Below are 221,843 nucleotides of genomic sequence, written 5' to 3'. Positions count from 1 at the left end.
GTTAAATGTCTTTTGATGCTTTTGGTAAATTAAATTCATGTCAAAGTGTATTTGACTATGTGCAACTGGTCAAAGACAGACATTAAGAATTTGTGTCTAATGCCAGGCAGGGGGTCAAACCGGGGGTCTACAGAAGGTATAGTGTCCGTAATCCAAAATCAGTGATAAGAAGTTCTGAAAGTAGTGACTGCCAGACAGGAACAGGATCCTGACAGGACAGTGGAGGTGAGTGAATGAGCTACAGTATAGCATCAGCTCTCATAAAAGGATCAAAACTTGTTCATCAAAAACAGCCAAACAGAAGCATTGCTGCTGCAGGTTTTCTTAAAAAGAAAACTTAAAAGACTTTCTTTTTTTTTTGACAACCAATTTGTGAGACAACACTTTTTGGTATTTCTAAAATAAACTAAAACTTCTTGTTTAAGAAACTGAAAAAGTGTGATCTTTAAAGGATGCTTGCAGTGATTATTATTTGTAACTTTGGACAGAGACTGACTCTGAGATTATTGTATTACAGCTCTATCTTAAAAATGAATATATGAGATGAATACACTTAAAATCTAGAAATCACATTCTTAAAATGATGGTCCTATTTCTTGACCTTCACTCCATTGCTAATATGAACTAATTGTAAGAAGGCTTTTAATAGAATCTATAAAATACAAATTATTTTCCTAAAAATGATTAAAAATACAGTTAATCAAATCTTATCTGTCATCCAGCTGTAATCTAACCAGTTTCAATTTTACTGTAAATCCAATAACTATAAATAGCAGCAAAATAATGTTAGATATATGAACCAGTAATATGACCTTTGAAAGTAACCTCTGCCCAGGTTGTTAGGAAGGCTACCTGTCTTGGGTGCACATTTTATTGAATGGTGTTCATTTCTCCTAACACCAATGTGTTCAAACACATCATGAAGGAATTCACCCTCGTTTTTACAATACAAAGTACTAACAAACCAAACTAGCTTTTTGAACTAAACATTAATTATTGATGATCCTCATTAGCTATTGCAATAAGAAAAGAAAAAAAACTGGAAACAAAACCAGTTTAATGATGTTCAATGTTCTGCATTAGTGAAGACGGTGAGTTGTTCTGTTTTAGACAAACAGCAACACATCGCCTCTTCTTCAGCTTTAGAAATCGCTGTCTGGTTTTGATTTACATCACAAGCTAAATGCAATATTTTAAACATTCCACCACCACCCAAAGACCACCTCAGAGCACTCCGCCCAGTGTTAAATGTGTTTAAAATGTGTTGCACCAACTTCAGCATCTTTTTTTAATTATTATTAGTGCTTTAATTTGAGCTTTTATATGTTTTTTTTAAAAGGATGTTCTATGTGCTAGTTAGAAATTGTGATGCAGTTTTGTTGTTTTTAAATATGTAATGTTGGATTAAAATCCGTTAAAACAGTACTGTCTCGTGATCTTGTTTGCGTTAAAAGCTATTATAAAGAATTGTTGTGATTATTAGTCTGTCATATTTTTAAATTAGAGTACTTTTAAACATATATATATATATATATATATATATATATATATATATATATATATATATATATATATACACTGCTCAAAAAATAAAGGGAACACTAAAATAACGTCCTCGATCTGAACGATCTTTGTTCTTTACATGGTTGAATGTGATGACAACAAAATCAAACAAAAATTATCAATGGAAATCAAATTTAAAAAATTTAACCAATAAAGGTCTAGATTTGGAGTAACACTCAAATTAAAGTGGAAAAGATAGATAGATAGATAGATACTTTATTGATCCCGAGGGAAATTCAAGTGATCCCGAGGGAAATTCAAGGAAAAAGACTACAGGCAGATCCAACTTTGATGTAATGTCCTTAAAACAAGTCAAAATGAGGCTCAGTAGTGTGTGTGGCCTCCACGTGCCTGAATGACCTCCCTACAACGCCTGGGCATGCTCCTGATGAGGTGGCAGATGGTCTCCTGAGGGATCTCCTAGCAGACCTGAACTAAAGCATCCACCAACTCCTGGAAAGTGTGGCTGGATGTGTTGGTGGATGGTGGAGACATGATGTCCCAGATGTGCTCAATTGGATTCAGGTCTGGGGAACAGTCCATAGCATCAATGCCTTCATCTTTCACTCCAGCCACATGAGGTCCAGCATTGTATTGCATTAGGAGGAACCCAGGGCCAACCGCACCAGTATATGGTCTAACAAGGGGTCTAAGTGCCATCTTGGCAGTCAGGCTACCTCGAGCGAGCACATTGAGGGCTGTGCGACCCCCCCAAAGAAATGCCACCCCACATCATTACTGACCCACCGCCAAACCGGTCATTCTGGAGGATGTTACAGACAGCAGAACGTTCTCCACTGCGTCTCCAGACTCCGTCACTTCTGTCACGTGCTCAGTGTTAACCTGCTTTCATCTATGAAGAGCACAGGGCGCCAGTGGCAACACTGCCAATCTTGGTGTTCTCTGGCAAATGCCAAATGTCTTGCATGGTGTTGGGCATTTTGCAGGGTGGGTTGTAGACTCTGTCACATGCTACCACGAGAGTGAAAGACTGCTAGCATTCAAAAGTGACCAAAACATCAGCCAGAAAGCATCAGAACTGAGAAGTGGTCTGGGGTCACCAACTGCAGAACCACACCTTTATTTGGGGTGTCTTGCTAATTGCCTATAATTTCTACCTGTTGTCTATTCCATTTGCACAACAGCATGTGAAATTGATTGTCAATCAGTGTTGCTTCCTAAGTGGACAGTTTGATTTCACGGAAGTGTGATTGACTTGGAATTACGTTGTGTTGTTTAAGTGTTCTCTTTATTTTTTTGAAGCAGTATATATATATATATATATATATATATATATATATATATATATATACCCCTTAAGTAACGCTTTACACATACTTTAACAATCACACAACCGTTAAAAATGAGTGAAACTTTTCCTACTTTTTTCTTTGAAGTTTGCCACACGTCCACTGTGGAGGGAGTTGTTTGCCGTTTCTTGACTTTGAGTTCTGAAGGTTTTCCATCTTTGTGTTTTGGGGCTTTCCCACATTATTTAGGACAAACCATGTTTGATTTGGTCAGACAATCTTGAAGCCTATCAAAACAGCACATCATTAATGTGACTGCAGTTATCGGACATCCTGTATTGTGCCCTTGCACACTTTAACCCTAAAGTCCAGTTCTTCTGGCCAGTGTGATGATGCCCAGGTGTGGTAAATGGTGCCCTATGGAGATTTGGTAGAATAATTTGAAAGTTAGAGAATTGAAACAACTGTTTAAGTGTTTAAACAACAACTGTTTTTCTCTCCGCTTTAAAGAGCCAAAGCAACACATTCAGATCAGAGAAGAACCACGAGTTATTATAGTCAGTTCTAAGGTGAATTAACGATAAGAAAGCTGCAGCTTTTACTCACAGATTTTCCTTTTTTTTGTCCTTCCTGCATTTGTTACTGCAGCTGTGTCTATTGGGAGCCTGTTTGTCTTCACATATTTATATCGTTAATATAGTTTTAGTTTTTGTAAATTAATGTTTGTAGATATGAAGATTGTGATAGGTTAAATGACGCTAACTCCACCCCTTTTACGTGAACGCGCTCTTGGCAACCCTGGGTTGACGGATCAGGTTGATAACCGGCATCGTAGGACTGATAATCACGATCTCGTATGTCAGGGTTTGTCAAGCCAGAAAACCCAAAGAGACCCTGGATATGTTGAACTCGCTTCGTAGTATAGGCCTTTGGTCCCTTGTTAGAATACAGTGCCTTTACAGATGCATACAGTGTCTTTACAGATTCTCAAGTATGATTACTAATGTGTTGATGGATGTATCAAGTATGAGGGTATAAAGCTCCTGGGAGGCGCTAGATCACCCAGCACTAAGGAAATGTTCTGAACTCCACAGCATGAAGGATTCTGCTTATGCGAAGTATAATCTCTTGTTATTATTACGTTTATCACATTAGTCATGTGTATGATTTTCATTGATATTTCTGGCAGAAGAGTATGTGTGTTGAAATATATGACGAGACAGTTACAGGAGCATTATTGTACCCACATAGGTTTGCACTGTGGCCTGGACATGTAAATAAACTAATGTTTGTGTAGGAGAACATAAGTGAGGTAATGGGGCTGTCACTCACGACTGGGTGGTGACGTGCAGGGTTCGAGGTCACGTGTTCACGGGGGGAGTTTTTATAAGTCTATCACCTCCTTTTTTTGTGAATTGAAAACTTGTCGTAGAAAGACACGGCCAGGGGTTGCCGTAGTTTTTGTTGACCATTCATTTGATTCATTTAGCACCGGAATACAGGCATAAACGTATAAACTGCAATGTATGTGAACCAACTACACTTAATTAAATGCCACAAAACGCATTTGGTTGAAGTCTGTGCTTCTGTGATAGCCAAGCAGCGCGTCATACAAATAGACCAAACCCAGAGTTTTCCTCTCAAGCGACAATAGGGCTTGGAGTCGCTACAGTTTGCTACTTGGAGTCAGATAGTGTGACGATAGACAAAGCAGGCAGGGTGTTGGTTTTTCCACAGATGGTGAGTCATGTGAGCGCAGTGATTGTTCTACTCAGAGACAGATCGGTGATGTGGATGACAAACTAATGAGGAGACAACCCGGTTAGATAACGTCTACAAATACGTTCACAAAGTCTGAACCCCTCTAGAAAGAGGTTATCTAACCAAAATTAAAATAAGTGCTCAGGAAAAGCTAGACGGGGTTCAGACTTTGTGAACTGAACCAGCATCTGTATGCTTGTCAGGGAAACCTAAAACGAACCCGGAGACTTTGTATCTTGTATTCTTGATTCAACTTCTTAATAAACTTTTTTAACCTGACAAGCCTCCAGGTCATCCCTTCTTCCCATCAACGAACAATGTGGAGAAACTAGAGGTCATAAGAAACACTCCAACACCCTTCATACTGGAGCTCTTGTAAAAAGAGCTCAGCAGCTCATGCACTTTTTGAGTGGAATGAAAAGAGCACACCTCCCTCCGCCTATTCCCACCACCTTCTTCAGAGGCACTATAGACTGGAATAGTGATGACGCATTTTTGTAGGCCGACCCTACGAGAATTTGCCTATGGGATTTTTGCATAGGATTTTGGATCATTGCAGAAAATACGCTCTGCATCAAACACATTTGTGATGCGTAGCTGTTTTGTTCGGATAGATAATCTTTACAGATGAACACCATTTATGTGAAATTTGTGTACAACAACTATTGTGTACATGTTTTACAAAAATGATTAACTCTGTAGTTTTATAGGCACCCTCTGCATTTTAATTCACAATACATTTACAACAATATTTCTTCATACTTTCGATAAATTAAGACACTTACATTTTGGGGAAAGGTTTGACAAATGTCAAGTTATTTTAAATAACCCGAGTCATTTCTAGATATAAAATATTAAAACAATCATAAAATAGCTGAATTATTGGTTGCAGCATCAAAATAAGATCTGTATATCTACTACAATATTTTAATCCTTTAATGGTAAATCAGTGCCATTAATCTAACAAAGGAATATACAGAAGTATAGCAAGTTTTTAAAAAAAAATCTTAAATAATGAAAGAACATTTTTTTTAAAGTTTAGTTTAAGAAGGATACATTCAGAGTTTATTTCAATTACATTTATTTGTAGCGTGCATCTTCATTTCTTCTCACGGCAGAAATGAAGATGCATGCTTGAACGACCAGGTAAAGGAGCTTGAATAGTGATTTTCTAGTCCTCTGATTACTTTATTAACCTAAGAAGAACGTCTTTGTCCTGTGGGAGGAGAGAACCCACACATGCACAGGGAGAACATTCAAACTCCACACAGAGAGGCTCCAGTGTGACAGGGATTCAAACCAGGAACCTTCTTAATGTTAGGCAGCAGAATGGCCTGCACTTACAGTACATAACACTTTCAAGTTTGATAACTCGAGTCGATTTTACACTACGCCTCACTCACAGATAAGGTTTGTATAGAAATGCAATCATTACAGTCAATTTCATATCCAGTTAAAAATTCCCCAAAGTACATCAAAACAGCGAGTCGAATGACCCCCGATTCCAAATGAATGCTAATGCAGCTTTTCAGAAACAATTTCTCTGTGCTGGATTATTAAAAGGAACTTGGCGAGGTTTGCTATGTTGAAAAAAAATCACCATCAATTTAAGATGCCCTTTGAAATGTGTTCGAGAAAGGGAAGAAATGGCTTGTTTTTTTTTTGTTGTTTTTTTTTTTAATTTATCCAGGAAAAAAATCCCATTGAGATTAAAAACCTCTTTTTCAAGGGAGTCCTGGCCAAGAGGCAGCAAACATTACACAGTCAGACTCACAACATACAGACAATTAACAGAAATTAAAATTATAAAAGACAATTTTTAAAAACAGTTACAAGTAAAGGAGTGTGTCTCAAGTTCTCTCAGCTTGGATTTAAAAGCATTTAAAGAAATGAGTTAAAGGAGTTAAGGAGCGGAGTGGACGAAAGCCTTTTTTCCCAAGGCAAATGGAACAGACAGCAACAACTGATCATTGGAACGCAAACTGTAAGAATCAATACTTCTCCGTACAATAAGGTCACAGATGTATATAACCGCAATATGGAGCTTGAAGGAGAGGGTGTCATCAAGCAAGACACCAAGATATTTGTATTTATGAACCAACTCTATGACATTTCCCTCAAGAGTGGACACTGTGGGAACAGTTTGAGATGATTCCTTATTGTTTGAGAACAACATTAGTTTAGTCTTATCTGTGTTGAGGACTAGTTTAAGCTGCAGGAGTGTGTGCTGGACCACGTTGAAGGATTTTTGCAGAGATTTAACAGCTTTAGCAGGCATCCAAAACAGTAAATAATGGTGTCGTCAGCATAAAGATGCATATTAGCATCCAACATATTTTTTCCCAAATCATTAATGTACATAATGAACAGGAGGGGGCCTAATATTGAGCCCTGTGGCACCCCCTTTTGGACACTCACAAATTCAGAAAGCAGACCATCATATTTAATACACTGGGTCCTGTCACTCAAGTAATTTGTGAACCAAGAAACTACATGAAAATCCATTTAAATCCCCTACTAAATTCTATTATGTAACTTGACATGTAACGGGGCCGCTTTAAAAGTTTAAAAGATCACATGTAATAAACATAGACATTATGACACTGTAGAACTTTATATTTCATCATCCTTATTTCATGGGGGGGAAACGGGAAAGCGCTCATCAGAACAATTCTCTACTGGACTACTGGTGGTAAAAAGTAACACTGTTTTAATAAGAGGTAAAACCTCAAACTGTGACAACAATGTACAACAATAATGCTCAGCTCTGTGTACTGCGTGTGAGATATGTGGCTACAGAGAGTAAGACCTGCCTAAGAACAACCCAAGCAAGAATGTAGCGAGGAGGAATCAACGTCAGGAAGTACAGGACTGCAGATGGAGTTTGGTTGTTTGTTCCACCACCCGGGGGCGACAGAGGAGAAAAGTCGAGTTAGAGACTTGGGGCCCTGTTGTGAAGGTTGGATCAGACGCCTTTCATCATGAGAACGTAGAGACCTGGAATATAGGAATTAGGTATAAAGGAGCTCTTTTTAGTCACAGTTTATTAAGCGAGCAGCAGAGTTTTAAACTTGATGTGAGCGGTATCTGGGGGCTATTGTAAGAAGATAGACATTGGAGTGATGAGCTGTTTTCAGGGCGGTCGAAGACCGGTCATGCTGCTGCATTTTGGATCAATTTTGATAATATTCTTCAAAGGCGTACACTTCACTTACTCCCCTTATTTGCACCGAGTGTCCTCCGAGTTGTCTCCTCCACTTGCGTCTTAGTCCCGCCCACCAGAGATGCATGGAGGAAATGAAGCCGAGGAGAGAGGACCGAGGAAATCAGCTTTAAGACACATGAGACACATGAGACACACACACAGTGTGTAACATTAAAGATAAGGTGATTAGAGCACAGAGTCATGTCATGTGGCAGTGATGCTGTTAAACAGTCTGACTGCAGATGGGATGAATGACCTGCGGTAGCACTCAGTCTTGCAGGGTGGATGTCTCAGTCTGCTGCTGAAGGAGCTGCTCAGAGACCCCACAGTGTCGTGCAGGGGGTGAGAGGGATTGTCCATGATGGATGTCAGCTTCACTAACATCCTCCTCTCAGCCACCTCCTCTACAGAGTCCAGAGGACAGTCCAGGACCGAACCAGCCCTCCTGACCAGTCTCTTCCTGTCTCTCTCTGTGCTCCCACCTCCCCAGCAGACCACTGCATAGAAAAGTGCAGACGCCACCACAGAGTCATAAAACGTCCGTAACAGAGTCCTGCACACTCCAAAGGACCTCAGTCGTCTCAGCAGATGCGACTTTGGCCCCTCTTGTACAGGGCGTTGGTGTTGTGTGACCAGTCCAGTTTATTCTTGAGGTGAGCACCCAGGTACTTGTATGACTCCACAATCTCAATGTCCAGACCCTGGATGTTCACTGGTGCAGTCTGGCGTGACTTCCTGCTGAAGTCTATCACCATCTCCTTAGTCTTGCTGGCATTGAGCTGAAGGTGGTTGAGCTCACTCCAGTCGACAAAGTCCATAGTGACCTGCCTGTACTTCTGCTCGCTCCCCTTAGGCACGCACCCCACGATGGCGGTGTCATCAGAGAACTTCTGCAGGTGGCAGCTCCCAGAGTTGTAGCAGAAGTCCAAGGTGTACAGGGTGAAGAGAACGGGGGAGAGCACTGTCCCCTGTGGGGCCCCTGTGCTGCAGACCACCACGTCAGACTCACAGTCCTGGAGCCTCACATACTGTGTTCTGTTGGACAGGTAGTCAGTCGTCCATGCAGCCAGGTGACAGTCGACTCCATAGGTGACAGTCGACTCCAGTTCTTTCTAGCTTCTCCCTGAGCAGTGCGGGCTGGATGGTGTTGAAGGCACTGGAGAAGTCAAAGAACATGACCCTCACAGTGCTGCCGGAGTTCTCCAGGTGAGTCCAGGATCTGTGCAGCAGGTAGATGACAGCGTCATCCACCCCGATGTCTGGTTGGTAGGCGAACTGCAGGGGATCCAGGTTTGAAGTCACCAGGGGGCGGAGGTTGTTGAGGATGATCTTCTCCATGGTCTTCATCAGGTGAGAGGTGAGGACCACAGGTCTGAAGTGGTTAGGCTCCCTGGGGTGCAATGTCTTGGGGACTGGAACCACGCAGGATGTCTTCCACAGAGTAGGGACCCTCTCCAGACTCAGGCTCAGGTTGAAGATGTGCAGAAAGACCTCACAAAGCTGGTCTGCACAGTCCTTCAGAAGTCTGGAGCTGATGCCATCAGGCCTTCCTCGCCTAGATCTTTCTCAGCTGACTTCTCACCTGGTCAGCTGTAATGGAGAGGCCGTTGGTGGGGGGGGAGGTTGTTGATGGGGGTGACAGGGTGCTCAGGAAGAGTGATTGGGAAGCGGGCTGGTCGGAGCTCTGCTGGTTGTCCACACAAACACGCACTGTATTATTTCTCATCAAATACACACACTGTATTATTTCTCATCAAATACACACACTGTATTATTTCTCATCAAATACACACATTTACAGTGCTAAGTCTCTTTAACTGACAAACACCTGAAGAACAACCTGCAGTCTACTCATAACCAAAAGGACAGTTTCTACTGACTAAAAGATTTCGATTTTGAATTGTCTATAATTATTATTAAACAGTTTTGACTTAACCTAGCCTGTATTTCAACAACAAACTCTGTATTTTATAAACACATGTATTTATGTGTCAGGATACTGAAAATGATTGACTAGAATCTAAATGATGAACCTTTCAGAAGATAAATAAGTGAAGACAGACACACAGACAGACAGACAGACAGACACTTTATTGATCCCGAGGGAAATTCAGGGCATCCAGTAGCAGAATACAGACAGGCAGGACACAAGACATTAGTTACAATACACACCCGCTGTCCCCCCCTCCCCTCTGTATACAATAATCCCCAAACAAGATTTAGGAGCCCCTATGTGACTAAGAGTAAACATACTTACAAGTTAAACCTGTGCAGTTAGCATTAGCATTGGACTTAAACTTATATAGCATAAACCTACATAACCTGTGAAGGAGAGAAAAACATGTATGCTGGTTAAAAGAGACCTGTAAACAGTTAAAGAGCCTTAGAAACAAAGTGCTGACCTTCTAGAAACTAGTTACATGTGCATGTACAGAGGTGTTTGAGGTAGTGCCAGAGGTGTGAGTACAGCCATTAAACAGTCAATGCAGACCGTTAGGGGTGCAGACTGGGCCATTGGCATGCTCAGCAACATAAAGGAGCAGTGATTAGCATTAAGTGTCCAAAACAATAAGGTGAAACCAGGAGTGATTAGGGTGATTGTCATTGAAGTACCCAACTATTGAGGAGCAGAATAGCATTAAATGTTGAAGACAATAGAGTGAAACTTGACCTAGTTAGGGTGATCATGTCAACCATTACAGATGTAGCATAACACAACAGTAGGATGAAACCAGACATGATTAGGGTGATTATCATTAAAGTGACCAGTGCTCAGTAAGGTGACTATTAATATGCATTAAAGTGTCCAACTGGAGGCTGACTCTGAGGTCAGCAGTGCAGATGAGGAGTGAGAAAAAAGTGAAAAATGAGTCCAGGATTCCCTGTGTGCTTCTTCCCTGCCGTGACAGTGAAGTGTTGTACAGTCTGATGGCCAGGGGGACGAAAGAGTTCTTGAGTCTGTTCGTGGAGCACGACTGTGACAGCAGTCTGTCACTGAACATGCTCCTCTGCCCGGTGAAGGTGCTGTGCAGAAGGTGGTGTGTGTTGTCCATGATGGAGAGTATTTTGTCCAGAGACCTCCTCTCTACCACTGTCACCAGTGAGTCCAGCTCTGTAACCACCACAGAGCCGGCCCTCCTCACCAGTCTGTCCGGGCGTGCTGCGTCCCTCTTCTTGCAGCTTCCTCCCCAGCACACCACTGCGTAGAAGAGGACGCTGGACACCACAGACTGGTAGAACATCTGCAGCAGCTTTTTGCAGATGTTGAAGGACCCCAGCCTTCTCAGGAAGTACAGACAACTCTGTCCCTTCCTGCAGGTAGTGTCCATGGCTCAATCTCATGTCCCTTATTTGCACCGAGTGTCCTCTGAGTTGTCTCCTCCACTTGCGTCTTAGTCCCACCCACCAGAGATGCACGGAGGAAACGAAGTCGAGGAGAGAGGACAGAGGAAATCAGCTTTAAGACATATGAGACGTCGTTTCCTCGACAGCGTCACATGACGCGACATCAGCTGATCATGTTCAGCTGTCAATCAGCCGAACTTGGTTGTTAATCTTCACATCAGACTCTTTTTAATCCCAGCTCATCACAGACCGACTCTTTACAAACTCACTGATGTTCATCATCTGTTTAAATATCCGACGCTCTGTTTAGCGTCTTTTTAATGTCCGTCTTTTCTCCGGTATTAAACTCTGCTCATGTTGAGAAGTTTCACTGAAGTCTGATCCTGTGCAGCGTCCAATCAATGAGTGATATACGAGAAGGGGGCGTGTCTGTCAGTGAAAAGACTTCTGTGAAGTCAGCTCTCGTGTCTCCTCGGTCATCGCTCCTCGGATCAGCCTCCTCTCTCCTCGATCCTCTCTCCTCCGTCCGCTATAAGAGCTTTGGGACAATCCTCAACATGGCGGCTTTGGAACTACTTCCGGTTCGGCCGAGGACCGAGGAGACTGCAAATAAGGGAAGTAAGACGCAGCCTAACTCTCTGATGTACGTCGTTTTGGATAACAGCGTCTGATAAGTGAGTTGTAGTTATTACACATCAGAATACAGGCAAATATTTACTCAGGGAGCTGGTGATCATGTTGCGAGAAATCATAACGTTGCTTTGTGGCAAAAAATATTTTATTTCATCTTATTTTTACAGTCCATTCAAAGCAGACACAAATATATAGCCTAATAATGCTGTCCCTTTCATATTTCACAAAAAATAAAAAACAAACCAAATTCACTCAGACATGATGCGCAGGAGGGGGAAAGTGCTTTGAATTTAAGCTTTGCTTCTTTGGTTAAACCAGATCTGCCTGTCCCTGCAATGAGGTCAAAACAAGAGGCGAACCTGGAATAGCCAGTGATGCCACTTAACTGGATAAAAAGTGAAGTATAAGATCTCTCTTCATGGATGGGTCTCGGTCAATCCATCTTCCCTTTAACTGCTCTTTTCGTCCATCTGTTGCGTTTCATTACCATCATCATCACACCTTCTTCCTATTCGTCTTCATCCCTGCTGTGAGGTAGAGGAGCTGCAGCCTCATCTTCATCTGTAGACTCAAAGTCTGGACGACAAACAAGTCGGAAAAGAAGTGAACAAGGGAGTCAAGGTGTCCAAACAGTACGCTTTTATACTCAATGAGACATCACAAAATAAGAGCTCAATATAATCTGAAATAAAAAGGTACACGATTTAGTGCACATCAGAAATAACCCGCTCTTGCGTATACACCTGCTTCTTTATATAGAAGCAGGTGTATACTCATCTTATAACACCCCACAGTATGTAGTTTCACACTGCCAATGAATTAACAATGAATAGTAAAGGACAAATAATGTACTTGACAAAAATGAATTCAAACTTACATCAGGCAGACTGGCCATCTTTCTGTGAATAACACTGTGGACAGAGTCTCTGTATACATTTTCATCCTGACCAGGGTCATCTGCCATCATGTACAGCTCTCCAGCGTGGATGTCCGATACATTCACCTAGAGGTACGATGGACAAAAGTTCTCTGACTGTTATTAAACATACTCATGTCCAAGTCAAGGCAGATGTGTCACTGTGATACACTGCTCCCCTGCCTAAACCTCATGAGTTCAGTCTGCAGAATAATTATCAATGAAGATGTAAAATACAAGTTCATGTTGTGTAGTTTTCTTCTACACCAACCTGAAATGTTTGAGGGTTAAATCCCAACCACAGGGTGTATCTGTAGTCCCAAGAGCGTAGAGAGTACCCCATGACCTTTATGTCTTTGAGGTCAGGCAGGTCAGAGTTCACCTGGGAGAAGAAAATGTTTCCAAGAAAATGTTTCTAAAGCATGGACAAAACGTAAACTGCAAAATCATAAAGAAAAAAAACCCAAAAAAACACTAATGAAATATGAAAAAGGACAGCAACCAAGAAAAATAATTTAACAGCATATGTAACACAAGATATGGAGCTCTGTACACAGCTTTAAATAAACTCTAAGAGCCCTTTATCAGCCTGATTGTGTCTATGCATCTGTGTGCGTGTTTGTACGTGTATATTGTGGGTAAGTAGAGTAAAGCATCAAAAACAGCCTGTGATATTTAGTAAAGCAGTTCAGTAATTGCAAATGAAAAGTGCACACAGGATTAAACAAATTAAATTGGGATGTTTTGTTTATGAAACTGTGATTATTACTTCTGTTGAAACCCTGAATGCACTGTTGTACTCAGAGCCTCGCTCACTTAAATAAAAGGAGAAAACACTGAAACGTGAAGAAGTCTCTCTGCGGGCCGTTTGACCTGCAGCTGCTGAGTTACACTGACATGCATGTCCTGGACAGAGAGTTGCATAACTCCTCTAGCTGGTGTCTGCAGTTTAAGCAAGCAAACAATGCAGAGCTGTATGGAGTGACAGTGTAATAACAGCCATTGAAAACAGGACTTTACTAGTATAATACAAATTGATTCATAAAGGCTGCTTGCTGGGTGGAACAAAATAATGATTAAACCTTTAGACATCCTTTGTTACTGCGTTCCTACACACTGCATCTCTGCTACCTGTGGTGTATCAGCAGGCCGAGGGTACTGGCTAAACGATACGGCCTCCTCATTCTCTCCTCTCTCTCGGTGTCGGAAGGTGTAGGCGAGGTTGTCTCCTTCTGAACACAACTCCTCCTGAAAGCAAGAAAATGTAACGTAAAGGACGTTGATAAGTATTCAGTCTCATATCTTGTGTGTTTTTCCTCTTTACTGGGTGTCTTCATGATGTATTTGGTGTTTGCAATGTCAGAAAAATGAATCAGCTCCATCTTTACATAGATGGCTTGATATTCAAAGTTTTGTTCGTGTGGTGCAATTTGTAAAAAATGAGTCCTACAAAAGTCGACAGCCACTATTAGCGAAATATTTCAAGATTTCCGTAACTTTTTTTTTAATGCATGCCTTTTTTTTGATAGGACAGTGGACAAAATTAAGTGGAGGAGAGTGAATGGGGAATGACATTCGGGACAGGAGCCACAGCTGGGACTTGAACCCGGGACGTCTACTTGGACTATAGCTTCCATACATGGGACGTATTGATCTTACTCTCTGATGTTCATCACTTTCGATAAAAGCATCTGATAAACGAATTGACAATTTGACGTTGTACATTTGAATCTTTCTGACAATAAGTAAATTAAGGAGCAACTAAAAAATTAATGATGTAATAAAATGTTTAATGAACTTGAGTCAGTTACCAAAATTTTGCAGCCATTTTTCCAGAGAACTTCATCAGCTAAAAAGTGTTCCATAACTCTGAGTAATGAATACCGTAAGAGAGACTAAACCAAACAATAATCATGAATTAAAGTTCATGTGTACATACCTGGAAAGAAATATCAGGACATGGTCTGGGTGCTCTGAGGCCAGCCAGCCAGGAAGTGGTGGGAAAAACATCCACCAACTCCACCACATTTCTTATAACTTTATTAGCTGGAAGAGAAAGGGGTCAGCCAATCAGTGATTCCCACTGACAAATTAGAGACTAAAACGTACTGGACGTCTGCTCTTTCATCATCATAGCACTGTGTTTGAAGTCAAAATATCAAAGGGTATTCCTGACTAAACACTTTAGAGTGCTCCTAAGGTCAAAGACAAACTGGTATATTAAACAGTTTGAGACAAAATACAGCAAACATGGTGGTTCTACCAATGTAAAAAGTAGCAAAGATGTTTCATGTTTGTGTCTGGTTTTTTTCCTGGGGGGGGGGGCTTACTCTTAAAGCTGTTCTTTGATTGGCTGAAGACATCGATAAATGGAAAGGTGGACTTTCTCAGCCAATCCCGGAGAGTTGTGATGCCAGGAACATAGAAAATTAGAGGGACGCGTGTGGTCACATCAAAGTTTGAATATTTAGCCCATTCGCCGTGTTCCCCCAAAGACCAACCTGCAGCACAAGAGACGCACACAGTGAAAGCTGTTGATTAAAAAGTATGGACAGATGGAGAGACTAAAATTTGCATCTTATTCTCATAAAGATAACATTAAGACACAAAGGACAGAAACAGTCACTGCTGATATTTTTCAGGTCATGAGGAATAAAAAACTTGGCGCAGATTGAGGTTCAGTGGGTTAGTTTATCTAGCAATCATGGAAGGAAATGATCAAAAGTGTCTTAGACTGAAGAAGACATCAAATGTTTCCAAGCAACGGTTTAAAAAAAAAAAAAAAAAGGACCAGTATTTTTTTTTTCTAAATTAAAACTATTTCAAGGAGGTTATTGCACAATATAAAAACACAACATTGCCACCTAGTGGTGAAACATAAGCTAAGTACACATGCTTGCTGTCTTATAGACACCCAAGTATCTACTGACCGTGATCCGACGTGAACACCACCATCGTGCTCTCAGCCAGCCTCAGCTCATCAAGAGTACTAAGCAGCCGCCCCACTTGAGCATCCATATAAGACACAGCAGCATAATAATGCTGACGGATACGCAGCTTGAAGACACAACATCATATTATTAGTGTTCATTTCAGAGGGCAGCATCACGTGTACTAGATTAAAGTTTGATCAAGAAGGAAGAGCAGCTCATACCTGGAAGTCTTTAGGAATGGGTCCATAGGGGAAGCTGATGTTGAGTCTTTGGACATCATCTCTCCTCCTCACATCCAACCAGGGGTTGTAGGCCACAGGTGGAAGGAGTTTGGGGACAAAGGGATCAGGGGCTAAAGTCATTTGGTCTATGGGATATAGAGAAAGGTACTCCTGCAATACACAAATCATTTCAAGCATATGGTTAACAAAAGGAGCTTCACATCATAATTAACAGGTGGATTTGCATTATCAGGGCTTTCTTGCCCAAAAAAAAAAAAAAAAAAAAGTTTGAACCTGTTTTAAACAGTTTTTCCCCATCAGGGGACAATACAAAATTATTCAATATTGTTTTACTAAGTCACATCACAGACTGTTAATATTAAGGCTGAGTGATGTTACCCATCTGTTCCTGCAGGGGGCTCTGGAGGCTCATCAGCAGCCACCATGTTTTGTTCCTGTCAGCCTAACAGCAGAGCTGGAGCTGAGGCGGGTTTTAAGCCTCCTGACCAACTGTTAAATCGTGCTCATCCGTCAATAATTTCAGCTACCTGCAAGTAGTCCAAGACTCTGTGCTTTCTACACACTGGCTCAGTCTAACTCTACAACGTCGCCATCACCTGTTTTTCTGTCCTCAGGGAGCATTCAGCGGTTTGTAAGATCTCTAGGAGGAGCCCCAGGTCTTCATAGCAAAGACTGTTGGCTTGTTTCATGTAGTTAGTCTTTTCTAAATATAACAACTATATTCCTTTTATGTTGGTTGCAAAACTAATATATATATATATATATATATACGTATATATATATATATATACGTATATATATATATATATTTCAAAATAAATACAATTTTCTTTCCTGCATTTTACAATTTGGCACCAAGGTCTTATAAACCTATTATTGTTCACGCCACAAGATATATGACCATTTTCAGTTAACTTTTCAAGAGGGGAGTTATTTACTGAATATAAGTTACTACATGAACAGTTCGGCTGCAATCTCTCAGCATGCACCTCCTCCTGCTGTTATTGGACTGATCGTTGACTTTGGTCTGTAAATTATCCGAAGGGATTACAAGGAAGCTTGACTCCCGTTTATTTTTTATGAACTTGATGATGATGATGATCTTTTGAAAGTGTGCTAAGTGCATCTTTTGTTGCACTAAAAGCATGCAAAGAGTTTTTAACGTGAAACTACGTGACTGGATGATCATCCGTATCAGTAGAAATAGGAAACGTGACTTGTAAATAATTACTCTAATATCTGAGGTTTTTTCCATATTTATTGCCTCCTTCTCACTTTTTATTTGGGTCAGGCGATAGCAAACACTAACCAGTGTTGATTACCATCAGTGCAACCTAATTTACTAAAACTCTACTGTGACAACCTTCTACAGAAAGAGGCCGCTGCAGAATCTTCTTGTCCCTGCACTCATAACTTTGTTCATATTTTTGTGGTTTTTTTTAATGCCTTTATTGTAGAGATAGGATAGAAGATTGATTTGGAAATCAAGAAGGGAGTGGGGAACGACATGCAGGAAAGGAGCCACATGTTGGATTGATCCAAGGCCATCGTCTTGGCAAAAAAAAAAAAAAAAAAAATTTGAACAGGTACAAATCTTCATTTATCCCATTGTCCGTTACACTGTTGAACTCAGACAGCAAGTAGAGGTTTCTGTTTCTGTAAAGGAATGCCATGTATGCATGTATGTAGGTATACACTTTATTGCACTGTCAGCACTTGTGTGTTATGCACTGTCTTCGTCTCTTTTCTATTCTGTCGTGTTGTGCAACAGCCTGTACGTCAAAGGCAAGTTTCCTTCAGGACTAAATAAAGTAATCTTGAAAATAATGACACCAGGGCACCAGAAGGCTCAAGGTTGGTGCACTCGTTTTATGTACGGAGGCTATGGTCCTTCAGGCGGCGTCCTGGGCTCTAATCCAACCTGTGGCTCCCTTCCCACATGTCATTTAGCTCTCTCTGATTTTAAGACCAGGAGCTGCCGGAAAAGTGGATGCTCTTGAGCTGTATTAAAACCAAGTATTAAGGACAAGTTTTAGAACTCCTTAGAAAAACAATTTAAATTGACGTAATCCCCATGTCCTCAGTCCTCATGTTTTATAGAATAAAATAATCACGATGACACCAACTATTGAAGCAGCAGTCATTAAATCTGTGTCTGGTCCCGAGCCCGACAGCTACCTTTAGATTGGATTTGCAATGAGGTCACCATTGTTTGCGTTACCAGTCTAAGCTGGCACAGGGTTTAGTGGTGTCAATATCAAGCCATGTACCTGTGGTATCCTGAAAGGTATGTGTGGTTTGTGGAAGCCGACGGCTAAGAAGAAAGGAGCGCCGTCATTGGCCCGACTTTTTAGTAAGCTCACTGCCTCCTCGGTGCTCTCCAGGTCAGGCAGGGTCCCTCCAGGCTGCTCCGTCACGTTCACTGCACAGAGCAAGTTGGTGTGGAGTTCACCATCCTCCCCTTTGCACATCTGGAAACAGCCAAGTATATGCATCAAGAACGTAACGTTGATCTGCTGCACTGTGTTAGGCTTGGACTGTGGGAGCAGCAGCAAGGAGACAAACAGAGCAACAACAACACGGCTAATCCAGCTTTGTTTCAGAGAAGGCTGTGTGCCATGAAGAATGATACAGACCAATAAACAATCGACTGTGTATTTACACAAGGTGGGGTTTTGTTTGCCACCGTCACACGGAAAGTAACTATTCTTTTGACCAATCAACGGACAGCAGTGTTTAGCACCACCTTTTAGGGTCAGAATGATATTCTTGGCACTCCAATGGAAGGGTCCCAAAAAGTAGGACGGTAAAGGATATTTTGGGGATCTTTCATCGATGGAAACTCCAAACCGAACTGAACTGCTGGAAAAAGGGGCTTAAGATTTATAGTGAAAGGTTTCTGCAGGGATCTCCATTTCAGTGAGTGTGGCAACTTTGACGTACACAACAGTCAGTAAGAAGCAAAACAGGTTCACTTCCTCATTTAGAATAGAACTGTTAGCTGCTCACTTTTATTTCCGCTTATCCCTCCAGACGTGAAAGAATCATTTTTAGAGAAGTGCATATGTTTGAATCACAAGACAGTCTGTGTCACCCAGTTAAAAAAAAATAAATAAACATTTTAGAAACTGATGTACATAAAAACAAATATGACGGAGCTTAAATGTAGTTTGGTAGTTTGTAGTTTTGGTCAGTCGAGTGGTAAGTGTTAAATGGACTTGATCTTAAATAGCTCTTTCTGACTACTCAAAGCCCTTTTACCCTGCAGGTCACACCTACACAGGTTATGTACATCTATGTTATATAAGCAAAAGTGTAATGTTAATTGCACAGGTTTAATCTGTTTACTCTTAGTCACATAGGGGGCTCCTAAATCTTGTTTGGGGATTATTGTATACAGAGGGGAGGGGGACAGCGGGTGTATGTTAACTAATGTCTTGTGTCCTGCCCGTCTGTATGCTGCTACTGGATGCCTTGAATTTCCCTCGGGATCAATAAAGCATCTATCTATCCATCTATACATTCACACTGATGGTAGAGGCTGTTGTGGAAAGTGAGCATCAGATGTCACTAATCCATTCACGCACGGGTGACGAAGCATATTTGGGTTTTGTTCATTGGCCAATCCTAAACATCTGAATAGATTTCTGTGTTCATGTTTGATAAACCTGCTGTAGTAAAAAGGTTCATTCTTCCATCACACTGTTCTGACTATAAACATTTAAGTATTTCTATCGTGCTTTAATAATACTGTATGTGGGTGTGTCATGTCAGTGAAACCAATTGAATAAATGAATTTTAATGCTTGAGCATTGTGTCCACTTTAGGAAACTTAAAGTGTTAGTGTGAACACTGATCAAACAGACGGCAGGACGGAGTTGAAGAAGCACTGTAGAGACCAGCATCCGTATAGACGACACATAAACACGAAGAGCTTCTCAGCCACTTGGTTCGTGTTTTTCGTTGGCAGTAATGTTGTTACAACAGAGGGGAAAGAGTGGCATCACAAGCTTTAGAAACCATCTGATGTGCGAGAAGTAACAACTGATTGGAGATGGGAAGTGTGCCTTTGCTTACCTTTTCTTTCTCATATCTAAAAGAAGGTGGGTGGAAGGCAGGGATGGACCAGCTGTAGGGGAAGTCATCCGTGTGGTTAGAGGGAACACCTCAAAAGAAAAGACAACAACCATCGATACCGTTAGTGATGCACATCCACTTTTTGTCAGATATTTTTTTATCATTATAATTATTGTTCTTGTTGTTTAAGGTTGCACACAATGATCTAGTTGTTACTTAAAGAGCAAAAAAAAAAATACATCTATTAAAATTTGTAAAAAAGTTATTTATTCCATGAAATTTTGTGCACGCTTCACACACACAAACAGGAACAACTGTGAACCTTTCAAATTAAAAGGACGTGTAAGAATTTTCCTTTCGATAGAAGGAGCGGCTTCTTCTCATCGGAACGTCATGATGGACACGATTTGTGGACACTCCTTACAGTTCGTTCTGAATGTATTCAAAGTGAGACTGTACGAGCTGAGGATGTTTTAAGTGTTCAACCATCTCTTTTGATCGGTGCAGTCAGTCTGTAATAATAAATATCTAACCTGATATTAGAGAGAACGGTCCTGTTTATGGTTACTATAATGAAAGACATGTGAACACTTTCATGAAGTAAACAAAAATAATCATGCACACTGAGTTCTTTAAAAAATATATTGTCTTGGAGTTGGTTTCAGTGGGTCGCAAAAGTATGCCTGAAAAAAATAAAAATAAAAATGAATATACGTCTAATTAAATACGTCTAAAAAAAACACGTTCAAAAGACGTTTTTGTTCTATCATGTGTTTTGAACTGTCTGAGGTCCAAACTGCCCAATTTTTCATAAAACAAAATCTCACTGGTTGAAAAATATATCTAAAATGCAGTTCAGTGGGTGGCAGGTCCTGAAGCTAGACCAGTGGAGGATCGCTGGTCTAGACAAATCATGAATCAACAAGTAACTATTCTTAAATTTACCGTAGTTTTTACTGCCACTTTTAGTGGAAAGCATTTTGTGAGATGTGTGGCTCTTTTAAAGTTTTGCTGTGCCTGCATATACTGATTTATTAAACAGTATAAGATGGATCATTGTACCTGGATGAAAGACCTTGCCCACAGACATGGTGAGGTAGCCGTTAGATTTAAAGTATTGTGGCATTGTTGTGTAGTTTCCAGCATGAACTCTCCAGTAGGAGTTAAAGTCGTAGAGCCTGGTCGTGTCTGGTCTGCGACTCGTTAACATTGAGACACGGCTGGGAGCACACACGGCTTGCTGAGAGAATATCGAACAGATTCAAAGAATTCAACAAAGTTAAATGATGTGATTAATCTCACATATCAATAGACAAGTTCAGAAAACAAACAAACTGACCTGTGCATATGCATTGACAAAAATTTGGCTTTTGGATGCCAGCTGGTCAATGTTGGGGGATTTTACTACAGTGTCTCCATAGCAGCCCAAAGATGTCCGCAAATCATCTGCCATGATGAAAAGGACATTTCTCCTCTCTGCAAACAAAAGAACCCCAGACTTGATTTAGATTGTTGCACTTTTAAATGAACATACAAAGCAAAGAGTGCAGAACCCGCTTACAGATCGCTGGTGAACTAAATCAGGTGAAGTTCAGTGGATTAAACTAGCTGCTGATCTGAGGTTCTTTTAAGAAAGGTCTTAAAACACTGTAGTGTGTAGTATGGATAGTGAATGGTCCAGCTGTGACACTGTTCACAGAAAAATGCTCTGGAAAAACTTTTCAAGTAAAATCGAGGTATAAACAGTGACATACAAGACTACTCTTTCATACTAAATTAGTGTGTAGAGAGACAGATTAGGGAGGGTCATCCCTTCACCAGTCTAGTAATACAAATTGCATCAAACTTCTGAATATTTTCAGTCAATTATTGGTTTGATTCAAAGGGTATTTGGAAGAGGATTACCCCGTGTACTCCGTACACCTGCATACACTGATTAGATTGACACTTGAAAGCATCGATACATACAAACACAACAATTGTAAAAGTCATGGTTCCAGTTAGTTTTCAAAATCTGCGACTTGTGTTTAACACCGTTTTAGATTTCCCACTGGACATGTTCACCCAACCTCGACCGTAAAAAAGTTAATAATATTAATGTTACCTGTTGTGGTGGTTGAAACAGAGAGAGTCAGTGAGAGAATAAACAGGACCGGAAGCCATAATCGGGCACATGGGTACATTTTGGTTGAAAGATCTTTCACATGAAGTTTACTCTGGAGTTAGTCTTACATCCCCGCGTCCTCACCATCAGGTATCAACACAACAGCACTTCTTCTTTAAATGACGTCTTGGGTGTGACGTTGGCGCACTGAATCTTTTTCATTGGTTTGCTGAGTTATCACCCCGCCCAGAAAAGCTAAATATATTGGTTAAATGATGTGTCGATCAATTCAGTAACTAATAAATGTATTACTTCCTGTCGCCAGACTGTCCCTCCCTCCATCCCCAATTGGTTGAGTGGCATGCTGCTGCGGTCAAGTCAAGCCTCGCTGTTTACACACACACACACACACACACACACACACATAGTATTTCACTACTTTACTATGTTATTTACCAGATATCAAACTGAAAATTTGATTTTAAGCAACATCTCAGGTTTATTTCACTTTTAGATTAAAAATAAATGACCTGTTACCACAGACTAATTTTACTTCAGATTGGTAGTCCACCACCTCACAATGTTATTTACCAAAGATCAAGACGAAGGATTAAATTGCCAGCCACTACCTGTCTATGTCATGTCCGATGTTTCATTGGACAAGACTCCGCTACTTCGTCAGCAGTTTTTGAGTTTAATGGGAGTTACATGATGGTCACTTCACATAGCAGCCTCTACTTTAACATGAAGGTTAATGATAGGAGTAAAGAAGAATCATTAAGCTTCCCGTCCAGCTGATTAAATGGGGCTTCTGTTATTACCACTGACACGACGTGCCTGCACATGAGAGGCAGCGTAATGACGGTCAATCCCTTTATTCTCCTATGAAAAAAGCAGCATACTGAATATTGTCAATCGAACACTGGTGTGCATTAGTGGGGATTTATAAGTGGCTATACCCAATGGAGACTGAAAAATAAATGGTTATACTCCGTATACGCGCGTGCGTGTGTTCGCGCGCGGTGCTGAGGGGTTGTCTTGGAAATAGACGATCTCTGATCAGTTTTTTACAGCACTGGCAGCGCGGAGCGGCGAGACATGTCGGACATCGCGGCTAAACGTGAAGCTAATCCGGTTGAAACTGCAAACCCAACACACAAAGTTAAGAGGGCGAAAGCTGAAGATGATAATGGCCAAGAAGAAGTTGGAAAAGAATCTGAAGCGGGAAATATCCTGCATGGTTTTAAAACGTGCAAGGTCCTGAGCGATTCTGCTCGTGAGAAAAACATCTTCGTCCATGGAAAGGTAAGCTTCAGGTGGCTGTAATGTGTCGGGATCAGCTAAGCTATGTGAAAGCAATAAGATAGCTCCAGTCCAATGAAGTTAAAAGCAATTCAGGGTATGGAAGGGGGGAGTTTCTATTGTTACCATTCAAGTGTGTGGGGAGGAAATGCACAACATTAACTTCCGGTTTGATTTTTTTTCAAAATAATTGTATAAATAATAAAAACACATTTCTTCTTTTAGAAATCAGTTCCACAATGTTTTACTTAGACTGGTGTATCGCCAGGCAGACACTAAACATGTCTTCAACAGCTTGCTGATAAGGAGGCTGTGGTCATTCTGGAGAAGACCCCCATCAGAGAGGACACCCTGATGGACATCTTTAGTGGTTCCACGCTGAAGCTGGAGATGAGAAACGACATTTACAGCACATATCGATTGCAGGCTCCCTGTCATCTTAATGGTATGGTAAAAAAACAAAACAAAGAAGCCTCTTTGGTGAATTAAAGGCTAGTTGTTTAACTTGTTTTCTTTACAGAGATAAAGACAACAGTAGTGTGTCCAGCTACAGAGAAGCATATAAAGAAATACCAGCGTCAGGAGAGTTTCCTTGTAGAGGAGACCGGGGAGGACTATCAGTCCATCACTCTGCCCTACATTCAACAGCAGAGTTTCAGTCTGCAGGTAAGTCTTTTTTCTTCTTGTTTGGTGTTTTTGTTTCTTTAGCAAAGAACTTGTATATTTCTTTTCTAGTCTTCTGACTACTCAAAGCACTTCAACACCACAGGTCACACCTTCACATTCTCACACAGATAGTAGAGGTTTCTACTTAAAGAGATCATCCAAAGTAACTAATCTCATTTACACACATGCATATGCACTTGAATTTCTCTCGGGATCAATAAAGTATGTATGTATGTATCTATCGATCTATCTATCAATCAATCAATCATATGCCACAGAAAAAAACTAACGTTTCTTGACAAGGACACTTTGAACATGCGGCTGCAGGAGCTGGGGATCAAACCCGTGATCTGCTTGGTTATGGGATGGCTGACTCTACCAACTGAGTCACAGCTGCCCTTACACATGTAGTTGTGTTAACTATCAATCTTGAAGCTAATATCCATCTTTGAGTCCGGGGACAGGGCAGTAGTGAATAGTAAGGTGTAGTAAATTAAAACATCAACAATCCAATCGACATATACAAATGATCAGAACAAGAAATATCCACCAAGATACTCAGTGTCAATACAAGCCTAATGCCCCGTCTTTTTAGTTCAAAGTGTGCAGAGCTGATTCTCCTTAGAATTTTACAATTAGAATATTTAATCATTATGTAATTAAACATCACTTTTAGCTCTGAGTGGCAGAAGCTCTGTGTGTAGGGACTTGGTTTGGCAACCAAGTGAGTCTCTAGTATGAATCCCATTAAGTCTGGAAATTAGGCTGGTAGATCACTTCCTGGGAGCTTCCACTCAGCAAGGCTCTGAACAACCAAACGGCACTTGTCCGTGTGCAACCCCTGACTCTGGCATCTCTCCAGTGATGCATGTCCACAGGGTCCTGTTTGTTCATTTTGGCCTACGTTTGTTTGTTTTTGTACTTTTGTTACCCACAGTGGGTGTACAACATCCTGGAGAAGAAGGCAGAGGCTGACAGGATCGTTTTTGAAGATCCTGACCCAAAGGTTGGCTTTGTCCTCCTCCCAGATTTCAAATGGGACCAAAAACAGGTGAGAGACGTTACACAATGACCACAGGAGAGATCCCACGGTTATATGTACAGTCAGCACTTTTGCAGATATCTTTTATTCCAGTGTTTTCAAACTCATCTTTTCGCTGCTCCTGTGTTCACTGCTCTTGTGGTCGACCGGTTGGTGCTTCTCTGTGCCTTTCAATTGCCCCACGGGGATAAATAAAGTTTCTTGAATTGAATTTTGTCTCCTACATGCATAAAATTATAGAATTAACAAAATGTGCTTCCTCTTGTTGTGATAAGATAATCCTTTATTCATCTCACAAATTGAGACATTTACAGTGTTACAGCAGTAAAGCAGGATAGCAGAAGAACATCACAGTGCAAAATTAAATTAGATAAAAATGTAAAAACAAAATTGCATCAAAAAATAAATAAGTTAAAAACAGCCAGTAACTGAAGACAAATCAAAATGTACAAGTACCTCAATTCTGGTTACATATAATGAGTTTTAAAAGTGTGCCTGGTGCTAGATTGTGCACGTCAAAGAGAACTGTCACAATACTATCGGTGTGATTGATTTAACACAAAAAGAGGAGAAGCTGCTAATAAACACTATAGTTAAAGCTTTAACGTACGGTTGATGCACGTAGCAGCCATGTTAGATTCTAACTCGGGCTGCTTTGAGTTCCTCCGACTTTGCAACTAGTAAATACAACTTCAGGGGGCGTTCCAGTTAACACTTCGGCCAGTCCGAACTTGGAATTTCCTGTTTCCCAGTTCAACTGTAACGCAGCATTCATGTCTCACTTCTTTGTGGAGCTCAGCGGACTTTTGCCAAATTTAACTGACCATACATGAAAGTCGCTGCAGTGTGTTTTACAACATTTAATGGCACATGTATGATCTGTCTTCTTGTTACAGGTGGACGATTTATACCTGATTGCTATAGCACACTGTAGAGGGATTAGGAGTCTCCGAGACCTGAAGTCCGAGCATCTTCCGCTGCTGCAGAACATCTTTGAGAAAGGAAAGGTGAGATGACAAAAATATTCAGGAGAGCAGAAAATCATTATCATGAATACAGTATTATAACTAGGGTTGATTCGACTGTCAGGGAATAGCATGCCACTATTTCCCTTGATTGTCTACAACTGTGCACAGTAGCGTTACAAACATGATAAAAACAGATAATTATGAGTGGTTTGGCTTTTCATTATTCTTGAATCTGTCCGAGGAGAGATTTGATTAACGATTAACAAGTTACTGTCCTCATAGGCAGAGTGATGAGACAAAGCTTGTAATGAATTAGATTTTTTCTGATCACTTGACGGCCCTAATTATTCATTACTTTCAGACCAACAAGAGTAAGTACAGAACATTCATTACAGTTTAAAAAAAAGACCATGGTGACTTGCTGATGCAGTAACGTCAATCACAGCAAAATTGTTGTTTGTTGTTACCAAGGAGACCATCATGCAGCGGTACAACATTCCAGCCAGTAAGCTGAGAGTCTACCTGCACTACCAGCCGTCCTACTACCACCTTCACGTCCACTTCACCAAGCTGGGCTACGAGGCACCCGGCTGCGGCGTAGAGCGGGCCCACCTTCTCGCAGACGTTATTCAAAACCTCCAGTGTGACTCCCAGTACTACAGAACTCGGACGCTGTACTTTCCCCTGAGGGCTGAAGACGGACTTCTCAGCAAGTTCAAGGAGACAGGGAGGCTGTAACATGCAGCATACAGTTACACAGACTTCTTTTTATACTTTTGCAGGGGGGGTTATTTAGTCTCAGCTCTGGGGCTTTTATTGTGAAAAAGGGGTGAAGAATAGCAGTTCATATAAATAAAAGATTTTATTTTGAAGTGCTGATTTGATGGGGGTTTTTAGTTTTATAAATGGTTGCTGTATTTTCCTGTCTTAATTAAACCTTGTTTTTCTTCTAATCAACTTGTTAATGTGATCTTATTTTAAATGAATATAGATTTTCACCTAACAGTCTGGTTGTCAGGTTTAGTGGAAACAACAAAAGGTTTGTCTCTTTTGTGGATTCTTTTAAAACAGATACAATTTAAATTGCTTTTTTTCCCAGTATTACAAACTTGGATTAACCAAGATTAAACACTAGATGGCAGAATTTCTTAATACCATCCTCATTTAACGATTATGTTTTTCCTTCACTTTATTTTACAGCAAATCATTTTTGGATCTTGCAAAAAAACGAAAATAGTGAAATCTGGGGTTTCTCCGAAATGGACAGCCCTGTGGAAGTAAATCTGTGCCATGTGATGTTGAATGTTTTTAGACAGAATTTTTTACAGTGAATGTTTTAATATGTTAAAAAAAATACATTGATCTTTTGTTACATTGAAAAAAAATTGTAGGTTAAAAAAATTCAGTGCTAGAAATTCGATTGCTTTTTAAAATTCAAAGTATGATTTTGAGGCAAAAAAAAATTTCTGTTAAAAATTCGAGGTAAAAAATTCAGTGCTTAAAATTGGAATTCAAAATCCGATGGTCTGTACTTCGAATCCGGAGTGGGTCGTTTCGATGCGTTACTCCATGTAAACGGGGCCTTAAAGTAGCTGTAATTACACCCCTTCTTAAAAAGCCCAATCTTGATTCAGGAACTCTATAGCTAACTATAGACCTATATCTAAGGCCCCGTTTAGAGACGCTATACAAATAAAGATTGATTGATTGATTTATTGATTGATAAATGCTGCATGTAGGAGAGGAAAATGCTAACAGTTGTTGCTCATACTAACACTGTGGTACATGACCCCTTATTAATATACTAAATAAAGACATTTGACAGAGAGGTTTTGGTGTTTTATGGTCTTTTATTGTTAGGTATAAAAATGCATTAAGTTAATAATTTGTTAACCAGTGAACAGTCTAAAACTATATCCTTTATGGCTATTTTCTTGTACAGAAAAAAAAAAAGACAAGTTAACTAGCTAAATGTTAGTTGCCTAACCTTGAAAATTTCTCATTTTGGTCAAAGCCAATAATTTAAAACAGATCTTACCTTCAGCTTCCTCTTAGGGACAGAACTTTTTTGTGAGTGTGTCAACAAAGCAAACTCTCTTTATCAGTTCCATATTAAAGGCAGGGTTGGTCATTTTTCATGATTTGGAAAGTAGCATTCCCTCAGTACTCTGTCTACACCTGCACCCACCACCTCCCTCTGTGCTCCCTTAAAAGCAAAATGCATACAGTGCCTTGTGAAAGTATTCGGCCCCCTTGAACTTTTCGACCTTTTGCCACATTTCAGGCTTCAAACATAAAGATTTAAAACTGTCATTTTTTGTGAAGAATCAACAACAAGTGGGACACAATCATGAAGTGAAACGAAATTTATTGGATATTTCAAACATTTTTAACAAATAAAGAACTGAAAAATTGGGCGTGCAAAATTATTCAGCCCCCTTAAGTTAATACTTTGTAGCGCTACCTTTTGCTGCGATTACTGCTGTTAGTCGCTTGGGGTATGTCTCTATCAGTTTTGCACATTGAGAGACTGGAATATTTGCCCATTCCTCCTTGCAAAACAGCTCGAGCTCAGTGACGTTGGATGGACAGCATTTGTGAACAGCAGTTTTCAGTTGTTTCCACAGATTCTCGATAGGATTCAGGTCTGGACTTTGACTTGGCCATTCTAACACCTGGATATGTTTATTTGTGAACCACTCCATAGTAGATTTTGCTTTATGTTTTGGATCATTGTCTTGTTGGAAGACAAATCTCCGTCCCAGTCTCAGGTCTTTTGCAGACTCCATCAGGTTTTCTTCCAGAATGGTCCTGTATTTGGCTCCATCCATCTTCCCATCAATTTTAACAAGCTTCCCTGACCCTACTGAAGAAAAGCAGGCCCAAACCATGATGCTGCCACCACCATGTTTGACAGTGGGGATGGTGTGTTCATGGTGATGAGCTGTGTTGCGTTTACGCCAAACATAACGTTTTGCATTGTTGCCAAAAAGTTCAATTTTGGTTTCGTCTGACCAGAGCACCTTCTTCCACATGTTTGGTGTGTGTCCCAGGTGGCTTGTGGCAAACTTTAAACGACACTTTTTATGGATATCTTTAAGAAATGGCTTTCTTCTTGCCACTCTTCCATAAAGGCCAGAGTTGTGCAGTATACGACTGATTGTTGTCCCGTGGACAGAGTCTCCCACTGCAGCTGTACATTTCTGCAGTTCATCCAGAGTGATCATGGGCCTCTTGGCAGCATCTCTGATCAGTTTTCTCCTTGTATGAGCTGAAAGTTTAGAGGGACAGCCGGGTCTTTGTAGATGGTGCAGTGGTGTGATACTCCTTCCATTTCAATATTATCGCTTGCACAGTGCTCCTTGGGATGTTTAAAGCTTGGGAAATCTTTTTGTATCCAAATCCGGCTTTAAACTTCTCCACAACAGTATCTCGGACCTGCCTGGTGTGTTCCTTGTTCTTCATGATGCTCTCTGCGCTTTGAACTGACCTCACAGAGCAGGTGCATTTATACGGAGACTTGATTACACACAGTTGGATTCTATTTTTCATCATTTGTCATTTAGGTCAACATTGGATCATTCAGAGATCCTCACTGAACTTTTGGAGAGAGTTTGCTACACTGAAAGTTAAGGGGGCTGAATAATTTTGCACGCCCAATTTTCAGTTCTTTATTTGTTAATACAGTTTGAAATATCCAATAAATTTCGTTTCACTTCATGATTGTGTCCCACTTGTTGTTGATTCTTCACAAAAAATTACAGTTTTATATCTTTATGTTTGAAGCCTGAAATGTGGCAAAAGGTCGAAAAGTTCAAGGGGGCCGAATACTTTCGCAAGGCACTGTAAGTCTGCGGAAGCAGACCTAAGCTCATGCTTTGAGTGTGGGCTTGTGCATGCATGGAGTAGAGAACAAGCGGGGAGACTTAATTAGTTCATCAGATTGGTAACTCTTGGCAGACACTGGTCAAAGTTTTTACTGGTTTACAACTGCTACAGAGCATATGAGTAATCAATAAGACCTAAAGACAATTTAAACCTAAATGTTATTACTTATTCCAATTAATAACCTTATCAAATAATATGATATGGAGTAAATGATTAAAAACAGTAATTGTGTTCAAATGTAATCTTTATTATCACTAATTTAAATGAAAAAAGCAGAATGTATATCTTCTCTATTATTTTGAAATTGTGATCATTTATGATTGACTTGATCTTATCATGTACTCACAAAAAAATCTTGAAACTCTTGTCACCTGTCATTGTATCCTCAATAGTGTTTTATTGAAAGGTAAAATAAAAAAAACCTCCCAGTTTGACATACGTGCATATCTGTAAATAAATACAGTGTTAACTTTTCTTGACTGAGATTGGGGGAGAAGATACAGTCTGTGACAATGACTGCACCAGCCCGTCACCCACCATCTCAATGTCCTGAAGACAAAAGAATTAATAATCAGTCCCCCCTCACCCTCAGCATCCCCTTCTCATCAATACCCAAGCAGTGGAAATATCTGACAGTTTCAAACACCTTGGAGTAACACAAGGCAACCAAGTCAGTTTTGAACAGTACACCAGTGACATCACAGACTGTTAGCCATCTGCTAACTGAAAGGACTCTATGTCCTGTATCAGAGCATGATTTCACCTGCTTGTTATCTGTTAAAAACAGGGCCAAACCCACATGCATCACAACCATAGCTGCCAGAATAATTGGTCTCCCTACACCCAACCTAACAGTACTCAACAACAAGGCCATCACATGCAATGCAACCTCAATATAACAGATGACACATCCAAGATATTTTGCTGACGGACGGCTGTTAAAAGATCCTTGATAACTGGGGAGAGCCTTTTGGAGTTTGGTACAGGTGTTTCTTGCCTGCTACCGTACCACATGTTTTATTTCGACCAATTTAAAGCATGTGTAATATGACCTCACTGTTTTCTTGGTCAACAAATTTGTAGATTGCAATAATATAATTACATATTTCATCATGAATTGTGGCATTTAAGATTCTTTCAGAACACCTCAGAAAATCCTTCATTGAGGTAAGACATTTTAGGCTAATTTCACAATCAGATTATTAAAAGTCATCTGAGCTTCTTAACCCTGAAGTAAACAAGTGTGACCGTCTATAACTTATTAGCAGCACTTTAGGAAAGTTTAGATTCATTTAGTTGCAAAAAAGATGAAGAATGTATTCTGCCTCATGGTAGTACAAGAGTTTAAGTTTTTTTGGATCTACTTTAACATCAGAGGTCATAGGCTCTATAGATGATTTGCATTTTTTTGTAGATATGAGGGAGATGAAAACAAATGGTTTGTTCTGTAATCTGTTTTTAATGCTACTATTATTCACATTATTCCATAGGCCAAACTTCATTCAGCTGTTTGTTCTTTTTACAATCTTATTGAACATAATAACACAGCCCCAACACTAGATGGCAGCATTAAGTTTCAGCTCTCTTCAACCAAATCATTTTAGTTCTTGGACAGCTGTCAGTAAACTTGACCTTGTGCTTTGGCTTCCTTTACGAAAAGAAAACCAAAAGTGTATTGAAGTTCAGCAGATCATGTAACCAAGGCTTCCACCAGGAAAGTCGGCTGTTTTTAGTCTGAGTCAATTTAGATATATCAGGTACCGAGGAATGCCAACTATTTTAGAGTCCGCCTCTAAATCCTGAAACACAGTTCTTCAATAAGATTAAAGAATCACTGTTTATAGAGCTGATTTCTTTTAAGAGTGGATGTATGAAGATGCATTTAGGTTTTTTTCTTGTATAGTGTAAACTAAATTCAGGACAGAAACTTGTGGGAGGATAAATTGTTAAACTAATGTTTATAAAAGCAACTCACCAAGTCAAGAAATATTGGCAGTGGCGATCCTAAAGTCTGTTGGGACCCTAGGAAAAAATTCATTGGGGGCCTCTCCAACCACTGTCATCACCATGATGTCTGCAAATGTCCCAATACTTGTTTTTTCCCCCACTCCTAGACAGGTCATTCCTCTTCATTTCCTTCTATTAACAAAATGTTGGTTTTCAAAGGAGACGGAGTGCGCTCAGATGGGGCCCCCTAAGGAGGTATCCTACCAAATTTACACAAACTAAACCACGGCTGTGGTACAAAGTTTGTCAGCCGTTTGGGGGGGGGGGGGCAGTCCCTTGCTTTGCCTATTGACAGCACCTCTGAGTGTTGGACTACATCAGGCCATGCATTTTCTATCATCTCAAAATACTAGAATACATAATTTGTTCCTTGTCTATCAACAGTTATGGAAATATTGAAAAGTCTGACATTACCTTGGTCATTACCGGTGCAAAGAAATAGCAATTGTAAATATGCAGTTCATCTTTCATAAAGGAAAGCTCCAGAAATAAAGATCATTGCCCTTCTGTTTACTGATGTTTCATTTGTTGAATGTCTTAACTGAACAAGTCATAGAATCAGAAATACTGATGTAGGATAATCCGTGCAATCAGATGCTGTTAGAACGAGATTAGCTGAAATCCTGAAAATTCCGAGTCGCCTCTGAACGCAGCAACGCAGAGCCGTGGATTCCCTGGCAAGACTGCGACGAATAATCCAATAATAAATCCACTAACAGCGCCGATGTCTTGGCTTCAGGCTCTGAGGGATGAGTTCACTCTGAGACCGTTTGAGACTGAGCAGACACAGTAAGTTTTCCTTCCTGATTATTGGTGAGCTTTAAACTTCAGCTCTTTGACAGATCTGCTTTTGTTATTTACCAGTTATTGTGTTATTGGAATGTCTGACAGGGGATCGATACATGATCGACTCTTTGTCCTGCAATGCTTTTGCTTTAGTTTGTTGTTAAGAGAGGAAACTTTTCTGTTTGGATCAGGATATAAGGATTTATGGGGTGATGTGGGGACGTTTTCTGTGCCTGGTTAAAGGGACAAACGATTTAACTCTGGATTGAGGGACTTTCCAATATGTAGACCTAGAAGCAGTGGTGTAGTGGACTTATTTTTCAGTCTCTAGGAGGCATTCTCACTTCTGAATCACACCAATAATTGATTGACAATATTAAGTAGTATGCTGCAATTTTTAGGATGGTGAAGTTCTGACCCTACTCTGTCTCTAAATGGTTAGTATTCACGAAATAATCAAGAGTCGTTTTACATGTCACTATTTATAACCTCACTTAAAGAAAAAGAAACTGTTTTCTTTGGGGGGGGGGGGGTTAAGAACTTACCCACTTCTCAAGGCAACACTACACCACGAAGTGTAAAACAATATAAATGATCCGCTGGCATGAAAATGTGACTTTTTCCATCACAAATTCAAGTCGACATAAAGCAAGGGTTTGTTAAGAACTTACAACTTCAGATATCTTGTCTGTGTAATGAGATGTCAGTTTAAGTATGTTTGTTGTGAGCTGGTTTTAAGAGACTCAGAAAAAGAAGCACCCTGATTATGATCCTGAGAGGCCTTGAATTTAGTGTGGCTCATTTATTTAGGATTTGCAGACTGGTTGTGCACTAATAGTTGCTCAGCAGTTAGCAGTAGATTATTAGATTTCACTAACAATAAGTACAGTATATTAAATTTAGGATTTAGAGTGTAATTCATTTGATATATAAATTATTTTTATTGTCATACACATGAAAATGTGTGCCATGTATCAGAGACACAGGGAGGGTTAAAACAGCAGCAGCATTCAGTTGTAACACAGCCATCAAACAATGTCATCATTACTCTTTACAATACAGTGTAACAGCACATGAATGCATTTTAGAAACTGTAGCTAGCATTAGCAGCATATTCGGGGTGGCTGTGTCTCAGTGGGTAGAGTTGTCGTTTCAACATCTCTGATCTGTCACTTAACCCCGAATTGCTCCCCTTGCTCCATCAGAGTGTATGTGGTCGACCGCTTGGTGTGCTAATTGCCCCACGGGGATACATAGAGTTTCAAAAAAAAAAATGTTGTTACCTTGCAAGCTCATTACATTAAAAACGTAATAGTAACACACTCGCATACGCCTGTAATTCAGCAATCCCAATGGTCATGACAAAAGTGTTGTAGTCCACACTAACCAAGGTCAAGACATACCGAGACCTGAGTGCTCCGAGCAGGGCCGCCCCTGGCCAAGTGGGGGCCCTAAGCTGGATTTTATTTTGGGGCCCCCTTCCAAAAACATAATAATAAAAAATTACAATTACTAACGAATTAAATGAACAGCCTCTATCAACAGTGGAACAAGAACTTTACAGATCAAAAGTGGAACAATAAAAGCATAGATTGATAGGCTATAAACCTGAGCCAACATATGACCACCAACTGGTCAATTAAAAACTCCTTTTTCTCAATAAAGCTGAATATATTCAGTTAACAAGACATTAAATAAATGGTCATCAGGGCCGCTTGAAAATGTAATCTCCAGTACACATCTCAACACAATTATCATCTCTTCTGTCTCATGATTAGCATGAGCAGACATGCCAGCAGTTTATGTTTATATGCCACAAAGTTTTTTATTTTTTATTTCAACAACATACCCACCTTCAAGCACGAGCCTCTTCTTGTTTGGACTTTTTCTTTCTTTTGCTAGCTCCCGAATCGTATTGATGTTTGGAAGCCATCTCTCTACCTCTTCTTTCTACCTCTCTCTCTACCTGCAAACATCTGACCGCTGATTGGTCAGATGGTGATGCTTCGCGCTTTCAATCATTGCGTCTCTTTTTTTTCTCTCTCCTGCCTCCGGCTGACTTGGTGGCGGTGCTCTACGCGCGCCTCTCGGCAAAATGCACACGCATCCTTTGCGGATTTGCAGAGAAGGATGATACTTTTTGATCCAGAGAGAAATTCAATTCACTTGCGCAAAATGGGGCCCCCATGGATCGCGGGGCCCTACACACAGCGCGTGTTCTGCGTTTAGGCAGGGGCGGGCCTGGCTCCAAGACCAAGACAATTAGAGAACAGGACCAAGTCAAGACCAAGAAGATAAGTATCACAGAGAAATCTTGTGCCACTCACTTTTAGACCTTAAAACTGTGAGAATTGCGGCTGTAACTGTGGGATAAAAATGAAATGATGAATAAATTGTTTTTATTCCTTCCTTGAGAAATGGACATTTCCTTCTTATAACAATAATGACTTGGAAAAATGGCCTGTCGTGGTGGTCTTGATTTAAAAACCGGAGTCTGACCAGTCTGAGACCGAGACCCGACTGAGTAAGAATGCTTTCAATTCTGTGAGAAGACCGAGACCTTTAGGATTGGATCTTGAGACAATTACATGAGTACATGACAACGTGAAAATGTAACACTATGGGCATAACTCTTCACCAGGTTCCCCTACCAGGATGAATACTGTAAGCAAAGCATTACTGTATTCACAGTGTTTTAGCTTTTGCAGCCCCTCCAGGAATATTGTGCATGTTGTGTGTCAGGAATGTGTCGCGTATAAAGAAGATAAAATAAATGTCACATGGATTTAGCTCTCAATAGCCAAGATGTGAAGCATTTGTTCCAATGATGTACTGATATACTGTCACTTGAGATGAGGCGGCTGTGACTCAGTTGGTAGCTCATCTTTTAACTGGTAGATCCGGGTTCAATTCCTCAGCTCCTGCAACCATGTGGACACTTAACCCCAATTGCTCCTGCTGCTTCGTCTGCGGTTTATGAATGTGTATGTATGGATTAGTTACGTCTGATGGTTACTTTACACAGCAGCCTCTACCATCAGTGTATAAATGGTAAATGGACTTGAGCTTGTATTTTACACCGCATGTCACACCTACCAATTCACATCAGAATGAACTAATTCCATTCGAGCCTGTCCTCCAACCTATACGACTCCACTGGCCATTTGTGTAAGCGTCAAATTACGACCCATATTTACGTTTTCAGTCAAGCGACCTCTAGCGGACTTATAAATAACCTTGAACCGGTGAATGTGTATTCGTCATCGAATGACATTTGACCCCTAACCCAAGTCCAAGCTATCTAACTTTTTTCCCAAAAGAATAGTTAATTAAAACCGCAAGCGGTGATGAAGGGACCGAAGCACCCCGCGCATGTCGGCGCGTGTCGCGACCGCGGGAGTGCAGCCGCGACACGAGGCCAAGCAGCAGGCCTGATAGTCATCAAAGGTTAAAAAATTGGAGTGCGCCGAGACATCAAAGTTTGATGGTACGCCGTGGCCACGCCCTTTGACGAAATAACGTGCGGAGCACAACGAGAGATCTTCAACATGTCCAGAACACACTAAGATTGAGTTTGCGATGATCGGATAAACGCTTTTGAAGGAGTTCGTTCAGATGGCTAACCTGTGAACCGCGAATTTCAGCCATTCTAAAAAAATATGGCGGACTTCCTGTTGGGTTTTGACCATGGGTGTAAAAGGATTTTATGTAGCTCCTGACATGCCCAATGAGCATAAAAAATGTCATGCATGTATGACAAAGAAACCTCTATGGCCATTTGTAAGATTTCATGGGGGCGCCACTGAGTCATTTAGCCACACCCACTTATTATAACAACATGACAAGTTTAATTTTTCTGCTGGGATCATGCATGTGATGTTTGATGAATGTATGACTATATTAAGTACTATAACAAACTACTTCCTGTTTGTGACGAACAACGCGTACGTACGACCACGCCCTTTAACGAAATAACGTGCAGAGCACAACGAGAGATCTTCAACATGTCAAGTGTCACACAGACACTGACTTTTTGTCAATCGGATAAACGCTTTTATAGGAGTTCGTTCAAATAGGTAACCTTTAAAACGCGAATTTTCACCATTAAAAAAAAATATGGCGGACTTCCTGTTTAGTTTTGACTATGTGTGCAAGAGGATTTATTGTAGTTCCTGACACTATTAACATACAAAAAAATTGTCATGCATGTCAGAGAAAAAAACCTCTATGGGGAGGCCTTTCAGAAAGGAAAAATAGGGGTGCGCCGATACATCAATGTTTGATGGTACACCATCGCCACGCCCTTAAACAAAATAACGTGCGGAGCACAACGAGAGATCTTCAACATGTCTAGAATACACTGACACTGAGTTTACGATGATCGGATAAACGCTGTTGGAGGAGGTCGTTCAAATAGCTAACCTGTGAAAAAGGAATTTCGGCCATTTTTGTTGCATTCAAAAAAATATGGCGGACTTCCTGTTTGGTTATGACGATGGGTGTGAGAGGATTTTATGTAGCTCCTGACATGCTTAAGAAGCATAAAAAAATGCATGCACGTAGGACAAAAAACCCCTATGGGGAGGCCTTTTTGAATGTTTCAAGGTGGCGCCACTGAGTCATTTAGCCACGCCCACTTTATATGCCAACATGTCTAGTTTTATTTTTCCACTGGGATCATGTGTGTGATGTTTGATGAATGTATGACTACAATAAGGCCCGTAACAAACTACTTCCTGTTTGTGACGAACAACGCGTCCGTATGACCACGCCTTTTGAGGAAATAACGTGCAGAGCGCAACGAGAGATCTTCAACATGTCGAGAACACACTGACATTCTCATTGTGTCAATCGGATAATTGCTTTTGGAGGAGTTCGTTCAAATAGCTAACCTGTGAAACGCGAGTTTTCGCCATTGAAAAAAAATATGGCGGACTTCCTGTTTGGCTTTGACTATGTTCGTAAGAGGATTTTATGTGAGATCTCGCATGCTTAATGTGTATAAAAAATTTCATGCACGTATGACGAAAAAACGTCAATGGGGAGGCCCTTTTGAAAATTTGAAGGGGGCGCCACTGAGTCATCTTGCGAAAAAAATTTACGAAATGACGAGAATATCAAATTTTTCGCCAGACCCGATGATGTTGGAGATTTTGATGAGTTTTCAAGAAAAATAATCATTAGGGTTTCAATAGGGTCCTTCGCACTGCTCAGTGCTTCGGTCCCTAATTACCACTTACCTTGGTAAGTGCATCAAGCAGTGTGACAGCGATTTACTGGCATTTCTCCTTTCGCCGGTAGGGGCGGTAATTTAGGAAACGCTCCGATGGTTTGTATTACGTGACAGACGACCTCTACGGTCGTATAGGTTGGAGGATTTTTTGTTCCATTCATACAAATTCATTTGACCCTGTTGCAGCAGGAGGAGCAAGTCTGTGATAAGCATCAAGGACACATTGGACATGTGGGGGAATCAAACACTCGACCTTCCGGTTGAGAGACGACGACTACTCTAGCAACTTACTCTACCAACTGAGCCACAGCCACCTGAATGAGTAGGTGTGACCTGCGGTGTGAAAGCGCTTTGAGTAGTCAGAAGACCTAAAGCCCTGTGCAAGTCGACTACCTACTCGGATTCCATTTGTCAGTCTCTTTCTCTATCTCAGAGCTGCTTGCTGGTTGAACATGAAGGCAGATGGTAGGAGGTAGGAAGTGGCGCTGGCACTAAGGGAACAAGGAGGTTTGGTGAAAGAGATTTTTGTGATGGATTTAACATCGACTCAGAAAGTGGCATCCTTTTAAATTAATCTGATTGTGTTCCTCCTCTTTCTTCAGAAAGAAACGTACACTAGTTTCTACTACTTTCTGTTTTAACGCCCCTGGTACGCTTAGCCATCAATGTAATGTTCAGGAGGGGTAATGGTGGGGTGTAGTCTTTGTGCTGTTAGCAGACATAGGAGGTCGTGACAGAGATGAAACCACATCACTGTAACACAGTGTGTTTTTGTGTGTGTGGAACTTGTGCTTGTGCCTTACCTTTCTGCAGCACTCCAAAGGCTTTGTTATTGGGACTGCTACAGAATTTCAATGTAAAAAAAAAAGCTTGAGTAAATAGTTTTGTTTTATCAGCCGATCAACCTTAGCTCTGACCTGAGACAGAAAAATGAAAAGAGATCCCAGACTATGTTGTGTGTAAACTCTCACACACACATGACCCAGTGCAGCCGGCTGAGGGGAGAAGTATGATTACAAGGCTATTTACATTACAACAAAAAGGGACTGGAAAGAAAGGAGAGAGAGAGAGAGAGAGAGAGAGAGAGAGAGAGAGCGCAAAGATGGTTTCCAGATGTCAGCTGGAATTCAGAGTACCACAGAGCACCTCCTCCCACTTTCTGTACTGTGTGAGATCGGGTTCAGCCCATGCATGTTGTAATTTAGAGTATAGGAGACAGGGAGAAGTTACAAAAAGATGAGGTAAAGGGCACTGCAGGGCTGAGCAAGAGAGTAGATCTAAATCCATATAGCTGTCTTTATCTCGCCTGTCTTTAAGGGGACTAAACTTTCTATCTTTAATATTTATTTTCAGAAAATAAATACTCTTTAATTCAGGAAAAAAGGCTTACTAAAGGCAAGGCAGGGTATGGACTTTAGATGTAATATAGGCCTTACTGTTATTATTTATTGATTTTTTATTTTACCCACATTTTAACAGGAAGTCCCATAGAGTTCAAAAGTGTCTTTTGAAAGAGAGACCTTGCCAAGGAAGCAGCCAAACAACACACATTAGGAGATGAAATAACACAACATGGGGAAAACACAACATCAGCTACCACATTGGAAAATCACAAACATTTTAAAAACATATTCAAATACGAATGAGTGAACTTCCCTGAAAAACAACCCCCGGCCTTTGTCCCCACCTTCTTAAAGTTGCTCTAACGTTTGTTGAGTGTGTCTCACTGTAGCTCTGATTACTATGTGAGTGTTGAGTAAACACTTTTACATGAGGAAATAATAACTTGTATTGTCAAGCACGAACATGTCTTCCAGTTTGTATCTGTGGCTCTTTAACTTTTCCCATGACTTCCTCACTCTCCCAGCCCCTTTCCCTTTTGTTATCATGTAGTCAGACACCAGGGCAGTTTCAGGAAATACCAACATCCACTTTTTTTCCCAAGAACAGAAACTGACCAACATTCCTCTGAGGTCTATCAACAGAGAGCTAAACATAAGCACTCACACACAGATACACACACACACACACACACACACAGATACACAAACAGTCACATGTGTGAAGTAAGGTAGGAATTTTATTTTAGTGTGACCAAGCAATTACTGATTATGATCAGTGATTGATAAACTTTATAAAGATCAATTAAATCCACAGGAAGGTTGGGGGTTTGGATCCCCAGCTCCTGCGGCCACAGGAGCCTGTGGGTCCATGGATAGACATTTAACCCAAAGTTGCTCCTGCTGCTACGTAGTAGTGTTGTGGTTCCCCTTTTTAAAGGACTCGCAAATTGAAAGCATTTTAGTGGTCTCTGTCTTGGACTATGCGGACTCCAGATTTTAAGTCAAGACGACTCAAGACCTCCACTGATAGGCAGTTTTTCAACGTCATCACTGTGATTAGAAGATAACACCCAAAGAAGGAATAACTTCAGTTTATACTATTTACATCATACATATATTATAGATTCATCATTTTTATTTCTATCCCCAGGTTAAGGTCTAAGTGAGTGACACACACTGCACACAAGATGAGGATTCTTCATTGATATTTATGGTCTTGGAACACTCTGGTCTTGGATGTCTTGGTCTCGGCTAGGGTGGTCTTGACTACAACACTACTTTTTTGGTAGCTTATAATTTTTTATTAATGGGGTTAGTTACTTCTGACGGACTCTTTACACAGCAACCTCTGCCAACAGTGTATGAATGGTTATGAATATGTAGATGTGACCTGCGGTGTAAAGTGTTTTGAGTAGTCTGAAGTCTATAGTAATGCATTCACAAGGTGAACAAGATAAACATTTATTTAAAGGTTTATTTGGGATTTTTTTAGCTGGAGAGAGTGGGAAAGAACATACGGGTTGGATTTGAATCTGAGCCACCCAGCTAGAGGACTATAACCTCTGTACTTGGTTCAAGCGCTCTAACCACTAGGCCACCAGTGACCTCACAAATAAATATATTTTTTAACATCATTATCATCATAAAGATTTTTATTGAGTCGGTTCATCACTTGGTCCTCAGCATAAAGAATCACAACAGAATGTAAAGTGTCATTAAACTGTGTGTTGCTCTCTGACCTTTCACACCTGTATGAGGTAAAGACTTTAAAGACGGCCCAGTCAATCCCGGCTGATCACAGTCTTCCTTTGTCTAAGGAGTTTAAGTTTAGCCTGCCAGCATGCAGGACAAAGACACGAAGAACTTCCTCTGTCCCTGCTGCCATGGCCTCTTTCAAATGCCTTATCGTGTTGATTTTTTAATCTATTCTTTGTAGATTATTGTACATTGGATTTATTTTCTAAGTGTACTTATTAGAGCCTGAACGGTAGGAGATTTTTGGGGCTGATACCAATATTGGGCGGGGGGGGGGGGGGGGGGCTGATATCTTTCTTAAACTTGTGGAAAAGATAATATATATATTATATCAGCGTATATCTGCAATAAAATGAGCCAATACCGATAGTCAAGTGATAAGCAAATATTTGCAGATATTATCGGCTGGCCGATTAATCGGTTGGGCTCTAGTCCTTATTATGTTGTATACTGATTGTTGGCTGGATGTATCTTTTTACTGCAAAACAAACTGCTCTCTTACAGGGATAATAAAGACGACCTTTAACCTTGAACATCGTCAAAATCCTCATGATCAGTATCAAACACGACATAGGGGTCAAACTCTCTTTGTATAATTTCAGCATCACAAACCAGAATTATTTGTGTTTGAAACACATTGTGGTCAAAATGTCGACATTTTTAAAATAATATTGGATAAATGTTGCAACACAAATAACTTTATTTTGAGGGAATGACAGATTTCACATCTATTGTTAACGCGTTAAATAATCTGTTTGGTCTCTCCCTGTAATCAGCAGTCTGTGATCACACCTGTGTCACTTCCTTCTCCGTAGCCTGGAAGCCAAACACCAATTTAGTGTAATTGGTTTGACCCAGATTTAGAGGAGAGGCAGCAAACTTGATGAGTTTGACATTGTGATGATTTTTAAACTTTCCAGAAAGACCAATCACATTTTCTCTTTTCTTTGTTTTGTAATGACCCATATCTCTCTCTTCAATGAAACAACTCTGTGTAGGTTAGTGACTTATTTATTCCATTTTCAAGTTCCTGACATCGTTCCGGAAGAGAGAGAGAGATTCAGGATGCAAATTTGAACAAGCCTGGTTTCCAAGATTAGGCACAGCTGAGAAAACCCACTTCGAAGGGTCTGATGGTCAATGTGACTCTGGGTTTTTACTTACAGAGCATTTTGCCTCAGCACTGAAATGATAATTATTTTGTACTAGGATGGCAAATTAGATAGCAGAGCATCTTGTTTTTAGTAAATCTATGGACCTTGAAATCGGACTTATCTGACACAAACATATTTTATTTTCTCTAAACATTAAACAATTACAACAAGTACAATCTGAATGTTCTGCAACAATCCGTCATTGAACATTTCCGTCTGGTTTAATATTGACTCATTATCCTGTTTGTGTCTGACAGGATATAGTTGCAGGGAGTCTGTGGTTTAACCCTTACATCACCTTGCAGCCACACATAAATACTCCGAGCTGTAGTGACTGTAGGGAGATAAGCTTCCTACTTATTAGCGTGATTAGCTGCAACAGGCTGCTGCCGCCACTCTAGTCGATGGTTGAGATGGGCTGAATGATTACCATGAGACTAGGCCTTCATGCAAGCGCCATAATTAAGCACCATTAAGCACAAGCGGCGGACAAAATTGTCCTTTGCTTGAGCTGTAATTACCTGTGGCCTGCATTGTGTGTTAGCAGGCTAATGTTAGCATACTTTGGTTAACTGGTATTGTGCAAAGACTGACAAAGAATGACCTCAATCTAAAGTTATATGACGTCCAAATAGGCAGAGTATATTCTTCTTCTTTTCTTTAGTCTTTGACTTAAACAACTTTATACTCAAGACTGTCCCGTCCATGCCAACATGATGTAAACACATTTACAGAGGATAGACTTGATTTGTGCAGTATTTATGTGTAAAGTGAAATTCTTCCTTCAAACAGCAGTGTCCTATTCTTTTATTGAATGACATTATTCAGTGTCAATACTGTATTGTGATTCTACTACTCAGTTGGTAGAATAGTTGTCTCTTAACCTGATGGTCGGGGGTTCGATACCCAGCTCCCGTGAGCAACATGTTCCGTGCTCCGATGTGTCCTTGGGCAAGACACTTAATGCTCCCCCTTCTGCGTCAGGGGCTTATGAATGGGATAAGTTACTTGATGGTCAAAACGTAATGACCAGCCATCACTGTGTGAATGTGTAAGTGTGACATACGGTGTAAAAGCGCTTTGACAAGTCAGAAGACTAGAAAAGAACTATATAAGCTCAAGTCCGAGCATCACCTTAAATGTTTCCATCCTTTTGTTGTTGTTTTGATTGAGAGCCCCCTAGCGGCTGGTTTTACATGCTGTACATTGAAAGCAAAAGAAAAACTCACTAGGTTCTTCTTTCTGTGGTACAGCCCTTCACTTGAGTGCAAAGAAAACTGATACTGTCACGACTAATACTGGCTGGATGGCCGAGGCAAATGTTCAGGTGAGACAGCTTTTGATTGAGTGTAAACAGCTATGAAGAACTTTTTAGGTGATCTGATGAAAAATCTTGTTTTTCTTTGTTTAAAAGACAATCCTATGACTGTGAGTCTTTCCTGTGGAAAATGTCTAAAAAGGCTGTTTCTTCTGACTTAATCATCTCGTCTGACACCTCAGGATTAATACAATACAAGCCAAAGATAGCGATTAAAGGCATTCCAACTAAAAATATAGAAATATTCAATCTTAATGCTGATGATCAAGCTGACTTTGAGTAAAAGGCGACAATATTAGTTCTAGTCTGTTCTAAACAGCAGCTTTAAGGGTGCAATGGTAGAAGAGGATATCATTCTTGAAGACTGTAAGCTCATTCTTCTCTAACAGCTCTCACATGACTTAGCCCTGCTTTTACAGCCACACAACCGAGGGTATTGTTTTGTCAAAGCTTTACAAGGAGTCGTAAATGTATTTTAATCGTGTTATGTAAAGGAGCGTGCATCACTAGAGGTCTTGAACTAGTCTCAGTTATGGTGACTGTAACTGTGTCAAAAAAACAACATTTAAGTGCTGCTGGTGCCTCTTTAAAGGTCAAATAAAAAACCTTAGTTTAAAGTGGTTGCACTCAATTGATTTGTACTTTCTATAATTGTATAGGCTCTGTCTGTGCTGCAGATTCATTGTTGTCAATCTCTGATACTTTGGTCCCCTATTGATGCAGTTTTGTAGTCAGGTCTTTAAGTCAGTTTAGAGCTGCTTGTGCGGGTGTAGTTTGACAGGAGTGGTGTGAATTTGTTATTATAGCTCGAAGTAAGGCAAATATTCCTCATCACAATTATTTTAATTGGTATTGAGATCACAATAAATCCAAGAGGATTACTCGTTGACTTTAAAACATTCATATCTATTTATCAAACTTAAAGGTCCCACATTATGCCCTTTTTGGGGTTCATATATCTATTTGATGTGTCTACTAAAGTACATTAACAATTACTACTGTTTTCATGTACTGCAGCTCCATGCAGCCTCTCTTGCAACACTCTGAATCCCCCACGATCACGGGTTAACGTGGGTCTAGTCTGATCTGATTGGTTGGCTCTTCCGCTCTGTTGTAATTGGTCAGTTGCTCAGCACGGATGTTACATGGACGTGCAACGAGCTTGGTCTTGCTACAACGAGCCAATGGGCTTGGATCAGTGATATCACTGAGGCAAGATGTCACATTGGCAAATTTAATTCGGGGAATAGTATAACTAATAAGATATTTGTCTTGAAATCAAACATAATATTTTAGTGTTACTACCCAGCTCATGGAGAAAAGATAAGTAAGACTAAACAAATTGTTGGTGGTTTAAACAAAGTACTTTGATAGAAAAAGTCAAATTTGGTCAAATATATATGTGTGTGTGTGTCTGTGTGTGTGTGTGTGTGTGAGTGTGTGCGTGCGTGCATGCGTGCAGATGTTGTTTGCTATCATTTTTCCCACACTAAAGGTCTAGGAAATGACCAAATGGGAGTGTTTATCTACACTCTGTTAGTCAATGCTCCTGCTCGCTGTGGGTGGTAACAAGGTTATATCATCAGTCTAAAAGAGGCAGATCTCCTAGTGGCCGGAATTCTTCTATGTGCTAATCCATTATATAATGAGGTTAGTCCACTCACAGACTCTCACTCTGTCTAGTTAACAGAACCAAAAAAGCTGAAGCTGTGCACAGACGTTTTTCACTGCAGGCCATCCAATCTGTAGAGGGATAATCTAAACTAAGGCAACAATAATAAGCAATTGAGAATAATAGTGCATTGCAAAATGCTAAAAACAATGTAACTTGCTTTTCTATTCCTGTGTCATGACCATCAGAGGAAGTTTGTGTGAAATCTGTGTGCACAAACACAAGTCAAGTGTCAAGGACAACAAAGACATATTTCAATCAGAAGAGACTGAATTGAGAATCAACAATTATTTACTAACAATGAAATGTGTGACAATTATAGGCAAGGCAAGGCAAATGTTCAGACACAAAGCAATTCATAATGCTTTACAGACAAAAACAGAAATACATTAAAACACAGCTTAAGAAAAGAGTGCAGCAGAAATTAAGAAAACAGTGCAAAAAAAGATTGTACATCATTAAAAGACAGAGAAGAATGTAAAGGTGCTCGATAAATAACAACTTTTAAAACAATTTGTTGCAGTAAGGCAGAAAGTACATTTCTAATTAAGGCCTGAGTGAATAATCAAGTTTTAAGGCCTGATTTAAAGGAGCTGAGTGAGACTGAGACTTTAGATGGGTCACTGTTTACATAGATATCATTTAGCACTTTGATAAGAGTAGTCTCGGTGATGTGGTTTGACCTGACTGGAAAACACTGAAAAGTGTTAAGAATAGAATGAAATGTGCAAAGTCTTTTGGGGGCTTGACTCCATCATGACGACTTCATGAACTCTGAGGGGTAGTGAGGCCGACGCTGGATAGGATACCCCGTGAAGTCTAGAGACTGGTGGTGGTGAAGAGGAATGGAGGCTGTGACGAGGAATGGGTTTCAGCCTGGATCTGGACTCTGCTGAGCTGGATAGAGGTGACTGCAGCGGAGGAAGGTTGCAGCGTTTGCCTGAAGCAACAGACTGACTGTGGGGAGAGAGAGACTTTTTAGAGTTTGACAGCAGTAGGTTGATTGGAAAGTTCATGGCAGATTCTGGTTGGTTAAATTTGGGATGATACACGCCCATGATCAGCTGCTCACCAGAGAGAGAGGTAGTAGTAGTAGGGGGTGTGGTTTGAGAATGAATTAAATAATAACACCAGTCTTCCTGTCTAAACTTACGCTGAGCTCCATTTGGGCAGTGACCTTCAGTGGAGCATATTTTTTAGGGGTCTCCTTTTAAATGTATTGCTTGTGAGGTTGGAAAACAAGTCCATAAATGGGGTAGCTATGGTTCAGCGGATAGAGTGGGTCGTCTCTCATCCAGCAGCCTCTACCATCACTGTGTGAATGTGTCGTATGACCTGAGGTGTAAAAGCGTTTTGAGTAGTCAGAAGACTTGGAAAGAGCTAAACAAGCTCAAGTTTCTGAAAACCTAGTATGATTGTATTGATATTTCCATCTATAGCTTCTGAGCTCATTTATTTTTATATGTTTGCCAGTTCAAGTCAGGATGGTGATTGGCTTATTCCCAGAGATACAGTGGACATCGGTACTTGGAAGACTTGCTATTTGACCTTACCTGTTTGCGTTTAAAAGCCGTCCATCTCTCACCAGAGGTTGAGGCTTGCAAGTAGTGAGTGTGCTATGATCCATGATCTCTCTAGGCTAGTTTAGTCTGATCCATAAACATGTGCAGTCTGCAACCACCAATGAAAAGAATCTCATTCTCTGAGAAACAAAAGGCTGAACTATCTTTTAACCAGCAAACACATTCTCTACAGGTATAATGTTTTTGGTTTTCTGAATTGAATTTGCCAATTATTTGTTCATCTCCAGAAGAACTCTCTCTTGCTAATGGGGTCATTTCTTGCTAACCAAATGCCGATGCCTATGGTTCATATTCACAGTTAAGAAACCAATGGTTGTGATCCCAGATAACTATGAGTTATTGTAGATTGTTGTAAACAATTATATTGGTAATGTACTGGACATGTTAGCTCTGTACTGCCAATTGTTTATTAAAAGAAAAAAAAAGAATCACGTCAAGCCACTTTTGCATATTATACAAAATGCACTTAACCATGTTTTTCTGACACTAACTTGTCCCTAGTCTGTCTACAAGCCCCCTCAATAATGAGAAAGTCCATCTTCTCTGTCTTTTGCCTGCTCCGCTTTTCAGAAAACATGTGCTTTAACAGGCTGTTTGGAGATTTTCCCTCTATCACAAAGGGCAGTAACCCCTCCCCCAGGGGGTGACACTCCCACAGCTTAGTGTTTCTTCTGCTATCTGAGTCTGCCTTCTCACCGTAAACAATAGGGCATGGAGAGAAAAAAACAGAGCCAGCTAAATCCTTCCAGAGAGGGGGCGTGGTCAGACACAGCTCATTTACATTTAAAGCTACAGACACAGAAACAGCCTGTTCTGAGCAGGGCTGAAATAGAGGGGTTTATAGACATGATAAATACGGGATCAGAGTGGATCAACAGCAAGACACTTCACACACATGTTTTGGGGAGCTCTTAGACTTCTTTAAACATTTTGAAAAGGAGGAGAATATTTGACCTTTAGTGGAAATCACTACACAATGCTCTGGTATTGTCACTACACAAATGTAATTTCTTTGTAAACCAGGGTGTCTCAATACCCTACAGGGTTCAGTTTGACATTTAGCGATAAGGCATAGAGGCTTGAAATAAATTACAGAACCTGGGAAATTCAATGAGGGAAACACATTTTTATACCAATTCATCCCCTGGTACTTTTTGCTCTTCTTGAGACGAGTTTAGCTCTGGAAAAATTCAGTAGCAAAGCAATAAGCAGAATTCCAATTAGTCATGTTGTCATTTAGCTATTGCATAAAAGTTATATTGAGGCTGATCCTCTGTCTTTCTCCCTCTGTTAACCAGGAGTGGCTGCATCTCCATGGCATCAGGACATCAGGATGTAACGGCCAATCAGGATCCTGCTGAGGCCATGGATGAGTTCTCAGGTAAAAGCGCAGACATATCTTCAGTGAAGTTAAACATGGTGTGCTTTTGACACATTTCTGTCTTTTCTTTTTGCTGTAATTGTGAGCTTACATAGTCATTTAAGGTGCTCGATGTGTGGAAATCCTCTTGAAGGCTTTCGTATGGTATCGTGTCATTCTCAAATTATTTCACTTTTTCAATTGGGGAAAAAAAGTGACACTGAAACAGGTTGTGCCTTAATTATAGCCAAGGTCATCTTTACACTTCCAAGTTTTAAATTCTGAGACCAATATGACCTTTTGCATTAGGTATGCATGTATGTATTTGGGGCAACTTGGGGTAAAATATTTTGCCAGAGGACACAATCGATGTGGCTGCAGGACCTGGGAATCGAACCTACTACCCTTCCAGTCAGGAGACGACCAACTCTATCACTGAGCACAGCTGGTTACCTATAAGACTTCATTATGAAGCAGTAATTACAATGATTTGGATCCGTCTGCTGAGGTTGCACAGGCCATTTATGTGTTTTAGAAGCAGTTTGAATAAACTGCTTGGTGCCAGGGCCTTAGTTATGATGCTTATTAGTAGATATTACATAAAATGTAATGTCTCTAACAATCTAAAACTTTCTTTTGTGATGTGGCCTTTTACAAATCACTGAGAAATGTAAAGCTGGTTTTGTCTCTGATACAAGATTTGTATTTCAGACACTTTAAGCTGTGATTCTGCTGCAAATAGAGAGTGTGCTTAAAAGTAAGGAAAGAATGCTCTGCGAGGTGCAGGAGAAAAATAACCTTGTGAGTAAAGGGAGAATGTGTGATTGTATGTCAACATCAAGGTTCATATAGTGTAGCATATTGAAAGCTTGGTACTATGAATCTGTACAGTTGACTGTAACACAGCACTGACAGACGCCATGTAGATTAGTCTATTTCTATCTTTATTAGAGAAATGCTAACAATTCTGCTATACAATCATTTTACAATGTAGGACTTACATCCCCATGACACCTTTACCAACAAACTAAATCCCCTACTCAGGTTTGGGTTTGAGATAAATGTGTTAATAGGGAATATTGCAAAAATATGGGAATAAAATCCTTACCATTAGATTTCTTTACAAATGCCAATGTTAGATCATTCAACTTTTTTTTTGGTTGATGGAAGGCACCTCTCAGTGTCTCACAAGCCTTCAAGTTAGTCCCAGTCCCCACTTTAAGAGCAGTAGAGTGTGGAGAAGACTCAGACCTGGACCTCTAAGACATTTAACAATGCTAATGTATTTTTTAGCTGGTATGCCAGATATTAAAATCAACATACAAAGCTACTGTAAATGTACATGTAAAAGTGGCCATGGTCAGAAGTAGATTTTTTGCTAAACAAAATTTAGCAATAGATTCAATTTGTCATTTTTTCACCAATAAGGTTCCAGGTATGTTGACTTTGAGCAGCAGCTGTCACATATTTTCCAAAGGAGTTGGATTTAAATCTTTTTATACGTGTTAGAAGACACCTTGCGAAAAAATCTATTGGATTTTTCTACTGGAAGTTATTTCCAGATTTGCTCAATATTTGATTAAATTCCCTGACTATTATGGATTGCACTTGTGTCTTTCCCCTGCTTGGTTTTACATGTGTATCAGTATTCACCCTTCCACACACTCATATACTGTTTAAGTGCAATACAATATTAACAGAGCAAATGATTATTCACACACATTCAAACACATTTATCTCTTGCACAAGGCTGCTTGACTTGTAGACAAGAGGAGTCTTGAATCTAACCTTTAATTTTTGAGTCACAGGTTGACCCACTCTAACTCTGAGCAACGTTTGTGTTATCCTACTTACTTCTCACTAATCCAACCGGCGGCACCTCTGATGTAAATTAGCTTTAAAGCTAACTCTAGCCCAACAGTTCTGTTGTGCATGGCCTCTGTCAAATAAACAAATAAACTAAACTACTTTTCAGACAATGTAGTTTAACTAGTCTCAAGAAGTAAATTTACAGCAGTATTCCTTGCTGTAAGAGCTGTAAACAGAACCTGATGTGTAAAAGGTGTCACTTGGTTTCACTGATCTAAACCAACCATCATTGCTTTGTCAGTTGATCTTGAATGATGGATCAGTCTGATATTTCTCAATATTCATTCAGACATCCCTGGTCCCCAGAGAATTACTTCCTGCCTTTAATAATTCCTGGATTTTTTCTGTTTCTCAACAATCAGGGGAAATTTGTTTTCCCAATACTGCAACGGTACTTTCTAAAATGTGTAAAATACCCATTAACCCAGCTTTACTTTTTGCAATAATAAACACATCTTAGCATATTAATCTCATAATCCCAAGATCCTCTGACCATTTTCCGCTGCCAAACAGCAGTATTTTAGCATTGTAGCAGTGTGGTTATTAGCAGGTTTTTGCATGAAAGCTTAAAGACTGATAAGTCATTCAACTAGCCTCAAAGGCTGCTTGCATGGATGGAGAATGTTAGGTTTGAATTAATAATAATAATAATTTACACTTTATTAATCCCACGAGGGGAAATTCAGTTTTTACACTCTGTCTAACACACACATAGGCCGAGATACACACTCATGCACAAACAGGGTTCTAGTGACATGCATTAATGGAGAGGTCTCAGAGTGAGGGGGCTGCCCACAGCGAGCGCTCCAGAGCAGTTTTGGGGTTCGGTGCCTTGCTCAGGGGCACCTCGGCAGTGCTCAGGAAATGGACTGGCACCTCTCCAGTTACCAGACCAGTTTCATAAACTCAAGTTTATTTACCATTTCCCACAAAGATGCTCAGGTGACGATGCCAGGGAGAGTTTCACGTTTTGTGTGATAAGAGTACATCCAGGAGGAACCTTCTTAATGTTTTATCTACTACAAGGGCATCCAAGAGGGCACATTCACAATGTTGTTTTAAAAACAATTAAGGATCCCTCAGAGTCTATCAGTGTGGGATAAGGACTTACAGTAGCTAAACTGTTTGTGTATCTGTCTTTATGTACAACTCTGTGTAAACACACACAAGGCTTTTGAGTGATGATACACTAATGTGCGCTGTAAGAGGTTAAGACTAGTTTGTTTCATCATATTTCTTCCTCTCTCCTCTGATTTGTAACCACAGGGAAGAAAAAGTCCAAGTTCCAGATGTTTAAAAACTTCTTTGCCAGGAAAAAGAAAAAGGAGCTGCCAGCCAGTGGTGCAGACGTGGGGCTCAGAGCCAGCCAATCAAGTGAAAATGTCAGCAAAGCATCTGAGAAAAACACACTCACTCGATCAGAGAGGGATAAGGGCTCAGGGTAAGATCCTATACAAATACATACAGACAAACAGGTTAATGAGTAAGGGAGGTTTTCACTCATCATCTTTACTAAACAATTCAGTGTCTGCAGTGATGTCTATCCCTAAACGATCTGATAATGGAGCTCACTTGCTTACTCATCGAATCTCTGTGAGGTGTGTTAGCACCTTTAACATGTTTTTTTTGTGTCAGCGATGCAGGTTTATAAATTTAGAGTAGATCTGTTTTTGTGCCCTCACAATTCTGTTCTTGTCAGAAAAAAAACATTAGGAAAATAGTGTCACTCTTAAACCCAAGCAAATTTGTTGTCAGATCATTTAGGAAGACACATTATTCAACTTTCACTTTCCTCCAGCCCAGTATTTTGTTTCTAACTAATTTGTTTTTGTAAATAAAGAAGTGTTTTTTTGTACTTCTGATAAATATCTCTTGGGGGTGAGGAAATGGATAATTTAAAAAGGAAGACCCAGCTTTATCATCCCTCTCCTGTTCTTCCTTAGTCTAGCCTTGTGGCTTCCTGTTTTTTGTAAACATGCTGGAATTCCTCCTCAAGTGTCCTAATGTCCACTGTTTTTTCAAAATGTGTCACTTCCTGCCATGTCCAGTCCTCACTCTCCCTCAAATGTTTCTGTTTTTATCCTTTTATGTTTCCTGAACAAGCATAAGAAATCAAACATATATTTGTATTGAATTACTGTGATGTAGAGTCTTTGAGAGATCATGTTTTGCTTTGTTCATTTCTTGACTTTTTCCAAAGATCGAAGATAAACTTGGGCAGCAAGGCCTTGTCACATGACTCTGTCTTTGTTTCGGACTCATCAGAGGCCAATGAGCCTCTTGGGGCATCACAGGATAGCATTCATGTCAAAGTGAAGTCCCTACAGGTAAATGCAGATAAAAACACTCTTGGCCTTTTTGTTTCAATAAATATCTAAGACTCTTCTTCAGACATTTGTACTTCTTCACATCCCGCATGTTGGGCTGTGTTTCCATTTTTGTTATTCTCCTTCAGGTCAAGCATCCAAACAGGAGGCTCACTCACATGCATAGTTTCCTTTTTTTTGTAGCTCCAGCTAAAGCAAGCAATAAGACTGGGCTCTCCTCCATCCCTCATTTGTGTGAAGAAAACAGAAGACACTGGCACAATGTCTGAAGACGATGGCCTACCCTGTAGTCCTCCAGAATACAGGACACTTCATACAGTTATGGTAACGCATATTATTGAATAATGGCCCATCCTGCAGGGCTGCACAGTGGTGCAGTGGTTAGCGCTGTTTCCTCACGGTGAGGAAGTTCCTGGTTCCAATCCCTGGACTAAACTGGACAGTGTTACTATTACAGTCTTCTCTTTATCCACCTCTCACAAGGTTCAAAGCCACAGCCTGAATAGCCTGGAGGGACTAGACAGTGACGATGACCAGGTAAGAAAAACAAACACTCAAAGGCCATTCCACTTATTTCAAACTCTGACAAGCTGTCCTGGCTCACATGTGAGCAAAATAATGTCTACAAAGAAACAATAACATTGATTTAAACTTTTAGGGACAATAGAACTGGTGGAAGTCTAATACACACTCGTCTTACCGTCTAATTTTCTGCCCCTCTCGAAAATGAAAACTAAACTAACTAACTAAAAAACACTAGAAGTTGTAAGAGTTTAGTGTTCAATTAAGTTCAGCAACCAAATAAAAGCTTTTACCAAGAGTCTCTTGGCCATTTTACCATCTCTGTGTGGATTTACTAATGCTGAATGCTGACACCAAATGCTTAAATTAATGCAGTGGTGATTGTAGCATAATGTTCTGCCGAATGTTTACAATGTTTTTCTTTCTAGAAAGTCACACAACAATTAAAGCTGAGGCTGATCCAAGTGTGACATTTAAGACTCCCAAACCCTGGTTGCCTGTTGCACCATGTACCTCTGTCCTCATTCAGGGTGTAAAGTCCAGACTAAATCCTCCCTTGTTAGTTTGTAACTTCAGAAGTTTCATTGTTTGTTTGCACCACAGCGACGTAATGGTCATCTTAGCAAGTAGAGGGTTACGACCGAACTAACCAAAAAACTTTCTCAGAAATTAAATTCATGGCCAACCAGTGAAAAGCAATTTTCTCAATATAATGTTGCTTCTTGTGAGTAATTATCTTTTTAGAGGCTAATGGCTGGAAATAATTCCCATTAACTACTATGAGATTTAACGGAGCATTATATTGATGTGAGAGTGCCTAAACCTTTAATTAGACCTAAATCTAGAGTAAAGTAACAGTGACATTGAGCTGGGAAATCATCAACTACAACATATAAGATAGTTTAACAATACTCTACTTTACTGTATTAGGGGGCGTTTGAAATCATCTATGGCTTCATATCCCTTTCCCGAGAGGGGCGTGGTCAGACACAGCTCATTTACATTTAAAGCTATAGATACAGAAACAGCCCGTTTTGAGCAGGCCTGAAATAGAGGGGTTGTAATTGAATACAGGATCAGAATGGATTTACAACAAGACACTTCACACTCGTTTTGAGGAGCTCTGAGACTTTTTTAAACTTCTTCAAAAGAAGTTTAGTATGTGACCTTTAAAGGTAAGGGTAGGTAATTTTCTCCAGATACACTTTTTAAGATTTTGGTTGAAATTGTGTTAAGGTCCTGACAGTAATTAATAATTCATGTGCTCTTAAAAAGAAACGAAAAAAAATATGTCCTCTGTAGCAGATAAACACGTAAAAACTTCTACCAGTGTCGGCACTCGACGATGTTTTATAAACAAATCAAGCCTCTCTACCCCATGCATGCATGAGCCCACACTCAAAGCATGAGCGGAAATCCGCTCCTGGACCAATGGTGCTAGTGCATATACATGAGGGGGGACAGAGGGGAGGGGGTGAGTGAATATGGAGAACGGAGAGGACGCTACTTTCAAAATCATGCTAGTTTTTGAAAATTACCGACACTGCCTTTATTTTCAGTAATTCTACCTCTTAACTTATGTTTAGCTGATGCAAGCCAGAGCTGCAGTAGCAGGAAAAATATCTCCCCATTAAATTATTCTACTTTCCATACATAAAAAGACAAACTTGCATGGATCATATTGCCTGTTTGAATAGCTGTTCTCATAAAAAAAGACTGAAAATTGACTTTATCTCCAGCCTACAGTTATCTCTTGAAATCTTGAGTAATTGATAAAGGCCTTCAGAAACCTTGTATTTCTCCCTCAGCTTGGGAGGAAAGAGCAGCTAATGAGGCCATCTCACTTAAAAACATCATTTAAATGTTCAATTCTTATGCAAATTCACCTCTTTAAGTTGACGCCTCGTAGCTTTTATTTCAGACTCTTTATGAACATGACTGTTTCTCTGCTTCTGTTTCCTCTAATTGTCATTTATCTAAATTACAAGCATGTCTTTCCTTTCCCATGTAAGCTGAAAACTCCTTTATGCTCCGTCACAGCACATTACTTTAAAACGGTTTATTCCTGGAAGAACATCTATGATAGAGAGAAAAGAGTGCAGGTTTGTGATATGACAAATGTTCTTCAAAACCTCAATTACCTATCTGGCTTCACTGGCTAAATGACAGTCACAGTCAATAAAGTATGACAAATGAGCATTTAATGATAGTTCTGTTTTAGCGATTTTAGGAGAGTTCTGGCCAGTCATACTCAAACTGTAAGGAACCACAAATGGCCAGCTTAAAATGCGTGCATACAAAACCCTGAAAAATTCCCTTTTAAAGTATGTCAGACATACAGGGATCAGGGTCAAGGATAATTCACTGGCCTATTTTAGGTATCCCATACACAAGGATGTAATGACCCAATATATGGATATGATTGAAGGTTTTTTTTTTCTTGTTGAAAGGGTTATTCTGTAACTAGATTGGATTTCATCACTTTCATCTTTGGCTTGACAACACATCTGTAGCATTCCTCAATTACCCTGCTTATCTGGGTATCAGTTTGAGTTTATCTATACACAACTTTGTTCTTCTGTTTGTGGTTTCAAATATACAAACAATGATGAACTTTGACCTGTGTGTTAAATCCATATTTGTATATATTCTTATTATTTCAGGTGACTATGTGGAACGAGAGATGTTTCGTATAATGACAAACCCCCAAAGAATAATTACCCAAGTATTGGCTCTGGTTTCATAGGGTGTTTTGCTTGGTTGAGGACAAATTATAAAGTAATTACCAAATGCAGATGCAAGCAGACATGCTGACTGCCAGAGAAAACCATTGGAAAGCAAACCAACACAGGCACAGTGGGTCAAAGAGTCAACACTAACATTATTATTGCCAGAGAAACGACAGAGAAGGGGATAACACAGAGACAAGTGGAAGAATAGGTCAAGCACAAGACCCAAGACAAGTCCAAACACAACAAAAATGTCAACCTCCAAATCATTAGATCAGACCTGATCTTCTGAGTTGTCTCTCCAGTGATATTTTGTCTGGAAATGTTTGGATGGTTGAATTCTGAAAATTCCTCCACAAAACCAGTACACTAAAACTGAGTAAAGGGTTCTGTTCATACAGCTGACAAATGAAGTCCTGTTTATTTTTACAATGAAAAAGTCTTTGCTGGCCTCAGTGCAGAAACACACGGGAAAAGCAGGAAATAGTTCTGAAGCTGTCTAAGGACCCCTTAGGTGTTTCTTCATGTGCTTTCCTCCTTCATCATCTTGATGGAAATCCACGCTTTGACTAACGCTCTAACCCTAACAGTCAAAGACACCATTTATTTTTTTAAACATGTTCTCAAAGAAAGACAGACTTGTTTAGCGTTGGTTGTTAAAGTGAATAATTTCCCATCCTCTGTCAGATTTACGAGGGCGTTTCTTGTCCATTGCTTTTTGTCATAAATTAAACCTTTACACAAATAAATCTTCGATCTTGTCTTCTTCTCTTCCCAGCTGTCCTGTGCTGCCTCCAGTAGAGCTGTGAGCCCTCTCGTTGTTCCAGGGGACTTCAGTCAGCCAGCCAGTTCCTATGGCTGTCTGGATAACTCTGCTGCCAAACACAAACTGGGGCTGAGGCACAAAGCTTGTTTTAGGAGGAAACCTGTCATTGTAAGACCTTATGTAGAGGCACATGTATAGAAACAATCAGGAGAGCATTTACATTTTACACACCTACTGAGACATCAACTACAGAAAATAGAAATGATCATTTATGTTCATTAAGTTTATCTTTTTGTCTATGTTTTTTTGTTCATCACAACATGAAAGTCAAATGTTCATAATCGTTTTTTGTAGAAGGTTTAGGTGAAACTTTAATTATTCAGATGAACTTTTCCGAATATCCACTGATCCTTTATTAGACAGGTTTTTATTTTGTGTTCTCAGCTCAGTTTCACTTTAACAGGACACGTGATGACGGTAAAGTGGCATTGAGTGTTTTTTAACTGTAACCGTTCAGTGTTATATCGTTGCTCATGCCTGTGCCCATGCAGAGGCTGGATGTAAAAGCAGATGGAGAATGTGTGGTGAAAGAGATACTGAACTCATCGAGGAAGCTCGAACAACACGGGACACCAGAAGGTCAGTGTTTTCTGTTTTGATCTTATATTATCTGAGTTCCTTTAAATTGATGACTCTGCATAAAGGAAATGTGTCTGATTTCCTTATTTCACCTGGGATGTTATACCAAACTCATAACAAAAAGCAAATAAACTGTTTAATTTAGAAAGTCAAGTTGAAATTAAAAAAAGTTTCTTATTTTAAAATATATCTTCACTTAAAGGTGCACTCTGGAGTTTTGTTAGAGAAATGTCAAATTTGGAGAAATGTACAGATTCCTTAATTTTCATAACTCTCTACACAAACTGTCTTCAGAGGAAAATGTGGTCCCTGTAGAACTGTTTCAAGATAAAATGTTGAACGAGAAGTTATGGAGGGCATAAAAAAAGCTCTTTGAGTAGTCAAAGGACTATAAAAGAACTTTACAAGCGCAAGTCCATTTATCATTCATTTACATTACAAGGGACGACTGTAGGAGTCGTGCCAACATGAACATGCTTTTCTTTCTCCTCGAATACTCCTTCTTATCTGTCATCATATATTTGTGCTTCTCTATGGTTTAGTTGGAAAAGGCGATGAGCTGAAACCACAGCTGGAGAGAGAAGATGAAGATAATGAAGAGGGAGGGCAAACACATCCCCTTTTAACATATAAGGAGGACTGTCATAAGGGAGAGGATGGCTCAGAAGAAAAACACTTTTCTCTGGACTTAGATACTTCCGCTTGTCCTGACCTTTGTCTCTTTGTGGAGAAAGCACCAGACGGCCAGCATATTCCCTCCGACAAGCTTGGCTTGACAGTTTCCTCTCTGGACAATCCTAGGTGATAAGATTTTATTTATCATCCTCCCTTATTTTCCTAATTTTGTATTCCTTCTTGACATCTCCCCCTGAATGAATATGTCTTGACCCTCTGTGAACATGATCCTTTTATATCTTCTTCTAGATCGATGACTCCTTCTGTTGTGAGAGAGTTCTTGCCGGACCCTCCAGAAATCCCCCGTAGAGCTGAGGAGGTTAAAAGCAGCTTGTCGCTCACAGGAGAAGAAGAAACAGTCCTGCAAAACAGTGAAGGGGAGGTCCTTTTGTTAAAGGAGACACTGGGCACTATAAAAACTCCCCTTCTGTCTTCTTCACTTGACAATCATACTGATGGAGTTCTGGTGGAATTAAACAAAGGGGTGACAGAGGAGTTGAAGGAAGAGAGGGGAGAAACTGTCGGTTATGAGGCTGATCCTGCTGGATCTCTCAAACCAGATCAGACCACCATGGAAGAGGAGGAGGTTTCCACTTTGAGCAGGAATGTTCAAAGTGGTGCCATGAGGAAGGAGGAAGCAGCAGAGGAGAAAGAAGAAGACTTAGTTGTGGAAACATGGAGTCAACATTGTGTATGTAGAGTTTATGCTTCATAATTCAATCTATGTATGTTTGCAAAAACAATTCCTTTTTTTTATCTCTCTTTAAAAAACTCCTGATTGTAAAATGTCATTATGTGTGTCTTTTCTTGAGGGCTCATTTGCTATGCTGAAATATGTACTTCTTTTTCTCTGTGCCTTATCTTCCAGCCAGAAGAGGAGGGAGAGGACAGGGAGGGAGAGGACGTTCAACCAGTGGAGCAAAATGATGTGCTCACAGATAACACAATCAACCGAGTACAACCAGATGAGAGCAATGGACGTGAGGACACACTAAAGCTGGAGATGGCACCAGAGGTGGAGGAAAGGAGAAGAGACAATAGAAAAGAAGATGTTGAAGAAGTGGAGGGGAATAAAGATAGCACGGAGGAAGAAGAGGATGGGCAGGGTTCAGAAGAAGTGATAAAGGTGTTACCTGATGCAGCTGTGGAAGAGGTTAGAAATGCTAATGCCATCCAGAACATGGATGAAGGTGAACACTTGGTGGTAAAAGATAATATGGTGTTGGCCCCACAAATCAGGAACAAAGATGGACTCCCTTTAGAAGAGGCTGATCAGGCCGTAGTGGAAGAGATTCAAAGCTGTGTTGAGGAAAGGGTCATTGGGGAAGAGAGTGGAGTGGAAGGGGACCACTTCAAATCAAACCAAGAGGAAAATGTTGAACCAAACAAACCTGGTGCAGATCCCCCTGAAGAAGATGTAGAGCACGAAGGTGATAAGGTAGCAAGCACAAGCATGATTCAAAGGGAACATGAAACATCTGAAGCCACAGAGCCGTCTCAGGCTTTCTTGAGGGCTTCTTTTTCCTCTCCAGACTCACATCAAGAGAGTCTTTCTCCAAGCTCAGAGGAAGAGGAAACTATCAGCTGTTACCAGGATTCTGAAGAGCCTTCTTATGATGCAGCATTTACAGAAAAAGAACTAGATACCACTACAAAAAAAGTCAAAGAAGAAACACATTTGTCCCCGGATGATGTAACTCCACCGTCAGCTCTTGAGGAGGAAAAAATCAAAAAGCCATCCAGCGGTTCCTATCAGACCAAATTTCACTTCCCATCCCTCCCTGTAGAAGGTGCCAAAGACAGTTTAACCTCGTGTGCGTCTGTTTGTGCCCCCTTGACTTCTGCAAGCACAGAACGTAAGAACACAGAGCATGTTCAAGTGTAGATCATGAATATTTTTCTATTTGGGAACTTGGCCTTTTGTTGACAACTTGAATTAGCTGTGTCATGTTCAGTTACAGTATGTCTTCTCTTGTACCTTTTCTAAAAGCAGATCAGAGTAATTTACCACGTGACATTAGATTGGCTTGATGATGGAGTTAGATTAAAGTTAAACTACAGATAAGCTGTTCCATCCTTCCTCCTGCAGAGGGTTCAGCCCTGTTAAAGGGAAACAACAACAATCCATTTGGAGTGTGGTTGAGAAAGACGCCAGTTCTGCACCGCTTTAATCCAGAGGAGCAAAGTTCACAGGTAAAAACCCACACCTCTTTCTGACTGTGTGTTGTTTGAAAGACATCTTACGGCTGCCGTGCTGCTTGATAGAAGTGACATTAACAATCCTAAATATGGGCTAAGGTGTGGACAGACGGCGTTAATGCAAATCTTACTCAAAGACCTCCAGAAGCAGAGCTGCTCAAGAAGTTGCCACACTTCTTGTTGCGTTGCCCTCATTGCTTTACCAAAGAAACTTTTAGGCTTTTGGGGGGTTTTTTCAGGCCAAAACTGTCACAGAGATTTGTCTACAGCTATCTGCAACTTCCATGAGGAAAAAAACTTATTTAGACACTTAAGAAACGTTAGTTACTGAACTTTTTCACATTTTATGTTGTTTACTTTTTATTTAGCATTCCTTTGAAGCTCCGGCTCAGCCTTACAGCAGTAAGACTGACATGCCACAGGCCATCAGTGCAAAGCCACCAAGCAACAAACCAGCACTCCCTAAGAAACCAGACCTTCATGGAGACCGAGGAGGAAAAATCAAGCACATCTCAGGTGTGTGAACAACTTTTCTAAAGACAACGTTTACAAGTCTTCTTCCTTTTTCACTGCCTTGCCACATTTTTCTTTACAATTTCAAAAGAAATTAGGTTTACAATGAATACAAAATCACCTTCTTTATCCTGAACAAGGAGAACATTCAAAATGATTCAAATAGGATAAATTACATGAATGAAACCCTGCATCCAGTTAGTTAAAATGAGCCTATGTTAGCTAAACAATTGAGATTAAGAATACAACTGGATTGAACCTCAGGTAGATGATTATTGTCATATTTCATTTAAACATGGCTGTAAAAGGAATATGGAGTTGGGTACCGAACTCAATGGTCACCTGTTCAAGTCCCAGACCATAATATGGAAGTTGATCTGGGCGCCTTCCAATGACTGGGCAAGGCATCAAAACCCCCAGCTGCTCTGATGAGCTTCCTGCATAGCAGTTTGTAGCAGTCCCACTCTCCACTTCTGGTAAATGGGAGGAAATAAGAGAACCTGCTCTGCTGGAGGATACAAACATTTCTCAGCCTTTTCGAAACTGATGTAAAACGTGTGATGCCGTGGTTGAGTATAGGGTTAAAAAAAGAAAAAAGTGATATCCCCTTTGAAAATGAGAGCTAAAATGAGGAAAAAGGAAGAGATTTTAACCGCTAGTGTAAAAGTCTTTTTACTGTCTGATTGATCCAGACCCAGCTTCCACTCCTGGTGTTTCTAGTGAACCTGATTCCCCAAGCTGGATCTCTGTGGCCAAACAAAAACAGAAGACTTATAATGACAACTCACTGATTGAGACTACAGTCAAGAAGGTAATGTGTGTGTGTGTGTGTGTATGTGTGTGTGTGAGAGAGAGAGACAGAGAGAGAGAGAGACTCATAACAACTGGTTGTGTTGATTTTTCTCATCAGGAGGATCGACATATGAAGAGTTCCAACAACGACAAAGCTGCAGAGTCTACCAACAAAGGTCAGACTGCACACATGCACATTTCAGGGGGGGGGGTGCTGATTTAACAAGTTGTATAAAAGCCCACCTTGTACTGATGCAGTTCCCCTCATGTGGACAAACCCTGCTCCTGCTTCTGAACCAGAAACATCCAATTCCACTCTCTTTGTAGCATCCATTATAACTTATATTATTCTGATCTATTGCATTAATATCTGTTTAACCTCAAACTGTACATGTATTGCATTCTGTGGATAGATGTCTTTGCCTTCTTTCAATCTAATTGCAGATAAATAATCTTCAATGCACTTTCAAATGATTTGAAAGGTATCTTAAATTCATGCCAGTCTTCATCAACACATACAAAGATCAAAATCATTCAATTTATTTTGAAAAAGCTCTTCTTTTTAGATTGTTAATAATTGTTTTTGTGTCGTCTTTGTCCTTTCTCAGGGATAAGTAACCCCATAGCATCTGTTGACAAGGAGGTACGGAGGGCTGTCTCGCCTTCAGCTCTGGTGCCATCTCAGCTGTCTAAATCCCCATCGTATGGTCTGTCCAATCCTGTCCACCTGAAACCTAATGTTCCCGTCACCTTCAACAGGCTACCCCAAAGCTCCTTTTCACCCCCTTCTCAGGTTCATATTCACCAAAAGTCTCCTCCTTGTGCTAGCCCACCACCACTCTCCAATGTTTCTACCTATTCAAAGACACCCGACCCCATGGGCTCAACACTTACCTCCCCTCCTTTTTCATCAAGAAATGCCCCAGAAAAGTCAAGTTCAAGAGCTACAGGGCTCTCGAACCAAATCCCTTCCTCCCAGCGCTTCCTGCCTCCTGCGGCCTTCACACAGGACGAGCCGCCCTGGATGGCTTTGGCCAAGAAAAAGGCCAAAGCATGGAGCGAGATGCCCCAGATTGTCCAGTGACCATCAAAAAGGCTCAAGAGGAGCTGATCTGAAGGGGTGGTTTATTGGTCCTATTCTGTGGCTGGACCTGTATGCATTTGTACACAAAGAGTTGTTTTTCTGTTTTACCTTTCTTCTAATTTTTTCTAACCTTTGTTGTTTTAGAAACAATCTCTCACATTAAAGAGGCTCAGTTAAAATTCTTCCTTAAATTGCACAGTTATGCTTTCAAAACTACAAGGTAGGACCAAATATTATTGTGTCTTGGAAGTGGATGATTTTGTATAAAAGTCAAAGTAAGTTATAAAGTGCCTTAATGTGATAAAACACCGGTAATCTGGCAGAAGTTTTGTTGAGTTTTTTTAATTGAGTCACTGCAGATTTCACCTGATATCACTGAGCCTTTCAGGTAAGCAATAACGCAAACTTATAAAGAGTCTTCTTTCATCACAAGATGTGGTCATATAATAAAGATACACTGACGAATGATTTTCCGGATGAATAAAACCCTTTCTCTTTTTTATCTGACATTGTGTTACTTCGTGTGGCCATCATACATGCTCACATTTTGGAAGAATGTTATGAAAAGGGTTCAAACAGGATTACATTCAATAGAAGATGTAGAAAAAGGAGCTGAAATGATGGTGCATTCAAGTGGTGTCGGACAAATTGGAAAAATTAGTTTCAAAGTTATAAGTGCACATTGGCACCTGCTCAAGTCAGAACAACTCAGAAACTCTGAAAATAGTTGGGTGTCCGACTTACCAACATGATATCTGAATTGTCATAACATGGGGGGCCAAATGTTGCCGTATGTTTTGTTCACATGCTACTATTATTAATTGATGTATTGCTCAAATATAACTTGTAACAGTTGCATTTCACTGATCGTCCTCGTAGTATCAACACTGTTTTTTTTTTTTTTGCTCTTGCTAAATTCAGATTTTCTGAACTGAAATCACAGGAACACACAAGATTGACTTCCCAACTTAGAAAGTTCAAATTCTTCTACTCAGTGTGGATCTTCCAACAAGCTTATCCCTTATTTTGTCTTTTAACAAAGTCAAGTGCATTGCATTCAAAGAGACACAAAACAGAGCATTCTGTGAGAGCTGGTTTATACAGGGTCACAAACCACTTTTGCTGTGCACAAACGTTTCATTTCGACCACCTCCTGTACAGTAGGTGGCAGCATGTATGTTTAACAATCCGCCAGCCGAGAGAAGAAGAAGAAGATATTGGAGCCTGCCAAAAATGAATCAGAAGAAGAAGAAGAAGGCTTCAAGATTTGTGCGGCTAGCATTGCGGCCGATATGAACGACTGCTAAACTATTATATCAAAGTTGCAGTAATAGGTTACCGAAACTATTTGACTACAATCCCTCTAGTCAATTTAGAGAACGTAAGGTGGCACTTCAGTGCCAGGACGTCAAACGTGCTGTCGCTGACGTTATGACCGATTTATCGTCTGGATTCAGGTTGTTTTCTTAGCATTAGCATTAAGACATGGAGACTCGGGGGGTTGAAGACATGTTTGACTTTCGTCGGTAAGTCAGCCAACAGCACCAGGTTACTGTGATCTCCAGCAGACACGAGTTAGCCACAGATGTTTCCTTGTTTAGTGTTTATTCTGTTGGATCGCATTTTGGGCAGTATCCTTGACGTCTTTCATTTACGAGCTAACGCTGCTAAAAGACATCAGCTTTATAAAACAGGAAGCTAACAGACCTAACAGTTTGTTTATTTTGAATGTGTATTATGCATGATGTTGTTATGATGATGATGTGATTATGGTGACTAAACTTACGACCCCCCCTCTGCACGTTAACACCTGCTCAAGTCGGAAACTAGCAAAAGAATGACATTCCCGACCTACGACATACAAACAATCGTCATAACCTGGGTATCAAAATATGTTTTGTTAATGTTCACATACTATGAATCGACGCACATCAACGTTTAGCACAAATATAACTTGTAAGGATTGTATTACATTGATCTATCGACGCTGTTTCTTCTTGTTGTTACTACATTCTGAAATCTCGGGAACACAGTGAAGTCAAAGGAAGACTTCCCAATTTCGAAACCTGGACCCCCCCCCCCCCCCCCCATTAGTTTTATTTTAGGAGTCTCTTGCCTGTTCGAACATGTAGCGACACGTGTAATAACGTGTAGAGACTGACGCCCCGGATGTTGGCTCTACCATCATTTCAATTACTCAATAACTGTGCACGAGTAAAACATGCATAGAGGTTGTAGGCTCTCCGTACCTCAGGTTTATTTGGGGAGTTTAATACAAGTGCATGAACAGTTGAATTACATGCTGTTGGTTTTCCAATCAAATGTCGATCATTGCTTTAGATGACTTCCAGTCTGATCATGTTGTCATCCTTCACTGACTCAATTTATTGGTTACTCTGATTCTGTCTTTGCACAGGTTTCCCAAAGACACATTAATCCTTTTGCTGTTGCTGGTCTACTTTCCTGTGGGTGTTTGCTTGATGTTAATACGGATCTTTATCGGTGTTCATGTCTTCTTGGTCAGCTGTGCACTTCCAGAGAGTTTTGTTAGAAGGTGAGTATTTTATGTTGTCACATGTTCAACCGAATTCTCTGCACAAATCAGCATTTTGAGTGTGACAGCTTTGCTGTTATGATAGTTGTGTTTTTCATCAAAATCCATTAGAGCCCGACCGATTAATCAGCCTGCCAATAATACTGTCCGATATTAGCGTATCAGGGGAATATCAGTATCGGTGGATTTTATCATGCTACAATATTACTAGATTCATTTACCCGTCAAATCGTTCCTTTGAGTTATAAATGTGTTCCACAGTTCTCTGTCACCAGCAGAGGGCGCTATATGGATTACAACAATCATTATGACTCCTCTTAGAAGCGTATGTGACTGAAAGTGTTTCAGTGTGTGTTAGAACAATTTTTATTTATTTATTTTATTAGTTTATTTGTCAGGGACAATGTACAAAATACATTAATCTTACGAAAATATGCTTTGTACCAGATTTAGCGGATGCTAGTTTCCATCTGCTGTCCCCGGGCAGGTGCACACAGGATTAAAACATGACATTACAAATAACTGTCAGTAGCACAAAACAAATACATGCAGTAGTCATTTAAAAACAGTAGTCATTTAAAACTAATCAGATGGTTTCTTTTCCCGAAAACCATCACAGCCTAAAAACTGTTAATTAATTAATATTTTAAGTTTTACGTTTTTTACTATGTTAATTAATATTAACACAGTAAAAAACTTTTGCAACGAAATTACAACAAAACAGACAGCTGTCCATATTTCTTTTCTGTCTTTAGATTTATTGTTAGGATCATGTGCTCAGTCCTGGGGATGCATGTGAGACAAAATAACCCTCGCTCCAGAGACAAGAACACCAAGCTGTACATATGCAACCACGTGACGGACTTTGACCACAACATAATCAACCTCCTGACCCCCTGCAATACTGTGAGTGTATTTAATGTGTCTGTATGCTTTGGATAACCACGTTCAATTGTTTTAATTTGTAAGAATGTTCTAAACCTCTTGAACCTGTCAGTATTCACCAACTATGTCTCCACTTTAAGGTCAGGTACTTCTCAAAAGTTTAAATTCATGAGCTGCTTCAAAAAGCACAAAGATTCTTAAATATGGATGATGCATGCTTGTACTGCCCAGGTGTTTTTTTATAAGCATAGATATCTGACTTTTTGCATACATGTATTCATAAAATGTATGCACAGAGAGGGAGAGAGGTAAATGCTGATATGCTGCACGGATTAGCAATTAATAACATGTAGGAGGAAACTCCTACATGTTATAAACTGAGGAAACTCCTCAGAGTTCAGATTTGTGCACATTGATCGCAAATGGCTTTCTGATTATTTTTTTTAATCAATCAATGTTTATTTGTATAGCGTCAATTCATAACAGGTGTTATCTCGAGACATTTTACAAAAAGCAGGTAAAGGACCTTAAGCGTAAGGTCCTTTACCTGTGTTTCAACCCCCCCTAAAGGGGGGGGTTGAAACGCCATGCTACAGGTCAAATTCTAACCTGGACCACCAGCACCCCAACATGAAGCTGTTCAAATCTCATTTATATGCATCGAGTATGCAAAAAGATTTGCCTGAAATCTGTGTATGCTACGCTTATGCTATGTTGTCATGTTCAGTGCAGTATAAGGACAGCCTGCTTTGTGTTGTTCTGCTTTTAGCCCCAGCTGGAGGGCTCGACAGGCTTCGTGTGTTGGGCCAGAGGCTTCATGGAGATCCATTCAGCGTCTGTCCAAGGAGTGTTAGAAGACTCTCTGCAGAGATACTGCTCCACTGAAGGTATCCCGCCTTTGCTCCTGTTCCCTGAGGAGGACACCACAAATGGCCGTGCTGGTCTGCTTAGGTTCAGGTTAGTGTTAATATTTCTTACAGAGGATGTAACTACTTGTAACTAACTAATTACAAATAATGGAGATGAGATGAGCCCCGTTTCCACCAAGTGGTCTGGTATGGAATGGATCAGTACAGTTTGGTTCGGTAAAGATCCTGTTTCCTGTTTCCATCCATTCCACAGCCAACCGTGCCCTCTTTGGTAGGCGGCTTGTTAGCCGGATGCAACTAAGGAGAAAAACCAAACACAGTAAACAAAACCAATGATGGAAATATACTCTGTCACTGGCATGTGGCTCTTTGTTACAAAAACTCAATCCAGCTTTGATACAGAGAAGACTGTGCCGCGAGGGGAAATACAGACATATAAACAATCGACCATTTAAACACGGCGGGGTTGTGTATGCCGCTGTTGCATGGAAAGTGACTATTCTTTTTGACTAATCAACGGACTGCAGTGATTACCTCCACTTTTTAGAGTTAGACTGATATACTTGGCAGCCCAACAGAAGGGTACCAAAAAGTAGGACAGTACAGATCGCTTTGGGGATCTTTCCCGACTTTAGTCTATGGAAACGCCACAAAATGCGTGCTGTACCGAGACTGAACCGCTTGGTGGAAACGGGGCTTTACAGTCCCAACTGTTCCTCCTTTGTCATTTTCAGTCAGATTGAGCTTTTTCAACTGTTTGCCTTGTTCTCAACTAATGAATGTTTTCAATCACAGCTCCTGGCCTTTCTCCCTGACTGACTCCATTCAGCCTGTGGCCTTACGGGTGACCAGACCATTGATTGCTTTGGTAAAGTCCATTGAACTTGTAAACAAAAATGAGAAGGGATAGATCATTTAAATGTTATTTGTGACTGGTGCAAGGAGACCATTTAACACTGGACCCTTTGCCAATCCCTGCCCTCCTTAGTTACTGTTAGTAGGTGAGACAGAATCTCTTGGCGCTGTTCTCCCTCCCACTGGAAACAAATTAAAGATGCCCCATGATATGACAGACTTTTATTTTTACTTGATGTGATTCTTTTCTAATCTGGTCACATTTTAAAAGAAAAAATACTTTTAAAATGTGATCCATGTCTGATGAAGTCATGGCGGCTAACGTTAGCTGTCCAGTATGCAGTTCAGAGTTATGTGCACAACTTGCCAACCGGGGCAAAATCTCTTAGTGCTAAAAATAATTCTGTTGGATTAAGATGAGGATCATTGATTATTATGATCATTCTGTCAGACACTCCGAGCACCTTTTAACATTGTTGTAGTAACTGCGTCACGCTGAAAGACTTGGTCCATGCCGAGGTTTAACTAACAGGAAGTAAAAAGTAGCTGAGCAATGGCTGCTGTGATTGTTGTTGGCTCTCTGATTGGTGGGTCAGCAGGCCAATCAGAGAGCCAACAAAGGGTCAGTCGTACTGTCTGTATAAAACTGAAATGTTCTTTCCTAATAAGGAAGGGAGAAAGTTAAAATGCCTTTTCAAAACGTATCTTTGAATTAAGCAGATGAGAGTGAGCTGCTTTAAGATTATACCGTCATCTCAGCACCAGGAACCACATGTTGAGCATGTTTAGGAGTTGGGCTGGTGCTCCATGTCCGTATCCGTTGCTAACAACACACCTCAGCAAGAAGCAAATGGTGCTTCGTTGTGTTCAACATCTTGAAAATGTGAACAGTTCTATGATATTTGTTCGTTTTGAGGTTTAAAAAGTATTCCATCAGAGTGAATTCAGATGTACTGTATACTTTGTGAAAAACCCTTTCAACAGTAATGAAGTGTGTGTCAAACAGCCTTGTGTTGCTGTTTGCAGCTGCAGCGAGAGGAGGAGATATTTTTAAACCCATGCCATCATTCTTAGTATCCATACACTCTTCTACTGTCTGTATAGACATATTTCAATGATCAATGTAACATTAGGATCTGACGTGATTGTGTTTGCCCACAGAGTACACCTGAGTCAAGTTGGCTGTTGGAGCTCTTGTGGACATTTTTTGCTCCATGTACAGTGTATCATGTAAGGTACTAAATAATTTCTTTCATTATTTCCATCCATTAAGTCCAAATATGCTGCAGATAAATGATCCATAAAGATGCCACAGTTGTGTTCACATTTCTTATAGAGCTTTGAGTTACTGAAACTGTGAGAAACAAAGGAATGAACACTTTCCTGTGGAACACCTAACAACCCTAAGTGTTCAGTATATTCTCAGTAATGTTGATTTAATTAGAATGTTTTAATCAGAAGATCGTCTGTTGATGCTTTTGAACATTTGTGTTATCAGCGTTGTTTTCAGAGTAACTTTTTTGTGTTGCTTTTTTTTCGTCTCTATTCCAGTTGGCTTCCACCCATATCCAGACAAGAAGACGAGTCGATGCAGGAGTTTGCCAACAAAGTCCAGAAGGTAAACTAATGTTGTTCAGTTGGCTCGAATCATCATAGGGTAATGGCACAAAGAAAAAAGATTTAAACTAATGCATCTTCAGCCAGGTCATGGATTTCTTGACGACACACACAGATTCCTGTACAGCATGGACTATCATGAGCTCAGGCCCTGGACACAAACTCACCCTAACAAACACAGCAACACGTTGTTACTATGCAACAAACCACACAGCACATATTCCTTTATAATTGTGTTATTTATTGCTTAATAATACTGAAATAACCCTGTGAGGTGATTGCACAATCTTACCAGGTAAAACAGTTGACAAAATGTGGAACTCTCTTCCTCATTATGACTCACATGAGCAGTCTCTCAAAGTTAACGGTCATTCCTTTTTTTAATATCAAATAGTTTGTAGTTCCAGTTGTCATGTAGAAAAAGCTGTTTGTGACCTCGCTCTTTCATGGACTGTCCCTCTCCTTTCCTAAAAAACCCAAGCCCAAGGCACTTGCCCATACGGTGATCTGCCTAAGCTGTACAGGGAATTTACTAATCCTCAGATTGTTTCCTCAAAGCAGAGCATTGTTGCATTTGTTGGATGTCCTGAATCTGCCTGCTTTTCTCCTGCAGTTGTACTTTAAAATGTGCTCCTATCTGACTTTGATTGCAGCTACTAGCCAGCGAACTTGGCCTGGTATCCACCAAGATCACAAAAGCTGATAAAGCCGAGCACGCCAAAAGGAAAAGGCACACGTTACCACAAGCTTCATCAAGTAAGTCAATGAAATGACTGAGTATAATACTCTTGAAGGAATTCAGCTGGTAGGGTTGCTATTTTGAAGGGATGTCAGCTTGTCTTTTTCCTGCTTTAGATGTCAGACCTGCTTCTATTGGCCTTGGCTTCATGGTCCAGAGTTTGGGCACAGATGATCGAAGGATTGCCAAAATGGCCCAACAGGTGAAGGACGTGTTGCCTCATGTCCCGATGAATGTAATCTCAAAGGACTTAGGTAGGTGTCCAATTCTATTGTTGCCTCCGAACCCTATGATGTTAGCTCAATGTCTGTTCTTCTGTTATTTACTGTCTCAATGACATATTGTTTCACATGAAAACATTTGGGCCCTGTGTATTCCTCGCCTTTTTTCCGGGCAGAAAAGTGCTGGCTGTGAAATCGGGAGCACGAGCCTAAAGTGCGTGTATGCTGAGAAGAAAAGCAATGCACGTTCCTCCTGTCTCTGTATGACCGAGACTGCTCCATTACTTTGAGCTCTATGGCTTATTTTAGATTGTTTCCTGATCAGACCTGCAGAGAAGAGGATGTGGACATGATCCCAAGGTTGCAAGAATTCAAGGAATATCATACATGGTGCACTCGGGTGGACGCACAAAAAAGGCGCCGCACAAAAAAGAGCCCGAGTGCTGAGCTTCGTCTCCTGGCGGCCCCGTGCTGCTACTGAAACGCTCTGTACTCATTGAAAACAATTTGAAAAACACGCTGGCACTCAGAAAAAACAGCTTGGTGGACACATGGCCTTATAAAGCACGGCTACCCAGGGAATTGTCATGCACTTACTGTTTGTTTTTAATTGTGTGCAGCAAAAACCAACTGTGTTGACACAACCATAACAAACCTGCTTGAGAACAAGGAGGAAACCCAAATGGAAGCAACTGGGACGTCAACATTGGGGCCTTCAAGGAACAGCTCCTACTTGTCTGGTTCTTCTTCCACCTTAAAGGTTTGAGATTTATTGCGCTCAACCACCTCAGCTCCCTAAATGTAGAAGGTTTCACGAAACGACTTCTAGACTTACATGTAAATAATTAAACTTGGGGATTTGAAGTGAACTTCTACATTGCTCAGGTGACATTTAAGAACAAATCCATGAATCCACTTGTGCCCCGTTTCCACCGAGCGGTCCGGCTCAGTACGGCGCGCATTTTGCGGGAAAGGCTCCCAAATAACCGATCCCTACCGTCCCACTTTTTGGGACCCTTCCGTTGGGGTGGCAAGAATATCAAGCCGACCAGAAAAGTTGGAGCTAAACACTGCAGTCCGCTGATTGGTCCAACGAATAGTCACTTCCTGTGTGACGTTGGCAAACAAAATTCTACCTTGTTTAAACCATTGACAGTAACACAGCTGATTGTTTACGTCTGTATTTCTCCTCGCTGCACACAGCCTTCTCTGAAACAAAGCTTGATTGAGTTTTTGTAATAAAGAGTTACATGCCAATGAAGTGGATGAACTGCTGGATGTTGCGTTTTTGTCCTATTGTTAAATTTATTAGTTAGCGGTTAGCTGCTATCGCATGATGCTATTACGTAGCAGCTATCGGCATCCGGTTTACACGCCGCCTACCAAATAGGGCACGGGTGGCTGTGGAAACGCAAACGGGATCAGGCTTAATCGAACCAAACCGTACCAAATTGTACTGATCCGTACCGGACTGCTGTGTGGAAACGGGGCTTTGGATCTATCCTAATCTATAAATGTCTTTTCATCCACAGCCTGCTGCCAAAGCTTTTGGGAGATCGCCAACTGATAGACATTTGTCTCTCCAAGAGAGAAAAGAAGCACTGTATAATTTTGCAAGAAGGTAAGGGTTCACTGTCTTTAGCTTTAATACATGATTAAGATATTTAATAATATGCAAGAGCAGCGAAATCTAGTTAAAGGTTGCAGCAGAAATGCAACAAAGGTCAGCCTTGATTAAAAAAACAATTATTGTATTGATGAAACATTTCTTGACTCATTAAGTAAAAATTATTTAAGTTCATTATTTTTGGAAAGTTAGATGCCCTTTTTGGGGGGGGGGAGCCTGAGGTCTTTGAATTAATTCAAAAAAGTATTCCAACAGGGAAAGTAAATTCAAATGTACTGTATACTTTGTGAAAAACCCCTTTAAACAAGAAAGGTGTAATGAAGTGTGTGTGTCTAACAGAGAATACTTAGTATCATAGTGAACTCAACACTGACTTCTGGTTTTACTTTTTCTCTCTCTTATTTAGACGCTACATTGAAAAACATGGATTGGATCAAGAGGACACTCATTAAGCACACTTTGGGTCAAGCCATCAACTAGTCAGAGAAGACTATTCAACTTGCATAGCATTCTTATTTGAATGGTGATTTTTATATTCTGTCGACAGGTTTCATTAAAAGACAGATTTTGTTTAATGCAAATAACAGAAGTATTTAGAGCATAAACATTCATGGAAAGGCGATACTGCATGTTTTATTCTTCATTCTGACTGGTACATAATTTTGATATCAATTTGTATTATGATCCACTGACTGTGAATCATCTATTTATTTTTATAATGTCCAGAAATGTCAATGAAAATAAAGTTCAGCTTGACCGTAGACATTTGCAAGTGATGCTGTTTTGTTAGGACAATTGACTCAAGTGCCGAGTGCTCTTTATGAGACATAAAACCAATTAGACTTTTGTGTACATTTGAGTTATCTTAAGGCTGAATATTTCAGTTGTAAACCTGAAGAGTGACTACTTGTTATTTTTTTGTCTCTGAAGTTGCTAATGCTTGAGTACGTTCACTCTGAAAACAAAGCAACCAGATTGTGGCTCAAGAGGGAGCCAGAGGCATATATGGAGTTTGTGCATCAGTGACTGAGCAGTGTACATTTATACAAAAACAATATTCACTAATTTTATAGTTCAATGAAGAAATCCATAACTTGTTGAAGACGAGACTACACCAGAGAGACTACATAGTGACTGGAGTTTGCTCAGTAATGGTAAGTGGTTTGATTAGTGAAAATGTATCTATCAAAGATAACAGTAACACGCTTGAAATAAAGTATTCTTGAGTTTGGACAAAGTCTATTTGTAGTGGATATTTTTCTAAAAAAGTCTTCATCTATGAAACAAAATGAAATGGTTGGGAGGTGGTAAAAAGATCTGATCAGTGTTCTTTTTGTTAAGTTCTCTGTTCCTATTTAAAAAAAAAAAAACAATGCAGGGTATGTGCTGTCACCCCTCCTCAGGGAGATTCCATCTGTCATCATTGGAAATTGTTGGTGTAAAGTTTGACAGCCTTTTAGGCCCCCCTATACTTGCCTGTTGAATATCAGTGTAGATCTGTTTCTGATGGTTTAGTTGGTCAAAAGCAAGCAAAAAAGATATATTTTAAAAATGAAGCCTCCTGCTGCCTTACACGCTGGTAAAAACAAACAAACACTGGCCTACCAAAGTGTATCTTGGTCCTGTATCTGCCTCACCTCCGTATATAACTTCAGGTGCCCACAAAGTCACCCGAAACCTAACAAAAATATAAGTGTGAAACTAGATTTGCAAAACAAATAAAAAGCAAAGTAAAATATAAATATATTCGAAATAAAGAAAACTAAATAAATATTAGTAATTCGGGGCGGTATTTTGATATCATTTTTCAAACAAAGCTATGTCGGTTTTAAAACACATTTCTCCTGCAGCCACTGAAGGGTCCGTTTTCGCTACACCGGATGTACGTGTTTCCCTTTCCGGTGGGCTAGCACGATTAAGCTAAGTTACTGAGCTCATCATGTCAGGTGTTGAGGAAACTTTAGACGAACCTGTGGAGGTTAAAGATGATAAAGACTTTGATGTAGAGACTGAAGATGATTTCTTTAATGACCCGACTCGATATTTATTTTACAGGTACTGCTCTGTTGTACTTTCCGTGAATGTTTGGGTACTTAGCTCACGAGCTATCGGAGACGTTTCCTGGTATAATAACCATGGAAACGGTCTGTTTGAGAGGATCTTGTTTGAAGTCACTTCAGTGAGTTTAGAAAATAATTATTCGGGATGTAACGATTCACTCAACTCACCATTTGATACGATTCACGATACGATTCTCGATTTGTTTTACAAAATTAGACTGAAGACAAATGATAGCTGAAAACAATTCCTTCAGGGCCAGTGGTTCTTAACTGGTGGGTTGGTACCCAAAGGTGGGTCGCAAACGAAGCTGGAAAGAAAATGTGTTTGTTGTTTCAGAGACAGAAAGGAGTGGGCCGACCTGGAACCTGTACCCCAGGATGATGGACCAAATCCTGTTGTGAAGATCGCTTACTCAGAGAAGTGTGAGTTTGTTGGAAGACGAACTGCATGGAAAACACAACCATAGTTTTTATGAGGGTCGAGGAAAATTATAATTTCTTTTTGTCATCAATAGATTTGCTTCGTGTTACTAGAAGGTTTTTTTTTCTATAACAGCTAGAGTAAGTTGGAAGCTTTTAATGGGAATTGATTGGAATAAGCTGGGAATTTACAACATTGAAGGATGGCCCTTAACAGGAAACTTAAATAAAGTTGAGGAAAATTAATTTTAGCATAATCTTGAATAATATTGCCAGATTTAATGTGTACACTTGAATATGCTATTCCTCAATCACACAGTTTACTGCAGGGCTGTTGAGGCCACGCCCCCTTCATGCACTTTGCACTCCACCATCACATGTGCAGATGATTTCTAGAACCCTGGACCAAGCTTTGAGCCCAGAGCACAAGAGTATTGAAACCACACATTTTAGCCCGTGGATTACATAGTGAAGTCAGTTTTGATGACAGTATGGGGTAATATTTTTTTAAAAGTGAAGTAAATCTGTTGAAATGTTTTGTATTATTTTGCATGGATGGTCTGCTGAGGAAAAAACAAAATGTTTAGATTTATGCATGCATATGATACAGTTCGATTAAATTACCTTCAATTTCCGTTAATTCTCATAAATTCCCATGGAAAGTTTCTAATTTCGGAGATTTACCGGAAACTTTCAAACCCTTTGCAGCCCTAATAACAGCTTACATTCGATCTCACTAATAATCATCGGGGTTGTTTTTTTCCAACAGTTGCAGATGTGTATGACTATTTCCGTGCACTCTTGAAGAATGATGAAAAAAGCGAGCGGGCCTTCACTTTAACTGCAGAGGCCATCGAGCTGAATGCGGCCAATTACACTGTTTGGTGAGCAACAAATAGATTTTCTGTTTTCTAGTATTTGATTTTGTAAACATGTTAGGGAACACGAGAGTGGCAATTTCCAATTAGAACTATTACTGCCCATCACATATTGAAGAGGTTTCAAACAAACGTACATCAATCCACTGTCTGATCGGATAGAGATGTGACTCATGCACAAAGTGAACACAGTCTCACTTTGCATTAGCTTTTATGACATTAACAATGCTCATGCTCTATCTCCATTCTTCATTAAACAGTTCTTTGTTTTTTAAATGTGTAGGCACTATAGGCGAGTGCTGCTGCAAGCCCTCTCTAAGGACCTCAGAGAGGAAATGAGATACATTACGGCTATCATAGAGGAGCAGCCCAAAAACTACCAAGTCTGGTGAGTGAGTATGTTTTGATGTATTTAGTTAGCAAATGTATATCGAGCAAATATTAATGATCAGGTCCTTGCTGCATGTGTTATTGTTTTTTTTTTTAGCAAATGTAAGTGATGACATAAGAGTGGTTGGAGATGAAATAAGAGCTTACTCCTCTCTCCCAGGCATCACAGACGGATGGTGGTAGAGTGGTTGAGTGACCCCTCAGAAGAACTGGAGTTCATCGCAGACATTCTCAGTCAAGATGCAAAGAACTACCACGCCTGGCAGCACAGGCAGTGGGTCATCCAGGTACTTCTTTCACTGCATTATCAATTTCCATAGCTATAGAACATGTCTCTTACATGAGTAAAAAAACAACTCAAATCTGCCCACCAATAAAGGGGTAGCTTTCCAGCAGCTCAGACACACAGCCTGTTTAGATGCTGCAACAGTTCGAGCAGCTGTCACCCACTGCTCAGCTGTCAAGTGTATCTCTAACATCATCAGAGTATGAGACTGCGACTCAGTGGGAGAGTGAACTCTCAACCTGAAGGCTGAGGGTTTGATCCCCAGCTGCTGCAGTAGCATGTCAGATGTGTCCTTGGGCAAGACACTTGACCCTGAATTTCTCCAGCTGCTTCGTCAGCGGCGTATGAATGGATTAGTTACTTCTGATGGTCACTTCTCACAGCGGCCTCTACCATCAGTGTGAATGCGTAGTAGTGTAAAAGCGCTTTGAGTTGTCGGAAGACTAGAAAAGAACTATAAAGGCTGAAATCCATTTAGTATTTTACTGTGATAAAGGATTTAGATAAACCTTCACCTTTCAAACAGTCCCCTGTGCTCTAAATGAAACATCTGTGCTGTACTTTGGTCCAAACAAGACATGAATTAAGCAGCAGAGGAGGTTTGTGTAGTAAACCAGCTCTCTCAGAATGCTCCGTTTTGGTGTGTGTCTCTTTAAATACAATGAGACCACCCTGCGTTTCCCCTGTAGATGTCACTCCTCTGTAGAGACAATAAAAGTGGCAGACCTGCACAAAAGTTTTGCTCTCGGCTGGAAGAGGAGATACCAGGAGAGGAGAGGGTGTTTTCTTACCAGAATCCAACTTGTGATGTCACAAACTGAGCAAAATGACTGGATGGATTTATTTCAAATGTGGGTTGATAGACACTCAGGTGACCCAAATTAATGTTTAAAAACACTGTAAAAATGGATTTTTCAAAAAATGTCCCCTTGTCATGTCAACGGTATTAAAGGTAGGGTAGGTAATTTTGTCCAGATACGCTCGACCACGTTTTGTAAACCAATCAAGCCTCTCTATCCCATGCACGCATGAGCTGAAATCAGCTTCTAGACCAATGGCACTAGTGCATGTAAGTGAGGGGCGGGGCTTTTGAGGGAGCACAGAGGGGAGGGGGTGCAGACGGCGAACGGAGAGGATGCTACTTTCAAAATCATGCTATTTTTCGAAAATGACCGACCCTGCCTTTAAGGAGTCCGCAGCATAATGAAAATAAATAATAATAAAAGAAAATTGTTGCCCATACATGCCTCATTTATCTTTTATTCCAGGAGTACAAACTGTGGGACCACGAGCTGGAGTTTGTGGAAAATCTTTTGGAAGAAGATGTGAGGAATAACTCGTCATGGAACCAGAGACATTTTGTTATTTCTCACACCACAGGCTTCTCTGACCCAGCCATAGTAGAGAGAGAGATTCAGTAAGTGTTTGTTGTTTGGACAATAAATTTGTCAAGTTTTTCAACCCCCTTTCCTCAAAAGCTGGGAGGTTTAAAAGGTCAAAATGTGCAGCAGATTGAGATCTGCATCGTAGCACCAAAAGCCAACATGCCTCTTGGTGTATTGAGCTAAACTAGCTTTAACTAACTCTGGTTTTAACTGCATACATTTGTGTCATCTCTTTGTGTCAGGTACTGCCTGAAGCAGATCCGGAAGGCTCCCCACAATGAAAGTGCATGGAACTATTTGAAAGGGTGAGGTGTCATTTTTCAGTGGTAAAGGGATTTTGTTCGCCTGAATTCTGGATCTTTCATCCCGAATCGTTAACCCTGGAGACTTTATTGTAGGGAATTAATTGTTTCTCACACATGCACTATATTTATGTTTGTGACTAAGTATGTTTTCTGATGAGTTTATTTTTATCTGTATAAAAGCGTCGTCTGAGATCAATAAACTGTGGACTGTGTACTTTGCTCTCTCCCCATCTCATTAGTGTCTCGAGTTCTCTACAGGGGATCAGAGAGAGAGAGAAAGATGTCTGCTATGTTTCTCTGATTTAGTTGCAAAGCTTTCGGTCTGAGGTCTCATTGAACACCTTCCATCGTTGTTCTGTGCAGCTGATGTTATTCTGCACTCTCTTTGTTTTGCTTCGTCATTAATCGATTCCAATATCAGGCTCACTTGTTGTGATTTCAGAACCAATAGTGAAACTTTTTGAAAAAAGAGTCATGTTCTGACCACTTTGTGAGAGGCAAAAAGTGCAAACCTTAAATATCCAGTAATGTCTCACAGCAGTAAATATGAACTGCCGAAAAGCCGTGTAGAAACTGTTAGTCCACGTTTGTAGAAGTGTTCAAAGGAATGATTCACCATCATTGTGCCAGATAAAAAATAACATGACTAAAATCGGACACAGGACTATGTGTTGCGATTGTCAGATAAAACAAGTGAAGACTGTTATGATTAGCAAACCAGAGTGACCGCCTGTCGATCTTCCCAGGATGCTGCAGGACAGAGGTCTGTCGTCTCAGCCAGGGCTGCTGCAAAGGATCCTGGAGATGAAGGAGACGCATTGTTCAACTTATCTTCTCGCTTTTCTGTTTGATTGCTATGAGGACGCTTTGGAAAGCAGCAACCAAAAAGAGAATGTGGAGGAGGAAGAAATACAGGAAACTTTACAAAAGGCTCTAGAAGTAAGTTAACGTATAGAACCTTGAAAATGTTGCAGATTAAGATTCAGACACTAAGTTGTCCATTTTTTTTAAGGTGTTTTTTATTGTTGCTAACTGAAAACTTTGCTACTATTTCCTGACTTTCCTTGTGTTTCCCCCACCACCACCCTTCCAACATGAAGATTTGTGAACTTCTGGCACATGAGAAAGACACCATCCGCAAGGAGTACTGGCTGTTTCTGGGACGTTCTTTAAAGAACAAATGTGGAGTCAGGGTTCCCTCCAATGAGCCCACGGCAGACGTTCCTGTCCCTCCATCTGGGAAACCGGCAGTGAGCTAGACCTCCTTAAGCCATGCTCTATTGTTGCCTCTGCACTGTTTCATCAATCTGTCAAGAGAAGCAACCCCTGAGTTTGATATGACCGTATATTGTATGAGTGAAGGTTAATCACTAATGAGCGATCAGCATTGTTAAAATAAAGAGATGGATGCTAATAAAAACTGACATTTCCTTTTTAGCAGTAGTCCATAACATGGAACAGAAAAGCTAAGCTCTTTTTTAACATAGTATTGGCAGGTGTATCATGTTACATTTGGTCTTTCACTTGAAAGAACTACATACTAATGAGATGATTGAAACATGTCTGATATCACCGTTAGAGTTTTAAGTCGCTCTTTGTTTTGATTGGTAATAAATGTGTTTGTCTTTCACTCTTTGAAATCGGTCCTTCTTTTTTAACCACAGTCCCTCACCCTGCTGATTAATAAGAAATATAAAGTGTGTATTATGAGCCACTTGATATTGGGCAGAGTTTTTTTGTCTTTGGCCATCTTTGCTTTGCTGCCAGAAGACAACTTTAACTTACCGGTGAAGCAGTTTGAACTCAGGTCACGTATTGATGCAGCCTTGTCTCGTAGATTCCCTCTGCTCGATGTAGCTGTTTCTACTTCTGCTGACTTAACAAACACAATACATCCCTCCAGATTTTACCAAGCTGTTGCTTTGACAGCAGTTGCAATTTCAGCTCTTCCAAAAACAAAATATTAGAGAGGGAAGTCTCACCTTCCCTGATTGAAGACCCTCTTATTTTCAAGTTCACTTTAAAGTCTTTTGCCTCAACCCTACATATCTAAAACACTTGGTCATTTTGCATCAATTCTGCATGATTATGAAACGGACACTTGGACTGAGTATGAGCCTTTGACAAAATGACCCTCAACCCAATCCAGCCTGTTAAATAGAAATACAAATACTGTTTCAGGTTTCTAAACAAAAGAAATGAGTACCTGCTGCATCACCTCAAGCACTGCTTGAACCACAATGTTCCCGATAGTGGTAAAATCCAAGAACAAAATGACTAATTCAACACAGCACCAATCCAAACACCTTTCGATTACCCATTTCAGTTTGCAGGCCACGATGTTATTAAGTACAGGAGGACAATGGCTGCTGTGTTTTGGTGCTAGTGTTTGATTTCTTTGACTAACAGGATCGTGCATGCTTGTGATTCCATTGGCTGTTATTTAGGATGCATTCACAAACGAGGTGGAATGCAAAGAGAGCAGTGTTTATATGTGGACTCTTGGAGGAGATCAAGCTTAGTTTCTGACATCTATTTCTTATCAATGTTGAAGGCAGCTGTACTGTGTGGGATTTGTAGCTTCTCCATTTACAACATACCCACATGCGCAACACTGAGACAGTGATAGCATTAATACCATTAATGTGCAGAACATGAAATGAAAAATCTACTTTTCCCCTAAGTTATTAAATAAGGAAAAACTAAGCCATTATAACAAATATATAAATATCTGCTCTGAAAGCTACAATAATAGCATCCTGTTAGGCTTAAAGTTGTTTTTTTATTATAAACAAAAGTGCTCTGAATAAAATGAAGCAAAAAATGTAAACTAAAGGTTAAATTTACAGATTTGAGTAATTTTTCGACTCCTTACATTTTTATAAAGATATGACAAAAACCAAACAAAGCCTTCATCTTGGCCTAAAACATAATTCTTAAAGGCAACAACTGCTGTTTGGGCTATTTTAGGTTAGGTCTAGAAGCTAGCACACCACATAGCGACCCTTACAAAATTGCCAAGCTGAGCCTTAAAAGGAAACTTAAATTTTTAAAAGTTCAGTTCTTTTGCTGTGCCATCAGACAGCCTTTTATTTGCCACTATGTTTCCCATCCATCCATCCATTTTCTGCTGCTTATCCGGGGCTGGGTCGCAGGGACAGCAGTCTAAGTAGAGACGCCCAGACTTCCCTCACCCCAGACACCTCCTCCAGCTCTTCCGGTGGAACCCCGAAGCGTTCCCAAGCCAGCTTAGAGACATAGTCCCTCCAGGGTGTCCTAGGTCTACCCTGAGGCCTCCTCCCGGAGCGATATGTCCGGAACACCTCCCTAGGGAGGCATCCAGGGGGCATCCGGAACAGATGCCTGTACCACCTCAACTGACTCCTCTCGATGTGGAGGAGTAGCAGCTCTACTCCGAGCTCATCTATGGTGGCCGAGCTCCTCACACTATCTCTAAGGGTGCGCCCAGCCACACTACGGAGGAAGCCCATTTTGTGCCGCATGTATCTGGGATCTCATTCTTGTAAATCGAGAGCCTCGCCTTTCGGCTTAGCTCCTTCTTCACCCCGACGGACTGATACAGCGACGACATGTCTGCGGACACCGCACAGATCCGTCTGTCGATCTCACTCTCCATCTTCCACCCACTCGTGAACAAGACCCCGAGATACTTGAACTCCTCGACCTGGGGCAAGGACTCACCACCGACCCGGAGAGGGCAAGCCATTTTTTTCTGGTTGAGAACCATGGCCTCAGTTTTAGAGGTGCTGATCCTCATCCCGGCCGCCTCAAACTGGGCAGCGAGCCGCCCCAGTTTGCGCTGGAGGTCCAGATTCGATGGAGCCAGCAAGACCACATGCAAAAAGTCTCTCATCGACCTCCAGCCTAGGGTGTCCTGGTGCCACATGCACTTATGGATAGCCCCTGCTCGAACATGGTGTTCATTATGGACAAACTGTCACTGGCACAGAAGTCCAATGTCCAGCATCCCTCCCAGGGACTCCAAGATGGCCAGGTACTCCGCACTGCTGTTCGTTCCGTTGACCGAGACGACAGTGAGAGACCTGTCCCAGCACAACTATATCTAGCTGGTACCTCTTGACCTCCCATGCAAGTTCAGGCTCCTTCCCCCACAGTGAGGGGGAAGTGATTCCATGTTCCAAAAGCCAGAAGCTGTGGCCGGGGATCAGGTCGCGAAGGCCCCTGCCGTCGACTACTGCCCAATCCGCAATGAACCTGACCCCTACTGCTTCCTCTGTGGGAAGTGACTCCACAAGAGGACGGGGCCGTGTCGTCCTTTCCGGCTGGACCCGGTCGGGCCCCATGGGCAAAGGCCCACCTCCTGTGGGCCCGAATCCCAGGCCTGGCTCCAGGGTGGGGCCCTGCCATGGTGGGCGAAGTCACTATATTTCCCATCTACATCATTTTCATATCCTTAAGGTATTGTGCTGCTGATCATCACTTTGAGGTTGGGTAGAATCTTTTCCAAAGATTTTGAAGATGTAAATGGTAAATGGACTTGAGCTTGTAATGTGCTTTTCTAGTCTTTGAAACACTTTTACACACTGATGGCAGAGAGTGCTAAATAAAGGGACACTTTATTTATATTATTTATATTGATATGTTGCAGACAGCAGCAGGAGGAACTTGGGTTAAGTGTCTTGGCCTAGGACACATCCAACATTGACATCGAACCGTGACCTTCCAGTTGAGCTACAGCAACTCGATGTTTTGTGTTTTTTTTCTCTGCTCTTTAAAGAAAGTTTCCTCCAATTGTGTTCCACTTCAATTGAAATAAATATCAACACTACATGCACAACACTGACAACTTGTATTTTTAGTGACAGATTAGTCATATAAATGCAGAAAAGTTTCTCTTCCAAGTTGGTGTCAGAGAAAGTGTTCACTTTGCAGTACCAGAAGTATTCTTCACTAAAAGCTGTAGGCTTTGTATATTCAGGACAACAACTTACATAGTACTGACATGCGCTGCAGGGATGCACTCATAAGAAGAAAAAAAAAGCATAAACATGAGGCCCCTAATTTATTATGAGGTCCTAGGTAAGCACATGTTCCACATATAGGGAGTTAGCGTCACAAAGCAGCTGCCCCAAAGAGGCACAACTCTCACACGGTTGAAGTTCTGTTTGCAGTGATGATTTTCTGAAAGAGACTTTGTAAAACCTCTGATAAAAAAGCTAATTACTGATGGACCATGTTTAAAGGCACGGTTGGTAATTTTTGAAAAGTAGCATGATTTTGAAAGTAGCATCCTCTTGTGGGGTAGACAGGCTTGATTGGTTTATAAAAAATAAAAATAAAAAGTGTTTCTTTTTCAGAGCATTCAGAGGGCTGGGACAGCATGCTGAATCCCAAATAAAGTGAACACATTGTTTTTTTAAGAGGATTTTCTATTTGACTTTTCTTGTGGCCCTGTCCACAGCATTGCTGATCTTCTGTGTCAGCGGCTGTCTGGCTGACTCAGGATGTTCACCTTAGACCAAAGACTTTGGCTGTATCAGGTAAAATAATGATTGGTAATGCTTTCATCTGCAACACACTCCATCCTCAGTGTAGAGACAATGTCGATATGCTTCAATCGACAGTATCCATAGTCAATGTCAGCGTCCTTTGCACTTCTCATCACTGAACTATTGTCTAATGTAGGCATATACACACACACACACACACACAGGTTTAATAATTAATGTTTAACATCTGAAGAGAGCAAAATGAACTCTGTAGGCCTGTGTGTAAACATAACTGGCCAATAAAGTTGAATTAAAAGGATCCTGATTGTTCAAAATAGGGCATCGTCTATCATATAGTGAAAGAAAATGATCTTTGGTTAGAGGCTTAGGTATAAAGTCCATCTACATGTGACCTTATCACTGGTGTTTCTCTCTGGGGAGCTCAGTGTGCTTATCAGAGCATGGATAGTTAGAGAGAATTTCTCAAATGCATCATCTCTGTCCAAGGGCTTGCAGCATGCGGGGGCTGCGTGGGAAAGCTCCTTCTTTTGGAATCAATGATAAGGCTGTCCTTACGTAGCCTCCAATGCCCTCATGGATATGGATTATGGCTAGTATCTAGATGTCAGCACTGCCCATTTTTGTGCACTTTAATAATTAAGATGGTTTTACTGGCTGATATTTGTGTTGCACTGAATGATGCATAAGGTAACAAGAAATCATGAAAGGTCACATTCAATAGCAGGACATTTGCTGTGTGTGTATTTTATTAATGCCTCTCGGGACGGGCTGGTCGTGGATGTTTGTTCTCAAAGTGAGTTTTTGTTCTTTTTCCTGCTGCTTTTCATAGAGGTCACTCAGCTCCATCCTTTAAGTTTCTCATTCAGTCAGTTCAACTTGAAAAGGGTCCAAAACCACTTTCAAGGACAAGACAGTCTCCCCTCGAGGACTGATTACAGCTTCTCCTCTGCAACATCAGAAAGAGGAGCTTAAGGACATCATATCAAAGAAGTGAGGCTCTGGAGGGGAAGTGAGCAGACATGGAAGTCCTTCAACAGGGCTCTTGACACTTCCTCAGTTCATATCCAAACCAAGAATGAAACAATCCTACAACGAGCAGACAGTCTCCCTTACCATCTCACTCCCTCCACAACACGCTCTGTTATCTTGTTATCGAACATTTGACATTCAAAAATGAAAGCAACATCATTGCCAAACTGTCTATCTTGGGGAGTTCACAACCTTTGAATGCTTAGCTGTGGTTGTCAAAGCTGTTGTCAAACCACATTGTTGCTCACAGTGTATCATCCCCCTAAACTAAGAAAAGGTTTTATTTATGAATTTTCAGAACTTCTTTCAACAACTTCTGTAGACTGTGACTGCATTGTAATTACCGGAGACACATTGACAACTCAAAAAATCTGGGCACAAAACAACTATTAAACGTACTTGAAATATTTCAATTCTCACAGCGTGTTACACACAAACACGGACACACCCTCGACCTCATTCTATTCTGCACATTCAGATTACATAATTTACATATTAAGCAATACTACATTTCTGTAGACAGCCTTCTATCATATTGTAACATATTCAAAATCAGCTTCATGACCCAATCCGACGCCGAACAACTGGTCCATGCATTTATATCCAGCAGACTAGATTATTGTAATGAACTCTATGCTGGACTTCCCAAAAAATCAATAAAGAAACTTCAGCTCATCCAAAACGCAGCAGCCAGAAAGCTAACTGGGACAAAGAAAATAGAACACATAACACCAATCCTAAAAAAAAACTTCTTTGGCTTCCAGTTCACTACAGCATAGAATGGCACCTTAATATCTCTCTGACTGAATCACTAACTACAGTGCAATAAGACCCCTCAGATCAGGTCTGCTGAATTTACCAAAAGTCAATACCAAATCTGGTGAAGGTGCATTTAGTCACCATAGGGTAGCTTTATTGAATAAATTACCTGCTGATCTGAGGTCTTTTGAAAGTGGTCTTAATACATTGCTTTTCTCTCGTGCCTTAGCCAACAGCAGTTTATCTTTCTCTGTTGGTATTTTTAATGAGTCTGTGTTGTGTGTTTATCTTTGTCTTCTGTAAAGCACATTGGGTTTGCGTGTGTATGAAATGTATTGAATTTAATTGAATTATTTGGGACTGCAGGGAAGTCAGTTTATCACCCTTTTACCACTGAGCCATGCTGTCGTAATCTGTGAAGAATGGGGTTTGGCATTGTCTCCCTGTCATAAACAAGGCCTTCCCTAAAAAGTAAGTTGTCTATTTGGCAGCATATGTTGTTACAAAACTTGTACAAACTTCAATGTCAATGTTGATGCTGACGCATTTATTTACCATCACAACTATTGAACTATGCACCGATAACAGGCCGTCAATTTCCTCCTGTATCTTCGCAGAGGGGCTTCCAGGATCTCCAAACAGGAAGTTACATTTTGACTCTCAGTACTTAGGACAGTTTTTCCATTCAGTTCATCTTAAATGTGATTTTTTCGTATCAATTATTATAATTGAGGCAGCAGTTAGTGCATGCACTCCATGTACGGAGAGCAGCCCTGATTTGAATCCAACCGTTGTCATTCCCCTCTCTCTCTCTCTTGTTCCTGATTTCTGACTCCAGCCACTGTCATATCTAGAATGAAGGTAAAAAATAATAAGCTTAAAATAAATACTTTAAAAATTGAGTGTAGATCCAGAGAGGGCTCTGAAATGTCTTTAACTGGTCCATATATGGTTTTGGCTTTGCATTTGTGGATGTATGTGTTCTGAGTGCCTGAAGATTACTGCCAGCCAGTACTACTTTTCGGCCTTGTCCTCTGCATACAAAGATCATTTACCAATCAGTTTCTAGTTAACCTTAGTATCTGTGAGATTTTCCACAAGGTCTTTTTTTCAAAACTTTTGTCCCAACTTTTTTTTTAAAAACATTTGGCTGGAATCTCTCACGCGTGGCTTTCCCTGTGCATCACATTCAGCTCTATTTGTTAGATTCTATTCTATTCAAGAATCTATCTTTTAAATGTTTGAGAATTACAGTAACTACAAAAACCTTCAATAGCCAGCTGTCGTTGCAATATTGCATTTCCAAACTGAAAAGCTGAACAAGTAGGAAATATTCCTGTTATACAGTATCGTCATACATTTAGTTTTCGAAGCCTGTCAAGTAAGATAACAGTTTGTTTGAAAATACACATAGAAAGCTGTTGTATCCCTTCAAATCTGAGATTGTTGATCCCCCTCTGGTTGAGGTAAATATGAGGTAGACGTCCAACTTGCCCAAAACAATTTGTTACAGAGGGACAGAAGGCAATTTGAATCCCATTTGACAAGTTGCACTATACTGTCATCTGCAACAGAGAACTAAAACTGGACAACAGATGAAATATACAGGCAGGTTGAGCTCCCATGGAAACTGTGAACCCTTAAAGGGATCACAACAGAAAAAAACATTTCCCCCACAGGGACCTATTATTCTTTTCAAAGTATATTTTCTTAGCACAGAATAAAATAGAGAAATGCAAACACATCAGAATCTAACAATAGAAGACTAAAAGTCTCATTGTCCAGGACAAAGCAGGGGTCTGGAGATGTTGACTAAAAGTAGTAGAATTTAGAATTAACTAATAACTTCAGTAAGATGTATACTGATATGAAAGTGATATAAATGTACAGACACATAGACAATACCTGTTTGTCTGAGTAATACATTATGTACTGTATGTCCTCTAGGTCATGCAAGTTTAAACATGAAGATTTATTGTGTTCTGCTTCTGGCCTTTATTACAATATATTACTACTATAAAAAAGAATAATAGAAAAGTATATGGACAGGGGAGCTCACAGTTTTTTTTGGAGGTCCCGAGTTGGACACTTAGTACAGTTGTCGTCATAATCAGCCAGAAGGTCAGGGGTTCAATCCCCAGCTCCTGCAGCAACATGTCCAATGTGTCTTTGGGCAAGACACTTAACTCTGAATTTCTCCTGCTGCTTCATTGGCAAATGGGATTAGCTATACTGTAATGGTAAATGGTATTCATTTAGCTAATGTGGGAACTCCTACTCTGATATGTCGAGATCAAAAAATGTGACGCCCACCAGCTGTTAAAAAGAATTATTCATCAACTTTCTGAAAGCTAAACATTTCATCTGTGGCCTGTATTAAAAGAGGAACTAATGAGCTGGAAGTCCCGGACAGATGGGGAAAGCAGGACATTTATTTAGCTGGTTGTGGTTTTTTTATATGACAAGAGAAAATACATAAGTACATCTGCTAAAACATAAGTACATCTGCTAAAAGAGTCCCTGTCAGTCATCTAGTGGCAGCTGTGGCTCAGGTGGCAGAGCTGTTGTTGTGGTCCAATGTGTCTTTGGGCAAGATACTTAACCCTGAAAGACCCACTGCTTCATCTGCAGTGTATGAATGTGATTGGTTACTTCTGATGGTCACTTTACATAGAAACCTCTGTCATCAGTGTGTGAATGTGTAGGTGTAGTGATGACATGTGATGTGTGGTTGTAAAAGTGCTCTGATTAGTGAGAAGACTAGAAATATACAAGCTCAAGTTCACTAAATCTAAAAACATTAAAATGGTTTATATTTGATCTAAATACTTTTTGAAACACTAATTGTTCTGAGTTAATACTGACAACTCAATCAATCAATCAATCTTAAATCTGTATAGAGCAAATTCATAATGCACATTATCTTGAAACACTTTACAAAAAGCAGGTAGAAGACCTTACTACTTTAGCAATATTTTAGCAGAAGTTACAGTGACAAGAAAACACTTCAGAAGTTACAGTGACAAGAAAAAACTTCCTTTTAAGAAAAGAAGACTGTGTCCTCCTCTGAGTCCTCCTCATGGATACTTTAGACCAAGTGCAAGTCACTCTCCACAGGCAGGTTTAAAATAAGATTTAAAAAGATTAAAACAAAGAAAAAAAACAGTTGTAACTAAATCCAATCTTTGAATAAAAACATGACCTGAGTACTTGAGCCGACCCTCTCTTTACTGTTTCATATAATAGTGGGGCCTTTGGGGTGAAGGTTATACCCCTTCACCCCAAAGCCTGTCAAATGTTTGGATGACCCAGTATAAAGAAACAGATCAATGGTTAAGACCACATGCTGTCGATTACTATAATTTGACTGTGTCATTATCCCACCTGTTATGGTCAAAAATTTCATCTGCCTGTTTGTTTTATATTTTAAGAGGGAAGTTAGTGGAATAACTTCTAAAACATTTACTCTAACACTGTGGGTTGTATTTATTCAATTAGTCATCACAGCATGGACTTCAGATGACTCACACAGTTTACTTCTTTATTTGTGTTGTGCCTTTCCCCCCTCTCTGATCGCCTGGGCCCTTCAAAATATCCATCAATCCAAGACCATCTACATGACAGAAAAAACAGGTATAGACATTAAACGGCTTCTGTAACTGTTACACTTAAGTTATCTGTTCTACATGAAAGCAAAGTTTCTCCTACATTCACCATCCTGCTGTATTATCTGGGAGGTTGGCTAAGAGGAGAGTTGCAGAGGAGTCCAGTCAGCTGCCATCTGGCCCAAGCTTCATGTTTCAGCACCATGGACAGCGCACAAGCCTCAGTGCATCCCGGCAGCTCTGCTCTATATTTAATGCTTTTTGTTTTGATTTCCAGAAAGATCCACCTTCAACAACAACAACCCTAATACAGAAGTTTTGCAAGGATGGCATACTACAGTATGTATGAAGCCAATAAAACAACCCAAAGTTGACAGAGTTATATCATATCCATGAGAAATGAAAATGAACTCGAAATGCGACTTATATTTGCAGGAGAAAGTTTAATATACTTCAAATGAAGTTCACTGGATCACACCCACGGCTACCAAACCAATGTAGTTGCCAGGCTCGCAGGTTCATCAGCCAATAAACTCGTTTTTATGTTTTAGTTGCTATAAAAACAACGAGTAGCCCTTGACACGTTTAAAGTCTTTGTAAGGTGTTGCAGAGATTTGGAGTCCTGTGGATGAGGGGACCCTCTGCCTCCCTCTCTCTCGACACATATGTGACGTGTGATGTGTTTTGATTAAAGACGGGTCTCTCTCTTCAAGAGGGTGCTGAAGGGACATACAAACTTTGGCCGAGGGACAGCGTTTCAGAAGTCTAACAGTTTTTATGTGATCATTGATTAATGAGGACTTGACACGAAGACGCTAAATAAGAATGCGTTCTTGGAATTGTTTATTAAAGCTGCGGGGATGTAGGAGGTACACCTCAGCTGCCTGTCACTATCCCTTGCCCTGAACTGGAGGAGTCACCGGCAAAAGATGTCCCAATGTGAGAGGGCCTCCAGTACAGACGAAGGAGGATGAAGACGAGGGGAGAGGGATCGAGAGCGGAAGAGGTGGAATATAATGAAGTTGAGTGGGAAAGGACTGTGCACCGTCTTCTCCAGCACCCTCCTCTTCGTGAGCGCCCTGAGCGAAGTTGTCGTTGGATTAAGATGCGTCTCGTTGGGATCTACAGTGAGAGCGCATTTCCACCTTGGCGCCGCGGCAGGGGCTTTCTACTCCGGGCTACTTGTGGGAATCGGGCAGGTCCTGCTGGGCTCTGCGCTGCTCTGTTGCAAGGAGAAGCCCGGCTGCAGGAATTTCTTTCTCCTCGGTGTTGTCGTCTTTTTGTTGGGAGTGCTCACTGCCTTTTCCGGGGCGGTAGTAGACGGGGATACGGCTTCTCTGGTAGAGAGGAAATATTCTCATTACTGCTTCCACTCATTTGTTGCAAACCCTGCCTGCGATAAACTGAAGGAATACCAGCGGACTCTGGTAATCTCCACTGTTCTGAGCACTTTGGAGTGCATTCTTGGGCTTATCAACCTAGTGGTCATCAAAAGCTACAAAAGGGCACAGGTTTCAAGGGGCAGACAGGCTCAGAGACAGCGTGTCGGCGCGATCATCTTTAGTGAGGAGCGGGACTGCGCCTCCGCTGATTTCCAGCCTGTGTCTTACATCAATTTGGGTGTTTTTCATGTGTTTGACGAGACAGGTGCAGAGGTGCAGTGTGGGGGACACCCGTCAAGCGAGCTGCCGGGATACTCTCCCACAGATCCAGAACTAAATCACTGCTTCCCTTTCTCCTACCCGCTCCCCGCCGAATTGCCGCCCGCATACGATGACATTTTTCCCGCAGAGGCATGCAACACATAGCAGCTCTGGAGTAGCCGTCTGCACTTTTCTCTACCATGACAATCAATTACATTTACTCTGCTCTGTTCTCCAAATCCCCGTCAAACCAGTAAGTTTCCCACGAAGACGAGAGCAGACACTTTTAAAGACCGATCCATCTAATCCAGATGTTTTACTTAAACCTCTGCTCAATAGCTCAAATAACTGATGTATCAGCAGATCCGAGTGACGCTGGCCCAAAAATGTTCATAAGCAACAGCTTTCAAGTATCCCGTATAGCAGTTTGTGACTTAAACATTTTTACTGGTGAATAAAAAGTGTATTTAACCTCATCAGATGTCATGCTCCTGTCGATATAGCTTTCCCGGGTTCAGCCCCTTTATGTGATTGTTGTGTTGCTGCTAGTTAATCAATATATAGCCTATTTACATTTCTCAAACTGTTTCAACCTATCCCAAGTTAAAGGTGGACTGAAACGCTTCAAAATTTTTGATTCCACTAATTCCCATAATATAACTGGATGAGGACCATATTAACTATCAAGCCACACTTACCGCGTAAACAAATTTAAACCATTGATTTGTCTCTCAACATCCAGAGCGAGGAAGCAGACCTCACTGTGACGTCACACACGTGGAGTTGTTTCACCTTGCAACCTTTCTGTCAGAGAAAAAACTCTGAGTTGGATTGTACCAAAGATAAACATGTTAAAGGCTGATTATTCAAGTAACTGCTATAACTAATAATGTGCTTTTGGAACATCAGAGGAAGCCCAGGGTCAGTCCGAGCATCAATCAGTTTTATACTTGAATGACTAAGTAGCAGGTAAGCTAACCATGCAAGTTTTTTTTAATTTGGTTTTCTTTGATCATGTAGGCGTGCCCATACAACCTTAAAATATGTGTCAGTGTGTGTGTGTGTGTGTGTGTGTGTGTGTGCGTGTTTGTGTGTGTGTGTGCGTGTTTGTGTGTGTGTGTGTGTGTGTGCGTGTTTGTGTGTGTGTGTGTGTGTGCGTGTTTGTGTGTGTGTGTGTATGTGTGTGTGTGCGCGTGTCTGTGTGCGCGCGTGTGTGTGTGTGTGTGTGCATGTGTGCGTCTGTCTCCTAAAAAAGTTTTCTTATTAGAAATGGGACAGAAGGCAAACGGCTATTCAACAATTACTGAATGTTATTTAATTATCTGTCTGATTGAATACACTGTAAAATCTTGCGAGACGTTAGGCAAACTCTTCATAATGCTTATTGTTGTATCATAACAAAGAGTAAGGTATTTTACCTGATCTTATGTAAAGTCTCTTGAGAAAACATTTAGTATGAAAATTACAGCATGTAAAAATATCTTTTTGTTAACTAAGAAGAGCAAACATGAAGACATTTATTGGAGGAAGGAATAGAAGAGAACACACATACTGGACCATTTGATGTTGTTGCCTCCTTTATGCCACTCTTTACATCAAGATAATTTGGCAGTGACATATAATCTACATATTTATATTCTTTGTTTGATTCAAACATCCCTTTTGGTGCGCAGTCATAACATTTTATGAAAAATGAAAATGTAAGAATACACGATAACTATAGTTTGTATTTCATCTAGCAAGGGTTGCTTGAGCTGATTTTTATCCTCCAGCAATTCATATTCAAGTCGGTTTCATACATTCCCACTGTGAATCCATGACAGCCAGGGTCTTCTTGTCAAACTTCTGCTTGAGAGGAGAACACTGGCAACATTTACCTGGTGACTTTTCTGTGCTTGCCTTCAAAATCTGACTGACATCATCAGAATCCAGGACAATTCAAAATTAGTGTTGATTTAACAGGATTTACTGTACCTTTAAAGACATCTCATCACATGCTTTCTGCAATATAAAATACTAACAGTTAGTCAGTTCACATCCACAAAAAGCAAAGACACGTTAGGTTGTAATGTAGAGCAGAGCCATCTGTATTCTCTGCAGCCGGTATTTTTCTCTTGTTTGATAGCGGTGGTGCATTAGTGTAATGACAGCCTCCGGCCCTGGTCACACAAGGTAAAAAACGCTGACTTGCATTTCTAAATTCCTCCCTCTGGGGAGGGGGGGGGGGGGGGGGGGGGGGGTTGCACAAGTGATTACACTGCAGATATTTGGATGAATGATGTATGTGGACAGTACAGTACGGGGGTTAAGCGGATGAAGTCTTGAGGTGAGATCCAACATTTCTTTGGTGCTTGTTGAGACTCAGTGACACAATTAGCTCTTAACACTAAATTCAGTTTTCAAATGCTGCTCGCACAGAGACACTAATGGTACAGGAGGCACTAAAGGCTCGAGCAAACACACATTGAATACAATTACTTTCCATTCGAATACATGTCCTGAATTTTTTCAAGGACAAAACTGCTGGTTAAACCTGGGGAGGATCAATCAATACCTAAAAGCCTCTCATCTGACACATATCCAAATGTGTGCTGCATGCTGCCCGCAGATTGTCTGGAAAAGCTATACATTTGCTTTTAAAAGCCAACAATCTTTTCTAACAAAATTATAGTGCACTGCCTACGCTTCCAAGCGATTAGACTCAAAACTCAAACGTTATTGTTTCTTTGCACTTCCATTAAATATTCTGATCATCATTACCTTCTACACAAGCAGCAACCTTTGAGCTTTTGTTATGACTGAATACACCACTTGAAAAAAGCACTGAGTAGTGCTTTTAAAACCTTTAAGTGGCCAACCAATGTCTGTGATGGGTTTGAAGATCTTGAATTAATAACTTGTAGCTAAATGTGCTGAAATCATAATCCAAATTACTTCAGGGTGAGCTAAATGTAGTGTGAAGATGTATTTTTTTCCAGCATGCACTCAGATTTTTTATGACTTTTACGCTTTAGAAACAGAAAGAAAGTTATATCGATGATGACAAACAGAACTGGCACAGAAACCGATCCATCTCACAGACAACTTAGGAAACTTCACCCACTAACAAAGATGTGATTATATGAATTACTTCTATACAATACATAAATAAAAAATATGTATTTTACTATTAATAATTATTTTATTGGGGAAAAAAAGAAGGATGTATCTTTTTGGATACATAATTAACATGCCACTTCTTAGAGTCTCCATGCTATTTGGAGTTGACATTTTTCAAGTTTTTTTATTTGAAAGCGAAGAGACCTGCTGGGCACCCTAAACTTTTAGCTGTTTCATGTAACAATTGGGCAATTAGAAATGTTTAAAGATATCATGGGAAATGGCAGGTCTGAGATCAATGTTCTTTACCCTCATTGGTCAAGCAATATCAAAAACGTGATGCTTCACCCCAACAACAACAATGTCAGTTAGCTAAGCATTCAGCAACACATAATTTCTTTGTTCCTTTTTCAGAGCACATGAGTGATTCATTTCTGTCAATTTTAGCCTAATCTGTCCTCTGTAGCAGATGTAAGCCTGTAAAGACATCCACCAATGTCTACCACAAGGTACCAATCTGATGAACCAATCACGTCTCCCTGCTGGTTCTCTACCCCTTGCGTCCATGAGCCCACACTCAAAGCGCATCCCCAGTGACAGAGTTTAAACTGTGAGTTTGTTGTTGGGTATTGTGAGTAGTGAATTAGTCGCCTTTTATTATGTGTTATGAAAAGGTTCCGTTTTTTTTAGTGATGAGCTGAGGTCCGCTTCTGGAGCAATAGCGCTTGTGCCTGTAAGTGAGGGGCGGGGCTTTAGAGAGTGCACAGAGGGGAGGGTGAAGACGGAGTACTGAGAAAATGCTACTTTTAAAATCATGCTAGTTTTTAAAAATGACCAACCCTGCCTTTAACTTAGCAAACATTCAACAACATGTACTCTACATGCAATATTTAGAAGCAGTTTACGGACCTCAGTATTTTATAACTGCTTTTTGCAGATTCTGTTTAAGCAAAGACGTTTAAGTATCTCACAAGTGAGGGTGAAGTACATTTTTAGGTTAACAGGCGTGTGCAGTATATCGGCAGTACATCTTAATGATTAAACTCCTTTGTTGTTGGTTTTAAATGATCTTTTATACTTCTTATAAATCTGATGTCTTTGTCATTTACATGAAAACAAAATTGTACCATTGCTTCAAAATATTATTTCCTGTAGCTAACTTTGGGCTACTTTGTTCATAAACTTAAAAGTATAATTTTGATGGAATTTCTAGGTGCCTCATTGATTTTCTTTGAACCTGAAATTCCTCCAAGAGAGAAACTGCATTATGACACATCTTAACATTTGAAGTACAAAGACTCAGTTTATAGTTTTTCAGGTTAAACAACCACCGACTTATTGTTTTTTTGTGACTTTGATTGGTCAGCAGGCCTGAAAAAGTAAAATCAAAGTTTTTAAATCAAGGGCTCTCAAACCAAGTAGAGTAAAATGTAGTTTGCAAGACGTAAACAACTGCTGTTATCAGTCAGGGGAGTAGTAATTTATTGCAAACAGTAAGTATTTCCCTCCAGGCTTCTTAACAAACTTTGTTGTGAGTTTTAGTGAACTGGATCCTCTCAGTGGCTTGGAAGAGAAACTGTGGCAGAGATTCAGTAAAGGGAGAAAGGGGAATCCTGGCATCTGCGAGCACAGAGTGAGTCATGCATCAATCAATAGCTCCTGCAGTGGCTGTGTTTTCAGGGGGAGCCAGATCTAAACTTGCAATAACCTCTTTGGCTTCCTGCCATCTGCCACTTAGCAGACAACTCCTGGAGCATCACAAGAGCAAAGTGGTGCAGTTGAGGTAAGGTTGCTTTCATAAGGGAAGATCCAAGTCATTATAAATCTTCAATTTCTTATGCAGCTGCTCTAACCCTGTTATTAGATCTGTCTCTCTCCGTCCCGTCTCCCCAAGCCTGATCACCTCACTGTACGGACAGGCACTGTTAATTTATGTTTCACATTTAAGCTTAACCCCAATTGGTCCAGCAACTTTAAGAGTTTATTGAGCTAACTAAACCTTATAATCACATACAAATGTATTGATTGACAGTTCCCACCTTAACAGTCAATCAACACATTCGTATGTGATTTTAAATGAGCCACAGCTGCCCCAAGAAATAACAAGGACATTATTATTAACATGAATGTGAGCCGAGTATTTCCATTGTGGCCCAGATGTGAATAAGAGGGAGAAAATGAAGAGAACAAAAACATAGCCACTGCTGAAGGTGTTGCCATAAGGATATATATCATAGAGCAAAGAGATTAAAATAACACAAGTACAAAATCACAGACTTCCCCAAACATAATAAGTTAACATTCTCCCTATACTACAGGATTACTCCCAGTACATGGGTATATGTAAGGTCCTTGTCACTTATATATTTTTTTTTGTTTTTAAGTCAGTAAGAAACAAAAAAGAGAGACCCCAAAGAATGCTGTATTTGTTTTTATTTAGAATATTAATCCCATACAAAAGACAGAGATAAAAAGCTATTTAAAACCTTTTTTAGGGGAGACAAAAACAAAAGATGTAATAATGTGCACACCGAAACAGGATGAACAGCAGAGTTACAATTAAGAACATAAAACATAAGGGAAGATAACAGAACGAGCATTTGCTTTTTAACATGACAAAGTATGACGTAGGCAACAGTGCGTCTTAACAAACACGTTTAACTTTGTTCAAACTATTCTTCTGATTCATGATGTCAATTAGTCTGTCTTTTCACCGCCAATTCAAAAACAAATGTCTAAATCTTGAGACAATTTACCAAAAAGCAGGTAAAACACCTCACTTCTTGCTATATTATCTACAAAAAGCTGACATCATGAACACTGAGCAACATTTATCAAAGCTACATTTAGATTCAAAGGATGGATCTCACAGAGAGAGAGAGGTGTCCCATCACTTCAAGGCCTCTTCTTGTGAAGCTGCAGGCTTTTCAAAGATCAGTACTAGATCAGACTTATTTTTCTTTTTGAGCTAAGTTTTTTTTTTTTTTTTCATGTTATCACAGTGACTTCTAAAAGTGTCCTAACAAATGCTGAGATCCATTGAATGAAAGATTTCAAATGAGTTGATCTACATCTACATACTTGTCTTGCAGGTTTGTTGCAATTAACAGCAAGCTCCAATTAAAGAAACTGAAGCCAAAGCAGAAGTGAGAAAAAATGTTGGTCCTCAAGTTCAGATTAATAAGGATAAAAAGAGTCAGACGGATCATAAAGGGTGGTGAGGGGAGGGTTAGTGCTTCAGCTCTTTGCTTGTTATTATGGGAAACCAAAAGCTAGTTTGAAACAGCCTTTCCAACATGGAGAAAACAATAAGACTTGCATATCTAAATGATAAGGTGCACATAGCATCGCAAGTAAGAAGGGCTAGTAAGTGAAGCAGACCTTTTAAGTCGTATAACTAGAGTGATTTATTTTAAGGAATTAATGTTGAAAAACAAAGTACAGAAAACAATATAAAGCTGACCCAGTTACTTACACAATGCCAAAAATGTTTAATATTTTTTAGGAAATGCGTAGCACATGAAGTCATTTATTTATAATCCACCTCATTCTACATCTTGCTGGAAAAAAAAAAGATTACGTTAACTAACTACCTTGTATGGAGCCTAAAGGTCACATATTATACAAAATACACTATCATGTTTTTAAAAGTGTGTCCCCTAGTCTGTCTACAAACCCCCCGGTTATGAGAAAAGTCCATCCTCTCCGTCTTTTGCCTGCTACACTTTTCCAGGCTCACACTGCAAGACTTTTAAGATCCTTCCCAATTTTGGGCAGCATCACACACACTTGGCACATCACAGGATTTCCTCAAGATTATTGTGCCGAGCTGAGGAACGCACCACCTCAGATCTCACTTAAACAATGGAGCTGGCCATTAACTTTTGCGGATGTAATCCTTTGTGCAGAGAGGAAAACGCATACATACTGTATACATATAGTAGCCTATATCCTTCAGTGAGAGCTGGAGGTAAGATTGTAACTATAGTTGTCTAACACACCTGTGCCGGTTTCCTCCTGCTGCCCATTACCCTCCTCACTCTCAGTGACTGTAGTCACAAACGACTTCTGACAGACCCTTTCATGACGTCCCTGATGATCCCCGAGCAGATTGGGGGCTTAACATTGGATCTTTATACTACTGACACAACAAGGTTATAAGGGCAGACCTTGCCTCTGTGGGAGAGGACGGCTCGGACCTCAAATTGTTCCGAGCATCCTGAAGTCTGAGCCAGGCTCGTGTCTGCCTTCTCACCGAAAAGTTGAGCACTGAGTGAGAAAGCCTGAGTACCCCAAGCCCTTCCAGAGAGGGGCGTGGTCAGACAGCTCAAGATCAAATACAGGATCAGAGTGGATTTAGAATAAGAAACTCCACAGTACTAATATTTAAAGTTGTTGAAAAGGAGGATAATATGTGACCTTTAAGTTTCAGTGACAGACAGCCTGTTGATTGTTAAAGAAAGTAACTGCGTCTGGTGACCTTTCCAGATAACATTTTGTGGATACCACAGAAACATTTTTCATGAATTACTGAACTATGTAAAGTTAGAGCTGAAGAAAAACAGATTGAATAAAACATGCTTTAAACACGTTGTTTGTCCTTTACTTTATTGGCTTACTTTAGAAGAACCAGTTTAACGTTCTGGTTTTCTGTTTGTTTATCAAAACTATAAAGTGGATTCAATTAGATCTGACTTCCTTTTGTTATTGTTGCCTACAGTGTATTATTTTGATAAATATGGTGTTGTATCCAGAGATGCAAAATAATGAAATAATGATAAGTGAAACATAGATTTGACTGTAAATATCTACAGCCTTAAGTTTGTGTTTTAAGTGCACACTCAAACTCCGCAATCCGCACCATCCCTAAACATGCTTCACCCATAAAGTCCAGTTTGTTTGACTCGTGTGAGCGCTCTGATCTGTGCTCAAGCTCAGCACACGCCCGTGGCCCTGGCACTCATGGAGGAGGTGTGTTTCAGCACGGTACATTTCATGCATAAGAGCACAAAAAGCTAGATGCTAATTTTGTTAGCAGTAATTTGATAAATTACGGCAGTGCTTCGAATGTGACATGACAAAATTGTCTTGGAAAATGCTCAGTGGATTTGCTGCCTCATCTAACTTCTAGCAGTGCTTGGTCCAACTCCAAAACAATAAGTGAAAGCACCAGAAGGTTTGAAGTCTTTACGTATTTGTTATCAAAAGCTCTGCGAGTTTGCATTCATTCTGTTCTCCTATGAAACTTATAGTCAAAATATAGATCTATTGTAACTCTGCATTATAGTTTTAGCAGCACAGTATTTCACTGTAGTTTGCTCCTGAGGTAAATATTTATAAGTTAGAATATAAGTTATTCTTTCAAAAAGCTTCTTTCCACAATTTCACATTTATTCACCAGAAGAATCTTTGTCCTCAAAGAGACGCAAATATCTGAAAAGACTAAAAACGTACATTCTCATTTTCATCTCTATTTTTTGGAAAACAACACAAGAGTGCAAAAGGAAGACCCTTTCAAAAGCAAAGTCTCAGACTGTAAAGATATTAAGTGGGGATAAGCATGTTGTCCTGTGTATCGGTCTGAAAGTCCTTCACACAGTAAACTGTCCAATCCTTTGATATCAGTGGAACTCAAGTCTTCAGCTCCTTAAGACTTACTGGAACTGGGGCTTTGCTCCATTGTGTAGAAGAAGAGGCAGACTCCTGCAGTCAGCAGTACGTGCATGGACTCGTACAGTAATTTTGGTGAAAAGACACTCCATATGAAGAGATGGTACCGCAGAACAGTTACCAGCACAATGTAGGCTGCTGCTGGCACAGACCTTAGCAGGGCTAAGCAGTAGCAGCCATGGCCAACTGCAACCGGACTCCTACAGAGAGAGAGAAAAAAAGGATTCATCAGAGGACAGGAGAGCACTGCAGAGAGAGCTTTGGATAATAAGATAACTTCCTGTAGAACATAGGGAAAATACTGAGTGTGTGAACCAAGGTCATATTTTTAATATGAGGTTAAACCCTTCTAATGCTGATTTTTGGTGATTCGTGTACAGCCACATTTTCCCTGTTTTGAGTTGTGACCTTCTGTTTTATCTGTTTCTACTGTTACATCACGTTAACATGACTGTTAACCAGCATCATTTTAAAGGGGAGCAGTGGGGATATTAAAAGAGTATAATGTAAAACCAAACTCACACAGACATTTAAAAAGGTTTTGTGGACACCTCTCTGGTACAGTTTCTTACACACAAGGATCTGGTTTCACAGAGTACCAGAAGGGGAGTCACATCCAGCCCTAATCCCAAGACCACTCAAAGAGTTAAAGTTTGGATGTGGAAATGTAATCAGCCAGAGAATTCAAAACCAATAACAAATAACTAATAATCCATGTTTTTGTTTTTAGTACTATGTTGGTTGAGTATCTGTTAAGTGTCTTACTGTAGTAAGACTTGCAAATGGTCTCCATCTCGTCTGGAATTTAAAGCATTTTTTCTCGGTCTTGTCTCAGTCTCAGACTGAGATTTTATTAGATAGATAGATAGATACTTTATTGATCCCGAGGGAAATTCAGGGCATCCAGTAGCAGTATACAGACAGGCAGGACACAAGACACAAGACATTGGTTACAGTACAAAACATCGGTTACAATGCAATACACACCCGCTGTCCCCCCTCCCCTCTCTATACAATAATCCCCCAAACAAGATTTAGCAGCCCCTATGTGACTAAGAGTAAAGGTTAAACCTGTGCAGTTGGCATTAGCATTAAATTTAAACTTATATAGCATGGTATACCTAACCTGTGAGGAGAGAGAAGCATGTGTGCTGTGTGTGCTGGGTGTATGTATAGAGGTCTTTGAGCTTATGCCCGAGGTGTGAGTACAGTCGTTAAACAGTCGTTAAAACAGTGAGCAGTGATTTGCATTAAGTGTCCTAAACAAAGAGGTGAGACCAGGGATGATTCGGGTGATTGCTATTTAAGTACTCAACTATTGAGGAGCAGATTAGCATTAAGTGTTGAAGACAATAGAGTGAAACTTCACCTAGTTAGGGTGATCATGTCAACCCTTACAGATGTAGCATAACAATACGGTAGGGTGGAACCAGATGATTAGAGTGATTATCGTTAAAGTGACCTGTGCTCAGTAAAGTGACCATCAATATGCGTTAAAGTGTCCAACTGGAGGCTGACTCTGAGGTCAGCAGTGCAGATGAGGAGTTAGAAAAAAGTGAAAAAAGAGTCCAGGGTTCACCGTGTGCTTCTTCCCTGCCGTGACAGTGAAGTGTTGTACAGTCTGATGGCCAGGGGGACAAAAGAGTTCTTGAGTCTGTCCGTGGAGCACGACTGTGACAGCAGTCTGTCACTGAACATGCTCCTCTGCCCGGTGAAGGTGCTGTGCAGAGGGTGGTGTGTGTTGTCCATGATGGAGAGCATTTTGTCCAGAGACCTCCTCTCTACCACCGTCACCAGTGAGTCCAGCTCTGTACCCACCACAGAGCCGGCCCTCCTCACCAGTCTGTCCAGGCGTGCTGCGTCCCTCTTCTTGCACCTTCCTCCCCAGCACACCACGGCGTAGAAGAGGACGCTGGACACCACAGACTGGTAGAACATCTGCAGCAGCTTTTTGCAGATGTTGAACAACCCCAGCCTTCTCAGGAAGTACAGACGACTCTGTCCCTTCCTGCAGGTAGTGTCCATGTTAGGCGACCAGTCCAGCTTGTCATCCAGCTGCAGCCCCAGGTACCCGTAGGTCCTGACCACCTCCACGTCGACCCCCCCGATGGAAACAGGTTCTAGATGTGGTTTGTTCCTTCGGAAGTCCACCACCATCTCCTTGGTCTTGGAGGTGTTTAGTTGCAGATGGTTGGCACTGCACCATGTCACAAGGTCCTCGATCAGGCTCCTGTACTCCTCCTCCTGTCCATCCCTGACACAAGCAACTATCGCAGTGTCGTCCGAGTATTTCTGCATGTGGCAGAGCTCAGATTTATACTGGAAGTCAGAGGTGTACAGGGTGAACAGGACAGGGGAGAGCACAGTCCCCTGTGGTGCTCCGGTGCTGCTGACCACAGTGTCAGATGTGCAGTCCTTCAGTCTGACGTACTGTGGTCTCTCTGTGAGGTAGTCCATGATCCACCTCACCAGGTACGAGTCCACCCTCATCTCGGTCAGCTTGTCTCTCAGTAGGAGGGGATGGATGGTGTCGAAGGCGCTTGAGAAATCAAAGAACATGATTCTCATCACGCTGCTCCCTTTGTCCAGATGAGAGTAAGCCCTGTGTAGAAGATAGAGGATGGCATCATCCACGCCCACCTTTGCCTGGTATGCAAACTGCAGGGGATCCTGTGCGTGTTGGACCTGGGGTCTGAGGTGTTGGAGCAGCAGCCGTTCAAAGGTCTTCATAACGTGGGATGTCAGAGCGATTGGTCTGAAGTCGCCTGGCTCGCTGGGGTTTTTCTTCTTGGGGACCGGGGTGAGGCACAAGGTCTTCCAGAGTACAGGAACCTTCCCAAGCCGCAGGCTCATGTTGAAGATATGCTGAAGTGGCTCCCCCAGCTCACCAGAGCAGAGCATCCTGGGACACATCTGGGCCGGCTGCCTTCCTGGGGCGGAGTCTCTTCAGCTCCTTTCTAACCTGGTCTCTGGTGATGGTGGGGGGGAGGGGGGATGGATTGTCTTTGGGGGTTGTGTTTGTCCTGGTGGAGGTGTTGGGGGGAGTGAGAGGGGGGGAGGTGTTGGGGGGAGTGAGGGGGGGGAAGGGGGTGTGTAGAGGGGTGCTGGGGGTGCTGGGGGGACAGGCACTGGCTGCAGCGACGGGGCAGTCAAACCTGTTAAAAAACAAGTTGAGCTGGTTTGCTCTCTCAGGGTCCCCGTCTTCTGCGTTGTTATTTTTCTTCTTGCAGCCTGTGATGGTTTTCATGCCCTCCCAGACCTCCCTCATGTTGTTCTGCTGCAGCTTCTGTTCTACCTTCCTTCTGTACTCCTCCTTTGCTTCTCGGAGTCTGACCTTGAGTTCCCCCTGCACACGCTTCAGCTCTGCCTGGTCTCCCTCCTTGAATGCCCTTATCTTCCTGTTAAGGATCTCCTTGACATCGCTGGTGATCCAGGGCTTGTTGTTCGGGAAGCAGCGCACAGTTTTAGTGGGAACCACAACGTCCATACAGAAGTTCATGTAGTCAGTTGTGCAGTGTGTGACCCCCTCAATGTCATCACCATGAGTCTCTTGCAGGGCACTCCAGTCAGTGGTCTCAAAACAGTCTCTGAGCGCCTCCTCTGCCTCAGGAGACCACTTTCTGAAGGTGCGTGTTGTTACCGGTTGTCTCTGGATCTTAGTCTTGTACTGTGGCTTGAGTAGGACCAGGTTGTGATTGGACTTACCCAGAGGTGGTAGGGGGGTGGCGGTGTAGGCGTCCTTCACGTTTGCATACAGGAGGTCTATTGTCCTGTTCTTCCTGGTGGGACAGCTTACAAACTGGTGAAAGTCCGGTAGTGTGGAGTTCAATGTAACATGGTTAAAATCCCCTGAGATGGCAATGAAAGCATCCGGGTGCAGCGTTTGTAATCTCGCGATGTTAGAGTGGATGACGTCACAAGCAGTTTCGGCGTGTGCACGGGGTGGAATGTAAACACAGACCACGATCGCGTGAGAGAACTCCCTCGGCATGTAGTAAGGACGGAGACCCACCGCCAGCAGCTCGATGTCTTTGCTGCACGTTGCCTCCTTCACAGTAAAATGTCCATGGTGGCACCATCTGTTGTTAATAAACAGCGCGAGTCCTCCTCCTTTCCGTTTACCGCTGAGTTTCGTGTCTCTGTCCGCTCTCACTGTAGTGAAGCCCGGTAGATCCACATTACCGTCCGGGGTGTTTTGAGTCAGCCAGGTTTCTGTGAGGCACATTAAACTGCACTCTCTAAATGTCCGGTTGTTCATCACGAGAGCAGCCAGCTCGTCTGTCTTGTTGGTGAGACAGTTTACGTTCCCCATAACTATCACTGGAACCGAGGGCTTGTACTTCCATCGCTTAGCTGCTTAGCTCTTAGCAGAGCCCCAGCTCTACAGCCTCTGTACCGCCGCCTCAGCTCCTCTGGTATCGGGTGAACGACGCCGGCTTGTCCCGCTGTCCGGAGCGAGAGCAGCGTCTCCCTTGAATAAGAAAGTTTTCCGCTGCTATTTCCACGAAGGCACGAAGAAGTATCCATAGGATACATAAAGTTATACACTGAAAGTGTACTATAAAACTATAAAAACTATAGGATAGAAGTTGGCACAGAGCCAAAACAAACAAATAACATATCAGACGAGTACGACAGGGACGGAGCTACTGAGATATGCGGCCACTCACGTCGGCGCACAGGTGAGAAGTGATTACAGATTTTATTTATTTATTTTACTGGAGTTTCAACTGGAATAGTACAAATTATTGCATGATGTACAAAATACACAATATAAATTCACCCATCCACCCTCCAGTCTCCCCCATTTGCTACACAAAACCTCCCTCAGTCCCACCTCATCCCATATAACAGCAATGACAACATCATATACTGTCTACACTTATAAACATACATACATCTATCCACATTGTCATTGAACACAAATAATTGAGGTCATGTAACCACTCCTAATAAACCACAGTCATAAAGAATGCTACTTGTCATTCCAATTCTTTATCCCAGTAACAGTAAAATAGGCTATGAATGGAAACCACATTTTACTGAACTTAGCCTTTTTCCCCCTCATGGTGCATTCAATCTTTTCTAGTTTTAGATTAAACATGACTTCCGTCATCCACCAGGCAATGGAAGGAGGTTGAGGATCTTTCCAATGAAATGCTATCAGACGACTCGCGAGCAAACAGGTGAAGGTGATAACAGTACAAAGACTTCCCGACCAGATAGCGTTTAAAAATGACAGTCAGAGGATTTGGCTGGAGTGAAACATTGTAGGACTCACTAAAAGATTTAAAAAAAACGGTCTCCCCAAAAACATTCAAAGAAGGGCAAAGCCAAACATAGGAATTAGGTTTGGCTGGTGCTGAATTACATTTATACTGACCCGGATTTTGAATCAAGACCGGTCAAGATCCCCACTGAAATGCTAGTTTTCTATATCATCACTGTGAGACAAGGTAAACACTCCCTTCTAAAAGAAAAAAAACCTTTATCTCATTTGTAGATTTGGCTCAATCAGCAGGACAGCTGTTGTCGAGCCCTTGAAGTAATCAATCTGAACTGGCTGCAGCCGGACACTGAGGTAGCGATTTGCTGCAATTACAGACATACCTTGTCTGTCTTCTCTACATCTGTCTTGCTTGTTCACTACTACTATGTATTCATTTAAAAAGGGACAGTGTAAATCAATCAACATTCAGACCGATGTAAATGTACCCAGGTTGGCCCAAAGGCTAATTTTCATTGGCAGTCCTTTAACCAGATGTTTTTTGGAATCATAGAATTAAATACAACTCATTAACATTTGCTTATTAGTATAGAAAAATAGAAATATATATAACGCAGTGTGAATGAATAATATCCAACATAGAACAGCTAAAATTACCATGAATAAGTCCAGTGTCAGTGTTGACATTGTTGGTTCTAAATAAGCCAAAGGTTTGCCTAGCTAAACAGACTGGACTCCTTTGAGACATGGAAATGATGAAAATTGAATGGGGTAATAATTTGTTTTATAGTCGGGTCAAGCTGGCTTGAGCCCTCATTGGAAACACAAAAGTAACTCCAGTATCAATTATTACACCCATTGTGCAAATGTTAAACCATAACTCACCTGTCTCTCTCAGAGCTCAGGTAGCAGACGAGATGACAGGCCCATAGCAGGGGCCCTGCGTAAGTGTTAAGGGCAGTTAAGAAGATGGCAGGAGCTTCTATGTAACTTTCCAGTCCAACAAACCCAACAGAAATGTCGATGGTGGCAATGTTGTTTGAATTCCCCTGCAGGAGCACAAAGAGAGCTTTCATTATTATTTCCAAGGCAGGAGAGAAGGACTTCATCATAGCAGACCAACAATATGTGGGTTTAAAACTTCGGGGGGAAAAGTTGTTTCCAGCGGTTAACTAACCTACAGAGCATGTTCATGCGTGACCTTAGACTTGACCCTGAACAATACTGCTCCATGTTTTATCCTGGCCAATTCAATTATTCAGTTATGCTGTTTTAGTTTTTATGTTTATTTTGGAGGGCATATAAGGGTCAGATATTTTAAAGACATTGAAATGTGTTTTTTTCCCCCTAAACTTTTGAGGTTTCTGTGCTTCTCTTGTCTTCCGACAACACAAAGCTCTTTTACACCACAGGTCACACCATCATGTTTCACAATTTTAAGCTATTTGTGACTTTACACACAATTCCCTCTTAGCCTCAGGTAGGCAGAAGACTACAAAAGCACGACGAGCCCATTTACAACCACTTCTCTCTGCCAATAATGATCAGATCAACAGATGGTACTCTCTTAAAAATGATTAAATGTAGTCCACAAAGTGAGGCAGAAGTGCAGCCTAGTGTCACCTAAATGTACGTAAAAATTGGTAAAGATATTTACAATCTCAACACCGCAAATAAACCAGATTAACACTAAAGGAAGTCAGCCATTTTAGAAATATTTGAACAAACTCTGAGATTTTTTCGCCCCACATTAAACTTAAATCGACTTTTCTGGAATGTGTGAAAGAACTTTTTGACTTTGGTTTTAACATTCAAGTCTATAGTATTATTATCATCATGTGATTATGATTTATTAAGTTAATAAAAATAAACTTTTTATGAGAAATATCACAAGTCATATATTAATCATGTTATCACAAATACAACAAAAAAACAGTTTACGTACTTAATACATCTTCAGCTGCTCCCAAGCAGAATTTCAAAGAGACTGTTAAACCTTGGCAACACTTATACCAGTATAATAGTTTACCTGAAAGTAAAAGAATGCCTGTCCAAACCAATAATGCATGATGGTGGTTTGGGCTGCATCATAGTGGAGTTTCTTCCAGATAAACTGAGCCATGAGCGTCTGGATCAGCAGGCAGCAGCACAGGACAGGCAAGTTGTGGGCACGAAACAACAGTGAAACCAACAAGACCAGACCACTGTAGAGCTCCCACAATCCTCTGCTCTTTAACTTGGCATCAGCGGTGATAATCTGGGACCGCAACAGGTCCTTTGTGCCGGAGAAGAGAATGCCCAAAACAAACACGTAAACAAAGCGCGCCTCCACTGTTCCCCTGAAAGAGAAAAATAACACACACAAATTTAACTGAATTGAACTATGATACATGACTTAATAATAAGATACTCTAACGTGTAATACATATGCCAAACGTAAGCAAAACATAAAAACGTGTGAACTATTGTTGGCTGTGAATTGAGGCCACTATAAGCTGCTTAGAGGGCGTCTACATCATCTACAGATGAATATCAAGCTGTAGCCCACAGTTTACCGACTGTGAGTCGAAACAGGTGTTGGTTTTAAAAAAGCAATCCTTTGCTTATGAGTGATTGCCCGGAGAATATTCAAAACTTTTGCCAAATCAGCCAAACATTCTCCTCTATGTCCATTAAAGGGCTCCGTAATGACGTCCATGAAGGCACAAAGCATGACAAAATGTATACTGAACTACACAAACCCATAAAAATGTCAACTGTTTTTACATTTAAAGTACTTGTGTATTGTTCTGGATACTATGCGCGCATGTGTGTATGTTTGAGCAATGTAAAGGGAGTAAAAAGCAAGGCAGTATAATCTTACAGCGGGCCCTTGCCAGATCCACAGAATTATAGCGGGCGGGTGGTGATGGAGTGGGTTGTTTAAAAATATTGAGACTATTCATCAATCTATTTCTCATTTCCCAGATACAACTGTTCTTTATTTTTCACTTTAATTAAATGGCAAATGGTAAATGGACTTAAGCTTGTGAAGTTCTCTTCCAGTCTTCCGACTACTCATAGCGCTCTTACACCACAGGTCACACCTACACATTCACGCTACTGTGATCACCAGAAGTAACTAATCCCATTCCTACACCAACTCTGGGTTGAGTGCCATAGTTGCTGGAGCAACTTGGGATTAAGTGCCCAAGGATACATCTTTCCATTTTACACTCCATTATGTGTCTGTTCGGTTTACTTTTCTTGATCAGATTTTTTTTAATATGCATGTTATGTGTTTCTTTCTGTGTGTGTAGGTTGCCTGTGTGAGAGTGAGACCTCTGTATGCGTATGGATCTTTGATGCTGCTCCACAGGTAGAGTGATCCGTGATTGGCTGGAGGATCAGAGCCCACATCCCAGCTTTTATATGTGTGCTGGGATCCATATGAAGAGCAGCGTTCAAACTGGTAGATTTCTTTAGTCCTTGGCCTCTAAAATGCTTTAGATTTTTGGATATTCATAGGTGTTTGGGTAATTCTAAGGATTAAACTGGTACTCTCTTTTTGGTGAAGTTAGGGCGGCAGTTAGGTTAAGTTCTTGTCTTTTGGTTTTGTTTGTTTCTTCAGGGAAGCCCTTTTTTTTTCTATCTCAGCCAGTTTTTCTTCAGTTTGATTTTTCATTTGTTTTGTTTGTAATAAATCATTATTGTAAAATCAGGTCTGGCCTTTAGTTTGGGGACTGTGAAGAAAAACATTTTTTTTTCTCTGTTACACACACCTACCCCCCGAGACGGTGCGTAACAATGTTGCAATAGCTGTTAATACGAACATTAATTATTTTATGTTGCATCCAGACATTTCTGAGGACCTCAGAGGGGACACTTGGTTTGGAAGATTAAAGGAAAGCAAGGGAGGGAAGGCTTATGGTAAAGAAAGAGTAGGTGAGAGCTTAAGTGACATGACATGTTTTGTCTTCTGCACAACATGTGAGTCTAACTATTTCTGCAGCACTGCAACCTGCATGACCGGCTTCACGCTGCACTCCTGCTTTTAAAATAACTCAGAAGAACAAAACAGCAGCCTGTCAAATTTTAATGTGAAAGTTTAATGAAGGGCAAGGAATGAAAACTTACTTGGACATAGGTCGACCAGCACGTTGCCAGGGAAACAAGACATTGCCAACAGCTGCTCGGTAGCTGTAGACACCCACAAGTCCGAGGGCGAGGGCAGCCTTAGACACCCACGAGCACCGTCTTTGAACTAGGAGGTAGATAAGAACCAAACAGAATGCAGCCAGCAAAGAGAGTACCGTCCTGTGTTCAGAGCTAGAAAGAAGAAACAGACAAACAACAGCAAAGAATATGAAACTCACATGAGGTTTTTGACAAAATGTAAAACACACAAAATACATACACAGAGTAAGAAACATTAGAATTGACCGTTTATTAAGACACAGATGTTTGGATGAGATGCCACACTGCAAGTCATATCATCAATCTGTGTTTTAACATGTCATAAAGATAGATTTTCAATAACTCCCTGAATTTAAGCTAATGAAGTTCCCTATTGCACCAAGCTGAGAACACCTCAAATATGACTTCAGAGGACACATCAAAGGTGAACAGAAGCACTATAATTGTCTGCATCTACAAGGCAGAGCAGGGAGTAAGAAAAGAAAGTAAAACACTGGACAGGGAAGATGTTCAAATCCAGACCTCTTTTCCACTGGGATGCACCTAAAGAACAAACTAAAGTACCCTCCCCTCTGCTGTTAGAACATGTATAGCTCTGAAACCGCCACAGATTTACTGTGTAACTTCACATTTTGCTAAGTATCATCCTTCAAAGAAGCTATTTAACCCTGTTCACTAGTGTTGTATTCAAGATCACACTAACTGAGACCAAGACATCTCCGAGACCAGACTGCTCTGAGACAAAACCCAGACATTTAGGGTCAAGAAGGAGTCAAGTCCACGACAACAAATAACACTTAGAAAACACCATCCTGTATATCACTCGAAGGACTTTAAAATAGCTAATCAGTGGGGGTCTTGACTCTTCTTGATTTCAAATCAGGAGTCCACCCAGTCTGAGACCGAGACAAGACTGGGGTAAAAATGTTTCTGACTCCGAAGCGACAGACGAGACCTTCACAAAGTGTCTTGACACCAAGACTGATTTATATTACGACAACACTACAATCAGCCTCTTTGCCAGAAAAACCCAATTAGATTTTCATACAAGGAAAGAGAATAACTTTTATGCACATCTGTCCATAAGTGTATGCCAGGGGATTATTCAGTTATCTCGTGTATGGCCTCATCTAAACTGGCAGGAAACTGGTTAGCTGCTCACAGAAATCATAACACATGACATGGTCACTAACTCATGACATGGGCTTAAATAGCCAGCGGGTAATTTGAGTGGAATATAAAGTTGTGTGGTAGGTGTCATGTGAATAACAAATCCAAACGCCCAAACCAAGATTACAAAAAAACCCCAACATAAATAAATCAAACTCGCCAAGAAATATCACTTGGTGCTGCTACACTATTTACATAACACAACTGAGAAGACTGGAAAACCAAACCTGTTTAGCCAATGTCCCATGTCAGGAAGGTGAGCCCACTGTACCCCAGTCTGGTTGAGGGAGCGCAGCAGCCTGCAGCAGACCAGAGTGAAAGGGGGCGTGGCTAATGCTAGCCATTTCTCTGAGCAAATGTCTGATGTATGGTGAACAGATGAATGACAGTCTTTAGAAAGGAGGACATGCTCTTCTTCCTCAGAAGAGTCTCTCTGCTCTCTGAAGTATTTGCGGCAGACATCCTGGAAGACCGCGAGGCAGAGGGTGTTGAGCAGAAAGTACCAGGTCTGGTGCTCCTCTTCTACGAAGCTGCTGGCTGCCAAACTAAGGGTGTGTCCGACCGTGCCGGCCAGCAGTAAAACATCCAGTTCTGACAGTGACCACTCTTTGCTCCTGAAGGGCAACTATGAGAAGGATGAAAACGGCATTAAGTACACACTTAAAACAAGGAGCCTTCACAGGGACATCAAATAGAAAATGCACGTTGTGTGGTTACTTGAGAAAGTTTGGTGGAGTTCCAGATGTGATTATCATGTCTGTCGCTAAAGTCAAATAATAATAGGGGTTCAAGAATTCAATAACTTAGAAGAGATGAGTGAATTAAAGTATGGATTGAACTTAAAACCATTGAACCTTAGTTTCTTTTTATAATTGATACAAGAGATGTTACTACGGCAACTAGACATGGCTGACAAGACACAACCTATTTTAACCAACAACCTGTGTATTACATGGGCAGCTCCAAGTATTCCTCTCTGTGGAGCATTTTGTTAAAGCTGCCGCTGGGATGACCTGATCTAGCAACGCTAACGCAATATACTTCACCGACATAATACATACAGTTCATAATTACACAGTTCAACTTGCAGACACTGTAGTCTCAGTTATCTCTGCCAGGGTCTTTAGTCTACCACGAAAGGCAGACAGCAGCCTTGATCTGTCATTCTAACAGTCTTCTTGATCAGCCATGGAAGCTTCCATAACTGAGTCTGTCCACTCATACGCATACATAAAGGCATTTTATTTTGTTCAACATTTCTGGGCTATTTTATAATAGTTTCCCCTACAAAGTTAAGGCTATTAGAAGCAGTTGGCTTTTACGCATATGCCTGTTTAATGACAGAAATAATTGAATCTGTTACTTGTGATCTAGAATATGAAAAACAGGAAGTGGACTAGTGATTGGTTCACACGCCCCATGTACAGAGGTTGCAGTCCTCAATGCGGACAGCCCGGGATTTGAATCCTTTGGTTTCCTGTCCTGCACGTCATTCCCAACTCTCACTCTCAACCCAGATGCAGATTAATCTCATTTATCAAATCTGCAGACATTCTCCATCACTTCCTGTCATGGAGGCTGTGAGGCTTTATTTCCCACTTGAAAAAAGAAGATATCTCAGATGAGATGAAAAAGCACTCGTACACTGGAATTTAAGTGAGATTAATGCAATCAGTAAAGTGCCTGAACACGCTTCACCCTAAAGTCCAGTTCCTTTGACTAGTGTGACTACTGAAGCACAGTCACGTCCTTGAACCTAACATGCTTTAAATAGGTGTGCTTCAGCACGGTACAGTTCCTGCATGAGCACAAGCATGTGAGTACGGAGACATCCCTGAGTGTTCAGGCTGTGTCTGACTAACATGACTTGCATGCTTCGTGATCACGTAAAGCCAATGCATGTGTTGCATATGTTCACATTATGTACAAGAGGTAACCGTGCTCAGGCTAGTTTAGCCCTGGAGCCGTGTGAGTGCAGGCCGGTGGGGGAGGGGGGGACAATCATGCCTCAGCACGGTACAGGACTACTTGGATGGTGAGTGTGCCTTTAGTTCATGAGAAGATCTTACAGAGTCCCTGAAGTCCAAAAAAGATTATCTTGTGATGACAAGTTGTTACATCATACAACATGTCATCATCTAATTCGTTCTTTCAGATAAGCATTGATTGCAGTGCCAAAACTTACATTTACTGTAAAGTAGGCCTTCTGATACAGCTAATGTGGTATTGCAGCTGGTTGATACTGAAAACTGTTCAGTACCACAATTGTTGTGTTGTGTATTTGTTGTGATCGTTGCTACATTATTTACAGAATAAGAATGCCAATTGAGATAGTGGTGACTGTTTTTAAATGTACACGTCATGAAGAAAGCCAAATGTGTACAGACTCACCTTCCTGCTAATGTTTGTTCCCGGGGTAAGATGCCTCGTTGCCATGGAGACCAGAGTACAAAACATAGCTGAGGAGAAGGCAACAGCAGCAAACACTAGACCCCAGGAGAGGCTGCAGAAGTAACAGGAGCTCTCAGTGGAAGTGCATACCAAGACGTGTACTGAGGCGAGCAGCAGGCACAAGAGGTAGAAAGGCAGAGAGAGAAGGGATGAGAGTACCGGGACGTCTACTGCTGCTTCTCCACTGAGAGCTTCCGGCATAGCCAGCAGTAAGACTAACAGGAGCTTAAGAGCCAGGAGAAGAGAGAGACAGAAGGAGGGAAAAATAATTACTGTAATTAATAATACATCATTTTTAAGAACCTTGAGTTTATGTACCGTAAAACATTCACACCCAAACAGTTCCTTAGATGCTTATAAGTATGTGGCAATTACAAAAAAAAACCCAAAGCTTTGGAAATAAAAGTGGCAATGACATTTGTTCGCTGGGGATAGAAAGAAAACACAAACCTAACATTACTCCAATCTTTCAATCTAAAGGATGAATGAAATGACTCGTTCTTACCTGAAACACAAACACCATGCCTGCGATCATGGAGTACATGTCGTACTTGCCCAGCTGTTTGCCAAGGGCTGAGCTCATGGCTGCCAAGGCCTCCAGATACTGCTTTAGGACCTTTTTTCCTCTGTTGGATAGTACTTCAGAGTTGTTTCCCTCCAGGTAAAGCTTCACCCAATTCCCATGAGCCTTTTCTGCCATACGGAACTGCTCAAAGCCAGCCTCTGGATCAGAGAGAGAGTTGTTTTTTCAGGTAATGGTAAATGGACTTGTATAGTTCTTTTCTAATCTTCTGACTTCTCAAATTCCTTTTACACCGCAGGTCACACCTGCACATTGCACCTGCTTATCATCAAATACTATTTCAAAATCAAGTCGAACTTATTAGTAACAACCTTTGCCTTCTAATGATACATCTTCAAGCTGTACTTGTGCACTATGAATGTGACTGTTTAAGTGTTACTGGAGAGCATTTTCCTTAGTTGATGCCAGGAAAATGTTTTACGAAGCAAAGAATTGCCACGAGAACAACGTAACAAAGGCGAAAGAAGTCCAAGCCATATGGGGCTCAAATTAGAGCTGGTGACTTTTTATTATTTTGACAATATTTCTCAAGTTTCGTCTTCAGATTAAGGATAAGTCATTCATGTTCACTTAAAACAGATGAAATAATGCCTGAATTCAGTTCACTTCAGTGCATTAGGTGCAGTAGTTTGATTATTAGTGAACACACACACACCACACACACACACACACACACACACACACACACACACACACACACACACACACACACACACACACACACACACACACACACACACACACACACACACACACACACACACACACACACACACACACACACACACACACACACACACACACACACACACACACACACACACACACACACACACACACACACACACACACACACACACACACAGTCATGGAGGTGATAAATTGTTATTTTGGCTGTTCAAGACACAGAGGTTTTTAGAAATATTAGAACCTTGAGCCACAGCCATGAATCCACAATATCAATGGCCCAGGCATGTTTCATCTGTCTGAAGTGTAGCAATGGTTAATGGCCTTTCAAGAAGCCTGAGGCCAGAAACACGAGAAAAACACAATATAGAGATTGGAACAAGGCGGACAGTGATGGATTAACAAATGGGTTTAAGGAGTTTAAACACTCCTCTGCTTTGTTCATTCTTTGGTTGGACCTCGGATTGAACAACACCACTCATCCTCCAAGATCTTAATTGTATGTTATGTTATTCATGCACTACTTTAGCCTTTTATACGTTTCCAAATTAAGGTGGGACATTTATCTCTTATACCTTGGCTGCACGTGTGTCGTAATGTGATGTGAAATTACACTGGGTTCAATGTTAAAGCACCAGCTTTAAGCTAGTGCTTTAAAAGCTATGATTTCAGGCCCGGGAGGGAGAAGCCCTTCTATTTTAAAGTAGAGCAAATTTAGTGAAGCTTATAGTGAAGGCTGGTTCAGACTTACCATGGACCAGACCTAAGTTATGCGACCATAGGACCCGAATGCCAGGTCAAGGTGAGTTGATAGACCAAGCACTCTGCCTACTTTCCCTTATTTTCTAAAACATTTAGCGTTCTTATTTTATTAAAGACAGAAACTTTAGCAGAGCTTATCGAAAAAACTGTCGACACACCTGAGCATCCTGTAGCGCACAAATCTCCTTCAAACTTGTGCCATGTTCGATGATGTCATCATGACACGCTACATCAGTTATACAGCTTCACTCTGGTTTCAGCAGTATGAGGGACAAAAGAGAAACTGCTGTTTTTGTGGTTTAATTGCAATCAACAGGAGTTAAGTTTTCCGAAATAGGAACATCATGATGCGTTTTGTAAAGGGTAAATATGTACGCTTTGTCAGGTCTGTCCTCGAGAGGAGAAGAAAACATTTAAAAAGCTCCTTTGTTCAATGGAGGTCAGATTGATCACGTCAGGTAGTCAAGGAATTTAAACTCTGAGAGGTGACACAGCGTCAAGCAAATTTGGGGCTCACTTCAAAATCTGTTATCTGTAAGTTATGACTACAAACTTTAACAAATGGACTCCTTTCAGGGTGAAGCACTTTCAGTGATTTAAAGAGAGGCGGGGCAGTAGCACGGCCTGTAGGGACTTGTGCACTGGTTTAGTTCCCGGCCCGGCCCAAGTCTGGAAATTGGTCTGGTAGCTGGATAGATGACAGTCCATTTCCTGAGTAGGGCAGAGGTGCCATTGAGCAAGGCACTGAACCCCAAACTGCTCTGGAGAGCTCGCTGTGGGCAGCCCCCACACTCTGGGACCATTAGATTCCGTTCCCTTCCCTTTAAGCTTGGGAATTTTAGAAATTTTCCAAACTAGAAACTTTCCATGGGAAATTATGAGAATTAATGGAGATTGGGGGTAATTTAATTGTATCATTTCCATGCATAAATTTTAAAAAACATTTCAGCAGATTTACTTCACATTTTTTAAAAATATATTACCCCATACTGTCATTAAACTGACTTCACTCTATGTAATCCACAGGCTAAAATGTGTGGTTTCAATACTCTTGTGCTCTGGGCTCAAAGCTTGGTCCAGTTTCTAGAAATCATCTGCACGTGATGGTGGAGTGCACAGTGCATGTAGGGGGCGTGGCCTCAACAGCCCTGCAGTAAACACTGTGCTGTGTGCAAGTGATTAAGGAATAGCATTGATATTCAAGTGTAATTGTATGAAATCTGGTGATTTTACACTATATTTAGGTTACCTGTTAAGGGCCAACTTTCAGTTTCGTAAATTCCTGGTTTTTACTAACAGAAATTCTTGTTGATTTCCATGGAAAGTTTCCAATTTTGAAAATTACCAGAATTTTGAAACCCTAGTAGGACGACAGATAATGCCAGATGATCTTACAACCACAGCAGATGTAGATGAGAGCGAGCTAATTAAGCTAATGTTAGCCACCAGCTAAGTCTGCTTCAGAATATATCAGAGCTCCAACAGCTTCTCCCTGCCTCAGACAGACAGCACTGAACGAGCAGTTATAGTTTTGTATGGACACCGACAGACAACGACACACGTGACAGCTTTAGCTCAGACCTCTCCAGCAGCTCAACATCCAGCAGAAGCAACTGCACCAACCAACCCTTAGCATTACCAACAAAACAGTGAGTGAGGCTGCCATAAACAAAAAACCTGTCCATAAAAGTTGGCTAATTGTTGTTTACACTAAATATTCCTTCATATAGAAGAGCATACAAAATTTCAAAAATGTTCCTTTATTTATAAATATAATAAAATATTTCATATTTCTGTCTATCTGTGCACTAGGTGGGCACTCAGCATTAATTTAATCAATTCACACTAATTCATGGGATGATACATTTTGACTGTATTAAGCATGCATTTTTTCTTTCAACTCATTTCTGGGTTTTCAAGTAAGTCTGAAACATAAAACGCATGCACGCATGTTCCAGGCTCAGTCGTGGGAAGAAGCTGTGTTACGGATACTGGTAACACAGTCTAGCCATCATAATGATAAGACATAACATTTCCGAATAGACTATAAAGATGAACAAAGTTAATTAATAATAACCGACCTTTGTCATAGCCTGAAATGCTGTCTTTGAGCAGGCAGCTGAGCTGGTGACCGTTTAGATGCAGGAAGCGTAGCTGGTCACGTAGGGTGCTTTCCTCAAAAACACCAGGGATGAGGTGACCCACGTTGTTTTGAGATATGGGAAGGCCGAGTCCAAGGGCAAGAGTCGCAGTCAGGTCAACCTGCTCCACCTCTCCAGGCGTCTCCATTCCACCTGGAACCACAGGGCAAAAAAAAGAAGAAAAAACACCAGAAAAGTAATGAATGTCTAGTGCGTCTGTAATACACGCATAGGAATTAATGGCACATTAAATATTTATCAATAAACTGCAGTGTTGAAACATTGGATGCTGGATTCCTCTGCTTATCGGCATCTGAAGAAATACTTTCAGCATGCTCATCAAGATAATTTGCTAAAGTTGCTACTTCTCCTAAAGTCCTTCATCCAACACAAACAATAAAGAGTCAAATGGCGTCTCAATAATTATGTTTAGGGGGGCCGGTGGGGCAGTGGGGCACTGCGTGCGTCCCCATGTACCGAGGCCCAGTCCTCGCGTGGGCGGCACAGGTTTAAAAAAAAAAAAAAAAAGAAGAAATGATGTTTAGAAACAAATTCTGTTATTGAGACATGCTTCACACACACAGGATAAAACTACACACACAGGATCCCATGGAAATGCACTTATTGAGAGATCTCAGAGTAAGAAGGCTGCACATAGCGAACGCTCCTGATGAACCTGATTCTGGTGGAGGTTCAATGCCTTGCCCAAGTTCATCTCAGCAGTGCTCGGGAAGTGAACTAGCACCTCTTCAGCTACAATTTCCAGATTTGATCCGCACCGGGACTTGAACCGGTGACTGTGCGGTTCCCAACCAAAGTCCCTACAAACTGAGCTACTGCTGCTTGCAATCACGTCAGCTGGTGTCACTGCTTTCTTTATCCCTTCATTAAAGCTAAACCATGAACAGGAAAAGTGCTGAAACATGACAAATCTTTCCCCGCACTTGATTTAACTGCATTAGTGACATTTTATTCATGGTTAGAATCAGGCCAATGTTTATTCTTAATTCTGAAATAGAGTATCTGAATTAATTTGCCAAAAGCATTTCTAGCTTTAGAGCAAGTCTCCCAAGATAAAACGTGACTTAATAAAAAAAGATCAGTGTCTGCTTTACAACGCTATAGTGAAAATATGTGCCTTCATATCAAGACGATTCTACAATTCACTTAGACTCTTTTAGAGACAGACAGACAGACAGACTGATTGATCCCGAGAGAAATTCAAGAATTTTGAGTAACTCCATAGATCTACTAAGAACATAAAGGCATCGTGAATTTCCCTCAGGATCAATACAGTATCTATATGTGTATCTATTTATCTGCTGAACATTACCTGACCTGAGAAAAGATGTCAAAAATAGAACTGGCTGACAAAGGGGCAATTATCAGGAGCACGCTTTCACCCTCAACATCATTTAGCTATGCAAGGAGTTCATCTCATGGGTCTCTGGATGCTCAGTCTGTGATGTAGTTTTACCTTTATTATAACTGAACGTTTAGTTTGAGTTGTTGGATGGACAGTGATAACAAACATGATTCAGCTGGACGTGCACTCACAATGCTGTGACATACGTCTTAAGACTCTTTGTGTTGACACGTTATAAAATGTATGTGTTCACTCCTTCAATTCTATCTTCAACTCTAAATATCGTACCTTTTCTCTTGAAGGCTGGACTTATGAGCACCAGGGGCGTGTTGATTTCTGGCTCTGAGGAGCCTCCATGGCTGCCGGTCTCAGACATGCCATGGTCTCCACACAGCACCAGCAGGTAGGGCAGGGATCCATCAGCCTCCTGAAAGATAAAAAAACATCAGGTTAATGGACTCCCTCGGTGTGCTTATTAGCCTGAACCTCAGAGATGTGAATAATTCAATACTTTCATGACTTGAGGGGGAAAAAAACAGAAATATGAGATCACTTCCTGGCATGGTTGCACTGCAACTTCTTTGGTGTCTTTCCTCTGAGATTCATTTTTCAAGTACTCCCACAGAATCCAGAGAATGACAACAAATTCACCACGGAGTCTGTAAGACTTAAGGCAGTGGGTTTAAAAGCACAGTGATTACAAAACAAAGGAAGAGTCTTCCCCCACCCTCAAAGTACTCTGAAAACATTTCACAACATTGCACACCCTGAAGAAGGCTGTTTATCTGCTACGCTGGGTCAAAACCAGGCTCTTTAATGACTTTCATTGTTTTTCACATTTCTATAGCCCTGTTTCCACACAGCAGTCCGGTACGGATCGGCACAGTTTGGTACGGTTTGGTTTCATTAAGCCTGATTCCGTTTGCATTTCCACAGCCACCTGAGCCCTATTTGGTAGGCGGCGTGTAAGCCGGATGACGATAGCTGCTACGTAAATAGCGTCATATGATAGCAGCTAACCGCTAACTAATAAATTCAACTAAGGACAAAAACACTACACAAACCAATGCTGGAAGACATCCAGCAATTCATCTACTCTGTCACTGACATGTGACTCGTTATTATAAAAACTCAATCAAGCTTTGTTTCAGAGAAGGCTGTGATCGGCGAGGAGAAATACAGACATAAACAATCAGCTGTGTGTTACAGTCAATGGTTTAAACAAGGCAGAGTTTTTTTTGCCGACATAACACGGGAAGTGATGATTCTTTCAACCAATCAGCGGACTGCAGTGTCTAGCTCCACCTTTTTGGGTCAGCTCGACATTCTTGGCACCCCAACGGAAGGGTCCCAAAATGTGGGACTGTACGGATCGGTTATTTGGGAATCTTTCCCGGGATTCGTCTATGGAAACACCGCAAAATGCACGCCGTACCGAGACGAACCCGGCCGGACCACTCGGTGGAAACGGGGCTTATGAGAAATGGCCAATTTAATAAAACTTTTTTTTTTTTTACACTTATACAGGTAAAAGCCAGTAAATTAGAATATTTTGAAAAACTTGATTTATTTCAGTAATTGCATTCAAAAGGTGTAACTTGTACATTATATTTATTCATTGCACACAGACTGATGCATTCAAATGTTTATTTCATTTAATTTTGATGATTTGAAGTGGCAACAAATGAAAATCCAAAATTCCGTGTGTCACAAAATTAGAATATTACTTAAGGCTGATACAAAAAAGGGATTTTTAGAAATGTTGGCCAACTGAAAAGTATGAAAATGAAAAATGTGAGCATGTACAATACTCAATACTTGGTTGGAGCTCCTTTTGCCTCAATTACTGTGTTAATGCGGCGTGGCATGGAGTCCATGAGTTTCTGGCACTGCTCAGGTGTTATGAGAGCCCAGGTTGCTCTGATAGTGGCCTTCAACTCTTCTGCGTTTTTGGGTCTGGCATTCTGCATCTTCCTTTTCACAATACCCCACAGATTTTCTATGGGGCTAAGGTCAGGGGAGTTGGCTGGCCAATTTAGAACAGAAATACCATGGTCCGTAAACCAGGCACGGGTAGATTTTGCGGTGTGTGCAGGCGCCAAGTCCTGTTGGAACTTGAAATCTCCATCTCCATAGAGCAGGTCAGCAGCAGGAAGCATGAAGTGCTCTAAAACTTGCTGGTATACGGCTGCGTTGACCCTGGATCTCAGGAAACAGAGTGGACCAGCAGATGACATGGCACCCCAAACCATCACTGATGGTGGAAACTTTACACTAGACTTCAGGCAACGTGGATCCTGTGCCTCTCCTGTCCTCCTCCAGACTCTGGGACCTCATCAAATGCAAAATTTGCTTTCGTCAGAAAACATGACTTTGGACCACTCAGCAGCAGTCCAGCTCTTTTTTTCCTTAGCCCAGGTGAGACGCTTTTCGCGCTGTTTCTTGGTCAACAGTGGCTTGACACGAGGTATGCGGCAGTTGAAACCCATGTCTTTCAAGCGTCTCTTGGTGGTGGATCTTGAAGCACTGACTCCAGCAGCTGTCCACTCCTTGTGAATCTCCCCCACATTTTTTAATGGTTTTTTTTTCACAATCTTGACCAGGGCGCGGTGATCCCTATTGCTTGTACACTTTTTCTGACCACGGTTTTTCCTTCCCTTTGCCTCTCCATTAATGTGTTTGGACACAGAGCTCTGAGAACAGCCAGCCTCTTCAGCAATAACCTTTTGTGTCTTTCCCTCCTTGTGCAATGTGTCGATGGTCGCCTTTTGGACAGCTGTCAAATCTGAAGTCTTCCCCATGTTTGTGTAGGCTTCAGAACTGGACTGAGAGACCATTTAAAGCCCTTTGCAGGTGTTTTGAGTTAATCAGCTGATTAGTTTGTGGCACCACGTATCTTCAAAATGTAACCCTAACACAATATTCTAATTTTGTGACACACGGAATTTTGGATTTTCATTTGTTGCCACTTCAAATCATCAAAATTAAATGAAATAAACATTTGAATGCATCAGTCTGTGTGCAATGAATAAATATAATGTACAAGTTACACCTTTTGAATGCAATTACTGAAATAAATCAAGTTTTTCAAAATATTCTAATTTACTGGCTTTTACCTGTATCAGAAGAGTTCCTTGTTTGTTTCTTCTTGTTGAATGTTTAAGTTTCCCACCAAACAGCACACTCACTGTATTTTGGTTGCACTTCCAAGCACTCCAGTCAAGACTCTCGTTTTCTTTGTTTCAACGGTCACAACATCAATCAATCAGAATCCAAAATTCAGTTTCCAAATGTCCCATTCAAGAGACACGTCTTGGTGTTATGGTGCAAAAACAATGAACGGAGAAGTAGAAAAACAAAGACAAATACTCTCCAGCAGTAACCCTACTGTCAAGGAACGTGAAAAGATTCAAAAACATTATTCAAAGACTGTTTACAAAAGGTGCAAAGAGCTGTGCAGTTGGTATGTAAATATCCTACAGTTTCACAATAAGACCGAGCTCATCGTTGTGGGGCGATCTGTCTTAGGGTAAGACACTTAACCCCAAGTTGCTCCCACTGCTTCTTCAGAAGAGTATGAATGTGTGTGAATGGGATTAGTTACTTTTGATGGTGCTTTTACACAGCAGAGTGTAGAAGGTCATAAAATAGGTCTCAAAAAACCACTACTAAACATGTGGATGCAAAATGGATTAAAAAAAAGGTACCTTAGAAATGAGAGCACTGTGAATCTTCTTGAGGATGTCATCCATCTCGAGCAGTTTGGGTTGGATGAGGGAACTGTGGGGTCCACTGATATGACCGATATGATCAAGGCCTAGGTAGTGAAGGATCAAAATGTCCCAGTCATCTCTTTTAAGGGTGCCATCCAAGTGACGGGTCACGTTGTTGTCAACCTACAAGGAGATATTAAAGATAAACATAAAAGATAGATGTTAAGTAAAATAGAGTATTTGATAGCATCCATCGTCAGCACTTTTCAAATGTGGACCCCTGATCTGACATTTTTAGCTTTGGCATACAGAACTTACTACAGCTTTGCAAACATTAGCATGAATTCATGAAGAGGACATTAACAACTGCTTTAAAGACATTTAAACTACTACTACTACTACTACTAATAATAATAATAATAATAATAATTAATAATAATAATAATAATAATTTACACTTTATTAATCCCACGAGGGGAAATTCGGTTTTTTACACTCTGTCTAACACACACATAGGCCGAGATACACACTCATGCACAAACAGGGTTCTAGTGACATGCATTAATGGAGAGGTCTCAGAGTGAGGGGGCTGCCCACAGCGAGCGCTCCAGAGCAGTTTTGGGGTTCGGTGCCTTGCTCAGGGGCACCTCGGCAGTGCTCAGGAAATGGACTGGCACCTCTCCAGTTACCAGACCAGTTTCCGGACTTGGTCCGTGCCGGGACTTGAACCGGCGACCCTCCGGTTCCCAACCCAAGTCCCTACAGACTGAGCTACTGCCGCCCCCCTGTACTAAGAGGGATCCTGGACATTTACACCACTCTCAGCATAGGAATGCAATACGCATCATATAGCTAACGGTATGTTTACTTCCCTTCCTAAAGGAAAACGACTACAAGACATCAGAAAACGATCCAACTGCCTTAGGACAGTTTATATCCTAAGGCTGTCTGACTCCTGAGCAGTCAGTCTGTTGGTGCATCTGTACTATTTATTCTACGATGTTACTATCGGCTGTCTCTATTCTTAAGCTGTCATCTATGTTTTAATAATGCTGCTTTTGAGTGATGAGCGCAGTGAGTCCAACATGCACTGATTTACTTCTTAATGTGTATGATCAATTAATTGAAATGAAATTTAAATCACATCTCTGTGCCTCACTCGTTATCTAAGTAGTGCTAAACCTATTTTCATTACAGAGGAAGAAGAAGATATATGAGGGGAACTTGAACATGTTACACACAGGCTGACACACACAGGATCCTGTGGACATGCACTGAGGCGGCTGACCACAGCGAGCTGGTGGGTCCAGCTTGAGTGCTCAGGAAGTGAACTAGCACGTGACCTTCCAGTTCCCTGCATACTGAGCTACTGCAGCCCCCAATATTATAATTATTATTATAAATTAATCTATTATAAAGTTAATCTTAGAGCTGCTCAACTTCATCTTCTATAAATAACATAATCAGTCCCTGTTTCATCATCTTTACAGAGGCTATTGTTAATATTGGACTGATCAGTCTATTAACATACTGTTACTGCTAATACTACACACACTTCTACCATTATCACTGACATATAAATCTATCTTACGCATTGTTGTTGTCGTTGCTCTGTTTGTCCTGATCCATCTCTTTCTATCTGCATCCCGCTCTATCCCACTTTCAAAGCCCAACACATGAGACAAGAAATATGGGGAGAGAAAGTGGGGGATGCACTAAATAGCCTCAGGACCTGGAGTTGAACCTGTGACCAGTGTGATGAGGAGTCTGGCCTCTATACATGGGGTGCCTGCTCTACTGAAGATTTTGGCTTTTATAGACAATAAGTGATGTTCTTGTCTTTCAAATACATGGGCCAGACATGGCCATCGAACAGGCCGGGGGGGGGGGGGGGGGGGGGGTCTGGCACAGTGTACTTTCTAAAGTTGGTTTACATCATTTTGTTTCGAAAATCTTCATGTCTCACTTTCAAGATAACATCAGCCATCAGGTGCCAGCTACAATCCATTGAAAAATACAGGTACACACTCCCAGTGTGTGATTCACACATACCTCAGTGAAATCAGAAACAAAGAAGGACGTGGTTCCATCATACTCCATGAAGTGTTTGGGAAAGAGGCGCACCCAGGTATCGTCTCCGTAGAAGATCATTCTCTTCCCTGCTGTCTTAGCCTGCCAAATGAGGTTGTCTTCCAGCAGTGCTGGAGAATTTAGGTTCATCACGACATCAATGAAGCCGGGGATGCTGCCAGTGGTAAGAGCCTGCCGAGTTACATCATTTTGTCAGTGTTACTTGAATAATGTGTTCAGTGGTGTTATACAACCTAAGGTTTGTCTCTTCATTTCAGCTCTGAGAGATTTAAGCAATACAATTTTAAAATATACTATAATATATATATATATATATATATATATATATATATACCTCTTTTTCACAATTCTGAATGGCACACCTGAACTACATGTTGTCTTCATATATTGTGACTGCTAGATGTCTCCAGTCTTTCACTAAACTCATATATAGCCATGCACTCTGTTCCTTAGCCATTAGACGTTACAATTGATCTCTCTTTACTTTATTTTTATTTTAATGATTTAAAAAAAGTTCATCCAATTAATTTCTCAAACATGAGAAAGATCAGACTCAAATTAGAGATTGATTTATCAAGAATTCCAGCAGGTTTGAATTCAAAGAGCAAGTCAAGAACTATCAGAACGTACGATGCAAAATACTAGAATTTCAAAGATATCATTTGACATCCGCAATTTATTTACACAACCAAAAGACTACTGATATTTCTTTAACTGGACACCAATATTAAAAGCTGAAGATTTGTGCCATTAATGCTGTTTAGCTCCAAGTCATTAATCAAACGGTTTACCCTCCAGCTGAGACATCATGCAGTCTTCATCACTTTCAAAAGTCTCTTTTTCCATTTGTTCAACATTAGAAGCAGCTACTCAGATCAGGCAACCTGGAAATATTTATGTAAATCTTTCAAATGCAGTTCTATTCAAATTGTAAACTTCGCAATGTAGTTTAACATGATTTCAAACTTCACAGTCGGGGCTTTCCACAGACATGTAGAAGCCAGCCAGTGGGTCCATTGTAATGGAGTGTTTGTTTGACATTTGCAGCTTTTAGAAGCACAGAAACTTGGACGATGAGGTCTAATCGTGTGTGTAAATGAGAAACTGGGATTAAGGTTACCTGGCTGTGTCCTATCAGCTGATTAGGTGCAATGCAGTGATACAGTGCAGAATGGAAATTGGCTTGTACCTCCCCCTACAGGTGTATGACAGAACCTACTGGTTGTGATGGGAAATGATCTGTGATTTCTTTATTGAAAAGGGACAATGCACATTAATTTAACAAGAGCAACAAAGTCACACGTGCATGTGCACGGCTAATTTCACTCTGCAGTCTCTGGCAGGTTGATGATATTTAAGAAAACATGAAAAAGCAAACAGGAGAATGCAGCACAAAAACATGAACACAAGAACACAAGTTTAAAGAATAAAACAACACAAGTGTTAGTTAAAACACAAAACATTACACATGAAAACAACAGATAAGAAGCAAACAGACGTCAGATAAAATGTGTAACATATAGCAGATTCAAATACATAATCACTTAAACAGACAAAAGCACCATGCCCAGAAAAGCAGCATATATAAGCACAGTGAAGGAGCATTAGCGCAAGTAGACTACAAGTAAAGATAAAGTACATGTATCCAGATTATAGCAGCATGTCTGATTTTTTTTTAATAGATTTGAAAAAGGATTTCAGAGATATGATGTTACTGCTCGATAAGAAGAGACTGACTGCCCAAAACTAACTTTTACGAGTGGAAATGTACACATCAATGCTTTCTCACTGGTTCAGGTTCATACAACTAAAACGTTCTGAAACAACTTTAAACTGAGCTTAAGGTTATTTTTGTTGGCTAATGAATTTCAAATATTCAAACAGTCGTTGGTTTATATAAATCGATGTGTTCATGCTAATGTCGCCTCACCTGAAATATATATAGGCTATATCTAGCCTGGGGGCTGATTCTGTTTGTTAAGTAAAGGAAGGGATGAACATCTAGCTTTTATTGTTTTTCACAGCTCATGTTTTATTTCTTTTTTCCTCTTTGTCCATAAACTGTGCTGTACATGCTCTCTGAAATATAAACCCGAATTCTATTTTTAAAGATCCTTCTTTTTGATTTCTTTAAACAAATCAAACACTACATCAATAAATCGTGCAGAGGCTGACACTGATCTGGGCCCCCAGGCCCCCTGTCCTCTATTACCACTGCATCCTACTCTAAACCCCTGGATTAGAGAGAACATCTGTCCCTTTGCTCAATCATCCTAAGCTTTATCTCGACATCTCGTCTCCTCATCATTACTGACCTCGCACCAACTCTTAGTAAACAACTTATTCCATCCTTTGACTTGTTTCTCAGTCAACAAGACGTGTTGGACACAAGGCAGGCGGTGGTGAATTGTTGACATGTTTTATCATTATTATTGATTGATTGATGGACTGACTGATTGAACTTTCTTGCCAGATTAAGTCTGAAATGTGTCTTACATCACAGCCACTTCACTTCCACCATAGAAAGTTAAGGACAAGATCCAAAAATTCAAATGTTTGACACAACATTTAAACACCAAACTAACACTTCAATCTGGCATTTAGGCTCCATGTCACTTTAAGGATGAACTGGTGAACAAAAGAGTCAGGCCTCATTAAAACGTGGGATCCTAATTCTCAGGTCTGATGGTGATAGTTTAAATTCACTGTTCAGGGTTTGGTTATGGTCGATGCTATTCACCAGTCTTAACATTTTTTTATAGGTTAATTCATAGAGACTCTGAAGTGGTGGGATTACAATCTGTAAGCAGAGTTTTAATTGGAGGAGCATTTAAAGGATGCACTCCTAATATAATAGTTTTGACTTGGTATGGAGCCTGTATAATGAATGGCATTGTCACAACCCTAATAATGATGTCTCACCTTTATCCTGGGCATGGTGACTGTCGGAGGTCTCGCTTTAGCCACAAAGCTGTGAGATGAGCCTCTTTCCACCATGTGTCTGGTGTAAGGCATATATCTACGACCATCAGGGCCAAACACAAAGTCCTCCCGCAGGGCATCGATCAGCAGGACGACGACCCTCTTAAAGAGAGGCTGGGGGAGGCGGGAGGAGTTAGGGGAGCTTCCTGAAAAGATAACAAGTGTAAATCAGTTTCTATCAGACTACTGTTAACCATGCAGAAGTGTATCAGTGTAAGTGAGAGGCAGGCGGACAGGTGAGCTCACCTGTCAGCGGCTCTGCAGGGAGCTCGGACAGCTTGCTCTTCGACGAAAAGGAAGACTTGACAGGTGCAGGAAAAAATCCTCTCAGAAACAGGGCGATTCCGATTCCTTCAAATATTAAAATAAACGAGGCAAAAACTGACGATCGTACTTTCATGTTGCTGCTTTGAAAGAAAGACTTGATATTAACTTGATATTTAGCACTCGACCAGAAGCTTTCTACTAAAGGCTGCCTGCACGTCTCATATTAGTTAAACGCAGTTCCAGATAAGCTTTAAAAAAAATCACGGGTCTCGAATTATATACAATTCATGTATGCCCTTTAATGTGTTGTCCTCATTTTGTTCATATTCACGAAAAACACGACCGATGTAGACATTCAATTGACTTCCGCGTTGATAGCGTTGCAGTAGGGGTCGCACGTTGAGTCAAATTAAAGCCATTCGCTTTTTTACTTTCACGCTGGCGTGTTGTTTGACTGTGACTTAGCTGAGGCACAGGGCGAGCCGTGTCATTAGGCAAAGCAAGGTTATTTTTAACCCACATTTTAACAAGGCAATTCAAAGTGCTCCCAATAAGACCTCAAAAGTATTGTGACAGTAAAATAAAAAAAAATTACTTCCTCCTTCAGATCCCGGAATCACCAAAGGTTTCCCCTGAATCCTGAAAAACCTCCTAACAGGGTACATGCATTTACGGTTGTACGCAAGACCTCCTACTGTTGGATGACTATAACAATAGTTATTAAGGTAAATGCAAAATTCAGTCAAAAGTGCAAAACTTGCAATTCTATGTAATTGCATGGGTAGTATTCTCAAATGATAGAGAGGGCGTTGGGGACGCAGCTGTCGCCTGAAATAAGCGAGGAGCAAAAGATGAAGATAAAAAAAGAAAAACAAGGAAACGTGTTTAACTATAACTTAATTTGGGTTTTTTTCTGATGTAATTTCCGTGCTATTATTCAGTAATATAACTCCATCACCTTTTTAAAAAGGCCCTACTTTCTTGCTCCCTGATGAATCACACATCACTGCTCCTTACCTGCTCTGAGGAAGAGGAGGCACTGACGGTAACGAGATCAGGATAAAATAAAGAAAAGTTTAAAAACATAAAACCGGATGCCAGTTTTCTTATTAAAACCACACATAGCACAGTGTTTTTTTCTATCAAATGTTTATGTAGGAAAATGCCAAAATATCATGTTCATATACACTGCTAAAAAAGAAATAAAGGGATGAGACAGAGTCTACAACCCACAAGTGGCTCAGGTAGTGCAGCTCATCCAGGATGGCATATCAATGCAAGCTGTGGGAGGAAGGTTTGCTGTGTCTGTCAGCGTAATGTGCAGAGCATGGAGGCGCTACCAGGAGACAGGGCAGTACATCAGGAGACGTGGAGGAGGCCATAGGAAGGCAACATCCCAGCAGCAGAACCGCTACCTCCACCTTTGTGCAAGGAGGAACAGGAGGAGCACTGCCAGAGCCCTGATGACGTCCAGCAGGCCACAAATGTGTGGCTAGTGTGTCACCAGTTCCTGCAAAATGAAGGCATTGATGCTGTGGACTGGCCCGCCCCTTTAGACTGAACATTGATAATTTTGTCTGAAAAGCAAAATTACCTGATAAATGGACCAATTTTCATATTAATCAGTGATTCAGTGGTTTTACTGATGAGTAACTTCCCAGTACTCAACTAAACACAGACACTAGACACATTTAGGGATTTAATGTGATGATAAAAAATATTGTACTTAAAATACATAAAATTGGGGAAAACCTTTTAGGATAATTCTATTAAAGGTCACATATTATCCTCCTTTAAGTCTTAGAGCTCCTAAAACCGTGTGAAGTGTCTTGTTGTAAATCCACTCTGATCCTGTATTGTGGGGTGGGGGTGGACAGACGAGAGACACATTAGTGTTACAAAACCATAGTGAATTGAGTTTTGTATAATATGTGACCTTTTTAATGTTAATGAATAATGAAGCATATTTTGAAAATACTCGACTTCAAATTTATTTGTCTCCAAAGGGTGATTGCTTTTGCAGCAACGCATGACAGAACAGAATACTGAATAAATTACATTTTCAAAGCTAACACGAATAAGCACAAATACAGCAGTTTACAACATAGTCTTTACTCAGAAAAAAAACGGGGTCTTTTAATAAAGAGACATTCCATTTACAAATTATATCATTATTTATTTAATTATCTCTATTTACAGATTCTAAATGAAAATGTATAATCTGTACTCGGTGGTCCAGATTTTCAGCATGGGAAGTGTTCAGGTTTCCGTTTGTTGTGCAATTGATGTCCAAGCTGTATGGACCAAATATATCAAAATAATTGTGTGGACAGCAACAAACAGGTGGCACGTTATCCGTGCTAATGACTTACTAACTACCATGTTTGATGGTCACACGATCATATATTTGTCTCTAAAAACAGATATCTGCACAGAAATGCAGCTCACAATCCATTATAGATAAATATTTAAACTTCAGCCAGAGATGACTTTGATGCTGTGTCATGAAAGCCAATCAGCGTTTAGTCTCCTTGAATAAATGGAGAGATATATTTAAGCTGCAGATGTAAATGCTGCACAGCATTCGTATAATGCTAAATGCTGCCTTCACCAGATATTTGCATCCATTCCCAGAGGCATATAGCCTCTTTCAGACGATAATAGACAAAGAGTGTTGATGAGTCTATGAGACTGTAGTACTTTACCGTTGACATTTATTTTTCTGTTCTTTTCAGGACATTAATGAAGGCATCTTTGGGAACTTCCACACTGCCGATAAGACGCATTTTCTTTTTGCCCTCTGCCTGTTTCTTTAGCAGCTTCATCTTCCGAGTTATATCCCCTCCATACTGCCAAGATACAAATTGTCACTCCATTTAGACTTTTTGAAATATTTCTGTACACTCAAATTTGAAGAGTAAAAAAAAAAAAGCTTCACTTACACATTTAGCGAGAACATTTTTTCTGTAGGCTTTTATTCTGAAAAAGACATTGTAATTTTTAATGCAAGGTAATTTTTTTTATGATGATCTATTATGAAAATAACTAATAAACTTCTTACTGCTTTATGTATTCTTGGTTTTGGTTTGCACCTAATGCAATACCAAGCCAGCCCTTAGCTGGGTGCAGATGTACTCACGTTTCTCTTGCAATGACTTTACTTCCCAAAGCTGCCTGTACAGCGATCTCAAACATCTGCCTTGGTATCGAGTCTTTGAGTCTCTCACACATGGCTTTCCCTGCGGAGTATGCACGGTCTCTGCAACGAAAACACAATACAGAAAAACATAATCAAAAACTTTGAAATGCTTCTGCTCCATGCTGTTGGCGAGAAATAAAAACAAGTTACACATGATTCAATTTAAAATACAATCGATATTCACGTGTTTGTTATGGTAAATCGATTTGGGCTTCAGACTATTCATAGTGATTTTACACCACATGTTACAGCTTCACACAAGAAGCAGCGGGAGCAATTCAGGGTCTTGCCCAAGGACACGTCAAACCCCCAAGTTGAGAAATAACAAACTCTACCAACTGAGCCCCAAACGCTAATAATCAGCCGCTATCATAACTAATATCCCAGCCAGCCTTTTTTAAATTTCAGCTTTTTATCATAAACTTTCTTTGAAATACTTTTGAAATGAAAAAAAAAATTGTAACATCTCATAGTTCTGCCAAAACAGTAGACCAGGATTCCCAAAACATCACCACAATTATTGGCACAAAAGAGTGATGAAGGCATTAAGGATATGCCCTCCAAAAAAATTATTATTTGGTTTTTACTCACTTTTCACTAACATGAAAATACCCTGACTCTTTCAATGACACATCCGTGTAGTCACTTAAGTTATGTTTGTTTATTTTCTATTTCATTCTTTGCCGGTTCCTGTTTTATTTTGTACTTACCCTTATCTCTGTCTTCCAGATCCTGCTCCTCATGTTCCTGCCTTGTGTGTCAATTCCGCCCTAATTACCCTCACTTGTGTCTCGTCATTCCCTGATTGTCTGTCCATATATCCCTGTGTTTCATTCCTCATGTTGCCAGTTCGTAGTGTGTTCTCGTGACCCTAGTTCCAGCAATTATTTTCCCTGTTAGATTATATGGAATTTTTGACCCTCTGCCTGCCTCTCGTTTGATTCTCTGCCTGCCCCTTTTTGGATTTGTTTGCTTGTGAGGACTGACTTCTGTGTACCGACCTGGGCCGTATTAAAACTACCCTTTTTTGGAAACTGTCGTTTTGAGTCTGCATTTTTGAGTCCCTGTGGTTCCTGGCTTTGACATTCAAGACAAATCGCACACTGTTTCCATGACTTCTGTCATTATCAAGCAGCATCAATGTTTCACTTTTTAAGACAAACTCCTCTCCCAAAGTACTGAGCTGGAGTCAGAAAAGTGAAGTGTAGGTATCTGAATGGGTTTAGTTTAGTTTCAGAGAGAAACATTGAGTACCTGTGAACAATGGTGGTGAGTTCTTCCACAGGTCGTCCATTTAGCAGAATATCCATCTTTATCAAATCCGCAGCCTGGTGGCCTGCGTTCTCATAGTCAAAGCTGTGAACATACACAGCATACATACAACACATTCTGTTAGTATAGTAACATTTTACCAACGAATTAAGTATATCCTTTGGCACCAGATAGAAATTCATGAGAAAACTAATACAAATGTCAAATTAATTTAGCAGCTGTAAGGAGATTGTTGTTAGCATCTTTAGCTTTGTGTATATAGCTTGTTGTTAAACTCTGGTTTTACGCTTTGTTATTGACATTCATGGGTCCGAGCCACACACATGCACAAACCGGACCTGTGGACATGCTTTAGTGCTACGCAGAGTGGCACACACAAGCTGTTGGGGGTTCGATGCCTTCCTCAAGTGCACCTACTTCCATATTTTGGTCAGCATAGGGACTTAAACCAGCAATGCTCCAGTTCCCAAACCAAGTCCCCCCGGACTGAGCTAGTGCCCCCCCAGTAATAACAGGAAATAATGGCTTTGAATCACCAACCACACAAAAAGATTGTATGAGAATTTAAAGACCCAAATTAACTACTTGTTCGTGAAGTCTTTGTAAATCTGATGAACAGAATTTACCTTGCATATCCAGAGGACACAGACTTGAGAAGGTCGTAGAAATCCACCACTATTTCATTTAAAGGGAAAAGATACTTCATCATGACGCGCTGGTCGTCTAGGTACGTGATGTTCTTCTGGACTGCTCTGCGATTCTTAAACCAAGAAAAAAGATAAAATTATTCTTCTTCAAAAGTTAATCCAGGTGATTAGAATCTTACCAATCACACAGAGCGATTTCAGCAGGACGTAGCTGTGGAGGCAGAGGGCATGGTCCTCTATCAAAAGAATCTTTGGGTAAGATACTGAACCCTAAATTGCTCGAGGCCTTCAGTGCCTGGTCACTTGTGTGATTTATGTAAATACCATGTGGTCTAAAGCGCTTTGAGATTTCTCAGAAACTAGAAAGATGCATTATAAGTGCAGTCATTTTACTCTGAAAATTAATCAGCTGAGATAGAAAGTGAGTTTGAAACTCTAACCTGGAAAAGCTGAACAGTAGAATCAGAAAAAAATAAATATAATTTAGGCTGTGCCTCAGTGTTAGAGTCAGTTGTACTTCAGCGTCAAGGTCAGGTGTTTGATCCCCATCTCCTGCAACTTCATGTCTAATGTGTAGTTGGGCAAAACACTCAACCTCAAGTTTCTCCCGCTGCTTCGGCAGTGTGAATGTGTGTGAACAGATTAGTTAGCGGTGTGAATGTGTGTGAACAGATTAGTTAGCGGTGTGAATGTGTGTGAACAGATTAGTTAGCGGTGTGAATGTGTGTGAACAGATTAGTTAGCGGTGTGAATGTGTGTGAACAGATTAGTTAGCAGTGTGAATGTGTGTGAACAGATTAGTTAGCGGTGTGAATGTGTGTGAACAGATTAGTTAGCGGTGTGAATGTGTGTGAACAGATTAGTTAGCGGTGTGAATGTGTGTGAACAGATTAGTTAGAAGTGTGAATGTGTGTGAACAGATTAGTTAGAAGTGTGAATGTGTGTGAACAGATTAGTTAGAAGTGTGAATGTGTGTGAACAGATTAGTTAGAAGTGTGAATGTGTGTGAACAGATTAGTTAGCGGTGTGAATGTGTGTGAACAGATTAGTTAGCGGTGTGAATGTGTGTGAACAGATTAGTTAGCGGTGTGAATGTGTGTGAACAGATTAGTTAGCGGTGTGAATGTGTGTGAACAGATTAGTTAGCAGTGTGAATGTGTGTGAACAGATTAGTTAGCGGTGTGAATGTGTGTGAACAGATTAGTTAGCGGTGTGAATGTGTGTGAACAGATTAGTTAGCGGTGTGAATGTGTGTGAACAGATTAGTTAGAAGTGTGAATGTGTGTGAACAGATTAGTTAGAAGTGTGAATGTGTGTGAACAGATTAGTTAGAAGTGTGAATGTGTGTGAACAGATTAGTTAGAAGTGTGAATGTGTGTGAACAGATTAGTTAGAAGTGTGAATGTGTGTGAACAGATTAGTTAGCGGTGTGAATGTGTGTGAACAGATTAGTTACTTCTGATGGCTTCACTACACAGCAGTCTCTGCCATCAGTGTGTGAATGTGTCGGTGTGACCTGTGGTGTAAAAATGCTTTGAATAGTCAGAAGACAAGAAAAGAGCTAAACAAACTCAAACAATTTACCATCTAACTCCAAAGGTTTTCTTTTCTTCACTTCCTCTAAAATCTTTCTATGTGGCAATAGATTTTCAATGTGGAAAATTAAAAACAAAAACTGAATTTTGTAGGTTGATAGAGAGAAAAAACCTATTGTGGACACATCATCCAGGCAAATTGCAAACAGATAGAGGACATAAAAGATAGGAACTGCAAAAAAAGGGAAAGATCCGCACACTGTTCAGCTTCCAATGAGCAACTTTGAATCGAAACGTTGCTCTGAACAAAGTTGCTCATTGGTAGCTGGACAGTGTGCAGACCTTTCCCTTTTCTCTGCCCTTTACCTTAGGAAATGGACAGGAAAGGATAACATGTCACATTTCCTTCAAATCAACGTCTTTAAGTGAAGTATCATCCATCCTACCGAGGCAGAGAGGTAACATCACTATGCTCTTATTGTGCCTTCGATTTTATGAACCAGTTATTTATCGGGATGTTATTCAGGTTACAAAACTGAATGGAATACTGGAGCCCGACCAATTACTCAGCCAGCCATTAATATCGGCCCGTATGAGCATGTCCAGCGATTATTGGTTTTTGGTTATTGGCAAATTTTATCGCAGATATGCACCAATATTTCACCAGTTAAATAGCCTTTCATTTGAGTATCATTGTATCACACGATCAGTTCTCATACTCATATACAGTGGGAACGGAAAGCATTCAGACCCCTTTAAATGTTTCACTCTTTGTTTCATTGACAGATCTGACCAAAGTTACAACAGAATTTCTGCAGCACTCAAGGTTCTCAAGAGCACAGTGGTCTCCATAGTCCTTAAATGGAAGAAATTTGGGACGACCAGAACTCTTCCTAGACCTGGCCGTCCAGCCGAACTGAGCAATCGTGGGAGAAGAGCCTTGGTGAGAGAGAAGAACCCAAAGATCACTGTTGGGAGATGGGAGAAAGTTCCACAAAGTCAACTATCACTGCAGCCCTCCACCAGTCGGGGCTTTATGGCAGAGTGGCCCGAAGGAAGCCTCTCCTCAGTGCAAGACATACTGTATGAAAGCCTGCATAGAGTTTGCCTAAAAAACACATGACAGACTCCAAGACTATGAGTCTCTGGTCTGATGAGACCAAGATTGAACTTTCTGTGGCATGTGTGGAGAAAACCAGGCACTGCTGATCATCTGCCCAATACAATCCCAACAGTGAAACATGGTGGTGGCAGCATCATGCTATAGGGGTGTTTTTCAGCTGCAGAGACAGGACGACTGGTTGCAACTGAAGGAAAGATGAATGCAGCCAAGTACAGCGATATCCTGGAAGAAAACCTCTTCCAGAGTGCTCAGGTCCTCAGACTGGGCCGAAGGTTCACCTTCCAACAAGACAATGACGCTAAGCACACAGCTAAAATAACAAAGGAGTGGCTTTGGAACAACTCTGTGACAATTCTTGACTGGCCCAGCCAGAGTCTGACCTAAACCCAGTTGAGCATCTCTGGAGAGACCTGAAAATTGCTGTCCACCAACGTTCAACCTGACAGAACTAGAGAGGATCTGCGAGGAAGAATGGCAGAGGATCCCCAAATCCAGGTGTGATAAATTTGTTGCATCATTACCAAGAAGACTCATGGCTGTACTCACTCAAAAGGTGCTTCTACTCAACACTGAGCAAAGGGTCTCAATACTTGTGACCATTTCTGTGTTTTTTTCTGTCAAGATGGGATGCCGAGTGTACATTAATGAGAAATAAAAGGAACTTTTTTGATTTTAGAAAATTGCTGCAATGAAATAAAGCATAAAACACGTAAAGGGGTCTGAATACTTTCTGTACCCACTGTATGTAGTTACTCTCTAGTTAAGTGACCGCTTTGTCTTCTTTATAGAACCTTTCCACAAGTTGATTCATGCATTTGAGGGATCAACGTCATACATGTGTCCAAACAGATCAAACAATACAATATAAGCCCCAAAGGTCCCATACCAGTCTGGCCCAATGGAACACACTACAGTGTTTCATGTGTATCATACACAATTTTTCACTGTGATCTTACCAAGCAGAGACTCATGATCTTTCCGGCGTATGTTTCTGGAGTGAGAATGGTCCCCAGTACCATCGGCTCCATATACTCTGACACAACTGATCTGTCAGGGAATTGAGCAGGGTTTACAATGGTTATCTCCTTGCTGCCATGAACCTGTGAGAAACAACAAACAATATTTATACTTCTAAATAAAAATGGTAGAGCTCTTTCAACAATCTTTCATGTTTTGAAAGTGAAACTCCACAATCAAAGACTTTAGTATACATTGGAAACTTTTAGTACGTCACAAAACTTTAAAAACTGAACAGTTCTGTAATTTGTTATAATTCAATCCATCTTTATTTGTATAGCGTCAATTCATAACAGGTGTTATCTTTTATGAGAAAAAATTCAAGCTCTTTAAATACACCATGCTGCTGCTGAATGACTTTAAATACATTGTTCTCGCAGCTAAGATGCTACGAGAACACTACATTTTGATTTCCATCGTAATTTGTTTTCCTCATCAGGTCAGCATGTCTTTTGCTTAACCAATAGTGTTAACACACAAACAGATCAGCTCACCTTGATGAGTTTAGCTGAACTGAGGGTAGCCTTGTAGGGCACGGTGGGTGCAGTTACTATGACAGATGCATTATATTCCTGTTCAAGGCGCTGGTTAAACACCTCCATATGGAGAAGACCCAGGAAGCCAAGTCTGCAGGAAACCATAAAGTAAACAGATGAAATCAAGTTCAAGATCTGGAATGAGTTCTAATTGCAAATTATCTATACAACAGTCTCTGAGATGTGTTTTCACACATGCACAACATTCCTGAATATTTCCTAAAAATGTCTGGATGATGGTGCGAACACAAACAGCTGATTTCTTTTTTCTGCCAGCCACTGCTTTGTTTTTCGTGTGAAGTCCAGCTGAGCTGATGCGAAAACGCAGCAGGAAATATTCAGAAAAAATCACCTGGAGCGATTAAAGGGGATGGGGATGATGATGTTTATGTCCTGCGACCGGCGCACTACTGTGTTGCTACATCCACCACTATCATGTCGTTCCATTTACATCATATACTACCTCCAGAGACCCCCCTCCCCACCCCAACCCACAGGAGCCACCTGTGCTTGTGTGTGAACAAGCAATTCAAGACAAAGTCAGAGGAAGTTAGCCAGAAATGCTCTGCAAATATTCAGGAGTGTAAATGTGAAAACAGCTGTGAAAACAGATTCAGACCATTCAGACTGATATGACTTGTGATGGTTGATAACTGTCACTTGGTGGGTAATTCTGTCCTTGACCATGAATCATATAATATGCTGAAAAATCTAGGTTTTTAACTGATAAAGAAAATCCCTCCTACTTCATAAAAATATTGAAGATCTTTTTGAAGGAACTGGATTAATCTCGTAAACAAAAACTTTATTTAAAAATATCGAAACACAAAAACCTCAGCAAACATTCCTATGAAGACATTTGATCTTAGAAACCACTTACACAGTTTACAGTGGCAGAAATAATTATTTGATCCCCTGCTGATTTTGTAAGTTTGACCAATTACAAAGGTTGGAGAGGTCTATAGTTTTATGGTACTTTTATTTTAACAAACAGAGACAGAATATCACTAAAAAAGCCAAGAAAAAAACATTGTGTAAAGTCATAAATTCATTTGTATTTCATTGAAGGAAATTTGTATTTGATTAGATTAGATTAGATTTGTATCCAGTTATGTGCCTGGGAGACACGCTTTGTAATTATCTCAAGGCAGCTAGGACCACAGTCACCAAGACAGCCATTGGAAACAGTTTGAAATCATGCAGTGACCGCAAGGCCCCCCTGCTCAAGAAGGCACATGTACAGGCCCATCTGAAGTTTGCCAATGAACACCTGAATGATTCAGAGAAGGCTTGGGAGAAGGTGATGTGGTCAGATGAGACTAAAATTGAAGTGTTTGAAATCAACTTGAGTCGTTGTTTTTGGCAGGATAGAAATGCTGAATACCAAAAAAGAACACCATCCCCACTGTCAAACGTGGAGGTGGAAACATTATGAGAACCCACTTTTCTCAGCCAGAGCACTGAGGATGTGTCGTGGATGGGTCTTCCAGCATGACAACGGCTCGAAACATAGGGCCAAGGCAACATAGGAGTGGCTCGAGAAGAAGTACATTAAGGTCATGGAGTGGCCTAGCCAGTGTCCCGACCTTAATACCATTGAAAATTTGTGGAGGAAGCTGAAACTTTGAGTTGCCAAGCGACAGCCTCAAAACCTTGAGGATTTGGAGAAGATCTGTAAAGAGGAGTGGACTAAAATCCCTCCTGAGATGTGAGCAAACCTGATGACCTCATACAACAATCGTTGGACTTCTGTGCTTGCCAACAAGGGTTACTCCACCAAGTACTAAGTCATGTTTTACTTGGGGAATAAATACTTACTTCCTTTGATCAAATGCAAATTAATTTATAACTTTATAATATTGTTTTTTCTGGGCTTTTTGTATTGATATTCTCTGTTTGTTAAAGTAAAAGTACCATAACAATGATAGACCACTCAAATCTTTGTAATCGTTCAGACTCACAAAATCAGCAGGGGATTAAATAATTATTTCCTCCACTGTATATATGTGTATGTATTATATTTTAATGGGTTTGGTTTATGTTATAGTTACTTCATTTGGACCTTCTTTTGTGAGCTTACCTCCACCCTGCTCCTAAAGCCAGACTGCTGTCTCTCTGCACGGAGACACTCGAGTCATTCAGGGTCAGCCTCTCAATAGCACTGCGGAGGCCTTGGTACTCTGACTGGTCCATTGGAAACAGGCCTTCAGAGGAAAATAACAAAAGACAGAGGGAACAAGGGGATTATTTTAAAAACATCAACTGCACTTGTGTTCCTATTTTGTGAAATAAAATGTGCATCAAATGTTTTAGCTTTGAATACACACTGACACAGACAAAAAGGAAGGCTCCTGAGCTAGTATTAAATCAGGGCTGTCAGCATTGACTAGTTAAACATATTTAATCAAGGTCTGAAATTACAGCATTACTTTTTAAGTTGTGGTTAATCTCATACTATATTGTCCCTTCTGGCTCACCGTAGATATGCCTCCTCAATGTCTCCCTGTAATAGTGATGGAAAGGAGGACACTGCTAGATTGCTAGCTTTCTGCCTCGGTGTGCAAAATACTGGGAGGTGAAAATGCAGAACAATGCAGAACCCCGAGCAGATGTGATCTATTAGAGGGTCCTTCATATATTTTAAAATACAAGTGGGGATGAATTCAACAGCTAGTAAAGTACTCTCAACTTAGGAAAGTACAAAAAATCAAAATAAAACCCTAAATGGTAACTGGACTTGAGCTTATATACATAATTCTTTTAGTCATCTAACTACTCAAAGCACTTTTACATCACATGTCACACCTACACATTCACACACCGATGGCAGTGATTGCTGCATAGTAAGACCATCAGAACTAATCCCATTCCCACACCGCTGTCGAAGCAGCTCGAAATCGAAACCTCAACCTTCCAGTTGAGAGACGACAACTCAACCACTGAGCCAGAGATGCCCATAACCATTTTTATTGTTGAAATGTAATATGATAGAATTTCAAGCAAAAATCAAATTGAAGTGATTAATCGTGAATTTAAAAAATGTAAACACTTGACAGCCCATATTTTAATTCATGTGGTGTTAAAAAGAAAGGCATCGGATTTCAGTTTTACACCAAAGATTGGATGGATCACATTAAGCAACTGTAAAGATGTGCATTTCATACCAGCAAAGACCATGGCTCTGGCAGGTTTGAACCCTGGAAGAGCATCCACTGGCTGCTCCTTGTGGTAAAGTGTGTCACCAATCTGGGCCTCCTTAACATCCTTCATCCCTGAAATGATGTAGCCAACTTGGCCTGCAAAACTACACAAGAGTTGGAGAGGGAGAATTGTCATAGCAATGGACAAGTAAACAGGTTTTCACAAACAACACTTGACATACATTGCACTTGGTGGGTTTTCTGTAAAATAACACTGCATGGCAATATCAGGTTCTGAACTCATACCTTTAAAAAAAAAAACTGTCATCAAAACAATCCAGACTGAAACCTGCATGTTTAACTAATTATTGTTTATTCTAATAAAATAACTCAAATGATAAGTTGAATCATCATGAGCTCTACTGGATTGCAAGAGATGATGTGAGAGGAGAGATGGCACGTACAGCCCCTGTGTTTGGTGCTCATCTGGCCGGAGAAGCCCCAGCTCATTGACTTCGTAGGTTTTGCCAAGATATGCTGACACGATCCTGTCCCCTTTCCTGACCCGACCTCCAAAGACAGCAATATTAGCCACTACTCCTCTGTAGTGGTTAAAATTGGAGTCAAACACAAGGGCTTTAAATGGGTCATTGGTACTTGCCACAGGCCTAAAAAACACAAGCAAGAAAATAAAGCATCACATTTATATGCCAAACATGTTTCTTTAAGTGTGAGAATTAACTGAGCGTTCTTACGGTGGAATTCTGCTCACAACCGCTTGAAGAACCTTCTCGACATTTGTTCCATTTTTAGCTGAAATCTGAAAAAGTTAAAGCCACAGATTACGTGACAGGAGCGATGCTGAAAACTTAAGAGGAGGTTACACATGCTCTATTTTACCTTAATGCATTCCTCTCTTGGAATATCAAACATCTTCTCGATCTGAGACTCCACTCTCTCAGGATCTGCGTTTTTCAAATCAATCTAAAGAAGAAATGTCAAATTAAATTGGCACATTAAAAACAGCGCAACACAATCTCAGTGTCAACCAAATTCAAGGAGCTGTCAGGAAACCTTGTTGATAACAGGGATGATTGCCAGCTGAGCTTCAAATGCCAGGTAGAAGTTGGCCACTGTTTGCGCTTGAACCCCCTTTAAATGACAACATTTAAAAAACGTCTTTATGTACAGTTACTAGAATTCACTCAGAAAGCTGGAAAGTTGAAGTCTGATTTTCTACCTGATTGGCGTCAACAATCAACAAGACACCTTGGCATGCAGAAATTGATCGAGATACTTCATAACTGAAGTCTACATGACCCTGCAGGGAGAAAAAGCAATTAATCAATGAAAACCCGAGTAATGGTATAGACGAACAGATAAATAAAAGACAGAAAAATAAACCACAAATGAATAAATAAACAAATCCTGCTGTTTTAAAGCTTCTTCTTCTTACTGTCATTATTATACGTGCTTACCGGCGTGTCAATAAGGTTGAGGAGATACTGCTGTCCCTGGTGGCTGTAAAAGAGCGAGGCTGTCTGGGCCTTCACTGTTATCCCTCGCTCTCGCTCCACCTGAAGCTTGTCCAACACTTGCTTGTTCTTCTCAGTCTTTGTTATGGCACCTGTTTTTCCATGACATACAGTCAAATCATACCAGCTCAATCGTAATGTTTTATTTACTATGTAAGTGCTGTCTAAACCTTGATAAAGACACCTTTTTTTTTTTGCACTGAGTGAGCGAACAAGGCGTGAGGTCTCACAGTGGTTTTCACAACAACTATTGGTATGGTGTACACACAGATCACAAAGCTCCTGGGTAATGCTGTGATCATATTCCATAAACTGTAGCTCTCAGTTGACACATCAGTGTCATTATAAGCATAGCTATTGGGTTCATGTACCAGTAAGAGGTTTAGAGAACTCTTAGAGGAAATACTGATTCAAGGCATACTTAAGGGAAAACTGCAGTGTGAGAGGCAACATACCTGTCATCTCCAACAGCCTGTCAGCCAAAGTGCTTTTCCCATGGTCAATGTGTGCAATGATGCAAAAATTCCTGATTCTATCCGTAGAAAATTTCGAAAGGTCCACAGTATCCTAAAAGATAAAGTAGATTAGCCAATTACAATAACACAGACTGAACAGCCGCTTCATGTCTCCTTCTATAGGCAAGCGCAGAACTGCAAATGATAAAGTGAAAAGCTTTATGGAGAGATCCAAGGATTGAGCCATGAGGGACACCAACACAACAATGAACAACAGATCAAGTCCTCCTATCTCCAAGTCGTGTACTCTGCAAGTAAAAGTAAAAGTTAGTTTCTGACAACAATGAGCACATAAAAACAAACCATATAAAGGGTAGGCTTACTCATAAAGCACTCAAAACCAAGTCCACTCGACAGATGTAGAATGGGTAGTTTCTCAAACACGTCCTTTTATTCATTCAATGTTTACCTTGTCTGCTTGTGTGCTGACCATCTTGTGACAGCTGGAGAACATAGGCAGCCTTTTCATCCAACGATGTCGTAACAGTATGTGGGTCGTGTTATCGGTCTGCAAATTCCTTGAAAACATTTTATATTGCAAAACACGTCTTAATTGGGGACTTTCAGACCATCCTTTCACCAGACAGAACGTCATGTTTCCGTCAAGCGACACACGCTTGGTAACTGTACTGAATCAAGAAACCACTGGTGGCGAAAAACGAATAAACAAAATGTTTATTAAAGAAAACAGTCCTAAAATTTGCACTGAGCATGAGCAGACCGGGCGCTGACATCTTGGATTGCACGTCATTGGCAAGGACTTCTTCCTCTTCTTTGAGGTTTTACTGAGGTTTGAGGTTTTACTGAGCATTTCCGCCACCTACTGATGTGGAGTGTGGATCAGAACACAATGTGTATCTCTTTTCTCTAAATGCCTACAAAGCCTAATAGCCTACATGTATCTACATAAAACACATTTATCTGTGTCCTTTTTTATTTTTACATTGATTCTGAAAATGTACTGACATTGTCAGATGTACAGAAGCAATAGCAATAATTTGTATAAATCAACTAGTAATTCGAGAAAGCCTCAATATGTTTTCCTTTAAATTACAGCTTTATTGACGACTACATTACAACACTGTACAGCTTTACCCTATTTAACAATGAAATACTCTTAAAATGTGACAATCCAACTCAAATAACAGTGAAACTATTCATTGCAGTATTGTGATGTCCGTTTTGTTCACAAGGTGGTGTCATTTGTCCACTTTGCTTTATTTTAAGATATTAAGGTTAAATAAATGTATTAAACATAAAAAATCAAATAAGTGCTCCAATCTTACACTTTAGATAAACTGTCAAGATTTCTCAACAACTGTATATAATATTTATACAATGCATTCCTATGAGGGATGTCCCATCCATCATGATTGATCTCAGCTGGGAGGCAGCCCTGGGAGGATAAGGTGGAATCACTGAGGATAGGGGATTTGGAGTTTAGAGAAGAGAAGACCTCATAATAGGATCTATGCGCTGTGATGCTTGAGGGATGAAAAGATCTGCCTGGAAATTGTAACTTCATCTAGCTTTGCATTGCAGTTTAGTTCATTGCCACAGGGCTGTCAGGTTTTTACAATATGCTGGTATCGAAAGTTCTTTGCACCATAAAGCATTGTTTGATATATTCTACTGAAGAAGATGGAGTGAGCTGCCTTTTGACGTGACTGGATGTACATTTGGATCTGACCTGAGCATGGCTGCAAGCAATAAATATATTTGTATATATTCTTGAATAGATAGAAAATGAATTCTGTGTTTTATTTGAAATAATGGTACATACTATATGAAAAGATATGCATTGATGTGTTTTTTGTTTGTTTGTTTTTTGCAAAAAGTTTATTGATAAAAGCATCAATTTCTTGCACAATCATTTTATCTGGAATGTAAAGAACAGGATGTCGGGCAAAATGTGAAATTAAAAAGGACAAACGTAAAAAAAACAACTAATTTATCAATGAACACTTTTTCATCTCCATGCAAAGTTTGATTTCGACAAAGAAATAAAAATGAAGGTAAAACAACCCCACAGCACTTCATAATAAGTGTATTCTGTAGACGCTTTGCAAAGGAGCAGATGGAATAATATGCAAGCAGGATTTCTCCTTTGTATGTTGGTGATAATGCACGTTTACAGTGCATACTACTTCTACTACTAATAATAATACCTAATCTTAGTTGACAAAGTCTAATTGCAGAAAACGGCAACAACCTCTTCAGGGAGCCTCAACTTGTTTGGTGAATTAAAATTTAGTAGGGTACCACAAAGACAGGAAACTTTGAGATCTCAGGGTAACTGTCATCCATTTTCGATATGGCCAATTACAGCCTATCCTTTGTCAATCAATGACAAATAAATGAACAAAACACCTGAACAAGTAAGAAATACATTGGAACACAGCTTAAATATTGTATCAGTTAATAGTCTAATTGTTTGAAGAAACATTTGGTATACAGACAGGAATAATTTTATTCCTATTTATTTTTGTTGGCTGTTAAACACATTTATCACTCAGGGGCATACTGGACCCACTGCGGGAGCCGGTTGATGTAGGCTACAGGGCAACAGAACCTGGCTTACACATTATCAGCAATTAAGGGCAGTGTGATGTTGGAAAATGCATATTCGAGGTTACTCACAGAAGCTAACAATGGGATTATGACTTTGGAAGAACAATGAGTTGCAGGTTCACAGTAACTTCATTAGCAGGATTGGATGAGGAGTGAGGAGGAGGCTGGGTATCAGTACCAAGTATGAATCTCCTGAGGCTAAAGCATGATTTATGGCAAGAAAGATAAATGAATACTATCATCAAAATGACCTCTGTCTATCCTGGGAGAGCAACTCCATTTAATGCTAGGAATGTTTACTTTATGACACCAGAGATTGTACAAAAAGTAGTTATCAAGCTTTGCAATATTCAATTGGAAACTTTGATATTGAAGGACTAAATTAACAGGTAATATCAAGAACACAGGATGTGTAGCTTCCGGTGGTTGGATCAAATAAATCCTTATCCTTTAGTTAAACCTTCTCAAACTATTCTGCCATGACCCACTCTTGGAGGGTGAACGTTTTCAACACCACACCTGTTTTTAACTTTCAAAATTACATTTTACACACTTTGCATTGTGAAGTAATTGTGAAGGACTCCAAAGGACTTGTGCCACAGGAAAATTCAAAGAAAGGATTTTTTAAAACCCTGTTCCAACAAAGCCTAAAAAGTTGATTTAAAGGCATTTTGAGTGGCCAGGATCAATCTGATCTCAATGGGGCCAAGACCAACCCTCTAGACATGCGCCCCATATGTTTTTCTAGTTTTTTTTATTTGAAGTAATTGTCCCTCACATCATGTGAGTTATTGAAAAGAATGAGGAACTCTTCTGTAGTGGAGTCTGTCACCAACGAGTGTTCAAATAAGGTCAAGATTTTGAAGTAAATGGAAGGGTTCATGTCATTTGTTTGCTTAAATAAAGGAGACACCTATTTCATGCAATGTTATCTATTTTATGCAATGTTATATCATTGACTTTGACAGCAGCCAGCTTCAAAGAGCCAGACTAAAGCTGATCAGCCCAAAAGAAACCGGAGATGTACCAAATGATGCAGTTAAATGTGGAGGCAGACCAGTCAGCTAATTGCTTAAACTGATTGTTACTTTCTTATCAAGTCTTTACTTAGGATTACTCTGAAGTAAGCACTGTCCTTCAGAGTGACAACTTTCCTAGACAAAGCTGCAACATACACATTGTCAACAAGTAAACACAGTGATTGTTTTAATAAATTACAGGGCTATTTAAAAATATTACAAACATCTCTTGACTTTTTCTGATATATGTTTAAAACCACTGATTTGAACGTGTTTGTAAGGCAGATAGGTTTACCCATAAAGTTTACTTCCAGAAAATGATCCCCTAAGTCTACACTCTAAGTTTTTAGCCTCTCATGGCTAATTGCTTATTGTTCAAAAATGCACTTGACGATATTCTCCAGTGCTCGAAAAACCAACCTAGCACCAAATGGCAGACAAATTAAGGCCCTGTTTACACCTGGTACATGAACTCTGAGTTAACAGATGACAAGTGGTTAGCTTTACCTCCAGATACACCAAGGACTTGTCAAGGAAACAATAAAATGCAGTCACTGAGCTACATTTAGCCATCTTTACAGTTTGCTCATCATATGATGATTTTTCAAAAGGTTAATAAAGGAGAAAGAGGATCTGTGTTTTTGCAGACTGGGGATATGCGATCTGATCACAAGTGTTCACTTGAGATGCAGCGGCACTTGTGATCGGATCACACAGGACACACGGTAATACTACATGTAAACAGGATACAAATCGATATCTACAGCCGGCAAATCAGCTGGCTCTTCCTTTTATCCAAACTACTGATACTACTGCTAATCTAAGTTGGCAGTGTGGAACTGTTTAACATAGGCAAATTAAATGTGCAGCTTCCTTTATATTTTTACAATCTTGTTGGCTTGTATTTAAGTAAATCTGGATGTCAGTGTCTAAATGCAGCCCCAACTCACAGTCACAGACAAGAAAACAACTTTTATACAGTAACAATGTTATACAAGTGTGATTAAGCATTAGCTTGGGGTTTTTGAGTCTTGGATGGCTAAACCCCCCCCCCCCCACACACACACAAAAAATGTAAAATGATTATTCCCTTTAAATGAAAATAAAAGTATGTCTTCCAGTAGAGTAGTTATTAATAGGAAAACCCAAAATATTTTAAAGTAATGTAAATTCAAATGTTTGTATTTATATTCATATTGGCTTGTCATGTGACTTGTAAGTAAAGTGGCCACATACTGTAACTGGAAACACAATTTCAAGAAAAAGTGCACTGAAAGTAATCACAAATGGTATGTCACACTGAGACCACAAATATAAATATACATGAACATTTGCAAAAACCAGGCGCTTTTAAGCGTGCTGCAGTCAGTGTAAAAAACAGGATGGTTAAAGATAACAGTGTGATCAAGGACTTAACTCTGCACAGGCATGTGTACATGGTTGCTAGAGGTATTTCGTTGGTCTCTTTGTCCCATGACCAGACCCCATCCAAACTGGCCTCTAATTGGAGGGAACCGCATCTTTGATGTTGGGTTTTTTGTTAAGGTAGGTCGCCCAGTAAACAAGGTTGAAGCTGCTAAAGAGAACTGGGAATAAAATCCTTGACATCCTGTCAATTTTGCTGACTGTGTTGAATGTCTTTTTGCTTTCTTGGGCTTTGCAACCAGCTTTGGACTTGATAGGATCTGTAGCACCACCTTTGGCAAAAGCTGGAAGTGTGCTGGAGTCCTTTGTGATATTAGGTGCGTAGTTGGCTACTGCTACAGCATAGGCATTATTTCTCTTGACCGTGGATGCCCTCTCTTTTTTCTGTAAAAATAGAGAAAGGTTTAAGGTTAGGATTAAGGTTTCCTTATGCATAGAGTTGATAGAGCATTCCAACAGATACATACAAAATGTCCTTACACAAACACCCACAAGTGCACCTTCACGCCTTTCTTCAGCCTCCAACAATTCTTAAAGCCTTTCCTCCTTTCAGCAATTAAAAATGCAGTGTTAAAAAAAAAAATCTCCTAATTACCTTTTCAGTCACAACACTTTTCCCATCCCAAGCCCAGCCACGTTTTGTGAAGTAGTTAACAGTTGCAAACTCGATCAAAGCTGAGAAGACAAAGGCGTAGCAGACAGCAATAAACCAATCCATGGCAGTGGCATAGGCTACCTTTGGAAGGGAGTTCCTTGCACTTATACTCAGAGTTGTCATGGTGAGAACAGTGGTTACACCTGGAAATACACACACACACACACACACACACACACACACACACACACACAAAGGTTTATTTTGATAGTCAGATCTCATGACTTTCAGATTAAGGAAACACATAAGGAGAAACAGCACCAATGGGTGGATAGTGCATAAGAAATCTCAAGGGGCTTTCCCGAACCTGTCGAGAGTTGGAGATAAATGAAACCCCAGAACAGCCAATCAGAGAAAATTATTTTAACGACCGCTGATGCCAGTTCAATACATCGATTTGCGAAGAAATGACGACTTGGGCCAACGGAGCCGGATACACCGCAAAAACTTGTCTTGTCATTTAATGTTGCTTCATGCAAGAAATAGTAGTATATTATAATATTAACAAAAATAGAAAAGAGTAAAGGGATGCAGATCATGTACGTTACCACAGCAATAATATGCTTTGAACAACCTTCAAAAATCTTCAACCCAGAGGTGAATTTTGAAAGTTATGCTGATGTTGTAGTTTATATTCCTTGAATTCTGTTTTTTTTTAAGATTTTATTTTTGGCCTTTATTATACAGAGGAAAGTGGATAGAGGTGGAAATCAGAGAGAGGGAGTGGGGAGAGACATGATACCTATCATTTGTCAATAAATCTCAGTCACTCATCATTCTTTCTTCATTGACTTGACCAAGAATGGGGTATCTGAATTGGGATAAGGGTTTATAACCTGTTTGACACTTCAGTTAAAGAGGTGGGTCATTGAGGAGGCAGACACTTACCAAACACGGTCCTAGCTGGGACAGATTCTCTATTCAACCAGAAAGACACTTGTGAAAGAATGACCGTCATGATGCATGGAAGGTACGTCTGGATGACAAAATATCCAATCTTCCTCTTCAGATGAAAATGTGCTGTCATCACTGTGTATTCACCTGCAGAGACAAGTATCATTGTTTGTTTACAGCACCACCATTTGATATATGGGTATTCCTAATTTCTGTAATTGTACATGTATTGAGTTTCAGCACGTATGTAGTATGTCGGCTACTTTCAGCTTTGTTATACTGTATATAACACAAGTTAATTAATGTTGGTTTTTGTCTTACTTTCACATTAGGCCTGGTTTGTACACTAATCATATCCAACCCATCAACTGTCAATGTGTGTATCTAAGTTAAACCATGAAAACTAATTTCTGATAACTATCTTTACATGTTCTTCATTTCTCTTCCTCTCTCTTCAGAGAGACTAGTGCATTGAATTAAAGACACACACACAAGAACAGGAACAGCTCCAAGGCTGATACAAATAATAATCTGCAAAAAGAGGAGCTGATAAATATATTTGTTGGTCTAGTGTCCAGGAACTTAAACATAATGTTATGCTGCTAATATCTACATATCTTTTCTCCTGCTCCTACTTTCCCTACACTTTCTGCAGCCAGCAGAGTCATTAGGCAGATCGAGGCCCCCAGTGCCTGATTGCACAATTAGGGGAGCCTTCAGTTTGGGAAATTCGAATTTGAAAAATCTATTTTGTTCCAGAGGGTCAATTTGGTTTGCAGCAGAGGTTCATATAGGCAATACACATCAACCCTAACTACCATGAAAATCATCATGATGGATGTAAGTGAGATAAGAGACACAAAGACCAACAGTCCACAGTAAAAGTGTACGGACAACATGCCTACAGCGTATTTAAAAACCCAACAGCTGCAGGACCTTCTGAGTGGCTCAATTTTGTGGCCAAGATCTTTCAAGGCAACACCAACAATCTTCCTGCAAAGTTTACCAGTCTGTTTTTGTTAGTGATGCTGAGGTTAGCAAACAAATCTGAAGTGTGGATGGTGATGTCAGAGGATGAGTAGCCTGAACGTAATGTGTGGATGCAGAGGCTGAGAAGGTCAGAGACGAAAGCTGCTTGAACAACATCAGGTTCCTGTGTCCTTACACATTTGGCAAACAAGATTATGTAGGAATGAGAGACAAAATGTGTTGCATTGCAATAACTGATTTGGATAATGAAGTTACCGTAAATTCCGTACTATTGAGCGCACCTGGATATAAGCCGCACCGGCTAAAAATAAGTAAATAAATGTATTTGTACATATATAAGCCGCACTTGATTATAAGCCGCAGGTGTCCACGCTATAACAAGAGCTATTTACACAGACGTAGGCTACCGGTAACATCCGCAAATACTGTAGCGTCCGTACGGACGTTAAAGGACGACGAATAATAACTTTTAAAAACCCGATCACTGTCGGCCGTGACCACGCTGTTTACAGCAGAGAGCAACACATAACTTGCCGTAACAATCCAACTCTCTCCCCCAGCGTTCTCTCATACAGCCACTCAACACGTTCTCGCTGGTGCATTCACTGACTCTCCACATAATCGGAATTATGAACACATTATCAACTACTGACTTTACAACATGAACCGTTACAATACGAAGCCTAGCCGACGGTGTCTGTAACACGGCTGATGAAAAAGATGACCGTCATATATTTCACAAGAAAAAGTCCATCCATTCACTGCCTCAGAATGACTTCATTACTCACTTCCTCAGTCTCTGTTGTCGCTGTTAGTGTCATCTTAACGTGCAGCAGCTCTGTTAGCTTCTTTGACAGCCAGGTCGATCGCCTTTAACTTGAAAACTGCATCATATGTATTTCTCCGTGTGTTTTCCATCATGAGGGTGCGTGCATGAAGCGCAAAATGACTGATATTAAGATCCGACGTGACGAAGTCAAATGTTTTTGCGGCAGAAGCTCATTGTCCCCCATAAAAAATCCATGCATTAGCCGCACCGGAGTAGAAGCCGCAGTGCTCGAAGTGTGAGAAAAAAGTAGCGGCTTATAGTCCGGAATTTACGGTAGTTCCGGCTATGCAAATCAGAGTGATGGAAGACTTATGGGATTTTGAATGGGCTGAGCATGGGTCTTGAAGTTGCAGATGGAGACAAGTCCAAAGAAGTAAACGAAAATGGTTCTGGACTGTGAAGAATGATTTATGTGACACACTCAGAGGTGGGATTTGAGGATTTAATGAATGTGGATGCTGAAACAGTGAGAGTGATGAGGAATTCAAATCTGATACTGTAGCCAAGTATCTACATTTCTGAAAGGAGAAAGAGGCGATGGTGTAATGGTAACCCGGAATGTTGGCTGCTCTGAGGACGAGGAGGTGATTGGTTGATATTAACGTTAGTCTGAGCAGAATCTGCATAATGGCTGGGGAATGAGGACAGCCTTGTTGCTGATTTCAACAACTGCTGTGTTATCAGAGTGTAGAAGTATGTATTTCTTTGACTGCTCATGCCCCCAAAAGTATGGCTCAATGATGAACGTGTAGCGCTCAGATGGAGTATAGATTCGGAGTCTGTGGTCTTATTTCTTATACTATTCTGTATTCTATCCTATACTATATCTGATTTTACAATTATCGTTGAGGACTATGATGTCATGGAGAGAGGCGGCGCTGCACTTGTCAGAAAGGTAAGAGGAAAGGATTTAGTCTGAGAAAAAAGGCGAATAAGGTGATTCAGGTAGCCAAGGAGTGAGGAGCTGACTTTTGCATCTATCTGCCGGAGATAGCAGGGAAGAAGAAGAAGAGTGATTTGCTGCATTTATTATCTTCAGGTGATTGATGTATGCATCTGCGTAGATAGGTCAGCACAAGTGATGACACTGTTGATGCCTGGAATGTGTGGGCCACGTCTTTTTTTTTCTTTCTTTTGTGCATTTTTGGTTTATTAAATCCACCACTCTATTTCCACCTCCAGAGCTTCTCAAAGAACATAGTTTTGCCCACCACCAGTGCCTAACAGCAACACTTTGACAGTGGAGATGGTTGTTCAATTCAGGAAAAAGGCAGCCTTCCCCAGTCCCATCACCATCAGTGACGCCACGGTGTCTACTGTGGAGTCTTTCCGCTTCCTGGGGACCACCATTGCCTAGGACCCCAAGTAGGAGCTAAACATCACCTTTCTCATCAAGAAAGGAGAGCAGAGGATGTTCTTCCTGCAGCAGCTGAAGAAGTTCCTACCTATCAAAGACCATGATGGTGTACTTCTACACTGCCATCATTGAGTCCATCCTCTCCCCCTCCATCACAGTCTGGTACGCATGTGCAGGCTGCAGCGTATCATCCACTATACAGAGAAGGTGATCGGCTGCAATCTACCATCTCTCCACGACCTGTACACCTCCAGGACCCTGAGGTGTGCAGGTGAAATCGTGACTGACCCTTAATACACTGCACATGGACTGTTGCAGACTCTCCCCTCTGGTAAGAGGCTGCAGTCCATCAAGATGAAACCTTTCAAAACCTTTCAGCCTCATGAACAATGTCCGTGCCCCCCCCACCCCCCACCCCTGTTTCTGTTTCACAGCGTACACACAAATTATGGTAAATGGACTTTAGCTTGTACCTCTTTTCTAGTCTTATGACTACTCAAAGCGTTTTTACACCGCAGGTCACACCTACACATTCACATACTGACGGCAGAGGTTGCTTTGTAGGGAGATCATCAGAAGTAACTAATCCCATTCATACTCATTTATACGCCGAGAGGCAGAGAGGGCAGCTTTAAGCAGTCTGGCACACAGATGGATTATTTATGATGGTAACAGTATATATTTGATAAAATAATCCATCCATAAAAAACAAAGAGGCATCATGATTTCCTAGCACCAAGCATAGTGTAATGGCTGAATAGATTGCGAAACACTGCCAAGCAAGCAGGCCTTCCAAATGGAAATATCTCAAAGAGAAGCCAAGATTAGACATGGGAGGAAAACAGTGTGTTACCCATGGCAACTGAACAGAGACACACAGCTCATTTGCTGTGATTCAGAAATGAGGGTCTTGATAAACGCTGCAGCTTGGCAGGAGGAAAGTCCTATTCAGCATTGGTAAGAGGAAAATGTTGTTTTATTCCCTACTTATTATTACATTGCTTTGGATAATATATATCTCCTCCCCCCAATATAAGCAAAACAAAAAAACACAACATTTACTCACTTAAATGTAGCTCCCTTAACCCTAATGCCTTCGTTGTAGATGGGGGAAAGGTGGTGAGAGCAAGAAATCCATGTGGCCGATTCTTTTAAAGAATAGCCAGTCTAAACTTAAGCATGCACTTACAGCAGAAAGAAGATAGTTGTTGAATGTTAGCCAGGGATTTAGGAAACAAAGCTCCTGGTACAATTGAAATACTCCTTCATTCAGGACCCTAGACTGTATGATCAATGTTCAGGACGCACCATAAACACAGGCGTTTTCAGGTTGTGGCCTGGGTTGACATGGATCTCTGTTGAAATCTAGTTGACCACCTCATAACCCTAAAGTGAGATTAGCAATCTGCTGGTTACAGAGGGTACTCTTCAAATCAACTAAGTAGGCTGTGTTGCCACAAGCTAATATTAGTTTTTGGAAAATATCAGTGAAGCACATTTCTTGTGCTAGTACATTATTTTGTTACTTTTAGAAATGTATCTGTCTGTCTCTGACATTTTTTAACCAATGACTTTACATGTTTAACACGTCAATGTCACACAACCCAGGTCACCACATGGATTGAGGTGCCATCTATCATGTTAAACTGGTGTTTTCGGACCGCAGGAAATTCAAGGAACTGTTCTTTTTCATTGGCTACACATTGCATGAAATATTTTAGTTTCTAGAACCAGGTTTAGAGGAAGATTTGTAGCTCCTGCCGCATAGTTGGTGCCATGGTGGTGTGAATGCAGACAAAGAAAAAGTGCCCATGGTTCTCAGGGAAGTCCCTACTGTATAGTTCCTCTTCAAAAAAAGTCCCCAGAATATTAACCTTCTCATATTGCTGTTCTACTGATATACTGCAGGTTGCTCCCAATTTCATTCAACACTACTTTAGCTTTTAATTGTTGCAATGCTTTATCAATAACAAGCACTGCCCCCATGGATTACCTGTTGGAATACCATGATTGCAGTGATGAAGTGAAGCATTTTCAAAATTGGAACCTACTTTCAAGTTCTGGTTTGAGACTTGATGGGGACATGCCCCTGAAAGCCTTGCATCTTAACTTGGAGTTGTGACAAAAGATCTGAGAGAGCTCTGGAGTGTTTTTGAAGATGTTGAGCTGTTTGTAATATTTTCTATGCCCAGGCTATAGTGCTGATGCTACAACAAACATTTTTGATTGCACAGAAAAGCCCTAAAGCACATACAGACAGACAGACTGACTGACTGACTGACTGACTGACTGACTGACTGACTGACTGACTGACTGACTGACTGACTGACTGACAGGCAGGCAGGCAGAGAGAGAGATAGATAGATAGATAGATAGATAGATAGATAGATAGATAGATAGATAGATAGATAGATAGATAGATAGATAGATAGATAGATAGATAGATAGATAGATAGATAGATAGATAGATAGATAGATAGATAGATAGATAGATAGATAGAGAGAGAGAGAGATAGATAGATAGATAGATAGATAGATAGATAGATAGATAGATAGATAGATAGATAGATAGATAGATAGATAGATAGATAGATAGATAGATAGATAGATAGATAGATAGATAGATAGATAGATAGATAGATAGATAGATAGATAGATAGATAGATAGATAGATAGATAGATAGATAGATACTTATTGATCCAAGGGAAATTCAAGCATTCATTTTAGCATGGTAAATGTGATGTGGTGCTGTACCATAGGGAACAGCACCACATCACAAACAGACAAATAAGAAACCAGCTGGTGATTATGCAGGAACCAGATCTCTGCCTCATGAGTGTGAAGACACTAAAACAGGCTAAAAGAAGGTCGTACATTAGAAATCATTCTTAGAATAAAAATCACAAAAGTTCAAATGAATGCTAATGTTAATCTTTTGAGGAGTTAAAGAACAGTTTCTCACCATATCACCTTAATGATGCTTTTGTGTCAGTGTTGTATTTACAATTTGTTCTGCTTCCTCCAGGAGGCCAAACAGCAATCATTGAAGGTTTTGAAAACAGCTTTCCCTCAAGCAGGGGTCTCCAACATAGATATGGTAAATACCCATAGCGAGCAGAGTAGCAGTATTATTATTTTATGAGCAAACAAAACCAGGGAGCTTCACGGAAATGCTCTTTAAACACAAATACCGGAGAACATGACTCTGTAACAACAAGGAGATGTATGGCTGAATGGTGGGATTTGTTGCGTGTGTGTTCAGAGGCTTTTGCAAGATGTCGGTTCCTATGAAGCCTGAAAGCACACTCATTCATGCCAAATGACCTAGTTTTTGAGTATGCTCCACCAATCACTGACACATTAGTAATAAATGATTAAGATAAAGTCAGTCATAATGTGGAGTGACTAGTTTAACAAGAAAAAAAGTCACTGGCAGGCATTTGCCATGTACTGATGCATCATGCACCACTTAACCTGGATGGAAGCATTTAGTGCGTGAAATGATAGTCTAACTCAATAACAACGAAGCAGTGCTTTCCTTTTCCAAGGCATGTAGTCCTTTGGAAATACTCAGTACCAGTTAGGGATCCCAATAGACTGTACCAGTGGAGCACATAGCATAGGAATGCTGATAAGACAATGTTTGTTTTTTTCTAAACATTTTTGTATGTAATTAAAAACAACCAAAAGCAAAAGCATTTAATTGCTCGAATCTGAATTTTACAGTTAATATTAGTGTTGATAAAGGTTAATTTTGATGATTAAATGAGAAGTATCAATTAGATGATTTCCTTTGTCCTCATTTCATCATTTTCATGAAATTGGTAAATAAATACACATACAATTTTTGCGAGCAAAAACTTATTTTGGGGCTTTTTATGCCTTTGCTGGAGAGATAAGGGAAGCAGATAGGGTGCATAATGAATGACATGCGGGAAAGGAGTCGCAGGTTGAATTAAAAAAAAGAGAGCCATCAGGGACGCACACTAACCACTGGTGTAGTGGTTAATTTCTGCTGTTAGTGGTGCTAAAATCTTACAGACCCAGCAGGAGCCTGGCAGTAAAACAAGTAAATAAAGACTCGATTTTTGATTTTGATTTTTTTTTTTTTGGCAGCTATATTTCACTGGGCCATTTCTCAAAGTATATATGTTGTATGTGTGTGTGTGTGTTTCTGAGAGAAAGCTCAGCATCTTCCTCTTCTGTGTTAAATTTGAAGATGAGTCTGTCCTCGAATGGCTCTCGGCTCTTCTGCCATCCCTTAGGCTATGCTCACTGAGAAAACTCGGTTGTAAAATTTGGAACAAGGAAAGAAAATAGAGAGCGATGTCACATAGACATCAGTAATGCCTATCAACCCAGAACCAGTATCAGTATCTAACTTTGGTCATAATGTGGTGCAACTTTTTCCAACTCATGTCACTTAATTTAAGTGACATCAGAAAAGGCTGCTATGACATTGGACTCGGGACTACAAGATGCTTTGGGAGCTATGAGAACTCAGAACATCAAGGAGTTCAGGTAGGTGATAGGGCAGTTGACATTCTGCACTCAAAGTCACAATGGACTACATACTGTATATTTTGGTATACAGTCTGATGTCCCCACAAAAACAGTTAAACGTATTTCCTAACAACAAAAGCTACACAACAAAGTACAAGCTCAGAAAGGAAATTCAGGAAGGCATCTAGCTATCTCCCCCAGTTCAATCACCATGAAAAACCCACTCCACCCTGACAAACTGCCTCAAGAAATAAAAAGGAATAATAACAACACTGTAGCTGTGTGTCGTAACATCTGTTAGTCTGTTCTTACTGTTCTGTCTTTTTTAACAAATGTACAGAGTCTTAGAGTTTTTAAAAAGTGCTTATAAATAAAATGTATCATTATTATGAAAAGATGCACATAAGCGATTCCTGTAGGAGACTTTCAAAGCTGGTAACTCTAGAAAATCGTGGGAACCATTAAAAAACATGGGAGGTATGCCGAGCAACAATGGAAGTAATTTTGAATAAAAATGATGAGCTGGCCTCTCGTGTGGAGCTGAACACTTTTTTTAAACATATGGCTTAAAAACAGGCCGCCTGTGGCATCACCTCATATCGCCTTTTATCTTCGCCAAAAAGTTACACTTGAACACCGCAAAGACTAAAGCCGACGGCCAACCACGGTGTATGTCCTTTACATGTGTGAGAGGAAATAACCCTCCATGCCAGCAGGCTACAGTATTTATGATACATGAAGATCATTCACACTGACGCTCACCACAGCAGTTTTATAGATAGCCTTTTCTAATCGAGAATGATGTCTGATTAAAACGTTTAGAGAACGCGCTAATGGTTGAAATGGGTGTCTCGAGTACTTTAGTGAAATGAAACCTCCGAACAGCCAATCACTGACACCGATACAAATCAGCCCAAAAAATCTGACAGGAGACGAAGGGAAGTGACATTTTCAGTCACTTCTGTGTTTACTCTGTGCACACAGCGCTCGTTTAAAGTGTTTTATTTATGAATTAAACAGTACAACTTGTTGTTTTGTATAAATTGATTGAACTATTTCTTTTTTTTGGCAGGTTGCTGACAGAGCCAACAAAAGCTCCAAGACATCATGCTTGTTGATACTTTTGTTTCTGCATTTCTGGCTTAAACTCTTGAGTGGAGAATTCACTGTTTGCAAATCACAACAATTGTGCTTAGTGAATCAAATGGCCTTGGTTACACATTCAACTGAAACATAAAAACCATAGTTTGTACTTTATATTGCATATAAAATTGTGTGTGAATATCATGTGTACGTTTGTGTGCACATATGTGCTACCTAACTATGGAGCCAAAGGGCCCGTCATAATGGTGTGCGCTGGTGACCCATCATTACTACCATACACCATTAGGCAGGATATATAATGGAGGTTACAGTCTGTCAGATTTTACAGGCAAACCAACTGAATTTTCAATGTTTCAGGCTGACTGGCTCCATTACGATATCACTGAGTGTGACAGAAATTTGCTAGTTGCTGTAGCAAGGCATGCTAGTGATTGTTTGCTGCTTTTGAACTTTTGCTCATATTCTATAAAAGGGTAAAAACAAGACACTGTCACCCAGTCATTTAAATGTTACATTTTGCGAGACCTACTCCAGGCCTGTTTGAGCAAAATTCTATGTACATTAAGTAACTCACATTATGGGCCAGAAAATAGGTTTTATTTCTTCATTCAAATGTCAGTTGTTGAGACACATACCTTTGCACCAACATAAGACAGAGACATAACTGAAGAACATCACTGTTATTCTTCACTCTTAAAACATTTCTCAGTTGTTCTATTGACATGCATTTAATACTAAAAAACTGTGTAACTCCATTGAATCTCTAGAGGCCATGCGTCAGTGGTGTGGTTTCATTATTTCTTCAATTACAGGAAAAACTGAGGGGAACCATTTAAAGGAGGCACTCTTCTGCTTGATCTCTAAACAATGTGTGTGACGTGCTACCTGTGCTTGATTTGATGGTTTCTTGTCCAACTGTTTGTCCAAGCAGGTCGTACTGGTTCAAGCGTGAGCTTTCTGCCTCCACCGTTACAGAGTCAGAGGCATTTAGAGTCCAAGCATATGTCACTTCAGAGATTGTATAGGCGTCTTCAAAAGAAAAAGAAAAGGAAATTGATCAATAAAGCAGTGAGAAATCTGGGAAAACCAGAACTATTAATGATGTTTTGATACTTTATTGAACCCTTCAGCCAGGCTGAATAAAAGTTCTTAGGCTGCTCTCTTGGCAAAGAACAAGTGAGGAGAAGAAAAATAAAGTATTTAAGTTCAGGCTTCTTCAGGAGATGTTATAAGAGTTACTCACAGCTGCCAAATTTTAGAGGACAAGAATGAAAGTCCATTGGGAAATCCTCCAGATGCATTGGACACTCTGCATGTACAGTTAACCTGAAAAGCGAACAGCACACATTAAGCACGATTTCAAAAAACCCTGTAACCATTGTAAAAAAAACCTTCAACCACTGTGCAAATCACTTGTAATGCTTGTTTATAGTGCATCTTGATTGCATTTATGGATTTAACAGTGTAATTTCAGCCACAATGAGAGGGCCACATGTTTCGAGTGACCAAATACATGAGCTGTCATGGTGGTTGTCTGGTTTTGTTTCTGTATTTAATCTTATTGTAGTTTTCATTCATTCCCTAGTGCTCTGTGTTAATGTTTCCTGGTGTTGATTGTTTCCCTTGTGTGTTTTAATGTTTCCTAGTGTGTTTCCCTATGTGCTCCTATGTTGCCTGTAAGTTTACTTCCTGTGTTACTTGTTTTTTTAGGTAGTTTTGTGCTAGTTTTGTGTTTAGTGTTTCCTGTTTTATTTTGTAATATCTGCTTTAGGTTGTGTTTTCGGTGTCTGGTTTTACTTTGCAGTTGTTCTCAGTGTTCTGGTCTTATGTTCTTTGTTCTCTGTTTCCCTCCTGTCTTGATTAGCCTGATTGTCCTCACCTGTCTGTTTAGTCTCACCTGTGTCTGATTACCCCATCTCTATTTAGTCTCTGTGTTCCTTCCCGACTGTTGTCAGTTCTTAGTGTGTGTTCTTTGTACCAGTCAGGCGCTTCCTCATGTTCCCTGCTCCTCTATCTTTTCATGTTGGATTGTTACTTAGTAAGTTTCTGTTGTTGCCTTTTGTTTAAATAAATGAGTTTTACCTGCAATTGGGTCCTCCTCCCCTGTTTTTTGCCCGGGGACCCTTTAAAAACATGTGTTTAAGGCATTTATTTTCTCTAACCAGATTCTTGAGCTTATAACTTTGGACATAACCAAAGATGCATTGTGAGCATACACTGTAGCTTCCTCTGACACTTTTATGAAGCAGTCTACGTCACACTGGCTGTTGACCATCAAATATAATCTTGTACAGCTATACAGTAGTTTTTCTGTTTTAATTGTATTCTAATTACTTAGTCATAGCCACTATTGTGGTAGTTTTTGTGAAGCACTTTGTGACCTTCCTAACTTTGCTGATGTAAAGTAACTTACAGTTGTAGATAATAGAAACACAGAGAGATGTGGGACAGAGAGTTGCTCAGAACAAAGAATGATGCTTGGGCTAAATATGCTAAAGGACAGGAGTCAAAGAGTTTGTGTGTCACATTAAACCAAAAAAGATCCAGGTGCTAGAACTCATTAGTTGCTTTATCCCAACACTGACAAAAGATGCAGGTAGCAATATGCTGTTTAATTGGTTTATTATTATGCATGCTTTATAGTAGTGTTTTATCAGCATTTAATGGTTTCAGTAAGTGTACAGATTAATTTGTCTGGAAATAACGTATTGCAATAAAGAGCACAGTCAACCGAAGTTACTTCCTTGTGTATTAAACATACCTAGTAAAATAATACACATTCTGATTCTGTTCCAAAAAGTATCCCATGAGAAAGTTTAATGAGCTTTGGAAAAGCAGTCAAAGTGTATTAAGAAACTGATTTATTACAATAAAAAACATGAAAATGTGACTTGACAGAAGGTCTTTGGTGCTTGGACTCTATGGGGGGCTTGATGTGTTTGGAGAATGAAAATCTGAGCGTCAACAAAATAAATCCCCCCATGGAGTCCAGAATCTGGTGGTGGGGAAGCTATGACTTGTTGACACCGGATGGGTGAAGAATAGATATATTGTGCGAAGATGGGCGGTAATGGGGAGGTGGAGGGGCATCAGAATAATGGAAATAAGGCAGAGAAAGAATCATATTAAAAAGGGGAGCAGAGCAATGATAGGCTGACAATGATGGAGAAACGGGATGCAATTGGTAAAACATTTTAGTTAATATATCTTATTGTTGCTATTGCTCTTTTATTAATTTTTTTTTCTATGGTAGCTTTAACTTATTTTATTAAACTCATGTTAGTTATTTACCGTAAATTCCGTACTATTGAGCGCACCTGGATATAAGCCGCACCGGCTAAAAATAAGTAAATAAATGTATTTGTACATATATAAGCCGCACTTGATTATAAGCCGCAGGTGTCCACGCTATAACAAGAGCTATTTACACAGACGTAGGCTACCGGTAACATCCGCAAATACTGTAGCGTCCGTACGGACGTTAAAGGACGACCAGAGCGTTCAAATAACAGATTTTAATAACCCGATCACTGTCGGCCGTGACCACGCCGTTTACAGCAGAGAGCAAAACATAACTTGCCGTAACAATCCAACTCTCTCCCCCAGCGTTCTCTCATACAGCCACTCAACACGTTCGCGCTGGTGCATTCACTGACTCTCCACATAATCGGAATTATGAACACATTATCAACTACTGACTTTACAACATGAACCGTTACAATACGAAGCCTAGCCGACGGTGTCTGTAACACGGCTGATGAAAAAGATGACCGTAATATATTTCACAAGAAAAAGTCCATCCATTCACTGCCTCAGAATGACTTCATTACTCACTTCCTCAGTCTCTGTTGTCGCTGTCAGTGTCATCTTAACGTGCAGCAGCTCTGTTAGCTTCTTTGACAGCCAGGTCGATCGCCTTTAACTTGAAAGCTGCATCATATGTATTTCTCCGTGTGTTTTCCATGATGAGGGTGCGTGCATGAAGCGCAAAATGACTGATATTAAGATCCGACGTGACGAAGTCAAATGTTTTTGCGGCAGAAGCTCATTGTCCCCCATAAAAAATCCATGCATTAGCCGCACCGGAGTAGAAGCCGCAGTGCTCGAAGTGTGAGAAAAAAGTAGCGGCTTATAGTCCGGAATTTACGGTATATGTTTTCTTGGCATCATTCTAAAAAAGGGTTTCCCTCAATCCAAGAACTTGAATTAATGATGATGATGATGATGATGATGATGAGGTAATTACTGCTGACGAGACAGCTGATTATCAAATGACAGCCCCAGAAAATGACAGCTCAGGACAGCGGAAACGTGAGTAAGCGTGCAAATAGGGATGAATGAGAAAGACATCTTTGATATGATGAAAAAAATAATATAAACTTTAGACAGTTGCTCTCGAAATACTGTCAGTGCGATTAGCCTAAGAATCTAATTAAGAAAGTTCTCGACTAAACCTTTGAAGTCCTTTTACATGCATGGGAAGAGACATGTTCTAAGAGAAAGAAAAATTAACCATTGGCTAACAAATACAGCCACCCAGCCACAAAATAATGTGATTTCATTCAAAGTTATGTGTCATGACATTAGGCCAATAGGCCCCTGAAAGAAGACTCATATTAGGAGTGTTAAGGGGGATAATGTGTGCTTCAGTTCTTTTTCAAATTCAGAGACTTGAATTACCTCATGGTGTACAGCAGCGTCCCATCATCTTTGATCCTTAACAGCTTATTAGGCATGGTCATGTTGTGAGCAACAGACTTTTTCCCGTTGTGGAAGAAGGTGTCTGGAGTCCAGATTTTGCTAGCCATCAGATTGTTGAGTGGCAAAATATTCATTGGACCTTTAAACTTCAACCGCTCATCCTTCCAGGTTTGTCGGAAGAAAACGTCTATGGTATACTCCTTCAGTTAAGAGGGGACAGATGTGTTCATTATTCAACCTTTTATCATTTTTTGTTTGAAAATACTTGACAATGAGGATCATTCCAACACAAAATTAGAGAGCACCAAGAACCTGTGAATGTCTATGTTAAGAGTTCTTCTTGCCTGTTTCTGAGTTCAAAACAACCCATAAAAAACATGGAAAGAAACAACATACAAGGAAGAATTTAGCAATGCTCTGTGAAATGTGCAAGTGTTTGTGTTTGCTCGATGGCTAGTTACTAAGGAAGAGTAAGAGGGTTGAGAGGTACACATTGAACTAAAACATATTGCTTTATGTCAGTCTTTAGCAGCTATCACTGACAAAAATAATTCTGTTATCGACAATTAGTTTGCATATTTTAGTTGAGTCATACACTATACTGTAGGTTATAGAAAAGCTAAAAATAGTTTTAGAGGTATCTCTCAGTTTGCCAGGCTAACGGCAAACCAACAGGTGTTGCAGCGATGGAAGCGAGCAGGATAACTGGTTCAGATAGAAGTAATTGTACGCGACCTAAAAAGCCTCTCCATGAGCAATAATTCAATGATTTGAGTTTGGACTGCAGTACCCTTTTTAAAAGCTATATGTCAGAGTGACATATTGCTCCTTTAACTGAATGCTTAGTAGCTTACTTTAGTACTTACTTAGTAGCTTATTTTATAGGTATTTATGTTATTGTAGTTCTTCAATAACAACGTTACAATGTTGTACTGAAAAAAATCAACTGTTCAACAACTTGAAAATGAGTCCTCAATATGTGGTGCAGAATGAAATAAAGAATAGTCCTGGATTAACATTGACATGAATAACAGTAGTGCAGTGTTTGCAGGGGGAGAGAGGAAGACCTAATTCAAAATGTAAAAATAAAGCTAAGAAGAAGCTTCCTTTCTTGAAGATTGTTTGAACAGAGAGTGCAAGCCCTTTCAATTATCTACAAGAGAGATGTTATATATGTTTATATATAATTACACACAACAAATTAGTCATTAGTGTAATGTCTGCTCTCACCATGTCAGTGTCTGAAACTGGTCCGAAGCTGGTGACGTAGATATTTGTCTTTACCTCAGTAATCCTGTCTAGAGAAGAGACAAACAGACTTGGCTTTAAAGCACAACAAGGGTAGAAAACAATCTCAACAAAGAGCAAGTGTAAAAAAGAGTAATTTATTTCCCAATTCAAACTGTTCTGTTTAAGAAGACTTAATGTGATGTCTTTGGTTGTATTTCAGACTGGATTTCAGATTCAGGATTAAAATTAAAAGCACATACATGCGAAGGTGAATTCAAATGTGAACACCCTGCACTTCAAACAAAGTGCTGACAATAGGCAAAACAGAGGAATTTATATCAATACACCACACATTCATAAACATTGCAAAGTAAATGGTCAATTGTATGGTTCTTTTCTAGTTTTCTGACTACTTAATGCGCTTTACACTTAACATCAGGTCAAACCTACACATTCACACACCGATGGCGGAAGTGGTTATGTAAAGTATTAACTAATCCCATTCATACACATACACAAGCCGCCACAGAAATAGCAGGAGCAACTTGGCCCAAGGACACATCTGGAGATTGAATCCTTAACTTTCCAGTTGGGAGATGCCCAACTCTACCACTGAGCCACAGACGGCCATGTGGCGCACACAAAAAGGAGGGAAAAAAAGAATGTAAAATCCAATAGTTCTATCTGCTGTGTTGCAGTTTTGTTTTGTGGCACGGTTCATGCAAACGATGGATTTGCACTCAATGAGGACCAGAAGATTTAAACAGTGAAGCATATCATTTATCTCTCTCATTCACTGCACGTGCAGGTAAGTGCGAGTGTGTCTGTCTTTTAAACTGTCCCAAGCCTTCTTCAAACGAAAACAAAATCCCAGATCAAGCAATAATACAAGATCATGACCATTTATCACAGAAATTAATAGCATTTTGGATTATTCTTTTAAAATGTTTATATTGTTTGCCATGTTTACAAGTGCATAAAAAGAAAACATGAACATTTCATACAAAATGATAACTAGGCTACAGTGGAATATAAAGCTACATCCATACAAATTCTGCAGGGTTTGAATAGTGCCGAAACACTTTAGTCCACGTCAGTGAATCCTTTCTTTATTGTTTGACCATGTCTAATGAACTCTAAAGGAGATTTGATATAGACACAAAAAGATAAGACAAGATCACATAAATAAAATTGTGAAAAGACCATTGTAATTTGATTGTCTGTTTGCATCTTTTATGATTATTTTTGTTTTAATGAACACTTTGTGTATAAGCCACTTCAGCTTTGAGGTTAAAATGCAGATAAAGACCATTTTTGAGTTGAGTAGATACACATAGTGATGTCTCTGCTTTGCCCTGTTTTTCTGTCCAGCTCATCTGCATTCCAGACAAGATAATCCTTTCTACTTGAACACTACTGAAAAGGTCGCCGTAGCTTTATTTTTGTGCACTCTTTTGTTAAATAAAGCTCATGAAACTATTGTGTACAGACATTTCCTGGATGGTGAAGAATTTGAAGTCATTGACCTGCTCCAGACCCCCATGGAGGAGCTCTAATGTGAGCATATAGAGCCTCCAGACATTCTTCAAAAATTGGGCAATGATGGACATTGTAATACTTAGAAAGCCTGTACTCCAGAACATGGGTTGACGTGATGATGGCCACCCTAACTTTCTTAATCTGATGCGACCATTGGTGGGAATCCTGAAAATCCAACCATTGGAGGTCAGTTCTGGGCTGTCATATCGAGCTGTGCTTTGTCTGTCTGATTCCACAGCAGGAGGCAAGGAAGGACTGCATAAAAAGGCCATTGAGCCACAATTGAGCGAAGGTGTTTGTATCAAGGGGAGGGTTGTTACATTTGTGCTGGCCCATGCCCCCCAGCAAAAACGTGCTTCACTGGTCCTAAGGCTTCTTGCCTCTCTTGGGTAAGAGACAAAGTAGCAGTCCGGGTGTCCCACAAATCTGCATGTGTAAACACATTTAAAAGGGAGCAGGCATTGTCAGCCTCTCCAAGACTGTAGTGGAACGTTGAAACCTGTGAGGTGGAACAGAGACGTGCGTATTTTCATGCATGGGTGTGTGTACATCCATGTTCTCACCAAGGTTTGGACCACTCCCAGACCATTTAAAGGGAGAATTTTTCTATTGAGATGTTTTCTGTAAGTAAGTTGGTCCAGTGAGGGATGTGGCTGATCATTTCTACTTCCAGTGTTGAAAGATGATTGGCCAGTAACAATCTCTGCTTGTTTGTGTTCAGGAAAAGGAATGACTAAAACCAAGTCTATTATGTTGGAGATGGAGCTGATTTATTTTTGTTTAAACAGTTGTGGATTATTCTGGTTTGTAACATTTTTCCTTCTGCAGAATTTGGAAAATGGTAGCAATACTGGAAATTTTGTAAATGCAGGAAATATGATATTACCCAGCTGACCAGTCACAGGGCTTGCATTTTGACATGTAGTTCAACTTTTGAGGAGGTGCACACCATGTACACATTACGCAGAATGGACACAAATATATCACTTAAAGAGATGCAATGAGGAGGGCGGTAAAGTGTTACCCTCATGTAAATTAAATCTGATGCTCTTATTTGACTGTAGAATGAAGTCTCAAAATACATTTGTGTTTTTTAGACTGCCAATTCCCAAAACATTCCAGAAGTGTTTTTGTCAAAGACAAACAATTTAAAGTAAGTCAGAAACTATGGAGAGTAGTGTAATTGAAACCTTCAGTGAACTACAACAGCTAATCAAAAGGACATATCTTTAGTTTTTATTTTCTATTTTCACATTAAATCTATTTGTAATTGATTCTAGGCCATTTCAAAGCACTGTTATGATCTTTATACATTACAGTGTAACAAAAGGCTATACGTTTATGCTTTCCTACATAGTAGGAAGCTAGCAGGACAAACTATTAGCCCAGCTGTACAGGCGGAGATTTGCCAAGTTGAAAGAGCTCTGTTCCCCATATGGCAGCTCCTGGGCTGATAGCCCTAGGAATTTGAATTTCAAATCACACAAAATCCTGAGGGAGGGGCTCAGCTTTGGGGTTGAGGGGCCAGCTGGATATTAGATGCCAAATGTGGAGGATGGTTGGAGAAGTTAGGATGAAAAATGAAGCTCTGTTTCAAACTGATGCTCAGATATGCCGTTTTTATCGACGCCCAAATTCTTTGTTTGCAGGAAATGGATATATGTATATATGTGTATATATATGTGTATACATATATATATAATGCTTATGAAGCTTAATGCTGTAATGCTTAGACTGCCTATTGAATTGATTGATTTAACAAGAAAATACTAAATAAGAAAAAAATCAAACACTGTAGCTCTGTTCTTGTGTGTTGTTTCTATTTTTGTCACAAATCTTTGAGCAAGGTGTATTTTCTCTTTCACAACATTCATTACAGTTCCAACACATTCATACACCATGTACTGTATGTCAAGTGAAACAGGGTTCTTAGGATTTCTAAAATGCTGCTGACTGTTATCCTCTGTGGAGCAATAAATATTGATTATTACCTTAAACCCCACCCCACTTAAAAAAAGGACGTTTTTTTCCATAAACAAGAGCCATATTTTCCCTAAACAACATTTGATACGTGAAGAGATAAGAGATCATCTTCTTACCCCCAAGACCAGGCCTTAGACGGTTGTCATATCCATCCAGCAGGCTGTCCAGTATCCGTGTAAACAGTGTGATGTTGGTTGTTTTAAAGGCGTTAGATGAGTCATCGCCATTTACTGACCTAGTGTACAAACACAATAACGTTAAAATCAGCTGTAACAAGTCATCAGCTCTAATTTATATTCAATAATTCACAACCTGATTAACAAACAAATAAACATATTATTTGGACAATGTAACTGTTAAAACCTTTCCAGTTTGTGTTGCTATGTAGTGTTCCATGAAAAACTCTCATTCAGAAGAAAAAAACCTTCATTTGGTGAAGAAAACTCACCAAGTTTTTATATTGATCTAGTTTTCATCTACGTATTTTATTCTGTTGTCACTGTTTTAATAAAGTTTATTTGGGAAAGGATATGATATAGAGTTTCTGTCTTTTTAATCAAAGTCAGTGATCATAATTTATTTTTGTATTTGCATAATGGCCGTTTTTACAAATAGACCACTACACATAAAACAATAGGTTGTTTTGCCATTCATATTATACATATTGCTTATTTGTGGTGGTGGATTACACAATGCCATGATCACTTTTCACTGTCCTAGTGTCTGTTCCTTGCTTGGCTTGCACTAAGATTGCTTTCTACTGTGAGGAGTAGAAAGCAGATGTATATAAATATTTATAGTTTTTCATATTTGAGAATTTCGTTGTTTCGGGGCACAATTTTCAAGTCTTTGTTTTGTTTTTAAATATGAAATAAGGAAAAATTTAAACATGCAATTAATCACAATAACCACTGAGATTGAGATTTAGGGATGAATCGAAATCAAAAATTGTAGCCCAATGCTTTGAAAGCCCTTGTATCTATTTTCAGTCACGTTTGCAATGTATGCTGTTCTTTTATCTTTATATGTGTTATGTTATGCTTTCGTGTTAACTATTCCTAAATCCTATTCCTAAAGAAAGGCTATCAGAACAAGAATAATAATATCCTGAGTTGGCTTTACAATATATATTAGCTGTGAAATTGTGAAATTATTGCTTTCACAGATGATCACCATTTGTTTGGCCTACTTTACAATTTTCAGTTGCCTAACACTTTCTTCAAGACAGCACTAAGGCTAGAACCTATCATAGATAACTGTCCACATGGCCTTGAGTTTTTATTGGCCTGACTGCTGAATCTGAGGGAGCTACTCTGTCGATGTGTGAAGCTCAATGATAATGATTCCAGCATAAAAAGCTTGAAACAGTGAGCATTGTTCCGTTAATGAGGTCCAGTGACTGATGGTCGATCTGCATATAGTTTCATATTCCAGGCGTCCCCCATTCAAAAAGATTCACCTGGTCTTCCAGAGAGCAGCGTGTGACAGCAAGCAGATGAGAAGTGATGAAGCGCTCTCTCTGCTCCACATGACGGCATCGAAACCTACACACACACACACACACACACACACACACACACACACACACACACACACACACAAAGAACAGCCGATGTAGGCTTTATGAATGTAGGCTCAGTTAATCAGCTTGAAATACCAGTGGTCATTTGCAGCCGTATAGTAACATCTATCACCTAATCCTGGGGATTCCTTTAAACAAGCGATGAAATAAAGAAAGCTGAGAAGCAGCAGTCAAGAAACCCGCTGCAATTGATCATAATATCACGTCTAACGCTTCCACATTTTGATTATAAATTCCACCGATATCATAAACCGATATAAACCAGATTATAAAATGAAGAAAACCGGTTAATGGAAAAATCCTTGTTGGACTAGAGCAAATGCGAATGAGAAAATTAAGCTAATTCCAGAATCGCCTGATACCAATGTTCATTAAAAAAAAAAAAAAAAATACATCTTTCCTTTTCGAGTAAATAATAAAAAAAAATCAATCACTTACATGCAAAAAGTACCTGCTGCAGCTGGAATGTCGAAGATGAAAAAAGTTGAAGGCAAATCAAATCTCTTTCCTGTTTTTTTTATTAGACTTAATGAGTATGTCATGAGAACAAAGCTGATAAATCATATTCCTAGTCAGCAGCAGCAATCCACCCGAAATGCATTAGCTTTCAGTTTCCCAAAAAATATTAAATTGTATAAGGCCGTGGGTAAAAATCAGAATGAAATCAATGGCAGAAAGACAAAAAGAAAAAAAGAAAAAAAGAAACGTAAGCCGTTGTTGATTTTGGATTCAAGCTGCCTGGTAACAAAGCCCCCAGCCTGAAAAACGCTCGATGTGAATCGTGATAGGCAAGAAGCACATCTCAGTCTCCCTCATCTCCTCACAAAAACTACAAAGGCTGAAGGAGACACTCTGGGTCCTAAAGGAAGTGTGGTATCAAACAATTCTCATTTTTCTTCTTGGTTCAAATATTTTTTTAAGCATAAAATATATGTTTACAGATAGCACATACGGTATACAGGTCTATAGCTTGAATAAGGATATTTAAGCAAAATACCATATTTTTTACATGATAGTCAACAACTTTATGTTTCACTGAGGACTAGGGAATAGGGATGTGGGGATTCACTAAACTTACAATATGATATGACTCACATGACTCACGATTTATTTGACAAAATGAGACTGAAGACAAATGATGACTGAAACAGATTCCTTTAGTGGCCGCTAACCTGCTTGTCAGTGTGGCTTGGCCTTTTAATGTTTTTCTCTCAACAAGGGGAGATGATTGGATTTTCTCATTGTGCTGTCGATTAACTGCTGCATTGTGTTGGGTTGTGTAGTTCACTGTCTTCTTGCAGTATTTCAGTATTTGCAGTATTTCCATATAGTTTTTGTCTGTTATCTTCTCATCTCTTCTCATTTTCTGTGTTGAAGCCAAAATGCTTTCACACCTCCGATTTAAAAGACGGGGCATCCTCAATATCTAAATCTTGCTCTGCAGCTGGTAACACTCACCATAATATTGAGATTCATTTTCCACATTACTGATGTGATGAAAATAAGATAACTTTGAATTTAAGCACATTAACTCATGATAGATCAAATTGAAGTTGAATGAGTCAAATTTCTTGAAGTTTTAATGGACAATAAATCAAGTTGGAAACATCATATGAATTAAATTAAAGTCAAAATGTCCAAATCAAGACCAATACTGAATAAAGTCAAAGGCCTACTGTGTGGAGATATGGGGGAACACATACAAAACAAATACACATCCAATCCTTATCCTGCGAAAAAGAGCTCCACAAAATATTCATAAAACCACTAACAGAGAACCAACAAATCTATTAATTATTCAACTGAGAAAACTAACATTTGCAGATTTGATCGCTATAAAACTATTCAAAATATGTGTAGGAGCCATGTTGAGTATTGCATATAAAATTTGCTCCAGCAGATGTCGCTTATGGGTTAAGGGGGTAATCATTATAGGTAGGAACTTTCACGGTGTGTTTAGGTGTGTTGCCAGATGGAGGGAGGGCACATACATTTTTTTACCATGTTGTTGGTAAGATGTTAGACTTCTTCATGTTACCAAGAAGTCCAACATCATACACTGATGGATAAAGAATTAAATTTTTATTTTCTGTGACTATAAAACAAAAAGATGGAGGAGTTTAAGTATCTCAGGGTTTTGTTCACGAGTGGGGGTGGATGAAGCGTGAGATCGACAGACGGATTGGTGTCTGCAGTCATGCGGTCGCTATATCGGTCCATTGTGATAAAGAAGGAGTAAGCTGAAAGGCAAAGCTCTTGATTTGACGGTCAGTCTTGGTTGTAACGCTAAGCTATGGTCATGAGCTTTGGGTCATAACCGAAAGAATACGATCCCAGATACAAGCGGCTGAAATTGGGTGCACCCTTAGAATAGGGTGAGGAGCTCGGCCACCAGGGAGGAGCTCGGAGTAAAGCAGCTACTCCTTCACATCGAGAGGAGTCAGCTAAGGTGGCTCATCAGTTCTGGATGCTCCCTGGGCGACTCCCTAGGGAGGTGTTCCGGACATGTCCTTCCGAGAGGTAGACCCAGGACACGCAAGAGAGACTATGTCTCTTGGCTGGCCTAGGAACTGGAAGAGCTGGAGGAAGTGTCTGGGGCGTGGGAAGTCTGGGCGTCTCTGCTAATTCTGCTGCCCCGCGACCCGGCCCAGTGGATAATGGATTGATGGATGGACGGAGAAAATAAAAATAAGAGGGGGTAGGAAGAGAAAAGTTTTTAACTTTTGACTTATTTATTTGTTTCCGAGGATCCTATTTGTTTTTGTTGTTTGTTTTCTCCCCCCCCCCCCCCCCCCCCCGCTTTATTGCTGATACAACTTATTTTCTGTTTGCATTATTTTAACATGTTTAATAAATTGACGAATTGAAAGTGAATCTAGACGCACTTGAATCGATTTTTCATGATTTTACAATTAATCTAAACATCCTTACTGAGGACACAATTGTTTGGGTTGTTAAACTATTTCAGACACGGTCTTTTATATTATTAATGCATTTTCAAGTGATAGATTAAATCTGGGCAACTTGATTGTTAAGGTCTGTTTTTTCTAGATTGAGGAGTATAAAAACTAAAGCACACTTATATATATTCCCATGTGTGCAAGTGTGCCGGATCGGGCGCGGACGAAACCAAAGAAATGGGGTTTTAGACACTTAACATATCCTGGAAAAGGACAAAGTAAATATTGCGTTCATATTTCGCTTTATTATGGACCTCTGTGAGAAATTTAGTAGGAGTTCATACAGGGAGCAAAGCAAGCTCAACTACACTTTAGAAAACAAGCCCAAAAAACCACAACCCACGATTGAAGATATTTGCAAGTGACTTTACAAGAAAACAAGCCCAAAGTCGCTTTTAACAAGCGGACTTGGCAACACTGTTTGCAACTTCAAGGCTTGATTTCCAAACAGCACCGGTCCCGAGCCCCCCTTCATGAAAATTTGTGCAGTGACATCATCAAAGATGTCACTGAGGCCATTGGCTTGTTGTAGCAAGCACAAGTTCCCCTCAGACTGACTGTAGCATTCCCAATATTGTGAAAGGGAAATATCAAGAACAAAGTCGTACGACGAGAGAGCAGATTGGCCAACCAATCAGATCAGACTTGGCTCAGGCGGGGACCCTTTTGTGTTTTGTTTTTTTTTCTCTTTTGGGGGATTCTGAGCCTTAAAAATACAGGCAGATGAGAGAGCCAGTATCTCAGCAGTAAATGAAAACAGACACTTTTTTTCGACCATTAGCGATTGTGAACGTTCTTTAGTAGGCACACAAAATACTGTAGATAAATGAACCCCAAAAAGGGCTTTATATGGGACCTTTAAAGGCGCTGTAGTTCTGGTAACAGTTTAGTTGAGTTGGTCAAAAGCTTGGGGACGGGCTAGCTGGTGCAGTCTTTCTCTGGGTTGTGGTTACATGAGTTAAGGCACTGCACTGCAATCTTTAAGAAGGCAGGTATGAAGGCTGTAGTCTGCCGAAGATTTCACCTACTTCACGGTCTGAGGCCATTGCTGTCTTCGCTAAGTCTGTTGCCACCCCTTTCTCACTGATGAAATGTCCCGGGTAAATGACTTCTCACTTGAACAGGTGGCACCTAAAAGTGGTGGATCCGCTGACATTTTTTCCTTCGATGATGCTCAGAATTTTCCTTCTCCAACACATCAACCCTGCCATATAGTCCTAGTGTCAAATAATTTCTTTCAAGCCACATTTGCATGTTAATCATTGCAATAAATAATTTTCTTAAAGGCACTTTTCTCCCCTGACAAGAAATCACTGGAAGCATCAAGAACAAAAGCAAAGTAATCACAAAAGCTGCACACAAAAAGTTCACAGAATCAAAAATTGTGTTAGTTGAGCCAACTATAACACATAAAGAGCAATCTCGCAGCATAGGAGATACACTGGGGTTCTTAAATACCGTAAACACTAATGAAACTAGAAGCAGGTTTACGTTTTGAGCTCCAGCACCAGGAAACCACACCCTACCTCTGAAACACAGGGTACAAAACCACACAAGCTGCACCCAAACAGTGCACCACAAAAATGAAATGATTTTGCAACACACCACAAAAATCTGTGCATAAATGAAGAAAAAAAAATTTCAAAGCCCACAATTTTAAATAATTTTAAGTGGCAGGAGTTAACTCATATGCTTTGATTCAGAGAGGGAGCAGCTCAATGTTGCTCTTTCAGAAAACTGTGGCACGGTTGCAGCTGCAGTGAAATAAAGAAACTGTTTAGGTAATAATTGTTTTCAAAATCACAACATTTTTAGTTGCATCAGAAAATAATTAGAGTTCAAGACTGTTCTATCATCAAAATAATGTTCTTGTTTTAGAACTTAATAGAATAATATGTAAAAAAACAGTGACATGTCTAATAGGATAGGATTCACAAGCATACACACATTTATGTCAAAAGAAATAGAGACCTTGTACATAAAAATGGGACCCCAGTGCTCTCTGCTGGGGAAGTAATGTAACTGCCTCTCCACTGATTTTGTAACAGTAAGTGTCTGCATCAACAAAGAAGGACAATTATATTACCATGTTTAATGTTGGTCTTTATGAGCTTGTTACACATAAATAGATGTATTTAAAGGTTGAATAGTTTACCTCAGTATGACTCTGTGTGTGTGTGTGTGTGTGTGTATGTGATGCTTTCTCTCCCAAAAAAGGGGGAATATCAGTCAGTAAACTTGTTCTCCAGGTTCCTCGCTCATCACTCCTTAGACCACCCTTCTCTGTTCTTGAACCTTTCTCCTAAAGGAAGGCAAATTATGTCATGTTTTAACAACATGAACACACGTTTTATTGCATTAGCCTTCCGTCGAAGGCTTCGATAAAATAAGATATTTTCAGGCCTGGCAACAATCTCCAAAGAGCATGAACTGACACAGAGAACCAATAGCATAAGATAAGGCCTTTGCAGAGATGAAAGTTTGAGCTCGCCACACTCCTCTCTGAATGGTAAGCCAAAGTTTTATTTTCTCGAGAGCCTCTGATATTGTGGAAGTGTTTTATTTTCATGCATGTTTTTGTTTGTGGAATCCACACATGATTGTCTTCTATGGGAGAGATTTTCACTGGAATTGTTTCTTTTTGGAAAATAGCTGTAGGGTTAGGGTGACCGAGGGTATTTGTGCTAGAATGCCTACCTGTTATTTTGAAATGAGTTACTCTTGTATTCTTTTTTGAGACAAAGAGAATTGCATAGTTATTTGTATCATAGAGCAGCACAAGTTATTGTGCTTGTCTTTGCCACAACCAAGTAAAAGTTCAACTGATTTCAAGGTACACTTTCCTTTGTTTGTATTTTTGATCCAGTTTAAGAATGTGAATGACAGAAATCTTTCCACTGAAAGGTGTTTAAAAGTTTAGTCAAATTCCTTTATTGTACAAGCCAAAATGTCATGAACAAATATCAACTTTATTGCTGCAACACGCTACTGACAAATGGCTGTAATTTCTGTTCACTTCTTCATGCTATGATTTTCATCACAATCGAGCTGACAATTTTAAATCCATTTTGGAACTCAAGAAGCTCAAGTCTACTGCTAAATGAATACTTCATTTGTCTTGTCTACTTCCCCTCCAAATCATCTCTAAAAACCTTAATTTATCCATCTTGTATTAGAATGATGCTTTTCTACATTTTTTATTCAAGGACATTAATTGTGACTCAGTCTTTTCCATTTGACCAGTACTGAGACAAGTAGAAGTTTCAGGAACTAATAGAATCATTTTTTGCTGTCACATATTCTTCTCCTCTTCAACCAGTTTAAATAAGTCTCAGAGCTCCCCAAAAAATGGGTGTGAAGTTTCTTGTTCTAAATCTACTCCTACTCTGATCCTGTATTTGATCATAAACCCCTCTATCTCAAACAGGCTGTTTCTTTGTCTGTCGCTTTATATGTAAATGAGCCGTTTCTGACCACGGCCCTCTCTGGAAGGGCTTGGGTGGGTCTGGCTTTTGTCCTTTTGTTTACGAGGAGAAGGCAGGCTCAGAGGGCAGAACAAACACCTTGCACAATTTTTCTAAAAGGAGAGCAGGCAAAAGAGAAGATGGACTTTTCTTATTAGAAAGACGAGGAACACATCTTAGTGTAAGAGAAACACGGCATAATATGTGCCCTTTTACTTAACATAATTTGACTTGGTGTCATCAACGAATCAAGGTTCAATATTCAATTGCAAGACCACTGAAATATAAATCTGTTTATCCTAATGTATGTATATATTTACATAGCAGTTCATTTAGGACTGTTGTACACACATTTGAACAGCTTCAAAATGCACAGTACAAAAAAGGAAAGTAATAAAATCCTGTGCTCTATATCAACGACAGGCCAAACGAGATCAATCCAAAGAAAACATTTACAGTACATTTAGAAATAGTTCATTAAAAAGCAGACATAAGCATATTCCAGTGTTCAGATGCTTTTTCCTTCTTCTGCATCAGGTGTTTTCAGCTCTATCAACTTGTTTCCATGCTGGCTGTTTGAAAACCTTTGGAAGAAAAATAAATGCCCTCTGTGATGTCATGAATATGAAATCCTGGCTAAAGACAATTTCTCTAGTTCCTCAAGAAAAATATTGTCCTGTAATTTTTTGTGACTTCTTTAATGCATATTTTCTTCCCATCTGTCACAAAAGACACGTTGCTACAGGAAACTAGCCACCAACAGTTGCCAACATACAACAATTGCCAAACTAGCCACCTTTGGCAACTGTTGTATCTTTTGATAAGTAAACTACCCAGTAGACCATATTAAAAGCGCCAAAAGACACTGGGAACAGAATCCGAGCATACTTGTCAATTTTGCTGGTTTCTCCCATACCCGCAGTGGTGGGCTGGGAACATGGCGTCTGCTTATGCTCCAATTTGTTTCCTTTTGCCTGGATGTGCTCCAGCTTAGGCGCTAGCAGATGCTGCAAAGAGGAGGAACAAGCATTTTGCTTGCATGGTGTCCCCGCCATTATTTCTGTTGAGGAAGTTGCACCTTGTGGTGTACTCTTCACTAACTGGGCAGATGAGGAGGCCAGACTAAGCAGACTCTCTGATTTAGGGCTGGAGTAGAACAGGGGGTATGATTTGTTGTTGTCTCCACTGGCCAAGGATTGCAGTGTTCTTGCCCCTCCAGGTCCAGAAATGTTTGTGGTGGACTGAAATTTCAGTTTACTGCTGGACTCTTGGCAAATGTAGTTCATTCGCTTCCTCAGATTTCCATTTCTGTCAGGATTCTGCTGTGGAAGAAAATAAAATTAATGACATTTTTAAAGGTGGCTCTCACAGCGTGAAAAAAATTGGAAACGTCTTTTTAATGAGCATAAACTGCAGACAGATGTGACCATTAAGGTTGCATGTACAACATCAATCTAATTTATACTTACTTTGATATTAAGGCTAGGAATTAACTGAATAAAAGTCAGGTGATATATATAGAAGATCAATATTGTCCCTTTGGGTTGGCCATACGTTTTCACTCCATTGCTATAATCTGCACTTGCAGTGAGCAAAAAAAGGCATAATGTTACATAGCCATGGCATGTTTGTTAATTTTTTTAAGTAGCCATTCTGTGTAAATAGACATGAAAAGTGAAGCTATGAGCGCTAACACAACAATGCACCTCGAGATAAGGACTATTTTGTCCGCCGCTTGAACTAAGTGCTTTCCTATTTGATTGCTCCTTTGTTAAAATGCTAGGAGAGAGAGGTTGGAGGTGCATTGAAGCAGGAGAGTGGAGGATTAATGATTAGTGTGGCAGAGATGTCGCCAAACAGTTGTTTGTTTTGAATTGATGCTGGGGCTCAAGGGCAACATCTACTGGATCAAAAAGTCACCTTTAGATTTCAGGTTACAGTATATGCCAATCACATTTTGCCAACAGATATTTGAAGTTATTGAATATAAATAGTCATCAGTCTTTAAAAAATCCAGTGTAACTTTATGCTGTTGAATATTATATATGAATATTTTGTTATAACAAATGCATGGCAAGTTTATTTGAATGAGTCATACAAAAATGAATGAATATGACCCATATTTCAGTGAAAGCTCTGTCGGGTAACTATTTAAATGTGCTTGCAGTTTGGATAGAAGTTGCTTGCTTTTCTTACTAAAATGTAGGCTTAACAACTTAACCACGTCATATCAATCAGACTAAATCACTCTGACACAGCTGCCCATCTGGAAACATACAGATGTCACTTACTAAGAATGTCCCTCATTTAACACAGGCTTTAGACAGAAAGTAGGTAGCACTTGACTGTAATGCAACATAACATCAAAGGATATTATCCTTGAAAAGTTGATGTTTTCAAGCAGGAAGGGTGTGATGCACTATGGTATTTGCTAAAATAATCTCCACCCTGTAACTGAGGGATAAAGTGTTATACTGTTTCATGTGCAGTAAAGTAAGCACATGTATGGGTAACTGGGCTTGTGTTTTGAGGTATAGGACACCAAACCCCTTACACCAAGCCATTTAGAAATGCTAACAGGGACTGCTGTCGAAGAAAATAAATATTAATTTCGGCCCAGAGTTGTTCCAAAACGTCTTCAAACATGCCAACATTGGTTGCCTTGACAACCCACTAATCCACATTGCTATTGTCACTATAGGGCACACAGGCATGATTACTTCTGGAAGATATGGACAAGGAGAACAACTTGAAGCAATTAGTGTAAAAGCTGACATGTGCATCGCTAGGTTATGTCATCTCAAATGACAATGGAACTTCTTCTTTTTTTAAAGAACATAAATTTAAAGAGGTGCCGAAAGCTTTCGCCCTCTTGTTACTGCCTAATAAGTGTTAATAGACCAAACATATGTTGCTACAGTTGCATGAACATGATTTGTATGGCATATTCATGAATTTTGTGAATTATGTCAAAATATTTATGGGGACCTTAAAGTGAAGTTTATGGTAAAGAGCAGACATGAAAACTCTATCTTTATTTTAAAATACAGTCAAAATCTGATTCTGATGGTTTGTTTCTGACTGTTGTATCCTTTCAGCTCTTACGAGCTGGAGCACATCTGAAGATCCTCACTTCAAGTACGTATGTACAAAACAAGGGCCTGAAACTGGTGTACAACAACCATAAAAATCCGAAGTAACACCAAAAAGAATTAAAGAACCGAAGACCGTAGCACCAGTAGTTCTTATAAATGCCATTATATTGAGCATTAATCACAAATTATGTCCATCACACCACCATTGCATATATTCAATGCCAGACATAGTGCGGGCTAAGTTTGCAGTGATTAAACCCAAAAATGAAAAGTTTCTGTTCACAAATTACTAGTCACACTATCGCGTAATAATGAATGGTGCGTGTTTTGGAACTTGGAGTGCAGGAATGCAGCAGCAGTCTGACGTCAATTTGATTTTCCTTTTGTTTCTGATCCTCTTACTTTAAATATGTGCTCTCAAACCTTCACTGTTTTCTCAAGCATCTCCATTCCTCATCAGAAAAATAATTTCTTTACCTTCCCAACATTTGTATGCATTCTAATTTATGAGGTGGCAGTAAATGAGACTGATCAACATGCACACATTTCAAGGTAGATCATGACTAGGAACATTGCGTGCAGGTGTGCATGCATGATCAGGAATATTTTTGGATGCATGGAATATTTTTCTTTTTTTTTGGTGCGTTCATTTCTAGTATGTCTACTGTGCACTGGTTGATATATTAGACCCCAGATAAGGGTCCTGCTTTGTAATTGCTCCTTGAATTGAGGTACTATCTAACTATTTGCCAAAGCCCCTCTGAGATAAACAAAAATCACCTGCGGCACTTCCTCTGTGTCTTTGGCCATGAGAGGTGTTGTTTTGGATGCTTGAGGACATTTGGCTTGCTTCTTTTTGGTCCGCTCGATCTGCGCGTTGGTGAAGTAGTTCACAGCTGCAAACTCAATAAGGGCAGAGAAGACGAAGGCAAAACAGACAGCGATGAACCAGTCCATAGCAGTGGCGTATGAGACCTTGGGAAGGGAGTGGCGAGCACTGATACTGAGTGTCGTCATGGTCAGGACAGTTGTGATGCCTTCAGTGGTATCAAAAACAGAGAAAGATCAAACTTATGAGCCTGTAAATACGTACATGTCAATAGTTTTTTTTACCTCTGTTTGAGGTCACTGCCATTTTACCTGTTGATATTGTAATAGCTTAATTTAAAATGTAAGGACATATTGTACCATTGCATTTGAAGAACAAGTAGATATTGTTTATGAAGTGTGAAATTTCATTTTACACTCTGTTGTTGAGACATGTTACCTAGGCTGAAATACACACACACATGCACAAACAGGATTCTATAGCCATGCTCTAATGATGAGATGTCAGAGTGAAGGGGTTACCCACTGCGAGTGCTCCTGAGCTGGTATTGTATTTGAATTTACACAGAAATGATAAGAACCATTTGGAACCCATTTTAATGAGTACCTACTACCTGGTGCATTAACTTGTTAATTTATGTTTAACATGTATACTTTCTTCTCTCAATGGCTACCCCTCATAACAAACCCCTATTGCTTAGCTAGATCTACATTTCCATTCATATAAAAGATCTTAGCATCGTCCTCATCTTACTGTCATTTTTTATGTTAATGCCAACAAAAACACAAATAAAACCTTCAAATCCCAGCCATTTCCAGTCACTATTGGTGTTCCTCAGGGTTCTGTCCTGGGCCCCCTTCTGTTCATCCTTCCTCTTGGCCAAATCTCCATAAGTATAACATCCAGTTCCATTGCTATGCAGATAACACCCAGCTCTGTCTGTCCACCAAACCCACCTCCTCCCTCCAGTCTACTTCCCTGATTGCCTACAAGAAGTAAAAGCCTGGTTCTCCTACAACTTCCTCAAATTAAACAGTGACAAAACTGAGCTTCTCTTCATCGGCACCAAATCCACAATTTCAACATTTGACAGCTTTTCACTTAACATTGATCACTCCACAGTTTTCCTCCCCCCTCAGGTTAAGAGTCTGGGTGTTATCCTTACACATACCATACTATCATTCCAAGCTCACGCCAATAATGTCTCCCAGTCTGCATATTTTCATCCACAGAACATCGTCAGAACTCCACCCGTCTCTCACTACCAACGGTATCGCCATCTTCGTCAACACCCTGGTTACATCCTGTATTAACTACTGCAACTCCCTTCTCTTTGGTCTCCCTCTTAAGTCCATCTATACTCAACAAAAATATAAACGCAACACTTTTGTTTTTGCTCCCATTTGTCATGAGATGGACTCAAAGATCTAAAATTCATTCCAGATACACAATATTACCATTTCTCTCAAACATTGTTCATAAATCTGTCTAAATGTGTGATAGTGAGCACTTTTGCTTTGCTGAGACAATCCATCCCACCTCACAGGTGTGCCACATCAAGATGCTCATCAGACACCATGATTAGTGCATAGGTGTACCTTAGACTGTCCACAATAAAAGGCCACCCTGAAATGTGCAGTTTTTGCTTTATTGAGGGTCTGGGGACTCAGAACCAGTCAGTATCTGGTGTGACCACCATTTGCCTCATGCAGTGCAACACATCTTCTTCGCATAGAGTTTATCAGATTGTCAATTGTGGCCTGTGGAATGTTGGTCCACTCCTCTTCAATGGCTGTGCGAAGTTGCTGGATATTAGTGGGAACTGGTACGCGCTGTCGTATACGCCGGTCAAGCACATCCCAAACATGCTCAATGGGTGACATGTCCGGTGAGTATGCTGGCCATGCAAGAACTGGGACATTTTCAGCTTCCAAGAATTGTGTACAGATCCTTGCAACATGGGGCCGTGCATTATCTTGCTGAAACATGAGGTGATGTTCATGGATGTATGGCACAACAATGGGCCTCAGGATCTCATCACGGTATCTCTGTGCATTCAAAATGCCATCAATAAAATGCACCTGTGTTCTTCGTCCATAACAGATGCCTGCCCATACCATAACCCCACCACCACCATGGGCCACTCGATCCACAACATTGACATCAGCAAAGCGCTCACCCACACGACGCCACACACGCTGTCTGCCATCTGCCCTGAACAATGTAAACCGAGATTCATCCGTGAAGAGAACACCTCTCCAACGTGCCAGACGCCATCGAATGTGAGCATTTGCCCACTCAAGTCTGTTACGGCGACGATCTGGAGTCAGGTTAAGACCCCGATGAGGACGACGAGCATGCAGTTGAGCTTCCCTGAGACGGTTTCTGACAGTTTGTGCAGAAATTCTTTGGTTATGCAAACCAATTGTTTCAGCAGCTGTCTGAGTAGCTGGTCTCAGACGATCTTGGAGGTGAACCTGCTGGATGTGGAGGTCCTGGGCTGGTGTGGTTACACGTGGTCTGCGGTTGTGAGGCCGGTTGGATGTACTGCCATATTCTCTGAAACGCCTTTGGAGACGGCTTATGGTGGAGAAATGAACATTCAATGCCCGAGCAACAGATCTGGTTGACATTCCTGCTGTCAGCATGCCAATTGCACGCTCCCTCAATGCTTGCGCCATCTGTGGCATTTTGCTGTGAGACAAAACTGCACATTTCAGAGTGGCCTTTTATTGTGGACAGTCTAAGGTACACCTATGCACTAATCATGGTGTCTGATGAGCATCTTGATGTGGCACACCTGTGAGGTGGGATGGATTGTCTCAGCAAAGCAAAAGTGCTCACTATCACACATTTAGACAGATTTATGAACAATGTTTGAGAGAAATGGTAATATTGTGTATCTGGAATGAATTTTAGATCTTTGAGTCCATCTCATGACAAATGGGAGCAAAAACAAAAGTGTTGCGTTTATATTTTTGTTGAGTGTATAAACTTCGACTGTTTCAGAACTCTGCAGCTCGCATCATGTCGAGGACCCCCTCTGTGAATTACGTCACCCCCGTCCTTCAGCAGCTTTATTGGCCACCTTCACACCTGTCCACCATGGGGCCCAAAGCTTTTAGTCGATCTGCCCCCCACCTCTGGAACTGCCTCCCACCTCATATCTGTAATATTGACTCTCTCTACATTTTAAAATCTTATCTCAAAACACATCTTTTCAAACTGGCATATTCACTCTGATCATTCCCATTCGGTCTGATAAATCCACTACATCCTGTAATGTGTCTTCATCAAAATTTTCACGTTACTTTTATTGATATTGATTGTAATAGTTACTTTGCTTTTCTTCATCTCTGCTTTGTGAGGTGACCTTAAGTGTTTTGAAAGGCTTCAAATAAAATACCTTATTATTATTTTCATCTGTTTTTGTAAAGTTTGTTAACATAACGTGTTACAATTGTATAATAGTAGACCTAAGAGCTTTTAGGGTTCTTAACTGTGGAGCCAATCGAGGAAATGTGAATGATCTGATAGAGATAATGTAAAAGATACTGTTCTGGCCAGCATGCAGGGTCACATGTGGCTCCTAGAACAACAGAAAGTCACATATGACTGAAGGTCATCACTCGTCCTTGGCAACTATTAACCAATAGCTATAATGTGAAAGGGAAAAATCCATTTCACGTTCAAGACCTGGAACAGTCACGGCTGCAAAGACCTTGACCACAATAAATATGTTCCCTGCACTAGACGTGACCAGCATACTGTACATTACCCAGTCAAAGGAAGCTGGGTGACATTGATAGGTGAGCTCTGGCATGAGGCTACAGACTGACAATATCAACAGCTAGTGTAAAGCTTTGATAAACATAAGAAACAAATCATCTTTTATATGTACTACTGAAACTCTGCATATGTCAATGCTTGAATCCTTTTTTCAAGGCTATCTAACTTAAAGGCATTTGCTGACAAATTCTCCATATTACAGAACTTATTAAGTAAATACTGCAGATATACTGTACACAGCAAACTCCCTCTATTCAAGCCAAATGTTGGTGAGTAGGTCCATTTAGTTTAGGGCTTGATTTTTTTTGGCTCCGATACCGATGAATTGGCCAAGAAATCTTTCTTGGTTCTATCTTCAATCTGTAGAAATAAATATAGGTATACACATATTTGCACTGATCCTTCAAATACAGTTATCAGTATACACTTGACGAAAATACATAAACACAGACAACATATGGTCACTCAACTGAAAAGTAAGACATGAGCATCACCGCTTTGCAATGTCAAGATTGATTATACTTATATTACAACAAAATAATTAACTGATGAAAAACATTAAATGTGAACAAGCAGGAATGGTAAAGGCAATAAGGTAATAATTAGCGCTACATGTCAAAGAGATAAAAAAAATGTCTACATAAAAAACTTTTTGCACAGACAGCGTGTTAGTACAAAAAAAACCCACCAGCAAGCCATTTTATGTGTCTGATATTTGCATGAAAAACATCAGTAGGAGAAACTAAGAGGTTGAATTAAGTGACTGTTATTTCTGAGGTAATACTTGGCAGACACCTACTGGCATCTGTCTGTCAATCAAAATCAAGCATGCCTCTTATTATGTGGATCCATTAGCTAATCGCTCTGTATGGGCACCTCATAAAGGCTATCTGGCTGCCTACCCTGCTTTTATAATTAGGGGTTTAGATTTAAGAGCTATGCATATTAGGCTTCTGGCCAGCTAATCCTTGTGTATGGGCACCTTAGGGAGGCAGGTAGTTGTCCCTTCCACTGCACTCTGATGCTGAGTGTAGTTTGTCCTCCAAAATTATTGTAAATATGAGATACTTTACTGTTCTGCTTGTGCTCCTTTTCTTCTGTATTATTCTATTGTTTAAATTATTAAGTTGGTGCAGGGCCCTCCCATTACACAGGCAGTATTGGCAAATGCTAGGGGCGCTGGCAGCTGGTGCGCCAAATGAATAAGGAAGAAAAGCTGAAGATAATAAGAAGACAAAGAAGGAAAAATGTTTTTAAATATCACTAAATGTCATTTTATTCAATGTTATTTCTGTGCTATTATTCAGTAAAAACTCTCATTACCGGGAGAGCTTCTCACAGATCCAGAGGGAGGCTGGAGACATTAAGTCCTAGTGGACCATGTTCTCTACCTCCATTGTCGAAGCTGCTGCTCTGGACTGTGGTCACAGAGTGTGTTCCAACGACCGGGGAATCACACTCCTCCCAGCGAAAGTCTATTCCAGGGTAGTGGAGAGGAGGCTCGACCCATTTGTCAAACCTCGGATCCAAGAGGAACAATGCGGTTTTCCTCCCGCCCACGGAACACTGGACCAGCTCTACACTCTCCATTGGGTGCTCGATTGTTCATGGGAGTTTATCCAACCAGTCCACATGTGCTTTGTAGATCTGGAGAAGGCTTTCGACCGTTTCCCCCGTGGCGTCCTGTGGCGAGTGCTTCAAGAGTATGGGGTCTGGGGCCCTTTGCTAAGGGCGGTCCAGTCCCTGAATGACCGGAGCATGAGCCTGGTTCGCATTGCCGACAGTAAGTCAGACCTGTTCCGAGTGCACGTTAGCCTCCCTCGGGGCTGCCCTTTGTCACCGGTTCTGTTCATAACTTTTATAGACAGAATTTCTAGGTGCAGCCAGGGGCTGGAGGGGGTCTGGTTTGGGGACCACAGGATCTTGTCTCTGCTTTTTGTGGATGATGTGGTCTTGGTCTCCATCGAATCTGGACCTCCAGTGGCAGACGAGTTACCAGAACTGAGTAACACTGACAGTGATGATAAATAAAGAAAATCTGAAAACCATACAGCTGTATGTCAGTTTTCTGTGTATGAACATTGTGGTTGGTTGTGGAATTTAGGCATGGGGACGAGCACTCGAGTACACTCCGCTGACTCGATTATTCGAGTTCCAAGTGATTACTCGTGCAACTGTGCAAGCACTGCTTTTGGCTCATACAGTGTTATTCTTGTGACCCAGCTATTTATTTTTGCCTCACTGAATATACTAGCAAGGAAATAATGAACGGGATACAAACGTATGACTTCTCCCCGGGTTGAATTTTAATACACTCGAACCAGATGTCAACAAAAACAATAGGCAGCTACAGCAACTCTCAAGGGACAAATTAGACAGAAAGCAAAAGCACAGCAAACACAAACACAGAACTGTCTGCTACAACTGCGACATGTCAGTCAAGAAAAGTGATGACAAAACAATGAAATGGATGTTCAGTGCAAGATTTGTGGCATTCAAATTCCATACCATAGACATATTAGTTTGATGCTTAAAACACAATTGGAAATCAGCAGAGACAGAAACAGGCAGTCTCATATTAACTAGCCCTGTTAGCACACATCGTTAGCCTGCTAATAACCAAAACGGTAACTGGAGATATACTTCCATTAAGTTTTATTGAAAGAGCTTCAGAGACATCTGGGTGTTTGTCGAGCTGGAGTACAAGCTACCATCACGGAGAACAACAGGTACAAGGCTGTTTTTTGAGAGTGTTAAGCAACACAGCACGAAGTACATCACGCTGCAGCCTACGCTGATGTTGTGACATTGCTTTCTTTACATTTATCTTTAAATATTGTATGTTTGTCATTTTACAGAAATAAAAGGCATTTTACTGGGTGTTTATGTCATTTTACAGGCATAAAAAATGTTGCGTCTGACGCAAGATTTTTTTTATGTTAAAAAATAATAATCTGCAAGGACTCAAGTACCCTTTCATTAGGTAATCCAAGCAGTCGAGTACAGAGATAACAGTAAATTGCCATCCCAAGTGGAATTGGTTGCTTTTCTGGATCCTCCAAGAGGCAGCGAGGCTGGTGCAGGCTTCTGCTTCTGCTGTGACACCTTCACTTTTTGCATCAGAGCAGGTGGAGGTGAATAGCTGACTGTCTATATCCAACAATAGATTTGTCTAAAAAAATTCTGCAGAAAGCTGAAATGCTGGCCTCACTAAAAGTAGAGACATTAGAGCAGTGTTTTTCAACCTTTTCTGAGCCAAGGAACACAACACAACACAAATCTCACGGCACACCACCAGTCGATAATGTTAAAAAAATGAAACTATGTAGCCCATATTAACAATATAAAGTAATTCTTGTGTTTATTTGGTATCAAATAAACACAAATAAAAATATTTCTACTCACTCAGTGTGAAACCTGGGCTTGTTTGGATGAACACAAAGTTGATATCCTGGCAGGAATTGAAGAAAGACACACACGAAGCTCTTCCTCAGCAGCTCTCAGTCTCTCTCTGTTTTTAGTTTTTATAGCAGTGAAGCTTGAAAAGCTCACCTCACACAGATATGTCGTGGAAAATGGGAGCAATGTCAAAATAGCTTTGTTTGCCAGAATAGGGAACTCCTTGGCAGTAGCCAACCAAAAACTGTCCAAAGGTAGATCTGCAAAGCTTAGCTTTAAACCACGATTTTGTCTCAGTTCAGTTAGGTCCTCCTGCTCCTGTAAAGTCATGTCCTTTCCAACAACTGATGCTGAGCTATAAGGGTCCCTAACCCAGTCAAGGCATTCAGTGAAGGCTGAAGAGAAATAAAATGACATCTTCTCCTCAAACGTTTTCAAACGTTTAACTATTATCTCACACAATGCAGCAGTGTTAACATCTTGCCATTTCTTGGTGAGTGGAAACATTTCAAGGTTGCCAGTTTCCACATGTTGCCAGAGGTGCACATTTGAACGGAATCCATTTATTTTATCTGTACTTGTAAGCAGGTTTTCATTTCGGCCTTGCATTCGTGTGTTCAGTTCATTCAGGTGATGAAAAATATCTGCCAGGTATGCCAGCCCTGCACACCACTCATCACTTGCAAGCAGTTTTGCGTCGTCGGACCTCTCATTTGTCAGAAAAACTTTAAGTTCCTCCCGCAGCTTCTGCAACGTGGTGGCTAGCTTTAAGGGCTCTCTCATTTACCTTTGTGGTTTTTCTCATGAAAGTTGCCTGTTTCTCCGTGTGTTCACGCAGGCGAACAAAATAGTCCACGTTCTTGTTTTGAAGCGAAGGGTGTTTCGTTTGGAGATGGCGTTTAAGCTTATTTGGGACCATAGAACTGTTGGATAGCTTTTCACCACACACCAAGCACAGCGGAGTTTGTGCCGTTGTATCTCCGGTGTAAGTAAATCCAAATGAAAGATAGCTTTCGCTGTATTGCCTCAAAACTTTGCTCGAGCTCACAGTCTTTGCTTTCTTTTGACCTCCCCTTATACTAGGGCCTTCATCTGGGTCCGAATTTTGTCCAGGGTCCAGTTCGGAGTGAGCATTTTTCTTTTTCAAAAACTTCTCCATCACTGTTACCGTATATTCTCGCTAGCCATAATGTTACTGTCACCGCCACCTGTCGCATCAATGCGTCACTAATTCTCTTGTCTCGGAGTACAATGCAATTATCTACCTGCTGCCACCTACTGATATGGAAGAGTATTACATGATAACTGCCAGGCTCTTGACAGCACAGACACTCGACTTCTTTTTTAGACCAATTAGGTGAAATTTGATCATTTCCCACAACACACCTGACAATATCTCGCGACACACTAGTGTGCCGCGGAGCACTGGTTGAAAAACACTGCATTAGAGCACTAAAAGTCCCATCCATGTACTTATCCTCTCTTTTTCTTACAACTTTCATCATTGGTGATTCCGTCACCAGAAACTTATTTTTTTATTCCACAACACAGACTTCCCAGTGCCACTGTCCTAGTCGCCCTCTGCAATCTGAGAACACCAAAGATGGTTTAAAAAACCAATGCCAACTTCTAATCCTGTTAATTACTCATCTTCTACTACTACCATTGCCTGTGGTGTACCCTGAGGTTTAGTTAAAAAGCAGTCTTGTTCAAAGTTCACACTTGAAAAGAGCTAGCTCTCAGTTTAATTTAGCTAATCAAAATGAATAAGTATGTTTGAAGTAAACAGTTTAACATTTTAAACTAAGTGCACAGTAAAAAAAAAAAAAAACCTAACCATCTTGTTAAGAAGGATCTTGGTGCTTGATCTGCTAATATTAAGCCAGCAGGCAGACATTTAGGAGTCATTTTTAATTCATGCCTTTCCTTTGAAACTTGCATTGATTAAGTGTTTATTAACACATAATTTATCTTGAAGTGATACAAAGGCAGAAATGTTTACCTGATCAATGGACATGCGTTCATGCATCTCCCTACAGTTACCAGTCACACTCGGCAGACAGTACTTTTTTCAATCTAGACGTGTGTTGCTGTTTGTGCTGGTGAATTTCGACAGCTTTTTCAGACTGATTTGCATAGAAGGGGGCACCTTGTTTATGGAGTGATTACACCCCCACCGCCACCCTCGATTGACTGCATAATAGCCTATTTAAATACAAGCTTTCATGGACAGGATCTCAAGGAGCAGCCGGGAGGAGGGTTTCCATTTTGGGGACCTTAAAATTCTGTCTCAGATGACATGGTTTTGTCGGCTTCCTCATGCTGGGACCTCCAGCAGGCACAGAGGCAGTTTGCAGCTAAGTGCAAAGCAGCTCGGATGAGTGTAAGCAACTCCAAGTCGGAGGCCATAGTTCTCTGCCGGAAAACAGTGGATAGCTCTCTCTGGGGGGGAGGGAGTCTTTACCCTAAGTGAAGGAGTTCCAAGTATCTTGGGATCTTGTTCACGAATGAAGGAAGGAAAGAGCGTGAGATCGACAGACAGATTGACCTTGGCATTAGCAGTAATGCAGGCGGTATGCCAGACAGTTGTGGGGAAGAGAGAGCTAGCCTCAAGGGAGAGCACTCGATTTCCTATGCGATCTTCCTACCCTCACCTATGGTCATGAGCTATGAGTAGTGCCTGAAAGAATAAAATTGTGAATATAAGTGGAGGTGGCTGGGCTCAGCTTTAGAGATGGGGTGAGGATCTCGGACATGCTACTGCTCTTTCGCATCAAAAGAAGCCAACTGAGGTGGTCTATCCAACTTAAAGGCATTAGCTGACAAATTCTCCACATTGCAGAACAAATTGAATAAATACTGCAGATATGCTGTACACAGCAAACTCCCTCTATTCAAGCCAAATGTTGGTGAGTAGGTCAATTTCGTTAAGTGCGTGAATTTTTTTGGTTCCTATTCCGATGTATTGGCCAATATATGCCTTTATCTTTCTTGATTCTATCGTCAATCTTTAGAGATAAATATAGATATACACATTTTGCGCTGATCCTTCAAATGAAGCTCTAGCGTAAGTTCAGGAAGGAAGACTTTAAGTGATCCACAATTCAGGTCTTTCTTATTCACTCTACTCACCCTATGTCAGTTTGGGCTGTCTTTTGGTTAATCAGATGTCCTGTCAGCAGACCTCATCTAACCAATGGCAGGGTGTTCACCCCTCATTTCCAGCCTATTATAGTTCAGCTCCCCTTTTAAATATGATTCTTTCTCTATCTTAGTTCCTTCATGCTGGTGTTTGTGCGCTCATGACTAGCAACTTCATCCCATCTGATGTTTAAAGGGTTTCAGAAATTCAGGCTTAAGAGGGACAGGAATTAAACTGTGTATAGTTAATGTGCAATGTTCCAAAAATTGGTTTAACACTATGGAGACGTTGGTACAAAGGTAATAAAATAACTCATGAATACAACACAAGACGAGAATAAATTCATGTCTCTAAATGTTAATGGCTTAGGAAACCCGGTCAAAAGAGCCAAAATTATGACCAAAATCAGAAAAGAAAGGACGAAGATACATTTTCTTCAAGAAACTCGCTCATCCAAATCTGAACATGAGAAACTATATATATAATATAATGTAATAATAATAATATGCCTTTAATAATAATAATAAAGAAATTAAGGATAAAGAAGGAAGCTATATTATAGTTAAAGGAGCAATTGGACAGACAATAATAACATTGGTGAACATATATGCTCCACCTCCGGATTTTTTCAAGGCGTTATTTGATGTAGTGGCAGTTGAAGCAGAAGGTATATGCATATGTGGAGGTGATCTCAATGTAATAATGGACTACAACTTGGACACAACCAGTGTCAAGAGAAATTAGAACTCAATAAGAACTAACAAAGATGGTCAAAACTGCATGGGAGGAAATGGTTTTTTTTTGTGGTTTGACAAGGCCTGCATCCTCAGCAGAAAGACTTTAGTCATTAATCGTCAACACACTCTCTATTCCAGGATTGATTATTTTTTCACGCAAAAAGAAAATAGAGATATGATAAAAGGATGTCAAATTGGATTAGCAGATGTTTCTGATCATAGTGCAGTTTACCTAAAGATTCACCTGAAATGTCAACAAAGAAATACCATATGGATTGTAAATGTGGGGATACTGAATAACAAGTCAGTTGTTGAGCAAATCAAAGCTGAAATAAATTACTTGGAGGACAATAATAATGGTGAGACAAATCCAGCCATAGTATGGAATGCTTTAAAGGCAGTGATAAGGTGGAAATTGACTGCAATCACTAACTACCTCAAGAAAGAGAGAGACAAAAAGTACAAGATGTACCGAGACAGTTGGAACAAAAACATAAGGAAAAAACTGACCATAAAGTACAACAAGGAATAAAAGAAGTTAGAAAGAAAATACAAGATTTACTTCAGTATGACGCAAAGACAAAAGCAAGATATTTAAAACAAAATGAATATGAAACAGGCCCAAAAGCTGCAAGATTATTAGCTAGACGATTACAAAAACAACAGACTGAAACTCCTGTCATTGAACTGTATGATCCAAAAACAAACCATTTTAGACATGAACCAGCAGAAATTGAGAACCATAGGAAGACTTAAATCAAGTAAGGCTCCTGGAAGTAATGGATTTCCATCAGAGTGGTACAAGAAATTTGCAAATGAATTGTCTCCACTATTAATAACTACTTTTAATTGGATTTTGGCAGGAAATGATGTACCTCCCACCTGGAAGGAAGCCATAATTACAGTACTCCCCAAACCCCCCAAAAATACGGACTACTGTCAAAGCTACAGAGCAACATCAATCTTGAATGTTAATTTTAAGATTTATACATCAATAAGTCAAACAGACTTCAAACATTTATACCAGATCTGATAGATGAAGATCAAACAGGGTTTGTGGGAGGAAGACAGACCCAAGATAATGTCAGAAGGATGTTACACATCTTACACAGAATACATAAAGATAACTTACCTGTAGCTTTGATCAGCCTAGATGCTGAAAAAGCATTTGATAGAGTCAATTGGGAGTTTTTATATTTAACATTTGAGAGGTTTGGATTTTTTAAAAATCTATTAAGTTCATTCAATCCATTTATAATGAACCGACGGCGAGAGTAAAGGTTAATAGTTCTCTTTCTGATAGATTCCAACTTGAGAGAGGAACTAGTCATTGTTACTGTCTCAGCCCGACTCTATTTGCTCTATATATTGAACCTTTAGCCCAAATGATTAGACAAAACTATAACAGGAATAGAATTTAATGGACAAAAACACACAATTAGTCTGTTTTCTGAATATGTCATGATTTCCCTAAAGGACCCTATAAACTAATTTATACCACTTGTGCAAATTCTAGAAAAAATTGGGTTGTACTCTGGATACAAGATCATTGTACTTCAGACTCAAGTTCTCATGTTTAACAGCTCACCAAACCAAAAGATTAAAGAACTCGGAATAAACTGGGAAGCTAGATCATAAATCATAAATTACCTTGGTATAAATATATCCAAAAACGTATCAAAACTGTATCAAAGTAACTATGGACAGAAGGACAGCCATATGAGGAAAGACATTGACAGGTGGTCGTCCTATCCAATGGGAATCTATGATAGGATAAATGTGTTGAAAATGAACATTTTGCCATGTTTAATATATCCATTTCTATCTCTGCCTGTAATATACCACAAACTCAATTCCACAAATAGGACAAGCTTATGTCTCGATTCATTTGGGAGGGTAAAAGACCCAGGAGTCATTACACCACACTTTAGCGGCCTAAAGATAAAGGTGGGATGGCCCTGCTGAAATTAAAGGAATGCTTTAAAGCAGCACAGTTACGTCCACTTGTATATTGGTGTAATTCCGAATATGTTGCTCGATGGAAGGTATTGAAATATCTACATCTAATACCCGATCCAGACAAGTATCGGGGAAAGAGTGATGCCTGTCGAAATAAAGATCATGTAGCTCCATTGACATCATTTAAACTGGACATTTGGACGTGCATTGTCACGATGGATAGGTTTTGATGAGAAATTTAACCTGCTAAAGTTAGAAAAAACAATATGTACACTTATTAAGAAGGGTCAAATTAGACTTTTTCAAGAAGACTTCTTCAAATATCTGCAAAAGAGATTATTATATCAAAGCAATAAAGAAAGATGAAGATGAAATACATCTTATTATCAAGTTACTTATACGGGCATATAGTAAGGCTGTGTCTGACCCGTATTGCTCTTTAATGGAATCGAAAAACGATTCAACGCTATATATCAAGGCTAAATGGGAAAGCGAGCTGAGTGAGGAGTTCCCAGATAATGTTTGGTATGGTTTGTGGAAAATTACTCAAACCACAACACAATCACAGATATGGAGACAATTCAGTTGGAAAAAACGAATTTGATATTTCATCACACCAAATAAAAACAACCATGCTGGAGAATGTGCAACAACATGGATTCAAACCATGCACACATTTATTTGGTATTGCCCCAAGATAAAGCCTTTCTGGGATTACGTTCATACGGCTCTCTGTAACGTGCTGGGTTAGGTAATCTCTCTATTTTGTTTTTCTATACCTGGGACACTTGGAAGGAACTGTACATGCAGGCGACCAATCAAGCTTCTCCTCGCAGAAGCAAAGAAAACCATCACTAAGAACTGGCTAAAGACTGTCATACCAAACCACAGATAGTGGCTGTCAATCATAGACAATATCCGTGTGATGGAAAAGATAACCTATAATTGAAAATTAAGAAAGAACACCAAAGGCTGGGGAAAATGGTTGACATATATACCAAAACAGGGACACAAGCATCATTTACAATAAAATCTGCGTTGTAATAAGTAATCTTCATACGACTGACGGGCTCACAGTATCTGGGACCCTTGTTTGATTGTGCAGTTTGTGTTCTAGGTCATTTGTTTTAGGTCTCCTTTTTCTATGTTGTTCAATTGTTGAAAGCAAAACAAATGAAAATGAAAGTGTTACAAAAAAACTCAAAGATCTTTAAAAACTTGACAGCATATGGCAAGCAAATGCAAATACCTGGTGGTTGGTGGTTACTGAATTTCACCATCCGTTCAATTGCATAAAAAAAGGCTTTTTGTGTTCATTTTACAACTACAGTGGTGCGTAAGTATCAAATGTTAGTTTGTTGGCTTAAAGTTTAGACCAAAATTGTTTTTCCCACTTGACAAGAGGTTTGATATGTTATTTTTCTTTTGCAGTGTGTTGCTACTAAAGTTGTGGTTTCCCATCTCCGCTCAATGAGGGCATGGACGGCCCTAAAACAAGCAGCATCAAGTTACACAATTACATAAATCAATTTATTGTGGAAACAATTAACGCAAGCTGTTTCTGCTGGCAAACGCATCTCAACACAAGCAAATTGGTCAACAGTTTCTAAGTCATGCCAGCAATGAAGCAAGCAATCTTTTGCTGGCAAAGCATCTTTCACAGGCATATTTCTTTTTGCGGCAACACATCTTTACAAGGCATATTGAACTCTGTTGGAAATCTCAACGCTAGCAATCTCTCCGATAGCAAAGTATCTTTCCCAAGAATAACTCCTTCGGCAGCAACACATTGTTCAATGCAAGCAAACTGGTCAGCAGTTGCTAAATCAATGCCAGCAACGCATCTCAACGCAAGCAATCTCTCTGCTGGAACGCACAATTCACGGGTTATAACTGTTCCTGCTGACAATGCACCTCAGTACAAGCAAACTGGGTATAGCTGTTTTAAATCAATGTTGTCTGCATTTCTGCAGGTTTAAGCCATGGAATTCTGTTTATGCTTGATCGGTAGACTACTCATTTGTAATTGCTGTTTGTGGATGTATTTATCAGTGGGCATTTCATTCAACGTGCTCTTGTTGTTTAACTCTTATCCTTTATTTCATTTTTCAGATAATTCCATTTCTTTCATTTAGTCACAGCAGATTCAATCCTGATCGGGAAGTATCAATCTTTCATTTTTGGGGGGACTCTATGGGCTGTGGTGTCTGAAGGGGATTGCTCCCCAATTCTTTTGGAGGAGCTATCCTAATGACACTCAGAATGTCATTCTCCAAACTCATCATCCACCCCATTGAGTCCAAGCACCAAACATTTTCTGTCAAATTACATTTTTTACATTATCATTGTAATAAATCATTTTATTAGATCACTTGTCTCTCCTGATTGAAATACAGCTATCAGTATACACTTGTGGAAAATACACAAAACACAGGTCACTCAACTGAAAAGTAACACACGTCGAGATTGATTATACTTGCTCTCATCCTTAAAGCCAACGACAACCAGAGAGAGATCTGCAAGTGTAATTCAATAAAAGTCAAATTATCCGCTCATTTCTGAGATATTCTCAGAAGATTCAGAAAGGTTGGTAACAATACAAACATGCAACCTTTTGTTTATTTTCTTAACCATCTGCTTCATCTTCACACCCATCCTATAAGAGGAATGGAGTCTATAAGGGATACTTTTTGCGAAACGAACACTTTTAAACTCAAGCGTTCCCAGAAAAAAAGAAAGATAATGAATAAACAAATGTCAAATAATAGCAACGAGCGAACTGTCTCATCAGATAATTATTTATATTAGAGAAATACAATTTCAAGCACAATATAACAAATGTACGCACTTTTCACATGTTGAAAACACAACATTGAAATTCAAGTATTTCCATGGATACAAAGGACCTCTAGGAATCATATATGTAATATTTGAAGCTGTTTTTGGTACGTTTCTATTAGAAAATAAAGATTTCTGGCTGACAAGTAACTAAGTGAAGTTTATCGTTCATCAAAAGTGTGCTTCACCCCTGTGAATGATGATCCACACAAGTACATCAGCTGCAAGTAAAAATCACACTTGCCCACTGCAATGGAATGTGTCTTGTCTAATATTTGAATAAGGCCGGTCCAAGGGGTTATTTTTTGGTAAATAAAAAAACAACAACAACATGATTTGTAAAAAAAAACACAAAAAAAACAGACAGAAATGAATTAGAAAGTGTTTTTTTGTTTTGTTTTAAGCTTATACCTTTGAACAGGTATTTCGCACCCTGCCTTTGAACACAAACTGACACCTAAACATTCTTACCATATTCAAACTCTGATGGCAGAGGCTGCTACAAATTGTCCATCAGTATTAACTAATCCATTCATACATGTTCACACCCTGCCGATGTGGCAGCAGAAGCAACTGGGGTTTAATACTTGGCATGTGACACTTTGGCATGTGGCTGAAGGAGCTCAGGATCGAACCCTCAACGATCCCAAGCTCCCAAGACAAGGAGATGTTTTACCATTGAAGACAAATGAATTTGGTTATCAATACATGAAGAAAAACGTGTATTTTATGCAGAAAACTAAAAAACAAATAAAAAACAGAGGCTGTTTACATATTTGACTCTTATTGTAATTATGACTTGTTCTGTGTTATAGAGAGACACATAAGCTGTGCTTGCTTTGTTGGCATGCAGACATTAAACATATATAAGGGGAGCAGAAAGGCTGAGCAGAAAGAGGGGAGTGTGTGATCTACGTACCAAAGACTGTGCGTGCTGGGACGGATTCTTTATTTATCCAGAAGGACACTTGGGAAAGGATTACTGTCATTATGCAGGGGATATACGTCTGAATCATGAAGTAGCCCATTTTACGTTTCAGGTGGAAGAAGACCGTCATCACCACATATTCACCTGTAGGATCAATCGAAATTAATAACTTTGATTAACAAAGAATATAGGACATCACGTTTTATCTATTTGATCATTATTTATTTATTTATGTAAAGATTTGTTTTTTGGCGTTTTATAACCTTTATTATAGAGTGGAGGACAGTGGATAGGGTAGAAAGGTGAAGGGGAAGGACCGCCACAGGCCTGACCCAAATCCGGGCCGCCCACGGGAGGACTGAGCCTCGATGGGGACGCATGCAGTGCCACTGCACCGCCAGCGTCCCCTATTTGATAATTATTTTTCTTTCAATAAGCCCTCAGAAATGCCTCAACTTATTTAATTGTGAATGTTTTGTTTTAAGAGACTGGATGTTAAGAACCAACTACTTCGAATATCTTCACCGATGCATATGCTCAGTATATTACTTGTGTTTACTACAGAAGATACTGTAGTCATGACACATACCAGGTTTGACAAACAGACAGCGTAGCACCTTTCTTTTAAAAAGGGAGCAGGTATTATTCCTACACTTTTTACAATTAATCTGTAATATAAAGTATAGGTTAATCGAGTGACACCAAAAAGGTATCGCTTTATTGTTAAAGTCCTCACAATGTCTTAATCAATACCTCAAACCCCCTGGCAAAAGTGTTTCAAAAGTACAGGCCACTTTTAGGTTGAAGCCCATCTGTGAGAGGCTCAGGTGGTGACATCTTAAAACCACCTCTGAAACCTGGATTTTTAAAACATTTCGGACTTTATTTTTTATTTATTTTTCATACTTGATGCTCTTTTCTAACTTTTATATTTATACTACTAAGTTGAAGTAATCTCATACCAAAGATTCTTTCAGGATCAAAACATTTCCATCTTGTTGGCTTAGAAACTGTTCATAGACTTTTAAGGGTAGAATAGGCAATTTATTGTCATTGTCTAAAAGATCATACTGAAACTTTGTTTTCAGCAATCCCATACAGCAGCCTCAAAAGATCTGTTAAAAAATTATTGATACATTTATTGAGTCATTGATACAAAAATTATTGATACATTTACTTAGCTATGTACATTTAGAAATAATTGTGCTACATTTCCTGAATTTCCCTCGGGATCAATAAAGTATCTATCTATCTATCTATCTATCTATCTATCTATCTATCTATCTATCTATCTATCATTGAGCGATTAGAGAAAAAGCCATATAGTCAGTTGAAAAGAATAAACGGTTACAGCACAGTGACTAAATTTACAATTAAATTAATATTTTTATTGCAGTGACTCAAAGAGTAAAATGTATTGTGTATTTCCTGAATTAATAAATAGTGATGGTACACCTTTGGAAGAAGCTTTTTTGATAAGATGTGATGTGTTCAGGCTCCAGCTAAGGTACTTTGAGAAGTGCTGTCATTGGTATTTAAAGCTTGTGACATTCTCCACATCTTCCTCATTTATGCACACTCTTTTTTTGTTTGTTTTTATTTTGTTTCCAGAAGTCCATTATTATTTCATTGGCTTTCTTAGTCTTGAGGTGCAGGTTGTTGTTTTTATACCATACAGAGAATAGTTGGACCTCATTGTTGTTGGAGATCAGACATACAATGGTGCTGTCTACAAATGTCTACAAACAGAAAGATCCAGCTCGAGGGTCCCGAGTCATTCCGGCAATATCACCGCCTGGATCCGGAAGCCAAATGTCAGCCAGGCGGTCTTCCAAAATAGCATCTGAAACTATTTCTGAAACTACTTCGTTGCCAACTGGCAGCACTTCACCGGGGGTTGCTTTATCTTGACATAATGTTTATGGGGAGAACACATTTTCAATGCCAGATCTTTCTGAGTAGGTTTGCATAAACCTTTTGGCCGGCCCTTCTTTGCGCCACGACCTGGCCCATGTCTTCCCGACCCTCGAACAGCGGCAACACCAATGCCTCAAAAACAAAAGGAAAAGCAGCATCTCCTCTAGTTCTGTCTCGCTGTCCTCCATTGTTTCAACCTGACAGGGGGCTGCCATCTTGACAAAATGTTTATGCAGAAGACACGTTTTGATTGGTCACTTGGAATTTTGCCCTCAGCACATAGCTCAAATAGCGCGAAAAATATCAAAACCGGTTTAATTTTCACCTCAAGGACTCCTGCGGCAGAAAACTCGTGAAAAATCAGGCAAACACGCCAAGTTATCTGCTGAGCAAATGGCTTCAAAAGACTTGTAGCTCAACAAGTAGCTCCCGTGTGCCGTAGCCTTTAGCATAGCTGCCTTTCTAGTTTGCCTTCCTCGCTTTTTTCTCCTCATGCACTGGGAATGGGCTAAATCATTCAGGATATCATGATCTTACTGCCAGCATCGTCTATACATTTCGGCATCTTGGTCTCGAGTTTCTCTTAACTATATATTAAACTAATTTTCTAATGTATGTATTCTATAAAAACCCTTTTCTATGTAATTTTATTTTTATTGTTATTAATTGTTATTTTACTGTCTAACTGTTTTCATTTTTGTTCTACTGTCAGCTTGTTATTCACACACAACACTTCCACCCAGCTTGTTTTAGCCTGCATTCTGAAATTACTTTAATGTCTTTTTATATTTAAGGTACAAAACAAAATTAGTCAAGAACAGCCTGTTAAATGCTGCATGAAGATCATGTCAGCACAATTTATTCATCGTTAAATATTTTTCTCATTTTATTTATGAATAGATACATTGCATTGAAATGGAGCTGTAGCATTTTTTATACTTACTTTTAAGTTGGGGTAACAAAGATGCAAATTATGGTGGACAGAGGCTGGAGCTCACCTTCACTGGCCAAAAGGTCTCACCTGTGATGGATTTAATGGTTTCACTGGAGACAGTCTGGCCAATGAGATCATACTGAACAAGGCTGGATGACTCAAGAGGGACTTCCACTGAATGCTTTGGCCCCTTGGTCCAAGTATAGATCATCTCAGTTATAGGATATGCATCTGTGGGAAGAAGACTCACAATATGTAGGAATTTGGTGCCTATTGGCATCCACCAGAGGTCTCTGCATCCAACCAGACTGTCGCAAGACACATCTAGTGCTGTTATGCCTACCCCTCTTAGACAACTTGCATCTTTAGACAAAGTGAGGAAGCCAGAAAACATGTGAGAAGCCAAGCAACCTACATTAACATTAACTTACACTAACTTAGGTTGGAAAACTTTCTTCATCTGGAAAAGCTGCTAAACATGAGACACTGATAACGATATATCATAACATTGCGTCAATCACTGTTGTAACTAATATTTGCAAGGGGAAAACACTACGTTCACACTCTTTTTCTTTTTCGAGTTTCATCGGTTACTGTCCTCTTCCTCTTGGCCTGAGTCACATTATCAAACACTACCAAGACAGGCTATAACTGGCTTCTTTTTAAAACTGTAATCTGGTGTGTGAAATAGTCCCATAAAGCCTTACATACCTCTAACATGGCATGGCCCACTGCAAAAGATACATAGTGCATTAAACAGGCAATTGGGCCGCTCTGTGGGCATAGGAAACAAACCATTCTTCCTGTTGACAGTATAATATTAAATCACCATTGAAACTAAAAAGTTAAGGTGGGAAAGCTACATCTTGTTGCTTTAACTGTCAACATCTGTGACCTATTCATAAGCTGGTGAATGACATAGTTATCAATTGTGTTTGGTACAGAGTTCTAATTATAGTGGTGGCTGACTGGAGTGGGTATTACTACTAGTCTACTAAGAGAGCTTGTGTTACAGTTTATATTCATATACACTACCAGCCAAATGTTTGGACACAGTTTCAACTTAGCTCTAAGATGAAACTTTGGAGCATTATCCTTTTGAGATTTTGAAATCAACAAATAAACATACTTTAAAGTGTACTCGTAGAAGTGCGCATGGACGTTTTTCCAACAATAAGTGGATTTTTTTGGGAAAGCAAATACTTGCAATGGATTCAAAATCCAGTAAAACCCAAAGTTTTGACCCCTCACAAGCTACTGAAGGCAGAGGCTAACATTTTCAATCTTTCACCAATAAGGTTCTGAGCAACTCTCAATGATTTTCCTACAGGAGTTGAATTTAAATATCTTATGTTATAAGACACTTTTATGAAGACATTTCTTAGAATTTATTCCCAGAATTTTGCAATATTCCCTGACTGTATTTATATGGTAATGGTCAAAAGGGCTGATACAGACAACGATTAATTTGCCATTTATCCATCAGTCACATGCCTTTCAAACCATAGGGGGTGATCTATAAAAATCAACTGTGATCCGTTTACGGCTTCATCTTTACATTCAGTCTCACATGCACACAAAACTTACAGCTTCCAAACTTGAGGGGGCATGAATGACCATCCATTGGAAAGTCCACGAGCTTCATGGGACACTCTGCACTTATAGTCAACCTGTTACAATACAATGAAGACATGCTCATTTAGGGACCAAATGAAACAGCTACACACACACATACGCATCAAGTTTGTGCTATGACCAGAAACAGCAATGTCAAACTGTTCTTACCATTTCCTAATAAGAAAAACAAGTGATAGCTATTTAATGTCCTGAATAACAAACTGTGTGTAAACTTGTACTAGACCAAAGATACAGTGGATTCTTAAACAACATGAATAAATGTCAGTATTGTGATAGAAGAACTTGTGAAAACTATGATTTATTACGAAAGTCTATTTCATCTTTTTTTGTAAATATACAACAACACCAAACATAAAATGTGTCTCAAATAAAGAGTCTATTCCATATTTCAAATGAGCATATTTTAAAATATCAGGTCAAAGATATCAGAAGATGTTTTACCAAAAACCTTTTATTTTTAATCAGGTGTTTTTAGAATGTGATTGTCTAAAGTGACATAGTTATAAATGCTGTAGTACCTCATTGTGTACAGAATGGTGCCATTCTTCATGATTCGAAAAAGCTTGTTTGGGGCCGTCATGTTGTGAGCGACCGACCTCTTGCCATTCCTAAAGAAGGTGTCTGGTGTCCATACTTTATTCACCATCAGGTTGTTCAGCCTCAGAATTTCTATGGGCCCCTCATATATCAACCGCTGGTCCACCCACGTCTGTCGAAAGAACACGTCCATTGTGTATTCCTAGGACATTAATATTGAAATGTCAAGAGTATTCAAACTCGGAACTGTGTGAGAAAAAAGTCGTAAGAGAAGAAAGTCTTAAACTTATAAAGTCAATCATTTACAAGATTAAAGACATAAACTTACAAGAAGGAAGATGTTGTTTTTGTCTAAAGTTATATCAGAAGAGCAGCAACCTTTTACAAATATAATGAGCATTGAGCATCTTGTGAAGTTAAACTTTCGTAAAGGTTTTAAAATTAGGAAATACTTCCTTATGTAGTCTCTCGCACACTGACTATTAACTGACCTGCTTTAAAACAACACTTTGACGATGTTTCCAAATATCCAACTATTTGTGTTGGGATTTTACTTACAGTATGCAGATATGAAACCACACATGCCTTTGGAACATCAGCATCACATTGTCATGAGTGTCACAACCCTGAAAAGATACTGCAAGAAACTGGAGCTTATTTGAAGAAGGAATCACACTCACTCGAATAAAAGTGACTGTATCTGGAGGCTTTGAGGGTTCTCCTTTCATCATTTTTATGCAGGCTGATGGCTGCTCTCCTGATACAACCTTTTAAAGTAATAATCGTAACCATAGCCTAATTTAAATTGATTTACACATTTCATACCAAAAAAAGAATTACTTTATTCTTATAAATTTACGACCTTTATCTAAACATTTTAGGGATAACAATTTCTTTAATGTGGCCCTAATACTCCATCGTAAATCTATACTCATAAGAACGAACCATACAGATATACATTCATGAAGACATACAACATTTGCTGGCTTTAGGTACATACCATATCAACATCTGAGACAGGCCCAAAACTAGTCACATAAATGTCGGTCTTTACTTCAGTCACAGAACCTGCTGAATAAAAGACAGAGTAAGTATTTAAATTCACTGATTGTTTCCTGCTTCTAATCCCTCCATCAAAGTCCTGCTTCACAACAACCACAGGTTCTCCTTCAGTTTTTTACAAGCCTATCACAACAAAAAGAAATGTAGTGACTTATCTTAACCAAACTGCTTCAAAGAAGTAAAGATATAATCCTATTATGAGATGGCTGAGGTCAGATAAGATACAGTATGCCTGACCTTCTGCTTATATATGTTAAAGCTGTTTTTGCACGTGTGTTTAAAAATAATGCTGGTGCTAAATATTAAGAGTTTTCTTTTTAACAGACATGTGATGCCAGAAAAACTCATTAGCCATATCTGTACTTTCAGCACTACAACTTTGCATTAACCTTGCAACATATACACGGTTATATAACTGCATTTAATTAAAAACGCAAGTAAGGGCCCCATGGATGGAACAACTGCCAGCCGACAAGAGCGAGTTCTAGTTATAACTTGTGTTCCTGGAAAAAAGCATCCCTCCTCTGTTTACTGGGTGGTCCTCTCTTCATTTGTAAGGTGGGTTTAAATGCCTAAAATAGTCAAATTAGAAGTAGTTAGTAAGACTGATTAAGGATTCTCTCTCCCGAGGTGCATTTGATGCTGAGTGAGTTCATATCTACAGCTTACTTTCTCATTTGATTTGAAAAGTAAAAACCATCACCTCCATGAGACTACTGTTGGTATAGCTCCCATATGGAAAATGCTTGATAGGACTTCCACATAAATGCCTTTTTTTTCCATGCATACCTGCGAATCCAGGTCGCAGCCTGTTGTCATAGCCATTAAGAAGTCGGTCTAAAATAAAAGTAAAATTCTCAGGATAGATCCTTTCGTCCTTCCTTGTCTGTCCAGATATTTCCTTTACACTATAGGAGCACAAAAAAAGAAGAAGAAAAACAAAGAAAAAGAAAGACCGTTAAGATACCATCATTTCAGTGTAGGGTTAGAGCAGGGTTCAACACCAGCGAAAGAGACACGGTGTGACTCACCAAGTCGCCAAACAGAAAAAGTAGAACATAGTCCGAATGTACGAGGGTCTCATCGCTGTCACCGTGTCCTTCTGCTTGTAAGAAAACATCGCTGCATGCCATACTTTAAACCCCCTCACATGTCACCTCGCCAGATGCCCGCGTCTCAGGTAGACGGAGGGCACAGACACAGAGGGCAAAGTAGCGTAGAAACGGAGCAAGTTGAGCGTCTCTTCCGCTCCTGCAGTCTCTCCGCCAGACGCACAGCGCATACATACACGCACAAAGCAGGACAAGCGTGCGCACACACGCACGCACGTGCGCGCGCGCGCACACACACACACACACACACACACACACACACACACACACACAGCCCCGGTCACCTCTCATCCAAATCCGAGCTGCTGATGCTGACGCTACTTGTTCTGTTGGTAATGCTGGTATCCGAGAGAGAGAGAAAAAAAAGCTCGACCTCATTCACTATGCCTCTCTTTGCCACTTTCTCTCTGCCACTCTCAGTCTCTGTTTTTTTCTCTCTTATTCTGACACATAATCCTGCTTAAATTAGGATGCACCATTGCCTATAAATGACTTTAAAAAGGAGGAAGCCAATTGACAGTTCGTTTCTTAACAAGTGATCATGTGGGGTTTCCTGAAAGCATGAACACCCAATACCTTTCAAATCAGACATATAGTCCCATTTATTTCATCCAGCTCTATTTAGATATTATTTGCTCCTTGCATGCCCTTTGACCTGCATCTTATGTCAGTGTCTATCACTCCTGCTGCTTTGTGACAATTACCTCAAGCATATCAAACAATCAGTTTTAGGAATACATAAGTGCCTGTATTAATATTAAAATGGGTCAGTCTTGTCGCAATACGCAATAACACACATACACACAATGGCACACAGGTACTGTAGAGGAACTAGGGCAAGCCACATGCTGCTTCACAGATTTCTCTGCACCTGGGCTAAAGACACTGTGTGTGAGGGAGTGTTAATGACGTTTAAGTACTGGTGATTTTCACATGAACAAGAACTCTGGGTTCCACGACATTGGCGTTGTAAACACACACACACACACACACAAAACACACACACACACACACACACACACACACACAACAACAACAACAACAATACAACACAGGCTGAAACTCGTGTTTAGTTTAAAGGGAATATTGCAAGCTCAAAGTCATGTTTAGAAATGTATAACACAGCTCCAAATCTCCTGCACAGCTGCAATAGAGCAAGGCAGTATGAGGTATGTGAACACTTTTTGTAAAAACTGTCTTATTTGTTCATTTCCTTTTTTTTTTAATTTGAATTAGTTCTAATAAAGGAAGCACTTTGGGCTAACTGTACAAAAGGTTGATAATATTTATTCAAAAGCAGTGAAATGTCAGGAGCAGCTTCATGGAAGTCACATTGGCCTTATTATTCCATGATGACCTTTCTCTGTAAGTCTCTCTTGTGTCTGAATTTTAAATGATGCACTATTATGATTACATACCTCCATAAGTGGCATGGAGGCACTTTGGATCACAACATATATGAATACCTAATTTTTTTTTCATTTCATTCTTTGAGTTTCTCATACCGTTCCTAACACAACTTGTACCAAGATACCTTCCTGCTTTCTAAGCTACTTTGGAGAAGGAAAATGCTTTGATAACCTTGTGTTCAGTGTTAGTGCAGGATTGTGTGCAGTATGATAAAGCGGAAGATAGACATTTTGGGTTTTGACTCTGTTTTAGCTGGTGTGTGTGTTTTGATATTTTTATTGGGAATGGGAGTAGAGAGTCATTACAGTGTCTACTGGAGGATGCTGGTACAAGATGAGAGCCAGAGAGCCCTAATGACATTAACTGCAGCATCAGAGCTTGTCAGGAGCTCCAGTCACTGTGATTGTGACTCCCAAGTCTCTGAATTAATATTTCCGCAATCTTGAAGACTTTCTCAAAGTTACTACCACTGCTCCAAGGAGAATGGATTGAGGAGCAAGGAGGGAAATCAGAGGAGCCATGAATTAGGATACAACAGAGCATCGCCGACTGGCATGCCTCCTTTTTGGATATCACAGCATGCTGCAGCTGATCACACTTCAGTGAAACTTCACAACATCACAAGAGTTTAACAATGGCGATTTATGAGTATTATTGTTATTGTTATTGTAGTTTTGTTGTTGTAATTATATGCAGTTGTTGGTGTTTAAAAGAAAAAAAGGAAAAAAAAAGAGAAAAACAATGAGGGGAAAGCCAACCTTACAAAAAGACACTTAGGGGTGCCTTGAAAAAGTCTGTTCTATTTTGGTATTAAAATCAAAAGGATCGCAAACAACTTCTTCAATATTATTAAACAAATATTTTTTGATGACCATGTCATTCCCAAGCTTATCGAGTAGGAGTTCATCAATGACAAACACTTATCACTATGGTCGTGTCCAACAAGTTTTGAAAGCCGTTCATTGATGAGTGGTGGATATGATAAGTGTTTGATAGTATTCAATAACTCTTATTGTTCCTCAGAAGTCCTAACGTTATCTATGTTTAAACAATAGGTCAAACACAGATTACCAATAAAAATGAAATAAATAAATCATTTCAACTTCTAATAAAGTGTTGTAAGGGTAGAAATTGTCCCTATAGTTTTTAGCAGGACACAGTAATAGTAGTAATAGTAGTATAATAGATACAGCAACAAACAGCCTTGTTGACGGCATCATGCTGTGCTAAATCCTCAATATCCTCCAAAGCAGTCAGACTTTAAAAAAAGATGACCTGCAATTTACTCTGCCCAATATCTTTTGCAATCCTGTGAACTATTCTAAAAACTGTATTCTTTGGCATGTCAAATGTCCAGGCTGTCACCTGTGGCCTATACTACGAAGCAGGATTTGAGCTTAGCGAGGTAACTTCAGGGTTAACCCTGGGTTTTCAGTCCTACAAGGGTCGATTAATTTTTACCTGGGTGTCACAATTACCAAACCACAGGAAGTTGGATCCACAAGCACGACTCCAAACAGTCTTTTGATTAAACAAAAAGGAAGTCTTTACTTTCAGAGCAGATAATCCAAATACAGAAACAAAGGCTTGTACGCTTCACACGCAGGTTAAAGACGAACTGGCACTGAGGAAAGAAAAGCAACAGACTAAATACTCAGGTGAGGGGAAGACAAATGAGACACAGCTGGGAACAATCAGGGCGGGGCAGATAATCAGTAGACACATGAGGGCAGGAAGTGAAGGATCTGAAATGAGAGGAGAGGTTAGTGACACAAAACAGGAAGTAACAAAATGTAGAAAATAAAATATAAAACTAGGACACAGAGCTTGACATGACACTGGGTACATCACCATGGTAACTTATGCTGCACACCTAACATGCTATGGAGATAAGAGATCAAACTTTGAAAATCTCCGCCCACTGACCAGTCAGATCTTTTGATCGTGGAGCTCCCAGAGCTGATCGAGAGGGGGGAGGACACTTCATGTGTCCCGCATGATTTTACTTTAGGCTACAGTCCGTTTAGTTAATGATTATTTTACACTAGTGTCCTTCAACATAGACTGAAAAAAGCAATGTAACATTTTAGTTGAAGATGTACAATTACGAATATTTTTGTAAATATAATGTTTGTACATATGACAATCTGCTGACAGCAGACGTGGAGATTAATAGGTTAAACGCTAACTCCACCCCTTTTATGTGAGCGCTCTCTTGGCAACCCTGGGTTGACAGATCAGGTTAATAACCAGTTTGTAGGACTAATAATCATGATCTCTTATGTCAGGGTTAGTGAAGCGAGATCACCCAAAGAGACCCTGGATATGTTGAACTTGCTTCGTAGTACAGGCCCCTTGTATGATACACCATGGGCCAACCAAAAAACAGACATCAGTTATTCTAAATGGTGTCCCCAGCCATAAACCCTCTTTTTGTGATGAATCAGTTCAGTTTTTGTTTCTGTTGTTGGGTGTTTGCGTTTGTTCTCCTTTTCCCCTACCTTTTGTGTTTCCTGTCTCTTGCAGGTATGTGAGTGGCTGGCTTTTCCACTTAGGAGACGAGGCACACCTGACTCCAATCAGTGATCATCTCCTCTATAAGAACCTGGTCCTCTCTCCACTACTCAGATGCTAGATAATTCTGTCACATTCGGGAGAGTCGCCGCATGTTTCCTGTTTACGACGCTACGTAGACCAGTTGGATATTTTTGTGCTCTAAGTTATGCGTTTGTACTGACCTGTGTTCTCCTGTTCTCTGGTGTGCCTGTTTACTTCAGTTTTTCTCGCTGGAGCTTCCTCTGTGACATCGCGGAGTGTTTTCGGGCCAGCCAGCTCCCTGCCTTCACTGCCTGCTGGTTTTTGGTGTTTGAACATTAAACTAGTGTTGAACTTTTTAAGTCCAGTGCCAGTCTCTGTATTTGTGGGTCCAACTAACTGAAGATCTAACACTTTTAATCTAAAGTGGTTAGGAGGCCTTTGAAAGCCTGCTGTGTCATTCTAAGATCAACCTTCGTATCTTGCTCAGCATCCAAGTAAAGCCTCGCATATGGGGTGTGCTGAAATGACTACTAAAAGAAAAAAAAAGACATTAATAGAGACTTCAGTAAAGATGACAGAGACATCAAATCTAGTATACAGTAGGTGTCATTGATATCTTTTTATTTTTGTGGTTAAGATGTATTGACAAAAACAAATAAACTGAGTACAATAACAACTTGACAATTACCTATCGTCCAGACTGCAGGAGTCTAGATAGCAGTCCGTCTCTTAAGCGCCTTGGCAGTGAGGAAAGTAAAAAATATTACTATAATGAGCCCTGCAGCATCATGTGCTCAATAGATGTCAATTAAGTCCGGACAAAGGGTTAAGTCCTCCTTAGTAGACAGAAAATTTCAATATGGATGCTAAATTCCTGGTTTTGTACAGTATGGTTTGAATGCATCCTTTTAGGAAATTATATTCGAAGTTATATTCGAGCACCTATATAATGCTGTGTGAAATTAAATTTAAAACGAAACTTTGTGTGCAGCTCCAAATCAAAAAAAAAAAAAAAGGATGGATGTTGCATGGTGTTCATGTAATGTGAAGTTTTTGTATTATTTAGTGAGCCATCATGCAAATCACATCTGAGTTGGAGTGTCAATAACATGAGGTGGGTTAATGACACCACTTCCACACTGCATGAATCAGACAAAGTAGGAATAAATAACAGCCTACTGTGCATGCCTACTGAACATTAGGTCCTCACAGTATTCAGCAAAGATAGGAGAGGACTGGTACTGTCAGATCCAAATTACGCTCTGTTTCTTCCCTTCTGTGTCAGTTCATTGTCAGATGAACAGGCTTCTATTTTCCTGTGGGGTTTTTTTCCCTCATGGCCATTTGTTTGGAACTAAAAAAGTAAGCTTTTGTTTATTGGATCATTTGTTTAACAAATATTTTTGGTTAGTTCTGCACAATGGTCAAGTTTTTATTTTAATGTTTAGACATTTCTAACACAAACGACTAATGTGTGTAAGTGTTTTCATATTTCAAACATATTCCGCGCTGAACTTTCCCATTAATAGATAAACAGTGTATGTCTTAATTTTAATTTGGACTTCATGAAAAATAATGTAATTGCTTGTTTTCTATCATCATATCTAACTCTCTGCTGCCAATAAGGAAAAATTCCTATCCTCAGGATGAGCCGCACCATTTCTTCTAGTGGAGGACTTAAGGGCACCAGTTTGCTTCTGCTCTGCTGCCTCTACACAGAAACCCTGCCCCCCACCAGCAATGGCAGATGTAGCCCTATACTTAGCAAATTGTTATTCTGTGCCTCAACAATTGCAGCAGAAACAGGTTGACACTAGATAAAACCTCCTTTGTTGACACACATTTCGTTTTTGTTAATGCCTTAAACATGAAGTCCTCAGACTCATTTGCCATTTGAAAAGGTAAAAAAAAAGTACAATCAAATAAAGCAAGCATCATATATAATGTTCAATTATTTGCATAAACTAAATAGGTAATTGTTAAACCCTGCAGATTACAAAGAAAATTCTTCCTTACAAATTTTGCAGGGACTTTAAATCATCGTGATAGAGACAGACTGTTGCAGCACCCTTCAGGCGTTTTAGCAACAGCCTGCAGCATACACATTTCCAGCTGTTAGAGAAGTCGACAGGGAAATAGGAGTGCTCTCCACCCAGAAGATTAAGCTAATGTATTCAGCTGCTCTGAAGGGATGGAAATCCCTAATATGCAAGCTTCATCCTTAAACTGGCCCTGTCACTCTAATGTTTTCCTTAAGAAGTCTAGGAGAACTATATACTGTTTGTTACAAATAATAAACATTGAAATAGAGGGCATCATTAAACATCTCCATAATGAGAAGATGGTTTGAGTTGGAAAGAGTTTATAAAAAAACATTTCATAATGTATGTAATGAAATTTCAAAATATATTTTCCAACCCCATGTCCACTTCGGAGAAAATCGTTCTAATTGCGAAGGCATTTGCTCTTTGGCAAACACAGACAATATCTATTACACAATAAATTTTAAAAGGGACAATGCTGTCTATCCTGTTTCCACAGAGCACCCCAGTCGCCCGATTTTAGCACAATGTAACTTTAGCAGTAGGCCACAGTTGTCTCACATGAAGTGGGTACTGCTGTTCTGCACAGTTTCAGTTCACACACAAGCCTTCACCTAATAAAAAGCCAGACAAGCCGTCTCAGCCACAAGGGCTAAAGACTAACAGAAAGAAAAGTATGGTGACGGATGAAGCTTAGAAGAGAAACAGAGAGAGACTTTGCAAGAAGACAAACAAACAGCAACAATCCGACAGCAGAGGGTAATTCCCTGAAAATAATATTCATACCAGATTGAGATTGTTGCTTTTTTATTGAAATCTTGAGTAAAGTGACCATCAAAAGTAAATAATCACATTCACACACATTCCTGCAATTCGGGTGAAGTGTCTTGCCGGAGAGGAAGGACATGTCGGATATGTGGCTGCAGGAGCTGGGAATTATTAAGTTTGAAACGATATTCCTTGTTGAGACAAAGTCAGGATTTTTGTAAATTTGCTGCAGATGTCTGAAAAGGTAAGAGAAGCAGAACACACATCAAATCGTTGCAGCTCACAGATGCTTTAATCAGTTTCAAATCATCGTCTTAGTTAATGTCAAGTTACATGATTGACCAATAAATCACAATATTCAATATTAATCATATAAAGCTGAAACAATTTGTAATTCAACTACTCCATCAACAGAATGGCAATGATCAGATTTTTTAAAACTTATGACTCTTTGATCTAACTTTGATTTTTAAACAAAAATAACAGTATTGCCCCTTATCAGATCGGAAACATTTAATTTGAAACTGTTGATCTAACCAATAATTTGTTCCTGTTGTATTGGTATCTGCCAAAGAAAAACTTTGTAGAAAATATTTTGGTTGTGGTGACCCCCTTTATATCCATATGTACATATATGTCTTCCTAAAAAACGTTTGACATTTCTCATGACTCAGTTGTGTTTACTAATTTATATATTAGTATAGTAGTATATTTATATAAAAATATGTATATTTATATCATGACAAAATGTACAAAAATATCATTGGGCATCTCCATACACACCCCCAACCCCATACACCACATAATACCACTGACAAAAGAAAAACAAAAGGTACACAGATACCAGATCAGTCATATAACTGGAGGTCCCAACTGTATTCACATAGACTGGTTAGACCAGTTCAGAAAACCCTTGTTATGGGAGAAGATAAAATAGGTCCAATATATTTTAAGTATGAGTCCCAGAATTTATGGAAAGGGTCTACTGTTAAGTGAAGCTAACATGTAATGTATTCATTGGGGATAGAGTCCATTATGAGATTGCGCTACGATTTCTTTGTGGGGACGGCATCCTTGCCCAAAAAGAGCAGTATGTTCTTCCTTGTGGCAAAGGTCAATAATTTAAACAGTCTCTTGTATTTACTGCCAGTAATATGGACATCAGGGAGGCCGAGTATAAGTTGCATAGGGTCCAGCAGTATTGGCTTGCCAAATATAATGGATAGTTCATTTACAATATCAGTCCAGCAGCATTGTAATTTCACACAGGACCAAAAACACTGAATATAATCACCAGTGTCAGTGTTACATTTCCAACACAGTGGGGAGATGTTAGAGTCCATTTTGTTTTTGAGCACAGGTGTAAAATGTACACGGTGTAAGATTCTAAACTCAATTACAAACAGATATATTCGCAGCATGGGCCCACACTTCCCGCCAGGTTCATTCATCTACAGTGAGGCCCAGGTCTCTCTCCCAAGCCTCTTTAGTGGGTTGGGAGGTGAGAGGCAGATTGGAAATAAGTGCTTTGTAGAAAATACTAAAGTGTTTTTTAGATATCTGAGAAGAGAGCATTTTCCACAGAAGAAGCCGCACTGTTAGTTGTTAGAGTGGTATCTGTTATAAGAAAGTGCCTGATTTGTAGAAATCTAAATAATTCACCCTTTTGTAAACAATATTGTTGCTGTAGTTGTTGAATGGAGAGCATAGTCCGATTAGCAAACAGGTCTCCCAGTTTTGTCAGCCCACAAGCATACCAAGTTTTGAAACCCTGGCCCTGGCGGCCTGACAAGAAGTCTGTGCCATTCAAAATAGGTGTAAGAGAAGATGTTAGGTGAACACGACCCTCTAAGGTGTGAATGGACCTCTAAGCTTTAATTGTGTTATAAAGTGATAGGGTTAGTACATAATTTCTTGATCCCATCAGAATTATTCACGAACAGCAAACTAAAGGGGGGGAGTTTGGACTGGGATGATTCAACATCAAGCCAAATGGAGGCTGGATGCTGTTTAAGCCAATCAGCCATCACTTAAAGGTGTACTGTAAGCTTATAAAGTCTTACATTGGGAACATCTAAACCAGCATCAGAACTAGCCATTTGAAGTTTTGCTATTTTAAGTTGGGCCTTCCTTTTGCTCCAGATAAAGGCACTCAACCAGCCTTCCACCACCTTAATAACGTTGTTCGAATAGGGATAATTTAGACTTAGACGGAACTTTATTGATCCTTTTTCGGGTGACTCCCTCAAGGAAATTTAGGTTCCAGCAGCATATACAATAAAATGTAGCAGGTAACAAAAAAAGCAACAATATAAAGAATAGAACACTCTTCCGTTGGAAAAAAAATATACAAAAAATATCCATGGAAGAAGCAAATATATATACGTATATATACAAAAAAGGCTATAGATAATGATTATTATTATGATTATTGCACTTGGTTGAGATTATTGCACATACAAGTGAAAGTGTCCATGTGTTATTGCACAGTGAGGGTAGAAGGAAAGACGCTCCTACTCCCACCCCTCTGTTCCATGTACTCTAGTCCTCCTTCCCCCAAGTGAGGAGTTGTAGAGCGTGATGGCATGATGGACAAAGGAGTTCTCAAGTCTGTTGGTCCTACACTTGGAAAGGAGCAGTCTCTCACTGAACCGGCTCCTCTGGCTACTGATGACGGTGTGCAGAGGGTGGCTGGCATTGTCCATAATATCCAGCAGTTTGTCCAGTGTCCTCCTCTCTGCCACCGTCACCAGAGAGTCCAGCTTCATGCCGACCACAGAGCCGGCCCGCCTGATTAGTTTGTCCAGTCTGCATGTGTGCTGTTTGGATATGCTGCCCCCCCAGCATACCATGGTGTAAAAAAGGACGCTGGAAACCACTGACTGGTAAAACATCCCCAGCAATTTGCTGCAGATGTTAAAGGACCGCAGTCTCCTTAGGAAGTACATCCTGCTTCTTGTCTTCCCATACAGGTGGTTGGTGTGTGTTGTCCAGTCCAGTTTATTGTCTAGCCACAGCCTGAGGTATTTGTAGGAGTCCACAGCCTCCACTTCAGCTCCCTCTAACATAACAGGTTGCATCCTCTGTCTGGACATCCTAAAGTCAATGACCAGCTCCTTGGTCTTAGAGGTGTTGAGCTGTAGCTGGTTCGTGTGGCACCATGCAGCAAAGTCCCCCACCAGTGTCTGGCTCAGAGTTGTAGCAAAAGTCCGAGGTGTACAGGGTGAAGAGAACAGAACATTTGCAGTGGATATAGCAATCTAGTATTGCTATACTATATAGGCAGAATGTTCATTTTGATTTATGGTGTCCAGAAGTGGGGAGCAATTGGATTTATACAGCTGCTCATATGTAGGCGTTATATGCAAGTAAATGAAACCAGAGGGGGACCATCGAAAAGGACCAGAAACGACGAACTCAATGGCATAGCCTCAGATTTTGCTAGGTTGATTTTGTATCCTGATAAGGCACCAAATGACGAGATTAATTTAGTCAGGTAGGAATAGAAGTTTCAGTATGGGACTAAAACATCAAAGCATCATCTGCATACAGTGTAATTTTATGCTCCCTACCTCCCTCCCACCAACCAACCAACCAAAATACCAGATATCAGAGCATCCTGCCTTACTGCCTGAGCCAAAGACTCAATACCAAGATCGAAGAGCAACGGGCTGAGGGGGTCACCCTGCCTATTACCTTGACTGACAGGGAAAATATTCATATTTATATACTTTATATCCTGCAATAGTTACATTTCACACTGTGAAAAATAATTATATTGTTGTATCTTATATCCTGCTAAATTTACATTTCATACTGTGCAATATTGATATTTTATATCCTGCTATAGGTACATCTCATACTGTGCAAATATTTATATTTTCATATTTTATATCCTGCTACAATTACATCTCATACAGTGCAAATGTTTATATATTTATACTTTCATACTTCGTTAATACTAATCTGATATTTCTGCTATATCATTTCAAATTTATTATGCTGCTAACTGTAAATGAATCCTACCAAACATATTCCACCTTATCTTAACTCGAGTCACTTCTTCTTTGTAACTGTTGGTCTTTGGTGCAATTGCCACATCCAACCACTTGGTAGTGATCTAATTATTTTGGTACATTTTGTTTCCTCTTTTTTTGTGTTTTCTGATTTTTCTCTCGGTATGCATGCAGGATTCAGGAGGCAGTCAGAGCTTTATCACAAGGGCATTGTTTGCTTCAAGAAAAAAAAAGAGCACAGCCTGTTGACTGTGACGCGTAGCCAATCAGAAAGCGAGGTGTTTAGTCATTTATCAATGGAGAGTGTTTATGAAGTATGTCTGAGTGTTTATGAAGTGAAGTGCCTCTTCACAGTGTCAAATATGTGCCTGTTCAAGACCAATACAATTGTTCTGTTAGTCAGGTTAAAAAAAACTACAGTTTGCAGACCTATTTCACTGATTGTTTGAATATCTTAAACAATTGGAATGTTTGGTGACATTTGTGTAACATAATACAAATTGTATGTTGATCTCTCAGCTTGCCTGGCCTTATTACTGAGAAGATTTGCTCATTTTGACTTTCAATTAAAGCAGGCAATGTATTAATAGACAGACTGGAAATAGACCTGCATTCTCAGAGGAGGCTCTCAGGAGAGGGCCTGGACCAAAAGACAGATTTCCTTCACTGAATATAGGCCAAAATATTATAGACATCTGGTCTATGAAGTTTTGTGGAAACCCTTTATGTTTTTCAGAGACATTATAAAGAGTGGGTTAAAATTTTCTAAATTTGCAAAACTGATGACAGAAATCTTTCTCACGGGACACTTTAAGGCACTTTCAGGCAAATGTGTCCTCCAATGGTTAATTGGTCTCTCATTGTGTGTCATGATTTTTATTGAAAGCAACAGATGGATTTTTGCATATAACGCCACCAGTGCTTAGTTTTTCACCCTGTGTTAAGGATACCAGGGGTTATTGTCCATGAAGACCACTGCGAGTGACTGGAAGACACACAAACATCCAAAAGCGTCATGGTTTGGTTTTGTTCTGTATTTAATCTTGTTTTAGTTTTCATTATTTCCCTCGTGTTCTGCGTATGTATGATTCCTAGTGTGGTTTACTTCAGTCCTTAGTGTGTTTCCCTGTATCCTTGTGTTCTTCTATGTTGTCTGTAGGCTTGTTTTCCTGTTACTTGTGTTTTCAGGTTCTTAGTTTGGTGTTTAATGTTTCCTGGTCTTGTTTTAAGTGTTTCCTGTTTTATTTTGTAATATCTTGTTTTAGTTCATGTCTTTTCATTGTGAGGTTTTACGTTGTACATGTCCTCAGTGTTCTGGTCTTGTGTTCTTTGTTCCTTGTGTTTCCCGCCTTTGTGATTACCCTGATGTTCCTCACCTGTCTCGTTAGTCTCACCTGTGTCTGATTACCCCTCGTCTATTTAGTCTCTGTGTTTGCCTCAGTTTCTTGTCGGTTCATTGTCTTGTCTTATGTTGGTTGTCGTGGCCTGTGGTTCTTGTCACTGCTCCCTGTGTTTTTTCCTTGTGGATTTTTGGATTTCTGTTATTTAAGTAAGTCTTGGTTTTTGCGTTTTTGCCCTTTTTGTTAAAATAAATAATTTAAGTTTTTTCTCCAATTGGGTCCTCCCTCTCCTGTTTCCTACCCGGAACGTGACAAAAAGATGTGGGGAATAGCATTTCTGATTAATGTCATTCCCAAAACAGCTACCGTGTCCTGCCTAGATTCTCAATTGGCTAGGTTAAAGATTATATTGGCTTCAGCTACATGTAAGACCAAACAGAGATATAGACATTATCATCAAGGTAAGCCTTTGGAACACTTGTCAAAACTGCACTGTGTGTTGTATCTAAGCCTGTAACACACTGTACATATTATTGCACTTCCACTGTAAATATCTCTTGAACTACAATCCATTTTGGGACAAAGCGACTAAGCCATTCTTAAAGAAAGAGATGGTACAAATGCAGAGTCGGCTCAAGGCAAAAGCGAACTAAGCCCTTTCTTAGGGCCCTGTGACCACTAGGGGGCCCCCAAGAGCACTGTCGTGCAGTGCACACTGTCACTGTACGTCCAAAGCGCAGGTAGAGTCATCAGAGATTTGTGTAGCCGTATTATAGTAAAGGCTGTAAAATGCCCAAAAATAAGTCTTAAATAAATACTTTTTTTTTAAAAAAGCGAAATGTATCTTTTAACTGGCTGTTCAAAAAGCAAAATATTCATCCCGAAGGAATTTAACTTTGGTAGACTTTGCTCTCTCTGTACAAAGTGAACATTAAATAGTGACAATTAGCTACAGATAAAAAGAGGTAATTTAAGATTAATATGTACAAGACTGAGACGAGATGACTTTTACAGTAAATGTAAAAGTCAAACGTTGGAACGTTCAACCCCAGGCCACTCTTTTAGCTGAATGTTTTACATTTTGAATAATATGGGCACCCTGGACATCGTTCATTGGTATTATTTATGTTCTCAACTGGGTCACCACCATGTCTTTATAAATTACATGTCATATGTAAAGACATGCCAGGCTGGCAATAGGATAATATAAACAACACTGCCAGAGCCACAAGAAGTTTATAATAGGTGTGTGAATGATCAATGAATATTATTGGCAGAAATGGAGGGCCCCAAATTCAAATTTTGCTTAGGGCCCCATGGAGACTCTGTCCAAATGTAATGCCTGTGCTGTGTAAATATTTTCACTTCCTAAAAGATTTGATTATCTGGATTATCTTCATCTTGCGGCCACAAGGAATTGTGGGGCGGCACTTTTCTCATCTCCTTTCGTAAAGGATGTTCCAGTGTTTCCTATGTAGGTTATAAAGGACGCATTGACCCCCCTTTCCTTAACTTTTAGAGAATTCGAACAGCTGTTATCATGGCCACCACTTGAATGCTTCTGGGGTTAAGGAAAAAAGGAGAGTGAAAGTGGATAGGAGGGACAATTCAAATGCAAACATAGACTTAGAGTTTCGTAACTTTCGTCATTTAAATTTTAACTTTACAGTGCAGATAATTACAAAATGTCGTTGCATTGGCTCATAGTGCAGGATAAAAAACTGTATTTACATAAGGTAAGTAGTATTTACAAAATAAGTTGCAGATATAAACAGACAATAAACAAAAGCTCTGTGTGATATTACTATACAGATAAACATATTGCAGGTTGTATTGTCTTTTTTACAGTCCAGTGAGGTAATTCAGTTGTGGAGGTTTGAGGGGGAATGCAGCGATTATTTTTTGTGTTCAAAAGACTTATGGCCCGAGGGAAGAAAGTATTCCAGAACCTGAAGGATGCGGAGCCTCTATACAGAGTCCAGCAGCGAAAACAGTACTTGGTGGTGGTGGGAAGTGTCTCTGCAGATTTTCTGATCCCTGGTCAGGCTTTTGGCAATCTCCTGAATGGGAGGAAGCGGAGTCCTAATGATTTTTTCCACCGTTCTCACCACTCTCTGCAGGGACATCCAGTCGGAGGTACCGCAGGCTGCGGACCAGACAGAGATGCTGTTTATCAGTATTGCTCTCTATAGTGCCTCTGTTGTAGGTGGTGAGAATAGGGGGAGGGAGGTGTGCTCCTTTCATCCAACACCCAGAGCTCCGGTGTGAAGAGACAAGGTCATTCAAACGTAAAAGAAAGTGAGGTCCTGACAGCCACGTAGCGTGTTCGACAAACGCCTCGACGTTTACCCCTCTGGACGCTATGTCTGCTGGGTTGCTAGCCGTATCCACATACCTCCATTGAACAGCACTGGAAGCTTTCAATATCTGTGAGACCCGGCTAGCCACGAACACTTTGTACCGTGAAGTCTCATTTCGAATGTATTTAAGGACTGATTCGCTGTCTGTCCAAAATACTGATTCGACAAGTTCCATCTGTAGCTCCTTCCTCCAGAGTACATCCATTCGGCTTGCCATGGTTGCTGCTATGAGTTCCATCCTGGGAATAGTCACTGTTTTACGAGGAGCCACACAAGATTTCCCCATCACGAAAGCGGAGTGCAGTTCTGAATCTGGATTTCTTGATACCAGGTAAGTGACTGTTCCGTATCCGTTTTCACTTGCATGGCAAAAATGGTGCGACTGTGCTGTACAGACGTCTCCAAAGTGTGGTGGTTTCAGGCACCGGTCCACTTCAAATTTGTCCAGCAGAGGAAGCTGTTGTATTAGCTTTAACCATTGCTTTGCGAGGAGGTCAGGAACACGATCATCCCATCCTATTTCTCTCCTGCACAGATCTCTCATTATTCTCTTGGCAGTTAGAATCACAGGACTGAGCATGCCGAGGGGATCGTATATGGAGGCAATGGTCGAAAGCATTCCTCTTCTGGTGAGTGGTCTTTCCTTGATCTGGACTCTGAACTTAAACTTATCTGATTTGATTGACCATTCAACTCCCAGCACTCTCTCCACTTGCACAGAATCGAATTCCATATTCAACATCTCCATACCTTTTGCTCTGTGATTTTCAGGGAGGACATCCAAAACTGCTGCTCTATTACTCATCCACTTTGTGAGAGTAAATCCTCCTCTAGAACACAGTGAGACCAACTCCTGGTACAGTAACACAGCTTCCTGCTCAGTGTCCACAGACATGAGGCAATCATCTACGTAAAAACAGTGATGGAGCCTTTGTGCAGATGCCCGTAGTCCTCTGCACACCTTCTGAGGGCATAGTTTGCGCAGCTGGGCGATGATGTGGCGCCAAACAAATGCACTCTCATCCGGTACTTAGCAGGTGCTTTCTCCATATCGCCATCTTGCCACCAGAGGAACCTGAGCAGGTCTCTGTCATTGGGGATGACCAACACCTGGTGGAACATTGACTCTACATCACCCATTATCACCACTGGTTCCTTCCTGAAACGGGTGACCACGTCAATCAAGGAGCTGGTGAGGTCTGGGCCTTGTAGGAGGTGAGCATTTAAAGATGTATCTTGACAGCTCGCTCCGCAATCAAACACCACTCTGAGCTTCTTTTTTGTGGGATGATGAACTCCGTGGTGTGGGATATACCATACCTTGCCACTGCCACAGTCCAGCTCCTCCTCGGGTACCTTCTCCGCATAGCCTTTAGCCACGAGCTCATTAATAAAGGTGATATACTCAGTGAAAAAGGTTGGATCCTTCTGCAGCCTCCTCTTTAATTGTAATAAGCACTGCACAACCATTTTCCGATTATTAGGCATCTTGATGTTTACTTGTTTCAATGGCAAGCTGATCTGATAATGCCCATCCACTTGTTTCACTGTGTTCGTCACCCTTTCCAGGAACGTTTGATTGTCTCGTGACAGAGCAGGCATCCATGGTGCTTTCTGGGAAATCATTTTTGAATTGCTGCTGCCACAGCTCGTCCAGATTAACCACTGAAACTCTGTTAACAGTTCATTCTGGCTGACTGCTGGCAACCGTTTCTCTGCTGCTGGCACCAAGTGGTCCATTGACAGTCCATCCCAGCAGAGTCCTAGTTGCAAATGGTCCTCCATTTACACTGCACACCACTTCTAGTGGCTCCAGGGCCCTTGGCACATTTGTCCCAATCAGGAGCTCTATACCATCGATTTGTGGTAAGTGCACATGCTTCAGGTGAGGCCATTTTTTAATATCCCTTTTTGTAGGAATATTTCCTTTGTACACTGGCATGGATTCCTGTGTGTAAGTCTTTGGCAGCTTCAGAAACTCCTCACCATCCAGCGCAGCAACTTCGAGCCCGCTTACCATATTGCTTTTCACCACCTTCTCCTGCCCCATCGTCCGGAGAAGTATATTTCCTTTTCTTCCTGTCAGGTTGAGCTTGTTCATCAGAGACTCTGTACAAAACACTGCAGTGCTCCCTTGATCCAGAAATGCATATTTTGTGACTGTTTGGCCTCCTTTCTTTGATTTCACTTGAACAGGGACAATTGGCAGCTTGCAATCCTGGTCCCCAGCCCCTGTAAGGCCACTCGATACCTGAGTATTGTCAACAGAGACCTCATCACTTCTTTCAGTCTGCATGGCACTAAACGTAGGTTCTTTGTGGAGGACAGTAGGGTGTTTAAGGCTACACTTGGTACAGGAAATCCTTTTGCGGCAGTGCTTGCTCATGTGTCCTATACACAAACAACCAAAGCAAATGCCCTTTTCCTTTAGAAAACCAATTTTCTTCTCGTGTGCCATCATTCCCAACTGCATACACATGTCCAGTGCATGTCCAGCTCCACAATAGAGACACGTGTTTCGTTCTGGTGCCTTCTGGTGCCTTCACGTCCTTCTTTGCATACTGTGCTTTCTGTAGTGGCTGTGACTTTGGTTTCAAAGCGACTTTACTGGTTATTGTGGGGGGATCTTGAATACTGCCAAAAACTGGATCTGTTAATATTCTTATTTGTTTTTCAATGAAATCCACAATGTCACTGAACTTGCTGCTCTCCTTCTCTGATGTTCTTGCAGATCACAAGCTCGGCTCCTCCATTTATCTCTGAGTTTATAAGGAAGTTTTCTTATAACATTCAGCATATTGCAGGGCATGTCCAAATCATGTAGATATTGCACGTCCTCCATAGCATTGCAACAGCCCCGAAGAAACAGGCTGTAATCCTGTAATGCTCTCACATCTTCGCTCTTAATGTTGGCCCATGAGAGGGCAAATCCATATAGGCTGCAGCCACTTTTTGTTCATTTCCAAAGTGCTCCTTCAATAAAGTTTTTGCTCTCCTGTATCCATTGTCAGGATTGATGTGTTGACAGCTCCTTATCAGTTCTCTGGCATGGCCTTTAGTGTGCTGTTCCATGAAATATAGACGATCTGAATTATTCTCTGTATTTCTCTCGACTCCATTTTCAAATGGTTTTATGAAGGTGTTGTACATTAATGGGTCACCATCAAACACAGGGATCTCTCGCCTTGGCAGAGCGGCGAGGCATTGTTGCTGAATTAGGAGAGTTGTTATTTCATTCTGCTTCTTCATGATTCCCAAAACTTCATTGTTATTTTCCACATCATCTTCATTTACTTGTGTGTTTGAAATGGGTCCATGCACAAGCTGTATGTTGGCCAGGTCCAGAGGATGCACTGAACTTTGTCCTGCAGGAGGAACTGTTGTGTATTTGAGGGAGTATTTTTCGCCATTATTGGTTGCATTTTGTTTAACGTGCATTGATGTAAATTCTCCTGCATGAACATTTAAAGTTTGCTTGGACATATTCCTTTCAAAATAAGAATCTATTCCATTTGAGACATGTGATGCTGCTTTTAAACCTTGTGATACCACTTTTGACGTTGCTTTTGTGTTTGAAACCTTTGAGGACTTTCCACTTATAGAACTTCTTGTTTTGAGAATGGTCAGTGTTGCCATTTTTTCAGCAATTTCCGTTTCTAATTGCAGTTTCTCTTTCCTTTTTCTTAATCTTTCTTCTTCTTCCCGTGAGTGTCTCTCTTCCAATAACTTTTGCTGTGCACCCAAAGCAGCAAGCTCTGCTTCGGCCTTTAAACGTGCAGAAGAAGTGGTAGAATATCTGGACTGTGAGACAATATTTGAAGCACTGTCTGAAGGTTTCAGTTCATCAGTGGTTTCCTTTGTGTTCAAACAATGTTCATTTACTCCATTTGTTTGCGCCAAGGGTGGGTTTCCGTTTGTTTCAAATAAACCTTGTTCATTTGCATCAGGTTCACATTCATCGAGCCACTTTTGAACATCATTTTTAAATGTTTCACTGTATGACATTATGTTCGAAAAACCATTCCATTTGTTGCGCAGTTTGATCCTTTGGAAATAAGGGCAACACTTCCTCATGAGCAGTGATGGCCTTTTCACTCAATTCATTCAACGTTCCAAGAGATTCCTTTACTTTAGACATATTTTCCTTTCCATGCATGAGCCTTTTCATTTCCGGTATTAAGGCTTTCATTTTATTCACAAAACCTTTGCGTTCATGTTGCAATTTTTCCACCTTTAGGAGAAACGCTTTTTCAGTGAGTTTAATTTTCCTTTTAGGCTCTGCATCAGAACACGAGGCTGCACTATTTGTTTCACTCATTTTTTCTTTGTTTCTTTCAGTGAACCATTTCGTTTATACATCCAGTGTGCAATGAATACATCATTTTCATTTCAACAAGGCAGCGCAATCATTTCCCATGAAATTCCATCTGAACATCGCATTATTTAATCCACATTGCATAAGCGTCGATAGCAGCAAACATCCTCCTTTACGCACGGGCATCCAACATAAATGCTTTCATCCACATGATTATTGCAATAAGGATTCCGTATCCACATACAAACCAGTGGCTTGATATTATGAGCGATGGCTTTCGGCAGATGCCCTTTTTTTGTTGACTAAATGTAGCGACTCCAAGCCCTATTGTGGCTTGAGAGGAAAACTCTGGGTTCGGTCTATTTGTATGACGCGCTGCTCGGCTATCACAGAAGCACAGACCTCAACCAAATGCGTTTTTGTGGCATTTAATTAAAAGAGTGTCGTTGGTTTTACATACATTGCAGATCAGTGTACACGTCTATGGCTGTATTCCGATGCTGAATGAATCAAGCGAACGGTCAACAAAAACTACGGCAACCCCCGGCCCCCCTCTCTCTACTACAACTTTTCCAATTCACAAAAAAAGGAGGTGAGCATTATAAAAACTCCGCCCGTGAACACGTGACCTCGAACCCTGCACGTCACCACCCAGTCGTGAGTGACAGCCCCATTGCCTCATTTATGGCTCCTACATTGCATATTCATTAAGGCAAACGTACTATTTGGACAATACGAGTTGTTTTGCTCATATGAAAGACGCAATCCACACTGCACGCTGTTAGTAGATCAGATAGCACATTTTTTGCTGGTGGTATCAAAATTGCACACATTTTAACACACGGAAATGTTTAGTAAATCAGGCCCTAAGTGCGCACTTTCTGCAATGTTTATAACTCGGCAATATTTCACAGAATCCGATTCTGAGTGGAGACCGTTACAGACTGAGACTACAGCGACTGTTAGATGATATTTCTATTGTTTTGATAGCTGCAGACACAGTGAAAGTGAACAGAGAATAGTCGACCGTTTGACCGGATCACGTGTTCCCGACTCGGTTGTATGGATCACCGATCAACTGTGTGCTGATGCACTAAAAGTTAAAAGGGGCGCGCCGTGCTCGCATGTGTGTCTGTCTGTGTGTGTGTATGTGTGTACGTTCTCGCTTAAGTGTTAGTGTCAGACTCTCAGCGTGGAGCAGGTAGCTGCAGCTAAATAAAATGTGCTTAATACTTATAGCATAGTTTTTATGACTTTATGGTTAAACATATGTATACCCGGCCTGTAGCAGATAGCTCTTTGAAATTAACACACCAAACGGGAAATCTATCCGCATTTGGCGCTTGGCTGGTGTTGATTTCAGACGCTGTTACTGCTATTCATTTTTTAAAGTTTTTAGTTTTTAACTGCATCACAATTAATCTTCCGGCAGCAGAAGCCAGGCTCTCAAGTAGACTGACCTCTCCCAACTTTTAGCGAGGTGACTGTCGTCACCATAGCTATATAAACACTACATGGGGTTCTCCGGCCATCTTGGGTCAGGCAGCTGACGTGCTGTGCTCTATGGGAGCAGATGGAAGGTGAGTA

General features: G+C 40.2%; 10 protein-coding genes and 1 long non-coding RNA gene across 20 annotated transcripts; 5 read left to right on the top strand and 6 right to left on the bottom strand.

The window, feature by feature from the left end:
• Nucleotides 1-11,884: 11,884 nt before the first annotated feature.
• ids (iduronate 2-sulfatase) lies at nt 11,885-21,405 on the bottom strand. The gene is made up of 12 exons (XM_079353047.1): nt 21,265-21,405; nt 20,988-21,165; nt 19,926-20,014; nt 18,119-18,319; nt 15,828-15,998; nt 15,604-15,730; nt 15,004-15,174; nt 14,613-14,719; nt 13,805-13,921; nt 12,945-13,055; nt 12,635-12,760; nt 11,885-12,333 (listed from the first exon to the last, which is right to left on the bottom strand). Exons 1-12 carry the CDS (start codon nt 21,376-21,378, stop codon nt 12,253-12,255), a joined length of 1,593 nt encoding a protein of 530 aa, XP_079209173.1. The 5' UTR covers nt 21,379-21,405; the 3' UTR covers nt 11,885-12,252.
• A 1,633-nt stretch (nt 21,406-23,038) lies between these two features.
• dcps (decapping enzyme, scavenger) lies at nt 23,039-26,960 on the top strand. Its single transcript, XM_079353048.1, has 6 exons — nt 23,039-23,334; nt 23,626-23,776; nt 23,852-23,997; nt 24,935-25,048; nt 25,936-26,046; nt 26,479-26,960. Exons 1-6 carry the CDS (start codon nt 23,128-23,130, stop codon nt 26,743-26,745), a joined length of 996 nt encoding a protein of 331 aa, XP_079209174.1. The 5' UTR covers nt 23,039-23,127; the 3' UTR covers nt 26,746-26,960.
• A 5,595-nt stretch (nt 26,961-32,555) lies between these two features.
• On the top strand, nt 32,556-62,728 carry LOC306829473 (uncharacterized protein). 3 transcript variants are annotated; one of them, XM_079352519.1, is made up of 17 exons: nt 32,556-32,691; nt 48,045-48,127; nt 51,242-51,416; nt 52,176-52,302; nt 52,486-52,626; nt 52,786-52,839; nt 56,332-56,487; nt 56,871-56,958; nt 57,501-57,759; nt 57,883-58,324; nt 58,502-59,489; nt 59,723-59,826; nt 60,201-60,348; nt 61,038-61,156; nt 61,256-61,313; nt 61,582-61,619; nt 61,746-61,786. In XM_079352519.1, the coding sequence occupies exons 1-16, from the start codon at nt 32,627-32,629 to the stop codon at nt 61,587-61,589; spliced, it is 3,015 nt and encodes a 1,004-aa protein (XP_079208645.1). In that variant the 5' UTR covers nt 32,556-32,626; the 3' UTR covers nt 61,590-61,619; nt 61,746-61,786. The 3 variants fall into 3 exon arrangements, with proteins under 3 accessions (XP_079208645.1, XP_079208643.1, XP_079208644.1); XM_079352517.1 differs by lacking the exon at nt 61,582-61,619 and having other exon boundaries at nt 61,746-62,728; XM_079352518.1 differs by having other exon boundaries at nt 61,582-61,875.
• A 710-nt stretch (nt 62,729-63,438) lies between these two features.
• aup1 (AUP1 lipid droplet regulating VLDL assembly factor) lies at nt 63,439-72,349 on the top strand. The gene is made up of 12 exons (XM_079352974.1): nt 63,439-63,747; nt 64,638-64,775; nt 65,531-65,681; nt 66,430-66,617; nt 67,325-67,397; nt 68,546-68,619; nt 68,936-69,002; nt 69,655-69,757; nt 69,857-69,994; nt 70,582-70,721; nt 71,494-71,582; nt 71,995-72,349. The coding sequence occupies exons 1-12, from the start codon at nt 63,707-63,709 to the stop codon at nt 72,038-72,040; spliced, it is 1,248 nt and encodes a 415-aa protein (XP_079209100.1). The 5' UTR covers nt 63,439-63,706; the 3' UTR covers nt 72,041-72,349.
• A 1,103-nt stretch (nt 72,350-73,452) lies between these two features.
• On the top strand, nt 73,453-78,942 carry fnta (farnesyltransferase, CAAX box, subunit alpha). Of its 2 annotated transcripts, none has more exons than XM_079353066.1 (9): nt 73,453-73,643; nt 73,986-74,071; nt 74,838-74,952; nt 75,230-75,334; nt 75,497-75,623; nt 76,891-77,039; nt 77,250-77,312; nt 78,059-78,251; nt 78,413-78,942. In XM_079353066.1, the coding sequence occupies exons 1-9, from the start codon at nt 73,528-73,530 to the stop codon at nt 78,569-78,571; spliced, it is 1,113 nt and encodes a 370-aa protein (XP_079209192.1). In that variant the 5' UTR covers nt 73,453-73,527; the 3' UTR covers nt 78,572-78,942. The 2 variants fall into 2 exon arrangements, with proteins under 2 accessions (XP_079209192.1, XP_079209193.1); XM_079353067.1 differs by lacking the exon at nt 73,453-73,643 and adding an exon at nt 73,691-73,767.
• A 9,165-nt stretch (nt 78,943-88,107) lies between these two features.
• On the bottom strand, nt 88,108-90,545 carry LOC306829872. The gene is made up of 3 exons (XR_013779918.1): nt 90,313-90,545; nt 88,301-88,484; nt 88,108-88,205 (listed from the first exon to the last, which is right to left on the bottom strand). It is a non-coding gene; the product is annotated as an uncharacterized lncRNA (long non-coding RNA).
• tmem271 (transmembrane protein 271) lies at nt 88,939-90,324 on the top strand. The gene has a single exon (XM_079353073.1). It carries the CDS (start codon nt 89,214-89,216, stop codon nt 90,003-90,005), a length of 792 nt encoding a protein of 263 aa, XP_079209199.1. The 5' UTR covers nt 88,939-89,213; the 3' UTR covers nt 90,006-90,324.
• A 4,809-nt stretch (nt 90,546-95,354) lies between the features above and the next one.
• Nucleotides 95,355-126,638, bottom strand: pigg (phosphatidylinositol glycan anchor biosynthesis class G (EMM blood group)). Of its 2 annotated transcripts, XR_013779917.1 has the most exons (14): nt 126,205-126,638; nt 125,899-126,104; nt 122,938-123,147; nt 120,880-121,068; nt 117,461-117,599; nt 115,747-115,959; nt 112,139-112,356; nt 111,574-111,858; nt 109,410-109,807; nt 107,953-108,144; nt 105,866-106,175; nt 104,722-104,885; nt 98,131-98,809; nt 95,355-98,026 (listed from the first exon to the last, which is right to left on the bottom strand). XR_013779917.1 is itself a non-coding variant. In XM_079353060.1 (13 exons), the coding sequence occupies exons 1-13, from the start codon at nt 126,356-126,358 to the stop codon at nt 98,587-98,589; spliced, it is 2,901 nt and encodes a 966-aa protein (XP_079209186.1). In that variant the 5' UTR covers nt 126,359-126,638; the 3' UTR covers nt 95,355-98,586. The 2 variants fall into 2 exon arrangements, 1 of the variants encoding a protein (XP_079209186.1); XM_079353060.1 differs by having other exon boundaries at nt 95,355-98,809.
• Nucleotides 126,639-128,191: 1,553 nt separating this feature from the next.
• Nucleotides 128,192-141,516, bottom strand: guf1 (GTP binding elongation factor GUF1). The gene is made up of 17 exons (XM_079351990.1): nt 141,154-141,516; nt 140,685-140,796; nt 140,173-140,321; nt 139,935-140,015; nt 139,769-139,846; nt 139,595-139,678; nt 139,450-139,514; nt 139,159-139,362; nt 138,719-138,858; nt 137,635-137,758; nt 135,513-135,645; nt 134,958-135,101; nt 131,323-131,456; nt 130,679-130,780; nt 129,365-129,484; nt 129,168-129,204; nt 128,192-129,074 (listed from the first exon to the last, which is right to left on the bottom strand). Exons 1-17 carry the CDS (start codon nt 141,337-141,339, stop codon nt 128,940-128,942), a joined length of 2,028 nt encoding a protein of 675 aa, XP_079208116.1. The 5' UTR covers nt 141,340-141,516; the 3' UTR covers nt 128,192-128,939.
• A 3,514-nt stretch (nt 141,517-145,030) lies between these two features.
• On the bottom strand, nt 145,031-167,937 carry gabra2b (gamma-aminobutyric acid type A receptor subunit alpha2b). Of its 2 annotated transcripts, none has more exons than XM_079353064.1 (10): nt 167,566-167,937; nt 167,005-167,089; nt 165,662-165,780; nt 162,024-162,091; nt 160,773-160,993; nt 157,336-157,418; nt 156,978-157,121; nt 147,303-147,455; nt 146,355-146,557; nt 145,031-146,143 (listed from the first exon to the last, which is right to left on the bottom strand). In XM_079353064.1, exons 2-10 carry the CDS (start codon nt 167,073-167,075, stop codon nt 145,835-145,837), a joined length of 1,371 nt encoding a protein of 456 aa, XP_079209190.1. In that variant the 5' UTR covers nt 167,076-167,089; nt 167,566-167,937; the 3' UTR covers nt 145,031-145,834. The 2 variants fall into 2 exon arrangements, with proteins under 2 accessions (XP_079209190.1, XP_079209189.1); XM_079353063.1 differs by having other exon boundaries at nt 167,579-167,937.
• A 5,790-nt stretch (nt 167,938-173,727) lies between these two features.
• gabra4 (gamma-aminobutyric acid type A receptor subunit alpha4) lies at nt 173,728-201,778 on the bottom strand. 5 transcript variants are annotated; one of them, XM_079351975.1, is made up of 10 exons: nt 201,387-201,778; nt 201,145-201,263; nt 200,294-200,364; nt 199,275-199,495; nt 198,706-198,788; nt 197,206-197,349; nt 194,259-194,411; nt 177,427-177,683; nt 174,440-174,873; nt 173,728-174,135 (listed from the first exon to the last, which is right to left on the bottom strand). In XM_079351975.1, exons 1-10 carry the CDS (start codon nt 201,473-201,475, stop codon nt 174,060-174,062), a joined length of 1,647 nt encoding a protein of 548 aa, XP_079208101.1. In that variant the 5' UTR covers nt 201,476-201,778; the 3' UTR covers nt 173,728-174,059. The 5 variants fall into 5 exon arrangements, with proteins under 5 accessions (XP_079208101.1, XP_079208097.1, XP_079208099.1 ...); XM_079351971.1 differs by having other exon boundaries at nt 173,728-174,873; XM_079351973.1 differs by having other exon boundaries at nt 173,728-174,870.
• Nucleotides 201,779-221,843: the final 20,065 nt, after the last annotated feature.

Source organism: Symphodus melops, assembly GCF_947650265.1.
Source record: "Symphodus melops genome assembly, chromosome: 9".
Lineage (NCBI taxonomy): Eukaryota > Metazoa > Chordata > Actinopteri > Labriformes > Labridae > Symphodus > Symphodus melops.
The sequence above is the reverse complement of the archived record's forward strand: the minus strand, read 5'-3'. Positions and strand labels throughout refer to the sequence as shown.

What these genes read in the sequence shown, in the direction of transcription:
- dcps (XM_079353048.1), top strand. Translation starts at nt 23,128, where the DNA reads ATGTCGGACATCGCGGCTAAACGTGAAGCTAATCCGGTTGAAACTGCA. An exon ending in AGCAGAGTTTCAGTCTGCAG is followed by an intron (nt 23,998 to 24,934) that starts GTAAGTCTTTTT and finishes TGTTACCCACAG; the next exon opens with TGGGTGTACAACATCCTGGA. An exon ending in ACATCTTTGAGAAAGGAAAG is followed by an intron (nt 26,047 to 26,478) that starts GTGAGATGACAA and finishes GTTGTTACCAAG; the next exon opens with GAGACCATCATGCAGCGGTA.
- fnta (XM_079353066.1), top strand. Translation starts at nt 73,528, where the DNA reads ATGTCAGGTGTTGAGGAAACTTTAGACGAACCTGTGGAGGTTAAAGAT. An exon ending in GCGGCCAATTACACTGTTTG is followed by an intron (nt 74,953 to 75,229) that starts GTGAGCAACAAA and finishes TTAAATGTGTAG; the next exon opens with GCACTATAGGCGAGTGCTGC. An exon ending in ACAGGCAGTGGGTCATCCAG is followed by an intron (nt 75,624 to 76,890) that starts GTACTTCTTTCA and finishes CTTTTATTCCAG; the next exon opens with GAGTACAAACTGTGGGACCA.
- gabra2b (XM_079353063.1), bottom strand. Translation starts at nt 167,669, where the DNA reads ATGACATACTCATTAAGTCTAATAAAAAAAACAGGAAAGAGATTTGAT. An exon ending in AACCATCAAATCAAGCACAG is followed by an intron (nt 147,456 to 156,977) that starts GTAGCACGTCAC and finishes TTGTCTCTGCAG; the next exon opens with GTGAATACACAGTGATGACA. An exon ending in AAAGTGTTGTGACTGAAAAG is followed by an intron (nt 146,144 to 146,354) that starts GTAATTAGGAGA and finishes CTATTTTTACAG; the next exon opens with AAAAAAGAGAGGGCATCCAC.
- ids (XM_079353047.1), bottom strand. Translation starts at nt 21,378, where the DNA reads ATGGCAGATGATTTGCGGACATCTTTGGGCTGCTATGGAGACACTGTA. An exon ending in TACCTTTCAGGATACCACAG is followed by an intron (nt 15,999 to 18,118) that starts GTACATGGCTTG and finishes TGTGTATTGCAG; the next exon opens with GAGTACCTTTCTCTATATCC. An exon ending in GTCCTGATATTTCTTTCCAG is followed by an intron (nt 13,922 to 14,612) that starts GTATGTACACAT and finishes TCTTGCTTTCAG; the next exon opens with GAGGAGTTGTGTTCAGAAGG.
- pigg (XM_079353060.1), bottom strand. Translation starts at nt 126,358, where the DNA reads ATGAAAGTACGATCGTCAGTTTTTGCCTCGTTTATTTTAATATTTGAA. An exon ending in GCATGGTGTTTGTGTTTCAG is followed by an intron (nt 111,859 to 112,138) that starts GTAAGAACGAGT and finishes CTGGCTCTTAAG; the next exon opens with CTCCTGTTAGTCTTACTGCT. An exon ending in CTGAGCTCTGAGAGAGACAG is followed by an intron (nt 98,810 to 104,721) that starts GTGAGTTATGGT and finishes CTCTCTCTGTAG; the next exon opens with GAGTCCGGTTGCAGTTGGCC.
- aup1 (XM_079352974.1), top strand. Translation starts at nt 63,707, where the DNA reads ATGGAGACTCGGGGGGTTGAAGACATGTTTGACTTTCGTCG. An exon ending in GCTGGTCTGCTTAGGTTCAG is followed by an intron (nt 66,618 to 67,324) that starts GTTAGTGTTAAT and finishes TTTCAATCACAG; the next exon opens with CTCCTGGCCTTTCTCCCTGA. An exon ending in GTTACCACAAGCTTCATCAA is followed by an intron (nt 69,758 to 69,856) that starts GTAAGTCAATGA and finishes TTCCTGCTTTAG; the next exon opens with ATGTCAGACCTGCTTCTATT.
- LOC306829473 (XM_079352517.1), top strand. Translation starts at nt 32,627, where the DNA reads ATGTCTTGGCTTCAGGCTCTGAGGGATGAGTTCACTCTGAGACCGTTT. An exon ending in GGACACTTCATACAGTTATG is followed by an intron (nt 52,627 to 52,785) that starts GTAACGCATATT and finishes ACCTCTCACAAG; the next exon opens with GTTCAAAGCCACAGCCTGAA. An exon ending in AAAAATCAAGCACATCTCAG is followed by an intron (nt 60,349 to 61,037) that starts GTGTGTGAACAA and finishes TGATTGATCCAG; the next exon opens with ACCCAGCTTCCACTCCTGGT.
- guf1 (XM_079351990.1), bottom strand. Translation starts at nt 141,339, where the DNA reads ATGACGTTCTGTCTGGTGAAAGGATGGTCTGAAAGTCCCCAATTAAGA. An exon ending in TCATCCCTGTTATCAACAAG is followed by an intron (nt 139,679 to 139,768) that starts GTTTCCTGACAG and finishes TTTCTTCTTTAG; the next exon opens with ATTGATTTGAAAAACGCAGA. An exon ending in AAAGTCATTGCAAGAGAAAC is followed by an intron (nt 129,205 to 129,364) that starts GTGAGTACATCT and finishes TGTCTTTTTCAG; the next exon opens with AATAAAAGCCTACAGAAAAA.
- gabra4 (XM_079351971.1), bottom strand. Translation starts at nt 201,475, where the DNA reads ATGTTTTCTTACAAGCAGAAGGACACGGTGACAGCGATGAGACCCTCG. An exon ending in GCTGCGACCTGGATTCGCAG is followed by an intron (nt 200,365 to 201,144) that starts GTATGCATGGAA and finishes TCTTTTATTCAG; the next exon opens with CAGGTTCTGTGACTGAAGTA. An exon ending in CTGTCTCAGATGTTGATATG is followed by an intron (nt 199,496 to 200,293) that starts GTATGTACCTAA and finishes TTAATGTCCTAG; the next exon opens with GAATACACAATGGACGTGTT.
- tmem271 (XM_079353073.1), top strand. Translation starts at nt 89,214, where the DNA reads ATGAAGTTGAGTGGGAAAGGACTGTGCACCGTCTTCTCCAGCACCCTC.